General features: G+C 35.9%; 12 protein-coding genes and 2 long non-coding RNA genes across 32 annotated transcripts in view; 5 read left to right on the top strand and 9 right to left on the bottom strand.

Moving 5' to 3' along the window:
• Positions 1-1,867: 1,867 nt before the first annotated feature.
• On the top strand, positions 1,868-38,940 carry LOC113064429 (CDK5 regulatory subunit-associated protein 2-like). 9 transcript variants are annotated; one of them, XM_026235267.1, is made up of 50 exons: positions 1,868-2,076; positions 4,967-5,025; positions 5,561-5,625; positions 7,323-7,433; positions 7,572-7,648; positions 8,214-8,328; positions 8,406-8,587; positions 8,674-8,815; positions 9,163-9,216; positions 10,560-10,694; positions 11,054-11,173; positions 12,873-12,965; positions 13,092-13,310; positions 13,498-13,668; positions 13,747-13,857; positions 14,063-14,200; positions 15,436-15,615; positions 15,699-15,893; positions 17,430-17,621; positions 17,783-17,915; positions 18,082-18,218; positions 18,304-18,420; positions 18,543-18,689; positions 18,771-18,883; positions 18,970-19,109; positions 19,932-20,063; positions 20,144-20,253; positions 20,334-20,465; positions 21,326-21,391; positions 21,505-21,686; positions 21,776-22,214; positions 22,906-24,280; positions 24,937-25,041; positions 25,589-25,985; positions 26,064-26,287; positions 26,818-26,878; positions 28,806-28,996; positions 31,867-32,118; positions 32,204-32,329; positions 32,438-32,554; positions 32,636-32,762; positions 33,761-33,882; positions 33,954-34,148; positions 34,554-34,613; positions 35,065-35,249; positions 35,355-35,468; positions 36,555-36,693; positions 36,779-36,825; positions 38,262-38,307; positions 38,530-38,940. In XM_026235267.1, the coding sequence occupies exons 1-50, from the start codon at positions 2,024-2,026 to the stop codon at positions 38,646-38,648; spliced, it is 8,262 nt and encodes a 2,753-aa protein (XP_026091052.1). In that variant the 5' UTR covers positions 1,868-2,023; the 3' UTR covers positions 38,649-38,940. The 9 variants fall into 9 exon arrangements, with proteins under 9 accessions (XP_026091052.1, XP_026091055.1, XP_026091061.1 ...); XM_026235270.1 differs by having other exon boundaries at positions 20,147-20,253; XM_026235276.1 differs by having other exon boundaries at positions 20,147-20,253; positions 26,067-26,287.
• Positions 38,941-39,225: 285 nt separating this feature from the next.
• nup188 (nucleoporin 188) lies at positions 39,226-59,376 on the bottom strand. The gene is made up of 44 exons (XM_026235277.1): positions 59,312-59,376; positions 58,471-58,525; positions 58,173-58,246; positions 57,475-57,559; positions 57,211-57,291; positions 57,061-57,105; positions 56,882-56,974; positions 56,678-56,797; positions 56,389-56,600; positions 56,193-56,307; positions 55,497-55,697; positions 55,316-55,405; positions 55,144-55,209; positions 54,924-55,043; positions 54,319-54,445; positions 54,013-54,186; positions 53,581-53,707; positions 52,754-52,841; positions 52,592-52,668; positions 52,351-52,465; positions 51,420-51,540; positions 51,258-51,324; positions 51,041-51,166; positions 50,819-50,952; positions 50,563-50,669; positions 48,976-49,182; positions 48,719-48,888; positions 48,210-48,279; positions 47,544-47,611; positions 47,220-47,415; positions 47,063-47,140; positions 46,698-46,783; positions 45,819-45,964; positions 45,554-45,723; positions 44,679-44,879; positions 43,879-43,971; positions 43,638-43,790; positions 42,919-43,056; positions 42,642-42,716; positions 42,359-42,565; positions 42,140-42,271; positions 42,010-42,062; positions 41,795-41,924; positions 39,226-39,702 (listed from the first exon to the last, which is right to left on the bottom strand). Exons 1-44 carry the CDS (start codon positions 59,335-59,337, stop codon positions 39,523-39,525), a joined length of 5,199 nt encoding a protein of 1,732 aa, XP_026091062.1. The 5' UTR covers positions 59,338-59,376; the 3' UTR covers positions 39,226-39,522.
• A 176-nt stretch (positions 59,377-59,552) lies between these two features.
• Positions 59,553-74,399, top strand: dolk (dolichol kinase). Of its 2 annotated transcripts, XR_003278817.1 has the most exons (3): positions 59,553-59,678; positions 61,117-63,372; positions 74,099-74,399. XR_003278817.1 is itself a non-coding variant. In XM_026235279.1 (2 exons), exon 2 carries the CDS (start codon positions 61,248-61,250, stop codon positions 62,820-62,822), a length of 1,575 nt encoding a protein of 524 aa, XP_026091064.1. In that variant the 5' UTR covers positions 59,553-59,678; positions 61,117-61,247; the 3' UTR covers positions 62,823-63,606. The 2 variants fall into 2 exon arrangements, 1 of the variants encoding a protein (XP_026091064.1); XM_026235279.1 differs by lacking the exon at positions 74,099-74,399 and having other exon boundaries at positions 61,117-63,606.
• Positions 65,154-72,758, bottom strand: LOC113064433 (phytanoyl-CoA dioxygenase domain-containing protein 1-like). Of its 2 annotated transcripts, XM_026235280.1 has the most exons (12): positions 72,612-72,758; positions 71,445-71,603; positions 71,320-71,325; positions 71,119-71,194; positions 70,986-71,033; positions 70,842-70,897; positions 67,674-67,736; positions 67,550-67,571; positions 67,345-67,473; positions 67,127-67,243; positions 65,529-65,655; positions 65,154-65,435 (listed from the first exon to the last, which is right to left on the bottom strand). In XM_026235280.1, exons 1-12 carry the CDS (start codon positions 72,678-72,680, stop codon positions 65,390-65,392), a joined length of 918 nt encoding a protein of 305 aa, XP_026091065.1. In that variant the 5' UTR covers positions 72,681-72,758; the 3' UTR covers positions 65,154-65,389. The 2 variants fall into 2 exon arrangements, with proteins under 2 accessions (XP_026091065.1, XP_026091066.1); XM_026235281.1 differs by lacking the exon at positions 71,320-71,325.
• A 627-nt stretch (positions 74,400-75,026) lies between the features above and the next one.
• On the bottom strand, positions 75,027-104,257 carry LOC113064431 (volume-regulated anion channel subunit LRRC8A-like). Its single transcript, XM_026235278.1, has 7 exons — positions 104,117-104,257; positions 86,999-87,698; positions 85,104-85,712; positions 83,182-83,514; positions 82,011-82,181; positions 81,463-81,768; positions 75,027-76,676 (listed from the first exon to the last, which is right to left on the bottom strand). Exons 2-7 carry the CDS (start codon positions 87,686-87,688, stop codon positions 76,401-76,403), a joined length of 2,385 nt encoding a protein of 794 aa, XP_026091063.1. The 5' UTR covers positions 87,689-87,698; positions 104,117-104,257; the 3' UTR covers positions 75,027-76,400.
• A 1,096-nt stretch (positions 104,258-105,353) lies between these two features.
• On the top strand, positions 105,354-107,439 carry LOC113064435 (DNL-type zinc finger protein). The gene is made up of 3 exons (XM_026235282.1): positions 105,354-105,766; positions 105,865-106,004; positions 107,206-107,439. Exons 1-3 carry the CDS (start codon positions 105,473-105,475, stop codon positions 107,366-107,368), a joined length of 597 nt encoding a protein of 198 aa, XP_026091067.1. The 5' UTR covers positions 105,354-105,472; the 3' UTR covers positions 107,369-107,439.
• A 1,089-nt stretch (positions 107,440-108,528) lies between these two features.
• On the top strand, positions 108,529-111,364 carry uck1 (uridine-cytidine kinase 1). The gene is made up of 7 exons (XM_026235283.1): positions 108,529-108,810; positions 109,128-109,287; positions 109,447-109,543; positions 109,650-109,792; positions 110,052-110,146; positions 110,246-110,294; positions 110,374-111,364. Exons 1-7 carry the CDS (start codon positions 108,721-108,723, stop codon positions 110,571-110,573), a joined length of 834 nt encoding a protein of 277 aa, XP_026091068.1. The 5' UTR covers positions 108,529-108,720; the 3' UTR covers positions 110,574-111,364.
• Positions 111,365-111,820: 456 nt separating this feature from the next.
• Positions 111,821-150,777, bottom strand: LOC113064437 (rap guanine nucleotide exchange factor 1-like). 8 transcript variants are annotated; one of them, XM_026235285.1, is made up of 27 exons: positions 150,494-150,777; positions 134,973-135,115; positions 133,509-133,687; positions 133,243-133,399; positions 133,068-133,156; positions 132,839-132,991; positions 131,015-131,077; positions 129,389-129,494; positions 128,232-128,415; positions 127,701-128,150; positions 126,339-126,544; positions 123,665-123,823; positions 121,702-121,848; positions 120,615-120,701; positions 120,437-120,525; positions 120,248-120,344; positions 119,239-119,314; positions 118,981-119,065; positions 118,811-118,903; positions 117,568-117,753; positions 117,413-117,497; positions 117,208-117,302; positions 116,079-116,157; positions 115,879-115,980; positions 115,665-115,762; positions 114,795-114,923; positions 111,821-113,637 (listed from the first exon to the last, which is right to left on the bottom strand). In XM_026235285.1, exons 1-27 carry the CDS (start codon positions 150,519-150,521, stop codon positions 113,487-113,489), a joined length of 3,516 nt encoding a protein of 1,171 aa, XP_026091070.1. In that variant the 5' UTR covers positions 150,522-150,777; the 3' UTR covers positions 111,821-113,486. The 8 variants fall into 8 exon arrangements, with proteins under 8 accessions (XP_026091070.1, XP_026091069.1, XP_026091073.1 ...); XM_026235284.1 differs by having other exon boundaries at positions 128,232-128,418; XM_026235288.1 differs by lacking the exon at positions 131,015-131,077 and having other exon boundaries at positions 150,494-150,776.
• A 33,302-nt stretch (positions 150,778-184,079) lies between these two features.
• Positions 184,080-238,859, top strand: ntng2b (netrin g2b). The gene is made up of 8 exons (XM_026235293.1): positions 184,080-184,669; positions 186,264-186,963; positions 199,333-199,976; positions 217,897-218,069; positions 220,035-220,070; positions 232,939-233,106; positions 235,541-235,675; positions 238,361-238,859. The coding sequence occupies exons 2-8, from the start codon at positions 186,655-186,657 to the stop codon at positions 238,576-238,578; spliced, it is 1,683 nt and encodes a 560-aa protein (XP_026091078.1). The 5' UTR covers positions 184,080-184,669; positions 186,264-186,654; the 3' UTR covers positions 238,579-238,859.
• LOC113064439 (uncharacterized) lies at positions 236,216-238,939 on the bottom strand. The gene is made up of 3 exons (XR_003278818.1): positions 238,854-238,939; positions 238,515-238,655; positions 236,216-236,424 (listed from the first exon to the last, which is right to left on the bottom strand). It is a non-coding gene; the product is annotated as an uncharacterized LOC113064439 (long non-coding RNA).
• Positions 238,940-239,828: 889 nt separating this feature from the next.
• Positions 239,829-241,132, bottom strand: LOC113064440 (uncharacterized). The gene is made up of 3 exons (XR_003278819.1): positions 240,683-241,132; positions 240,346-240,449; positions 239,829-240,273 (listed from the first exon to the last, which is right to left on the bottom strand). It is a non-coding gene; the product is annotated as an uncharacterized LOC113064440 (long non-coding RNA).
• Positions 241,133-242,423: 1,291 nt separating this feature from the next.
• LOC113064442 (probable helicase senataxin) lies at positions 242,424-260,322 on the bottom strand. Its single transcript, XM_026235294.1, is given in 28 exon segments — positions 242,424-243,702; positions 243,811-243,898; positions 244,036-244,131; positions 244,719-244,877; positions 244,952-245,044; positions 245,630-245,805; positions 246,306-246,413; positions 246,713-246,862; positions 246,942-247,013; positions 247,115-247,227; positions 247,310-247,411; positions 247,504-247,660; positions 247,793-247,945; positions 248,285-248,508; positions 248,587-248,760; positions 248,917-249,013; positions 249,171-249,442; positions 249,445-249,760; positions 249,762-249,944; positions 249,947-252,634; positions 252,761-252,854; positions 254,050-254,224; positions 254,309-254,419; positions 254,922-255,141; positions 255,215-255,324; positions 256,041-256,248; positions 258,363-258,566; positions 260,101-260,322. Coding segments are annotated over 27 exon segments (7,023 nt in total). The 5' UTR covers positions 258,558-258,566; positions 260,101-260,322; the 3' UTR covers positions 242,424-243,213.
• Positions 260,323-266,008: 5,686 nt separating this feature from the next.
• On the bottom strand, positions 266,009-274,066 carry LOC113064443 (dolichyldiphosphatase 1-like). The gene is made up of 8 exons (XM_026235295.1): positions 273,940-274,066; positions 272,696-272,796; positions 272,495-272,579; positions 271,242-271,341; positions 270,617-270,715; positions 270,405-270,533; positions 270,230-270,319; positions 266,009-267,873 (listed from the first exon to the last, which is right to left on the bottom strand). Exons 1-8 carry the CDS (start codon positions 274,013-274,015, stop codon positions 267,837-267,839), a joined length of 717 nt encoding a protein of 238 aa, XP_026091080.1. The 5' UTR covers positions 274,016-274,066; the 3' UTR covers positions 266,009-267,836.
• Positions 274,067-279,066: 5,000 nt separating this feature from the next.
• Positions 279,067-288,358, bottom strand: part of LOC113064444 (mitoguardin 2-like) — a 12,940-nt gene continuing 3,648 nt past the window's right edge. For both annotated transcript variants that reach the window (XM_026235296.1, XM_026235297.1), the window contains exons 3-16: positions 287,901-288,108; positions 286,687-286,802; positions 286,467-286,587; positions 285,663-285,793; positions 285,468-285,585; positions 285,290-285,387; positions 285,097-285,209; positions 284,053-284,125; positions 283,876-283,962; positions 283,300-283,398; positions 282,401-282,535; positions 282,169-282,222; positions 281,974-282,090; positions 279,067-281,010 (exon numbers count right to left, since the gene is read on the bottom strand). In XM_026235296.1, coding sequence (XP_026091081.1) covers positions 280,804-281,010; positions 281,974-282,090; positions 282,169-282,222; positions 282,401-282,535; positions 283,300-283,398; positions 283,876-283,962; positions 284,053-284,125; positions 285,097-285,209; positions 285,290-285,387; positions 285,468-285,585; positions 285,663-285,793; positions 286,467-286,587; positions 286,687-286,802; positions 287,901-288,108 — 1,677 coding nt within the window. In that variant the 3' untranslated portion in view covers positions 279,067-280,803. The remainder of the gene's footprint in view (positions 281,011-281,973; positions 282,091-282,168; positions 282,223-282,400; positions 282,536-283,299; positions 283,399-283,875; positions 283,963-284,052; positions 284,126-285,096; positions 285,210-285,289; positions 285,388-285,467; positions 285,586-285,662; positions 285,794-286,466; positions 286,588-286,686; positions 286,803-287,900; positions 288,109-288,358) is intronic.

Genomic DNA, 288,358 nt, shown 5'->3' on the forward strand with positions numbered 1-288,358 from the left:
TTTAAAAATCTGCATTAAAATGTGATCAATGATAAACTCACTATAAATGAGTTTAAAGTTTATTCAGAATTAAAAGAAAAAAAATATTTATATATATATATATTCTATTAAATTTAATTAAATGTCACTAGGTTTGTACAACTAAATTCAACAGACAATGTCTTATTAATGGATTATTAAAAAATTATTCCAATCCATGCATAATTCGACACAGGGGTGGTTCTAGGGTGAGTGGAGATCCGGGGCTTAGCCCAGACAAATCCATGTATGTGACTTTTTATTTTAATAAATCAGAAAGATTTACCTTATTTAAAATATACAAAAGCAATAAAAACAAAAACAAATTTAAAACATTTTATTTAAAGTATTGAGGAAAATACATTTGCTTTTTGCAAACAAAAATTAAGAATTGCAATTGAATTGAATTAAGTTTGAGCTTGCAATACCATTTTCGCTTGCGCTTCACTTTTCTGCACGTCTCTCTTTGTGACGTGGGGGCGGAGTCAATGGACGGGGGCGTGTACAACATGCCTCAATTGAGGTGACGTCATCGGCCCGAGCTGCAGCTCTCTGATCCAGGTCCTGTCATGATGAGCAGAGACTGTCCAGTGGATCGTTTATTTTTATTCAGTAGCATTAAAACATGATTGTTTTCGTTTTATTTACTTTATTAACAAATGTATGTGTATTAGCAGCGTTTGCTCAAGTTAAAGAAGTTGTTAACATGAACATCTACTGTTTATTTCTCTCCATGTGCACACTTTTATAGCATTATGTGTATTGGGATCGCAAATCATTTGAGTCAGTTCGGGAGTTCGTAGCGGGATCGCGAATCATTTGAGTCAGTTCGGGAGTTCGGAGCGGGATCGCGAATCATTTGAGTCAATTTCGGGATTGCGAATCATTTGAATCAGTTCGGGAGTTCGTAGCGGGATCGCGAATCATTTGAGTCAATTTGGGGATCGCTAATCATATGAATAAGTTCGGGAGTTCGTAGCGGGATCGCGAATCACTTGAGTCAGTTCGGGAGTTCGTAGCGGGTTCGCGAATAATTTGAGTCAATTTGGGGATCGCGAATCATTTGAGTCAGTTCGGGAGTTCGTAGCGGGATCGCGAATCATTTGAGTCAATTTTGGGATCGCGAATCATTTGAATCAGTTCGGGAGTTCGTAGCGGGTTTCGCGAATCATTTGAGTCAATTTGGGGATCGCGAATTATTTGAATCATTTCGGGAGTTCGTAGAGGAATCGCGAATCATTTGAGTCAGTTTGAGGATCGCCAATAATTTGAATCAGCTCGTGAGTTCGTAGCGGTTCGCAAATCATTTGAGTCAGTTTGGGGTTCGCAAATCATAGCTGTATATGGATAGGCATTTTTAACTAATTTAGTAGCTAGTTATGATTACGTTTTCCACGCTTGTTTAGGTGTGAAATATGAACTGGTATTTTTTGTTTTAATGATGTGCCTTTTAACAGTATCAAGTATATTCAAAAACTAAACAAATCGTGCCTAAAAAGTGCATGCATCTTGGCTAATGTGAAGTTACATGATGAAGTCATACTAGTGCGCGTGTGCATTTTGAGTGCGTTCTTTCACTGCATTATTCGGTGTATTCAAATGTATTTATGAATGCATGTGAATGATCACAAAATTCAAGATATGAACCCTTTGTGCCAAAAGGGTTCTTTCTTGTCATTATAGAACCTTTTTAGCATAAAAGGTTCTTCGGAGTTGAGTAAAGAACCCTATGGTTCTATATAGAACCCCAATGATCCCTTTCTTCTAACAGTTTGTTGTCATTCGACAGCATTTCATTCATCATTCACTTCTCGGGAAAATAACAGTCCAACTTTTTTGCGCGTGCTCGCACAATGACGTCACGGATTTTAAAATGGCGGTTTCAACGTCTTCTTTGAAATTACATTCATAATCTACTGCTCACAGTGCAAAAATAACACAACGGACATCATGTTTTGAGAGAAATGTTCACGGATACATCACAACAATCGTATTTTGATACACAATGGATTCCTTGGTCGGCGAGGATCAAACGCTGCCGTTTGACATCAATCTGAGGTGAAGCGTTTAATTTCTTTATTTCTGTCAAGTCTGTCATGCATCTTTAGCTTGTTAGCGTGTCGGGAGAAAACATTTAAAAAACACGAAAATAGCTCCTACCAAATGTTTCCAATGTATTTTTCAACATTAGAATTTAAAAATGTTTGATATGTGACGTTTTGTTATTTACTTTTCGTCCGTCTTGACAGTTAACGTTAACTTATGAGTTCTTGACAGCTGCAGAGACGAGTTTTTTAAAGTCTGTTAATTTAATTGATTTTTATTCAGTTTCAGTTCATTAATCGACGTGCTTTTAATAGAATGTTTATTATTTTGCATTGGTATGTTCTGTTATTATTGAATCCGAAGTCTGAATCCAGCTTTTGTGGTATTATTATTATTATCATACTAATCATGTGTGTGAATTGAAGTTTGAATCTCACAGCCTTCGTGTTAAAAACAAAACATAATGTTCATGATCCTCTTAGTTAAATATAGCAGGGACTCGATCTGTCAAGCATCTGGGCACAGGATGACATTGTTTACTGCGTTCAGGAGTCAGATAAGTGTTCGGGGGGAATTTTTTGTACAGTCTGTACATTCACAAACCGTGATCAGACAGTGGTCATTAAATTATTATATTAACAAAAAAATTTTTTTTATAGCTGTCTGGATGTGGCATGCATTAAAATAGATGTATTTGCATGCAATAACAAAAGTGCATGCTTTAAATTAAAAAGCAGTTGGTCTAAATAATGTCTTATGGACCAGACTAGAATATTATTATTAGAATTATTTAACCTAGCTTATTAGAGCAATGCATTAATTGCACAGAAAGTCTCAACATTCAGTTTCAGTTTCTAAATTGGCTTCAGATGTGTTGTTGAGCAATGATGATGACAGACAGACTGAGAGAATCTCCAGCTGCTGTTATGTGTTGATCATGCGCTTTCATAGCAGAAAACACATTACTTCCTTCCTGGAAACGGCACATGGTGGAATAGAGCTCCTGTTTATTATCTGACGCATTGATCTCTGTATTTTACCTTTCTTTGGCCATGTGAACATGAAGGACTGATGCAGTAGGTAAGTTATAATAACTTTTGTGTGTAGAGTTAGTGCTGTAGATATGCGGTTGTGTATTTGTTGATCATTGCTTTATTTCAGAGCTCCGACTTTGTCAAGTTCAGAAGGTCTCTAATGACAGGAGTTGAAGGACTCTTGGCTTTGATGGTCAAGTTAGAGATTGTCTGTGCTCCTGATGGTCATGTCATTGCAGTGTCACCTTTATGAAGCAGGTGCTGAGCCTGTAGGGAAACACAAGACGAAAGCTGATAGCAGTCAGCCATCTGAGAGGAGCTTTTATCCAATTTAAATAGATTTCTGAGACTAACTTGTATGTGAATCCATGAGGCAGTTATATAATAGTTTGTGTGTGTCTTTCTGTGGCTAGCACAATGCGAACAGTGCAGGAAAACGTGAGAGGGGAAGTTGTTTGGCTGTGATGTGTTGAGGGCTTTGTATCTGTTTGGCTCCATACTGTAGATTAAAATAAACAGATGAACAATAGTTGTGACAGTGACACTGACGTTTACATTGTTGTTGAGCAAAGTTGCACCTGTTATTGTCTCTACATGAATGTGGTTTGCCTAGCTAGAACTTGATGTAATGACTAAAACTGAAATAAAATGTATAGTACAGACATAAAATTAATTTCAAAACCACAGGAGAGATTACTAAAACTGACTAAAATGGAAAATATAAAAGGGAAACATCCAAATAAAAGTATCTTGTATAGATTTTAAGGTAACATTGAATCTCAATATATTTATGTCGGTCAGTATCTGTTTTAACCATAATTAAACATTTTTGTTACTTAAAAAAAAGAAGTTTATTTCAGCTAGCTGCCAAAGCAACATTTCTCATTATCATTAAGTTTAACTTGATATACTGAAATAACTAAAACTAAATTGAAATAAAAATGAATACAAACCATGTAGACATAAAAACTGAAAACTGATAAAACTAAAATTGCAATGTAAATGGAAAATGTAAGATAAAAACAAAAAATTCTAAATATGAGTTCTTCACTCTAGTATTTGAAAAACAAACAAGCAAGGTTATTTATGATATATAAATTGTAAAATCAAACTTAGTAATAACAAATCAAATGTATGAATTAAATTGAATGAACTCATTCTTTTTTTATTAATATTATTTTACTCCGAATATTTGAAATCATATGCATTATTCATTGGCAAGTTCGATTGTGAAAATTATACTATCAAATGTAAGAATTTGAAATCGGCTACTTTCAAATAAAATGCCATAAATCGGCAAAAACGAAATACTAATTTCAAATATAGGCTCATTAATTGGTCTGAAATTAGAGGCTGTTCTGTTTGACAGCTGCTCAGTGTTATGTAAGTCCAGTTTCCCAGCGGTCTTGCAGTACGTCTGGCTGACTGTCAGAGGAGCAAAGGGGACTGAGCTTGTTATGAAGCCAATAGTTGCAGCAAATACACACAAACACAACATAAACATGCTGAAAGCTGTACATTCACATTAGTTTCTGACGGCCTACATGTTCTCGCTTGTATCCTGTGCTGTTCTTTAAAACGGTTATAAAAGCACACACACAGATGCTCCTGCCCTGAGGTTGGTTATGAAAGCGTCCACAGTCATATACAATGTCCATCCTCTCAATGTTTTTGTGTGTTTCCTTGAGCTGGATACTTAAGTAGAAAAGACGCTGTAGTGTTAAGTAGAACTGCTGGATATTTGCACCTGCTTCATGGATGAATACTGACACTTTTGGGCTTTTGTTGCAGTTTATGCAGTTGTGTATGTGTGTTTAAACTTCTGTTTGGCTCTTTGTGTTGTGTGTGTGTTTGTGTTTATGTTGCAGCATCTCTCGGCTGCCAGAGTCTCTGAACAGCGGCAACTTCAGCATGAACGACATGACAGGTACAAACAATCTCATGTCTTGTAATATAATCCACTGAGCGCCGCATGGCTAGAGCTGAGAATCACTAACTACCTCATGATGCATTATATATACAGATCTCGATGTCACGATTCAGTATGACACGATGCATGACCAAATCGGTTCAAATTCAATCTCTCAATATGTACTGACACACAAAATTATATATGCATAAAGTTAAACTCTTATATAAGCCTATACACTCATATATACACTTAAAAGGATGTAGATCTGTTTACTTAAGCACATTTATAACCTCTGTTGAATTATAGAGACTGTTTATGCACAATAACTGTTTGTTCTTCCCTCCAGCCTTTTACCTTTAACTCTGTAGTGAAGATGCACAATCCGACACACTTGTTGTTTTTCTCTCTGGAGTGTGTCCTTTTGTATCAAATCACACGGTCTTAATCAGATTTTCATCAAAGCCTTAAAGGGTGGCACAGTGATCAGTTTTGGAGTGAACAGAAGCCTGTTTGTTGTTCATTTGTTCATCTGTTGTCTTGTTGTCTGCAGCATCTCTGTTTCCAGGGCAGAGGATGTCTCCAGCCAAAGCTCTGACTATGAAAGATTACGAGAATGTAAGTACAATAATATCAGAATGTTTGCTTTTGTTTGATTTCTTAGAATGAGAAAGAGAGACCTGGTGAACTTTTTACCTAGACAGCCTTTTTAAGCAAATGTTTGAAACATTCTGAAATATAAAACCTATTATTTTTAATAGGCTTCAGTTTTTTTTTCAAAGCAGACCGTGCAGAGCAAAAACAAAGCAACATAGATTTGTGCATTCCTTGATGTTTTTTGTTAATTTCTTTGAAACTAAATCCTTAAAATTAGTTATACTATGAGCTACTCACCCTCAGGCCATCCAAGATATAATTGTTTTTTTTTTTTTTTTTTTTTTTTTTTACAAAGAAACATATTTGGAGAAATGTAGCATTCCATCACTTGCTCGCCAATGGATCCTCTGCAGTGAATGGGTGCCATCAGAATGCGGTCCATCAATCAATGTCTTGTGAAGTGAAATGCTGCATGTTAGTAAGAATCAAATCCAATAAGCTGTGGCTTCTGGACAAAATACCAGAATCCATGCTCCATAATAACCCTGCTGTCTTCTCACATCAAAATCCAACAACAGAGATTCTTACAAACACGCAGGCTTTGGTTTCACGAGATGTTAACTGATGGACTGGAGTGGTGTGGATTATTGTGATGTTTTTTATCAGCTGTTTGGACTCTCATTCTGACGGCACCCATTCACTGCAGAGCATCCATTGGTGAGCAAGTGATGCAATACTAAATTTCTTCAAATATGTTTGTTTCGATGAAGAAAGAAGAAAGTTTTGAGTACATTTTCAGCAAATTTTTTAGCCTTCATGAACTTCACTTCTGTGTTTGTGTGTGTGTGTTGTGTATGAGAGAAAGTGTGTTTGTGTTCTGTTGAAAAACAGATATTTTTCAAAGGAAGGTACAGTTGCCCATCACTGTGGTATTTGTGGTTCTTCCAGACTCTCTTGTCCCATTTCTATATCTTTCTTTCCCTTCCCCCTCTTTCTGCCCCAGATGTTGAAGTGAAAAACGCTTGGAGTACAATGATGCTCAGTTCACTGCCCTGCCAGCCTCTCTTACACACACACACACACACTCCTGTTATAGTCGCTCTGCTTCTCTTTTAGCTCTTGTCTCCTCCCTCTCCATCTCTCTTTCAGTTATTTTGGAGAACATCTTTGCTCCTGTTTATTCATGAATGAGTCTGACTATTGTAATGAGAAAGAACTGAATATTCAGAAACATTTCAGTACGAAGGACAGTTCAACCGAAATGAAGAAGGGTTTTTCCTGTCTGTGAATGAATCGTTCAATCTGGTTTTGTGAACTGGATCATTTAAAACATTTAACCTGAAAGAATCACTTGTTCATGAATCTGAACTTTCATGAATGTCACAGGATATCTTTTGTTTTCTGTAAATAATGGTCTAAGTTTCTATTTGTTTCTTAAAATATTCCACACATATTGCTTAAATAGAAGATTCAGGTATATTTTCTCCTTGTCTATAATTGACCCTTCGCACAAATCGTTACTGTTGCTGTATCTGACAAGTCATGGCACACTCACGGCTCACATCATGTTCTGATGCAGTGAAAATACATCACACCACATGTCAGATTTGGCATTATGATTGCTCAGATCGCCTGTCAATCAAACTCCCTGTGCAGGGTCAGTTGTCTGTGTGTAAATAAAGAGTATTTAGGAATAATTTATATGGTTCATGCTGCAGCAAATCACAGCTCTGAAGAAGGAAAACTTCAACCTGAAGCTCAGGATCTATTTTCTGGAAGAACATGTGCAGCAAAAATGTGACGACTCCACGGAGGACATTTACAAAACGGTGACAGACACACACGCTCACAAACATGACATTGTTCATTCCTGCATATAAAAGCAAGCAATGGTTTTGTGCTTGATGATTTTCGCTTGAAGTTTTTTTTCATTTTTAGTAACTTGTCTTGTTTGTCTGTGTGTGTAGAACATTGAGCTGAAGGTGGAGGTGGAGTCAATGAAACGAGATCTGGCTGAGAAACAAGAACTGCTTGTGTCCGCATCGTAAGTCCTGTCCACATGTTTACTTCCTATTTCTACTAATTATTGGTACGATGTGAATAATTAGTACAGAGCATCAAGCAATAAATCCTGTTTCTTCCTTGTTCAACTTAATGCTTGTTTGTTGAAACAAGTGCTATTTGTTTCTATTTGACAGTTTTAAAGTGTAGCTCCACCCACAGTCAAATTGGATTGGTCCATAATTAAATTCCATGTAGCCATTAAACACTAAATTGTTCTGATTGGCTGGGAATTCATTACTTAGTGGCAATATTTTGCACTAAGTGGGACAAAAAAATCTATATAATTTTTTTATATTTCAATCTATTTTACTCATGGCTTATAATACAAAAAATATTGGTTTTATTGACAGTAATGTGTAAAGTGATTTAAAAAACTGCAAACAGACCCAAATTTTTGAACATTTTGAAAAATGAATAAACGACAAATGTCTTACATTTTCAGTGAGGCAATTAACACAGGTTCATGGAAAAATATTTACAATTAAACACATGTAGAAGGCGTTGGATGTAAGAAACCAATCAAAATGGTGTGTTTGTGTGTGTAGGAAAGCATTAGAGAGTTTAGCCAGTCGAGGTGTTGATAATGGCAGAGAGAAGATGCAGAGACAAATGGACTCACTCAGAGAAGCTTTCAGCGCTCGGATTCAAGAACTCGAGGAGGTAAAACAAACCCCACAATGTTTCAACTAATGTGTTTTCTTGAAGAGTCTTTAGTCATCGTTTCTCTTTCTCTTAAGTCTCTGCAAGCTGCCCAAGAGGAACTGGAAAGCATGGCCACCATAGCTGAACAGGAGAAGCTGAAGAATCTCGGATTGGAGAAAGAGCTGCAAGCCGCCAACCAATCAGGGCCCTCAGCTGATTCTGGCTCCACCCCTGAACGGCTCAGAGAGCTCCAGCAGGCCCTTCAGGAAAAGGAGAGGTGATTAAAATAAATTTAAATACTGAAACATCAGTTTACACGAACAAAGTGTTACTATCAACATATTACTGATATGATTTCCACAGTGTTATTGAGCAGCTGCGCGTGTCACTCAAGAATCAAGATGCCATGATTGGAGAGCTTCGGAGAAATGACCCGAACCAACCAATGGCAGAGCAGATGGCCCAGCTGAACACCCTTATTGGCCAAAAAGACAGTCAGCTACAGGTTGATCTCTTAAGGTCTCTTTTTATAGCTGAGTTATGGCTGCTCTGTGCCTGCTCAAGATTCCTAATGCTGCATAAAAGCCAGACTAAATATACCTGCTCTGATTCACTTCAGGCTGTAGTATAAAAGAATACACTTAAAATTGCTGTGTAAATGCATTAATGTTATCTCATTTCACAGTATGTGTAAATATGCCTAATTGTTCATAAACGCTTCTGTGTCGCCTTTGCAGTGTAAATTTGGCGTCAATTTTGTAAAGCACAACAGCTTTCATACATCAAGTTTTGTGCTATCTGTTACACACATGACGGAAACACTGAGTAATGATGATTTGTTTATTTTTACAGGCTATTAGGGAAGAGCTAGGCCGTGGGAGAGAAAATGCAGAAAGAGACAAAGAGGTAAGCAGACAGCTGTTCACACTGTGTCACCAGAATATTCCTCTCTGTAAGTACTTGTATAGAGTAATACTTAGCCAGCATGATGATATTGACCTGTGTGATTCATCGGGCGGCTCGTTCATACAAGATAAAAATGATTGTAAAGGCAGAAAGGGACTTGAAGCAATTGAAGCCTGATTTAGATTTCATTTTTCTTTGTGCATTTATAAGCATAATAGTTTACATATTTTCATTTAAAAGCTTGGTCCCTGAATCATTCTAAGTTATTCCTAAAAAATATTAGTACAAATCCGGTAATTAAAAATGAAAGTAAAGCTCTAAGAGTGTGAGAACCCAGTCGGAGGGCTATGTGCTAAGATGGATTATTAGGTTGACCGCAGACAATAAAAAAAAATATCTCAGGGTCCTGATTTCAGTTCAGTTCAGATTCTGTGCAAAACAAGACACACCAAAAGACATCGAGTTGCAACGAGACGGCTGCAGCGAGTTTCTCTGTGGGAAATGCGTGTTTTTACTCGAGCGCGTCGTGCAATGCGTCTCTATTGGACAGCTGCAGGAAACGCATGCCGCTCAGCTGCAGCGGCTGCAAAATGAGAGAGATTGACTAAAAGCTTCAATCACAAACAAATACAGACAACATAACCCGACCAAACTAGGTGGAAACGTACCTGTTAAAAAGGAAATTCAGATTGGAGCAAGCTTAAATACTCCAAAGCAGCCGCAATGCATTCGGCGACCTCAACCATTTCAACTAAAGCAGCACCAAACACGGATTGCCAGTGTCCAGGAAACTCTGAGAAGAAGTCAAGGGCTTGTTTCTGTGAATTCAGGTGGTGATGGCCAACAAGAGAAGTTTAAAGGTTGATTGAGGAGGTGTGGGAGCCTCGAGCCGCTTAGTAAAACAAGAACAGATCGTTCAAAATTAAATCCATCTTCACATCAAAGTGAAAAAAAAAACCCCGGCGTGCTGGTAACCTGACCCAACTCTCTTAATGGAAACTACTTGATAAGTAGAAATAAGAAATAAGAAGAGCACTTTAATTTCACGGTCAACTTCCCTCCAATCAGTGGCCCTGGAGCAGTATGACCACGCCTTCATCAGTGCCTCACCCCTCAGACAGACACGCCCACTGAGAGGCTCCATCCCCACAACCATAGAAACGCTCTGCTGATTTTTTTGTATATATTTCATGATGAATTTTAATGATGAATACACACCTCTTAAACAAGGAGGTACACACAGATTTTGATAACCTTCCTCTTTATCAAATTATACAGAGGACATTAGGGCAATGCTTAACAGTTTTTAGCTGCAAATTAAACGCATGTTTTGTTTGTTGCAGGAGTTTGTTGAAAGACTGAATGAACGGAGCAGATTGGAGCAGAAAACCAGACAGCTGACAGAAGAACTGAACGTGTCCAAGAACAACAACCAGACCCTCAAACACACACTAGAAGAAACAGAGAGAGAAATGAAGGTAAATACTGTTATTGTAGTAAACTATATATATTATAAAAATATAAATGTATTCATTTTTATAAATGTATTTTTATTTCAGTTTTAAGACAAAAACTGACAAAAATTGTGAGAACTTTTAACCAAAATTAAAATGAAAACAGAAAATATTTTAAATAAAAACCTAATTTGCTAAAAACTATAACTATAAAAGTATCTCCATGATAATTAAATAAAAAATTACACTTTTTAGAAATGAATTTTATGCACACATAATCTCTCAACTAATGTCATTAACCATAACAACTGAACAAATTAAACATGACATTAACATTAAATGAACAGCAAATGTTGTTCATTAAAGTCCTCTTTGTGTTTTAGGCTCTTTCTGATGAGCTGGAAGAGAGAGAGATCAAACTGGCTGCGGAGAAGAAGAACTCTCTGAAACGAGACAAAACCATCCAGGGCCTCAGTCTGGTTCTCAAAGAGAAGGAGAAAGAGGTGTGACCCAGTCAAACTTTAAAACTGATAATTTATTTATTTATTACTCTGTCTTTTATTATTAGAATTAAATAAAGCTGGCAATACAGAGGAAAACATACAAATTATTTAAAAATGGTTCTGTAATGCAGATTTTGAAAGCTTTTATTATTGGCCATTTATTTTTTTTATATCTAAAGTTGGCTTTAAAGGAACACTCCACCGTTTTTTGAAATAGGGCTTATTCACATTATTTCGTACATTTAGATAAGTGGGCAAATGCATTTTTGTGTCAGTGCATGCATTGTTTTAGTTTGACTGGGTCGGCGTTAGCTTAGCTTAGCACAATGAATGGAATCCTTTGTTGCCAGCTAGCATGGCCTGAGTAAAAGTGATCAAAAAAAAAAAAAAACCCCACCTAATTACTTCTTGTGGCCTGCGTATTCACAACGAGTACAAATAGCGATCCAGATTAACACTAGGCGATTTCCTAGGCAGATATTGACTTGGGACTGTATTATGGGGAAGCACAGGCGAAGCACTGCTGCTTAGGCGAAGCACTGCTACTTCGGCGCATAGATATCACGCAACACATGAAATCCCACGACTTCCGTCAACATACCGGCGTGAATAGTAGCTGCCTGGCTATTTTCCTTACAGTACACGAATGGCGATGAACATGGCTGATTTTGAGAGAGACGAAGAGGGTGACTTCTCAGACAGTCAAGAACCAGAACCATACCTATTTGAACCAGAGTTTACAGAAGACGAGCTGCGTGCTTTGGAAATAGAGCGACAGGGGGAGGAGGTTGCGATCGCTCAACAGCCTGAGGACGTGAGGATGAGAGCCAACATGAACTGGTGGTGTGAATGTGGGGGAATATGCCAATCTATGCCGACGGAAATAGAGTGTCTGTGCTGTAGAGAGTGGGACATGTTTTTGCCATTGATGACCAGGCTCAACACGTCAGATCAAGATGAGCGTGCCCGAAGTTGTGTCACATCTACAGAGGATTTCACGGCGCTGATCCATTCTGCAGTAACGTTACTCGATTTTTTTTTCCGGTGTGACAAAGTGAACTGAAAAAAACGCCCCACGCCGAATGGACCAAATGGACAGCTGTCCACAGAGTAAGTGATTATTTTAATCATGACGCATGTATAGATCGACCCATATTATACCTGTATTCACATAGAGTTGATGTTTTCATGTGTTGCGTGATATCTATGCGCCGAAGTAGCAGTGCTTCGCCTAAGCAGCAGTGCTTCGCCTGTGCTTCCCCATAATATAGTCCCAAGTCAATATCTGCCTAGGAAATCGCCTAGTGTTAATCTGGATCGCTATTTGTACTCGTTGTGAATACGCAGGCCACAAGAAGTAATTAGGTGGGTTTTTAAAAAAAATTTGATCACTTTTACTCAGGCCATGCTAGCTGGCAACAAAGGATTCCATTCATTGTGCTAAGCTAAGCTAACGCCGACCCAGTCAAACTAAAACAATGCATGCACTGACACAAAAATGCATTTGCCCACCTATCTAAATGTAGGAAATAATGTGAATAAGCCCTATTTCAAAAAACGGTGGAGTGTTCCTTTAAATTTAAGATATCATTTTTATAGTGTAATTTTTTTTCATTAAAACTAGATTTTATTTAGAGCAGTGAATTATTGTGATGACAAAAACTACCGTAAAATGTAATTTTATTATTATGTCTCTCAGATTGAGGATCTATCTGGTGATCTTGAAGAGAAGGATCAGGCTCTGGCTAAGGCTCGAGAGGCCCTTCATAAAGCCAAACTACAGAAATATCAGGTATGTGTGCTTGTGCACTTTTCAGTGGTGACTTTGAACAGCTGATTGACAGCTCCTCATCACTCATATAGGAGGTTGGTGAAGGATTTGTGTAATGTGTGCGTTACTTTCTTCTGTGTTTTCCAGGGGGCTGAAGACCAGCAGTCTCTTTTCCTGGAGCAGCAGGCTGAATTGTCACGTCTCCAGGCAGAAGCTCGCTCTTCTCTGCTGGAAGCCCAGAGGCTGCAGCGTGTGCTTGGCAGCAGAGATTCAGAGCTGTGCCTTCTTCAGCAAGCCAAACTAGAACTGGAACAAGAGCTGGAGCAGCTACAGCAACAGAAGAAGAAGGGAGACAAGACCATTAACGTGAGAGGCTCTGACACGCATGCAGAAACAAAAAAGTCTTTCTTTATTTAAAAAAGCATTGCAATAATCAGCAGTATTTAAAACATGTATTAGAAAATTGCATGGTTATAAATTAAAATACTCGGATGAACCCAATGTTCATTCATTTTCATAATTATTATTTTTTACTTTCGCTTGTTAACTGCAGGATCTTCAGAACCAGTTGAAGAAACTAAATGGTGCTCTGTCTGACAGAGACAACACTCTAGAACAGCAGCGTCTAGAACAGCAAGAACAAAACCGTGCTGCTGATCAGAAACTACAGAACGCCATAGAACGACTCACAGCCAGCCTGAATCATAAAGACCAGCAGCTACAGGTACACACACACACACACACACACACACAGCTTACACTCAACACCTCGTGCCAGCTTACTCATTCCTGTTTTTTTCAGGACTATATGAACATGGTTAAAGATCTGGAGAAGAATAAAACCCAAGAGGAAGGTGATCCCATAGTAGCCAAACTGAGAGCAAGACTGAAGGAGAAAGAGAAAGCACTTGAGGTCTGTGGCTCTTCCTTTATTTTATTCTGTATTTATGCAGTGCCAGAAACAACCTGCTTCAGGTGATGAATCCGGGTAGATGGCCCTATGTCAGTGATTTGTGCTTCTTTGTTTGTGTAAGCAAAATGCTAAGCACAGTTGTCCGTCCAGATGTCATAAATATTGATCACTTGAGTTTTTTGTCTGCTTTATTGTCTGTGAGCAGAAAGCCTTGGATGAGAAGTTTGCAGCGGTGGAGGAGAAAGAAAACGAGATCCATTTGCTGCAGCTGAGCTTGAGAGAGAAAGAAAGAGATTTGGAGCGCCTCAACAATCTGCTCTCACACAACGAGGAGACGGTTAATGTAAGAGTGTGTGTTCATGTGATGAAGAGATAATTTGCATTTGTACATTTTTAATTTCTTTACATTAAAGGTTTTTTTTTTATGTACAGTGGCATGCAAAAGTTTAGGAACCTTTTGCAGAATCTGTGAAAATGTGAATAATTTTCAAAAAATAACAGAGATCATACTAAATGCATGTTATTTTTTATTTAGTACTGTCCTGAGTAAGATATTTTACATAACAGATGTTTGCATTTAGTCCACGACAAAAAAATTGCTGATATTATTAAAATAACCCCATTCAAAAGTTTGGGAACCCTTGGTTCTTAATACTGTGTTACCTGATGATCCACGACTGTCTTTCTTTTTTGTGATGGTTGTGCATGAGTCTCTTGTTTGTTCTGAACAGTTAAACTGAGCAGCGTTCTTCAGAAAAATCTTTAAGGTCCTGCAGATTCTTCAGTTTTCCAGCATCTTTGCATATTTGAACCCTTTCCAGCAGTGACTTTGATTTTGAGATCCATCTTTTCACACTGAGGACATTTGAGAGACTCAAACACAACTATTAAAAAAGGTTCAAACATTCACTGATGCTCCAGAAGGAAACACGATGCATTAAGAGCTGGGGGTGAATACTTTTGGAATTTGAAGATAAAGGTAAATTGTACTTAATTTGTGTTCCGGGACACATACAAGTATCTTCTGTTGCTTACGAAGGGCAGAACTAAATGGGAAAAAAAGTATATTTCAACAAAATAAGAAAAATTTGGACATCATCATCATGTTCAAAAGTTGTGTTTGAGTCCGATGTATCTTAATGTAACCATACAGTCACTGTTGGAAAGGGTTCAAATATGCAAAGATGCTGGAAAACTGAAGAATCTGCAGGACCTTAAAGATTTTTCTGAAGAACGCTGCTCAGTTTAACTGTTCAGAACAAACAAGGGACTCATGCACAACCATCATAAAACAGAAAGACAGTCGAGGATCATCAGGTAACAGAACACAGTATTAAGAGCTATTTTAATAATATCAGCTATTTTTTTGTGTTGTGGACTAAATGCAAACATCTTTTATGTACAATATCTTACTCAGGACAGTACTAAATAAAAAATAACATGCATTTAGTATGATCTCTCTTACTTTGTTAAAATTATTAACATTCCACAAGATGATTCTGCAAAGGGTTCCTTTTTTCCGCATGCTACTGTAATAATGTTGAATCATATACTGAAGGTTTCTCTGACTCTTTGAAGAGTTTTGATGCTCTCATAAAGGAAAGAGATCTCGAGCTGCAGCAGCTGTTGAACTTGCTGAAGAATCTTCAGAGATGTAAAGACGAGACTGAACAGAACCTTCAGAGGGCTCTGAGAGAGAAAGATGCCATTATACAGCATTTACAGCAAGCCCTGGACAACAAAATGAGAGACATGGAGGTACAATACACACACTCTAGTTTTTGGTGCAGGCGCGAGTCAGAATTCAGTTGATGTGAAAGTGTTTTTTCCTCTCTTTGCAGGAGATGGCCAATAGGGTTCTGAACCAATCAGAGTCTCAGGGTCGTGACCTCGCAGAGCAGATGAGTCAGAGGTTAAAGGTCACAGAGGCGATGATGTCAGAGGCGGTGAAGGACAGAGAGAGGCTAGTGTCCGAGAACCAAACCGCTGTAGAAAACCTGCTGGCCAACATTAGCAGCAAAGACCAGCTTCTGAAGGTACTGAATACCAGTATTGTTTTACTATCATCATAGTTTTGTAAATTTTAATTTTAATATTCATTTTTTAATTAATTTCATATTTAATTTAAAGGGATAGTTCATCCAAAAATGAAAATTGCCCCATTTTTGAAAGCTCAGATTGTATGTGTCTGAAAGAAGTAAGACATATACATCTAGGATGGCTTGAGGGTGAGTAAATCCATACCTGCAAACTAGTCGCTTTTCGGCGAAAATCGCCGTTTTGAATGGGAAAATATCATCCACGTGAATCGTGTAGATCCGAAGAGTTTTTTTTGATGGGGGAGGGGGGTCTTCTGCGGTCTTCTTCACAAACATCTTTGGTGATACAGCACGCGAGTCATTTGGCCAATCACAGTCAAGATAACAGCAGCGTCTTCTTTGAAAAGCCCCTAGCTGCAGCTTTTCTCGCGGATGAATTCGCGCCTATTCACGCCTACTTCTAGAACCTACTGCACGCGAGTCATTTGGCCAATCACAGTCAAGATAGCGGCAGCTTTCCCGCGGATGAATTCACACTTTGGACACTGACATTAGTTTTGAGGTAAGTGCTGTTATCTGCCAACAATATAATTGTTTTCTTTAACGTTGTTGTTAGTTAACATGTTTAACATTAACGTTATAATGGAAGTGTCGCCTAGTCAGCTAGTAAGATCAGCAAATTGTGTGGTTAGCTTACAATGTTAGTTCAATGTCACTGTGAAGGATTTTGGCAAGGCTAAGTTATCTCCTCCACTGCATTACTGTAAATTTCGTTTACGAGTACTTTTTGTCATTATTTTCATTAACACATTTTCATTTTACACCTTTATAATGACATCATTTTTATAACCGTTTTGGTCACATTTGGTCGGGCAAAAAAATTATTTTAATTAATATGCACGAGGGAGAGAGAGCAAGACGGTGAAGGTGAGTGCGTGGCCGGGGCTCTCTCTCTCTCTTTTGTAACTGATCTTTTGAATTTTTTCTGTATGAAAATTAACGTCATATCATAAATGATAGGAAACCCAGCAACAATGATTATCAGTTTCTCCTCCATTTTATATATCAATCTTATTTGCATGTTAAATAATGGTGCTGGCAGATAATGACTGAATAGGATGTATAAAATGTATTTTCTTCTTTGGGGGGGTGGGGGGGACTGAAAAATCTGTCACCTTTTTCAGTTTGCAGATATGGTAAATCATGGGGTAGATTTCATTTTTTGGTGAACTATACTTTTAATTACGTTTTTCTTTATTTTTTTTATTTATATATATTTTTTCAATTTTCAATTTGGTAAATTGTATTATTATAATTTTTTAGTAAGTCTGTTTTTATCCATTTTAAAGTTATTCTAGTGAATCAAGTTCTGATTTTTGTTATTTCATTTTTTGATAGTTTTATTTAATTAGTAATAAGTAATGAAAAAAACATTTTTATATTTTTGAATGCACTTGTACACTAAAGCTTGATTTGTGTCCTTATAAGCACAATTTGCTATCACTCAAAACTGTTTGTTGTCTGTGTTTGTAGGAGAGTGCGGAGCATCACTTACAGGCTCTGAATGATCGTGCTGCAGAATTGAAGGATCTTCGTAAGGAGTTGGCAGACACACAGCTGCAGCTCAGAAACACACAGAGACTGAACGCCACAGCCACGCAAGATGGTCACCTAGAGACTGCTGAACTCCGTGCAATGTTGGCGGAGAAGGACGCCCTCATCAATGTGAGACTTTCACCTGTAATCTTGTGATCACAAGACTGTGTTTACGCTTGGATCGATCGCTCGGTCCAGAACTGGAATTGTTCTAGTGTGCGAACACCTTCATATGACAATCATGTTTTGGTAAGGAAATGTCAAGTGATGTTGTTCTGTGGGTTTTATAGAAGCTGCTAGACCGTGGACAAAAGAAAGATTGCATCCTGTTGGAAATGAAGACGAGTGAAATGCTTCCTCCTCAGATGCTGGAGCTCAGACAGACTATTGAGGTGTTTCAAGAGAAACTTGAGGAGAGGGAAGGTGAGAGTGTTTTTGTCCTGTAAAAATAAAATAATTGTACAGTAATGATGCACATATGGGCAGATAACTGTGATATTTCTTTGAAAACACAGGTACTGTCGGCTATATACCATGCATTACTTAAATTCAATTATATATAGAAAAATGTTAATTTGTGTGTTTGTAGCTGAGCTGAGCAGGCGAAACAGTGAGGAAACTATGGATATAACTACAGACAGTAAGAAATCGGTGGTTTTGAAGAAAGAGCTCACACAGAAAACAGATGCACTCAACGCCGCTCTGAAGAGAGAGAACCAGCTTAAGGTCTCTGATTTAAGATCATAAGAATTTATGGGTTTGAGTTTCTACATGTGAAGCTTATAGAGTAAAAGTGTGTGCTTGTGATTAGATTTCATTAGCAGAGCTTCAATCCACGATCTCCGAGCTGGAGGCACGATTAGAAGGACAGGCAGCCAATATTGAATCCCTTACATCAACTCTCAACACTAAAGAAGAAATCATTACTGTGAGTATAAATCACATGCACACACATAATACTGTAAAATATTAAACTTTCAAGACACACCTAACATGAGCTCTGAGGTTAGTTTACAGCATGTGCTTCAGTCTGATTCTGGTTCTTTGCAGGAGCTGCACCAGCGTTGGTCTCAGAGAGGGGACAGTCGACTTCCTCTGACCCGGGACCAAGCTTCCCAGCTGGGTGAGAGTGAATACAGCCTCTCCTCTCTCCCTCAGAGAGAAAGAACCATCATTGGAGGAGATCGCCAACAACAGGTACATGTGAACATATGCATGCATTCCTTAAACTGATACAACGATAGCATTTCTAATTTGAATTTCCTTATCATTCTGTAGGATGTTGCATCTTTATCTGATCTGCTGACTGAGCAGATGGAGTTAAACCGAGCTCTGAGAGCTGAGCAACATCTCTACTCTGACCTCATCAGAGCTGTCAAAGAGTGTGACGGGTGTGTGTGACATAAAATGTACTGTTGTAATGTGATCCTAGACACCTAAAATCTGCATTTTAATTCTATTTTATGTTTTGTTTCAGTGTTGATAGGCTGCAGGCACTGCAGCTGGAGCTCACAGCTCTATCACTCCTCAGAGAGCAGCTGGAAAGGGGAGTCAAGATGAACACAGAGCTGAGAGAACAGCTACAGAAAGAGATCCAGAGAGCCAAACAGAGAGAAGGTGCAGTACAGACAGAGAGTGCAGAAAACCAATCAGATGGCATGCTGTAATCTCCCAAAATACAGAAGCTTTCAGTTTGTTTAGTCAGCAAAAATGCAGGTGTAAGCCAGTTCAAGGTCAGAGCTAATGGCTTAATATATTTCTCCCATCAGGTTGTTGACTTTCTTGATGACTCTTATTTATATCAGCCCTGTATCTGGTGTAAAGTAGGACACAGTAACAGCACATTTAGCCTTTACATCATTCTCTTTCTCATCCCACATAACCATGCTTTATTTATATGAAAGCTTGCATTTCTCTTTGTTCTGAAATGCATGAATGTCTGTTTTCTTTTGTTCTGAAATTTTCTGTCACTCTTGTCCATCTTGTTCATCTCCTGTTTCTGTCTATTTTCTGCTCTGTTCATTTATTGATTCATTCATATATATATATATATATATATATATATATATATATATATATATATATATATATATATATATATATATATATATATATATATATATATATATATATATATATATATATATATATATATATATATATATATATATATATAGAGAGAGAGAGAGAGAGAGAGAGAGAGAGAGAGAGAGAGAGAGAGAGAGAGAGAGAGAGAGAGAGAGAGAGAGAGAGAGAGAGAGAGAGAAACATATCAAATAGAATTTTGGTTCTATATGCCAGTTATCTTTCTGTGCTCACTCACAAAACAAAACCAATGCACCTGATTATGATGCATGTTGTACATGCATGCATACATATATTTACTGAACATGTTAGTAGTGTCACTAACTGCATGTTTGTATATGTATGTGTGTGCAGGTTCAAACCCTTCTGAGTTAGAGAGCATGCGTGTTGCACTGGAGGAAGCTCAACGCTGGAACGCCTCTCTGCAAGCCAGACTGGGACAGATCCAGAACCGGGGAGGAGGGGTTGGACAGGCCAACGAATCTGGTACATAAACATATCATATATGAATCATTAGAATTATTTCAGTTTGTTTGAATTTAATCTAAATAATCTGATGATTTTAGTAGACACGCTGAGTTTGATTGGCGACCAGACGTCCTATATGAGTATATTTGTTGGCGATGGGCCAGAGGAAGAGCTCCAGCACTTGACCGTTGAACAGCTCAGAATAAAGGTGAGTGCCTAATCACTAATTGCTATATACTTTTTGTCAAACTGAATTTGAAAGATTTGCGTTTTTTCTCTAATTTTAAGGTTTTAGAGCTTCAGGCAGTCAATGCGGAACTGCAAAAGAAGCTTCTTCAGATGGAGAAAGACATTTTGGGTAAAGATTGTATAGACTTTCAGAAAGAACCAGACCTATTCAACCTCTCAACTCCAAACAAGGTATTAAAGGTCACAGTGAAATCTAAAAAAAAAAGTCTCACTATTGGTTTCCTTCTTATGTGATGTTTTTTTAAATACATTTTTGCAAAGCTGACATTTGGTTTGATGCCAATATGAAATGGGGCCCAACTTATTACATTCTTTTAACCTCTTTACCTTTAACCAGACCTTCCAATTTTTTGCTTGTGTTCTGTTTATGATTGACTTGTAGTTTACTAACATTAGTCACCAGTAGGTTGGACCTTGTCTAGAAGTTTGTTTCTGTAACATGTTTGTCTGCCGAATGAGTGTTTATGTATGTATTGGCGGTAGGGGTGTGTGATATCACTATTTTTGTTTGTGGACAATTAAAATGTACCCACGATCTGCTTTTAAAGAACTATCATAGTATCGTGCTACAGTGCACATTATATTATTCATATTTATTTATATATACAAATTTGTAAATCTTTGTTTTAAAATAGGGAAATTAGTTTGGCTATACTGCTACAACAACTTTCTAAATAGTAACTCAGCATGTCTAAGAATCGTGATGAAATAGTGATACATTTATGAATCGTTATTTTCCTGAAAAAAAAAATATTGATATGATATTTTTGCTATATCGCCCACCCCTAGTCTGCAGTTATTTGTTTTTTTTGCACCCTCTTGTTCTTCCTTTCTCTCTCTCTCTCTCTCTCTCTCTCTCTTCTGTCCCTGCTAACCCCTGTTATCTCCTCTCTCTCTTTCTGGTTTATTTTCTTAACCATGATCACCTGCAGCCGCCCCCATCCTACCGTTACTGTGCACTTTCTTTATATTCTGTTCCATTGTGGCATTTTGTGTTTAGTCATGTGTCACCAAACATGCCATTACTTTAGCAAACACCGATACAGCAGAGACCGACTTCTGAAGATGATGTGACACTAATGCCTCCAAACACAAAGGTAAGAGAATTTATGGAAATAGATGTCAGCTTTGTAATAATATACTGTAATCTTGAACCTCAGCAGTCTTGTTTTTGCATTTACTGTTGTCCCATGTGTTGTTGATCTCTAAGGAGAGATGTGTTGAGGGAGATCGTTCTCCAGAAGATGTTGGTGACAGTAATCAACCATCACAGACTCAAAGAGAGCAAGGTGGAGTGCAACCAGCACCAAGATTCTTTAGGGAAGAATCGGAAACAGAAGAACTCCGATTACTTCTCTCAGATTGTGGAGCAGAGTCAGTCTCTCAACTCCGGTATGTTTTGCATAACTAGACATTGGCATTGTAGCTATCAAATCAAAGCTTTAAAAAACCAACAAACTCTTAACTGCTGCAATTTGTAGGAAGCAAGTGGCCAAACTCCACTTGGAAGCATCTGTACTCTGTGGATTTTTAAAGAAGGAAAACGCCACTGAGTCCAAAGAAAGTGCAGAGAGTTCTGGAGAAAGTGACAGCCATGGAGACTTGCACCAAACCGTGAAGGTGCTCCGCTCAGAAGCCAGAAGCCACCGAAAGATAATTCGACTGCTAAAGGAGCAGCTGCAGCAGAGCTCGGTTTCAGAAGCCAGAATTAAAATTTACCCAAAGATGATGGAAGGCATGGACGACAACATGGAACAACTGCAGACACATCATGAAGATTCGCAGAGACACACCAACACACTGGAGAAAGATAACAAACAAAAAGAAAAGAAAGAAATGGAGGAGAGATATGAGAGACGAAACCAGGGACAAAGCACCAAACCCACCGAGAATCAAAAGCAGCACATGACCAGACATAAAGTGAGTATTAGTCAAATATGCTGCTGGAAAAAGGTAGAAAGTCTAGCGTAATTGTTGTGGGTTCAAACCCACCAAGAAGCAATTATGGCTGAATCTTCAACTTCTAGAGCAACCTGGAGTTAAGTGCCTTCATCAAGGTCTCAGTAGTAGCTCATTGCATGCAGGAATTGAACAAGCAACCATTCAATTAGCAACCCTATTATACCAGGGTTGCCCAATCCTGTTCCTGGAGACCTGCCTTCCTGCAAAGTTCAGCTCCAACCCTGATTAAACATACCTGAACTGGCTAAGTAGGATCTTCAGAAGCACTTGATAAATAATTACAGACAGGTGTTTTGGGAGCAAGGTTGGAACTGAGCTTTTCAGGTTGGGAGATTTCCAGGAACAGGAGCGGGCAACCTTGCTTTCTTCGGTATTGCTGGGTTGACAATATTAATTTCTCGATTTTAATTGATCTTCATTTTGATGAGATTCCCTTTTTTTTAAAGAAAAATTGACATATACTGTACCTGATATATAGCCAAATTAATCTATATCGAATAAACACAAGCTTGTGAATTGAATTTATCTATTACGACACACCACTCCTTCTTCCCACTTCTTACCTCTAGTGTGGAGATGCATCCAAACCTGTATGAATTTTCTCCAAAGTATCTTATCAGTAAGATAATCCTAATGTCTTTTGTTTTAGGCATATGTAAAATCTCGGCTACCAGTACCTGTTTGTCCCAGCAGGAGTTCTGGGCAGAGTTCAGAAGATCTGAGTGGGCTGAATTCAGGCCACATTCACCCCAGAAACAAAGACTACCTGACTGGGTCGGAAGAGTCTGATTATAGCACGGACAGCAAGATGCCTTTGAGATCAGCTGACCACAAACACCTCAATTTAGACCATTTTAAAGATGCTAGAGGATCTAATCTCCCACCAAAGACAGCAAGTCCAGGAATGGGACGAGCTACAGGCAAAAGCTACGCGTGCAGCTTGGACTCGGAGTGTGGAATCGGTCAAACAGGAGATGTAACATTGCAGCAACGTTGTGCAGATCTTCAGAAGGCTGTTGAGGAGAAAGACCGACTCAACGCTCAACTCATGGACTGCTTGAACTCTGCAGAATCCACCATTGCATTGCTCCGAAATGTCGACACTACAAGCAGCCAAACGGAACCAACTAAGGCACTTTGCGAGAGATTTGAGCAATTGATTGAACAGATCAGAATTTCTCAGCAAAGCGACCACAGGTCAAAAGACACTCACAGCACAGAGGTTGGTCCAGCGCTAGGACCTGAATCTGAGCTACGGCGACAGATAGAATCACTGCAGGAGTCACTGTTGCAGCAGTGCAGGATGAATGCTGAACTGCAGGAGAAGCTCTGGACTTCAGAAGCCGCTGTTAAGAAGTTGAGTGCAGCTGTCAGTGCCAAGTGCAACAACGCACCCACAGGTCTGGAGGGGAATTACACTCCTGGACCAGAAGGAAAGGTCCTGTCTTTGCAGCAGATGACAGAGTGTCTATCTGAATGCATTAGAGCTGCTGAAGGCGCAGTCAAGTCTTTCACAGACATTTGCTCCAAACCAAGCCAGTCTCATGAGGAGATCTTGTCCAGTCCAGAGTTAAAACAATGGCTGGAGAGGCTGCAACGCTCTCTGCTGGAGAGAGAGTCTCTGGAGGACCTAGCCTGTACTGAAAGACACCAACAGAAGACAAGCACACCCATTCACAACCCTGAGAGTACTAAAACAGAATTGCAACAGAATGTTCGGGAGCCTGTTTCCTCAAACCAGAATCTTCATAAGAACCTCTTGATGCTTCTTCAGATTCATACCGAGTGTGCTCAGAAAATGAGCGATCTTGAGAAAGTTGGAAGGGGGCGTGGCCAAAGTGGAGGAGGTGGAGATGCGCCTGGAAATGAAAGTCTGGAGAGGAACGTCCAGATCGACAGTTTGCAGAAGGCCCTGAAAGAGAAGCAGAGGGCATGTCGGAAAATGGAAGAGAAACTGGCGATCGCTCAGTCGATCATCGCTGTGTATGGCTCGAATAAGGAGAAACAGTCTGATCAACGTAAAGGTGAGAAGAACACATATGCAGTACACTCAGTTAAGGTAAACAATGCTCTAACTAGAACTAACTAAAATTATTAAAATACCAGTTGTCACTCTATATCTCCCAATAAATATGTCTTAGTAAGATGATTAAATGCTTAGTTTCATAATCAAAGCTCTGTAGTTTCAGAACATATAATACAATGCGATACAATGATGATTGAGAGATGGGCAAATAAACGTTTCACAAAATCCTGAGGGATCATATTTGCTACTAACATTTGAGCATTTTAAGTATGGATAATTTAGTAAAGCTGCTTCAGTCCAGTAAGTGTTCATCGTGGAATATTAATAACACTATATAAAATTAATTCTTATGTGTACTTGAGAATAATGGATATTTTTACACTTATACTAAAAGGCCTTTTACTTACTTATAAACTATTTTTATAATAGCATTTTTCAACAATTCAGGACATGTTAATAATTTAGAGACCTTAGAAAGATGTTTATCAAATATGATACAGTAGGCTTTAAAGGGTTAATGCATATTATTTAAAAAATGGCTCATCAGCCCGATACCAACCTGCATTCAGTGCCGTTCGGTATTGTGGTACTAATACAACATGTTGCTTGTTTTGGGCGGGGCCTGCTGTTCTCAACTCTGCCTGTGTGCTCTAGCGCCCCCTGGTGAACGGGATGATAAAGGGGTGCAGGTGGAGGCGCAGGACCTCGGGTATGAAACGAGTGGAAGGAGTGAGACTGAGGTGGAGGGCAGTAGCACAGGTAGACGGGGAAAACTCTTATTTTTAATTAGACTGCATGTCAAGATTCCTGCATGGAAAGGCGATATTCAGACCCTCCTATCTCCATGAATGATCCATACTCTGCAAACTGTTACTGACTGCATGCTCATAATAAACTGTGCTGTTAAACTTTGGGTAATTTAAAAGGATAGTTCACCCAGAACTGAAAATACTTCCATTAAATCATGTTGTTCCAGAACATTTTACTCCACATAACACAAAAGTTTAGCAGAGGTTGGTGCTGTTTTTTCATGTTGGTAAAAATCACAAGGGTGCGTAAACTTATTTGGGTGCACTTATCTTTTAACCTTGGTTATATGGTTTGTTAACACATGTTTGTGTATGCTCAGTCTGTTTTAACATGGTTTGCATCACTTCCTCTGCATGACCAATCCGTTCTTGATTTAATAATGTAACTATTGTGACCTCTTTGAGGACTGTAACTTCCTTCCACCTTTGCAATAACTAACTTATATCCACCTGTTTATGTCTTTGTGTGTGTGTTTTCTTTGTGTGTGTCCTATCAGATGTGGATGGTATCTTGCGGTTGGTTCCCACTCCATCTCCTGTCCTAGCGAGCATGCAAGAACGATTTTCGCCTGACACTACCGCATCCAGCCCCTCGTACCCCAGCTCTCCTGGCCTGAGCTCCCCTCGACTCTCTGACCCTCACGCCGACCCCAACCTGCACATCCAGCAGCTCAGGTCACAGATCGAAGGACAACACAAAATCATCCAGCACCTCCAGAGACAGCTGAGTAAGAAGTCTTTGTCGTCTGAGCTCCTGAGTGTGACCTCTGACCCCACACCAGGTGAAGAAGAGGAGGAAACAAAGATGATGAAGTCTCAGATCACCCAGTTGAGCGTTGAGCTAAAAAGAGCGGGAACCCTGAACAGAAGCAGCCAAGCAGGCTCTCCATCCAGGTGGCTTTCCATGATCACCATCAGTATTTCTGCTTCATCCTGTGGCTTATTTATTAAATGTCATCTTCTCTCTCTCAGCAGAATCGAGTCTCTGGTCCAGTCTCAGGCCCGGGAGTTGTGTGAGCTGCGGGAACAGATCCGTGTGACTCGTGGTTTGGGTGTGGAACAGCGTAAACAGTTTCTGGAGCTCAGAAGAGCTCTAGAGGAGTTACTTCAGCCCAATAACATGCACTCCGCTCAGGGAACCCAGCTCAGAGAGCAGCTGGATCACAGCCTGAGCCTTCTGGAGAGACTGGAGCAGGGTAAATATACACAAATACACAGAGAAATCAGAGAACAGAAGAGATGGGAAACTTTGACACAACAATGACAGGTGCATAAGAACAACAAAGTGGATCAAAAAAGTTCATCAAAGTAGTCGTAAGACAAGAATGCATTTTGGTTTTAGGACAACTTTGATGAAAGGTTTTGATCCATTTCAAATATAGACGTGTGTGTGTGTGTGTATGTATAAATAAATAAATATATATTGTTTTTTTTTCAGCTAGTTCCCAAAGCAAAATATACTAAAAGATTAAATATGTACTAAAATAAAATACTAAAACTGAAGTTTATATATATATATATATATATATATATATATATATATATATATATATATATATATATATATATATATAAACAAACTGAAATAGCATCTTGATACTAAAATAATAATGCTTTCACATACTATTTAAAATAATTGTAGGCAGCATAGCAGTAGTATTCTATTGTAAACATAGCCATAAATGAAAATGTTGAAGTATAATATGTGTTTTCTGTTACCATTTAGTTTCTACAGGAGGGTCTGGTATGGATAATGAGGAGGAAGCAGAGACAGAGATGAAGCTCAGGTAAGGACAGCTTTCAGCTTTATATCTGCTAAAAACGATGTGCTGTGATATCACAGTTAATAAATTCTCAGCGAAGAATTGTAATGTAATAGAAGAGTTTGCACGGTTAAAGCTGTAGTTTACTCTCGAGTCTGTTGCTACTATTGTCCTGTAATCCAGCTGGTGTTTGATGCCATAGTCTTTGGCTTCCTCCTGACAGTGATTGTGAGTGTGTGTGGGAGGAGCTGCAGTACCTGCGCTCTCAGATAGAGGGCGACAGAGAACAGCAGCAGCTACAGATGCTTTATTTGTGCAGACAGAACCAGAATCTTGCCATTAGTACACAGCATTACATTGTCCTGTGAGTGCTGCCTGCAAGGGCATGTGTGCAGTGCAGTGTTTCTCATCTCTACAATGGAAATCCTTTTAGTCATTTATGGTTTTTGTGTTGTTATTTTTTTTATCTTTGGGTGATGGTCTTTACAGCCAGGTTCAGGCTCCATCCCAATTCATATACTATCCATATTATATAGTATGAAAGATTATAATTATTAATGTGTCCCAAATTTTGCTACCCTTGTTTTTTTTTCCGCTTCAGCAAGGATGCATTCAATTCAAAAGTGACAGTATAGACAATTATAATTTTACAAAAGATTTGTATTTCAAATAAATGCTGTTCTTTTCAACTTTGTTGTATTCATTAAAGAATACGTAATAATAAAATGTTTCCCAACAATATAAAATAGGAAAACTGCTATTTTCAACACTGAAATGTTTCTTGAGCAGCAAATCAGCATATTAGAATGATTTCTGAAGATCATGTGAGACTGAAGACTGGAGTAATGATGCTGAAAATTAGGGATGCACCGGTTCACCGGCCATAAATCAGAACCGGACTGTTTTTGCATCTTTGTTTTATTCCCACCAACATTATTTGATTTAAACATTTTGGAATGTATTTATATAGCATACTTTTATTTAGTCTCACTAGTAAAGACCTTGGTTTAAATTAAAAACCAAATTTAAAAACTAAAATACTGAATGTTGATTCATGTTATTGAATGCGTGTTGTATTGGACTGTAGAACTATGCAGTTATTGCCTTTAATTTCACATGCTTACAGTTAATCTTTAAATTTAAGGCCAGTTCTCTGTAGTTTCAACCCAATTCAAAAACAAAAGCTAAATGCTAATGTCTGTATCATCTATGTTTGTATTGAATGTAGGCTACTTACTGTGCAGTTACTGCTGATAATTTCAGATGGTTACGGTTATTGTTTTCAAAAGCCAAAAGCCAGTTTGGCCTATTAAATACCAAATAAGCATCTTGTTTATGCACACTTTCCTTCTTTTTTGTTTGCTCCTATCGGGATCGGCCATGAAAAATTGAGGTCGGTGCATCCCAGCTGAAAATAGAGCATTTACAAATATAATATTAAATATATTAAATATAATATATTAACATAGAAAACATGTATTTTAAATTGCAATAATATTTCACAATATTACTGTTTTTACTTTATTATTATATTTATATATTAGATTTTTGTAGCCTTAGTGAACAGATGAGAGATCTTTCAAAAAAAAAAAAAAAAATGTAATTACTGTTAAAACTTTGAATGATAGTGTTCATTTATTTTCTTTTTGAACCGTTTTAGAATCTAAAGATTTTAGATTAAGCTAAACTTTAAATACATTTTAAGTTAATTAATTTAACTAGACGCTAGAAGTATCTAGTTGTAGAAGTATAGGATTGGGATTCGGCCTTTCTCTTTTACAGACTCATTTTCTTATTACGTTGTGTGTTGTTGTTGTGTTGACTGTTGATTTTGTTTTATCATGTCCCTCGGATTGTTTACTGACAGTTTTGTTCTCTATGTAAATATTTGTGTGTGTGTGTGTGTTTGTGTGTGTGTGTGTGTGTGTGTGTGTGTGTGTGTGTGAGACAGACTCTCTGCAGGGCTACAGGAAAAAGACCGCCTCATTCAGTCTCTGCAACATCAACTGCGCATGCAAGTTCCCAGAATGCACCAGTGCTCAGACTCCGAGAGGAGCGACAGACTGTCCAGTGAAGGCATAACCTCTTTCCATGACAGCCCCCCTGCTGGCCGCAGACAGACCCCCAACAGACTTCACACAGGTAACACTCTCCTGATCGGGTGCAAGTTTGTTTCTAAATGCATCAGATTGCATCTCATCTAAAACTAAATCTAAATTATTACTGAACGTTTGGGAACATGTTTCCAATAAAGTCCTTCAATGTTTTAGCAGCCTAAAACGTACTCGGGGTAATAGATGAACGGCAGAGCACCTTTTAAATCAAGCTGAATTATTTATCCAGTAAACCTTCACATGGGGCTCTTGTTGATTTCTCACCGTGACCTCTTGACCTGGAGAGATATGTAGGTCAAATGAGTTTTGGTACTTTGTAACACTGAAGTCTTGTTCAGTTTCTCACAGTCTCAGTGCTCGTGTAATATTATTCTGTGGAAACTGAATTGCCCAGTTCTGCGTTTAGGTGGTGTTGGTGCTTTATCTTCTTGAATTATAAATTAGGTTTAAGTAACAGAAGTTGATGTTGTATTAGTATTATTTATAAACTACTACAGTATTTATTAGGATTTTCAATTACGGTACTAAAGTAATAAACAGTCCTCAATTTTATTTTTTTTTATTTTTGTTTTAGTAATTTTAGTACCAGTTTTATTTTAATATGATTTATAAATCATATTTGTTAAGATTTTCAATTAGTTTTTTTTTGTATTTTCAGTTTTCATTTTATGCGTTTGTATTTTTAATTTTTTTTATTCCACTTAATCTTTGTTTTTAAAATAAATGTAGTACCAGTGTTATTTTAATAAACTCTCATGGTATTTATTTAAGTAATACATTTTTTGTAATTTATTGTCTTTTTTTTGTAATGTTATGTGCTTTTTCATTTTTTAAATTTCAATTTAGGTTTAATTTATTTTTATTTTATTAGTGATTTTATTATTTAAACTTATTTTAGTCCATTGCCTTGGCAAGTTTAATTTAAATTTGTGTTTTTGATTTTTAAATTCTTTTTGTAGGTGTGATGCATAATTTTAATACTTCCGCAAAACTTAAAAAAAGTATCTTTTGAGGTGTTTTAGTGAACATCGAGCCCAACCCATGTGTGCTGTCTTGATATTAAATATGCATTTATCTCTTTTTGTTCATCTGAATGCTTGAGTATTAGAATTGTGTAGTGAAACGGCAGGAGCTAAGGCTGGTGTCCTGTTACTGGTCCTTCCAGATGCATTATTCAGTGTGCACTGTTATCCTTTAAGAGCCCTGAGCCAGTGTGTTGCTGATTTGAGTGTTTAGTTTCATGCAAACGGATTGATTTAGCTTTTCAGTAAAAGCACTGGCACAAGATGCTGGAGTACCTCTCATAGCACAACACTAGCGAACAGAAGAAGTGTATTACTCCTGACATCTCTTCAGAACGACCTGGTTCAGGTTTCCCAGCAGCTGGGACACAATAGATCACAAGATTGAAGATGTATTTAGTGAACGCGTGATGGACTACACCGTATTTACAAGTCGTTTAGCACCAACGTTAGTAGAAGCGAGGGTTGTCTCATGTTGCTGAATTGTCGTTCAGACTGGATAAATGTTTGTGAGAGTGTTACTGCTCTTCTAAACTTTCTACTGGATTGAAACTATACTGAGATCTGGTGTTATAGTGAGACCAGGTCTAGGTTAACAGTAGCTCGGCTCTGGACATGAGTGAACAAATTGTGGTCAATAACAGCGTCTCTCGTAGCAGATGGAGAAAAATGCTTAAAGCCACCAAAGAGGAAGGTAAAATCAAGCTGTAATATTTTCTTAACTGGCCAGTTCTGCGTTAAATGCTGCTGATGCCTTGCTGTCTTGAATTATAGGTTAGGCTTAAGTATTAGTATCAGTCTTATTTTAGTCTTTTGTATGTACTATTATAGTATTTTTTTAATAAGCTTTTATTTTTGTGTTTTCAAAGGGTTTTCAAGTTTACTATTTTTTTATGTTCTTTTATCATTTTAAATATTTCAATTTAGAATTTAATTATTCTTTTTACAATTTAAATTCTATTTATCCGTTAAAAATGTTAAATATTAGTGTTAGTAATTTTAATACATTGTACTTCAACTTGTTTCAGTTAGCTGTTGAGGCAACATTTCTCATTTTAAGTTTTTCATCTAATATTTTATTTCAACTTTTATTACCAAAAACTATTTTTATCCACTTTTTTTCAGAAATAACGAGAAGAATAATGACGTGCATTAAACGTTAAAACTGTTTGCGCTACAAACCAGTGTGTTCATAATTAAGATAATACATTAAAAATAATATAAGACAATATCGAGCAGCAAAACAAACTGCTGATGAGACCAGAAGCCAGACACATTCAACAAATGTGGACCGTTTTGGTTTTAGTTAATGATAGCAACATTGGTAACAACATTTGAAACAGTGTTGTAAGACATGAAGCTCAACACAGTCAAATTAACAGTTTATTTTATTAATAAGTGTCCCCTTATTGTGCTTGGTTCATCAGTGCCTGCTATTATAAAGAGAAGTATTGTTTTTATTATCTTTAATAAAAATGTATTTGTGGTGTACATTTCTGAAGGTTCATGTGAAGTAATGATGCTGAAAATCCGGATTAATCACAGCAATCAATTACATTTTAAAATGTATTCAAGTAGAAAACTGTTGTTTTAAATTGTAAATATATTTCACAATTTTACTTTTTTAACTGTGTTTTAATAAGTGCGATCTTGGTGAGCAGAAGAGACCCTAAACTGTTGAATGCTGGCGTATCTAATATACCTCATACATAATATAATACAATTAAATGATGGCAATGGAGACATACAGAACACAAAATTGCTAAAATGCTATTAGCATGTTTTTGTACTCAATATTCACAAATTATTCTTGTAAACATGTCGTTCTTGTCATTTTTTGCAGGGCTGAAGTTAATCAATGGTGATGTGTTTTCAGATGCAGGGCTGGGATCTGGGGGCGTGGCTGTTGAAGGGGGCGTGGCCAAGGGTGAAGAGGGGAGTGTTGTAATGCTACAGCGGGAGAATGGCCATCTGCAGGAGCAGCTGAGAAGCAGCGAGGAACTGAACGCTACACTTCGTAGTGAACTGGACCTCACTCTATCTATCCTGAAGCACAGCCCACAGAAAAAGACCGAAGACAAACAGTCGGAGCACCAGAACACGTCAGCGAGCAAAACCATCAGCTCAGGTAGAGTCCGAAAGCTTTAACGTTCTAGAATGTAGCAAGATGCAGAATTATCTTCATGCATATTTATTTTCTCACTCTCTCTTAGATCTGTTAGCAGAACACCTTCAGGAGATCCGAGCGTTGCGTCAGCGTCTTGAAGAGACGATCACAACCAATGAGAGACTCCGAGAACAGCTAGAAAGAAAGTTACAGGAAGCCGAAAAAGACTCAGGTGAACACACGAAACTCATACACATTCATTTCATATCTGAAGTTGCTAATGACACTCCTTAAATCTTCTAATCATTCAAAATGTGTGTGTGTGTGTGTGTGTGATCAGCAGCCACTAACATCTTCATCGCTGGTTCTGAGGATCACGCTCACATCAGCAGTGAACTCCACTTCCTCCTCGCCCAAAACCACACACTCAAAGAGCAGCTCAACCAGGGAGCACGAGGTAACATAGTCTGGAAACTGTTTCAACTGCTTCTGCATGTGATCTGTCAGCTGTTGCCACAGACGTGTGTGTTTTAAACAGATAAACAGAAGGAGAACGACCACCTGAGGGAGACTCTGGCCAGACGAACTGCTAAACTAGAGCTGAGCAGAAAAGAGAGTGAAACACTGAAACAGGAGAAAACACAACTACAGGACAAACTGTATAGGTAATACATACAGTAAATGGTGTTTCTTTATAAAAGAGATCAGCAGCAGATGCTCACAGTGGTCTGGGATCATCCCTTACGAAAGGAACATATATTTACCAATATATTTCTTAAAATATATTGTGATATATTATTTTCCCTTTTTATTTTCTAATATTTCATATATTTGAATACATTTAATAATATATTAATGATACATATATTATATAATATATTGCAAAATATACAAATGATTGCCGCTTTCAATACATTGCAATATATAAAAAAAAAAAAAATATATATATATATATAAGAATATATGCCTAATATATTACATGATATTTTCCAATATACTGCAATATATTTTTGTTTCATAAGGGATATGTCATTCTCAGACGGCCTGTGTAATGTTTTAATCATCGCTTTTATTTGTAATCCAGGAGATAAATGTGTAATTGGCTAATGAGTTTCATGTTACACACACACACTCATTATTGTGTCCCTGAATTTTTCAGTTGTTGCACATCAGTGTTTCCTACATCTTCATTTACATCTACAACGGAGTATCTTTAACTAAGAGCAACCAGTTAATCTTACAAACATTTTAGCTTTCAGCATTTTTCAACTGCTAAAAGCTAAAAAGTGATTCAATAGTTAATGCAGTAAAGATTCTGACCGATTCATTGAATCACTTGATGCAGTAATTCAAAAGAATTGCAAAAAGTCATTTTGAGTGATTCAGTAAGTGATTCAGTTTTTCATGCAGTAATTGTCAGCACTCATTCAGTGAGTTGGTTGTCTGACAAATTCAAATCGGTTTAATTCAGACTGATTTGTAATTTGGTTTGACTGATTCAAATAGAAAAGAACCATTTAAAATTAGCAACATTTGCCGATCTGACATCGAACATACTGTTGCACTGTATGTTAGTTTTATATGCAGACATTGAGGACAACATAAAAAGTTATTTTGTGCATGCACTGATGTGTGTGTGTGTGTGTGTGTGTGTGTGTTTCAGATTGCAGTGTGAGAACAGTCATCAGAGGCAGCAGTTGTGTGACACCCAGCAGCTCTTGCAGTCTGTGCGTGTGGAGCTGCAGGTGCATGAGCAGATGAAGACCTCCACACACACTCACACAGGTGCGCGCACACACACACACACACATGCGTGGTCTGAGACGCCGCTGATATCTGTGTGTGTGTGTGTTCAGGTGAGGGCCGTGGCTCTGAGAGCAGTTCAGCGGTGGATCTGAGCGAGCTGTTGGCTGAGATCAGACAGCTGCGTGTTCAGCTGGAGAGAAGCGTCCAGATCAACAGCACACTGAGACAGAGACTGGAACAACAGCTGCTGACCCACACTGACCCCAGATCAGCCATCAACGTCCACTACCTGCTGCCCACAACAGGTACACACACACCACAAACAAGTGTCTTCATTTCACATGTGTTAGTTATTTGAAAAGCAATGAATCTGGTGAGATTTCAGTGATTTTACAAAGTTTAAACCACTGTAACGAATGACAATAACACAGTAAATGCTAGTAATAGGAAGAGGCGGATTCTAGAAAACAGTTGTTAAAGCAAAAGACAGACATTTTTTCTTCTTTCATTCTTTGCTCTTTAATTCTTCCTTTAATTTTTGTTCTTTTGTTTACTTGTTTCATTCTCTCATTCTTTCACCCCTTTGTTCATTATTTTCTTTCTTTCGCTTAACTTTCTGCTCATTCTTTCTATTGCTCCGTTTATTCTTTTGTTTGTTCTTTCTACCTTTTCTCTCTCTCTCTCTCTCTCTCTCTCTCTCTCTTTCTCAGATGAAGCTGGTAAATCAGATGTTCTTCACTTGCATACAGACTCTTCCAGTGCTGCTTATGGTATGCATCTATGAATTTTTCTGCTGTTTGTATGTTTATAAAGATATTGGTTAGTTTATGAACAGATTTACATTCCAGTGTTGAATCTAAAAAGAGATTATAAAATATTTTTTGCCATTATGTGGGTTTGTTATTAAGATACGTTATTATTTTATACTATTTATCACTGTCATTGTCAATCATTGTTATTATGTATTATTATATATGCGCTCTTTACTTTAATAAAATAAAAATTATATTACAGTAGAGAATTTAATTAAATAATCACAAAATTAAAGATGATGCAGTAATGAGATTGCAATTGGTGCTTAAATAATATAACAAAATCATCATGGTCCAAAAATATGACTGAAATGCAATTTTTTTGTATGCGAATCAAATATATTTTTGTGAAGTCTGCTCCTAAACCTTGAAATTGAAATGGTAATTTTCCACGTGTGTTTGTGTTCAGACAGCGGTAGTTCAGTGGACTCTCACGTCCCGTCCCGGCTGGTCCCGGGTCACCGGCTGTGGGCGGACAGACGCGGGCGACACGTTCTGGGTCTGATCGAGGACTATAACGCCCTGCGCAAACAGATCAGTGAAGCCAAGAGAGTCACTGCAGATCTGGACACACAGATGCATGGCTGCGGCCGGGTGAGAACACACACACACACACACACACACACACTCACTCAGTCAGTCTGGTGTGTGTCAGGGTCATGTTTCAGCACTGAATGTGTTTCCTGTGGTGTGTTTCAGGCTGTCTCTGTCAGTGTGAGCACCATGCATCAGGCTCTGGAGGAAGCCGCTCGACTTCTCAAACTGCTCTGGAGAGTCTCCGTACCCTCAGGAGACGCCACACACACTCAACAGGTAACACACACACAAACACACACACACACACTCCACTAAATGAGGACGCACGGTTGTTGATGTTGAACAATAAAGTTTTATTGACTTGACCATTTGATTATTTACTTATGTGAATTAAAATGCATCTTGTAATATAATGTAGTAAACTAAATTATATATGCAAAATAATTTAAAATACATTGTGTTTCTATCATTAAAAATACAATAAATTGTGACCAGAAACAAGTTGAGACATTAACTCTTTTTATTATTTGTGAAATAAAATACACCTTGTAATGTTATATAATAGATCAAACTAAATATATGACTTATTCAAGGTCACATTTGACTGTATTTTTAATTAATTAAATAATTAATTAAAGATATATATTTTTATTTTATGTGAAGCAAAATACACTTTATAATGTAATAGACAAATTAAGTACTTATTTTGTTTAAATAAAATAAAAATAGAATAGAAAATTCAATTTATTTAAAATTATTTAGATAAAATGTATGGATTTATTTATGTGAAATAGAATACACCTAATTTAATGGAGTAGACTAAATATGAAAAAATAATTTAATACATTATGGAGTGTTCCTTTTATTAAATAGAAATAGTGTGAAATTAATTGCATTTAATTAAAATGGAGTTGAAATTTATTTAATGTTAAATAAAATACATCTAATTCAGTATAGGAGACTAAATTAAATATATGATAAAAACTAAAATTAAATACATTATGGAGTGTTCTTTCATTACATAAAAAAAAAAAAATTAAATTGTGAAATTGATTAAATTTAATTCAAACCGAATTAAGTGTATGTAATAAAATACACCTTCCAATTAATATAGTATATAAGTAATATAGACTAATAAATCAGTAATGAAATAAATTCATTGTGAAGCGTTGCGACTAATAAATAAAAATGGAATGGAATGAAATTGTCTTTAACCAAGAAATAAACCCTGATGCCAACAGTCCTCACGAGAATTCATAATTCAGTTATCAAGAATTGTGAAACTTAGTAAAGCCAGCAGTTCTGTGGTTTATTAAACCTGTGTGTGTGTGTGTGTGTGTGTGTGTGTGTGTGTGTCGTCAGGAGGAGCTGTTGAAGAGTGAGATCAGTCGTCTGAAGACTCGTCTGTCTCAGCAGGACCGGATGCTGAGCGGAGCGGTCAAACGCCTCAGATCCACCAACCATCTCAAAGAAGGCATGGAGCGCATCATCATCGACCAGCGTAAGAGAGCAGCGCACACACACACACACACACACGCTCATCTAGAGTCATCAAACACTGATGTGTGTGTCATGTGTTTCTGCAGTGTCTCTGACTCACGGCGTGCTGAAGAGAGCCAGAGGAAACCTGGAGGTGCGTTTGCCTTTGTGTTAGTTTCCATTCATTCAACCAAACCAAACTTTCTATTCATCCTGGGAAAAATGTAGCACTGTTTCCACAAAAATATGAAGCAGCACAACTGCTTTCAACATACTGATAGAAATCAGCACATTAGAATGATTTCTGAAGATCATGTGAAACTGAAAACTGGAGTAATGATGATGATGAAAATACAGCTTTGATCACAGGAATAAATTACATTTAATAATATATATTACAATAGAAAATAGTTATTTTTAAATTGTAATAATATTTCACAATATTCAAGTAGAGTTTGATAGTATTTTTTTTCCATTCTGTGATAAACATTTTTTGGGGAATGTCAGAATACAATAAATATAGTTTATGTTATAAAAAGTTTATTATTTAATCATTTAAAATAAATAAATAAAATATTTTTAAAGGTTAATTGCATTTTGGTAGAATTTTTGTTTGATAAAAAAATTAATACCCATCTTAATTTGGCCACAAAAAAGTAGACTTTGTTTAAACGGTTTAATTCAAAAAGTGAAACTTGTATATTATATTAATTCATTACACACAAACTGATATGTTTCAAATGTTTCTTTCTTTTAATTTTGATGAATATAACTAATAACTAAGAAAAATCCAAATTCAGTATTTCAGAAAATTAGAATATTGTGAAAAGGTTCAATATTGAAGACACCTGGTGCCACACTCTAATCAGCTATCAACTCAACACCTGCAAAGGCCTTTAAATGATCTCTCAGTCTAGTTCTGTAGGCTACACAATCATGGGGAACACTGCTGACTTGACAGTTGTCCAAAAGACGACCATTGATACCTTGCAGAAGGAGGGCAAGACTCAAAAGGTCATTGCAAAAGAGGCTAGCTGTTCACAGAGCTGTGTCCAAGCACATTAAAAGAGAAGTGAAGGGAAGGAGAAGATGTGGTAGAAAAAAAGTAAATAAGCAAAATGAATGTGAAACAAAGCCCATTCAAACTTTTTGAATGGCATTAGTGAAATAAATCAACTTTTTGATGATTCTCTAATTATATGACCAGCACCTGTAGTAAACTCTAAAATATATTAAATAAATTACATGTAATAATTTGTGGTGCAACTGAATTACATTAAAGAATGAAATGTTTGGAAAAATATTTTTGGACCCAAAGTGTTTGTGGAGAGTTAAATGGTAACTTTTTTTCCTTTTTATTTATTTTGGTAGAATACATTTATTGTCATATGAACAAAATATGACAATATTGTGGGCTTACTATGAGACATTTTTACGTTCCCTACAGCATAATTAAATATATTTTTTTATTTATGTCCTGAATGTGTCTTTGTAAAGGACATTTATCTGGATCATTTTTAACAGTTTTCTCTCTTCCTCTTCATGTTATCAATGCTCCGCTCGTTGTGGTTTATTTCACCCTTCTTTCAGTCTAACTATCTGAATGTTTTTGGGCTGAAGGGTCTTCAGGTGGAAGGTCAGTTTAATGACAGCTCGTGTGTTTGTGTGCTGTCAGATATGGATGGGTTTCTTTGCATGATGATCACTGCATGTTCACTTTCTCGTGTTTATTTCCCAGTTGGCCGTATGCGGTGTTTGAAAGGGTTTTAGTTCAAGCTTGTGATGCTCTGCATGGATCTGCTTGATTGTTTGGCTTCCTACACATCTCTGATAGTTTTACCTGATTGTGTTTCTGCAGGAAGTTCCACTGAATGGCCAGTGACCAATCAGCAGTCAGGGGCGTGGCCTGTCCTCCGCAGCGTTCAGCCTGCAGTGAAACCTCCTCCCACTGCAGCTGTTAAATCTGTTGAATCTTAACATATTGGTTTTCTCACCCTTTTAATTTGCATTCTTAATTTATTAGTGTACGCTAATACCGTCCAGAAGTATTTGCACATGTACAGTAAGCATTTAACTGTAAAAGGGAATGTTTGTTTAATATCTGAAGAGGTTTTCTCCTGTAAATACTTTGAGCTTTAGTTTTAAACTGGTTTTAGACAGTCTCCTGTTCACTGCCGGTCTCCTGTGATGCTGTATTATCCTGCTTAAGATTTAAAATGTTGATGTAAATGAGTGTTACATGTTCATTAAATGAGCTCATGGTTTAACATAGGCGACTGTGTTTCAAGTAAATGTACACACCTTCACAAGACTGTGTCTCTGCTTTCATGGTAAACTGATTTGAATTGTTCTGGATTAATCAGCATTAGAATTTGTATTAATACTAAACTGTTATAGCAAGATTCAACATTCAGATTTTTTTTTCTTATTTACGTTTCATTAACAAAACCTACTTTCCAGCACATTTAAAATATAATTAAACAAAAATGAATCACTACCAATATTTCATTATATTCTAGCATAAGTATTAGTAACCATTCAGAAATCAGGCCACTTTCATGTTTACTCCCTTACAGTTTATTATGGTTATAAGACAAATAAATGGCAACTGGGACATAGAAAGTTTTCATACAAAACGGCTATAGCATCCAATTATGACAAACATCTGTAACATGTTTTAATTATATACATGTAACTACAAACATCTATTTTGACAGTTTTCATCAGCTGCTGAAGTCAAAGCCAGAATCACTGAAACGGATTCGTTGTGACGTTTCCCTTTGACTGTGATTCAGAAGAATCTGAATCAGCGTTTAAGTACTGAGCTCTGATCAGAGCGGGATGTGTGCGTCTAGCGCTGAACGTGCCGGACGAAGGCTTGGACCAGCTGGATGAAGGGCTCCTGGCCCTCCGGCGTGGCCTTGGATCCTGGTGTGGGTGGTTTGGTTTGCAGTGAGGGAAGCAGCCCGCTGGCTGGGGAGGAAGGGGAACCTCGCCGGAAAAAACGGAATAATGTCGACAACAATGTACTCTGAAAGAAAACACAAAACAAGATGGAATGGATTGATTTGACAAGAAAAATATTATTTACCGTATTTTTTGGACTATAAGTCACATCAGTCCAAAAATACGTCAAGATGAGGAAAAAAAAAACAAGTTGCACTGGACTATAAGTTGCATTTATTTAGAACCAAGAACCAAGAGAAAATAATACCTTCTCCAGCCGCGAAGCGCCCTCTCGTGGCTGGAGAAGGTAATGTTTTCTCTTGGTTCATGTCAAATTAATTTTGATAAATAAGTCGCACCTGACTATAAGTCGCAGGACCAGCCAAACTATGAAAAAAAAGTGCGACTTATAGTCCGGAAAATACGGTAGGTGAATCTCAAGCAAAAAGGTTAAAAAAGGGTTAAGGTCATATTTTACACCAAAGTCTAAAGTTTTTTTTTTCTCATAGAAAAGCATGAATGTGGTTTTACAGAAATGAAAATAACTCAAAGTAAAAAAAAGTATAATTAGAATGATAAATAAAGAAAATAATACTTAGGAACATGATTATGAAAAAAAAACAAAAAAAAAATTGTGGGGAGGACCAAAAAAAAACAAAACAAAATAATGATTTTAAAACCAAATAAAAAAAATGATTGTCACTAAAGTTAATTTAACTATATAATATTTTCTATTCTGATGAAGAACTCACCAGTAGTGATGGCCGATTCGTGAACGAATCGTTCAATTTAACCGGTTCTTCTTAGTGAACCGGTTGAACCAGTTCACCAAATCGAACTGAATCGTTTGAAACGGTTCACGTCTCCAATAAGCATAAATCCACAAATTACTTAAGCTGTTAACTTTTTTAACGTAACTGTCACTCCCTCCGAGTCAGAATAAACCAATATCCCGGGGTAATCCATTTACTCAAACAGTACACTGACTGAACTGCTGTGAAGACCGAACTGAAGATGAACACCGAGCCGAGCCAGATAATGAATAAACACGCCCACTGCTGGAGCAGTTCTCGTTCTCGAGTCAAGAACCGGTTGCTTCGGTTTTCGGATCACCAGTACACTCAACCGAGAATCGTTTCTGTCGGACGCGTCCGAATTGAGAACCGATGAACTGATGATATTGTGCATGCGTGTAATTTTGTAAGTATTTTGTTAAACATCGGAAAGTGTGATAAAATAACTATTTTATTTTGATTTTTATTATTATTATTATTTTTGATTAATGTTTCCAATCTGTATATTGTATATAATGTATAGGCCAAATGGGTTTTCAGGGAAGTTGGACAATAATTAAGACTCTAAAGACTCTTATGTTTAATAGGAATAAGGGATGATTTATGAGATATCTGTACTGTATGTGTAGTTAATGATGACATTCACAAATAGAGTTTGTAGTAAACAGAATATGAACACGAGTAGAGCAGCTGATGACACTGAACTGCAGCACGTGCCGGTTAGAGCGATTCTCGTTCTCGAGTCAAGAACCGGTTGCATCGGTTTTCGGATCATCAGTACACTCAACCGAGAATCGTTTCTGTCGGACGCGTCCGAATTGAGAACCGATGAACTGATGATACTGCGCATGCGCGATTCAGCGTGAAGCCAACTGACTCACAGCATGTCTGAACCGAGGGAATTCTTTTGGTGATTGATTCTGATTCTGTACTAGTAATGTTATGAGCGCGGGTATTTCGAGGGCTTGGATGAAGGGCAATCTGGTGAAACGTAAGTTCATTTAATAACAAATACATCGCAATGGATTATGTTTATTAAGTGGATCATGGTTTCTGCGCTGATGACACCTAATTTATTTACTTTATATCTTCAAGACTTAAATCCTCATATGCACATTATTGCTGTTACTGTATTTAGGTGTTGTTGCAAAACTCAAATGTAAACTTTTCATGATTATGAGGTTTTAACTGACTAAAGTTATGATTACTGACTTTATATATTTGAATGTTTGATAGACGTGACGCCATTACGTCATCACTAATGACGTCATTACGTCGAGCGTGAAAGAACCGATGAACCGGTTTTTTCAACCGGTTTATTGAATCGAACCGTCCGAAAGAACCGGTTCGCGGAAAAGAATCGAACTTCCCATCACTACTCACCAGCTCTGAGCTGAGCTCCTGTTTAAGTCTCTGTTTGTCTCTGGGCAAAACTGAAGGATCCTTCAGACAGCGAACAGCCTGCGAGATCAACACATAGAAGCAGTTCTCCATCGAGAACATCAGCAAAGACCTGAAACCACACAGAAAGAGCATGAGATGACCTCAGGCTCAAACCCACACCGGACTCTGAACATCACAGCAGTGTTTGCGCTCACTTCAGTGCCTGAGTGTCCTCAGAGACCACCACCGGCTCCTTCCTCTTCTCAATCTACAAACACAACAGCACAATCAGCACAGAAACAAACAACATTCATTACACGAGAAGAGCTGAAAGTACTGCACTACCTCTCCCAGCATGCTCAGCGCCACATTAATGGTGGCCATGAGAGTCCCAAACGACGGAGCCACATCAGAGTCAAAAGCAGGAGTGGTGAAACTCAACACAAACAGCGTCCTGTACTCCGCAAGGTCCATAGACTAAACACAGACAGAAGGAAAGATGTCATTTAAAGCTCCCAGCATGAAAGCGGAGTGTTTCCAGTGATGTGACGTGTGGATGTGTACCTGGTCCAGCAGTATCTGACAGCAGTCGGGTGTGAAATGCTGTAACGTGGCCAGAGTTTTGCTGAGGATCTTTAACAGGCTGCACTGAACCGCCTGCAGCGCTTTAGACTCCGCCTCCTCTCTCTCGCCCTCCACCTGCTCTTTAGAGGCGGGCTGTATGACATGTTGGGGGTGTGGCCCCGGTGGAAGCCCCTCCCCATTCTTGGCCTAAACAAACAGACTCTCCTAATAAACCAATCACATTCAGCACTGACAAAACTAAAGACGTTCAAAGGTCTCATACCTGCAGGTAATGGTGCAGCATTTTCTTGCTGTGTAGGAGGTATGTACACGTCTGACACAGATAGCACAGATTCACCTGAAACACACAAACATCAACTTAGTTTAGGTCTAAGGAGTTCAGCTGCCAAAAACTATTTACAATATTTGAATATTCAAAAGAAAGCATTCACTTTTTTTTTTTTTTATAGTTTTAGATATTTACACCAACACTACAAGTTAAAAACAAATCTACTTTTTCAATTATTTCAGAGGAATAAAGCATTAGTGCTGCGCTGCACCTGTACGTCTCTGAGCAGCTGTGGCAGGTGGAACTGCCATTCCTTGCAGAAGTTGGAGAGCTGGAGCAGGAAGCCCACCGTGTGATCGGCCTCATCCAGACACGCCAGAGACTGAACCGTCCTCACCGCGTTCAGACACTGCCACAAACAACATTCACAGTGAGCATTCGCACCGTCACACCAACACCAGCTGGACAAAACATGACGACTACAATAATGTAGATTTGACATTTAAAATGAAACCGATTTGTAGGACCAGTCTCACTTTTCTTTTTTACACTGTGACATTTTCATGATAATTAAGCACAATTAAAAATGTTCACCTGAATTAAAAAAATCTAGTGCTTGTAATGAAGCATTACTATCATAATAATGAGAATCACTGTTTAGGATAAGAGCTACAAAACAAATACATATTTTTTTTCTTTTTTAAATATAAGAGAAAGTGACAAAATATGTGATAATTGATAAAGTGATTATTTCACAATATAAATATTTTTATTTGTACTTATTTCCTCATCATCGCATGTATTTGTTGCATTGCTTTTAAATTATGCTGACCATCTAAAAAATAATACATATTATAATAAATAATAATAAAGTTCAATTGTCTGAATTACTGTGGAAATTTCAGAAAAAAGATAAATAAATAAAAAAATATTGAGAGAAACCAATATAATCTGGATGAACACAATACTATGAGCAGCGATCACACACACCTGCAGGATGCGCTCCTGGTGGACGCCCACAAAGTCCAGCGCTTCATTAATGAAGTTGTAACGGACAGTTTTCAGCAGACTCTCCATCAGAGACAGACTCAATCTGTACACACCCGGCCAGCTGGGGGCGTCCTGAGACTTACGCACAAACGGCTGAGAGAGAGAGAGAACAGCTGCGGTCACAGAGGCTCTAAACCTCCTCCAAACATGAGTCCAACTGGGATATTACTGAAGGCAGTACCTGCGTGGCTCCATTAGAAGGTCCCTCATACACACTGAGGAGAGGAAGACAGATGCTCTGAATCACTCCGGCACCTGCCACCGCTGCTGCCCCCTACAGACCAGGAGGAAACACACTTAATGCACATGGACTGATTTTAGCCAATCAGAACCGTCATATATTCAGTAGTTTATTTCATTTCATTTTTGAGTCATTGTTTGATGTTCTCTAAAGTCCTGGTTTATTTTTGATAAATTATCTTTTTGATTCAATTTATATGGATTTGTTTATGATCTTTTAAGTTTTGGCAACCTGAACTTTCAGTGGATGGACAGAAACCTCCCACGTTCCATAAAAATATTTTCATTTGTGTTTTAATTAAAGTCTTCAAAGACATGATGAGTAAATTATGACAATTTGCATTTTTAGGTGAACTAGGCCCTTTATGTAAGCATATTATTAAAATACATATAAATATCCATACAGTTTTGATCAATTTACATACATTTTCATGTTTAGAATTAGGCTATTTCTACATCCTGGTTCTTCAAAGATAGACAAATGTAGATTGTGAAAACTGTCTAACAAACCTTTAACTGTATATTTTGAATATTATCTGCTCTGTGACAAATTGCTTTTATAAGTTGATTTTGATAACAACATTTGCTAAATGCATAAACCGTAAGATAAGAAGTGTTTTAGTCATTTTAAATCATTGTTTGGTCTTATTTTAAGTCATCAGAAAGTACTGATCCAAAAGCAAGATTCAGTGACTCAGACACTACTGACTCCGGAGGGAAAACACGAGTGTGTGTTTCTACCTGCGGTGTTCTGGCGAGAGTGAGCAGCAGATGAAGCGCTGCCTCTGTGAAGTAAAGGTTCTGTTTGGAACGCAGGCTGAGCTCCAGAGCGCTGAGAACCGACGGCAGAACTGGCAGCTTCCTGACCACCTGCAGCCACTGCTCACCATCCTCATCAGCCCGACACAACTCTTTAGAGAGATGAAGAGCTAACACACACACCTGAGACAGAGAGAGAGAGAGATACCGCTTATGATCTTAAGAACATAACTGCATGCTGCACTATATACTGCCCATCAATAGTATTCCAATAGTAACCATTGTATACTTAACACAGTAATGTTATTGATGCTTGTTTCCACCACAAACAAATAAAAGAAAAATATCAAAATTCTGACTTTTTAAAAAAAAAAATAGATTTTTTTTTTTTTTTTAAATGGAAAAAATCTTATTCTAACTTTGTTCTTCAAAATTCTTAGTTTATCTCTCACAATTCCAAAAATGCAAAAAAAAAAACAAAAAAAACAGTTTACTTTATGGAATTCTGATATTTTTTCTATTAATTCTGAGGTCACATCTCACAATTATTTATTTTTCTTCAAATACACCATGGAACAAAAATGACCACAACTTTATTATGTCAATTGACTTAATAAAATAAAAATTGCAACTCCTTTTTTTTTTTTATACCACGGCAGAAGCAAGCTCTGATATTGTTATCACATGACTGCATTTTTAATCAGCGAGGCATACAGTCATTTAAGAATTGTTTCATATTCTGAATCTAATTTCTTGCCTTTTGAGAGTTTAAATAGTTAACATCAGATCAAGTGTAGTGCATTGTGGGATAGCATATTTACATTCTGTGTACACTATACATATAAACACACACTCACTGAGTCTTGTTGGTCTTTCTGGAAATGTGGGCTGTCTGTCTCCATGCTGTCCTCCTGAACATCACCCCTCTGTATCATGTGACGTGTGCTGTCAATCAACCCCAGGGCTTCGTCCTGAACCATCTCACACACGCACAACAGCAGCTGGGGAAGCTGGGTAATCTCTCCTCCTGAACCACAAATCGTCAAACAATTGTTAAAACAAGAGAAACATTATGCACACAGCTGGTGTAATGTGTTTTCCCAGACAAACATGCAGACGGACCGTTGAGTCCCTGATTCTGCAGAGCTAAGATGAGAGCTGACAGGAGTTTGGCTTTGGTTCGGTCCGTGAGCTGTTGTTCAGCATGAAGAACGCTTTCCATCATCAGAGACAGGGGCGGCAGAAGAGCTGGAGCGGACACAAACACACTGACACAAACCACATCAGCAATATTAGTTAACATGCTCTTTAGAAATGAAAGTTTTAAATATGACACAGACTCTACTTACATTCAAAACAACCTCCACAGCTCGTCGTGACTTTTTCAGTTGATCAATTTTCATGGCTTATCTTCACTAAACATTCTTTAACCTTTAAAATTATATATAACTAAACAACGAATAAAAATGGCAAGAACAAAAATCACAACTAAAACTAACTAAAATCTAAATTAAATGTGAAAATATAAAAATAAACAATTCAAAATATATATATATATATATATATAAACTTTTATAGTATGATACTAAAATAACATGGGTGTAAATGTGGAATTATTTTTTATTATGCATCTTTTGTATTTTTTTATTTTTATTTAAAGATTCAGTAATTTTGTTTATGCCAGTTTTTTTTTTTATATATATATATATGTCCACATAGTTCCAATTAACTTCTATTTTTGATTTACTTTTACTTGTTTTAATACATCTAGTTAAATTAAAATTAAATGTTGCTTTGGAAACTAGTTTACATTTTTTATTTTAGTTAACATTAAAGTATCAATGTTTTTTATGGTTTTACTTTTAGTCTGTTATTATAACAACCCTGATTTACACATCAACACCTATTCAGTTTATTCAGTCACTCTGCAGAGACGTTGCTATTGATTTCAAATGTCAATCAATCATTTGAGCTACGCGAGGCATTAACAGAAACACAGACCTTTTCCACTGTTTGAGGAGGATGAGGAGCAGCGTGACCATCATGGACCCCAAACGCAGACAGAAGACCGACTGAGACATCAGCAGCTGAGAGAGAGAGAGAGACAGAGAGAGAGAGAGAGAGAGAGAGAAAGAGAGAGAGAGAGAGAGAGAGACAGACAGACACAGAGAGAGAAAGACAGAAGGAAGTTTGAGGTTTTTGTACCAATGTATAATAAGTGTGTATGTTTGTGACAAAGCAATACTAAAAAAGATCATACATTTTTTTTGAGCAAAAAGGTCAGGATTTAAGATAATTGTAATTATTAAATCTTAAATCCATATTTTGATATAATGGTGGGTGCTTGTTTGTATAAGGTAACTTACCGCTGCTTTGGTCCCTTCTAACACGTCCATGAAAAGCTTCTGCCTGACACTGTCATCCTTCAGATGCATCACATCAGACTACAAACACACAAGACAGATTATGATTAGTAGCAGCAGGATAACCGTGAGACTTGTGAAGTCGAGTGTAGCTGCTCACATGACTGGTGGAGAGTATTAAGAGCGTCCTCCAGGCGGAGATGAGCATCTGAGACTCGGACAGAGAGCGCAGACCCTCCTCTTCACCATCACACGCCACACACACCAGATCACGCACGTAATCCGACCAGAACTCATAGCGGCGCTTACTGCTGAAACTCTCCAGAGCTGCTTTCAGAGACGGATCCAACACACCACTGAGACAGACAGACAGACAACTGTATTGGAGTATTTCCAGCTTCACAGATACATTTAATAGCTTTTTTTGAATGGAACAGCATATACTCTATATATACGACACTTAACATGCTTGTGTAGATCATACCTGACAACATAGTAGATCTCAAGAGCGATTATCTTCATCACAAAGGCACAAGACTCCAGAACACACGACTATTCAAAAACAAACAATAAGACTTGAAATAAAATACTGTCACTATCAAGCACTCACACATACATGTTTCTCATCCAAGTGAGGACACAGCAATACCAAATGTTATTACTACTGACAAACCATAAACTTTTTGAAATGTTACATTTATTTTCATCGGCGTCCAAGTCAATCCAGCTATTTTTAACTAAACAAATATAATCTATATTATATTATTTAAACATTTTATCCTAATTAAAAGCACACTTGTTTGTAGTGCAAACCGTTTGACCATTTACTGCACATTGTTATTCTCCTCGTTATTTAACTATAGCAGCTAATGAACCGGAAGTCTCACCCATAGGCTTACTTCCGTGTTGAAGAAAAAGGGCGACAGAAGTATTGATCTTTGCTACATCTAGTTAATCTTAACTAATGTTACAAATTGGAATCTTGTTAAGTATTGGCAGAAATGTTTTGCATTTTTAATATTATTTATGAATTCTTATTTCCATTCGAGATCATCCAGTAATGTCATCAAAGGGAGGCAGATAACTTGATTTTGGGATTTTATCTACAAGTTATTACCAACTATTTATGCACACACACACACACACACACCTCAGTTGTCTCAGATGGGGGAGGTAAATTTCCAAACAAAGGAGTTGTGAGGTTCTCCCAGAATTTTTCTCTGTAACAATAAAAAATAAAAATCACACTGTTAGATTAATGCTAAATTACAACCAACCAAACCAAATGATATTGACTAATAAAAGTGGAAATGCATGCTACAGAAGTGCAGAATATGCCCCTACAATAGTGTTTCTCAACAAAGGTGTTAAATTAATAAATTATTCTGAAAAACCTAACTAAATAAAAATGCTACTAAAATAAACAAAAAAATAATATATATAAAAAATGAAATAAAAAAAATTAAACCTATTACAAAATGAACAGAGATTGGTTATTTTATAACATTATTATTAACATTAACTGGTGTATTAAAATGTTTGAAAACAAGCTGCTTCATTATAATAATGACAGAAATACTGGAAATTGCTTATGTCAGGAAGTATACTGCGTTGGACAATGGGGACCTTTTGAGCAACTGTGTCATGTGCGAGACTCACTTGGTCCTGAGCACCGAGAGAGCGCTGTCCCGTCTGTCCTGCCACAGCGCGTGGAGGAAGGCCAGTGCTGCCCTGTGCAGGAGTGGAGGACACCAGTACTTCCCCTGCTGCTTAGAGTCCAACAACTCCAACACCACTGACAAACAGCTCCACTCTCCCAGAGAAAACTCCTACACAGACAGAGAGAGACAAAACCAGACGGTCATACTCTGCTCTGAATCATTCACCATGTCACACACCCTTCTGTGACCTCTGACCTTTGCACCCTCGCTGCCGTCTTTGGTCTCCAGGTTGAGGAAGAGCTCGATGAGTCCAGGTTGTGTTTCCACAGCCACGGTGAGGAACTCGAGTATGGTGACTTTAATACGCATGTCTTCAGTTCTGCTCTGCAGTCGTGTCAGAAACGCATCTCTGATCGCAGCAGCATCACTGCCCAGGCAAGCATACACCGACATGGGAGCCACCTGTACATCCGAAACACAAACACTTTTCTAATGACATCATGGTGGGACTTCTGTATCACAACTACTATATCTGACCCTGGAGAACAAAACCAGTCTTAAGTGTAATAGTTTTTTTTAAATTGAGATGGATACATCATCTGAAAGCTGAATAAATACACTTCCCATTGATGTATGGTTTATTAGGATCAATATTTGGCTGAGATGCAATTATTTGAAAAATCTAGAATCTGAGGGTGCAAAAAAAATCTGAATACTGAGAAAATGGCATTTGGAGTTGTCCAAATGATTCCTTAGCAATGCATATTACTAATCAATAATTAGGTTCTGATATATTTACTGTTGGAAATTTACAAAATATATTTTCATGGAACATGATTTAAGATTTGGTTTTGTGCTCCAGGGTCACATATAAAGACATTAATCGAAATTGACTTTAATGACTGATACTGTTTATAGTGAACCGTGAATGACAATAAATAAAATAAGAAATTATTCTTATTTTTATCAATTATTGGTTCCTCTGCTATAAATCTACTCAAACAAGGGTTATTTTAGGGTTATTTATATACATAAGATATATTTATTAATATAATGAAATAGCTTTTATTGTTTATTAGTTTAAGTTATTTTGTTATGTGCTTTTGTCATTATTATTTTTTATTTAACATTTCTATCTAGCTTTATTTTTATGAAACTTTTGGTTTTATTAATGATTACAAGCAATTATAAGTATTTATTTTTATGCTAGTAATGAATATAGAGCAGTGCAAGTGTTAAAAAACAATGGTCAAACCAATTATTACTTAATATAAATTTACTCAAACCAGTGTTATTTTAGTATTATGTTCGATAGACTATTTATTAATATTTTGAATTTGCTTTTATTTATTTTATTTAGTTTTTCAGTTTTTAGTTTATTCATGTTTTTTTGTAATCTATTCATCTATTAAAATTTAATTTATTTTTTACTTCAGTTTTAGTTTTCTTAGTTTTAGTAAATATTACTAGCAACGGTTTTATTTACGGTAGTAATGATTATAATGAACAGATACTGAAAAGTGTGAGGATTAAAATCATCTGTCAAACCAATTATTGGTTTCTCTCTACAAAACGTTACCAGTGGTATTTTAGTATTATTTATATACAATTATAGTATTTAATAATATTTAAAAATTATTATTATTTTTTTTTTTTTTTTTCATTTTATTACGTGCTTGTCATTTTTATTATTAGTACTAGAATTTTTTATTTAGTTAATAATTTTTTCCCCTAATATTTTATTTCAGATTTATTACAAATAGTCAAAATGTTACAATATTTAATAGTTTTAGTTCACACACACCACTCACTCAAACCCAAACGAGGGGTCAAGAGCATTACCGTGGCAAGTCTCTTCAGCAGCTGTATGGCAAGCCGTGGCAGCGCTGGATCGTGCTTGTGGTAAATATACTTCGCCAGCACAGCGATCAGGTTGTTGCTGTGACCACCTGCAAGACGAACATAACAGTTCCATGAATAAGTTGGAAACATACAAATCACTGAGAAGGGTTAAGTATTTATTATTGCAGGCAATCCCTGACAGAACTGATAAGAGTCTGATATTTCACTTCTACTGCGCTGAAAGGTGTGTACTAACCGTGCTGTGTTAGCGCTTGCTCCAGAGGCGAGGCTGTATCAGACTGCGGTTTGAGTCGGATCACGTTGTTGGTGACAGAGAACGCCAGCTTTACGGTCTGGATCAAAACCTGACCAGGTCCCTCAGAACCACCACTGCAGACAGACACACTAACTTCAACCCACTGACTCATGTGAAGAGGATGAGGAGACCGAATCTGTAATAAAGCCAGTCAGTGTGTACCTGCTAGGCTGTGCTGCGAGCACCATGTTGATAGTGTCCACTCCTACACCCATGATGTTGACCACCGCCTGTCCTGCCTCTGTGTTGGCCAGACTGTAGATACACAACGACTGCAGATTGGGGGCGCTGCAGAGGTCACATACCAAGAACATGAGGACACGTAAAACTCCAGCAAATAAATAAATGATTTAATCAGGTATCATCCTCATCCTCTTACCTGCCCTCTGACTCCCCCTCCTGGTTTAGATTGAGAATAGCATGAATCAGCTCTAGAATCAAACAACCTGACCGAGAACAGTGAGCAGAAAAAGTGTTAAAGCAAATACCGGTAATTTTGAGAGCAATTAAGATTAAGACTAATGTTGTGCGAGTTGCTCACCGATCCTCTCCCGCACTCCATATGTATTGTAGCGCCATTTATGATACGTCGGCAGCATTTCTTTCAGAACCAGCAGCACACACGGGATGAGGCCTCTGCTCTGAGTACTGCCCAACTGACCCTGAAAACATGCACAAACACAATACTCATCACAATTACTTCATATCCACCTAATGTAGAAAAGCTGCACGATCTGAGAAAAAGAAAAGCTATTTTTAAAAAAGCTCCAAGTTTGCTGTGCTGGTTTGTACGGCTGTTAAATTGGACAAAGAAATTGTAATATTATTATTACTAATTAAAATAAACAATATGATTATGACATTTCAATGTTAAATAAAAATACTGAATTAAAAAAAAATTCATATTAAGTATTAGTTTTTATATTTTATTTTTAAAGCGAATACAACATTAACTTTTACATGGTGTGTTCGCATATAAATGCGTTTTAGCAACAATGTCTCATAAGCAATGCAGGTGTTATGTAGTTGGATGTAAAAGTGAACATAAGAGTCTACATTTTCTCCTGACATCAGAGCCATTGAGGATGCACTGGAATACACAAAAACCAAATATACAAAAAATGGAAGAGAGGGGCAGGGTAAGCAGTTGCTCATCAACATTTAAAGAGACATGCGCCGAAACGAACCTGCTTTTGAACATGAATGTTTATTATTTAATAATGTTATTACATAATTTAAAGGGGACATCAGATGCACATTTTTCACAATTTGGTATGATTAGAATCATACCAAATTGTGAAAAATGTGCATCTGATGTCCCCTTTAAATTATGTAATAATAACATTATGCCACACTTCACACTGAAACATGCAGTCATATTTATTTAATTAAACAAACAGCCTTACAATGTTGACTGTATTGTAGTGATTAATTAGCTAATACTTTGTCATAATGTCTGATAAATGCATTACCTTGACGAGTGTGGTCACTAGTCTTAAAAAGGCAATGGTCACACTGTACTCTCCTCTGGGCTGTTCAATCAACACCAACAGGTTCCCATAATTACCTGCCTTCATGCCCTCTGCACTGAAACACACACAAACACAAAAAGAACGTTATTCTTTAGGTATCTCTGACTTTAACACAAGAATATGATGCCATTCATGTCCAGTTGCTCTGCTGTGTGTGTGTGTGTGTGTGTGTGTTTGTCACCTGATGGTCTGTGCCATGTTAGTCAGAGGGGTGGCCGCAAATGGAAGGAAGCCGGTGTGATGCAGACTGGACCAAACCTGCATCAGGACGAAAGGTTATTTAGTCCTAGATCATCACTTTATACAATCCTGATTCCTCACTTAATAAACTGTGAACACTTACCTTCCCAGGCTGCCGAGCAGCTAGAGCGATAAGGCAGTTGACGCAGGAAGTGATCACATCTACTGGAGGGTTAATAACGGAGGTCAACCTGTCACACAAATCAAACAAACTGTTATTTTCATTGTTGATGCATTTAACATGTTTACATGCACGTTCTTAAGCCAATTATGCTTAAACCAAAAACACACTTGGTCAGGTAAACGCGGTAACCAGTTGTTGTTTTTTTGTAGCAAGGTCATAAATGGGATAAACATGAACCAGTTGCAACAGGTAGTTTTTTGCCTCTTACTACGATTTCACAGCACGTAAACACAATAACTGCTTTCTGTCGGCTTATTGAAGTGCGCATGTGTGACGCATGACAGGAACACATGCAAACCAAGCAAACATCTTGCAGTAAAGAAAGAAAAATCACAAAAGCAGACTTTTTCATGACTCAGAAAATTTTAAAAATGTGTTCTCAGCTCATGCAGCAGGAGTAGAAGTGGTTCAGTCACAATGCTACATTTATAACTGAATGAGAGAATAATATACGAGCTGTAAGTTTCCAGACATGTTGCAAGCTTAAATTAACATCACAAATGCCAAATGTATGGAATACTCTGAGTCAGATACGCAAATGATTATATTTTGATGTCACTACAGGGAAATAACCCAATTTATTAATGAAGTCATGTAAATGCAGCTTACTTGGTTACTGATGTGCATGCAAATGCAGAAAACTGGTTATCTTAATAATCTGATATTTGTGAGTTATCAGCTTACTGTTGTGCATGTAAACATGCTCACAGTTTACTGTTCAGTCTTCATGTTTGTGTGTGTCTCACCTCTGTAGCAGCATGTAGATCCGTGACGTGAGTGGCAGCAAACAGTCAGAAACTGTCCAATCAGTGCTGATGATCTTATGAACCAGATCCAAGATGGGCTTCACTCGCTCACAGTGTGCCAACACATCTATTCGCCCAAGACCATGTCAATATCAAGTGAAAATGTAGCAATATTTTAACAAAACGTAAAAAAATGTTTTTTAAAATAAATAGGGTTCTATGATATCAGCGATGGATGTAGTCATAAAAAATGTAAAAAATGTATTTATAGTATATGTAATGGGAATTTGAGAAATTCGGGATAAATAAATACTTAAATCTTTGATATGGACTACTGGGGGGGGGGGGGGGAATTGAAAAATGGAATTGGGGGAGGGGATGAATAAAGATTTCATAGGGCCCTTAATACATGTAAGACTTGAGTGTGTGTACCTGCAGTAGAGACGACGTGCAGCAGCATCTCGATCTCACAGGTGAAGAGAGTCCATGAGCTGTAGGAATACTCCCAGCGCACCAGGAAACCCTGTTCACCCACAGACTGCTGCTTTCCTTCACACACCAGTCCAAAACATCCCTGTGGCATTCGCAGGTTGGTCTGACCTGCACCTGAAAAAAACAAACAAATGACACGTGAGAAAATGTCACAAAGACATATGGTTTCACACAAAGATGAAATCAGGCAAAAAGACATCAAAAACATATGAACATTGCATATGACTTCCTGTTCTCAGCACTGACCCAGAGGGTAAAGGAGTTTAGGAGTCTGTCTCCTCCAAAGAGTGCCATCCTCTCTGGAGATCACGTCGTTGGGTTTGTGCTTATAGGCCTCAGTGTAGAATGACATCTTATCTAAGAAGGTATACACCTGAAAGACAGACCATGAGATGTACATGAATTCTAAAACACTGTGTATGTGCATGTACCGTATTTTTCGGACTATAAGTCGCACCTTAGTATAAGTCGCATCAGTCCAAAAATACATCATGATGAGGAAAAAAAACATAAGTCGCACTGGACTATAAGTCACATTTATTTAGAACCAAGAACCAAGAGAAAACATTACCGTCTACAGCCACGAGAGGGCGCACTATGTTTTCAGTGTAGACTACAGGAGCACTGAGCAGCATCTCTGGCAGCATAGAGCGCCCTCTGGCGGCTGGAGACTATAATGTTTTCTCTTGGTTCATTTCTCTCGATTCATGTCAAATTAATTTTGATAAATAAGTCGCACCTGACTATAAGTCCAGCCAAACTATGAAAAAAAAAGTGTGACTTACAGTCCGGAAAATACGGTACACATATATGATACTATGAAATGTTATGAGGGTGAAACTTTGTTTTACCTTCTTAGCTGTAGATTTGTCAGACAGCAGAGCGGTGAGCAGCTGTAGTAAAGGTCCAGTCTTGTATGGAAACACACCCACTGCACTGTCCAGAATCACACCAAGACCCATGTTTGGCTTCTGTAGAGCACAACCACAAATCACACAGGCGTTTAGAGAATACACAGATGATCTACAAATGGCAGTGTTTTATTTAAGGTGCATTAATCGTTTTGCTCACCGACTCCCAGAAAAGCTCAGCCAGACTCGGAGCAGCAAGAACTTCACATGCTGCATTGATCAGATGCTACAGAGAGAATAATCATCACTGTTATCTAAGATGAATGCGTAACTTAATGAATGCCACTAGCACAATATGAAGTCTTGATCTGAAGGTTTGTGTATTTTTGTACCTGTTGGCTGCCGAGTGTGTCTTCTTCAAAAGAGGTGATGACAAAAGACATGAGACCATAAATACACATCCGCGCAGTGCTCGCTGTACACTAAAACAAGACAGAGACATGCAACAGTATGAGTAAATGTCCATGTCATCACTGAAGAACAATTTTTTGTTCGATGGAATGCTGTTCTCACATTATTTCCAGTGCTGCCGAGTGCCTGCAGCATGTTGGTGAGATACTGAAAGACTCCGAGCTGCAGCGTCGTGTGTCCTAGACGTCTGATCACAGAGCTCACTTCCTCCGGACGCAGTGTATGTCTCAGCAGAACCCAGGCCAAGAGAACTGGCCCGTGGTGAGAAATGTCACCAAGCGTCAACAGCATCTGATCCACCTCCTGCACACACAACAGTTGATAACAAAGGCAAATCCTAAAAAAACAAAACTGCTCATGCAATCAGATTTTAGAGCAAGTATTGTCCTTTTAAAAAAAAAAAGTAAATTTCTCAATATACAATGTCATTCAAAAATTTGGGGTCAGTACGTTTTTTTTTTTTTTTTATATACTTCTATTCAGCAAGAATGCATTAAACTGATCAAAAGTGAGAGTAAAGACATATTAGAAAATATTTATGTTTAAAATAAAATCTGGAGTTTTGATCAAAGAATCCTAAAAAATATGAAGTGTGGAGAAGGATCATGTGACATAAGCCTGGAGTAATGATACTGAAAAATCTGCTTTGATCTCAGGAATAAATTACATTTAAAATTATATTTGGATAGAAAACAGTCTTTTTTTAACTGCAGTAATACTTCACAATATTACTGTTATGATTAAATTAATGCCACTTTGGCCAGTATAAGAGAGTAAATGGTAGTGTGTGTTCAGTACCTTGCAAATATCCTGTTGGTCATAAAACTGATGCTGTTCAGTTCGGTCTTCCAGTGCACATTTATGCAGAAAGTCGATATCCATCCCCTCCACAAGAATTAAAGAACTGAAATAGCTGTTGAGAGGATGACAATTCATGTTATAAAACACTGTTTGTGAGTGTATGAGAGAAGAGGGATCAGGTGAGTTTTCTGACCCAATGCGCTCAACCAGCACATCCATGCTCTTGTCCACGAGGTGTCGATTGGTCTGCCGCTGTCCAAAGCCCTGCTCTTTAAACAGCCGTGTGAAGGTGGAAAGGTCATTGGGCGGCATCTCAAAGTATGCATAGTACAGGAACAAGATCTCCAGAAGCAGGGCCTGTTCCTTCAAACACTGCTCAAACCAGTGGGACACCTGCCTCTCCGTCTACACAGAGATGAACAGATCCTGAGTCAAATTCTACAGGTGATGCTGCTCCAAACATAATCAGATTATCTTCTCACCATCAGGTTTCCATGCGTCTCCCATGTTGGAGCTTCTGATTTGGACAGCGACTCAAACTGCTGCTTGTAGATGGACACCAGATCTTTCTCCAGTTTACTTACACAGTTGGAGTACTCTGCCTAAAGAAGGAAGGAGAGAAAGGATGAATTAAATTCATTTCATCACCTGACTTTCTAATAGAATAACTGATCTCTTTTATTTACACTGTATGGATGTCTCTCATCCTGGAAGTACGTGAGGAGGTGAAGAACACAGCGTAGAACGCACAGTCTCTCTTCATAGTAGTAATCTGCAATCTGTACAACACCATTTCAACATCAGCATCATAGTTAAATATATTTCAGTCTTTTTTTAATTGTTGAAGCAAAATATAGTTTCAAACCTTCAGCAGCAGAGCTTGACTCTGTCTCTCATCCTGCAGCACAGCCTGATGGGATCAAATGAGGATTATATATTTATTCACACAGCTTTGCACTCCTCATGTTTGTGCACACATCAGATGTACATGCGTGTGCCACAAGGCTGAGCTCACCTTGAGTGTGTTTCGTGTCGCCCTGTAGTCCTCCTGGAGGTAACACTGAAGTATCTGCACGCTTTGCTGTTCATCCAAACCCTGCCAAGAAACACACATACACAAATATTTGTCCACTCCTCAAGTCTCAATCCAGACTTACTTAGAGTGAGACATCCTAGAAAGCATTTTTGATCAACAAAATCAATTGCTGCATTTAAAGTTGTGGTCAAAGTAAGCAGCTCACTAAGTTTTAATATACAGCCAACATGCCCAGACACTCACCAGATGTTTGCTGATCCTGAGTCCGAAATCTTTTAGAGCTTGTGGTGTGTCTTTATCTGCTTTCAGCTTGTCTGCGGCCGATGTGCTGCACATAACATTTCATCATTTACCACATGTTCACCAACGGTAAGGAGACTATTTTCATGAGTTATGTTAACATGCACTAATTTCAGTCATATTTTATGATAAAACTTTTATAGTTTCTGTTAATTCTGAATTAAAAATTATTTTAATTTCAGTTTAATTTAGTACTACATCTTAAAATAAATGGGAAATTCTGCCTTGGTGTATATATATATATATATATATATATATATATATATATATATATATATATATATATATATATATATATATATATATATATATATATATATATATATATATATATATATATATATATTTTTTTTTTTATGAAAATATATTTTTTTGGTTTTAGTTAAAGATAGCACCCTGTCTTATTTTCATCAATTCGAGAGTATCCAATCAGATTTCAGATTCTGAAAGGTCTGTTTAAATTTGCATATTTGTTTATATGCGCATTATATGTATTCTGAACTAAACCGGATGTGGTTTACCATGGAGTATATAGCATCAATTAATATTTCCCTAGCTTGATAAAGCCAAACTCCTCCTTGTGTTCTGGTTATTTATTTTTACATCTGACATGTTTTAAAATGTTTTTACTGTTGTGCTACCTGGGTGGTTTATAGAAGAACAGACCCTGCAGAAGTCTCTCCCAGTTTCGATCCAATTCAGCCTCAATTTGGGCCTGTCGAATCACACAAGAAAATCACAGATCACAAATGACGGAGACAGGAGGTCACTGAGATACACTGTAAAGGTATACCTCATCAGATGAGTACAGCTTTGTTAATAGCATTTCTTCATAGAATTCTCTCATTTTTGTACATACAGTACAAAGATGTTCAATAAAATCTCGGTACTTGTGCTGTTATTAAAAACATCAGAAATTATTGGTTTTTGAGTACTAACCGGTTCTCGAAGTGCAGATCTTCCCAGCAAGATAGTCCATAACTCTCGGCTGCTCCTAAATAAAATATTTTAAATGTGCCATTATTGTTAATTAACTTGTGTTTGTTTGCTTATCCTTTGCAATATGACAGATATTCTTCCAGAAATGATCATATAAAGCCAGTGTATCATTATGGGGTTTAAAAGTAAACTATATAACGTTACACAGGGAGTTCACACACAACTTTTTTTTTAAATTCAACATTAAATACTTCGTTTTATATTTACATATTCACGACATAACTGCTTACAATTTATTTTAATTTTCAATGTATAATGTATTTTCACTATAACTCAGGACTAATATATATATATATATATATATATATATATATATATATATATATATATATATATATAGCCTGTATACAAGTTTCAGATTGTGTACACACACACATACATACATACATACATAAACATACACACATACATACATACATACATATATACATATATACATAAAAACTCATTCACTTCTTCAAAACAAGAGGAACATTTTCATAACTAATCAAGGTTATTTTGTTAATTTTATATAATGTTTAAGAAACTGACGGTTGTTTAAAAGCGGTTATAAACTGTAAAATGTAACGTTACATTTGAATTGCAGTCGCGCGGGTCTGTTCTGCACGCGACCGACTCGTGCGGCCGTTAAATGTCAAATACACACACATTTCCAAGTCATTTCACCCACATTTATCATGGCTAAATACCTTGTATAAACTATCTGCACATTATACAACTAGAAATCTCCGTGTAGCTCTTTGAAAACAACCTTTCTAAGTTTCTCTTTCTTCCATTTTACCTGACACACATCGCCGAGTCCGCCATCTTCACCCGGATCACGTGACTAACACAAACGAGCGCGCTCTCCAATCACATGACTTAATTAAATCATGAAATACGTGGAGATTATTAAAATACGTATTTTAATAAATATTAATATTTTTAAAATGTAAATATCAAAACGTTATAATAATGATAATAACATTTGAACTAAAATAACTGTTTTGACGTTAACCACGTGATTATTCTGACACCACGTGATTTGGACATGGCCGCTCCCAGCCATAGACAGTAAAAGAAGCTGAGTGTTCTAAGCATGAGTCACGGCAGAACATTAGGAATATTATTTTGTTCGAGAGCCAAGCGTTAACTCGCAGAAAAAAAGGGTAAGATTATCCTTTATTTGGTGTAATTGCGTATGTATGCGTTTATTTGCTGTGCAGGGTCAGGTGTTTAATGAATAGCTGGTGTTGCAGTGAATGAAAACATCAGCACTGCGTTTGCATTTCATTTGCATTATAATTTACGTTTAGTCTTTTAATGTTAAGTCTAACAATTACTCTAAATATATGTGTAACTTGTATGCAATCGCATGTATTGATAAACTAATATGCTTGCTTGTAAATAATTTCGGTGTGTTTATAGACTAGCAATCTTTTCTAATATATATGTGTTGTCTAACAATACATTTGTTTTTATATTTAATTTATATTTAAATAAGGAAAATAAATGCATTTTATGAATAACCAAAAATTGTATTGAATAAGGTTTTGATAATAATAATATTAAAAAAATAATATTTTATGTCCAACAATATAATATTGATCTAATAATACATTTATGGATTTATGGATAAAAACACAAATATTTTAAACAATAATATTAGTGTTACAGGCCTTACAGTTTTCTCTATTATTCATACATATATTATTGATCACTAATGCCTGAGCATCCAGCCTTTAAAAGCAGATCGTTTTACTTTTACTGACAAAGTGACACTGTCTTTTCATAATTTACCATGTTTAGAGATCGCTGGTGTTGGTTGTTCAACAGTGCCAAAGTTCACAGTGTGTAGAGTTCAAACGCCGTTGAGAAATGTGACAATGACATCCTCCTTTAGTTTCACTGAGAGAGTATAAGCTCTTTCTCAAAACCCTATAAGCTCTCTATGAAGCATTTTAGGGATATTGGAATATGTCTGTTGTACCAAAAATGCCAAGTAGGTTTTGAGAGACAGCCTGTCTGTAGGTGTCACCACAACAACATTGAGTAAATTAATTTCTTTCTGTCAGACTTTTTTTTATACCATGATATTGAGTGATGACTTGAGAAAAAAGAACTGATGCTGTACCATGGTACAGTTTTAGTATCAGATAATAGCATAGTGTTTCCATTTGTGACATTTACATCCATATACTCCAAGTTACTAAAAAATTGTACTATGAAATTGCCACGGTATATCTGCCAAAAAAAAAATGATATCACTTATGTACATATTCATAATAATCATGTAACATGTTAAAAAATATTTATTTTATTTTAGTTTTTGTTTGGAGAAAACTCTAAAAGTTTGAGAAAATATTTTATCATTATAAATTTTTGCTTATTTTAGTATTTCGTGTTTCTGTGTGGAGAAAATTTCATAAAGTAAAATAAAATATTTTAGAATAACATTTTGTTCATTTTAGTTTATTATGGGTTTTGTGTGGAGAGAAAAAAACTAAAAATGAGTTAAAAAAAAATTAATTATTATTATTATTAAATGTGTATTTTTTACAGATTTATGGTCTGTTTCTAATGATAATTTGATGTGTCTTTTCCAAGGTCTATTTTGCTGTGTGCAGGAGAGCGAGAAGTGGACGATGCTTGTGTGTTCACTGGGAACTTTCTGACAGACTACTGTATTTGAAGTCTCCCGTTCCTGGAAACCTCTGTCACACTTTCACCCCGCGATCATGCAGCTGGATCCTGTGCTGGTTGAATCCGGCGTGGTGTTTGGCATGGTTTTTTCCGTTCACTATGCCGTGTGGAACCAGCTGTCCTGGTGTTGCATCGCTCTGGCCATCCAGGCTTTTTATGTGCAGCACAAATGGGATCGGCTCATTCGGACCGGCGCCGCCGTGTTCCAGTTCCGGCCTTCGGCTAACAGCGGAGTGTTACCGGCCAGCATGGTGCTGCCGCTGCTGGGACTGGCTTTGAGGGGACGCTGCATCGCTGTGGGGAACGTTTACATGGAGCGATTCGCAATGGTCATAACAGTGATCGGTATGATGCTGGCACTGTTCCTATCGCTCATCGCTTTGGGAATCACGCGCCCGGTGCCCACAAACACCTGCGTTATAGCCGGCATCGCCAGCAGCGCCATTCTGTACACAGTCAAGCAAACACTAACAGTCTCCGAGGTGATCGAAGTCTTGGAGGTGTTGCTTATTTTTGTGTATTTAAGCTTAATCCTCTTGTATCTCCTCCCTCGCTGCTTCACTCCCGGCGAAGCCCTCCTCATCCTCGGCGGGATCAGTTTCATCATCAAGCAGCTCATCAAGCGCTCCCTGGCGTCGTCCGGGAACGGGAACGCCGACCCACTCATGTATTTCCTGCCAGTCGCCGTGTTAGGCTTAGTGCTGCTGGGAATCTTCTTCGCCGTGCTTTTCGTATTCATGGAATCGGAAACTTGGTCAGCGTCGCTTTTCTTCCACACCATGACGGCTGTTTTGGGATTGGGCCTATTGGTTCCATGGCTTACCCTGCTCACGCAGCATCACCCCATCACCTGGTTTTTACATTTCATCACCGAAACCAACACTCGCCTCTGGCTGATTGGATTCTGGGCCGCTTTGTTGCTTCTAGCAGTTGGTGTTGTGATGCATCAAAATAGTCATCGCTCCGCCGGAAGCAAGAAGCACCAAGCATCGACGACCGTGCGAAAGTACTTCCACTTCCTAACCGTGCTAACCTTCGTACCCGGACTCGCTCTAGACCGTCCTCTTCTTCAGCTAGCCTCAGTCGTATGCCTATCCGCGTTATTGTTCCTCGAATTCGTCCGCTATTTCCGCATCCGACCACTCGGACCACCCTTGCGAAACCTTCTTACTTTATTCCTGGATGAGAGAGACTCAGGACCGCTTATTCTCACCCATATCTACCTTCTCCTTGGCGTCGCCCTTCCAGTCTGGCTCACGCCCGCATCCTGCACCCCTAAAGGAGGCCTAGGGGGCGCCGGTGGCCTGGTGCCATACGCCGGTGTGTTGGCAGTAGGGGTCGGTGACACCGTGGCATCTGTTTTCGGGAGCGCAGTCGGCGAGATCCGCTGGCCTGGCACTAAGAAGACCTTCGAGGGCACGGCGACCTCCGTGTTCGCTCAGATCATCGCCGTGGTGGTTTTCCTCATCGCTGACAGCAGTATAAACCTGAACGCCAGCTACTCGTGGGTCGTGGGCTCAATCACAATGGTGGCCATGCTGGAGGCGTATACTTTGCAGATAGACAACCTGCTGCTCCCTCTGTACCTCTACATCCTCCTGCTGCTTTGAGATCAGACCCATCACAGATCATACCATTATGCCAATGCACAGATATTAACAGCATTAAATTCAGACGGTACAGCCCTAGTATTGTGAGTTTGCAAAGCAGAATGCAATAATGAAACGTCATTAGAGTGTTTATGACCCTTGTACAGTGAATAGAAATGTGGTGAATGTGGTTTCTTATAGTATTAGAGTGAAGCAAACTAGAAAAGTACTTGATATTGTAAACAACATACAAAATGGCACAAAATCAAATGTCTGATGGTGAAATTTTCATGTTTTTTTTATTTGAAAACAGAGTTTTGTGCCGCTGTTGGTAGCTTTAAAGGGATATTCCTTCCAAAAAATTATTAAACCCATTCCAAACCCATATGAATTTCTTTCTTCAGCCAAACACAGAAGATAGAACACAGGTTTCAGATCCCATTGACTTCTATAGTATTTATTTTCCTTACTATGGGAGCCAGAACAGAACCCTTTAAATATTCTTCTTTTACATTTTTAAGGTTTACAGGTGATAAATATGTTGTTTTGAGTGTTTTTTTTGTGTGTGTGTGTCCTCAGAGAAAGCTCTGAAGTCTTGAGACGCTGTTAATATTTCATTCGTTCAAATCCTCTCACTCCAGTATAAATGACAGGGATTGAGTTGCACATTATTAAAAAAGAAATGGAAAATGTAATGCCCTTTAACAATGTCTGCACTCGCACAAACGCATCTTGGATGCAAACACTGAAGGAAGGACACAGTCTACATTTTGTGTGTTTTATTTAAATAAATCTCATGAAAAAATGTCTTCTGTCTTTTGTTTTATATTTTCCATAAATCTGTTTTCCAACGTCTGGTAAAAATGCTATATGAATTGAAGTTTTCCGGGTTTTTTTTTTTTTTAACAGCACATTTCTACAAATTTAAAATGTAAAAAATCAATTATTGTAATGCAATATATATTCAATATTTAAAATATAATATTATAATAATTCATATTATAAATTATTAAATATTTTATAGTTTAAATGACTTTTTTTTTTTTTTTTACAACGTACAGACTATCATTTTGTATTTATATTTGGTAACTTTAATACTATTATAATATTTACTTAAACATTGAAAACATTTTTGCATTACAATAATTAGACTTTTTTTTTTTTTTTACATACTGTATCACCCTTGACATGTTTTATCAGTTTTATCAGTTATGCAATTGTAATATATACTTTCAGTCCTTTATCACAGCATACGTGCATCACTTGAGCCATCGAAGAACACCATTGTTTTTCTATTGTATAACAAAAATACTCAAAAATTATTTTGATGCAATCCTTAGAATTTGCCTTTTTGTCCAATGCAATATGAAGGACTGGTAGCATATCTTGTCGCCTTAAAAAGTGTTTTGTATTCTGAATATTTCAGTGCTATCAGTGGTTTGTCTGCATGGGTCTATATGTAGGAGGCAGTAGATATTAATATACAGATCACTATCTTGTAAATGCATGTAATTCAGCTGTTGTGTCTTTACTCTGATAAAGATTGTGTTAATTATGTGTTTATACTTGAATTTATTCATGATATTTGACCGAGGTTCAAATTCAAAGGGGTGCAAGGTTTGTTGCTTTTAGCGTTTTGTATTGAGGATATTACATTGACGGTTATCACGGGAACTGTGCTCAATCACCTGTTTGGTTTGCAGTGCATTCTGGGACATTTAAGCTGACACTCAACATTTGCATGACACTCGTTTAAGTGTAAACAAGTTTTTAAACTACCTGGCTTTTGTATTAAAATGTGTTACTTTATGGTCCATATTTGACATTTGAAAATGACAAAGATTGTTGGGAGTTTTATTTTGTAAATTATGAATGATTTGTGTATTTACAGTATTTACACTCAACACTTTTTGTTCAAATAGTTGCTTTTACTTTGCATCAAAAGACAAGTTTTTACAAAATAAGTGACCCAGCATGAAACAATAATAACTTTTTATACTATTGTGAAAAAATATAGATCAAAAACAGTTGGAACTTTTTCTATGTTGAGTATCATGTTTTATTTTCTTCATTGCAGTTTTTTTTTTCCAGCAATGTAAATATGATTTTTCAGATTTTCTTGTCCGACTGGTTGGCTTAAGAACTGCATTTGGTCATTTATTTTCTTCCTCTGGATATCCAGAATATTCTTATTATCAAACATTCATACCCTTTCTATATTGTATTGATTTTGTTGGATGCAAAGGATGTGTTAAAAGGAAATAAACTGAATTTCTAATAAAATTAAAGCGTTTCTCATTTCTCTATTATTAAAGGTCGGAAGTCAGATTATAAATAATAAACACTCTTTATTTAAAAAAAACTAGCCTTTTATTAAAAGCCACTGTTGTGGTTGTAGATAAAATATACAGCTGATTCAAAATGATTTTATGCCAAGAAAGATGTTTTTGGCCCATTTACGAATCTTCATATTTAAATGTGTGAGTATTGGTCCAGACATTAAAAGGCTCATGGTCACATGACTGAGCTGATATCTCTTCAGGGTCACTGGTAACGTTATCAGGCCTGTTTTGGTGTTGTTTCTGTCTTTAGGTGTAGAGGGACGGGAAGGGCAGCTCTTCTGTTGGTTGTAGCCTGAGACACAAAAACAGATTCAAGTTACAAACTAGGCTTTCTCCACTGCTTCTTCATGCATGTCCTGCATTACCCAGCATGCACTGTTCTTACCAGTTCTCGGGACTCCAAACGGTGTTTTGAGACTCCATGATGTGAAAGGTGTAAACGTGGCGTGAGGCGTCAGATGTGTTTGCAGCGCTGCGGTGGACGACTTCACCGTGAATCAGAACCGCTCCACCTACAGTACCAAAACATTTAACAAAAGTGATCAAAAATACCATCATAAAATATACACACACACTGTTGTTTAATATTACGATTAATATTTTTATACAGCCAGGATGCATTCAATTGATTAAAATGCATCTAGAAAATCTTCTCCAATAGCCCTCTGGTTTGTCCACATGATCTTTAGCAAACTGCAGATTGCAGCGGTGTTGTTCTCCTTATGATGCACTTATGAACACTAACATTAGCCGATGTGAGAAAGGCCTTTAGTTGCTTCGACGTTTCCCTGGAGCCCTTTGCAACCTCACAGACTATTACATGTCTTGCTTTTGGAGTGATCTTTGTTGTTTGACCGCTCCTGGGCAGGGGAACAGTCTTGAACTTCCTCCATCTGTACACAATCTGTCTGACGGTGTATCGGTGGAGTCTAAACTCTTTAGAGATGGTTTTGTAACCTTTTCCAGCCTGATGAGTAACAGCAACTCTTTTTCTGAGGTCCTCAGAGATCTCATTTGTTTGTGCCATGATATACTTCCACAAACATGACCAAACTCTGATAGATCCCTGTTCTATCAATAAAACAGGGCACGCATTGACACCTGATAGTCATCCCACTGATTAAAATCACACTAACTTCACCTTCAAATGGACTACTAATCCTAGAGATGCACATACTTTAATATTGGATCATTTTCCTGAATAAATAAATGACTAAGTATATATTTTCAACTACTTTGAGTGGGTTCTCTTTCAAATTTGATGACTTCTGAAAATCTGATGATCTTTTGGGTTACATTGATGCAGAAATTCTAAAAGAAATTCTAAATGGTTCATAAACTTTCAAGCATATATACACACACACACACACACACACGTATATGTACATACATAGACTAATATTATTAATATTAATTTCCATTTCCGCAATTTTTCCCATTTTGCATTTCTGTTATGTGCTATTGTCATTTTTAAATGTTTGTAAATAACTATTATAATAGGTTCAATTATTTTATATTTAACTTCTAGATATATATACATACATACACATACAAATTCAAAATATTAATACTAAATACACATATAAATTAAATTAACACTACATAGACACATATGTACTTATATAGACAGACTAATATTACTGGAATATTCCTCTAATAATATTATTAGTGTTTTTTCTTCACTCCAGACCTTTAAAACTGCTCTAAAAACTCATTTATTCACAATGTTTGCCTTAATTTTCTGTTTTATGCTTTTGTAACTTGTATATTGCATATTATTTCACCTTAGTCTGCTGTTTGGCTGTTTATATGTTGTACACTATGTTATTCACCTTATGTAAAGTGTCCTTGGGTGTTTAAAAGGCACTATATAAAAAAATTATTATTATTATTACTAATGTTAAGCAGCTTACTTCTGGTACAAGTAGTTTCACACAGTGGACTGCAAAAAAATACAAAACACAAAGAGATTCTTCAACTCACCTTTTTTAACAGGAGCAGGAACGAAGAGCTTGTCGTCGTGTGTCTTCTCTCGGCCAATGAAATCAGTCAGAGGAAACGTGCCTTTAGGTGTCCGCACCATTCGTCTGGTAATCCCATCTAACACACGCAGGAACAGGTCCACACAAACCCATTTACAATGCAAAATACAGCTTCACTCAAACAGCATGCATGCACAAAAGCCTGTGAATCTGCCTAACCGTGGTGTGATCCCGGTATGAACCACAGACAGCCGTTCTCCAGCGTAGCATCTTCCAGAGCGATCCACACGCCCATCACTCTTCCCAGAGGCTGCGTGTGAAGGAAGGTGGCGTCTTGGTGAGGGGTCACTGAATTCGAAGATCAAAGTTCAGCCACATGTTTTTGTACTGCATTCCTATTGGTTAAAGATAGGGAGGGTCTTACCTTCTCCACCAATCCCTGGTTGCTGTTGACAGATCAGACAGAGAAGAGGGAAGTAATGAATTAATTACCTTTACAAATGTGTGTCATCTTCATTATATAAGCATGCAGGACATATGAACTGTACCTTAAAGATGTACATACTCTGCAGAATCACTGGATATATCAGGCCGAGTTTCTTAACCAGGTTCTGCAGATAGGAAACACATATTCTCAAACACATTATGACAAACTGAAGTGTAATAAAAAGAGTGAAGAATATTTGGCATAGTTTTTTTTAGTTTTTTTTTTTTTTTTATCAAGATGGTTAAACAGTGGATTGCTTAGCTTGAAAGCTTGAAAATTTGGTAAGTATGGTAGCTATTCAATGTTTTCTTACATAGAGGTTATTAATATAGGCTGAAATATAGTGTTTTTTATAGTTTAAAGGTGATCTTATGGTGCATTGCTCGTTAAAAGTTAGGCTGTTAATATAATATAGAGAAAGACCATTCTTAATTATTTTTACTATATTAAAATGCATTTATTTTTTTACATTCTTTGGTCGAAGTTTTCAGATCTGCACTTCGGAGTCTGTTCGCGACTCGGTTGATTCAGATCGGCATTTCGGAGCCTGTTCGCGACTCGGTTGATTCAGATCGGCATTTCGGAGCCTGTTCGCGACTCGGTTGATTCAGATCGGGACTTCGGAGCCTGTTCGCGACTCGGTTGATTCAGATCGGCACTAGTCTGTTCGCGACTCGGTTGATTCAGATCGGCATTTCGGAGCCTGTTCGCGACTCGGTTGATTCAGATCGGCACTTCGGAGCCTTTTGGCGACTCGGTTGATTCAGATCGGCACTTCGGAGCGTGTTCGCGACTTGGTTGAATCAGATCGGCACTTCGGAGCCTTTTGGCGACTCGGTTGATTCAGATCGGAACTTCGGAGCGTGTTCGCGACTCGGTTGAATCAGATCGGCACTTTAGAGCCTGTTCGCGACTCGGTTGATTCAGATCGGCACTTCGGAGCGTGTTCGCGACTCGGTTGAATCAGATCGGCACTTTAGAGCCTGTTCGCGACTCGGTTGATTCAGATCGGCACTTCGGAGCGTGTTCGCGACTCGGTTGAATCAGATCGGCACTTCGGAGCCTGTTCCCGACTCGGTTGATTCAGATCGGCACCATTGTGTATGAAATGTGCTATATAAATAAACTTGCCTTGCCTAGTGTGTTAGTGGGATTATATTATATATATATATATATATATATATATATATATATATATATATATATATATATATATATATATATATATATATATATATATATATATATATATATATATATATAATATATGTGTGTGTGTATCTGTGAATATATATATATATATATATATATATATATATATATATATATATATATATATATATATATTCACACATACACACACACACACACTACCAGTCAGAGTTTGGGATCAGAATGATTTTTAATGTTTTTTTTTACAGGAAATTATTTTACTCATCAAGACAGCATTTATTTGATCAAAAATACTGGAAAACTTGTAATATTGTGAAATATTATTAACATTTTTCTATTTTAATATACTGTAATTTATCATTTATGTAAATTGTAATTTATTCATGTGATGTGCAGCTGTATTTTCAGCATCATTCCTCCAGTAACATACTAAGTCCAACTCTCAATAACCTTGGCCAAAACAATAAAGATTTCAACACAAACTGCCAGTTGCACCAACAAAATAATACATAGTTCAACATAAAGTTTAAAGTCCACGCTAGTTGCTATATGTTTTGCGTTGAGGTGATACTTGAGGCTCGATGTGCTGCGGTGATATCATAGACAGTAAAAGAAATGGACACAGCGACCCCATTGGACATCAACTTAGACAATTGAAGCCCATTTTTAGCATTTTTTAGCACTTCCGTTTCTGATGCGCAGACTCAAACGAAGCTTGACGACGTCAGCAACCTGTCTGACAGATGTAAATCTTCTAGTAGCTGTGCGTGCAAACTGCCATCGTTAATCTTGCAGAGACGGCGAGCTTGAGCGGGGAGTTCTTTGGCGTGAGTGAGCAGGAGTAAGTATTCTGATTAATTATTTTGTATAGTATTTTAAAATGTAACGCCATTACGCCACATTAAGTTAATTGCCTGCGAGCTTCTCCTCCTGTCTGTACGGTAATGCGACAGAGAGTCGAGTGGTCATGACGCAATCGTTAGCCTATTTTTTTATAAAAACTGTTTCAACGGGCCATAATGTAACATAGAAGGTAATGGAGCCATTTATACATTGCCGTGTAGGAATAAATAATGGACAAATGGAGTCTTTAAACGCCTCAGATGTAAAGTTATTCGCTGTCAAAGTGACGCCTAAAATGAATGGGAGTCAATGGGATGCTAACGCAAGTGAAGTTCTGCTACAAGATGGCAGCACGCAGCCGACTTCAACTTCCGGTCGACTTCCTTGCCGCCTGGGTGATATGAGAACGCTAGTTGGTGCTCCAGTATAATCGGTCCGCCGAAACTCATCCAGTGAGAAACGTTCCGCTTCACAAAAATAAATTATTAATAATGCGAGAAAAATCTTTCTGTAATTAATTAATCTTAATTAAGGCGTTATTTTTTGTTTAATTAATTAATCTCAATTAACGCGTTAAAGTCCCAGCCCCAATATATATATATATATATATATATATATATATATATATTAGCTTTTATGTGCTTTTGTCATTCTGTATTACATTTTTAAATTTCTATTTGCTTTAATCAATTTTTATTTCCGGTAAAGTTTTAGTATTTTAGTTTTACATTTTCTTTTTTCATTTTAGTTTAAGGCATTTTGTGCTTTGGTCACAATAAATATTTCTATGTAGCTTTAAGTTTTGTTTCAATTCTAGTTTTAGTATTAATATTTTTATTTATTTTTTATTGAGTTAATAATAATAATAATTTTCTGTTTTCATTTTAGTCATTTTCCGTGCTTGTCATTTTTATTGTATTTTTTTATATTTCTATATAGATTTAATTAATTTGTAATAACTTTTATGACCAGCTTATTTCCGTTTTTAGTTTTTTTAATCTAAAAAGTTAAAATGTAATGTTTATATTTTATTTTATTTTATTTCAAATGCCGAAATGTTTTTTAATAGCTTTAGTTTACATTAGCAACACTGGTCTGGGTTGTCTGGTATTAAAAGGTTTTAAAGTTTCTCATAAATCAAATAAGTTTTTGAAACAAGTGTTTACAATTAGACCACAGTTTACATTTGTTTACATGGAGGTTTGGTCATTACTTGAACTTTGGGAGAGTGGGTGACCGCTTTAAACAGCGGCTCATAAGCGTGGAGAGCTGTGGGAAAGATAAAACACAAATACTTAGGACCAAAAGAATAATACATGACTGAATTATACAAAAAGCTATTTTCTGAAATACCCACCATGTCCGATTTTATTCAAGGAATGTTCTTTTGGCACGATGAACTCTCCTGAAAACACAATAGTCACATTTTTATGAATTTCCTGTCTTTTTCTATATCTCAACATGATTAACAAAGCAACTAAACTACAAACCTTTATCATCAAACACTCCTTTCTCAAAGAAGAAACGGATCTGGTCTCCACTTGTGATGAAATAGTCTGCACTTCCCTGGATAAACGCCAAATATGAACATGATTTGACTGCTCTAACCACTTCTGAGTCTATGTGGATTTACAAGGGACATTGTTCCAGTTACGACAGGCTTTGTATCTAATCCAGTTAACTTTATTTACCTGCATCTTTACCCAGAAACATTTGGTTGCATGTGGACAGTAAAGCACAGAAGAACATTTATGACCACACTGCTGTAAATGCTTCCTGCTGATGCATTCTGGGTGTTCATATGGAAGGATTTTACCTGTTTTTTAAGCTGCTCGTCGTGGTCAGTTGAGAACTGTATCCTGCAGTGTTCAGGAACATCCATCTGCTCAATAATCTCACTCATTCGTTCCCGTAAAGCATCACACTCCTCTGGGGACAGAAGGCCCTCCAGCACCAGATAGCCCTCATCCCTGTACTGCACAACAAATACATTGCTCTTCCTCACATCATCAAAAAGCATCATTAATGCACGTGTACCATGGTAATGGCATGGTATTCTTTGAAGTACTTTGTTAATTGCATGTAATTCCAATGATTCAGTTATTCACAGAGGTCAGCTTTCAAACAGACGTGATGCCATCAGATATACCCGTCAGTTTTGAGGAGAAAATTTCACAAAATAATTTTATTTAAGTATATGTGATTGAGAATAGGTTAGAGCAAAATGCAGATCCACTAACTTATGTTTGCCGTCACATGATCGGTGATTCAGAAAAATGACTAACTTTACTACATAGAGCGCCATTCAAATCTCGGGAGGTTTTTGGTTATTTATTTACTTACTTAAAAAGTTAACTTTAATGATTGTAAATTGATCTATAAACTTTAAATCAGTGCATTTTAATTTACAATTTTTAAAGATTAATTTAACTAAGTAGTCAAAAAAGACTATGATTAGGCCTTTCGTCTCAGCGCGGAGAAAAGTAACAGATGTCACATGACAAATAGTCTTACGCTCTTACGCTTTTGGATAATAATAATAATACTAATAATATCAATAAATAGACGGTATTCTGTTGCGGCTGCAACTGTTAAAAATATGTAGCCGTTAAACTGAAAAAAAAAATGAAGAGTTAAAATATATAATTATTACTCAAACGATTTGAATTCCTGCAAACCCGCCCATTTCCACGCCCCTCGTATTATGCCACAATCCATTCTACCAGCGAATTACGCAACAGACTTCAGATATATATTAAAATTATTCCACACGTGCTATCGCGATTTTTTTTATTTCATGCATCTATTGCACGAGGCGCTGATTTATGAAAACATTTATTATAAATATTATAAAGCAGCAAAACGCTGCACTCTAACAGCACTGGCATGTCTTAAATCTGCGTTTTTCAGCATGTGCATAGAACAAAACACGATATCTGTTGTATTTAAGAGTTGTCATAGCAGTTAAGATGCAGTTTCTTACCTTTTGCACGTCTTGATCTGTCAAAACATTCATGCTGATGAAGACAGTCTGAGAAGAAAGCTCTCCCATCCAAATCTCTCTCTCTCGCCCTCTCTCTCTCAGCAAACACGTGGTTGCCCCAAGTCAAATACGATTAAACTGTAACCTATGGTGATGCAATAATTGGATTTTGAACATGAAGTCTTTCATTGCATTGCAAAAAAACTCAAATGTGCCGTCACTGAGTGTTCAGGTGAACCTAAAAGGTAAACATGTGCCTCCAGTAAACTTAATTTCAGATAAAGAGTGAACACAGGTCTGTCCCGGGAGGATGGAAATGTATTTGTCTGGCAGATTATTACAAGATTGCATGTAATGTAGACTGTATTGAAGAGGAATTCATAAAACATATGCTTAGTGTAAAGGGTTTTTCTAGTATTCAGACCCCAAATTAATAGTATGACAGATTTAGTTATCGTCATTGCATCATAAAACATATTAATGAACTATAGTACAATGTGTGCAAACTACATTTCTGAATCAATCTCTGTTTTGATTTTCAAACAATAGGCATGAGAAACATAAGATAGTTCACTCAGAAATAATACTTTTATTTATAATACGTTATTATATATAAATATAATACGTTATTTATAATATAATATTATTAATTTGCAAACTTTTTTTTGTGCATTTCCTTAAAGGTTATAATAAAATTATACATAAACCTTTTGGAACAAACTAAAAACAAAAATGCACTGAAAACTTGTTTTAAAAGCACTTACATTTCTGTGACTTTTTCCGGCAGCAGTTGTTGTTAATAATGTAAATATGTAATACCCATTATGCTGGTGACATTAAATAAATAAATAATAATAAAGTCAATTGTATGAAGAAGAGAAAAAAACTACTTTTATTTATAGAAAATTAGTAGTACTTTTATTGTAGCTTTTGTATAGTGCATTTTGTCTATTTACCTGCAGAGAGCGCATAAGTCACACAGACTGTCAACATGAAGCCTTTGCATTTGAAGGGATGCCTCTGCTTAGCTATTAAATATGATAATCTAGCAGTTTTTGTGTTTGTATTAAGTAACAAACATAAGTCTGATCTCAAATGAGCTAGAAGACTACAGCCAAACAGTTACAGTTAATTCTGACCCCTAATACTTGACGAACACTAAAGAATTCACTTAATCTTGCACACATTTGAACATGACAAAAGTGAACAGAATTCCAGTTAACGGGACAGTGGTTCTCCATTAACACCTTCTTGTTTCTATAAATCTATGATGGCTGTGCAACATTCAGACTTGGTGACTTTCATTTATACAGTTGTTTGAAGAGGTTTCAAGTGCATACTAACTTAAAGAGTTGTAGTTTGGTTTAACTGGCTGCCATCTGGCTGGAAGTGACCATTACTTCACTGAGAGAGAGTGAATGGGAGCTTTTATGTGGAGTGGTTCTTTACGGAAAACAGAGAGAAAGGCCCAGTGTTCACCGACACAGGTGTGTGTGTGTGTGTGTGTGTGTGGTACTTAACTTCTGTGTCAATGTCTACTTTTTCAAAAAACAATGCCAAGTGAATATGACTTCATTTTATGAAAACGATTTTGAACTTGGTCACATTAACTGATAAATCTGGTAGTGTTTAGTGCATAATGCAATGTGAATTTTTTGACTAAATCTACTTAAAAATGTTATTTTTAAATCACAATCGGGCAATTTGCATATATCCAATTACCAGAAATCAAACCACTTGATCACCATAATTGATGAAAAACAAGCTTGAGCCAGACAGAGGAACTCTTAAAGGCATAGTTCACACAAAAATTAAATCTGCTGAAAATGTACTCACCCTCAGGCCATCCGAGATGTAGATGACTTTGTTTCTTCATCAGGTTTGGAGAAATGTAGCTTTGCATCAGTTGCTTAGCAATAGATGCTCTGCGGTGAATGGGTGCCGTCAGAATGAGTCCAAACTGCTGATAAAAACATCACAATAATCCACAAGTAATAAACAACACTCCATCGGTTTACGTCTTGATTGAGTCCAGATTGCTTTCTGCAGTGAAAAGGTCACCTGGACTGAAATCTACACAGATCAAGCATGGTTTACAAGCGAGATGAGTCCAAAACATCTCTGAACAAATATGTGGATGCATTTTGATGTGAGAGACTACAGCAGATTTTAAACTGATGAAACAATATAATGGATTATGGACTATATTTTGGCCAAAAAGTCTCTTTTTCAGACCACATGATTTAGACAAACGTTTCTCCTTTTCTGTTTTGTCCACGTTAATACATTTCTGAATTAACTTGTATAAATGCAAAACCAATTGTAGCAAATGCTTAAAAATAAAACAGTGTTCAGGCATAATTTCCAGAGAATAACCCATGTGTGTGACTTAAGAAATATATGAAAACACTTTTGAACGTTTATCAGAAGTCTTTACTTGGTGTTTTTTCAAGCCATACTGCATACATCAGGCAAACTTCTGAACAAAAAGAAAAGTTCAAATAAAAATCAGAAAATCATATGAACTTCTACATACATATATATATATATATATATATATATAAAAAAAGATACATTAACGCATAGGATTGTTTTTCTTGCAAAAACACAAACTTGAGTCCGTGCTTTCTTTTTGTTCTTTCTCTTTTTTTTTTTTTTTTTGTAAAATTATAAAACCTATAAACGCAAAATGTACATTTTATCTTTGAGATGAGTTCCAGCGTAGAGCTCCGAGAGAGTTAAGGCCATGATAGCATTCATTCCCGTGGAGAAGTCGACCAATGGGGTGCAACGTGCAGGTCACCTGATCCAAATGCAACTCCGTCCAAAATGGCAAAAGTTTATTCGGTCGAGTGTTTAAGTTTGTAGTTACCATATCATCCTGTAAAGTCTGTTGAGTGTAAGATTTCAGCAATACATCTATGGCATCATATTCATAGTCTTTAAAAGCATATTTAAGAAGTGGATTTTGTATATGACCTTTTTGGCATTTACTTCTGTGGGTATTGGCTCTAAAATGTACATTTTACATATTCTATAACTCGGCTGACACATTCATAAACAGTCGACTCTTCCCTGATTGGACACAGCCGCTGAGTAAATAATGCACAAACCAGATATTGCTTATTATATCTATTCATTCCAATAATGTCACTGCTTCATGTGCCTGTAGAGGGCAGTGCATGAATGACTTGACCTTTTTTGTGTATGAGAACTTGTTTGAGAGAGTGTATCAGTGTATGTTTCTAAGCACAGATGGCACTGTACTGTCCACAACTTCCCTTCATAAGGACGAGAAACGCTGTCCCCCAAATAAAAATCATTAAAAATTATAAAAGACAAACGAATCGAAAGCAGAACGACCACTTCGTTTACACGAAAATAAAAATTTACTGAACATTTACTCACAGTCAGCTTATCCACGATGTAGATGAGTTTGTTTCTTCAATCATGGATAGCATCATATCACTTGTTCACAAAGGGATGCTCTGCAGTGAATGGGTGCCGTCAGAATGGGAGCTGTTAAAAACATCACAATATAGTGTTAAATTAACGGATGGACTGGAGTGCTGTGGATTGTGATGTTGTTATCAGCTGTATGGACTCTAATTCTGACGGCACCCATTCACTCCAGAGCATCCATTGGTGAGCAACTGATGCAATGCTACATTTCTCCAAACTTGATGAAGAAACAAAGTCATCTACATCTCGGATGGCCTGAGGGTGAGCACATTTTCAGCAGATTTTATATTTGTGTGAACTGTGCCTTTAAGAGTTCCTCTGTCTGGCTCAAGCTTGTTCTTTATCAGCTCTCCACAGCTGCTCCTTGAACTCTGGCGGCAGGGTGTTGAAGAGGTCCTCTTCTACGATCAGCCCGGAGCGCTTGAGAAGGCGACATTCGGAGAGCTCCACCGGTAATCCCTCCAGCCGGTTCCCGCGCAGCTCCAGCTGCATGAGGCCGGTTAACTCTCCGAAACGTGACGGCAGCACCGTAAGGCAGTTATTTCCCAGATTCAGCGTCCGCAGCTTCTTACACTGGAACAACTCGGGTGGCAGCGCCTCGATCTGAAACAGAGAAAAGCGTGGTTAACACACTAGCTCCCTCATACGATTCTCTCTAATCAGGGAGTAAAATATAATGACAGAATAAAAAACACTTTATTGTACATAACAATATTAAATCCACAAAATACATAAATAAAGAATTCCCCTTATGTATAATGCACAGGTTTCTGCGGGTTTCTGAAGAACAACCGTTTTCTGCAATAAAAGGTCAGCACATGCATTCAATTTTTCTGTTTTCACAAGAAAATATGCACTTGTAAAATGTAGTGTGTAAAATGTTATCTAATGACAAAAAATAAGATCAACACTATAGTACAAAACATTTATGAAAATGGAGATACATTTTTTTTTTTTTTTATAAAAACGATTATTGCAACTTTAAATGTGGTTTGTCGTGTTTGTTTGTAGCAGTGCTATTGTAGCATAATTTGAAGTTTAATATTTTTTTTAATTTTAAAGTAAAAAAAAAAAAGTCTACTGTCTACTTTTTTTTTTAATTATAGATTGTTTTTTTCGATATTTATTTTTACCTGAGTTTTGAAGTAAGGAAAAAAAAAGTGTTCTTATGGTTTTAGCTTTAGTTTCAGTTCATAATAACCCTTATTTATATTAATGTCATTGACTTTATACAAATATGAATTAGTAGTAGTAGTATTAACTAACATTTTTATGAAACATGATGAATCATACTTGGTCATATAGCAATTTTGCTTTTGTTTCAGTAGCTAAAAACTATTTTCAGTTGTTTCTGTTAATGGAGTGAACAATGTAAAATAAGTCTTCATTTGACGCCTGTTCATTCAGTCGGTGTGTTTTGTGCAGGATGGAATGGATAATGTACCGTCAGCGATCAGTCAGTGATCAGGTGTCTTGGTCAGGGTTTATTCTGCGATAACGACCAGCTGACTGATGGGAAACCCAAAACCAGCAGCGCCCCGCAGGCAATCGTTTGTGTGGCAAAACACTCCGTTATCCAGTTTAACCTCCATGATGCTACAACATCTGACCGCTGAATGCCTCGACTGACCAATCAGAATCAAGTATTCCAGAGAGCCGTGTAATATAATCTATCTGTAATAAACAACGTGCACCATTTTAAGTCGCTCGCTCGGCAGGGCGGAAACACAGGAAACATATTATACACAGGAAAACCAATTATCTCCAGAGTAAGTGGCTAATTTTGGCCCACACACACTCAAAAAAAAAAAAGAAGAGCAAAACATGTGCATCTAGTTATGGTCTGCCTTGCTTCTCAACAAATAACACAAATTACACAAATCATGTAGATAATACTGAGCTAATGAAGGATCCAGAAAGGTTGTGTGTGTGTACAAATGCACACACTCCTCGACAGGAGGTCCCATAAACCTGCTATTTTCAGAAACATGCCACACACACACACTCCAACACACCCATTACTAAAAACAAGCACAAGTGCATGTCAAACTCCAGACACACGAGAGACCGGCTGTGTGTGCGCTGCATTATAATGTTCCAGGACGTTCTCTGTGTGTTCCCTGTTTCCACACACACCCAAAGAACCCAGACTGAACAAAACAATGGTGCTGTCTGAGGCCGCTCACGCCCCAGAGACAGCTCTGATGGGCGTCTGACGGATAGGTGTGTGTAAGACTCAGTACAAGGGTGTGAAAACACTGGAGTTACTGAGAAATCAGGCTTTAATGCAGCAAACGATTTCTGAAAGCACAACTGGAGCCGCCTTTCTGACAAACACACTGTGAGTTTGCGGTCTACTGTCGAGGATTCTCATCCTGAAACACCACAGACATGCTATTTTATATTACAAATGTAACAAATATTTGCTATGATTGCTATAATTATTTAATTAGCGCTAACTGGCATTACATTGCTGCGTTGCAATGATTTTAGAAAGGATGCGTTAGCTACAACAGTAAGCTGAACAATGACTAAATGGCTATTTTGCTAACGAGTGACGTTAAACACTACGTCTGCACAGCTTAAGTGACGCCAGCTAAAAGGTTAATTCAGACTTGAGCAAGTTAGTACATTATAAAATATTTAACATGCACTAATGAATCATTCAAAAAAAGACCAGGAACATGTCCTGAAGTATTAAAGAACTTGCTTTGACTTTAAAATCATCAGAATCTTTTTTATTATTATTATTATTATTATTATTATTATTATTATTATTATTATTATTAAATCTAACCAAGACTCCAAACTTTTGAATAGTAGAGTATATACCATTAAATATATAGTGAAACTAATATACAAAGTGATATTTCTATTTTAATGTATAATTCAATGAAATTTTTTTCTAATCTTATAGGCTACAATAGCCACGTTTCCACTGTTGTGTTAGAAATTATAATTCTTTCTAAATGTGACGTATGTGACGACGAGACAGAAACCGACTCGACTGAATAAGCAGGCTATGTTCATAATGCTTAATTTCTGTGTGACTAATCTTAAATCCTGATTAATTCATTCATTATGATCAATGTATCACATATTATAGTAAAACACCAATGCTTTTGATTAAAAAAAAAAAAATAAAGCATGCAAACAAACAGACGGACGCTTTTATCATGTTCGTTTTGTGATCGCGCTAGTTCCAGTGATTTATTTCTTATTGGTTTTCTGATAACTTTCGGTAAAGAAGTATACCGTATTTTTCGGACTATAAGTCGCACCTGAGTATAAGTCGCATCAGTCCAAAAATACGTCACGACGAGGAAAAAAATATACAGTATTGTTCAAAATAATAGCAGTACAATGTGACTAACCAGAATAATCAAGGTTTTTCGTATATTTTTTTATTGCTACGTGGCAAACAAGTTACCAGTAGGTTCAGTAGATTCTCAGAAAACAAATGAGACCCAGCATTCATGATATGCACGCTCTTAAGGCTGTGCAATTGGGCAATTAGTTGAATTAGTTGAAAGGGGTGTGTTCAAAAAAATAGCAGTGTGGCATTCAATCACTGAGGTCATCAATTTTGTGAAGAAACAGGTGTGAATCAGGTGGCCCCTATTTAAGGATGAAGCCAACACTTGTTGAACATGCATTTGAAAGCTGAGGAAAATGGGTCGTTCAAGACATTGTTCAGAAGAACAGCGTACTTTGATTAAAAAGTTGATTAGAGAGGGGAAAACCTATAAAGAGGTGCAAAAAATGATAGGCTGTTCAGCTAAAATGATCTCCAATGCCTTAAAATGGAGAGCAAAACCAGAGACACGTGGAAGAAAACGGAAGACAACCATCAAAATGGATAGAAGAATAACCAGAATGGCAAAGGCTCAGCCAATGATCACCTCCAGGATGATCAAAGACAGTCTGGAGTTACCTGTAAGTACTGTGACAGTTAGAAGACGTCTGTGTGAAGCTAATCTATTTTCAAGAATCCCCCGCAAAGTCCCTCTGTTAAAAAAAAGGCATGTGCAGAAGAGGTTACAATTTGCCAAAGAACACATCAACTGGCCTAAAGAGAAATGGAGGAACATTTTGTGGACTGATGAGAGTAAAATTGTTCTTTTTGGGTCCAAGGGCCACAGGCAGTTTGTGAGACGACCCCCAAACTCTGAATTCAAGCCACAGTACACAGTGATGACAGTGAAGCATTGAGGTGCAAGCATCATGATATGGGCATGTTTCTCCTACTATGGTGTTGGGCCTATTTATCGCATACCAGGGATCATGGATCAGTTTGCATATGTTAAAATACTTGAAGAGGTCATGTTGCCCTATGCTGAAGAGGACATGCCCTTGAAATGGTTGTTTCAACAAGACAATGACCCAAAACACACTAGTAAACGGGCAAAGTCTTGGTTCCAAACCAACAAAATTAATGTTATGGAGTGGCCAGCCCAATCTCCAGACCTTAATCCAATTGAGAACTTGTGGGGTGATATCAAAAATGCTGTTTCTGAAGCAAAACCAAGAAATGTGAATGAATTGTGGAATGTTGTTAAAGAATCATGGAGTGGAATAACAGCTGAGAGGTGCCACAAGTTGGTTGACTCCATGCCACACAGATGTCAAGCAGTTTTAAAAAACTGTGGTCATACAACTAAATATTAGTTAAGTGATTCACAGGATTGCTAAATCCCAGAAAAAAAATGTTTGTACAAAATAGTTTTGAGTTTGTACAGTCAAAGGTAGACACTGCTATTTTTTTGAACACACCCCTTTCAACTAATTGCCCAATTGCACAGCCTTAAGAGCGTGCATATCATGAATGCTGGGTCTTGTTTGTTTTCTGACAATCTACTGAACCTACTGGTAACTTGTTTGCCACGTAGCAATAAAAAATATACTAAAAACCTTGATTATTCTGGTTAGTCACATTGTACTGCTATTATTTTGAACAATACTGTATATAAGTCGCACTGGACTATAAGTCACATTTATTTAGAACCAAGAGAAAACATTACCGTCTGCAGCCACGAGAGGGCGCTCTATGTCTTCAGTGTAGACTACAGGAGCACTGAGCAGCATAGAGCGCCCTCTGGCGGCTGGAGACGGTAGTGTTTTCTCTTGGTTCTTGTCTCTTAGTTAATTTCTCTCGGTTCATGTAAAATTAATTTTTATAAATAAGTCGCACCTGACTATAAGTCGCAGGACCAGCCAAACAAAGTGTCGCAGGACCAGCCAAACAAAGTGAAAAAAAGTGTGACTTATAGTCCGGAAAATACGATATATATATATCTGCACTTAAACTCAGATAACAGCATCTAATGCAATCTCACAGGAAGGTGAGGTGACGTGTATGCACAGGTCTGCATATTTCTGCTCAACTCACTCTGTTGGCCGTCACGGCGAAGTACTGCAGGTTCTGCAGGAAGCCGATGTCCGCAGGGATGCTGGTCAGGTTGTTGTGGCTGAGGTCCAGATAACGCAGCGTCCTGCAGAAGAAGAGCTGGGAAGGAATCTTCTCGATCTTGTTCCTGTTCAGGTAGAGGCGCTCCAGGTTGGCGAGAGTGCCGATCTGGATGGGGATGTAGGCGATCTGGTTGTACCAGAGCTTGAGGCACACCAGTCTGTGGAGATGCTGGAAGCTGATGATCTCCTCGATGGTCTTCAAGTTGTTGTCCTTTAGATCGATCTCCTACAGACAGAAGTCGTCGTGCATGTCAGAATAAGTGAACAGAGCTTGTACAAGCATGAAAATACCTGTGGTGAGATGCCAAAGCGTTAAGAAATGCACCAAGTTTATAAAATGCAGGAAGTTGCAAAGTTGCATTTACATTGCAAGTAATTACACAACCTTGAATCTTTTAAATGACACATAAAACTTGTATGTAATGCATATGTATGATCTGCAGAGATATAAAGGACGTCTGAGATGACCTGTAGGTTGTGCAGGCTGAATATGGAGTGTGGGATCCGCTCTAGATCACAGCGCACCAGCTCCAGCTCCGTCAGGTTCACCATCTTCTTCAGACTGTTCAGAACCATCAGTTTGGTGCCTTCGTTATTGATGGAGAGCTTCTGCAAGTGAACCCCAACATCCGTCACCACCTGCAGGGGGAAGAAGATGCGCTAGAATCATTATTAGATCCTAAAAGAGTTATAAAACACAATTCTGAGTGCATATATTCAGTTGTTCAGCAGCAGAGGTAAGAACATTAGGACGGTTTACAATTTCCGTCAGAATCATCTTTACTGTTTTAATGTAGTCTAAACACATGTTTTGTAACACTTTGTTCAGAATATTTCAAAATTACCAACAACAATACCATAACACAACGCATAAATACAGAAGCTATATGACTATTGGTAAACATCTTAGATTATCTCTGACGGAAAGTCACGAGCAGAACAAATTATTATTATAATATATATATATATATATATATATACACACACACACACACACACACACAATAAATACTATTATCTATAGAATTCATTATAAATACACAAATTGTATGATAAACATTATAAAAAATACTGTATGTATTATATTAAGTTACATAAATTATTAAAATTATATGAATATTTTAAGTTATATAATTATATAAATATTTTTATACAATATTTTATTAAACAAAATATGCTGTAAATATAATAATATATCAATTAAATTATTATAATAAATACATTTTGCACATACAATGATTAAAAAAATACTTTATATACATATATATATATATATATATATATATATATATATATATATATATATATATATATATAAAAAATAATTTCAATACATTAAAACATTGATATAAATAATTACAATTTAATTATGATATATATATATATATATTTTTTTTTTTTTTTACAAAATTTCAATAGATCTAATTTTATTGGTCTTCATAATAATGTGCACTGATAAACCATGCACAACAAGACTAAGAACATGCATTGAAACATCAAATAGGGTCAATTTTGACTTTAATCTGCATGGTATTACCATCATAAGATCCCATTTACTGCACATTCAGCACACCGTAAGAACAAGACATGGTGCCTTTCTGAATGCATTGATGAACTTCTGTGAGAAACTTGATCTCACCTGAGGCAGTTTAGTGAGGTTGCTCTTCAGCCGCAGGACCTTGAGTCTCTTGAGCTCCCGCAGGCCGTCGATGATGATGAACCGGTTGTTATCCGCGCTGAGGTTTCCGGTCAGATGAAGCTCGCCGAGGTTCTTGAGGCTGTAGATCCACAGTGGGATCTCCTTAATGTCTGTGAACTTTATGTGTAGTGATTTGAGGTTCTCTCGGAGGAAGGCCAGAGCAGGAGCCTCGATTCTGGCCGGCGTGTGGTAAAGCCACATCTCCCTCAGGTTACACAGCTGTGCGATTATAGGCGGGATCGTAACATCAGGGATCAGCTCCAATTTCAGCACCTGCAGGAGACACAAACATTTACTTGCGATTAAAGCAACCAAAGGTGTGCGACAGGAGCGGACTCTCTTTTTCCTATCAATAGCATATAGAAGATATTATATTGTATACAGTCATGCCAATAAAAGAGTTCTGAATTTGAATGATAATATTACAAAACAATATAATTGTATTATATCATACATTTTTTTTGCATAGAGAAAATACAAAACTGAACTCTGAAACTGATCCTTGAATTGATTTAATGCTCCAGATTTCACAATTTGGTCAAATGTTTTGCTTATACCAATATGACTACGATAAGAACAATAACAACAATTTTCATCATCATCGCTGTTGTTATTTTAAATTGGTTTTATTTTTAGTTCTAATTTTATTTTATTTATTTTTATTTGTGGGGATGCGTTTTATGATTACATCAATGACTACAACAATAATAATTAAAAAAAAAAATAATAATAATATTATATATATATATATATATATATATATATATATATATATATATATATATATATATATATATATATATATATATTTATATATATATATTTTATATATATATATATATATATATATATATATATATATATATATATATATATATATATTTTATATATATATATATATATATATATATATATATATATTCATTTACATTTATTTAATTTAAATTAAAATGTTTTTAGGGCTGCATAATTTGGCCCAAAATTTTGTGATTATATAAATATGACTATAAAATAATAATAACAATTTAAGCTATTTAAATAAATGTAAATGTAATTATTTTAAATAATATTAATAAATACAACTATTAAACAAAATAAGAAATATTACTTTTGTAATATCTAACTGTGCAATATAATAAGAAAAATAGGTCACACTTTATTTTAGGGTCCAATTCTCGCTATTAACTAACCATTAACTATGAACTACTTTTGCCTCAATTAACTCCTTATTTGCTGCTTATTAATAGTTTAAAAGGTAGTTGTTAAGTTTAGGGTATTGGATGGGTTTATGGATGTCATGCATTATATGTACTTTATAAGCACTAATAAACAGCCAATATGTTAATAATAGACATGCTAATAAACAACTAGTTATTAGTGTGAACTGGACCCTATACTAAGGTGTTACCGAAAAATAATATAATTACTTTAGATTAAAGAAAATAGGTTAAATTTAATTTATTCATTTTCCACCATAAAAACTCCAACTTTTATTTTGGCGGAAAAGCCGCAGAGTTATGGGTTTCTTTCTTCTGTGAAACATTAAAAGAAGGTATTTTGTAGTCAAACAGTTTCGATTCCCACTGACTTCCATTGTATTTTTTTTGCAAACAATAGAAGTCAATGGGATCCGAAACTGTTTGGTTGCCAATAACCTTCTAAATATCTTTCTTTGGGTTCAGCATCCTTTGTGATTTTATAGTTGCGCTAAACCAGATTTGGTGTTTTGATGAACTGTGCAGCCCTGCTCATGTGGTAGTTTAGTCTGGATCAGGCCTATAAGCATGACCTGAAATGTCAGACTTGAATTATAAATATGCATTTGACAGGAGTTTTGTCTCTACAGTCGTTCAAGCACACACCTCCAGCTCCACCAGGTCGAACACCGTGTCTGGGATCCCGCTCAGCATGAACAGGTGCAGCTCCAGCTTCTCCTGCGAGTTTTTGGTTATCCTCTGTCGGAGTTTCTCCAGAGTCCATTCGTTATTCAGGTTCAGCTGTCGCAGTTTGTTCTCGCTGACCTCCGACAGGAAGACGGCGAAGCGTTTGGAGTACAGCGGGTCGTACTGGTCGATCATGTGCAGCATGAAGGCGAAGTCGTTCTTGACGTCGGGGATGTCGCTGTAGCGGCTCTCCTCGCGGATGGACTCGAAGGAGTAGCGCTTTAGCGAGCGGCTGATGATCCAGTAGAGCGTGTACATGCAGATGAGGCCGTAGACCACCACCAGGCTGATGTAGAAGCAGGCCAGGATCTTGAAGAGCGTGGCCAGAGGATGTGCGCAGTGGTACGTGCGATAACCGGTCAGCCGCTCGATGTCCACGGTGCACGGCACGCTGAACTTGATTTGGTGGACGTAGTACATGGTGTAGCAGATGATGATCAGGAACTGGAAGACTTTGATGATGATTTGACGGATGTAAAGACGGTGAACTATGTCGCCCTCCTCCACATGGATACGAAACTTCTTCACCTGCAAAAGACAAGTGTGAGACGATATAGAATTAGACTCTGTGCCAAAACCTAGTGAACTACTTTGAAGTCCACTACCTACATAGACAGCATCCTTCAAAGACATCCTAACTGAAATGAGCAAAGTGTCACAAAATAATCTATCAAATAAATCTATCAGTATTCATCAATATCTATATTTTATTTATTAGTATATGAAGCAAGCATAAATATATTTAATAAATATAGATTCATATATAAATATTGATTTATTTGATAATATTTAGCTTAATATTTATCTTTTTCAGCAACACAAGAAATTCTACATTTATTAGTTTATGAAGTGTAAATTATATATATATATATATATACACACACATATATATATATATATATATATATATATATATATATATATATATATATATATATACACACACACATATATATATACATATATACACATACATATATATATATACATATACACATACATATATATACACACATATACACATATGTAATAATATTTATCAATAATTTTATTAGTAGTATTACTATTAGTATATGAACTATATACATTATATATAGTTATGAAGTATAAAAGTATACATTATAAATATTTGTATTAAATATATATTAATATATATGTAATTAATATTTTTGGTATGGCCTGAAATAACTACATTTTATATAGTCATGTCATTTATTTACAATAAATTATAAATATATTTATTAAATATTTATCACACGTAAGGATGTTTAGCAGTACTTTTCAGCACTGGCTAAAATAACTATATTTTACTCATTAGTACATGAATTAAGAATAACATTATAAGTAAGTTTATTTAATATGTATTAATATTTATGAAACAATATTTATAAATATTTCAGTATTGGTTGAAACAGCAAATTGCCACATATTTATTAGTCTTTTATTTATTAGTCTTGTCTATTATCTTTATTAAAAGTTTTATATTGAATTTTATTATACGCATGTCTGTACTTTTCCTGTGCACTGGAAGCTCCTTTCTCCGAGACAATACACACTTGGCAATAAAGCCCTTACTGATGCTGAAATATTAGGTATATTTTTACAAATTGGACATGCATTCATATTTAAGCATATCTGTCAAAATGCATGCTACACTAATGCTGCCTTTGAATTTAGCCAACAGAAACTTAATAATAGTGCACTATGATGCGTTGAAACGCTCACTACAGAGGCATCTCATTAGGTTTTAAGAACACAGTGCTGTGACTTGAGACCAGCTATTAAATTAAAAATATGCACACACACACACACACCTTCTCAAACAGTGCTTTGGCCTGCTCTCCTTCCTTCTTATCCAAGACGCCCGTCTCCGAGCGGTCTACGATGCCCTGCTCGATCCGGGACTTGGTCCTCTGCAGCATGGGAACGCTTGCCTCCACATCCTTGTCGCTGATGCTGGAGGTTTTCTTATCTATCGAGCCGTTTATCTTCCCCGCCGGCTTGGGGTCGCTCTCCTCCACCACGGTCTCAGAAAGCGCACGCGTCGTCCACGGCGAGTCGAAACACTTCAGCAGGATCGACACGAAATGCTCCAGCTTGGAACTGGTCCGTGGAAACTTAAACCAGAAGTTACTACAAGCTAGAAAGATGAGCGTGTGCAGCAGCACCAGATACGGGAAGTACTTTGCGAACCAGTGCAGCTTGTTCTCGTAACACACGGCGTCTACGTAGTTGTACTGGTGTCTGTCGAGGTCGTACTGGATGCCCTTGGGCTCGGCGTTGAGCGCCACGCTGATGTTGAGGTGTTCGCAGGTCTGGTTCACGACCCATTTGCACGGCAGGCAGATCATTTTGTCCTGCGTGACCTGCAGCGTGCCGCCGAACACCGCGATCATCAGCATGACGATGGAGATGTAGTCTGTGAACACGTCCCACCATGGTTTCAGAATGCGATACGCGGGCTGTGTATCAACAAAGTATCGCAACTCAGTGATGGGAATCATGACAGTTTACCTGAGAAGAAAAATGACAAACCGCTAGTGATGATCCAATAATAATCAATCAAATGCCATTTTTTCTACTTAAATAAATAAAAACAATTTAATAACAAGTATTTAGCATAAGGTAATTACTAATCCTTTTGTTTCATTCTCAACCTTTGGCAAATGGTAATTTCTACATGAAAATAAAATAATTAAAAAACTAAATATTTTGCATAGGCAGAGTCCTTTCACGTCATTCTCAACATTTTGTAAAAGGTCTACATATATATATATATATATATATATATATATATATATTTATTTTATTATTATTATTTTTTTCATGAAATAATTTCTAAGCCGTCATTTGATTCTCTATTTTTTTTCGCAAAAAGTAATTTCTGCCTAACAAAAAAATAAAAAAATAAAATAAAAAGTTATACACACACACACACACACATATATATATATATATATATATATATATATATATATATAAATAATTATCATTATAATAATGATAATTATTATTATTACATTTATATATAATAATAATAAATATATATGATTAATTATAATTATTATTATTATTACATTTATATATAATAATAATATATATTATATGATTATTTATAATATAAATAATAGATTGAGTAATTTCTAAGCCTTTGATAACATTATCAAACATTTAGCAAAAGGTATTTTCTACCTTAAAATAAGTGAATAAAATATGAATTAATATATAAATTTTATTTCCAAGATTTCTTATTATTCGCATCCTTTTGCAAAAGTTTTTTTTTAAAGATAATTTCTTGTTCAAAAGGTCATTTCTACCTGTAAATAAACTACAATAAAATAAAGCATAAAATAAAATCAAAATATTTTGCAGAAAGACAATGAGACCATTTTTGCATGTGACTTAAGTACAATCAACTTCTTGAAAGACAAACATTTTTCCCCTTGGAATCACATTCACTGTTAAACTGTTCTCAGAAAGACCAGTTAAAACAGTAAACAGAAGAAACACTTTGATTTCAAGTTAAAAGAAATCTTCCAAAACTGTGTGCGAAAATACATGTTGTCTAATGACCTTTAACCCTGTTCTGTTGTGTCTGCTGGCCCTTTCACATCACTTTACCGAGTCTCCTGTCTTTCTCTTACAGTAGCCTTGCGTCAGAGCTCAGATGATGGACACAGGAAGTGGCTGGAATGATTCGGCGAAACATCCTCAGCTGTGCGTGTTTGTGGGAGTTACAGAGGACAAGAAAACGCCATTAAATCACACGCACGCATGCATGCACGCACGTCCCACAAAATCAAAGCTGTTCCTAATTTTAGCAGCCATTTTCAAGGTGCATATGATTTATGTACACACAAGGGTTATGTGGGCAAATCCAGCAGAGCTCTTGACGTTATGAAGGCCGTTTATGCCCAGAGGTTTCTGTCTGGGGACTGAATGTTGGGACTTATGTTTTGGAGGCACAACATCATTAGGGTTGCCAGATTGGAGCTCAGAATTAACAACAGCTGCCTTGTCTGCTATAAGACAAACAAAAAGTGCCTCCCAAATCATAGTTTGCTGAAAACAGGATGTAATGAAATACCATTTCTGATCTGTTCATGCTTTCTTAAAAAAAAGTTTATGGGGTTCAATTTTAAGAGAAGGTATGAAATGATTTAAAAGAAAATATTTAAGTTTAATAAGTGTCTGCCACATGTGTAAATGTTCATGCATTTTCAGCAAATAATTCCCAAATTCCTTCCCGTTTTCAAATTCGATTGGTATTTTTTTATGTTTTTGAAAGAAGTCTCTTTCGCTCAGCAAGGGTGCATTTATTTGATAAAAATATTAAATATTATTACTATTTAAAGTAACTGACTTCCATTTTAATATATATTTAAAATGTAATTTATTCCTGTGATCAAATCTGAATTTACAGCATCATTATTATTATTTGTGGAAACTATGATTGTAAGGATTTTTTTGATTACTAGAAACACACAAAAGAACAACATTTATAAATCTCTTTACTGTAACTTTTGATCAGTTTAATGCATTCTTGCTAAATAAAGGTATCCATTTCTTTAAAATCCAATGCATACGCGTGTGAATTAAGAGACAAGCCCATAACTGATTATGCAACCTTTCTGGGTGATTGTGCATTGACAGAAGAAAGCTAAAAATTTATCATTTTCCTAAATGTCAAAGCATCATGAAAGAAGCCCTCTGACACACTTTGTGTGAGGAACAGACCACAATGTAAGCTGTGACTGCCTTGAGTTAAAATATTCCTTTAAATCTTGGAAATTCTATACAAGAGCAAGAGGAATGAATAGTGCACAGATGCATTAGGAGGCGAGAGGGAGAGAGAAGGGAAGATAAAAGGAGAAAGAGCTGTTGAGTTTATTAGCTGAGGAAAAGGCTAATAACACAAGAGAAAGAGATCATGAAAATTCATCATTTCCTACCCACAACCAACCAATTTAGCGTTTAGATGACCACAGAAACCAAACAAACGTCAGTGCCGACCGTGGTCTGGAATCGGTGACTCAGTTTAACTCGAGAACCGCTCCAGCTAACATCTATACTTAGACTCAGAAAGGCTGGGAATTTTCCATTTGGGATTCAGGAGCTGGAGTGAAAATGCAGAAAAGGCCCCTGCAATTGTTTATTGAGAGACCTTGTAAAAATTCCACGTTGAGCTGAAATGACTCCCAAGTTAGAAGAGCACCTCTGTTTCCAGACATCCTCAGCTGGAGTGTGCGGCATGGCCATACACACATTTGTCTCCGAAACAGGCCTCGTGTCCATGTGGGGCCCCTTTAAGAGGTTATGAGCCAATTAAAATCTGGTCAGAAGAGTGCAGTTATTTTACTAAAAGAGAAAAATCTCTCATAAACGCAAGTCATTTCTACAGACACTTGAGACACAGACTTGGGCTATTAGTAACAGCGTTATTTAAACACTAGTACTAGTATTTACATTTTTTCATATTTGTTATAGTGGATGTTTTTAAGTTAAAACAATACACTTTCATATAAATTTTCATTTCAGTAATTCTTTTTAACATTTTTCTTTTTATTATAATTATAATTATTATTTACAATTTTATTGTAAGTTTTCAAGTTTCAAGTTACAAGTTTTCATTTTAATTTGAGTTTATCTACTTTTGTTACATGCTTTTGTCATGTCATTTTTATTTATTTATTTATTTTTTATATATGTTTTTAATTTAAAACTAAGTTTTCATTTTAATTTTATTTTAGGTTTACTAAATCTGTTGTATCCTTATTTATTTATGGTTTATACATTTCTAAGCTCTTATAAATAGTTTTTTTAAGTTTAAGTATGTCAAACTAAACTTTAGTAAGTGGTCAAGGTAACATTTCAAAGTTTTTCGTCTAATCTGAAAAAGATTGGTGGTTTCAACTTTACTTTTTATTAACATTTCTATTACCAGTTTTTATTAGATTTAGTTAGCAATAACACTTGCAACCAAACACCAATATGTAAAAACCACTCACAACTCCCAAACACACACTCTCTATGCTAAATATTCACACAAAGATAAAAACTGTCCCACATTTACTGAATCTTTTGGTGTTCAAATTACCATATTATCTTGATTCCTCACGTCTTTCCATATAAAAAAAGCAAAAGCTATCAAAAATTGCTGACACTGCATGAAAAAAAATAGTTTGTGCATGAATTTGGCGCTTCAAACCATGTTATGATCCATCTTATACATTCTGCTAAACATCTCCTTTTGTGTTGAAGCAATAAGAAGTCATATGGAGTCATAAGAAAGAGAAAATGACAGAATTTAATTTCTGTGTGAACCATTCCTTTGAAAAACACACACTAAGATGTCCGAACAGGTCCCTTGAGTTCACTGGTCTCAGCAGAGTCTATTAACAATTAACAACACCAACCTTCGTACACACAGACTCTAACACTTCACATATACGCACAAACTGTCTCCTTCGCAAAGCTGGAAACACTTTATTTAAGAAACTAAAAAGGATTTCAAAAGCATCTTCTAAACAGACCATTTCCTCATATCCTTCAGAAAGTAAACAAGATGATGTGTGTGTGTTGAGGATCAGATTCTTTCTTTCAGGATCATTTGGAGACTTGTTTTTTATAACATGAGGGCCACTGAGAGTGTTATAGTCTCCGTCTGGCTCCTACACTGTCTGCTGATCCAGTCTAGACCAGCGCTGGCCATCCATGAGACGTCTTTTCCATCACAATAACCTTTAGCAACACCACACACACATCCCCCAACTCATTTACTCTGTGTTTGCTTGAGATAAAAGTCTCTAATTACACTTGACATTTTCCTCAGCGTTCAGCGTTGATCACTATATAGAAAAAAACGTCTATACTGGAACATCTTGATACTATATAGCAAAAATTTATCACTTTATAGCAAAAACTGTCTATAATAGAACATCTTGATAACTATATAGCAAAAATGAAACATCCTGATCACTATATAGAAAATAACCTTCTATTATGAACCATCTTGATTAATATATAGCAAAAAGACTTCTATAATGGAACATCTTAAACACTATATAGCAAAAAAACATCTATAATGGAACATTTTGATAACTATATAGTAAAGAGAATCTTCTATAATGAATTATCTTGATCACTATAAAGCAAAAATGTCTATAATGGAACATATTAAACACTATATAGCAAAAATTAAACACTATATAGCAAAAACGTCTATAATAAAACATCTTGATCACTATATAGCAAAAATGTCAATAATGGTACATCTTGATTACTATATAGCAAAAATGTATCACTATATAGCAAAATCTATAGCAAATCTGTCTATAATAGAACATCATGATCGCTATATAGCAAAAACTGTCTATAATAGAACATCTTGATCGCTATATAGCAAAAACTGTCTATAATAGAACATCATGATCGCTATATAGCAAAAACTGTCTATAATAGAACATCATGATCGCTATATAGCAAAAACTGTCTATAATAGAACATCTTGATCGCTATATAGCAAAAACTGTCTATAATAGAACATCATGATCGCTATATAGCAAAAACTGTCTATAATAGAACATCATGATCACTATATAGCAAAAACTGTCTATAATAGAACATCATGATCGCTATATAGCAAAAACTGTCTATAATAGAACATCATGATCACTATATAGCAAAAACTGTCTATAATAGAACATCATGATCGCTATATAGCAAAAACTGTCTATAATAGAACATCATGATCACTATATAGCAAAAACTGTCTATAATAGAACATCATGATCGCTATATAGCAAAAACTGTCTATAATAGAACATCATGATCACTATATAGCAAAAACTGTCTATAATAGAACATCATGATCACTATATAGCAAAAACTGTCTATAATAGAACATCTTGATCACTATATAGCAAAAACTGTCTATAATAGAACATCATGATCACTATATAGCAAATCTGTCTATAATAGAACATCATGATCGCTATATAGCAAAAACTGTCTATAATAGAACTAGGGCTGCAACTAACGATTATTTTGATAATCGATTAATCTGTTGATTATTTTTACGATTAATCGATTAATCGGTTTATGTACTTATATTTTAGTTTTTTCCATTTTTTCCCCAAGTAAATTATTAATAAAGGGTCTTTATCATTCAGCATAGATTTTTAAGAGATTTTAACCATTTTGCATTGTCATATCCTTATCAAAAATATACCTGGAGTTGTTTTATTATGTTAGTAATCCTTTGTCGAACTCTTCTGCAATCAAAACACTGACCCATACTCTAGCAAAGTTCACAAGGAGATTTCAAAAATTGTTTTCACCATGGCAGTCCTTAGAGCTCCTAAAGCAGTTTAACATCCCAAACAAAGCTTAAGGAATCTTTGAGAACATATTTTCACGAAGTATAAGGATAAAACAGAATAAAATTGCAGTGCATTGTATTTTATTATTTACTGGGAAAAAGCTTTATAGCTTATGTTGTGAAATTGTAAACAATCCTTCGAAAAAAAGTGCCAATGGCATGAAACCTGAATGGAAGTAAAATCCATCAGAAGGTTGGAACACACACAAAAAACCTGCTGTGTGAAAAAGAGCAGTGAATACTTAGAAAAGAAGAGCATTTTAAATATACTCAAACATTTACCTCTCTCATTCAGTCATAATTAGGCTGCAAGTCTGAATTATGAACTGGTAAACGACAAACTGATCACATAACATGTTTGTAAAGCTTTAAATGTTAACTGTTAAAAAGCAATGTTATCAGCTTTTACGACTAAACATTTGCAAACAACCTTGTACTGGAGAATCTGCACAAATAAAATTCTTAGGGGCCGTTCACATATCGCACCTAAAAACGCGTGGAAAACGCTAGTCGCGCCGCTTTCTCCTTCTTTCCAAAGCGCTCGGGCAGAAGCGCCCCTGAGGCGTCTGCCTTTGCTAAGCAACCATGACGTGCTCTCTCCATGACGTGCCCTCTCCATGAAGACCCGGAAACTTCAGCAAAGGATAAATGGATGCGGTGTGGACGCGCCTGGAAAAACGGGCGCATCGCACCGCGAGCGTGTCGCGACCGCGTCGCTTCCATTATGAGAGTGCATACTGCGCGCCTACATAGGAAATAACGAACTTGAGCACGCAAAAGACACGATATGTGAACGGCCCCTTAAACAGTTCAGTAGTGCAGAGTTTACAGGTTACTCTTCATTTTGAGGCTCAAAGTAAAGTACTCCCACTTCCCGCTGAATGCTGCAGAGACGCTGTTCGGGAAGCACGTGACATAAAACGAGGCCAGCTATTGGCTATTCGCTACTTCACCTGCTATACTGGCTGAGTAAAACCTCCGGTGGCTCATTACTGCCACACTTTGGTCACGATACGCGTATTCGTATTGAACCGTTCGGTACGATGCTTTCGGTTCGGTACGCGGTACGCATTATGTATACCGAACGGTTTGTTGGAGTAATTAATTATATTTGAAAAAAAAAAAAAAAGAGAGAGAAAGAAATATAATGATATGCGTTCAACAAGGTAGCCCAATAACCCAAACAACGTAACAGGCAACGCCCCTGACACTCCCGAAGAAGAAAAAAACACCATCTTATATGTTTATGTTAGGCTACTCAGCAGGCGCTCGCTCACTCAGTACGCGCTGAAGGCTCGTTGCAAAATAGCCAATGCGTTTAACAGACTAGAAATGAGAAGATCCTCCAATAACCAACAGGTCTGGTGTTTGGGTGCACTTTGGATTCCCTTTAAGCTATAATGGTGATGGCAAGAGAATGGTGGATAAAAAAAACAACGGTATGTCGCATCTGCAACATGACAGGGTACACCAGCGGGATTACAAAAAAAAAAAAAAAAAAAAAAACCAGCGGGAATATCTGGGATATATGCGTCAGTACTATCTGGGAAAAGACGAAAAAAAGGAGAAACATGCACGCAGCAAACTATCCCTGCAGCATTTAGAAACTATAGCTTACAGGGAATCCAACCCAAACACCAGACCTGTTGGTTATTTTAGGATCTTATATTTCTGGTCTGTTAAATACATTAGACATTTTGCAACGAGCCTTCAGCGCGTGCTGAGTGAGCGAGCGCCTTAGGGGCCGTTCACATATCGTGCCTAAAAATGCATGGAAAACGCTAAGCGCGTCTTTCTCCTCCTTTCCAAAGCGCTCGGGCAGAAGCGCTCATGAGGCGTCTGTCTTTGCTAAGCAACAATGACGTGCTCTCTCCATGAGACGCGGAAATTTCAGCGAAGGATAAATGGATTTGCAGCTCTAAAAATCGCTTGCAGTAGCTCTGCTACTGAATTTATTTCAAAATTGCAATCCATATACAACTATGATCAGCTGTTCCTTCATCTTGGCTGAGCTCTCAACGTTGTTACGGGAAAGGATGAAGCTGATTGGTTGGTTCTTGTCACATGACCCGCGGTGCGCTTGCGGCATTCTGAAAAGTTGAGATGTTTTTACATTTTGCTGTATCTAAAAAGTATCGAACCGAACCGAACCGTGACATCAGTGTATCGTATCGAACCGAACCGTGAATTTTGTGAACCGTTACACCCCTAATCACTATATAGCAAAAACGTCTATATTGGAACATCTTGATCACTATATAGCAAAAACTGTCTATAATGGAACATCTTGATCACTATATAGCAAAAACTGTCTATAATAGAACATCTTGATCACTATATAGCAAAAATCTGCAAGACACCATACAGATCATCACCACCAAAAACTGTCTATAATAGAACATCTTGATCACTATATAGCAAAAACTGTCTATAATAGAACATCTCGATCACTATATAGCAAAAACGTCTATAATAGAACATCTTGATCACTACATAGCAAAAACTGTCTATAATAGAACATCTTGATCACTATATAGCAAAAACTGTCTATGATAGAACATCATGATCACTATATAGCAAAAACTGTCTATAATAGAACATCATGATCACTATATAGCAAAAACTGTCTATAATAGAACATCATGATCACTATATAGCAAAAACTGTCTATGATAGAACATCATGATCACTATATAGCAAAAACTGTCTATAATAGAACATCATGATCACTATATAGCAAAAACGTCTATAATAGAACATCTTGATCACTATATAGCAAAAACTGTCTATGATAGAACATCATGATCACTATATAGCAAAAACTGTCTATAATAGAACATCATGATCACTATATAGCAAAAACTGTCTATAATAGAACATCATGATCACTATATAGCAAAAACTGTCTATAATAGAACATCATGATCACTATATAGCAAAAACTGTCTATAATAGAACATCTTGATCACTATATAGCAAAAACTGTCTATAATAGAACATCTTGATCACTATATAGCAAAACTGTCTATAATAGAACATCATGATCACTATATAGCAAAAACTGTCTATGATAGAACACCTTGATCACTATATAGCAAAAACTGTCTATAATAGAACACCTTGATCACTATATAGTAAAAACTGTCTATAATAGAACATCTTGATCACTATATAGCAAATCTGTCTATAATAGAACATCATGATCACTATATAGCAAAAACTGTCTATAATAGAACATCATGATCGCTATATAGCAAAAACTGTCTATAATAGAACATCATGATCGCTATATAGCAAAAACTGTCTATAATAGAACATCTTGATCGCTATATAGCAAAAACTGTCTATAATAGAACATCATGATCGCTATATAGCAAAAACTGTCTATAATAGAACATCATGATCACTATATAGCAAAAAACTGTCTATAATAGAACATCATGATCGCTATATAGCAAAAACTGTCTATAATAGAACATCATGATCACTATATAGCAAAAACTGTCTATAATAGAACATCATGATCGCTATATAGCAAAAACTGTCTATAATAGAACATCATGATCACTATATAGCAAAAACTGTCTATAATAGAACATCATGATCGCTATATAGCAAAAACTGTCTATAATAGAACATCATGATCACTATATAGCAAAAACTGTCTATAATAGAACATCATGATCACTATATAGCAAAAACTGTCTATAATAGAACATCTTGATCACTATATAGCAAAAACTGTCTATAATAGAACATCATGATCACTATATAGCAAATCTGTCTATAATAGAACATCATGATCGCTATATAGCAAAAACTGTCTATAATAGAACTAGGGCTGCAACTAACGATTATTTTGATAATCGATTAATCTGTTGATTATTTTTACGATTAATCGATTAATCGGTTTATGTACTTATATTTTAGTTTTTTCCATTTTTTCCCCAAGTAAATTATTAATAAAGGGTCTTTATCATTCAGCATAGATTTTTAAGAGATTTTAACCATTTTGCATTGTCATATCCTTATCAAAAATATACCTGGAGTTGTTTTATTATGTTAGTAATCCTTTGTCGAACTCTTCTGCAATCAAAACACTGACCCATACTCTAGCAAAGTTCACAAGGAGATTTCAAAAATTGTTTTCACCATGGCAGTCCTTAGAGCTCCTAAAGCAGTTTAACATCCCAAACAAAGCTTAAGGAATCTTTGAGAACATATTTTCACGAAGTATAAGGATAAAACAGAATAAAATTGCAGTGCATTGTATTTTATTATTTACTGGGAAAAAGCTTTATAGCTTATGTTGTGAAATTGTAAACAATCCTTCGAAAAAAAGTGCCAATGGCATGAAACCTGAATGGAAGTAAAATCCATCAGAAGGTTGGAACACACACAAAAAACCTGCTGTGTGAAAAAGAGCAGTGAATACTTAGAAAAGAAGAGCATTTTAAATATACTCAAACATTTACCTCTCTCATTCAGTCATAATTAGGCTGCAAGTCTGAATTATGAACTGGTAAACGACAAACTGATCACATAACATGTTTGTAAAGCTTTAAATGTTAACTGTTAAAAAGCAATGTTATCAGCTTTTACGACTAAACATTTGCAAACAACCTTGTACTGGAGAATCTGCACAAATAAAATTCTTAGGGGCCGTTCACATATCGCACCTAAAAACGCGTGGAAAACGCTAGTCGCGCCGCTTTCTCCTTCTTTCCAAAGCGCTCGGGCAGAAGCGCCCCTGAGGCGTCTGCCTTTGCTAAGCAACCATGACGTGCTCTCTCCATGACGTGCCCTCTCCATGAAGACCCGGAAACTTCAGCAAAGGATAAATGGATGCGGTGTGGACGCGCCTGGAAAAACGGGCGCATCGCACCGCGAGCGTGTCGCGACCGCGTCGCTTCCATTATGAGAGTGCATACTGCGCGCCTACATAGGAAATAACGAACTTGAGCACGCAAAAGACACGATATGTGAACGGCCCCTTAAACAGTTCAGTAGTGCAGAGTTTACAGGTTACTCTTCATTTTGAGGCTCAAAGTAAAGTACTCCCACTTCCCGCTGAATGCTGCAGAGACGCTGTTCGGGAAGCACGTGACATAAAACGAGGCCAGCTATTGGCTATTCGCTACTTCACCTGCTATACTGGCTGAGTAAAACCTCCGGTGGCTCATTACTGCCACACTTTGGTCACGATACGCGTATTCGTATTGAACCGTTCGGTACGATGCTTTCGGTTCGGTACGCGGTACGCATTATGTATACCGAACGGTTTGTTGGAGTAATTAATTATATTTGAAAAAAAAAAAAAAAGAGAGAGAAAGAAATATAATGATATGCGTTCAACAAGGTAGCCCAATAACCCAAACAACGTAACAGGCAACGCCCCTGACACTCCCGAAGAAGAAAAAAACACCATCTTATATGTTTATGTTAGGCTACTCAGCAGGCGCTCGCTCACTCAGTACGCGCTGAAGGCTCGTTGCAAAATAGCCAATGCGTTTAACAGACTAGAAATGAGAAGATCCTCCAATAACCAACAGGTCTGGTGTTTGGGTGCACTTTGGATTCCCTTTAAGCTATAATGGTGATGGCAAGAGAATGGTGGATAAAAAAAACAACGGTATGTCGCATCTGCAACATGACAGGGTACACCAGCGGGATTACAAAAAAAAAAAAAAAAAAAAAACCAGCGGGAATATCTGGGATATATGCGTCAGTACTATCTGGGAAAAGACGAAAAAAAGGAGAAACATGCACGCAGCAAACTATCCCTGCAGCATTTAGAAACTATAGCTTACAGGGAATCCAACCCAAACACCAGACCTGTTGGTTATTTTAGGATCTTATATTTCTGGTCTGTTAAATACATTAGACATTTTGCAACGAGCCTTCAGCGCGTGCTGAGTGAGCGAGCGCCTTAGGGGCCGTTCACATATCGTGCCTAAAAATGCATGGAAAACGCTAAGCGCGTCTTTCTCCTCCTTTCCAAAGCGCTCGGGCAGAAGCGCTCATGAGGCGTCTGTCTTTGCTAAGCAACAATGACGTGCTCTCTCCATGAGACGCGGAAATTTCAGCGAAGGATAAATGGATTTGCAGCTCTAAAAATCGCTTGCAGTAGCTCTGCTACTGAATTTATTTCAAAATTGCAATCCATATACAACTATGATCAGCTGTTCCTTCATCTTGGCTGAGCTCTCAACGTTGTTACGGGAAAGGATGAAGCTGATTGGTTGGTTCTTGTCACATGACCCGCGGTGCGCTTGCGGCATTCTGAAAAGTTGAGATGTTTTTACATTTTGCTGTATCTAAAAAGTATCGAACCGAACCGAACCGTGACATCAGTGTATCGTATCGAACCGAACCGTGAATTTTGTGAACCGTTACACCCCTAATCACTATATAGCAAAAACGTCTATATTGGAACATCTTGATCACTATATAGCAAAAACTGTCTATAATGGAACATCTTGATCACTATATAGCAAAAACTGTCTATAATAGAACATCTTGATCACTATATAGCAAAAATCTGCAAGACACCATACAGATCATCACCACCAAAAACTGTCTATAATAGAACATCTTGATCACTATATAGCAAAAACTGTCTATAATAGAACATCTCGATCACTATATAGCAAAAACGTCTATAATAGAACATCTTGATCACTACATAGCAAAAACTGTCTATAATAGAACATCTTGATCACTATATAGCAAAAACTGTCTATGATAGAACATCATGATCACTATATAGCAAAAACTGTCTATAATAGAACATCATGATCACTATATAGCAAAAACTGTCTATAATAGAACATCATGATCACTATATAGCAAAAACTGTCTATGATAGAACATCATGATCACTATATAGCAAAAACTGTCTATAATAGAACATCATGATCACTATATAGCAAAAACGTCTATAATAGAACATCTTGATCACTATATAGCAAAAACTGTCTATGATAGAACATCATGATCACTATATAGCAAAAACTGTCTATAATAGAACATCATGATCACTATATAGCAAAAACTGTCTATAATAGAACATCATGATCACTATATAGCAAAAACTGTCTATAATAGAACATCATGATCACTATATAGCAAAAACTGTCTATAATAGAACATCTTGATCACTATATAGCAAAAACTGTCTATAATAGAACATCTTGATCACTATATAGCAAAACTGTCTATAATAGAACATCATGATCACTATATAGCAAAAACTGTCTATGATAGAACACCTTGATCACTATATAGCAAAAACTGTCTATAATAGAACACCTTGATCACTATATAGTAAAAACTGTCTATAATAGAACATCTTGATCACTATATAGCAAATCTGTCTATAATAGAACATCATGATCACTATATAGCAAAAACTGTCTATAATGGAACACCTTGATCACTATATAGCAAAAACTGTCTATAATAGAACATCTTGATCACTATATAGCAAAAACTGTCTATAATGGAACATCTTGATCACTATATAGCAAAAACTGTCTATAATAGAACATCATGATCACTATATAGCAAAAATCTGCAAGGCACCATACAGATCATCACCACCTAGAGCTCTACAACATTGTTCTAATGCCTTTTCTGAAAAAAGAACATCATATTTATGACAACATCTCATGACTGTATCTGACCTGTTTAATCTTACTGGCATGGTTTTAAAACCTGTGAGTGAACACACATGAAAAAAACCAAACATTTTGTCCCGAGTCCCATGAACTACAGGTGCATCTCGCAAACACACACAAAGGGTCTGTTGTTTAACACACTCTGTTTAGTTTCCCCAAGGGCATGCTGTCCCCATCTGCTGCCAATGGCTGGTTTTAAAGATGGTCGCAACCCAAACACACACAATCGTGCATCATCTCTGTCCTGTCAGCAAAAGAGCTGAACAACATTGAGACACAGAGAGAGAAGTGAGCTTTTAACGTGTCAAATTGCCTAGGCAGGACCATGAGAGCAATAGATCGGCCATGATGATGTGTGAGTTGAATTCCTATGTCTGTCTCCTCTACGGAAATGGTTTTATAATGACACGGAAATAAACGCTGGCTATTTTTCACCACTAAATCAAACTACCTAAATGCCAGCAATTAAACATGAACATCTGAGTATTAAACCACACCTTTAGCAGAGGAAAGTTAGGTCTGTAAAATGTTACCAATTACCACAGAGAATACTTTGCACTGACTAAGCAAAAGATGCATTTCCAGTAATGGGAAAAATATTACACTGAGACATTTCCACTGAGACTTCACTGATCCGAATATAAGGGTGATTCATTCACCAATCAGACATAGACCAATTTGGAGAAGATGTCACTTGCAGCTGCACGAGCATAGTGGTGACAGAAAAACACTGGGAACGAGTGGAGGGAAACGGGTAAAATCCATGGAATAAGAGGAACAAAAAATATATTGTTGTGCCTTGGGATGTCAGAATCGGAATGCAGTTAATTTTTATTTAATACTGAATTCAAAGACACCATTTGAATGCAGACATTTAAATGGACAGACTATGGATGAAACCTGCTATTATTACCCTATTTTAAATAATAAATATGATTTAATCAATATGTCTATGTGTTGGGTACATATTGTATTAACCCTACGGTTGAAATGCATGAATAAAAAACTATAACATTTCACATAACATTTACCTATTTAATGTCACAATTCTGACTTTTTTTTTTAAAATATATTTATTTATATCTGGCTTTTTAAGTTTATATCTCCTAGTATCCTACTATCTCCTATATCTCCTTTATTCAAGTCAACAATTGCGAGTTTGTCAATTGGGATTACAAACTAAAAAGAAAGAATGACAAGTTGATTTTTCTTACCAGAATTGTGAAATATAGTCTCGAAATTGCAAGACAAAAGTCGGAATTTTGATACATAAACTTAAAATTATTATTTTTTTATTCCATGGCTCGAATATACTGCTACGATAAAACTGTCATTTTCTACAAAAAAAAAAACTTAATCTCTGTATGCAAACACTGAAACTGGTCTATAATTTTACACATAACAAAAATGCATATATTTTTTATATTACAAATTATTCCTATATTTTACATTTAAAATGTGTTATTCGTTATTTGTTTTGGACCAATCCAGTTTGTGAATGAATCATTTTGAGAACCGATTCACTGAAAAGATCTGACTCAAAAGAATGATTCATTCATTAAACAGACATCTCTAACATAAACTATGAACTGTTTCTCACAAAAGAGCTATCGTTTGACTTCAGAAGTCTTGGAATACAGTGCACAAGAACTACTTTTATGGATTTCTTCCATGCAAGAAAGACATGACCGTGTATATGGTTTGTGCATTCATTCTGTTGTTCCTGATGCATCTAGTGAGTTAACGGGGTCAGAGACTCTCAAGCTTTTACACTTTTACACACCACACTGCTGCAAGTCAATTATGGGTGTGTCCTGCTCAGATCAAGCATGCTTCCTGGAACACATGCTGCTGCTCCAGCTAAACAAAGACATCTACACACGTGTGGAGGAAAAACATCAGGCCCACACTTGTTCAAAACTTGCCTTAGGGTCCAACTTTAGCCCTCATCCAAAGCAATTACCTTGTTCTAAGACAAAACACACTAAATTTTAATGAGAGCAAGCGAAGGAAAGGCATCATAAAAGCAGTATGTGCTATGTTTTGAAGTCATGTGACAGCAGATCCAAATTTATGTAAAGTGTTCAGTTGCATAATGACGGTACACCCTTCACACTTCTGAGGTTTAAACCTAAAAACCAACAGGTTACAAGCACAGATTTTTAACCACTAAGCCACAACAGGCTCAGCAGGGAGTGTCTCGAAATAACTTCGTTACTACATTACGTAGAGAAAAACACTTGCATTTTTTATTTTTATTTCTGTACTGGATGTGTGATTAATGTCAAGCTCACTGTCTAATGCAGGGTGTTTTTAATATTGAAGGTGCAACACACTCTCAAATATCATCACCCTCATGCAATGGATCCTCATGAAATTTTAAATGCAGCTATATATTTATTTATAAACACCAAATGTATACTGTGACAATTATTGTTATAAATATGTGCTACATTCTGAAAAAAATAGTTTCCATTATATTACTTAATTGCATTTTTCTACTCACTTTTTTTTTTACTTATTCTAGCCATTTTCAATTTGATTTAATGAAATTTAGTTAGTTTTTTAATTTTTTACTCTGTTTTTCTCTCACACACTCACACAATCACAAACAAACACACTCTCTCTCTCTCTCTCTCTCTCTCTCACACACACACACACACACACACACACACACACACACACACACACACACACACACACACACACAATCTCACACTCACTGCTAGGCCAACAGTCTAATGGGTTTCCGTGGGTGGAAAATTAAAGCTGGTCTTTTGTCTCTTAAAAGCATCTTGTGTTGTCGAACACACCCTAAACACACTCAAAGCCCTGAAGCCCTGAAAAACACAGACACATCCGGCTCAACTCACCAGCCTCGTTACAGAGTGGACCTGTGGTGCATAACTGATACATGTCTTTCCTCCGGTCCACGATCCACAGCAACAGCCTCACACTCCCGCAGCTCTAGAAAAGAGTTGAAGAACGCGGACAAACCACGCCCAGGAACTGGCGTCAGTCGAGCTTCGAATTCTACTACGGCGAAGGGTGGGCTCATTAACATTAATGACGTAACTTTACACTGGAGCAGTAGACGCACCTGATTGGCTGAAAGAGACTTTATGGGCCCTAGTCGGATGCCTGTTTAACACACTCTATATAACGGAGCTTCATTTGCATGGAAATAGAGTATAGTGTCGCCAAAAAACTGCTTTTTGTTAGTGTGTGATATTTTCTTTATTTTTATTTTTTTTAGAAAATATTTATTTTGTAAAATGCTATTTTATAATATATAATACAAATATTTTACTTTATTTTATATATTATATAATTGTATTATATTTTATAAACTATAATCGATTTTTATAATTTTATTGTATGGTCCTCTTCTTTAATGAACTGCATAAAATGTTATTAACCTCTCTTTAAAGTATTTTCTCTTTCTATAGTGACTTTTCTAGCATTAAACAAAATAAATATCCAGCACGCACATTGGCATTCTCTTTTGAAGTCTGTGAACATGAATATTAAATTAGGTTACGTGGGTCACTTAATATTCATGAGCCCGATCTTCGCCATAGTAGGATTTGTACTGCGGCGAGTTAAGCGGAGCTGCGCTGATACAGCACGAGCGGGCGTGACCGTGACGCAGCTGGAGAAAACGGTGCAGACTATCCTTCTGCGATGAAGGTCGAAGATTGTAACTGAAGGAACTGTCGTAAGACAGACGCGTGGAAGTCAAGAAGAGCCACAACTGTTGAATAACGGAAAGTTACAATGACATAATACATTTCCTGTATAATTATTATTAAAAATAATCAAATAACTGGATACCAAAGTTCAAGCTAAATTTAAAAAAAATATATATATATAATAAATAGAGACTAAACCCTGTGATTTGCCTCTTACAACAAAATATTTTCCTTCTTTTTTTTAAATTAATTTTAATAATAATAATATTTTTATAATAATCCTTTTTTGGATCTCTTAAGTAACTTATCTCCAACTCGTAATCACCCAAAACATAATAAAATTAACGCGGGAAAACCATACTGTACTTTTGCGCCTTTCATCTCAAACTGATGACGACGACACCAGATGGGCGGGACTTCGATGTCGTCATCGGCTAGTGACGAGTGATTCAACCTGGATATGACAAACTTGACATTTCAGCGTCAGTAGATATATTGCGTGTGTTTATAAAGAACAGTTGCCTCGGCATCATTTCAATGATGACCTCTCGATTGTGTTTCGTTTTATTCAGAACGAGAATACCCAGATCACGTGTCGCGGGAAGTCTTTCGGTTCCCAGAACATCATGTACAACTAGAAGCGAGCATGAGGAGGCAGATAAAAGAGCTGCACACACCTCTTTATATATCACTGATTCGTTACTGGGGTGTGCTGTGTCACACAACCGAGGCGGATTGAGTTTCTGCAGAACTTTCTCCACTTCTGTAAGCAGTTCTGAAGCCATCGGACAGCTGCAGTCAACACACTATCACCTGGTTTACACCTGCAGAGTAAGATTATACCCTTCTGTCAGTGTTAATTTCGTATTTAGGGACCGTTTGACTACTTAGGTAATGTCAGTATATTTAATTGTATATTTTGTCTCCAGGTGTGCTCCACTCGCTCTATGAAGACAATATCCAAGGTGGCATATCACAAGGGTGTTGTCATTGTAACATGTCCCGGATGTAAAAACCACCACGTGATCGCTGATAATCTGAAGTGGTTCTCTGATCTGGAAGGGAAAAGGTGTGTATGTTCTCGTGCAAGAACAGTTCATCCATGCATATTATTTCAATAATAAATAAAAAAATGCAGGGGATTCAACATTTTTAGATGTGAGGGTAAATTAAAAAGCATTATATTATAATACATATATTATTATGTAGAAAGCCCCAGTTTATATTGTGAAAAACATATTTTGGAAGATATTTTAGTTTTTCAACTCACAATAGTACCATACCCTGCTAGATGTATGATTTATTTAATTCTAATTTGACATTTTATTATTTTAAAGCATTTTAATTATTTTAATTTGTATGTTAAATTACTATTTATTTTTATCCATTTTATTTAATCTTATTTTTTATTATTATATTGTTTTTCTCTTAAATTTTCCACAGACCCCTACTGGATTGCAGTTTAAAAGCCCCTGTATTAAAATGATTCAAATAAAATTTTCTTAAAAAAAAAACAATAATAATAATTTATTTTGTTAGTTTTATCACATTTTTATGCTTATTTCATCAAATTGTAAAATGTATATTAATTTTAATAATGATATTTTTAAATATAATTTATACTTTTCATCTATTTACATTTTATTTAAATTATTTATCTATTTTTATTTTTCCTAAACTTTTCCATGGACCCCCTAGCACTCCATTGCAGCCCCCTGCAAGCCCCCAGTTTAAAAAATCCAACTTTTAAAGCATTATTAGATTAGATTAAATTCAACTTTATTGTCATTGCACATGTAAGGTACAAGGCAACGAAATGCAGTTAGCATCTAACCAGAAGTGCAATAAGCAGTAAGTACAGAATATACAAGGTCTACAATGTATACAGATAAAGCAGTATTATGGACATAATTTACAGATTTTAAATACTATCAGCATGATATACAGGTAGATGTACTATGAACATACTGTACAGATGAATTATGTAAAAGTGAAACGTACACTATAGGCAGAAACTATGAACATATGAACATCATTTACACTAGTGCAATGGAAAGCAAAGTACATAGAAAATATTTCAGTGTGCAAATGGATTACTCCGTGTTTCTGGATGAACTGACAGTACTGCGAGTACTAACAAGTTTACTGTTTTTAGCTTGTTGTAAATAAATAAATAAATCAGATGTAGTGATGAGGAGAGGAAGGAGTCTGTGTGTGTGGTATTGACATTTACTCTGAATTTGACTGCAGTATGTTCTGTCTTGCCATAGGAACATAGAGGAGATCCTGGCTGCTAAAGGAGAATCAGTGCAAAGAGTTCAAGGAAACGAGGCCCTGGAAATTGTTGCAGAGGAATCGATAAAGGAGGCATCAAGAAATAATCCAGATAAACAGAAACCAGCACATCTGGGCGATGGTTCAGACAAAACATGATTGACATTTGTCAAGTGCATCACTGGACATTTACTATTGTTATATTTTTAATAAAGCATTAAAAACAACCATCTGATTACTTTGGAGAGTTGTTTTTAAGTGTTTGGCTCCTCCTTGGGGTCACTGCAATATTTTTCACTTTAATGACCTTTGATATTTTTAACTGCATCACTCTTTATCAGCGACCTTCGACTGGTAAACACGAATATTTTTTTGAAACACCTTTAAGCTTTTTTACACGAGTTACATACATATATATTCATGTCTTTGTTTTAGTTTTATATTTTATTATTTAAAAATATAATTGATTATTTATTTACCTTTAATTGAAAGAAAAATAATTTGTTTATTGCTTAAAAAACTGTAAATTAATTTAAAAACAATTAAAAATGAATACTGAAGAGGGACATTCGTCTTTCTCTTTCTGGAAAATAAAGATTTATTTTCATAAAATAATAAAAAACGTAAAATTAAATGCTCTCTTTGAAACAAATAACAGACGTTTAGTAAATACATTTTTACCAAATTAGAAAAGTCAAACCAAAACACAGCAATAAACGCAATTACAAAATATGTGAGAACCTCTTTATTCGAAGCATGATTTGACAAGTTTCGTGGAATTTGCGTAGCGCGCTGTGACGCAGTCACGTTCACAAGCGTCACCATATAAATAGAAAAAAAACGGTAGAATGGCAATCAGCAGAAACTGCGATCCGATGATGGGCGGGGCTTAGTGGTCAGGCTAAAATAAGAAAAAACCCTTCTTCAGTTCTGTACAATCTATTCTTAGTTCGGCACATATTAAAGTTTCTCAATATCATTACTCAATTGTAAATTATTGTCTAGACCCCTAAAGAAGCGTTGCACAGACAGAGTGGTCACATGACATCTGTTACTTTTCTCAGCGCTGCACTGAACGGACCACTCACAATCGTCTGCAGTTCCTAGACACGGCTGCTTTAAAACATCATTCTACTGAAGCGGTTTCAACTTATTGTCAGGAATGAATCTCGGGCGTTTGTAGATTTAAAAGATGATACTTTCTGATATACAAATGTCTCCAGTAAGACAAAAAAAACTCATTATATTTGAATGAGTCTCGATGAGAACCCGACATTCCGAGTCACCGAGCGCCCCCAGAGGAACAGAAATGTACCATAAACATTTACTAACTGCGTGCACAGTAACATTGGAGTACTGAATCGGCCGTGGCTGGTAGTGAAACCAGGCGGAAATCGATCACACACCTCCCAGACAGCCTCCAACTGATGCCCGATCATTTACAGAACGAGTTTATGCATTCAGCCTCACTCCATACTTGAAGAAAACGCTGTTTTTGTTACTGTACCAGCATGAATTCAGCCGGACTGTCCTGTGAAACCGAGCGGCCGCGTCACCGTCCTTTCCTGATCGGGGTAAGCGGAGGGACAGCCAGTGGAAAGGTACGAAACACAACATGCATGATGGAAACCGATCCATACTGCTGTTTTAATGCATGCAAACCTACATCTTTGAGCCTTAAATATATAGTGCATGTTTGCATTTAAGTGAAATGTATGTGAGTTAAATTAGAATCTATAAAATGCACAAGAAAACATTATGCAAAATGTAATAATAAGAACATGTAAATAATTCACACACATACACTAAAGCAACAGGCCCTTAAAATCTAGTGTCCACTTGTAACAGGAGCTTGTAATGATGCAAATACAAACAACATTGTCAGTCCAGGTCATTAACTGCTGTTTTCTCCTGTCAGTCCACAGTGTGTGCAAAAATCATGGAGCTGTTGGGACAGAACAAGGTGGATCATCACCAGAGGAAGGTCACTATCGTCAGCCAGGACAGTTTCTACCGGGTTCTCACTCCAGAACAGAAATCCAAAGCTTTGAAAGGCCAGTACAACTTCGACCATCCAGGTAAAAAAAAAAAAAATGAATAAAAGTGCTGTCATCATTTACTCAAGCTCATGCAGTTGGATCTTTATGCCCATAAAACACAAAAACACTGTGAGAAAGTCATCAAAATGACATGATGGCATTTTTTAATGCACTACTCTTATATTTTCTCTCTCTCAGATGCGTTTGATACAGAGTTAATGTGTCAGACGCTGAAGGATATCGTAGAAGGAAAGGTGGTGGAGGTTCCTACATATGACTTCGTCACCCATTCCAGGCAATAAGACAAGCTTTTCCTTTATAATGACACGTAAACTCTCTCTTGACGTGTGGTTGTCTGATAACAGACTGTCAATTGTGTGTTTGTGTGTGTGTGTGTGTAGGCTGCCGGAGAAGATATGTGTGTATCCCGCTGATGTGGTGCTGTTCGAGGGGATTCTGGTGTTCTACACACAGGAAGTCAGAGACATGTTCCACATGAAACTGTTTGTGGACACAGACTCAGATGTTCGCCTGTCTCGCAGAGGTAATGCACAAATGATAGTTGAAGCAAACGGATCGCACAAACACGTGTCTTTTTATGCTATATAATATAAAATACACATTTCATATTTTCATCTAGTGTTTATAGCATTTTTTTTTTTTTTTTAATTTTTTAAATGACAGTGAAATTGTTGTTAGGTACAGGTTTTGATTTTTACAGTTTGGTTTTTATTTCACATACACACATTGTATATGCAAATATTAGAGTAAGTAGCCTAACAGGGTGTTGATGATGTGTTTAGTTCTGCGTGACATGAGAAGAGGTCGAGATCTGGAGCAGATCCTCATGCAGTACACCACGTTTGTTAAACCAGCCTTTGAAGAGTTCTGTCTTCCGGTGAGAAAACACACAGCTGAAGCTGAAATCACATTTGAGAGTTGTGTTATAGTAATGCCATGCATTCATGACATCTGAAATCTCTCCCCAATCTCTCAGACCAAGAAATATGCCGATGTCATAATACCGCGCGGAGTTGATAACATGGGTAAATATGAGTCAAAAGGCAATACATATTCAAGAATAAGCCTTGCATTTCTAAACTGTTTCTTTTATATCTTCTTTAGTGGCCATCAACCTCATTGTGCAGCATATTCAGGACATCCTCAACGGTGATATCTGCAAATGGCAGAGGGGTTCTGTCAATGGACACGCCCACGGGCGGAGTCTAAAGAGGGGCGTGGCCGAACACAGTGAGCACTCTAGCGGAGGTGGGATTGTCCCAGTGAAACGCCCCCTACTGGAGCCCAGCACACGGCCACATTAACACACACACACACACACACACACTTAAGAGAGTCATACGATCAAAAAACTGAAAGCTTGAATTTTTCTGCATGCTTCCAACACACACTCTCTGTCAGGCTCATTTTCATAGAATTTAAAGGAATATTTTTCATTTTCTGGTGAACTGTTCCTTTAAGAATGCCTTCTGTTTTTATCTCATCTAGCGTGACCTTTAACCTGTAGTCACATCTTCCTCAAAGAGGAACTGTGCTGTATATATAAAATAGTCCTACATTACATTGTCAGATGCTAATCTGATAAATTTCTACTCATATATTTATGATGGTAGCTATAACAGTTGGTAGCTATAACAGAGTAAACTCGACACAAACAGTCCAGTCTGTATTTCACTGCCTGATCCGTCTCATAAAACTGTAGCTTACACCTATAGAATAAAGAAGTCACCTCTTTTTGCTACTATTGTCAAGTATAAAGGCATTTTAAACAGCTGAAACAAAGTTTCAGTGCTTCTTCTGGGTGTTCCTGCCTCGTCTAGATCAGAAACTCTCGTTTGGTCAGGATTAAGACATGAAATAGATGAAGTAAAATACTTCTAGTGAATTCTAGTGATAGTGTAGTATTTAAAATAATAATGTCACTATCACTGATGTGATTCTTTATTTTTAATGTTCTGTATAATTTGTTGTGCACCTCACTCTGTAATATGTCTCTAAATGTAAATATCATTATAAAATAGTTCATTTATAAACAGGTTTTGCATTTTTCTTGTACAAACCTTTTTTAAATATTAAAGAGAACCTGCTTGCGTGACTTGAAGTCTATTTATTTTAACATGGTATTAGTTACTGTATGTGGTAATGCTGTACCATAGTACCGATTCTGAATATCTGAGTATGTAATTTATTTCTGTGATCACAGCTGTATTTTTAGCATCATTGCTCCAGTCTTCAGTGTCACATGATCTTCAGAAATCATTTTAATATACTGATTTACTGCTCAAGAAACATTTCTGATTATTATCAGTGTTGAAAACAGTTGTGCTGCTTCATATTTTTTGGAAACCTTGCTACATTTTTACAGGATTCTTTGATAAACAGAAAGTTCAAAAGAACAGCGTTGATTTGAAATAGAAAGCTTTTGCAACATAAACACATTTTTTGCCATTTTTGATTAACTTAATGCATCCTTGCTGAATAAAAGTAATAATTTATTTGGTAATAGCAGTAGGTGTAAACATGCTGAATGTAGTGTTGGAAAAACTCAAAGTCAATTCAAAGAGAGCAGTTTTATTGGTGGTTGAATATACAGGATGTTACAGGTGTAACAGGAGAAAAAATCCCAGAAGTCGGTAAACATCACAGACGCCACACACACACACACACACTGAAGAAAGCGGCTTCAGCTTCCCTTCTCCCATTTGTGAGTAACGACGTTCTGCAGAAAAGCCACATTCACACACACACAGACACAGCGCTCTCTGATGCCCAGAGATCACAGCATATTCAGTCCTCAAGTTTTTTGCTTCAATGTTATTTTAGTGTATGCCTCATTTGGTTTGAAAATATATTTCCTCGTAACTGCCCTTTACGTGATGAGATATTATACATCACATCTGTACATGTACATATACACAGAACATATCATACGCATCCCAAGAGAAACAAAAGCCTCCACAGACTCACTGTCAATCTGCTCGTCGCCAGGCAACACTAAGCCCCGCCCCTTCAGTGACATCAAAGATCACACAGGTAAATGTTAAAGTAGTTTTTGCAATAATCCAAAAACAAAAAAATATAAATTCATTTTGGATAAAGGGAAAAAAAGCCATTAAGACACTATAGTCATGACAATTAAGCCTTTCTACTGTACTGAACAATAAAAAAAATTCTATTTGAATCTTTCATAAACCATTCTTACGTAAACGTGTGAAAAATTTGCATAAAGGAGTTATGAACAATTTATTATTTTTATTTTTTTTAGGAATGTGACACATTTTTCCCTTAAAATTAGCATACATTTAATTCAATGTTATTATGTTTGTACCTTATGAATGCACTTTGCTATTTAATTTAAATTAATATATTTTTATTTGAATATATATATATTTATTTTATTTTTTGCATTTTGAAAGCCACTGAGAATTAGGAAAAGAAAGAAATGTGCATGAAAAGAATTAGTCCGGAAAATGTCGTCACAATGCAAATTTTTCTTTTTATTTTAAGGCAAAAAAAAAAAAGCACACGTTCTTGACGGTTCTCTTGAGGGGCGTTGTGATGGGGAAACAGCTGTGATGAGGGTCGCATATGGTCACACACAAAACAATATTGCAAGACAACATGAAAAATGAGTCCAAACGTCCAGTTCACTCTTTAATTTTTAAATGAATATAGTCTATATGGTCAGTTACTTGCTGCATCTGTCAAAACATAATCATTTCAACAAATCAGCGAATATTCCTTTATAAAACGCTTATAGGATTGCACACATGTCTGCCTCTTTTCCCAATCGACCCATACGGGCGAATCGTAGCTTGAATCAGACCTTTGCAAACACGAACTCACTCCATCAGGCACAGTGCATTAATATCAAATCACCCAAGCCCTCTTAGAGTGTGTCTTTCTGTACAGCCACACACACACACACACGCAAACATAGCAAGATGTATGAGCTTTATATCACAGCGTTGGGGTCCTCTCCAGCCCTGTGTGTGTGTGTGTGTGCACGAGTGCATATCTATACTGAATTAGGATTCCCCTCGTGAATTTTGAAAGTCCTCAGTCGGGGAAAAAAATACTGCCAATGTCTGTCTATGTTGCGTGTCTCTGTTCAGCCCAGTTCAGCTCCAGAACCGGATTAAGAACGCTAGCATGGGTTCCCAAGGTTCTGCAGGAGGTTCAGGTCTCACCGTGAATGGTCTCCAGGGCTCCAGGTTCTAGGTCTTCTCCTCTCGCTCTGTCCTGCGGCGCGAGATGTTTCGTGGTTTGATCTTGAGCGAGAGCTCCCATAATGCCTCCTCCGCCAGGTGATCGCTAAAGTCGTTGAAGAACGAGACGATGTCTTCGTTGCGTTTCAGTTCGTAGTGTCTACAAAGAGAATTAAAGAGAATTCAATTTTTTTTATCAGTTACTAGTGAAATCAGCAACTGACATATGAAATGCATATAATATTAAACTTCATTAATAAATTAAAAACATCATATTATAATTCATGTTAACATACATTAATGAAAATCTTACACATGAAAAAACTAAATAGTTCCAACTCTAAAAAAATCACTTTTGACAAACTAAAAGTATGAATTTCTATCTCATAATGGCTTCATTTCTCATAATTATGACTTTTTGTCAATCAAGACGTCAATGTTGACTTGTCATAATTACTGTCATAATGAATATGATTGTGTCATTGCTGGTCTTTTGTCAAAATAATAAGTTTCTTTTTTGTCATAATTTCAACATCATAATGACCCACAGTATATCTAATTTCCACTTTTTTGTCATTATTTGTTATAGTTTTGTTTGTCATAATTTAGACTTTTTATGTTGACTGTCATAATAAATATATATGACTCAACTTCATAATTTGGACTTTTTGTGTCACAATTGTAATAAATATGACTGTCATAATTGTGTAATTATATATGACTGTCATAACTGTCAATTTCAACATCTTCAAATGCACAAAATCAGTCTTAAGTCTCTGGGGAATATTTGTAGCAATAGCCAAAAATACATTGTAGGGGTCAAAATTATAGATTTTTCTTGTATACCAAAAATAATTAGGATATTAAGTAAATATCATGTTCCATGAAGATATTTAAAAAATGTCCTACTGTTAATATATAAACCTTAACTTTTGTTTAGTAATATGCATTGCTAAGAATTCATTTCAACAACTTTAAAAGGTGATTTTCTCAGTGTTGTGATTTTTTTTTTGCACCCAGATTCCAGATTTTCAAATAGTTGCATCTCGGTCAAATAATGTCCGATCTATCAATTAAAATCTTCATTTAATCTCAAAATGATTCAGCATCGCATCATGACTTCATGCCATAAAGGTTTTCTTCGTACATGGCGGCCTTACAGTGATGCAATGTGATTTTGAACACATGCTTTCAAGCCTCATTGCTTCATTCTACAAATCAGTTCAATCAAAGTCCACCCCAAACTCATGAATCACGTGTAATCTAATCTAATCTCATGCTCATCAAGCGCTGGGTTTCAGGCCAGCCATTACTCACACTTGCTGGAAGCGTCTCATGCTGTCCAGAATGTTGAACTGCTGCCAGCGCTTGGAGAAATTCACTTTACCGTCAATAAAATCTGGGTTTCCGAGGTGAACAAACGTCAGGTCCTGAAGGATCAAACCCCTGCCAGAAAAAAAGGAACATTAAACAATTATCAATAACTGTCATGTGTGTGTGTGTATGTCAAATATACACTAGATTAACAGTTTTGATTGTTCATTTTTAATAATACATATTTAATTAGCATGAAATATAATTTTAGTTCTTTTTATTTAACAGCATTGAAACGAGTTACTCTTTAGTTTTATTTAATAAAGGCATTAGTGGTGAAATTCAGCAGACATGCATGTCAGTGTTTTTTTATTGCTCACAAAAACTCTTACAAATAATTTTCGGTAAATAAAATGAAGATTAAATAAAATAAAAATGGAAAACTTAAACCAAAATGAAAATTAGACCGAAATACGTTTGCAGAAGTGATAAAAAACTAAAAATGACTAAAATAAAAATAAAGCTAAATAATATTTTTAAAAAGCTAATAAGAAAATGACAAAAGCAAAGAAAAAGACTAAAATTTAAAACAAACTGAAATTTAAATATAAAAAATTTATTATAAATAACTACTATAATAATATACAAATAATCCTAAAATAACACTGGTGCACTTAGTTTTATGCAGGTCAAAATTCAATTGAGTAGGAATTTTTTTTTGCTTCTCTGACTCTCAAACGTTGCAAATCCTTTGTGGAGTCGTCTGATTCTGAAAGAGCTGTCTTTCATGAGCATGAAATGCTTTAGAAGCTCATTTTTTCAGACTCTTGGTTTTATTTTCCTCCAGTTGAGTTTAGTTGGACACAAACTCACAGGTATGGTATACATGGAGGCTCCACTTCTGCTAGCGCCGCTCGGTACGCTCTGAAGGACGACGAACTGTCAATCAAAGTGCAGTACTCTTCCAAACCCTACAAAAATAGAGACGGGGGTTAGATATACACTCTTTTCCGATTTCATATGGTCGGATACTATTAAATGAAGTTAGTTTTGGCAGTGAGGAGGAAGTCAGACTGGTGAGACTGACCTCAGACGTCTGCTTCTGCCATTCCAGTCGTCTGATTGGTGCGGAGTCCAGCGCCGAGAGAATCGCCAAATAAGAGTTGAAGTTATTCAGTTTCCGCAAGTGCTACGAGCGAGACAGAAACATTAAATCACTCAGAAAATAAAGCGAGTGATGTTTAATAATCATTCCACAGCATAATCTTCAAACCACACTCTATTTACCTTCATGATTTTGATGAATTTGAGCAGCAGTTTCTCTCTGTCCTGAGCTTTCTCCTGTTGGATGATTATAGAGCGCACCCTGGTGGACCGGAGGAATCACATTTGAGTACACAGTTGGATAACAGAGATACTGAACTAATATGACGGGAAACATTAAAGACATTAGGCTGGAATATAAGGTTATAGCTTGATAAAGCTAATGTCATATCATAAACACACAGAAACTCAAAGATCTTAATGCCAGCCAATCAAAATAAAAGTTACCTTAACTTTAAATTGTGACGTATGTATCACTATAATAATAGTAATATTGTAACATTAACATTTTTCTTCCATGATAAATTTTAACAACAAACCTCTGTTTTGCATCACTTTGTTTGCCAAAAATGAAAGAAATTGTTATATTTTCATTTGATTACATTTTATAAGATTAATTACTGTGTTGATATTTTATGCCTTAATTTAAATACCATTTGTGATAATAAAAGTGCCCCTAAAGCCAAAAAGCAACCTAAAAAATGCCATAATACGAGCACTTTATTAAATCTATAAAAATTACAACAGAAAACATAGAATTTCTGAAAAATAAAACTTTTTAAATCGTTTTTTTTTTATTATTATAAATTATTAAATTGTTTTATGAACTAAACTAATTAGACTGATTATTCATATTTAATTAAACCATTAACCCATTATAAATTAATTAAAAAATGTAAACGTAAAACTGAATTTTGGAGAAAAAAAACAAAGATTTAATAATAGGGCTCGTAAAAAAAAAAAAGTTATACTTTCAATGAATTGCAGTTAAATTGTATGTCATGATTTCAGATTAATGACATTCGACCATTAAAAAGAAATCTAATAATTAAAGCAGGAAAAATGGAATTTGGGAAAAAATAGTGTACAATGGATCTCATAAGGCCCTATATCTAAATTACAAGTAAAAAGCTAACTTCAAATTTAATTTACACATTTCCAAACCCTAGTTCTTCCTCATTAGTAATCTCTGTACTTGTACACAACCTTGTTTGCTGGAGAATTGAGTGTAAAGCCAGACAATCACAAGAGAAATGAGAAATGCTTTATGTGCATTATCCACAAGGTGTTGCAGGTCTCTGTAAATATGTACCAGTAGCTCATGTTGTTAAAGTGCTCTGTAAACTGGGTCAGATTTGGACTTTTCTCTTCATTCTGTTCCTTCGCCCAAAGCAGCACCTCAGGAATCTGAAGACAGTGATGCCAGTGAAAACAGCACTTTATTACACCCACAAATTTCAAAACTCTTTTTTTTTTATTTCATTACTATATCAAGTAAAACAGTACGTGTGTGTTACCTCTATCTTGTAAAACAGTTCTGCGTCCAGCAACGTCAGCTGATCGGCGATCTCATGACTGCGGAAATCATGCAGAGTGCCGGGCCTTTGGAGAAAGAGCCGATTAAACACACAGCTGAGAATCGTCCCGATGACCCCTGAACTTTGACCTTTACCTGGCCGAGACGCCTCGTGCGGCGAGAGGTTTGAGCATGTGCACGTGTCGCAGGAGCCTTTTCTGTTCCACTTTATCGAGGATGTTCTTTCGCAGGACCCTCGCCAGACTCAGCTCTCCGTTACAGACCAGCCGGAAGACCAGATCCATCAACTGCCTCAGGATGTCCTCGGTCAGCTCCACCAGACTGACACACGGACAACAGCGAGAGACAGATCAATCACACATGCACTAACCATCAAACATCTGCTTTTGACAGAAATTCATACTTTTACTCAAGATGGACGCATTAAACTGATCAAATGTGACAGTTAAGGCACTTATAATGTTACAAAAGAGTTCCGTTTCAAATAAATGCTGTTGAGTTATAATTGAGTCAGAAAAACAGAAAAAAATCAACTGTTTTCAACATTGATAATAATCAGAAATTTTTCTTGAGCAGCAAATCATCAAATTAGAATGATTTCTGAAGATCACGTGACACTGAAGACTGGAGGAATGATGCTAAAAATCACAGGAATAAAATTACATTTTACTATATATTCAAATTGTAATATTATTTCACAATATTACTGCTCTTAATAAATAGTTACCAGAAGTGACAAAATAATAATAATAATAATAATAATTTAAATATGTAAATAACAGTGTAAATAAGGTATAGCTATTCAAATTGAAAACAATTATATATATATATATATGTGTGTGTGTGTGTGTGTGTGTGTGTATGTATTTATTATTAATTGTTACTTATTAATTTGCTCAAAACAAAACAAATGTAATCAATTATCACTTGATCCGATCTTCTAGCACCTATAATAAATTTCCAGAATGCAGGAATTTGTTCAAAGATAATAATTTCTGACTATTATCAGTGTTGAACACAGTTCATATTTCTGTAGAAACTGTGATGCATTTTGTTTCTGTAATCTTTGATGACTACAAAGTTCAAAAGAAAAAGTATTTATTTGAAACAGAAATCTTTTGTAACATTATAAATGTCTTTACTGTCACTTTCAAGCCATTTAATGCATCCTTGCTGAATAAAAATATTGATTTATATAAAAAAAAAACATTGTCCGTGCATATGATGTTGTTATTCCAGTTTAAGTCCCCAGCTGTGTTTTGCAGCAGATAAAATACAGCTTTGACTGCAAAAATAAAGCATGAATAGCTTCAACTTCGCTACCTTCTGTTAGTAGTTTGTCATGTACATCATTATGAGTAGTTTTAGCTTCACTCACCAGAGTTCATCCACGACTCTCACCAGCACAAAGAACGTGTTTTTACTGACACGCTTCCTAAAGGTGTCTGGACTGTGACAGAAGCGAGTATATGTGCAGCGCTGTTAAGAAAACACACACACACATCCAGACTGACTGCTACTAACAGATCAAATAATAAGAAAGGATATCTGTAGTGCAGTTTTTTAATAAGGTCTTCAGGCGTTATGAAGGTTCTGTAAGTGGTGAGAAAAGCCTCGCAGTACAACACCAGATCTACAACACAAACAGACAAATATGATTCAGTTACACTTAAGATACACAGCAAACCATCATCTCACAGATACTGCAGGAATTAATCAGTCTAACAGACACGCTAAAGGCTAATTATAAGAGAAAACACACAAATGCAGAATAATTATGACATATGAAATAAGCATGTGAATTACCTTTGCGGTCTGTTTCTGTAGCGTGGACTAACAGTATGTCTCCAGACCCGGCTCTCACATCAGGACCATCATCATTCTATCAGAGAAAGAGAGAGAATTATTACTGCAGGCATCTGAAGTCCGGCTCACTTTGGCTCCTGCTGCCCATCGCAGCACTGCACCAGCTGACGTCTGTGTGTGTGTGTGTGTGTGTGTGTGTGTGTGTGTTTTAGACTTGCATCAACCACTACATAAATACTCTCTAAATACTGGAGACAACAGACAAAAGCTCTGACCGTATCAAAAAACACAATGCATCAAATATTCACACGCAACAGATTTCCATCACAGCTCTGTTAGCTTCATTTCTCTCCAATTCCTCATTCTTTTCCCATAATTTAACATTATTTGTGCCTCGACAGATATAAAATCTGTAAAGTAAGTACTAATTCAATGCTTAACAATTTTCCAGCTTCTCACCCTTTTTTAACCAATGATTCTCCACGACTTATCTGTTGTTTTAGGTTACCAGATAATGAGATTTTAAATTGTATAAATAATGCCCTCATGCAAGACCAATTTCTACCTGACGAAACCGTTTATATCTTTGCATAACAATATTTTTTTAACATTTCTTTGACTTTTAAGATTTTATTAATCTTCACAACTCAAACAGGATTTTTTAAAAATAAGGCCATATTTGAATATATGCACAATATTCAGGGTATAAAATATTTAAAAATGTCCATATTTAAAGATGCATGCATGGATAAATGAATAAATGCATTAAAATATATATATAGAAATGCATGAAAAAATACACAAAGAAATCCATGTATAAACACTTTTATAAATGCATATATAAATATATAAATAAATACAATTCATAAATGAATGCATAAATAATTAAATGCATATACATGAATTAAACATGAATTAAATGGCAATTAATCAATCAAATCAATCCTAATATTCCCATAACGGTGGTTTAATAAAGGTTTATTAATGAAGCTTTAAACAGTATTATTACCTCTGCTTTGAGTGTGATGCGGTTCATAATATCATTATGATCAATGAGGGACAGTTCATCAACATCATCAGTCTGACCATTACTGGGTTCCTTTGGCCTGTGAGCGAGAGAAAATGTATCACAAATATTTTCATATCTCTGAGATGTGGATAATACAGCAAACACATGCACAAAGTCCGGAGTTCATACCTGTCCTTAGACAAAGCTTCCTTGCTATTGGATGTGGGTATGTGAGGGGTGTGGTCCTGAAGCACATCATCGCATGATGAGGGTTGGTCCTGAAGAATTCAAACAAATGTACTGTATGATTGCACTCCAAACACACGCACACACACACACACACAGCTTAACACAATGACACACTTACAGTGCGGTGTGTGTTTTCTCCATTAGCCTGTGTGGAGGAGTACAGGTTCACATACTCTCCCTCACCGCCTTCATCGACGCTTTCACTCTAGAGCAAAAACAACACGGACAGATCGGTCAGACGGTCATTCAGTCTTCACCATGAAACACACGCTGTGAAAACTTCTGGTGACAGACCGTAAGATCGTGAATTCTGTGCAAAACACCATTAAACAGACCAAATAAAATACACAATCATTTACATTTTCTGAGGAAATTATTTAATGCAAAAGTGCTGCAACTACACAATTGTCACAGATGGTTGCTTATGGTCTATAGTTATGAAGTACTAAAATAACTACAAATAAATTATCCAAAACTAAAAAATATGAACTATACACACACACACACACACACATATATATATATATATATATATATATATATATATACACACACAAAATATACACATTTAAATATAATACATGCTTACATGGTATACAATGTCCATATTTAAAGATGCATAAATAAATAAATACATAAAATAAGTAGTACTAAATAACTAAACATAAAGGATCGAAATAAATATATAAATAAAAACTATGCAGTCTTATTTAAAAGAAAGAAAATTGAGAAAACAATGACTAAAAATGTAACTAAAATGAAAATATTAAAATAAAATCGAATTCAAAAAATGACAATAGTAAGTAACACAGTCCAGGACCCTCTTTTATGGTCCCACGTGTGATTTGTCTAGTTTTTTCAAAAAGTAATGGCACACTGCTCCACTCTTTTATTTTTTAGACATTACTCTGAAAACAGAAATGATATGAAACAGAAACTGAGCACTAGATGGCGCTCATTTACATTGTTTTGCACAATGTAGTTTCACGTTCACAAGGACTTGCACATAATTTTGCATGTGTTTCTAAGGTAGCTATACTTTTCAGACAACTGCAACTCTATTTGGGGACATCTTTAGTCATTAATGCTAAAATAGAAATGCAAAATACAAGTTTATTGTAAAGTGATTATGATTTGCCTAATTTGAAATTCCATTCAAGTCCATGGTAAGAAAAGATCATTACTGAACGTGTTTGTGTGTTTACCGCAGAGGTAAGAAGTGAGTCAGAAAGAGAAGATTCAGAGGGAGGACAGACGGCCAGGGAGACCAGAGAGCTGGTCAAGGACCCGTTAGAGACACCCGCACCATCTAGAGCTCTGCCGGCATTGGTCAAACCAACCAGGTCGGAACTCTGCGATCGGTTCAGACAGAAGAAAAGAGAAGAAATGATGAGAGGAAAGATGGAATCAGTGGAAAAAAATAAATATGAAAAGGAGGGGAAAGATTGGAGAATGGAGAGGGAAATATCTTCTGTTTTGTTTAAAATACCTGGACAGTACGTTAACATTTGTAGCTATACAAAGAAAACATCTATCAGACGACACGACACAATGCTGGACAAGTCAAATCCTGGCTGAACTTCCGGATGTGTCTTAGAGGGATTTCAGCACCTGCAGGGACTCGCCCGGATCACCAACAGCATTCCTAATCATCCCATTACACACACACACAACAAAACATGGTCCAACACGTTTCCCTGAGAGATCGGGAAGAGCATCCCCCATTCTATTCCGTCTGTGACATTCCGGAATGTAAGCATTCCACAGAGACTCGGAGGAGAGAGGAAAAGAGAAAAAAGAAAAAAAACTTACATATGGTGCCGCCTCACAATCTTACACACACACACACACACACACATAAACATCATATTGCTTCTGCTCTGACCTCTAAGGTCTGGGGGTCAAGAGCACAGAACATTCCGGGACAATTCCCAGATTCCCTCACCATGACAACCTAGTCCCTAGAACTCATCACCAGGGAAAAAGAATTCCATAAAAAATTAAAAACAGCTCGCTAATCCCAGCTCTGTAATAACTAGCGTTCTGTTAGTATTATTTACATACTATTACACACACACACACACACACACACACATATATATATATATATATAGGCTATATTATACACACACACACACACACACACACACACACACACATATATATATATAGTATTTTATATATATATATATATATGCATGTTTTTTTCAGTGAGGACAGGAAAATGATTTAATGCTAGAACCACTACATGTCATGCTTTGTCAGGACATGACGTACATTCGTTTTTTTTTTCTAAGTAATGCTAAACAGTAGAATATGAAATTCTAGACAAAATATCAGCTTCATACGACATGAGACTGATGAAACATGCAGGAAGAGCTGATCTGCTCAGGTGCACTACTGAAAACTGTTTTTCCTTCATATAAATAATGGCACCTTCCAAATGATCTAAAGTCTAAAACACATTTCTATAGATCAAAAGATACTGTCAAATAATTCACAGCTTGTGCACAAAACCCAGTTTTATGCCAGCAATCAAAAGTTTGACTACACAAACCTCCTCTGATGTAATGAGCAGAATGTCTTTTATGAGCAATAGAAGTAATTAGTGATTACATCGAAGTTATTAATCAAATGCAACTGAATGCCAGGGTTAGGCAGTAAAATAACTTCTCTATGGAGCATCCATAGGCACAGACCCAAAACTGAGTTTTAATGCTACATTAAGATTAAAGAGCATTTTGATAAGCTCTGGAATTAAAGCCTTGAACCCAGATAAACAGATAAATGAAGATTAAATAAGCTTTTAGACTTAAACTTTAATTCAGCTTCGGTTCTGGTTCCAAAAGTCACAAACTGTACTCACAAACTGAAGTCAAATCTGAACAGTGGTTTAATAACCACCGCAGAGAGACATGAAAAGTGATGATAAAACCATATGAAGAGCACATGTGTGTCCAAACCACACACAAAATGAGCAGAACACACTGAAAACAGATGATACATAAGCAAACATACAATAAAAATAATATTCTGCTCAAGAAGTACTTGCTAAATCTTTTAAATTTGGATTAAATGTTAAAATTTTGACTGATCATTTTGTAATATATATTTATTAAAGAGAAAGAATATTTTTGTGCGTTACACTCCTGACTGCTCAGCACTCACCACAGGTGTGGTCAAAGAGGCGTGGCCACTGAGGAAGGAGTTAGACACTGATAGGCTGAGGCCAAGAGCAGGCTCCGCCTCCTCCTGAAGCCCAGCAGAAGGAGGGAGAATTGAAAAAGAGGAAGAAGAGGATGAAGGAGGAGGAGAAGTGTTGGAGGCCTAGAGCGTAAGACAGAAACATGGAACAGCAAGAAAAGAGAGGAAAGATCAAAAGATGAAATCAGGTTAAAAAGAAAGAAAGGCAAGGTAAGTCATATCAAGAAAAAAGTAGAAAATGATTTAAAGGCAGCATGAAATGTAATGCTTTTAACATTCTTTTTTATATATATGTGTATCATTATTTCTGTAACATGTATTAAAATATTTACATTTACTATATTATATAACTCTCACGCATGTAATAACTTTATCTTATTTAGTAAGAAATTAAATAGGATTTTCATGTTGCCTTTAAAAAAAAGAGAAGAAAAGAACACAAGAGAAGAAAACTATGAACTACTATACATCTAAATATATAGAATAAAACAATTCTGAAAGTTATACATGTTTAATAAAAAATACAATTATATATATATATTTATTATATGTATATATATATATATATATATATATGTATATATATATATATATATATATATATATATATATATATATATATATCTGAAAATGTTATTAAAAATTTAGCAAGTTAGATAATATGTATAATAATAATAATAATAAAAAAAATAATAAATTATATATATATATATATATATATTATATTATTATAATATATATATATATATATTAGTGCTGTCAAAATTAGCGCGTTAACGCATTAGATTAATTTGAAATATTTAACGCGTTAAAATAAAATAACGCAATTAACGCGGTTGCAGTTTTTTTTATTTCCAGTTGTGGCCTATGTGTGTTCAACGTGCAAAGAAATATGGATAAGACCCAGGAAGGACTTTTAGACGGAAAGTTTCAGTATAAAACTCTGCCGGATTACTCTTCAGTCTGCCACAAGAAACATTACTCTTCATTTAGTCTGCCACAAGAAACAGCAACATTAAAATCATGAACTCAAATGTCACTGTTTAAAAAAAAAAACAATGACTGTTGTAACAGTGCGTAAATCAAACCTTTCTGTAACGCTAACGTTAATAAGCTTAAACGAAAATAAAGAAATAATTGTGTAGCGGAGTATTTTTTGTACACAGTGCCGCGAACTGTCAATCACTCCTGTACGCGTGCATCACTGTCCTCCTCGCAGCTGCAGCAACTTGCGCTCTCTCTCTTCATCAAGCTTTAAAACAAAAAGGGGACAAAAATATCATATTGTCTTGGTGCATAGGCTATAGATTAATTAGATAAATTAATATCTAAATTTGTGCCTTGCCGTCTACGGCATTTTTTTAGAACTTAGAAAAAAGATGCTGCAGCCAATGAACAGCCAGCGGGGGCTGCAGGACGACTCAACCTCCGCAGACAGTTTTTAATGTTTATCAGACAATAAATACTCAAGATTTTGCTTTAGTATAACTCACAACGAGTTTCACACACCTTCTCCGGCCACGTTGAGTTGTTGACACTTAACAGTGGGAAAAGCGACACATGAGCTATTCACTTGTATAACTTAAGGGTGAATGGGTAATGTAGTTTCTGCTCTGGGTGGGATGAATTAGGAAGCTTACATTGTGAAGGGCGCTCTGAAAATCGGCAGTGCAGGTAAAAGATTAAAACCTCTATTAAAACAGATGTCCAAATGAGCGTACCGGTACGCTACAAGCACGTTCTGGGCGCACGGAGAGGTGGCGGTACGCTCAAGAGCTATATTTGGAAGTGGCGGTACTGAGTACTGGTGCGTACCGGCCCACTTAAAGCACTGGCAATGACTATACTTTGGAATTTTTTTGCAGTCCACTTAGAATTCAACATGGAAATCATTTTTGTTTTTTATTGGCATTGATTGTTTTGAAATTCAAATGGTACTTACATGCCTGTGTTTTTATTTCTGTAATAAATATGGCTTTCAAGCCAACAGTTAATTTGGAGGATATTGATGGTTTATTGCAGGTATGTTGTTTACATGAGAAAATCTGTGTTACAAGTTAAACAAAAATTCCAATAAACAATCATATTTTGAATTAAAATAGTTTCTTTGTCTTGACTTTACATTAATTATTTACATTTTACATTTACATATCCAAAAAGTTTCAGTCTTTTAATTGCGATTAATCGCGATTAATCGCGATTAATTTTAAAAAATTGTGCGATTAATTAGTTAATTTTTTTTAATCGATTGACAGCACTAATATATATATATATATATATATATATATATATATATATATATATATATATATATATATATTTTTTTTTACCTATTATCCAACTTTGAGAATTTTTTGAACACTTCAGAATTTCAGAAATTAAGAGATGATGTAAATATGATAAAGATGCTGCTGTGGCACAAAATCTTCCCACAGCATGTGAGTTCTGGCTTTGGAACCCAATCTAATCTGTAACTACTTCACAAAAAGCAAAAAAAACTAAGCTAATCCGTATTTTCCAGTTGACTTTACGGTGACCCTGACGTGGTCACGTGTTGCCTAGTCTAAAGAAGCTCAGTTTGACCTCTGACCTGCTGCAAGCTCACTGATAACACGCATGCAGATGGATCATAACTCACCAGCTGTCTCTGTTTGGGAGGCAGCGCTGGCGGAGGGACGGCTTCGTGGACCGAGTCCGAGCTGCTGTAGGAATCGTTGACGCCGTAAACCTCCTGAAAGCGCTTGTTCCTCCTCTGCTCGTAAATACTCTCATTCTGAGGCATCTGGTAGAAGACAGACGGCTGTGGTTCAGAGTAATCCTCCACAAACTGCATGTACTGGAGGACTACAGAGAGAAAAGAGTTACACACGTGAAAGAGCCGGGATTTCTATTTCATAATCAAAAAACCAGCGTATGCTTTTATTCAAACCTATGAAAATGCAGATCCTGTTGTAAATAACAGTGAAAAATCTGATAAAGTTGAAAGTGTTTGCATTTTGGTACTGAGAACTAACAGGTAATTTAAAATAATAAGTAATTTTAAAATATTGAAATGGATCTGAAAATACGTACAATCTTACAATGGGCTAATTTTTTCTTATGCAAAATATAAGATTTATTTCTAGATGTGGTTTTGAAATCAGTGTTTATGATGAAATTTTATGCTCTCTATTAATTTTATTTTTTCTATTTTGTGTGCTTTATTTTTTATTGACAAAAAGTGTACATTTTATTTCTAAATCAGCACAAATAAAGCAAAATAAATGCATATGGTAAAATAAAACTAAAATGTAAAAAATAAATAAATTAAAAAAATAATGGGAAAATAAATGTATTAAATTAAATACAAAATAAATAATTAAATTGAATCTAATATTTACTTTGGAAGATATATTTAACAAACATTTCTTATTAATAAAAATAATTATTAAATACGATGTTTATGTAATGCAGAACTACAGTTTAACGTGCAGTTAAATGTATGAAAAACAGGTATTTGCTTGGTTTCTATTTTTGTATCATAAATAAAAAATACTATATATATATATATATATATATATATATATATATATATATATATATATATATATATATATATATATATATATATATATATAAATATAATACATTTTATTAGAATTTAAATCAGCATAAAGACATACAATAAATAAAACTATGCTGTATATATATATATTATACAATTTATATAACAAATTACTTTTTCGATTTACAGTAGTTATATGAGAAAGAGAGTGTAATGAGAACTTACAGGTATAATTCATAAAAAAATATTTAAGTAACTGATTAAGCAATGCATACAATCTTAAATGGTCCTAAAAAAAATTATGATTATTTATTGATTTATTTTTTACATTTTCTTATATATTTATAATTTCTTATTCATATGTTTTACGAAATATGACCTACACGTTTCTGGATGGTATTTCAAGAGACTCGCTTAAAAATTAAAAAATGTTAAAAAACTAAATAACACCCTTACTCTGTTTGCCCTTCTTCTCTGGCAGCGGCGGTGGGCTGTCGGCGTCTGTACACTGTGAGAGATCGTCTCCTCCGTTGACCTGCGGCATCAGCAGCGGGAACGGCGGCGTGGGCTGCTCCTCTTCTGACAAGTTGTCGTAGTGTGATGGAAGGCGTTCGTAAAGAGGGTACGACGATATGATCGGCGCAGACCGCCGCTTCTTCTGCGGGAGGGCGGGGGGAAGCACGCTATTGGTCGGCCCAGATGTGGTCCAGTAATCCAGGGAAGCCTGATTGGTGACGGGAGCGCTGAAACGTGGGTGGGCGGGGGCATGGGCGGGGCTTAACGACTGAGACTCCCCGTGGCATTCTGGGAGAGGGCTCAGACTGCTGCCAGTGCCTGTCGGAAACGGTAAAGGCTCGGATACGGATAGATCCTGATGCAGGAAGTCGTAATCTGGATCATATCCCTCTATAGACAAAGAAAGAGAGAATCACATCCTGATTAGTGCTCAGAAATCTTCAACTTTAATTCATAATAGTGTTTGCATACCTAGTGTTTCACAGCTAGTGTTGCGAGAGCACTGGCCACTGTCTCGCTCCAGTGACGAGAGCTGCTCATCGGACTTGCTGAGTTTTCCCATACTGTTACAGGGGGACAGACGCGGCGAATCCCCTCCGTAAGACTGACTCCCACCAGAGAAACGCCTCTGCAGGAGATCCACGTCAAACTCCTGCTGCTTTAAACACAGAACATGCAACAAACTCAATTACCAAACAACGCGTAACTGCATGTATTTATAATGAAGTTTTATGCTTTTTCTTATAATTGCTTTTTTTTCCCTCAGTTTGAGCTTAGTTGGCATGACAAAAAGCGTACATTTGCATTACTAAAGCAGTGCAAATGAAACAAAATGACAATATAGTACAAATGGTAAAACATAACGTAAATGTAAATTAAAATAAAAAATAATCTAAATTAAAATGCATATAAATTAAAACTTATTAAAGATAAATTTAAATAACTTTTGATTAAAATATTTAACAAAAATAATTTAATAGATTATGTTTTATGATTTATTTTTTATTTTTCTGAATGTCACAGATAATTTGGTCCTGAATGTTGATTGCTTAAAGCAGTGTTCCAGTAGTGCTAAAATACATAATATACAAATATCTATATTAGATTTTTTACTGCACTGGACCCATAGAGGAAAAACTACTGAACTTGTATTAAACTAATAAATTAATAGCCTGCTAATCAACAGTTTGTCCAACTAAGATCAGGATAAAAATGTTTATTTGAAAAAATGTAGTCCTTAGTATTTCAATTTTCATTTTCACATGTTATTCATATTAGTATTTATTTTTAGTACTTTTATTTTTTTATTACTATTTAGAATTAGCTTTTATTTTCATATTTTAATTTTAATTTTGTTAACTGCTTTTTTATATTTCTAAGTAGTTTATTTTTTAGTTCACATCTCATCTACTATTTATTTTTTTATTTAAGTTCGGCTTTATTTCAATTATAGTTATAGTTATTGAGATAAACACTGATCCAAACACCATTCAATATCACACACTTCACTTTCAAGTTAAGAAATCAGCATTAGGGTTGTTGTTGTTGTCGTTGAAAAAATAATCAATAATTAGGATCAGGCCATCTCAGAGAGGTCAAAGGTCAAGAGTCATGCCCAAGTGCTGTACCTGTCTCAGAGCTCCAGGAGGCGGGACTCGACTCATTGGCGCTACCACAGCAACACGTGTGGGGGAGGCGGCCGACTGTCGCTTCTTAGGAGGCAGAGCGGGCGGGCTACGACACAGTATGCAGAAATATGCAAATGAGCTCACAAGTATGAAACAAACACTGTAACGAGGTCAAACGAAATGAGCACAGACAGTCTACACACAGTTAGAGAGAGTCTAGCCTGCAACTGAATTGCACACAAACACACTAACACACACATAAAAGCAGCACAGCAGTGGAATGTGTGGGCGCGGAGTTCAAATCTTGGGCTTCCCTGAAGATACTTACACTTCAATGAAGCTCCAGCAGGTAACCATGGAAACATTAGAATCAACTAATCATAGAACACTCAGTGGGAGGGATGCGGCGCTAGTCTACAATCCTGATGGAATGCACAGGATTCTATTTGGAATTTTTGGAATCATTTGCAAAAATTCATAAAGGATCCAAATGGGAATCAATTAGAATCTTCTAACGATTAAATTAAATTACAACTGGATAAACAGAAATCAAGTTTTAGAATACTGTGAATTTTTTTTTAATTTCATCATGTTTTTTTATGTGCTCAACAGAAGAAAGAAACTCAACTTGGAAAGTTGTTCTTTCTTCTGTTGAGCACATTTAAAAAAAAAAAGATATTTTGAAGAATGTTGCCAACCAAAACAGTTGAGGGGCGCCATTGGATTCCATAGTATTTTTTTTTCCTTACTATGCTAGTCAAAGACTATTTGGTTATCAATACTTTTTTGTGCACAACAGAAATGTTTCATTTTTGGGTCACTTTAATGGAGTTGTTTTATTTGAAAGATTCTGAAAAAATATGTTATGATGCATTAAAAGAGCATTTAATTGAAATGAAATTAAAAGTATTACAAAAATGTAACATTTCAATACTTCAGTAACTGAAATAAAGTAGTATATAAACTTATTTCAGCCAGTTGCCAAGGTAACATTTCTCATCTTCATTTAGTTTAACTTGATGTACTAAGATAACAAACAAAAAATTAAATAAATTAATAAAAACTACATAAATATAAAAAAAACTACTAAAATGACAACAAAAAAAAAGACAAAATAAAAAAAAACCTTAAGAAAAATGAAAATCTGAAAAATAAAAAACTGAATAAAACGATTAAAATTTTAAATCTATAGTAACATTGATTATACTAAAAAACATTTGGTCTAAAAACAATTCACTCAGAAATTGCTAGAATTAAGAAATGTGAGTAACAAGTTATAGTAGAGAGTAAAAGTTTTTTCTTGTAAAAACACTCAATTTTTTTTTTTTTCAGGCTTCAAAAAAACAAACATAAAAACACTTTACAGTGTATGCATTTTAAAGTATTCCCATTATGATATTGCAAATTATAATTGAGATTCCAACAGAAATTCCATTCACATTCTTTAAGGATTTACAGACAAGTCTTGGTCAGCCATGCACATTCACTGCAGTCAGGCCTTCCTCTGATTGGCTGTCACTCTGCAACGTGCAATCCAAGTGGACACATAGTGCCACACAACCACATGCAGGTAAAGTGCCATGTCCAATCAGGGAGGCCGAGGGGTGCCACCACTAGCTAACATACATTTCCATCGCAGTGGCCCTCCGCGGCCCGGCAACAGGATCGGAGCACAACTGCATCCTGTTCCTGTCCCAGGACAACCAAACAATCACAGAGTACAGAGGACAGAGGATGAGCAAATGATTCCAGAGAAATAACACACAAAATTGAATGAAAATGCAGAAATGATTGAACGACACAAAGATTGATAGAAAAACAGTTGCTGAAAGAATCACACAGTATATAACAAGCTCAACAGACACACAGACGTTAATTACAGCAGATGATATGTTGAATTTTGCACAAACGAAAACGAGGCTGTGAGGGATGGAAGTACAGTTTGTTCAATATCTTGCACTGAAAGCACTGGAACATTGACTGATACAGCTGCAAAATCATGCAAAATTAAGTGCAGGTGGCTGATAGCCGATAAAACGCCATTACATATTCAAATACTCTTGTGTATTTGAATATGTAATGAATATGTTAGCAGAAAGAGTGTGTCTGCTAATGGGGTGATATTTATTTTTTTGACTAGTATGCAAAATATTATTATTATTCAGAGGTTAGTAATGAATGATTTAGTTGTTTCTAAAAGCAGAAATATTTGAAACCGTTAAGTAGACATTTAAAAAAATAACTTAAAGATGGCTACAATATAAATTATTAAAATATAAAAAAAAGTGTTACATACAATAATAATGAGATGTGTATTAAATATCAACATAAAATTAAATCACTATATATATTTGGCATAGTATTAACAGAGTTGAACTTGACATTGAAAATTGTAAGTTGAACAAAATCATAATATAAAACAATTATTTAAAAATGTTAAATAGTTGCCAATTCGTTGGTGCATTATTAACTGAAATTGTGTGTTTGCACATATTTCCATTGCAAAAAAAAAAAAAAAAAAAACATTCCATTGCAAAAAAAAAAAAACCCTGAGAACTAAATGTGACCTGCAGAAGTGTGATATTTTGTACAAAATACAGCTCTGAACTATAGCTTTGTTGTCACTGATGTCGAAATAGATATGTCGTGTACTCTGACTTAAGTAAATAGCTAAACGTGATCTCATGCACCATCCACACACACACACCTCTTCCCATCCATATTTCCCCTTTGAAGAAAGTGTGTATGATGCTTATTTCACTCCTCCATGTCTCTTATATAGTTCAGTCTCTTATCACAGACAAAAGTAAACGGAAAAACAAACCTCTGCTTCAGAAGCCAAGCGCCACCAAGAGAGGATGCTGTTGAATATGTGTGTGTGTGTATATCGAATGTATTCTCATTTGAATATATTTAGATACAAGCTAGTGGAAAAAAGCAGATTTAAGTATGACTCATCTGTGGGAAATTACCATCATCACTAAAGATACTAAATACTGCAACTGCTTAGTACATGCTAATATACTTCCTGAGTATACACTACAGCACACACTTACTACTGCACACTAAAGTATACTTGATGTTCATCTCAACAATGCATCCTACGCAGTACACAAGCATATTTACCTTAATCTGTCAGCTGTAAAGGAAACAGTGAGGTATCAAATGATTTGGGACACAACCAATATGAAGGCCTGTTTGGAATGGCATCTTATTCAATATGTATTCCGAGCAACCTTCTGTATGCATGAAATTCTCCAATGAGCTACTACATTTAATGAGAAAGCAATCCCACAATGCAACAAGCTCAAACTATTGATTTCAAGTGCGAAAAAAGAACTCAAAAGTTAAATCTACTTTTTTTGGGAAACATTTCTTTTAAGACAAAGTTTCTTTTTGAGTTTTCTGAACCCATAAACAACAATGATTTCCAAAGCCACGCCCCCTCACCTGTGCTCTGCCAGTTTAACTCCTGGCAGAGGAGGTTTGGGCGGAGCAACCTCTTCCTCTGACATGTCAGTCAAACTGTCAGTGGGCGTGACAATGGGCGTGGTCTTACTCAGGATCGCCTTCTCTCGTTCAGTTAGAGGATTTTCACACACACTGAGATAGAGAGACAAATATTATTAACTGTCACTATACAAAATGGGTAAATTGATTTTGGCCTTTATGACTGTACCTCTCAGTATTGACCACAGGAGGCACTGGTTTATTGGGGGACGTCGGGGACGGCTGCTCCTGTTTCTCTATAGTGAGTTTCACCAGCTCCTGTTACAAACACACACACACACTCGGGTTATAAATATGCCTGTGTTGATTTAACCTTGTCACAAATGCACTTTTCATCCCCTCACCTTCACACCATCCAACACAGCTTTGATCACCGTGGTGACGGTTGTTACAGTGTCCTTGTCGTCGAGGTCGATGCCCTCCAGCATCACCTGGTCAGACCAGCGAATGAGATTTGCCAAACTCTGATAGACGCAGTTATGACAGGAGGACACTGCCGAGCTGCGGTTACAGAGAGGGATTTCAGCACAAGAAAAATTTAAAAAATTTAAAACCATGGTGCACATCGAAATACCATGTTAAATAGTTTTGTTAGTGTTGGTACACACACCTGTGCTGTATCCGAGCCTCCACTTGCATCAGAGGCAATATGGCCTCCAATACTTTACTAGCCGAACCAGGAAGCATCTGCAAAACTTTCGTATCGACGCTCATCTTGTCCACAATCGTCTTAAAGTAACGTAGAGCACTCACCACCTCCTTCTCCTGTTCCTCCAATCGACTCACCTTCTATGAGAAGACAGGAAGGAAAGTTGATTTTTGCGGTGATAGAGCAACAATAGACTTACTGTATCGAGTTGAAACAGAGCATTAGTAATGTTGTTCTACAGATAAGAAGCGGTGATTTAAACTTTACAGGCATATAGCTTCAGTAGAGCTACTTTACAACTTAAAACATACAGTTAATGTTTGCTGATAGAGCGACACTAGAGTTGCTGTAGAGTTAAGTGGTTATATAGTTAATTTGAGCTGATGTATGGGGTAGTAAGATTACTGTAGAGCTCTAAGGCTGTAAAGTTGATGTTTACAGTGATAAAGTGGCAATAGATTTACTGTACCGTAGAACTGAGTGGGGCAGTAAGGTTATTCTACAGCTAAAAAGGTGTGGAAATAATCTTTACAGAGACAGAGGTTCAAGTTTATGTTTTTATTGATAAAGTAGCAATAGAGCTACTGTAGAGTTGAGATCGAGCAGCAGTGGAGTTATTTTACTGAGAAGAAGGTGTGGAGATAATCTTTACAGAAAAAGAGCTGCAGTAAAGATACTGTAAAACGTAAAGATTTTAGTTAATGTTTACAGACAGAGCGGGACTAGAGTTGCTGTAGAGTTAAGAGGGAAATAGGGTTATTGTAGAGGTCTGAGGGTATAACTTTAATGTTTACTGTGGTAGAGCGGAAGCAGATTTCCTATAAATGGAAAGTTGATGTTTGCAGTGATTAAGTGGCTACAGAGTTACTATAGAGTTGAGGTAGAGCAGCAATAGATGTACTGCAGAATTAAGAGTAAACGGTTAATTTTCATTGATAGAGCGTGAATTTAGAGTTGCTGTACAGTTGAGAGGGTTGTATTTACAGTTACTGTAGAAGTTGGAGGAAGGAAAGTTCATGTTTACTGTGGTAGAGCAGCAATAAATTTACTCCAGAAATCTGAGTAGAGAGTTACTTTATATTCATTGATATAGAGCGACTGTAGAGTTACTGTACAGTTGACAGTATTGAGTTTAGAGTTAGGGTAAAGTTCTGTGGGTGGAAAGTTAATGTTCACTGTGGTAGAGCAGCACTAGGTTTACTGTAGATTTGAGAGTAAAGAGATAATCATTGATATAGAGCGACTGTAGAGTTACTGTAAAATTGAGAGGGTTGTATTTGGTTAGAATGGTGGAAAGTTCATGTTTACTGTGGTTGAGCAGTAGTAGAGTTACTATAGAGTTTACACGGTGGAAAATTAATGTTTATTAATGTAGAGTTACAATACAACTGTAGAACTCATAGGGAGTGGATAGAGTTGGTCTACCTTGTTGACAGGTTTCTCTGGAGTAGTCACCGTAGGCTCTGGCTGGAGCTGTTTGCTTTTCTTAGATGGAGTTCGTTTAATCTTCGGGGAATGAAATTTCATCAATTTCATCGTGAAAGAGGAGAGGTGAGACTTCTGGGATTCTGGAAAAAAACAAAAAACAAAACAAGGATAAATTCAGAAAAATAAGCAAACAAAAAGGAATGAAAAAGAAGCGTTTTATCAAAAAAAAAAAAAACTTTGTCTGTCACAGACCAATAAAAATCTACATAATACAGTTAATTAATTCTGGCTTCATCTATGTCTAATTCACAGAGGCGCTTTATTTATCAGAGAGCTGACAGATACATTAAGAGGGATGATCTATCACTGAAATAGGAGGGTGGGATATTTACAACCTGTAATCATTGCAAGATTCAACACAATTAAACTAAACAAACACACAGAAGCTTCGCTGGCGATAAACATCACCAAACAAACGTGCTCCCACGGGCAAATAACATAATCTAGAATCCCTGTCTGTGGGATTTTATCATTATTGGAATTTTATAGGCCATAATTATAGATAGAAAGAGAGAGAGACACTGCACGTACAAGCAGCTGGTGCATTTCTTAATTTATTTCCATGTTCAAAGAAAGATCTACTGTTAAAAAAAAATACTCTCACATGCTCAATTCCCATTCACATTAACACAAACTAAACTGTACAGCTCATTTAGAAATCGTTATGATTATGACATCACACAACATTGAGATCTTTAACACAAGACTGCCCACATTTACACAACAATTATCATTGTGATAAACAACAGTGTGATGTGTGGCACTTTAGAGTGTTTATCCAATCATAATAGAGGTTGAATTCTTAAAGGTACAGAAGCAAAACTGTTTAAAGATTAAAGTGTGTTATTTCGGCATGACAAAATAGTCAGAGAAGGTGGAATATGGTCATGGAAGAATTGTGTACTTTGTCTAGAGAGCCTAAGTACATACACACAATCTCAAAACATCTCTGACCCCTGACCCCTCGTGAGAAAAAAACACTAGACACAGCAGTGCGTGTGATTTGGGGGGACAAAAATGCAGGAAATTACATGTCATGTGTGTTTTGGTGTGTTTATTGACAGCCATTGTTGCAGAAAAGGGCTTTGCCTTTCCGTTCAGAGTGTGCTCAGAACAATGCCTTCTGGGTAAAAAGGAAAAGTTGTGTTGTAACTAACATGGGTGGAGCCATTATGCTCTAATACACACACATACAACTCTTAATTACCCTCGCTCACAAGCATGCATGGTGGGCATATTAAGGCCTGTAGGCTGAAAGGAAAAGCAGTGGAGCGTGGGTAATATAGTATTAGAACTGTAACCACCACTAAAACATACTACAGATCCATATTACACACCAGCACTCAACCTCTACAGTAATGAGTGTGTAAGTGGGTGTCACACAAAGTTAATGCAGTTATGACTCTATTATGTGTCATTTAAAGGATGATTTTACATGCAGTGATGAATAACAGCCAGCATTATTTGAGCATCATTAACATATTAAATAAAAACTGGGGAAAAAAATGTAGTATGTAAAGTTTCAGTCACTGTTTTATTTATTTATTTAAAGAAATGTAATTCAATTTATTTACCAGATTTAGTTAACTGAGTTTCATACCTCAACTTAAACAAAATAAAAATAAGAAATACTTTCTTGGTAAGTAGCTGAAAAAAGATTTGTGTAGATTTTATTCTATTTTTTTCAGATGATGTTTATGTTATTTTAAAAAGTAATGTTTTTATGGTTTTAGTTAACTAGAATAACCCTATTAACAACAACCAGAATCGACAGATGCACATAAAGCACTACTTAATAATTTGTAAAAGCATTATGTGGCATGCATAAAATGCCTATACGACCTACTACATTTGAGAAAATGTGCAGCATGCAATCAGAGCAGGAATACTCTATCCCACAATGCAAAGTGCTGCACTTGACCTTCCATGTCCAGTGTGATAGATGAACCAGAAGTGGCTTCAATCTGATTCATCATTTGATATGAATTTACATGCAAACCTTATAAATTGTGAATTGCCAAAACTGTATTAAATATAATATCAGACAAGACGGATGCTCCACTGAATTAATGTCATGCAACAACAGAAATGCTTGTTGTATAATACATAGTGTTTCACATATTATAAAAAAACAGATGCGATTAAACAATGGCATTAAAAATGAGCACAAAAAAACATTAAAAAAAACAATCACAAAAAAAAAAAAAATTGCATGCATTTTTCATGCATTATTATAGGTAAATGTACTATTGGAAGCCAACAATACATTTACATTTTTGCTTTTGGCAAACACTTTTATCCAAATCGATGAACACTGCAAACAAAATCTCAAACCAGTTTTTAAACTCAATGGTTTTGTTAATTAGTGTAAAACATCAAAGCACTGGATTTACAAAACAAATCTCTCATTAACAAGACAACAAATTACTGAGCATTAAATTAAAAGCACAATTTTTTTTTTGTTTAGTGCACATATTAATCTTCAACAGCTATTATTGTTGCAATTTGTTAATTCATTATTATAGCTAGAACGGTTGTGTTTTAGCTAACAAATAACTCAAAGCATAAGCTTAATACACATGCATCTAAAACACTGAAATCATACATTCTATCCCATGTTTCTTCAAGGCAAATATTGATAGGAATAAAATGACACGAATAATAATATTTTACATATGAAAAACTCCCAAGTTTCTACAAGTTATTACAAATACCTGTGATTAGATTTGGAAAGATGCAACAATGGTGACAGGCCTAATTGAGATGCATTATGGGTAACCCTGAAGCTGTGCCTTAAGTCTGAGTAAATGACAGAACACTTCCACAGACAGGCTAATGTATTGCTCTGAACTTCAGCACACTTTCCTCCCTCATTCCGCCCGAGGGAGTGTTTTCACTCTTTAATGGAATGCTGATAATATAGATTGAGGGAAAAACAGATAGCGAGGCATCAGATATTAGCTACGTCCTTCAAACCATGTCCATTACAGACTAATGAACACCGTAGTCTAAACACACGGGCAGGCACTAGAAAAATAGATTCAGGAATATGAAGCCATGCCCAAATACTGCATCACTTCCTGTCCAGCGAGCCCATGGCAGCAGACTGTATACAATGTATGTATACAAGAAAGTACTAACTCCTAACTCCTGTCATCTGTAGGTCACAGCCACCACTTCCTGCTTTAGCCTCAGACCAACCCATCAACTTCCTGTCTCACTCCAGTGAACAGGGACACTTCCTGTGGTGGCCATCCTCTTTACAACAAAGATTGCTGACCTTTGGAAGACTCTAGTGAGTCATGGATGAAACACACACACATACACACACACACTCTCACATTATACATTATGAATTTGGTAAGTGCAAATTGTTCCCAATTTTTCAAATTTCAGTTGTAAATATAAAATAGATTTTTCACATATTACAGTCAAAATTATAATATAATAATTTTTTTTTTTAAACATTTCTAAGGAAAAACGTTCCTAGTAAACATATTTAGAGCTAGTAATTTCATTAAAAGCCTAAATATAAGTCTTTAATATTAGTAGTAGTACTTAAGTTTGTTGCCTTCAAAGCTTCACAAGCGATTCAATGGTAGATAGATAAAGATTCAACACGTAATAAATACAAACATTTAATAAAATTCAACAGAGAAGAAAACAAACTAAATAGAAACTAAAAACTAAATAATATTGTATTTACATAACGCTATTCCTTAACTGTACTTGTGTACTCACAAAACACGTTCCTCAAAGGTCATCATCTATTAGTATAATACAAATATAATTATAAAACAATGCTAATTCTAGTACTACTTAATGCATTAACCTTTATTTGTTTTAGTCTACAAAAAAATAAAACCTCTTAACATTTTACAAAACAAGTCTTTCAAAGTCTGCCCTGATAAATATAATTGTCTCTTAAAGTATAATGCAAATACAATAAAATGCAAAAACGAACTAACCAACAATGCGCGAACAATTGTTTTGCGGCATTTATTAATCTATGTTAGTTAATTCAAAAAAGTTTTTTTCTGGGTCCATCTTACAAAACAAGTCCTACAGGATAACTACTACTACTAATAATAATAAACTAATTTAAATAATGCATCAATATGGGGACTAATATGGGATATATATATAATTAAAGATATTCAGAAAATATACACATTTGTAATTAAAGCATGAAATGATGTCTCTCTCAAGTTTCAGGACCAGTGAGTATGATTCGTTTAAAAGGGATACAGATACTGACAGGATAGATTCAGAATCACCTGCACATGAATGTAAACTTGCAATATGATGAGCATTTCAGATGCAGGCATGAATCTACCCTCACAATACGCTGGGAAACGCAGAGTCCTAGACGAGCTGTGAAGACGAGAGGAGGAGGAGAAGTGGGTTACTGGAGCAGACGTGACGTGCAGAGATTTACTCAAGTGAAAAAACACGAGTGAGCCGCCAGACAGCGCAGAGATGTCTTATCTGAAAACATTTACTAACCCCATTCAGACGTGTGTGTGTGTGTGTTAGATTCTGGAAAGACAGTCTCTGTTTTCACATGACAAATGCAAACACATTCCCTAAATAAAGCATCACCCTTCATACACAGTCAGACACACAGCAGGGCTTCAAACTGAACACACATGAACGAAGACACAAAACTATCATTTCCAAGTCACGAGGCTGTTATGTAGCAAACATGCTGATGAAATTCAATTCAAGTCCACAGACTGATTGACAGATCAAAGTGATTATTTGATGGCATCACTCAAAAACGTTCAAAAATGCTCGGCACGACATTGAAAATTGTTATTGCTGTGCATAAAATAAAGATTTAACATATTTTTACATTTATTATAGTGCAAAAACAGTGTGCAAAACATGCTTGCATTATATCTAACCAAATTTTTTAGATTTTTTCTTTAAACATTGTGAGTACTTGATATCAATGTATGTTTGGAACAAAAGAGTGGAATCAAGGATACATTTTATTCATGATTCGATTTCAAAAGAACGGCATTTATTTGAAATAGAAATCCTTTTGTAATATTTAAAAAAAAGATTTTTGATCAATTTAAAATACCTTTTTTATTTATAAAGTTGTTTTTTTTTTTTTTTACATCTTATCCGACTTCTGAAAGGTAATGTATAAATCATGGTATGTACAAAATATTAAGCATCACAACTGTTTTCAACATTGATGATAATCAGAAACGTTTCAGTATATCAGAATGATTTCTCAAGATCATGTGACACTGAAGACTGGAGGAATGATGCTGAAAATTCAGTTTTGATCACAGGAATCAATTACATTTTACAATATATACACATAGAATATTCACATATTAAACTAAAATAATATTAAAAATTTTTACAGTGTGGTACTGTATTTTTTATCAAATAAATGCAGCCTTGGTGAGCCGAATATATTTCTTTCAAAAACATACAATTTTACTATGTGTGTACGCTGCAATATATTTAAAAAAATATCAATATCAATATACATTAGGGCTGTCACTTTTAGTTCGAAAATCGATTGCACAAACGATCGGACCAACCAAAAAAAGTTTTGAAAATGAAAATAGGGAATCGATTTTAACCAAATATGTACACAATTAATTTTAAAATAATTAAACAATTAAAAACTATACATGTGACAAAATTCACAAACAAGCAGAAAAAGAAAATAAAGAATTCTGAAAGTGCAGTATGTGTTGCGAAAGCGAGACAGAAAATACCAGCAATTTTACACGCCTATAAGAACCAGTGACGTCGAAAGCGACCGCTCTGCTCTGGACCCCGAAAATGTTGATCGACTTGTTTTCCTGTCCAATAAATTAATTATGCTTGCCAAGTGCCGCCTAGCTTAAGTGTCGGTTACGTTCAATAAAAAAACACACATGGCCTGTTCTCAAGTCCATTTAAAGTTTAATTTTTTTGAACAGTTGTTTGAAATAGATTGAATCATTATTTAAAATAATCTTGGAGATTTTTGAATTGCCTAAATCATAAATGCAGCCGGGTTGAAGCCTGTGATGTTTTCTTTTGTCATGGCAGCCGTCCCCTCTGCATATATATTTTTTCGAGAATGTTGCACTTCTGTTGCTGTTTGTTATTCTGCACGAAACTTCATGCCAATAAATAAGAAATATTGCTGACTTGTGCGTTTCCAGCACTCTCTTTACGTTCGTCCATTATTTGATGTTGAAAAAGGAAATGTCTTTTTTTTTTAGACATGGAAGATCGATTTTACAATCGATTCAATGAACACTGATGTCTTAAAAATCGAAACGGATTTTTTTCACAAAAGTGACAGCCCTAATATACATGTTTAATATTCAGAAAATATGCTTTTTTTAATCTATTTTTATCTGTGTTTATTTATATGGCTCAGCCATGATTAAACACACAAGCGTCATCATCTGATCTAGAGTTCCACATTCCATCAAACAAACGCTCTGGTCCTGATCTATTTCTGCTGTTCTGCTTTACGCAATATTACACACACACACACACACACACACACACACACTGTTGCCATGGTGATATAAGCAATGAGACATGTGATTGAGGTGTATCCGCTGAAATGAGCTTCTTTCTCCTCCCGGACCAAGTGTCACTAACAAAACAAATAGAAAAACTCTTAAAGGGGCCATGTTTCTTAGTCAAAATGTAGTTTTATATAAACAATTAAATTCAAAGCTGCTGTACAATGAATACATGCTATGTAAATGTAGGCTGATATGTTAACATATTTAATTATATATTATTAGAACTAAAACTAAAACCAAAAAACATCATACATTAACTTGAAATAAATTAGTAACTGAAAATAAAATATAAAAAGATAACACTTATATTATTTCAGCTAATTTCCAAGGCAACATTTCTATTATTTTAACTTGATGTACTAAAAGAATAAAAAATGTGTAAAAACTATATAGGCATATTTAAATACAAAAAAATAAACTAATAAAAATGACTAAAACAAAACTGCTTAATCTTTAAAGTTGAAATTAATCAAAAAATAAAAATATTTAATCTAATTCAACAAAATATCAACAAAAACTATAATCATATTTCAATGACACTAAAAGAAAACAGCTTTTAAGTTTCTTTTTACTATTTACGTTTCTTCAGAAAAAGTCTAAAAAAGGTTTATTTCAAAATCCAGAATTTTCCATGATTTGGTCTTTTAAATATTATTTGGTTAAATGACCATCGGTCTAATAACGGTTTACAATAAAGTACAATTTGTTACATGTAAATAATGCATTGGCTAACACAAATTAACAAGCAAAATATTTTATGCAACATTTATTAATTTTCTGATTTAAAAATATAGATAACTAAATTTAAAAAATAAGTAACTCAGATAAACTTAATAAACACTGTAGAATTATTAAAATGGTTTAAACGCATTCATGTAAACTAATGTTAACAAAAGAAACTACTGTAGATTTTAATTTTATATATTAAGACAATTCCAATGAAACAATGTGCAACAACATCAAATAACATCTGTGTCTCTGTCATATTTTTCCCACAATGCAACTGCACTACTGTGCCTAGCTTTCAATACAACATTTCAATACATTATGAGCCTTTTCAGGTTGTCGTGATGTTTTGGAAATGTCAAATAAAACCGTGATGGGAACAAAATAATAAATGTGCTTTAACAATCTCCACTTCAGTCTGAGAGCATTTGTGACTTCGAGGTAGTCAGTATGTCAGGTAGCAGACAGACTGGACGTCAGGATTGATGGGGTTTTAATAGTTTGTGTTTGGTAAACCGAGCATTACGCTGCCTGAGAGCCAATGACAGCGCAGCAATGGGAGAAATGCATGAGGATTATCATTTCCGAATGTAAAACACTCGTTATCCGTCACTTGCTCTCTCTCTCTCTCTCTCTCTCTCACACACACACACACACACACACTTCTCCAGAGAGCCTCATCCTGTTCTCAAACGCTGTTCCGGCTCTAAACTCTCGCTGTCTGGCTTTGGAAGATATCTAATAGAATTTCCGGATGTATTTTCCCCATTTAGCTTCTCCAAGAGCATCGGAAAAAAATCCGCTCAGAGATGAATAACATTAGAATTCAAAACAATGCTGTGCCAAAGACGAGACGTCCCGGTGTCGGGTGTCCACATCAAATTAAATTTACAAAGATGATTTTATAAACATAAAAAGCATATTAAATGCAAGTCAAGTCTATTATAAAGCTTCAAATTAATTTTATGATAATACAATTTCAAAATATGGATTCCATTGTCACTCAAATGAAACAATATACTTTTTCTGACCTGTACTTATTAAAATATATAAAATATGGGATCATTCTACGTTTTTAATATTTTAAATGTGCTGAACAATAGGTAAAACCTAGTGTTTTAAGGATAGTGTCAAAGATGTGGAAATATTTAAAATGATTTAAAATGAGTCTTTTAATGTCATTTAAAGATTCTTGTTCTAAATATGACTAACAAGATTTTTTTGGTATACAAACTATTGTCAATAAAAAAAAAACAACAACTGTAAATCATGGTAAAATGTATGTTTCTCCTTATTGTTTGCTCAGAAAAAATTAAATGAAATGGGACACATTCTTAATACGGGAAAAAAAAAATCATAAAATGTAATCTTTGACCCATTTATTTACTCAAAAGTTACATGAAATCAGAACTGAGAAGTTTCTGGTCTTATTGTGAACAATTCATTAGCAAACATTATTTCGAATAAACAAATTATCAAAAATGCACAACTTTGGAGACAACTTTCCTTTTCTGATGACATCATCAAGTCCAGCTTTTTTAACCCCTCCCCCTCCTGACTCAATTCTGCAATGCAACGCTCACTTTGCATAATCCAGTCAAAGGATCAAACGAAGTTATTACATTTTTTTTATTTTTTAAACCTAGAATAAACACCATATTTCAGATGTAAAACCGTTTTCAGTCATCTTTTATTAGTGTGTGAATGAATGAACTACTAAATATAACCGATTCTGTCAATGTCAGATTTCTTTTTTTTCCACCAAATGTTCTACTCCCATATTTAAGAAAACATTTCATATTTATTTTTCGCTCGTAGTGGAGAGCTCTGGAACCCAGCTCACTGAAACTATAGGTTAAAACGATCACTTCTATCCTCTAAATCAGACGGGATGCTTCGAAAGCACAATATGAACCCAGATGTTTGGCTTGAGTTACACAGAGCTCGATCGCAGAAGGTTTAATATGATCTGAGGTTCTGCCATCAGCACTTCTTAATGTCCTATTTTGGACTTAAGGGCCTTGAAAAGACTCTGGCACAGCAAAGGCCAAACATTCAAGTGCATGTTTCAATGATAAAGTAGAAAGTTAAATACAATGTTACTGATAAAGGTATCAGAACTATTTGTCTGCAAAACCATAATTTTTCCGCTCTAAATCCACTAAATGCTCCGAATCCTAAATAACCCAAACACATCCGTCTGAGCGAGCGTCTCATTCAATCATCTCCTGCATAAACCTGAACGACTCTCTCTGCACGGCTGTTTCTGGACGCAGATCTTTGGGTTGAATCCTCCCAGAATAGGCCTGGATTAAATGAGCACTTAGACAAAAGCCACACAACTGGAATGGGAAGGAATGTCCCTGGAATTTCACATCAGGAGCTTCTGTATTTCCAGAAATGCTCTCTTTGTATTTTTTAAATAGGGCAATAAATGTAACAAAATGATGGTGTATAAATGTAATAATCATCTGTACCTCAATATATCAAAATACTATATTATTACAGTCTGATACCATAAAATACACAAGGGAATAAGCAGAAACATCCAAATCCAGATCTTTAACAAACGTCTAACCTCAAACTGCTCAATCGAAACCAATAGTAAATGGCCAGACATGTGACAACATTTGTATCCTCCAAAGTCCAAAATCCAACTTCACAATAAGAGTCATTAAAACCGAAGTACACCTACAACTAGTTAGTGAACTGCAATAACAAAAGAGCAATGTTACACTTCACAATACCAAGCGACCAAATACAAAGTCGATCCTGCCTTAATATTATATTACACCAGTTACATCAGAAGACAGAGTCCGAATGCCTCCACAGGAACTCTACAACGACCTTGATGGATTCAAATCCTTCCGGTATGGAATTGCAGCACATCCGTTCTCACCTGTATCTGCTTCTCCGGAGTAAAAATAGTCTGAGTCCCCTAGAAGAGGTTGGGTTCTCCGACTGCTGTTCCCCATGTAGAACCCGGACAAGTTCTGGTTAATTAACTTAAGAAAAGTTTAGACTTTTTCCAGTCGCGTTGACCTCAACCAGAGATCGTTGGAGGTGATATTGGGCATTTTCTTCAAACCAAAAGACACGAGCTTGGTGTCCATCTACATCCAGGTCAGAAATAAGCACCAGGGATCAGAAACATCACTCAGGGTTCTCGGTTAGTCACCCTCAGTCGAATCCCATGACCCAGCCTGAGTCAGACATCAAACCGAGAGGAATCTAAAAATAAACTCAAACAGAACTGCAGAGAACTTCCATGTGTGATCTCGGAACGCCAAAACATCCCGATTCCAAAAGGAACCAGGGAGCAATGATGGTCTAGATCCACAGATGAAAAACCACCTGACATGTAAGAAACGATCGATAAAGCCTACGGCATGGAAAACAGCACACATGCAAACAAAATTACACCGATCTTGAAAAAGTCAATGGAAAACCGGTCAATACATGCATTACAGGAGAAAAAAAATCAGATAATACAACTGAAATCAGAGCGCAGTGCTTGAAATTCTCAATCCGCGTCTATCCGTTCCATACTTAATTCCCACAAATCCCTGCACGTCCACATACACACGCCTGCGTCTCTCAAACACACACACACACACACACACACAGCGCAAGCACCATCTAATTACTGAAGCTCAGGATAGTAAGAGCATGTTTTTCATTCTAGTAATCTACTGCACTCATTTCTCTAAAACCCCAAATTACAGTTTTGGGATGAAAAACAAGTGGCCAGAGACAACTTAAAATAATTCTGCACTTATTCTGGCCAAATCGATGAAAGCAAAACCCATCAGGAATTCGAAACGACAGCCAAATAAAGCAGATCGAGTTATTAGATTCATTTAAAACTCATCTTATTTAAATGTTTTAATCCAAAGCCCTGTGGCTAAATGTTCTTGTAAAGTGCATTTGTAAGTGATGTCTCCAAATGAACATCTCCATTAAAACTCAACTCAGACCCAAGTCAAAACTTAGTCGATTTAGACTTAGACCAGTTTTATTGGTAAGTGTAAATAAATCAAAGATCAATAAAATACTATTTGTTTTATATTGCCAAGAAAATCATCATAAATATATACATTTATAAACAAAATGTATATATTTATACTCAAAAACTTAAAAAAAGAAAAGAAAATGAATGTGCATTGCGAAAAGCGCTTTGCAAATAAATGTACAATTTTATTTTGCTAAATGTAGCTTATTTTTTTATTGCCCATGAAATGGTCATGAATATATATTTATATATATATACACACAATTTCCTGATCCTACCCAGATCTGTTGTGTCTGAATGTCTCAGTAGTATGTTATCTCTCAGTTTACTGCTAGATTGCATTTAAGACACAAGCATGCACATGTGAGCAAGCATTCACACACACTTTTGTTGTCTGGGATTTACATAGCAATGCAACTATTCATAATTAAACACACACGCGCCCGACTGAATGCATTACACATCTGGATGCACTTATAAAGAAGTTTGTCTTCAGGGATTTAATGCAACTAAATCATAAATACAGCCAAAACACCCACCGAATACATGACACATTGTTACAGTACTCTTATTTTAGCAAATGTCATAATCTCTCAACCACATGGAAACACACACAGACGATTCCTCAGAACTGCTCAGATATAAAAAGGCACGCTAAAGAAATTACATCATTTCTACTGAAACCTTATTTAATTATTGAAAAAAAAATTATGGTCTGAAGAAAAAGTCTAAGTTTGTTTTGAGGTATACATACAGTAGTCAACATTTGAAGTGGATCAAAAAAGTTCATCAAAGTTGTTCTGAAACAAGAAAGGCTATTGTTTTGGTTTCAGGACAACTTTGATGAAAGGTTTTGATCCACTTCAAATGCTGATGACTACTGTAAACCTTGCAATTTTGACTTCATAACATGCAATTACAACTTTATATCACACAATCCTGACTTTACAACACACAGTCGTTAGTTTATAATCACGCAATCCAGAGAAAAAAAGTCAGAATGGTGAGAAAACCAAAAATGAGAATTGTACGATTTAATCTCAATTGCCTTTTTAATGATTCATTCAGTGCTGGAAACAGGTTTCCGAGAAAGCCATACAGGTTTGTATCAACATTTTAATTTTCACTGAACTTTTCCTTTAAGTTTTCCATCCCATGAGCGCACAATCTCAAGATTTCTCACACGCTCATTTTCCTCCCAAAGTTCATTTTCTCACTGTCGTAAGGAAGTTGAGGGAGGTCAAACAGCTTCCTGGTTTTGTTGAGCGCAAAGGAAAAAAAAAAGAGGGAGACAGAGGGAGGCTAGCTCATAGCAGCTTAATATTTCGGCATGAATGACAGTGCCATTATGACATCATGTCAGCGTATCCACAGCGACAAAGAAACATGTTGATACGGAGAATTACGTCAGTGCACTCACACCGAGTCAGTCTGCACACTCTGCTCTTGTTGATTCAAGCTGGCTTTAGATTCATCCGAAACCGTCCATCGATTCGCCTGACCAACAGAACGCACAGAAGACAATCAGGCCACCCGGTAACCAAACACACAAACCTCCAAAACAAACAAAGCGGGTGTATTCAAGCACATGGGTGAGCGCACACATACCCATAGACTTGTCCAAGACAGGACACAACACAGACCTGAACAAAACATGCAGCTTCACAAAACCTCTCTGAAATGCAAATTAAAAATGATGCTTGTTTATTGTTCAAATTAGGTTCGTTCTCAAATAAGAGGTGTCCTAACATGATGCATAATGCTCAAACACAATCTAAAATGTGCCTTTGGGGTGCGCCACACAGGAATGCTCAGGTTCGTAACGCCTCGAGATACACATTCTTTACTTCCCACCAGGAGATCACTTCCATTCCACTAAGAAATCAGCTCAACCATAGAAATTAATAGTTATGGACCAATATCAAAACTTTAAAGTTCATTTTTAGTGTTTAGTGTTTTCAGTGTTTCTTTTATTTTATTTAATTTTTTAGCAAGGCTGCATTAAATTGATCAAAAGTGATAGTTAATGGTTTTATTATTGTTATCACAGTTACCACAGAAATATGAAACCGTTTTCAACACTGATAATAACCAAAAATGTTTCTTGAGCAGCAAATCATATTAACCTGTTAACTGTCACCCGTCCACCCTGTGGGACGCCTACCTTTACTTCACTATATTACAATTAAATCTAATCTAATCTTGACAAACTATATATCGTTGGAAAGGTCAAAGACTCCCAAATATATATTTTACCAATACTTTTTGTTAAAAATTATGTAGGAAAAGTAATCGATTAACATATGACAAGAGTGCACCCTCAAAAATCTAGGTTTGACCTTTGTTTTAAAAAAAAAGTTTGTTGCCTTTTTCTCTATGACATTTTAGAAATCATCGGAAATTATATATCGACTGAAAACTTAAAATCTCAAAATTCATCCTTTAAAACCCATTTTAAAATCAGACATTGCATTACCATGAAAATGGTACATCAATATCATGTTAAAAATATTTTTGTTCATTAATTATACAAATTTAAGTTTGGATTGTGCACTAAAAAGTCAATGTTCAAAAATTTGAGTGACAGATAAGGGGTTAAAATGATTTCTGAAGATCATGTGACACTGAAGACTGGAGGAATGATGCTGAAAATACAGCTGTGCATCACAGGAATAAATTAAATCTTAATATATACAGTAAACAGTTATTTTAAGTTGGAATGATATTTCACAATATAACTGTTTTCCTGTATTTTTGAGTAAATAAATGCAGGCTTGGTAAGTAATAAAAAATTATATACTAACTCCAAAAATGTTTAACCATTGTGTAATAATAATAATAATAATAAATCTAAATAACAATTTATTTATATATCGCCTCTTTAAATGTAGCTTCTCCAGGAACTTTGCAGAGTAAAAAGCAAAATATTTTAATTTGTTTTTAATCTATATATGAATCTATAAGTGTTCAATCTATAATTTTACAGTCTAGAAAATTGGGGTTAAAAGTGTTAAAATGTGCAATTAGATGAATGCATTTAAATTAAATAATATTATTGTGAAATGCTACCGTCTGCTTCCATCTGATTGTCAACCCAACCAGTAACCAATCATTTAAAATAACTGTATTGCTCAATGATATAGTGACTGATACACTGTTTATACTTAGTAACAGTTATTATCGGAAAATTAGCTTTTTATTACAGCAAGATCCACTGAACAACAACAATCTTCCCCTGCAGCCTCACCCTAACCCTGACCCGATGTGATCCGGGCGGTCAGGACAGCTGTTTAGGGTGAGGTGATCAGGGGATTGAGTTTCCTTCCCACCACCGAAAGAAACCTCCTGTTGCTTTCCGTTACTAGACACACACACACACACACACACACACACACACACACACACACACACACACACAGTCTCTGTTGTCATATACCTAAACTTAACATGAAACATGACAGCATCCAACTCTGTCCAAAGAAAGCCAAAAAGACATAATTAATACGTGCATGTAAATTTGAACTTATATAGTAATATTCAAACACATGTTATTTGAAACTGCTCTTTAAAGAATAATTTCACAAAACTTTAATGCAAGAATACAACAAACATAAAATGCACATATGAACCATTTTAAATGATTTTAAGACCATTTGTGCAATCTAATCAGCTAGTAAACAAAAATAAAACGCATGAAAATTAAATAAACCTGTGCATTACACACTGCATTAAACTCAAGTTCACTGATGCCTGTGTGACATCAGTCAGTCTGAGCTCGTGAGACTGACACCAGCAGCAGGCTGGAGAGACTCTCCACTGTTTGCATGTGAGCATGCATTGATAAATGCATCTGTAATTGTAAAGACATGCGTTCAGATCGGTTTCTGTTCGTTTGCATGATTCTCTCGGTTGAGAAGCACCGGGGTGATCTCGGTTAAATGTCCTGGGAGCCAGCGCGAGCTCTGGGTCCCCAGCGGGCGCTAGCGCGTGCTAACGGACACTGATTTATTCCACCCCCTATTTATAAGTCGAAATAAACATTAGAGACCCATGCCTTCGGTGCATACTTAAAAATAGCATTACATGCATCGGTTAAAGAGTGAGGAGCTGTTAAAGTGCGATCGAACCGGGCCTACAGACTCAACGGGCCGGTTCGCGCTTACCGTGCTTGCTTTCTATTTTCCCCGACATGATCGCTGCGCTGGCCGGAGCAAATCCTCAGTTTGGACAGACACAGGAGGACAGAAAATGGGATTTAGACCACAGTAATCCCGAGTTGTGTTCTTCAGCCACACATTTTGACGTACTGACTCCGTATATCCGCGGATCCCCGGTAAAAAGGGCAAGAATCCGTTCAGATGCACACGCTGGCGACAGACAGACAGACAGTGAACGCTCCTGTTGATGATGTGTTTGTCTGTGTGTCGAGTCCCGTCCCGAGGATCCACTGGGATGCGATCACAGCGCCGCTCTCTGACTGGAATCACGAGCTACAGGGATGAACCCGGGAAAACTTCCGACAAAACATATATTCTGGCTTTTTTTTTACTCTCTTTCGTGTCCTTCATAAGCGATTTTTGCTTCTTTTTTTCTGTAGAACACAAAATGAGATGTTTGTCGGAATGTTCACGCTGCTCTTTTCCATGCAGTGAAAATGGACGGGAACCAAAGCTATCAAAACTCTGAAAAAGACAAATAAAAGCTAGAATAAAAATACGACTCTAGCGCTATATTCCAAGCGCCTTTGACATATGAATTGCTTAAAATAAAATGGAATTAAATTTTATGTCATAGAAAGTAAATCAGTAGTCTCTCATGTTCCATTGTCTAACATGTAGTCTAACATGTTCCATTGTTACTGCCTGGTCGACTGATGCAGAAATTTAGGAAGATCAAAAATTGTTGATATATACGTGATATATGCTAATCTAATTAAAGAAAATTAGATTAAGAACTACTAATAAAGATATGCAACTTTATTTAACAACTTTTTATCTGGTTGGTTTTTCCCCTTTCCTAATATAACACAAAATAACACAATATTTTATATTTAAAATTATTTTAAAAATAACTATATTAAATTTAATTTCTGCAAAGACATTCAAATGCATAGAATACAACAGAGTACTAAGTGTAGGACACTTTCCAGTGTAATCAGAAAAAACTCCCTGAAGGATCTGAAGTGTGTCGATCTGCTGCCATCCAGTGGCTAAATTATGAAATTACAATATTATTCAAAATAAATGTTTTAAATCTGTGAAGTATGCCCTGGTTAATTACTTTCCCTGTAATGATATATAGCTGTCAAAACAGTTTTTAAACAATGTAATGCTACAAACTCAATTAAAACTAACAACTATAAACTTATATAACGACAATGACGCCTCTCCTTGTCATATAAAATAATTAAATAGACAAAAAGTAAATGAGAGAGAGCCACATTAGTTAGTATCCCGAGTCGACAGAATTTCACACAAAAGTTTTAAGTGTTTATAAGCTGAGAAACACTAATTATGTGATTTTGTGGTGCTGCAATTACATCATTCACCGCTAGATGGAGCGCTGGAGCTCAAAGCCTTGAGTTATTCACTGTTTATGGTTATTCATTTAAATAGTTTTTCGTTTTCAACTTTTGTTCTGACTGGGGGGAAAAAACTAAATCAACTGCAAATGTTTACAATTCCAAAGAATAAATGAATAAAAAACACAACAAGATAAGTGTGTGTTTTCTTTAATTATCATTATTACTATTATTATTCCTTGTGCAGCAAGAAGTAAACTTCAGAGTTCTTCTGTACAGAGAGAAAGTCAGAAGAGATTGAATAGAGCTAACAGCTCCCCACATGTCAGTCTGAAGCCTTTTGTTGTTCTGTATGTTTATGCTTGAGTTGAACTGTATTGAGTCAAATGCATTGCGGCGTCTGTCAGTATGTGTCCATGCAGGGAGTTTGATCAGTTCATGTCAATATCTCAGCTGGAGCGTTTGCTCGGGTCTGTGGGAGATCGTTTGATCCGCCTGACTGTGGAGAGCTGAGCTGAGCTTACAAATATCAAAATCTGAGGGTCATAATTATACAGAGGGACGAAAATACTTCAGATGGAGGAATGCTTTGTCTTTTGACCTCCAGCATGATGACATATTGACTGATGCACATACGTGTCCTCAAAAACACAAGCAGAGAGAGTCACAAAGGTCAAAGGTCATCCTTAGAACCTGCTCAAGAAATAGAATGATCCGTCAAGTGTGACACAAATACATATACGTACATCGACACACACAGATAAGGTCAAAAGGAGACTCTCACTTCACACATCAAACTGCTTACACACACACACACACACACACACACACACATAAGTGCTGTGACTGAAGCATTAAGGTCAGTAAGTTTAAACACGGCGTCTCTTGACTCTTATTTTTTTAAAGGAATAAGACATGAATCCTGACACTATACAAGTAAATGACTTTATTTGCACATTTTTACACACATTATAGCGTGAAAATATATATTTGTTTATTGAACAGTGAAAAATTTACTGAAAACCAACTAAAAAAGAAAAAAAGTAATGAAAAAAATATTGAAAACTTGTATTTGTGTGTGAATAATATAATAAATATTTATATGCAAAAACTGCATATATATATATATATATATATATATATATATATATATATATATATATATATATATATATATATATATATATATATATATATATATATATACAAAAATACATAAATTATTTAAAAATATAAATAATTGTTGTATAAAATAAATGAACAGCATTTAGATGTATCACATTTTGTAATCAGGATTGCAATTGCAATTATTATATAAAATAGTGATTGTGTTGCAAAAATGTTAAATATTATATAAATTAATTAGAAAATTAAGCTTGATATGTACTTTGCTATACTTTGTTATTTTATTTATTTATTTATTTTTACATTTTTATATTTCATCAATTCATTTTTTATTTATTTTTCTTGTAATTTTAAAGCTTTTGTCTCCATCTATAAATTGGGATGTTCTTGGCTACGATGGATGCTTTCAGGGGTGCATCATTCAGGGGTGTGTGTGTGTGTGTGTGTGTACATTTTTCATTCATCTGCCAGTTCATCTAAATGACTAGACTTGAATTATACTTGAATAAAATCTAAATAAAAGATGAAACTACTGCAGAGACAAAATGGACAGAATGGCAAGAGTGAAGGATGAAGGGATGACATTTAGAGGAAAACAAAAATGAGTACAGAAATACCCCAGGGGTGCAGCACAGGCCGAGAGAGAAGAGAGTGTGTTTTTAGGGGTGTTTTCGGGCTGAGGTTTAGCTGGAGGACAGACAAATATCAAGGTTTTAGATCTGCTGTGCTGGATGACACAATTATGAGACAACACACACACACACACACACACACACACACACATTTTCAGGAAACATTTATGATCTTTATGAGCACCATAGATATAAAGAAAACATCAGTTTAACACACTCCTGTGTGAAAAATACCCTGATGAAAGGAATGAGTTTTAATAAAATATGAAGCTTTTTTTGGAATGAAAACTACTTGCTAACGGTTTAAAACAGAAATATGATTAATAATGAAGTGGCACAGTTTTTGTGTTAAAACGTCTTTAGATTGTCCAGTCAAGTAAAAATAATAATGCTAATAATATTAATAATAATTAGTATTTTTTTTTTTGTGAAAAAAAGAGAGAAATTCAAAAACCCTTAAACAAACTATAATTCAACAATTAAAGGGAAAATACATTGTATAATAAACAAAATATGGTACTTTTTTAATATCTTTAGATAGTTCAGTCAAATAAAAATAATAACAATAATTCCATTCAAAATTAAAATATAAATAAATCACTCTTCATATTTCTTTTATTTAAAAAAAACAATCTTACAAAATTAAAGATAAAATTAGATTTTATAATTACAGTAACAATTTAAGAAATAATTTTTATTAAAAAATCAATGTAAATACAAATATTTGTAAAGTATCATATATATATATATATATATATATATATATATATATATATATATGACGTTTATTTTTGTTTAATATTTTATTGCAAAAAAAAGCACAGTTATAGAATTATATTTTATTTTATTAGTAATAAGCAATGATTAGGACATAGGATAAAAATAAACGAATGATCAGTATTGTATTCCAAAGCGCATATAGTCAAAGGACAAATGTCCGTGGGATTTTCTGCTTCAGTGTTGGATCCAGTGAGTGAGCCAGGGATCGAGTCCAGTGAATGACCACATCAGAGACACAAACACCAGCGCACAGGGGACCGGGACAGGCCTGCACTTTGATCCATACGCCTTAATGAGGAGAGAGAGAGACAGACAGAGAGAGAGACACAGAACGAGAGAGAGAGACAGAGAGAGAGAGAGACAGAGACAGAGAGAGAGAGACAGAGAGAGAGAGAGAGAGAGAGAGAGAGACAGAGAGAGAGAGAGAGACAGACAGACAGAGAGAGAGAGACAGAGAGAGAGACAGAGACAGAGACAGAGACAGAGACAGAGACAGAGAGAGAGATAGAGAGAGGAAGTTTCCCCTTGATGCTGGATACTCCAGCGGCGGGAATGACACAAACACACAAGCTGATTGGCATTTGTGTGATGTATGTGACATCAATTCAAGGTTAAATTCATTATCATGGCATTTTAAAAGTGCTCCAAGAAATGTTTCATCACTGTAAAACACACACACACACACACACACACACACACACACAGTGGCCATTATCCCAAACCACACTTAGAAATATTACAGAGTAAAACTCATTTAAAGAAAACAACATCCATTAAGCTCATCCAGAACAACAAACACGAAGACTGTAATTCATTTGAAAACTCCCTGAAGTCAACACAACTAATACAGAGCTAGTTATGAATATAATAATCTTCCATCAGGGGCAGAAACTGAATTGTCTTTAGCCTTGTGTGTGTGTGTGTGTGTGTTTGTGTGTGTGTGTGTGTGTGTGTGTGTGTGTGCTATTTTAAATCTATGCAGCTCAAACCCAATCAGAAGGAATATTTAATGGGCCAGCACTGGTTTGCATGCGTGTGCTGCGGTGAGCTTTAAACTCTGCGCAGTACATAGACTTCAAATGAAAACAAAATCACAATTGTCAATTTAATCATTTAATATCGCTGGATAATAACAATATAATAATAATTTCCAAACTGATAAAGTAGAAATAACAGCTTAATAATTAAACAATAAGAATGCAAATAAACCACTTAGAACAAATATATGAAGACACATTTAAAATAGTTTATTATTTTTTATTGTTTCATTTAATTATTTTATTGTATTTGTTTTATTAATTATTTTATTATCTACCTGAAACATATGTTATATACATCATATATGGACATATTTAAAATGCTTTTAGTATTTTATAAATGTATTATTTTATATGTTTTATTAATTAACTAAGTAATAGTTAATTTTATTTTTTTGTACACATTTATTTAAATGTATTTATGGCAGGTGGATGGAATAATAAAATAATAAATAAATATAAAAAGCATTAATTTGCATTTCAAAATAATTTTCAAATTAATAATTAAACAAGTAAATATATATTATAACATTTTATAGTTAGGAAATAAATTCCTGTTTTTTATAAAAATAAATGCAATACACAGAAATAAAATTAATAATTAATCATTCTCAATTTAAAATGTTTTTTTTTTTTTTTTTAGGAATTAGAAATAAACTATATACAATCTCCATACTTAAAACATCAAACAAACACACACATACACACCAGCACACACACACACAAACACACAAACACATACACACACACAGACACACACACACACACACACACACACACACACACACACACACACTGTACTTCTCCAGTCCGGCCTCTGGTGTGACGTACAGGACTGTTGACAGGAAACAGATTAACACTTAATGTAGACTGATGTGCTGCCTTGATCCCGCTCAACACACACTCATATTCAGTGTGTGTGTGTGTGTGTGTGTGTGTGTGTGTGTGTCACTGCAGCCTAGCATGTCTGATCTTCAGCATTTTTTTAATAACGCACTTTGTGTCTTTTTCCGAGATTACATTTTCTTTTCCATCAGAATACTGTCAGATCAGGTCAGAGGGTCATTTCTTTTAGAGTGCGGCTTTCCTAAAGAAAGAGCTTACATTATTTTACAAGAAAATGTGATTGAGACCAAACTCGAGCCATATAAAAACACCCCAAGAGCACAGTAAATTACAAAAACTAAGAGAGATTGAAAAAGCAACAAACAAAAGATGGACAGACCCTGAGAGAGAGAGAGACACAGCTGTGTGGATCAGGGTCAGACCTGCACTTTCTCACGACCTCCTGATCTCAGCTCCAGCGTGAACGGCTGATTAAGCAGTTATTGATTAGACTGGCTTGTTAGCCATAACACACACACACACACACACACACACACACACCAGAGACTCAAATGAATTTACCAGATAACTATTTCTGCCATAGACAGGACAGCACGTGAATGTGAACGATCAATAAACTTCACACATATCCTCAACATTTTCCCATGAACTTCTGAAATAAAACAATAACATGATGGAAACATGCTGTAACTCCAAGAAAACTTAAATGGGTCATGAATTGAGAAATCAAATTTGATCTTTTTCAGGTGTTTACATTGAAATCTTAAAGGAGACACGCCCCTTAAAACTGAGAGTTCGAAGACCAAGGCTCAAAAACAGTGTAGAAAAGGGCTAAATTATTTACATTTACATTTTTGCATTTAGCAGACGCTTTTATCCAAAGCAACTCATGGTACATTCAGACTATACATTTTTATTTATTTATTTTTTCAAATTATGACAAATTTGGATGTAGAAGTAGAAGCAAACAGAACATTAATAAATGTGTGTGTGTGTGTGTGTGTTACCCTGGAGCATGAAGCAGTCTTAAGTTTCTGGGGTATATTTGTAGCAATAGCCGATTTTTCTTTTATGCCAAAAATCGTTAGGATATTAAAGCTGCAGTAGGTAACTTTTGTAAAAATATATTCATAATATAAAATATATCATTATGTCCTGGCAGTAGAATATGAGACAGATAATCTGTGAAAAAATCAAGCTCCTCTGACTCCTCCCAGTGTCCTATTGCCATTTGCAGTTACGGACCGCTCCCGTTAAGAAATAACCAATCAGAGCTGCGGTCCGTAACTTTGTTTGTGTTCAAAATGTAGAAAAATGTATATAATAAGCGAGTACACCATGAATCCATTTTCCAAACCGTGTTTTTGGCTTGTCCTGAATCACTAGGGTGCACCTATAATAAGTGTTTATATTCGGACTATTTTAGATTGCTTCGGGGGTACCGCGGCGGAGTAACCCAGTACCTTTGTGATTCTTCATAGACATAAACAGAGAGAAGTAGTTCCGGCTACGATGTTCTTCCGCAAGACGCAAGCAGTTCTGTTTATTAAGAGCGTCAAAAGTTCCCTACCGCAGCTTTAAGTAAAGATCATGTTCCATGAAGATATTTTGTACATTTCCTACAGTAAATGTATCAAAACCTAATTTTTGATTAGTAATATGCATTGCTAAGAATTCATTTGGACAACTAGTTGTATCTCGGCAAAATAATGTCAAATATATGTTTTTTAAACCAGAGATAAATGGAAAGCTATTTATTCAGCTTTCAGATGATGTATAACATCAATTATATATCAGCTACTTTTATTCTAAAAAGGAATTCTAAAATTAAAAAAATATTATTCTAAAATGTTTTTATTATTATTATTGTGATTGTTTAATCCGTAATGAACATAATTTGCTTTATATAAAATTAAGTATAGCCTAATTAGTTTTACATAAAACTACAGTTGCCTAGAGTATGTTCTCGTTTAGATAGTTTAGTGAATGTGTGTGTGTGTGTGTGTGTGTGTGTGAGAGAGAGAGAGAGAGAGAGAGAGAGAGAGAGAGAGAGAGAGAGAGAGTTTGCAATGCTATTTTCCAATTCTGTCATTCTGGCATCAGTTTTTAATTGCTAATGTTTATTTAATAATCAGGAACACACACACACACACACACACACACACCACAGCACTGCTCTTGGATTTCACGCAGGCTGCATGTGTCTCAAACCCTACAGAGCTGCTGACCTACACTGCGATTGGGCATCAATTTTGCAATCTTTATAAAAAGTTATTAAAAATGTAAAAAATCCTGAACAATCCTGAATGAACAACTGAAAATCATGGACACATCATGGATTAACCATGCAGAATATATCCTTTTCTGATTTTGTTTTTTATATATATCCTGTTTAACTGGGAAATATGTCAAATTATAGAAGTAAAATGGATTTTTAATTCTATTGTCAATTATTTTAAAATGATGTATAAACCTTCCCAGTTTTACCAGGCCTTCAGGGGTTCAGATTTATTGCATTAGTGAATTCAAGTAAAAATGGTCTTTAACTGGACTGGTTCTAGATCGTTGAGAATGTGGATAAAGCCGGTTCTAGATCTGTACGTGTCTGGACGAGCAGATGGCCGTGTGTCTGGACGGCGAACACTGAACAGTGCTCTACTGACACGTCCCTCAAAACATTTCCAAAAAACACTCACGCTGCATTCCTGGCAACATCCAGAGCCGACGCCATCTGTCTCCACATGAACATACAGAGCTGAATAAACGTTACTGAGGGACACATGAATCATGAATAACATATCAGCAGATGACATCATCATCATCATCATCATCATCACAGCAGGATCTTCAAACAGCTCTTTCTGATCGATTGGTTCTCCTCAACAGCAACAAGAAGTCTCCTGCTCCTCAGATGTTTCTCCTGAGATAAAGATCCCAATAACCTCAGATGTGTTTCAGAAGAGATCTAAACAGCTTCTCAAACTGTGCCTGGTCTGGAGAAATGTAAAGAGGTAATTGTGACCTTTTCATATCACAATTCTGACTTTTATTTATTTAGAATTGCTGTCAAAAAATTGCCAGATGTGAACTAAGAATTGAAAGATAAACTCAAAACTGTAACAAACAAACAAACAAACAACAACAACAAAAACAAACATTTGCAAGCTATAAACTCACAATTCCAAGAAAAAGAATTTAAATCACTAGAAACTTTGAATTCAAGAAAAGGTCAAAATTGCAAGAGAAAACGAAAGATTATAGTATCTAGATGTAAACTATAAATTTTGAGTTTATGGTGAAAAAAAATCTAAATTGTAAGAAAGTCACAGGTACTTTTTTATTTATATTATATATTTCATTTATTTATTTAGAATTGTAACATGTTTATAACTTGCCATTTTGAGGAATAGTGTTTATGAGTTTACTGTTAGAATTTTTTTTAATGAAAGTCACAATTTATTTAGATTTTTTAAAATCCAAACAAATTGAAAAAAAAAAGGTACGCTGCACTCGTAAATTACGAGTTTATATTGTGTGAAAAAAAAGTCTGAATTGTGAAATATAAACACATTACATACTAAATAGCAAACACATTACATACTAAATAAACTAATTATCAAAATTAAAAATACAAGCTTCAGGCACATATCTGTCTTTCTCTCGCTTAACAAAATATTAATCTGGATAAATAAAAAATGAAACAGATCTCCTCCTGGGACAGTCACTGCTCTCTTTCTCTCTCATGAAAATATTGCTTCATCTCTTAAAAATGACGTTCAGTGTCTGATCCAGATGTTCAAATCTGCATCTAAACGATAATACATGTAACTTATGTTAGAGGAAAAATAGAGGATAATAACTGAAGGGCCAAAGAAAACACATTCATATGTGCATGAGCATCATATATATATATATAAACAATTAAATACTAAAATAACATTTAAATTTGACCCAGTTATAAATATGTTGCACAAAAGAATACACACTTAACATATGTGTGTTATTGCATTGCCTATTTCAATACTGTCTTATTTTAATAATTATAGAACAATAATCTTTTGAGAATAATACATTTTTACTTCAATGATCGAGACTCTGAGGAATATAGTTGAGGTCAGTTTGATGCTCCAGAGAGTCTGTATGTCGCACACACACACACACACACACACACACACACACACACACACACACACACACACACACACACACACACACACACACACACACACACACACACACCTCTGTCATGTTCCCATCACTAATATGACTTCTTAATTTACACTCTGTCACCATGTGAAAACAAATATACAATATTAAGTTATCAGTTGGATTAAAAGTAATGAACAAGTATGCACATTGTTCCTGATTATTTAATGGCTTTGTGATCAAAATAAAGCATGCATATGAATTCAAATATAAAATGCAACATGGTCCATCTTTCAATGCACCTTGGGGTCCTTGGCCTAAAAACGGTAGGTGAACCCTGCTTTAGCCGGTATATATAATGCATTATGAACGTATTCTCAATGCATTATTAAAACTTTTAGCTGTACTGTATGACTAGCTGTTATTTGACAGGACTGTTGGTGAAGTGTGCGTTCTGAAGATGAACTGAATTACGCAGAACAAAAGAGTGATGGAACAAGCGTCTGATCGATGCTGATGCTCATTTGAATTCTGCAGCTGTTCAGCTGAGGATAAAAGACTGAATATTTTTGTACTTCATGACAAAACTTTAACAAAACGCTAAACAGAGATCCAGCACCCAAGAGTCTCAAGAGAAGTGTTGTGTGTGTGTGTGTGTTGGGGTTGGTGGGGGTGTTAGATTAAAAATCTGTTAAAAAATGAGATAGAAAGGAGTGAAACAATGGCAGAGTGAGAGAGAAAGTGTTCATGCATTGATATTAAATCTCAGCGGGCGTCACTCCATAATATCAATGTATAAATGCACTTGTTTGGTCATTAATTACATTCTTTATTAACTGAACAAACAAAGCGCAAGCATTTTCCTTCATTCCCAGCTTCCATGCAATGTTGTCTTGTGCATTGTCTGTGAATATATTAATGTACTGTGTTTATGTAAATATAGTAGACATAGGGAGAGGTCTCATGTGATTTTATACTGAATGACCTACAAAGATGTGTTTGTGGGTTTAGTTTGCGATTATCAGGGAACAAAGTGAGCTAAATCTGACAAAAGCTTCCTTTGGGGACATGCAAGGACATCCTCAATAAAAAACAAAAAAACAAAAAAACAAACAACAACTCATAAATAAAGCAAATTATTTTTAAGTAAAATAACATTCACTGACATTCAAGACTCATCAATGCATTTGTGTGTAAATGGCTCAAAGCCAACCTACACACATATGGTATAATACTGTAATAAATCAATCAACCTTTGAAAGTTATGCATTGAGAGGTAAAATATGGAGCCAAATCACTGATACCCATGACCTCTTATGGCTTATTAATTTTATTAAACAGATCTTTAGTCTAACTGTAGGCTGTTAGATGTCTTGTAGTCAATTAAATTTTATATATATATATATATAACTTTTATAATATACATTGTATATCATTTTATGTAAATTATACAATTACTGAAAAAAGAAATTAATACTTTTATATTATCATATTTATCATCATATTTTCATGATTTCTGAAGATCATGTGACACTGAAGACTGGAGGAAAGATGCTGAAAATACAGCTGTGCATCACAGGAATAAATTACATCTGAAAATATATTTAAATAGAAAGCAGTTATTTTAAATTGTAATAATTTTACAAAATTATTACAGTATTTATTGTATTTTAATCAAATAAATGCAGCCTTGGTGAGCAGAAGAGTCTTCTTTCAAAAACATCACAACATAAACTATTAATGTGTCTCATCCAATCCAGTCTTAGAACTGAACCTGTCTGTTTTATAAAGTTATGTGCTGTATTATGAGTTGACATGACTTCTGATGCATTTCGAACACATCTTGCCTCTATCACCATCTCAGCTGAAGCGTATAAATTTGTTTCAAAAGGCAGTTGCATCTCAGAATCTTCCCTGAGCATTTACTGCCAGCAGACACACATAAACAAGACATGTTTCGACAAACACACACACACACTCTCAGTCAGACACACAACACACTCTCTCCGCTCCTCTTTAATTTACAATCGCTCGCTCTCTTTTAACTGGCATTCACAGTGCGGCGCTTTGAACTAGTGCAGTGCAGGATGGCAGATTACCCATGAGACCCCTGATCAGCTTTGAAGCCCTGCTTTGATTCCCCTCCACACACTGACACACTCCCACTCCATTCTCTCTCTCTCTCACACACACACAAACACACACACACACACACTCTGTCATTTGACTTCGACTGTTCAGTTACTACCACAAACCCTAAAGGCACTAAAACACTAACAACTACCCACAATGCAATTATAGTCCAGAACAGTCAGTAAAGTGTGAAGTCGTGATGTACACTATTATTTTTAAAGAAATTAAAACTTCTATTCAGCAAAGACAAAGTGACAGTAAAGACATTTATAATGTTACAAAAGATTTATATTTCAAATAAATACTGTTCTTTCTTCTTTGAATCCTGAAAAGGTATGTTTCCACAAAAATACTGGGCAGCACAACTGATAATAATCAGAAATATTTATTACTTTTTTTTTTGGTGAATTATTCCTTTATTGAGTCCTTTTTGTTGCTTGAAGCCCCTGGTCAGTGTACTGTGTATACTCTTCCATGCATGGAAATAATCAACGTGAACATCAGTTAAACATCTCTTTTTGTGCTTTACAAGAGTGAGTAAATGATGCCAGAATGATCATTTTTGGCTGAAGTGTTCTCAAATCTCAGCTATGATACAGACAGTAACCTAGAGAGAGGCTGGTAACCCGGGACAGCTTAACATTGACTTCTGATCAATACTATGTGAAAAGGATTTATGATTTCATAAAGAATAATTCATTTAGACTCAGTACACACAGAGAGAGAGAGAGTAGAGAAGAGAATTGAGATGTGTGTATGTGTGTGTGTGTGTGTGTGTGTGTGTCCTCAGGGTCAATAAAGAGCCTCTGACCTTACAGCAGCTTTTAGCACAATCTCAAACAGAAACCTCCGTCAGTCTCACAGATAACACTCATCCACACACTCCTCTTTCATCTGCAGTTCTGTAATGAATGGTGTGTGTGTGTGTGTGTGTGTGTGTGTGTGTGTGTGTGTGTGTAAAGTGGTAATTCTGGTCAAAGCAGCAGCTGAAACGAATTGTCAATTGCTGATCGACTTTAGCGCTCAATAAAATCTGTCAGCTAATTAGAAAGGCACGTGTTTAACGTGGACTAATCGATCACTTTTAACCCCTCGGACAGACACATGCACACACATTTACTGATATGACATTGTGATGTTACATGACTTGTTTCATAGAAGAGTACACATTTGGGGTTAGAAAGATTATTTTATATTTAAATATTATTACAAGTTAACATTACAGTTGTCTGTAGGAATATATAGTAAAATGTAATTTATGTAAGTTTTTAATATGCAAATATGTTAGCACATTTTTTATTTATATATATATATATTTATATGTATATATAAAATAATAAAATAATAAAAACTCTGAGGGATGTATGTGAGATTTCTGTGGAAATATTTGAGAAACGGTAGATTTTAGCTATCTAGAAGAAATTGATATTTGATATTGATATTTAAAGAGATGTTACTTGTAACATTCTCTTCCTAAAGATAAGCACTTACACCTCAAACAAACCCAGTGTTTGTGTGTGTGTGTGTGTGTGTGTGGCATCTGTCAATGTGTCTGACAGCATGAAACTGTTACCGTGGAAACAAATCTGTCTTTGATTTATCAATACTATCAATGACGGGGTGAGGTTGCTGCTGTCCTCATCAAACACACACACACACACACACACACACACACACACGCACGCACACACACCGCGTCAGTGAAACACAAGACAGAGTGTCAGAGACACACTAATACCATCCAATCAGTATTCAATACTGACAGAGAGATGGTCATGTGATCACCAGCACAAGTCTGGTTCATTCTGATCATAAACAGTACAGTAACTTTGTCTGCATCTTTCAAGTTTTTAATCTTGAAACCACAAGAGGGAGCCACAACTGGACTCTCCTGTTTGTTAAATGATGTCTGTAATCTAATATGATTGAAAAACAATTTTTACAATCACACTTTCTCAGAAGAGAAATTAGAGAGAGTATCTGATACAATGTACACTCTCCGGAGGAAGGTTTTAAGCACTAATATGTACCTTTAAGGTACTAAAATGTAAAAGTTTATGTACTGTTTAGCTTCATATACTACTTTCTATCTTTGTGCACTTTTAATAAGAATATTTTTTTGTTAAATTTTATGTATGTATGACTCAGAAATCAAAACTTCCTTTTTAGTCCAAAAACAGATTTTATTGAAATCACTTGATTTCACATTTTCTCATTCTTATTATTTAGATACTCTAATAGCACTTATTAATATTTATAATTAAATTTGTATATTTCAAGTTTTTTATTGTAATTTGTTCTTAAATAATTTGATTATATGCTTTTGTATTTTTTATTTCTATGTTTTTAGTTTCCGTTTAACTGAACTTATTTTATTAATAGTTTTTTTTAAATGGACTTGCTTTTTAACTGAAGCTTATACATATATATCTATGTTTAATATATATATATATATATATATATATATATATATATATATATATATATATATATATATATATATATATATATTTATTTATTTATTTATTTTTTAGTTAACAACATGGGGACAAGAAACATTTCAGACAGTAGTAATTAAAAAATAAAATAAAATTAATATAATTATGATATTTTAAAATGTAAATAAACATACAGTTGCACTGCAAAATATGAATTTTCTAATTTGTAAATAAAACAATGATAATTGGAGTATGTTTTGGAAGAAAATACTATTTCAGTTTTTCAATTTCAAATTTCACATTTAATTCAATGTGATGTTTATTTGTGATTATTTGTGAATTTTACTAGCAATTTCTAAAATTTCTAAGTATCTTTGTTTAGTACATTTAGCATTTTAATCCAACTTTATATAAGAAGTAGAATATTCTGGCAGGTGAAATCAGCCCCAGGAGAGTTTGTAGTAATATGGTCGTACAGCTCTGGGGGTGTGTGATGATCACATGGTCAGCGCTACATCGGGGTCAGATTAATCCAGCGGTGCATAATCTCAATCCTAATCCCCATCTCTTTCACACACACACACACACACAGACTTATATAAGAGACTCAACCGTGGATGTGGCAAATAAAAATCCCTTCAGATTGTTTAGCAACCATCTCTGTTGTGTCCGTCATCTCTAGGCAGAACCAAACAACAGTGGGTGAAATGTACATTTGTTTATTTTCCTTTAAAATCTGCACTCATTAAGTACTTATCAGTGTATTTTTTTTATTATTTATATACTTTTAAAGATTTTATTAATTTATTGAAACAACTGGTTTTCTACTTATTATTTATATACTACTACAGGATTATAGTATTTATTTATATGTGACCCTGGACTACAAAATCAGTATCAGTATAAGTGTCAAAGTTTGAAATCATCTTCATCTTCAGATGAATAAATAAGCTTTCCATTGCTGTATGCACACGTATTTAGAATTTTAGAAAAGCTGTTATTTTTATATTTTCAATTATAATTTCACTATTTTTTTATGTGCTTTATTAATATTTTTTAATATTACTACTTAGGTTTAATGTATAAATATTTTTTTAGCTTTTCTTCTAACATTAATATTTAATATTAATTTTATTTAATAGCTTTATTTTATTTGAGCATTTCTTTTAATGTAATAGATTTAGTTAACAATAATAACCCTGGACGGCCCATGCATGGGAAAAGTTTGAGGAGTTGCAGCACAAGCGGCCGTCACAGAAGTTGCATGAGTGTTTTAGCGTGTGTTTGGCGTGTGGGCTGATGAGACGGACAGCTGAATAAACCCAACAGACACACTGACATCGTCACCACCTCGTTATCATCTCTCACGCTCGGCGTACCTGACAGTCAGGTGATCTCTCCTGACACACAAGGGCACAAAGGATCGCCTGACTTCCTCTCAGATCAGAACCATCCTGACACGCCACCCCCGGATCCGTCCTACACACACACACACACACACACACACAGATGGAGGGCATTCCCAGCAGGCCTGTCGGGATGACCTTGGTTATCACAGTGTGTCAGGAAACATGAACTCACACTCACACACGTGATGAATCTTCTGATGAAAGTCTCTGTGAGTGAAACGAGAGTGTGTGTTTGTGCGTGTGCGCCTGCGGTGTTTGCTGTCAAACCTCTGCTGTGGAGAATCTGATACACACGCTGTCTGTCTCTCCATCCTGATCAATCATGTGGCCTGCTGGAGAGAAAGACCGAAGAGAGAGAATGTGTGTTAGAGGGACAGAGGAGATGACAGGCCGAGATTCCACTGCACAAACTTCAAAAGATCCCAATCTGTTCACACATGACAAAGAGAAACTTCATGAGGATGTGCGGAAAAGTTAAAGCATGGACCAATATTGTGATATTGTGAAAATCTCTTTTGCATCAATCTTATGTTTTCTGAATGTGATCTGGGACAGATGTGGTCTGTCTTATTCAAGCTTGAGCTTCTCTCTGGATATCGTCACGAGGAAACTTTTATCATCAACATTTGATATGTTCATCACTTAAGTTCAGTTTTCTCAACACACTTAAAGCAGAGTCACCTTGCACTGACCTTCACCCCATCATAAGAGCATGCACTCGCCTCCTCTTTAACCACAGATGTGTGTGTGTGTGTATCTCACAATAATAATGCATCTTATCCCCTTAGTAATGAATAAGTGGGTGTAAAGAGGGAGGATGGCTATGGAAGCTTGTTTCTGCCATGGGACAAAAAAGTGCTACATATAAATAAGTTTTTAAGATTTTATTCCATGACAGAAAACAGAAAAAAAATTGAATGTTAATCTACGAGCTGCAAACTCATACATTTTGGGAAGAAATTAGATTTTTTTTTCTTTTCAGAATTGAATAAAATAAATCTTAAGTGTGAGATAAAAAGTCACGATTATCTCACAAAACATATATTATTAGAAAATTTAACTAATGTTCACATTAAGTTATAAAAACATTAATTATAAATGTTCTCTGAATGTAAAAATGTTTTCATTGTTTCAAAAAGCGTTTCTGGAATGTTAATAGAACGTTTCAATGTATCATTTTGCAAACATCTTGGAATGTTACTTTTGAATGATCACTGAACATTCTGAATCGAGTTAAAAAAAAGATGATGCATCAATTATGTTTTTGTGCTAGTGATTTGAGAAAATGATTGAAGACCTGATAATCTTGCAGGAATACTGTGAGAACGTTCCTTGTTAGCTGCGGTGAGTTTTAGGAGACACATACAGCTTCAGGGCATCTTATTACTGTACGTCCATTTGTGTCTCTCTGCAATTAAAAGACTAAACACTATTACTGTATGTGTGTGTGTGTGTGTGTGTGTGTATGCTCACAGAATGTCTAACCAACATCACCTCCCACATCTGTGTGTATCCTAACTAGCAAACTGCTACACTGTATTGGTGTGTGTGCAGCTGTTTTGTTGCAGAAAGTCTGTTTAGACCAAGGGAATGCTTGATCCAAGCCAATTTAGAGGCCTTGAAGAAAGTTTGTGTGTGTGTTTGCCAACAGATGTAAAATATTCCTCCTTCTGCGCTAATTATCAGCCCTGAACTGAAAGCAGATACAGACCGCTCGTGGATGTGTGTGTGTGTGTGTGTGTGTGTAATTCACTTCTCTCCGCAGGCAGGGACCACCTCTACATTACACAATCCTCTACACGCACACACACACACACAATTTATTTAATTAACAGCAGCTCAAGCCCAAAAGTAAATGTGTGTGTGTCAAAGCGAAGGAATCTAGCAGAGGAAACACACGTTCTGAAATCTAAGTGCTCCGGCGAGTGAAATCATTACATTCCAGAAAGAGTGACAGGAGAAAAAGATGAAATGATGAAGTGGTTGGTGGGGAGGGATGAAAAGAAGAGAGAGATTATTTAAGGACAGGTTCTCTGGTGCAGTCATTCAAGGATGAGGCAACTATTTGAAACTGCTCTCAGATTTTAACTGAGCGAGAGACAGAGAAAGAATAAAGAGAGAGAGAGAGAAACGGGGATGGTTAGTGATATTCATTCTAAAGCCAATAACATACAACATACAACAACATTCATATTCTTAGCATGAGCTATTAGCATTGATGAACATTAGCATAACAATCACACTACACACAACACTGTTCAAAAGTTTGGAGAATTTAAATACAAAGGCTTTTTTGCTTTTTATTATTTCTGTGATCACAGCTGTATTTTCAGCATCATTCCTCCAGTCTTCAGTGTCACACGATCTTCTGAAATCATGAAAATATACTGATTTACTGCTCAAGAAACATTTCTGATTATTGTCAATGTTGAAAACAGTTGTGCTGCACAATATTTTTGTGAAAACTGTGATACGTGTATTATTTTTCAGCATTCTTTGAAGAATACAAAGTTTAAAAGAACAGCATTTATTTGAAATAAACCCTTTGTAGCATTACAAATGTCTTTACTGGACTCTAAATATGAAACTGTACAATCTCATTTGTGATTTCTCTTTCCTAGACAGAAGGATTAGGTCCAGTCCAGGAGCTTGTATGTATAAAGCATGTAAAAGAAAGATTCTCAGGTGCTGAACCTGAGAATGATGGATTATTCCTGCAGCACACAGCCATGTGTGTGTGTGTGTGTGTGTGTGTGTTTTAGTCTGTTGGGAAAAGAAAGAACTGATGTGACATGAACCAGAACAAACAAGAGTGTTATGCACTCAGCGGCCCAGTTCAGTGTGTGTGTGTGAGTGTGTGTGTGTATTAGAGAGAGAGAGATTGATTCAGATGGTGATGTTGTCATGGTCTTTGTGATGCACAGTAAACACTCAGAATTTTGCATATATACACACTTACATAAAACATACACACAAAAACCAACAGTTGTTAAATCTCATTTTTAGGCTCATATTCAGATGCAGATATGTGAACACAAGTGGGGCGTTTAACAGATAGCAATGCATAAGATCAATTCTGAGGGTATGACGTAATACAAACATGTATTCCTCATTTGCTTTGTTTTTAAATAAATTACTTTTATTCAGCAAAGATGCATTACATTTATCAGAGAATTATTTATTTATAAGACAATGCTATTTCAGTCTTTCTACTTTAAAAAGTCATGTTTAATTCAATTTGTAATTATTTCTGAAATGCATTAGCAACGAAGCAATAAAAAATAGTTTCTACACAAGTTTTATCTGTTTTACGTCTCATTTAATCAGTTTTGGTTAATAATTAATTAGTGCTTAATTGCCATGAAAATAATACCACTATTTAAAAATATTAATAGTTTTTAAAAATGCTTTGTGTCTCCAGGCAATTACATTTTTTTTCCTATTCCAAACATTTTTCTCTGTTTGTATTTCAACAGTTCTCTCATTTTTGTCTATTTTTATCTCTTCCAGAGCAATTTGAAATACAGATGATATTTAAAATCATCAGATCTGAGAACCCTAAGTCTCTTGAGCTATGAAAGAGCAACTTCTGAGCAATTCTAAACAGATTTACTGAATGTGTTCTCCTAAAGAGAATCAGAACTGCTCTAGAACTTCTCGATCGAAGCAGATCCATCATCCATTAGAGAGGCAGCTTCACAACACTCAAACTCAACTGATCTGTCACCGCTTCACAATGAGAGCTGCTCCAAACCACAGAGAAGCTCTCTATGCCAATCCTGGATCAGATTTCTCTCTAACCAATGCACGATCCAGACTTTCTACCAGTGCTTTCAGAGCATCAGCTCAGAATACTGCTACAAACTACAAAACAAACGGTTAAACCTATTTGGGTTCTGTTTGGAACCTTCATTTTTAGAATCTTTTGAGTCTTCTCTTCACAATTCTCATTGGTGTTGTGACTTTGAAGTTTTTTAGAATGTATTTGAGCTGAAATCGATCTGTGCTGTACCTGTGAGCATGTTGTGTGGGTTGGGTTTCTCGGTGTAAAGAGAGCGGCAAACATCTGGCCGACTGATTGAAAGAGCCCTGTGGACCGCTTTCACCACTAATGAGCGTTTACCGCCTGGAAAACAAACCTACATACACTACAAATACAAAGACACACAAACACAAACATACTGTGCAATTCAAGGAATAAAGGCTATAGGGCTGGACAAATATAACCAAAAATATAACTGTATATCAAACAGAATCGTGTGTTAGTTTCAGTCTTTCTGAAAATCCTGTGTGAAACTGTGCTTTGTGCGTAAACAAATCTGTGGTAAAATGAAGTGAACAAGGGACCTTCTCACTGATGCAAAGACTGTTTTTCCATAACTTGGCACTGAACAGCATCAGCTGTTGTCTCAGAAACATCTTTATCGTTTGGTTTCTGTGTAAACCTGAATTTGCCTCTCTCGTTATTTACAATGCATGCATGAATCAGTGGGCGGAGCTAAACAGGAAGTGATGTACAAGCAGACATTGAAGCAGGCGGTGTTTAGCCACGCTATAACATCATAAAGTACGTCGTTTTTTTAAAGACTGGCTTCAATATAAGCTGTTTTTAGACTAACAAGAAAGTTCTGAGCTCTGAAACTTACAGGATGCTTTTAAAGTACAATTACCTGTTATACAGTATGTCAAAATTTAGATTTGTCAGTTAATAAACCTTTTTACAGAAGTTTTTTGTAATTCACAGTAGATTTGCTGAAAATTATGACTTTGTTTCTTAATCAGAACAGATTTGGAGAAGTTTAGCATTGCATCACTTGCTCAGCAATGGATGCTCTGCAGTGAATGGGTGCCGTCAGAACGAGAGTGGAAACATCTGATGAAAACATCACAATAATCCACACCACTCCAGTCCATCAGTTAACATCTGGAGAAGCCAAAAGCTGCGTGTTTGTAAGAAACAAACCCATTATTAAGAATATTTGAACTTCAAACCATTGCTTCCAGCTAAAATACAAGTCCTCAATCTATAATATTTCTTTGGTCTGAATCAGGAGAGAAATCTGCACAGATAAAGCTATACACAGTCCTAAATGACTCTAAACAATACGTTGGTGACTTCTGATGTGAAAGGACAACAGGAGATGGACTTTTTCACTGGAGGAAGAGCTATTAAGGATTATAGACATGTATTTTAGCCAGAAGTGACAAAAGTTTAAATGCCTTAATGATGGATTTGTTTCTTGCAAACACAGCTCTTTGCTTCACAAGACGTTAACTGATGGACTGGAGCGGTGTGGATTATTGTGATGTTTTTATCAGCTGTTTGGATCACAAACAGATTCTTTAATGTCCAAATAAAAAAATGCATTATTGACAAAATCTTCTCAAATAAACAAGCAATACTTGATTTATAGTGCAATTGTCTAAATGCTGCTTGTTTTCAGATTGCTAGATACTGCTGTCTTACTAGAGATCGATGTCAAATTCACATCAACAGCTTTTCTTCACACCCACAGGAAACAGGATATGCACACAACAAACTTTTAAGTGATGAACTTCTCGTGGTAGTTTAGTGTTCAGACCTGTAATAAATAAAAGAAAGCGTTAAAGAAAAATAGCAAAAGATCTTTTAAATCCCAGGAGACACAATGACACTTATCAACACCTGCCACAAGTCAAAAATCACTGAAAGTCTTTGTTTAAGATCTGAGCGTGCATGTGGAGGAAAGGATTGAAGAGGTTTACAGCCAGAGAAAAGAAGCCAAAAAACAAATATGGTGAGTAATTACAAAAAACACTGTAAGTTCCCCTTCGAATTCAGTGAAGGATCAAACATCTCCTTTGAACAATGTTAGACTGAACAGAACACTATTAATAATATTCAAGCACATTTTGTAAAACCAAAACAGAAAAATCACAGAATATCCACTCTTATACAAATGTTTAACAGATTTAGGCCGTCACACATCAGAATTCGTCTCACGTTTGTTCTTCTTTAAAGGAATGTTCCACTTTAATTAAACTGCTGCTGATCACAAAAGAAAATAATTGGTTTGTTTCTCAGTTTGTAAAAACAAACAAGATCACATTTACAGTAATGCACTAACAATGGCAGTCTGGAGGTTTTCATAGCGCAGATGTGACGCATGTATTTTTATTTTATTAATTAATTATTCTTCACTGTAAAATGTGGTAACACTTTATTTTAGTGGTCAATTCTCACTATTACTTAGTTTCTTATTAGCATGTCTATTATTAACATATAGGTTGTTCATTAGTACTTATAAAGCACTTATTCTGCATGACCATATTCTACATTCCTAATCCTACCCCAAACCTAAACTTAACAACTACCTTACTAACTATTAATAAGCAGCAAATTGGGAGTTTATTGTGGCAAAATCATAGTTAATGGTTTGTTGATAGCGAGAATTGAACCATAAAATAAAGTGTGACCAAACTTTTTTTTCATTCAAGCAGCAAAGTGCCTAAATTGTTATTTTACAAATGATACAGCTGCGCTAATTAAACAAATTTTATTTAAAGTCAAATTTAACACTGTTGTTTTCCTGCTTATTAATATGAAGCCGGTTTGTAGAATGCTATATAATAATAAATAAATAAAAATACAAATAAAATAATTATTGCTCCACGTAAATAGAATTTTAAGCACACTTGCACCCCTTTCAGGTGTGCTTGCGCTTATAATGCAAAAAATATTGTGATGCATTGTTCTATAAATACATTATTATAAATGCAACTTTTCATTTTAGAGACTGAGTTTGAAATCACTTGTCTTTTGAAAACAATAGCAAGCTTTATTTTGTTAGTGTACATGAAAGGCAGTACAAAATACTGTATACTATCATTATGTATAAATACTGCAACATTTTTATAATATACTACAGTATTTAAATAGTATAACATAATATGAATGAAAAAAGGTTATTATATGAGGAATAATATATTATATTATTTCTTCATACACTATTTTTTTCAAATTTGTAAATTAAACAAATATTACTGTAGTATGGTTTAAAAGGAAATACTATTTTGTAGACAAAGCATGCAATTTAAGTATAATTGAGATAGTATTATAGCTTTTATCAACATTTTGAATTAGTATTATTCATTAAAATTTTAGTTTTGGTAATTTTCATTTTTACTTTTTTATTATTTAACATGTCTATAAAGTTTTTATTCATTTTTATTTCATTAAGTAGTTTGAGTTAATTCAGTGCATCAATTAATTTAAAATAATCAATTTAAAATAAAAATAAAAAGTTAAAATATTGCCTGGGCAACTAGCTGAAATAAAATATGTTTTTTAATATTTTATTTCATTTAATTTTCAGTTTTCTTAACAAAGTCTTTCCTGGTTTAATTTGATCTATAATAACCTTGAGACTTTGTTATTCATATTCCAATATAAAATCAGACTGGAGACAGAGAGAAAGAAAGTGTGTGTCTGTGTGAGTGTGTGTGTGTGTGTGTGTGAGAGAGAGAGATAGAGAGAGAGAGAGAGAGAGAGAGAGAGAGAGAGAGAGAGAAAGAGAGCATGTGTGTGTGTGTTTGGCAGTAGAGCAGGTGTGCTGGGATCTCCTGTGTCTACAGGAACCGCCGGAGGGCTGAGTGTGATGTCTTGATACAACGATCACACACACACACACACACACACGCTGTGCTTAAACAGGTACTTTAACAGCCTTAACACTCCCCAAACGACGAGTTAGAGCCCTGGGCTGTTAGCATTCACACACGCTGTAAAGACTGATTGTTAATCGCAGTAAGCTGAAGCGTGGTAATATGGGCTATGATGTCACACTCACACACACTCACAGTAAGTGACAGTGATGGACTGTGTGTTGTGTCTGAACAGCAGGGCACATCACTGATAAAAGACTGGAGTAATGCAGATGACTCAACAGGGGTCCGACACACACACACACACACACACACACACACAAACAGAGCGAATCCGCTCCAAAACCTGGTGAGCTGCCTTGATGTGTGTTCACTACATAGGCATCATCCCAACTAAAGAAATGGTGACTGATTTGGAACAGGATAAATAATGCTTCAAGCTATAAATAATACGCTAGAAAATACACACAGCATACACAAATATTGCATGTAATGGTTCATTTTAACAAGAACAAATAAGTTTGTAGTCAATGCTTTTTAAAAATGTCTCTTACGATCTTAGACGGATTTTCCAACTCTATTAATGTGACTTTGCGTTCGATTTTAGCAGTCCTAGTATCTTTAAAGGATCATTTCAGACTCGTTTGGAACAGTCTTTATGTCTGGAGCACAGCTACAGCCCTGTATTCAGATGGGACAAGTTTTCCCAGATTTAATACATTTGCATTTCACAAATGTACTTTGAGATTTGAATATGTTCCTGTTTTTCTCATGCTAACTCTGTATAATTCTATCTATCTATCTATATCCACTATCGTTCTATCCATCCATCATTCTATCTATCATCTATCTATCCATGCATTGTTCTATCTATCAATTTATCTAATCCATCCTTCTATCGCTATATTGTTCGATCCATCCATCTACTGTTTTCTATTCATCTATCCATCATTCTGTCTATCCATCCATTGTTCTATCCATTAGATCCAATAAAAGAGATCATGAACAAAATAAACCCATTAAATACCCTTCTAAGTTAAAACTTTTAACTAATTTGAAAGTTTGTTTAATAAACACACGGAATCCTTTTTTTAAATATTTAGGTTGTTGCTCTCAAGTTTTTGATTCATGCATTCAGTCAAAGACAGATGTCTGGTGTTAATAACTGTAACTCCAATGTTATTCACAAAAAAAAAAAAAGAGAGTCCCATCTTAATGCTTAATATGCCTTAAATGCTTCCTAAGTCAGCAGCTCACAGGATTGGAACAGATCCACAGAAAAGAGAGAAATCTAGGGATCACACTGCTGTCCTGTCACACGCTGTAATAACCAGACAGCTGTACACAAGACCCTTCCAGCAAGGGCAGAAGCTTGTGCGCGTGATACTACTTATGCCGAAAATGACACCAAACAGAAGAACAAGCTGATCGTGACAGATAGTGAGATGGGAAAAGGGGTAGAAGAGAGTGAGACAGAGAGATGAATGGATAAGCTGTACTGATGGAGGCCTTCAGGGACGGTTCTGCTCATCTGTCACATAAGGAAGGATAAGAAGAACAACTGTTCCAGAGAGAAAGTGTCACTTGGCTCTGACTCCCTCTCTGCGACACACGGCTGCAGCAGCTGCTCTGATGTTCCCTGCACAAGGATCACATCCCTGCCAGGAATCTTGAGGAAAACTCCGCCTCTCACCTCCAGCGAGCACTTTATGTGTGCGGCGACCCAATGGAGGATCGGCACACAAAGATCCCCAACTGAGCTCTTAATCACAGAAACATCTATCACTATCTATCTGTCTGTCTGTCTGTCTATCTATCTATCTATCTATCTATCTATCTATTGTTCTGTTCTATCTATCTATCTATCTATCTATCTATCTATCTATCTATCTATCTATCTATCTATCTATCTATCTATCATCTATCTGTCCGTCTATCCATCGTTCTTATCTATCTATCTATCTATCTATCTATCTATCTATCTATCTATCTATCTATCTATCTATCTATCTATCTATCTATCTATCTATCTATCTATTGTTCTGTTCTATCTATCTATCTATCTATCTATCTATCTATCTATCTATCTATCTATCTATCTATCTATCTATCTATCTATCTATCTATCTATCTATCTATCTATTGTTCTGTTCTATCTATCTATCTATCTATCTATCTATCTATCTATCTATCTATCTATCTATCTATCTATCTATCTATCTGTCTGTCTGTCTGTCTATTGTTCTATTCTATCTATCTATCTATCTATCTATCTATCTATATCTATCTATCTATCTATCTATTCTATCTATCTATCTATCTATCTATCTATCTATCTATTCTATCTATCTATCTATCTATCTATCTATCTATTCTATCTATCTATCTATCTATTCTATCTATCTATCTATCTATCTATCTATCTATCTATCTATCTATCTATCTATCTATCTATCTATCTATCTATCTATCTATCTATCTATCTGTCTGTCTGTCTGTCTATTGTTCTATTCTATCTATCTATCTATCTATCTATCTATCTATCTATCTATCTATATCTATCTATCTATCTATCTATCTATTCTATCTATCTATCTATCTATCTATCTATCTATCTATCTATCTATCTATTCTATCTATCTATCTATCTATTCTATCTATCTATCTATCTATCTATCTATCTATCTATCTATCATCTATCTGTCCGTCTATCCATCGTTCTTATCTATCTATCTATCTATCTATCTATCTATCTATCTATCTATCTATCTATCTATCTATCTATCTATCTATCTATCTATCTATCTATCTATCTATCTATCTACACTGAACAAAACACTATTTGAAGGTGATGTGTTGCACTGCGTGAGGCAAATGTGCATGGATTATCTCGGCAAAGGAGAAGTGCTTACTAACACAGATTTAGACAGATTTGTGAACAATATTTAAGATAAACAGGCCTTTTGTGTACATAGAAAAGTTAGTTCAGCTCATGAAAAATGGGGGCAAAAACAAAAGTGTTGGGTTTATAATTTTATTCAGTGTATCTATCTATTCATTCATCCATAGTCTATCTATCCATCCCTTGTTCTATCTATATATTTTTCTATCCATCTATCCATCAGAGATCAGTGACCCAATGGAAGATCAGCACAAAATGATCCCGAACTGAACTCACAAACTTTTAATCACTGAAACATGGAGGAGGTGTTTCAGCACTGCAACTTTACTTTTAAAATAATTGACAGATGTTATCCAACTAAACATTTAAACATTTTCTCACGATAGAGAAGGATCTGTCATGAAGAGTAAACTTACAGTGATGCTGGTCATTTTAATGAGAGAGATGTTTGCTGTCTGTCGTTACCGAGCAAAAACTGTTTCATCTTGCTCTGTTGAGAGAAACGATTGACTTATAACTGGCGCCCAAATAACATAAAACAGATGATATTCCATAATGTGCATGTCTTGAAAATGGTTACTATGGTAACAGCCTAATGAGCAACACCCCACAGTTCACAACTGATGTCATAGTGTCTAATTAAATAATAACATTGAACATTTTTCCACCATAAATGACAACTGTAACAAATAAAAGTATTAAGCCATGAAATCAGTGCAGTAACAATTTATAGCAATGCTTTGATCTTTCTGAATTAAACACTTAATGTTTATCGGGGAGGACACAACTGACATCATACGAAATGTATTCTAATATATAAAAGAGTATGTCACAGCAGGATTTCTGAAGAACAAGTGTTTGTACTGCAAGTCAAACAGGCAGTAAAGATATTTCTGTGGTTAAAGAAAGTGTGAAATGGTCAGGGTCTTGGGAAAAGGCAACCGATCAATCATATGAGGACAGGCCCTGATCCATTTATATCTCTCTGAGTAAGCAAAAACCAAACACAACCCTAGAGACACATAAACTAAACAAATACAAAAACCCTCTAAAGAATGCAAACACATGCACATAATTAAACACAACACACACTCACAAACACAGGAGTTTCTGAAAGGCACCTCTAAATGGTCACATCGATTGGTGAAATGCAAGGTCGTCTTGGTGGTTACCTCAGCCAAAGTCAGCCAAGTGGAAGAACTCGATGTTTAAAGAGAGAGAGAGAGAGAGAGAGAGAGAGACTATTGGGTAATTTACTATTCACGGTCTGTACAAGGTCCAAGTCATCTGTATTGAACAATCAGAAAAATTAATAAGCATCTAAATACTTTGTGTCACTGTTAATTAACTCTAACTTGGACCAAGAGACAACCACCCAAAACACCCGAGCAGCTGTGCAGGAACATGCAAACAACCACTCAGAAAACCTGAGGATCTTCACAGCGATGCATGTACTGTATGTGGTTAAGACAAGACTTTACATGCAGAACCAGTGTTTTTTTCATTCACTGGTCAGTTTTGAGATTTTGGGCTGTTTTGCTTCTATAGCATGTCTTTTTCTCAGAATAGTGGAAAGAAAACACCCCAAATACACATATTTATTTATTTATTTAGACTTTGCAATACAGATCTCTAAAGTTTTTTTTTCTCCACTTAGCACCACTTACAGTACATACACCAAACTTTACAGTCTTATTCTGTACAGAGTGGTTTGTTCATAAACCATGAACGATGAGTTATAGAAAATGTTATTCCTAAAAACAGAAATATAAAATAATTCTAAAATTGCAAATTAGGAAGTCTTGGAAATTACAGATGACTTGGATCTTGCACAGTCTACGCACAGTGCAGGAACAAAGACATGTATTATAATTTAAAAACCTTTTAAGTGTTAATTTCATTAAACCTTAGCTATTTGCGCCTGTAGATTTCAATTACAATAAATATCTTTAAAAAAAATCTTTCCACCTTAGCAATTTTGAACCTGTTTTATCTATTCACAGTAGAGGAATTTCTGCATATTAGTGCATAATTAATTTTATAATGTCTTATTTGTATATTTTCACCGTTTACCTGTATTGCCTTAAACATGACTTACATTTTTACAATATAACCTAAATTTCTAATTTAATACACAAAATTATAAGTTACAGCCGTTCTTCTCTGTCTCTTTCTCATTCTCTAGGCTTTCCTGAACCTTTTGCCTTCCTCTCTCTCTTTTGACCTCTGTTTTAGAAGAACAATGTATCCGTGGTGAATACATTAGTTTTACTTTGCAGCCCCTGGGGCTCTACATCCCATAATTATAAGTCTGTTTAGCATAGTAACCATAGTGATACTAATGCTTCCCCTAGCTCTCTCTGATGTTCTCTATGACATAAGTGTGACAGCATTTTTAGTCTTCTGCAGCTATACAATTAATCTGTAAGCTGTAAAATGTAAGCTACTATTCCTTTATAATCTTAAAAAGTAACAAAAATGTGTCACATATTTTTTTTGAAATCTTTCCTCATTAACAAATATACAATTACCAGTGACATTTTATCATAACTGAGATACTATTACAGTTTTTATTAACATTTGGAATTAGTATATTTTATTTGTATATGTTCTATTTCACTTTAAAGTCATTTTGTTGTGTTTTGTCATTTCTTAAGTTTTTGTTGTTATGTCTACATAGTTATTTATTCATTTTTATTTCAGTTTCAGTTATAGCATATCAGCAGTCAGACTGCATGCTTTGCTCACAAGAACATCTCCATGATAACAAGCTCAATAAAAATGTCAAAACAGCTAATATTTCAGTATTGACCCTTAGAAGTCTTTTGAGTTCACACTGCTCAGAAGCAAATCCTGACATCCTATTAAAATGAGACGAAACACTCAGTAAGGACATTAGCAGAGCTCCATCATGCCTCATACTGGCATAAAGATTTGAAAACACAGTTATTGTGAACCAAAAGAGAGGAGATCATCTGCCTGGTTTGAAACCGTGCTAAAATATGCTGACATAACAACACTGACTTTAATAGCGCGGTTTCTGTTTGAAGATTTAAACAGAAATCAGGCTCCTTATTACTTTCATTTTCTTGTTACTCTATTTCAAGAGTGTCTGTGCTTCAAATGATTGAGCAGAATCAAGATTTGGTCAAAATTAAAATAAACAGACTATGGCTGCATAACAAATTTTGCAATTGTGATTTTTTTTTTTTTTAATAAAAACTGTGTTTGTGATTTATAAAAAGTTCCAGGTTTGCTGTTTAGGGCAGTGTTAGTTTAGTATCACTGAGGTACTATTATACAATTTTGTCAATATTTTGAATTAGATTTTATTTCTATATTTTCTGCTTTCATGTTCATTTTAAAGTTTCAGTAATTTAGATTTGTTTTATCATTTTGTTGTTTTTTGTATAGTTTTATACATTTTTATTTCAGGTATTTTAGTAAATCAAATGAAACTAAATGAAAATGAGAAATGCTGCCTTGTCAACTAGTTGAAATGAAATGTTGATTAGATTTTTATTTTGTATTTATTTTAGTTAACTATAATAACCTTAGTTTAGGTCTGCAAAAATGTTGACCAAAATGTTGTGATTATATATCAATATGATGATGATGATAATTATGTATTATTATTACTCAATAAAATATTAAAATAAGAAATATTACTATTACTATTGTAAAATAAAAATGAATTTTAAGGAAAAATAATGATAAAATAATCTAGAATAAAATAAAAATTGCATAAAAATACATAATAATAATTACATTTTATAACGATTGTGTGTTAAAGAACAGTGGCATGCTTCAATCGGAAACATGCTAAATTTATATTTTGATTTTAGTTTTATTTTCATCATGCAATCCTAATATACAGTAGTATCACTATTATTGCCTGGATTCAGAGTTAATGATTTAGACAAGCCCTTAACCCTAAGTATATAGCTGTTTTTGCTACGTACCATCCAGAACATTCCAGCATAACAACGTGCTGACAAGTAATCAGAGCAACTTACCGTAACCGTAACGCAACGCACTGGCAACCACCAACATCCCAGCATTGAAGCTAGGACGCACCACTCACATTTTCTTTAGAAAAAGTCAAATCTCTCTCTTTTTCTCTTGAACAAATGCACACTACACTTTGCTGTATGAGGCCAGAATGTCAATGTCGAGATGTTTGTATAATGCTGTGTCAATCCCGAGTCAACACTTCATATGCGAATCTAGATCTACAGTCGTGAACAAAGGAGTTTGCATGTATTACGCTTATGTGTGTGTGTGTGTGTGTTTTATGCTTTGTTGAGTTGGGACTCCCAGAAGTTCAGGGAAGACATTGCAGGTCACGCACTAAAGCCCAAGACTTTACCTGCATAAAAATGTTGATTTCCAGTCCTGCTGCATTAGAGTCTGATCTCCTGCTTTCAGTCAGTCTTCTAATGTGTGTATGAGAGAGAGATAAACAGAGTCAGGCCACAGTGGAGTGTGTTTTTGAAGGGTATATTTTCATGAAGGTCTGCCAAGCAGGCCACACACACACACACAGCCAAACTTTCCACATTAATCATCAGTTTTCACACTCTGCATTTAAACAAAGTTGAATTAAGTTGATCAATCAATCAGTATATTTCTCTCTCTCTCTCTTTCCATCACAATCATGCATACGTCCTCAGCAACCACCTTACAATCACCCAGCAAACACTTCCAGCTTCTATCTATTTGTAACCTTCAAACTGCAAACATCTATTCAAACTTCTCAAGCGCTCAAACTAAACACGACTGGAATTCAGTACGTCAATTTTAAGGACACTTGCAAGGCTGTTTCTTAACTTTAAGACAAGTTCTTGTCTTGTTTCTAGAAACTCCTTTTCCAGCTGGACTTTATATATACTGACAAGGTCTAAAAACAGGCTTCACATATACATGATGAGAATGTACAACAGCATGATTTAAGCGCCATTTCCCACTAAACCCATGAATCTATGAATTAGCTTGGCATGTTGTTGTTTAGTGGAGTGTATGAAGGTGTTGAGGGTGTGTGAATGATGCCAAGCGTTTACAGCCTGAATCAGGCGACGTCTGGCTGAACGGTGCATGTGTAAATGACTTCTGAAGCTTCCTACGCTCAACACTCACAGGCGCCAGTGCTAGAGAGGATTTTCTTCTGTTCTTTCTCTCTTTAATGGTTCCAAACTCTTAAAGGCACAGTTGATCCAAAAACCTGATGTCGTTCTAGAAGCACATGGCGTTTCTCCTCCTTTTTAGAGATTACATATCTTCTCAATTCAACCTTCAGCATGCTGCATGTCATCATTGGCTCAGTTTCTCATTTTCAGGTCACAACAGTTCATGACCTATAAGTACGTTACGGGGTAAAGAAGTTTCATAAGCCCTTGCCTGACTTCACTTATTACAATCCCTAATCTATGGCTTATTAAGACATGATATATCAACACTGTGACAGGTGCCAGTGGATTACGCACTTCCTCTGATGCACCGAGCAGACGTGCCGAACAGACGGTCAACCTGAGCAAAGTTTGGCAGACTGTGACGTCATTACAGAGATGGGATAAAGGAGTTTCCGTTTTCCCGTTTAATTGAAGATGGATAATCCTGTTTGCGTGTTTCGGGTCAGATGGAGATTAAATGGAATCATTTATAAATGACATCACTTTTAGAGCCATTAGTGGCTTTTAATGTACAGTACACATTTTTATAAATAGCTTTTTAGAGTTAACAGAGAGGCTGGGTTTGTGTCAAGAGGGGGAAAGTCAAGTCAGCTCTGAGAGAGTAAGAGCAGAGAGAAAGAGAGAGAGAGAGAGAGATGCGGAAATCTTTCCGTTGAGACACAGCAAGGACAAACTATCGATCTGATCCGCACTCCTGTCAACACAGAATCACGCCTACTCTCTCTCTCTCTCTGACATCACACATACTTTATAAATTCACACAAAAAACTAAAAGAATTCCACTGTATTATATCCATATCCATAAAGAATTCCGCACTGAGAAATACAAGGGTGACTCTCACAAAATCTGTCAAAGAAAATCAAAAGTAAGAATATAGAATTGTAGTTTGTATAAAAAAAAAAGAAAAGAAAAATTTTAGGATCATTAAGAATTTTCACATTACTTTCATAACCATTAAGTACTTCCCTGACACACTTACTTAATGCATTATATTATTATTATTATAGTTAAGTATGTATTTTATTCATGACAATTTAATGAAAATATATATTTTAAATATATTTTATTTATACTCTATGCCAAATTGATGAAATAAAAATAAAGCTTTGTATTTCCATATTTTTATGATATAATGAGAAAAATGGGAATTATGATCAAAACAAACATTCGGGTGCATAAATGAGAATCTTTATGCAAATTTTGACTGAATATCATGGAAATAAATACTGTAAATAAAACAAACTATTTTAGCATTACAACTCATCACTGTCTGTGTGTTTGACTCAGGCAGGCCCGACTGCTGGCCCTAATGGAAAATCTGTTATACTATATTTGCATATTAGAACACACAGTGGCTCTGAAAAATAATTGGATACTTAAGACACATTGGGGGACATATTCATTGCATAGATAAAAAGATTTCAAAGCAAGTGTCTTTATGAGTGTCTCAAATGCTGCAGGATCTCTTTTTTTCACTAACTGCAATCTCTTCATTGAAAAAAAATATATATTTAGCTCAATGTCTTGCAGTCAGCTGTTGTTTTGGTGGTTTTTAGTCAGTTCACACAGGAAGAAAAACCACATGTGTATTACGTCATTAACTAACGAACAAACAAATCCAATATGTCAGTTTTTTTCTATGCAACATAATACATAAAGTTTATCATTTAAAACTCCCCAAATGTTTAATTTTTCTTGAAAAACTGTATAAAAATAAATACATGCTTTTATATATATATATATATATATATATATATATATATATATATATATATATATATATATATATATAAAGCATGTATTTATTTTTAGGGAACCTTACTGAAAATGGCAACACATTTGACATCAAGAACCATTTGGTTATAAAATGGATCTTATGTTTCTTTGGAGTTTTTATTTTTAAGTTATTGCTGTAACCTAGACCAACCTAGAGCACTGACAGCAAATATTGCCCTGAGAGTTGCTCTATCAGCATTTCTGAATGAAAGTCCGAGTAAACTGAGAGAATCCATTCAATAAAAGAGAAAAAAGGCGAACCGTCAGAGGTTTCCTCGGGCAGGGAGGTCTGCAAGTGCGTAAAAACGCGGATTCCCTGGTGCCTCAAGAGTGGGACGGTTCAGTTTCAGCCCTTTCAAGAAGAAGACCGCGGAACAGCCGGGCCAGCCTGACTCAAACCCGCAGATAGTGATTGAGAGTGATGCTTAAATGGATTAGAGAGAGAGGAAGGGAGAGGGAGAGAGAGGGGAGGGAGATTTGCCATGAAGCTTTCTGCCCTTGAACACACAGGGCAAATCTGATCCAGTAAAGTAGACAGCGCGCGCACCACAAGTCCATACTCTCACTTTCGGATACTTCACTGGTACACACGCACCCTCCTCCGGTAATTCAGCATCTCCTGCAGAAATAGGGCATCGTCCTCCCCTGAAAAACCGACGGAGCATGCATTAAAAAAACAAAACAAAAAAAAACTAAGAAGAGCCGCATCCTCGCTGCAGGAGGCGATGCCGTTTCCACACGGACGCAAGTCGAGCGCGCGGTGAGTCCATCTCAACTACTTCAGCGACCCGGATGAAAGCACGCAGCTCTCGTTTCGGGGACGAGCCTGTCACAGCGGCTCACTTTTGATTTATGTTTGGAACGCCAAAAAGTTGTTTCTGCTCGAGTTTGCACGTAAAACCAGCCCTCTTGCCGTTAAACGCGAGCTGCAGCGCGGAATGTGTTTCCTCGGAGCACCTTCTCCCTTCTTTAGTGTCGGGACGCGCGCGCGACACACCCCGGTCCGCTCTGCAGAGGGAAGACCGATTGCAAACCTTTTTATGATGCTAAACTACCAGAGTGATCAACTTTAGTCACGTTTTGTGTTAGATTACGGTTGTTGCATTGCCTGCAGGGTCTGCATGAGGAATATCGATGCTTGCTTTGAGTTTTATTACAGTAGCTACAGTATGGAGGAGTATCCTGTTCTGTCTGCGAGTGGAACTTGTACGTTTTTTACCTGAGGCAAAACGACAATGTACTAGGCTACAACTGTTTTTATTACTTTTCTATACTAAATTACCAGAGAAATGATCGGGTTGTGGTTAATGAGGGATTAAACGCATCTTGCATGAGATTTTGATTTTATGTAGACTAGCCTACTATGTGTTTGTTAAATTTGAGGTTAAAACTGGTAGTGGTATTTGCCACGCTGACGATATCACAATCATTACGGTAAGATTGAATAATAAAGTTAAAAATGCATGCTATTAAATCATATACATACCAACCTACTGTTAAATTAATTAAAGTTCGCAACAACTGGCATCTCAAAGCCAATGCACAGAATACATCTAAAAAACAACTACTCAACATTAAATGTTCTTAAAAGACAACTTTTTTCAGTTAAACCTAAAGTTAAGCTTTTATATTACCATAAAAGTGTAAGCAATTTTATTTACAAGTATATTCTGTTTACAGTAAAATTACATGCAAATATATTTTCCTCTTGATCTGAAAATTGTAATCAGGTTGACTCAATCACATGAAAAGCAGTTTAGATCCTACCACATGGTCTCTGATTCTTACAGGCATGCATTGCCTTTGCAACATTAGAAATTGATGTCATCACCATGTGTGTATCTGCACATGTGAGACCATCCCTCACTCCTCCCATTTCCCAATAGAAATGAAAGGTGATACGTTCAGGAAACTATACCATGTAACATTTAGCATAAGATAAAAGTGTGCAATATCTGTATGAGATATATATATATATATATATATATATATATATATATATATATATATATATATATATATATATATATATATATATATATATCATATTCCTTTCGCTACTCTTCAACAAAGTCCTGCCTTATATAATACAGTATCTGTCTGTGACGTGTGTGTGTGTGTGTGTGCATGTACCATGCATGTTCTTCACTCCAGACTCGTGTTGTATGTGATATCAGCCATCTGTCCAGACTGGTGGTGGTTCACGGGATGACATCCAACGTCTGTTTAGTGGGGGTTTGGCAAATTAGACCATCAGCTGAAAGCAGCGCTAGAAAAAAACAGGCTGACATCAAGTGCTTGTGTACAAAAGAGGAGTGAAGTTAAACACTAAAATGTGCGGTGTTTGCTTTCAGGACCATGGACAGCAGCTGCTGAGTGAAGGATGCGACCAGGTGGATAATTCTGAGCTTGGAAAAGGGGAAACCCACTCTACGTGACCTTCAGGACATAAATATGCTCTGCGGTGACGCAGTCCAGGAGCTGCTATGGATGTAGGTCCAAGTAAAAGCATCAGCACTTTTAATCCAACATATCAGGACAGTGCCCCAACTCACAGAAGACAGACAGAAGTCAATGCACAAAACAATAAACTTGCTTTGCAAAAACTCCCCTCAAACATATAACAATAAAACACGTTTATGCACATTTTTCTATACATCTGACTTTTTCCTTTTGGAGTAAACCAAAGCATGATCGTGGCGAAGTTATGGGATGTTTTAACCTGACCACAGGCGCGGCTGTTCCATGTTAACACGTCCCACCTCTGAACCTACGGTGGTCCCTTTCCCGTTTCTCCGGACTCTTGGAAATCCTCTTATTCGCATGCCTGCCATGCGTGCTCACGCGGGACTCCTCTACCTGCTGGTGCATGTGCTGGCAAGAGCAAGAGGCCAGTATGACCTGTGCAAGTCTCTCGTGAGCACGGACGAAGGCGCCGTGTGGGAGCATTATGCGTGCCAACCCAAAGCCCAGGCCGTGAAGGAGTACATGCGCATCCTCGTTGAGCCGCCGGGCATCACCTGCGGGAACCCGCCGGAGAGATTCTGCACCCTGGTGAGTCCTCTTTAAGAGATTGCTGTTTTTATTGATCAAGGAAGTTGACTGAAAGTGACAGTAAAGACATTTATAGTGTTAAAAAAAGATGTCTGTTTCAAATGTTCAGAGAAAATGTAAGGCAGCACAACTGCTGCATAAAAGAAAATTGTTCCGCCAGCACTAACTGTATGCTATATAATTGTCTTAAATATACTTTGACGAAGTGGTCCTGACTGAAATGAAAATTAGCTGACTGTTTACTCACCCGCAGGCCAGACAGGATATTGATGTGTTTGTTTGTTCATGGGAAGAGATTTGGAGAAATGTAGCATTGCATCACTTGCTCAGCAATGGATGCTCTGCAGTGAATGGGTGCCGTCAGAATGAGAGTCCAAACAGCTGATAAAAACATTACAATAATCCACAAGTAATCCATACCACTCAAGTCCATCAGTTAACATCTGGAGAAGCCAAAAGCTATGTGTTTGTATGAAACAAGAAACATTTTTAACTTTAAACCATTGCTTCTGACTAAAATACGAGTCTTTTCTCCTTAATGATGCTTCGCCTAGTGAACTATTTCTTTTAGATTAAGACTCGTTCATCTGATTAACTGATGCATTGAGTTTGCATCTTCAGGTTATTCTTAAATCTTTGTTTTATAAAATAAACTTTAACTTTATAGAATTTACAAAGTGTCAGTTAGCACCTGGATGGGATGGACCTGAGGCAGATGTTTCCAGACTATTCCTTGATTAGTTTTTGACCACCAGCCATTGGCCAATGCAAACTAAGCAGGGCCTGCAGAACGGTGCCAAACTGCACCCATCATGGGGGTGGAGATCTTGAAGCAGCGTTAATTTGAGGAGGATGTGTCGTGCAGGTCACCGACCGCAGCAGGAAAAATGCAGCTGAGGTCAGCAGGCGTGCAGAGCAGAAGGCCGAGGTGTTGTTTACCCACGTGGGTTTGTTGGCACAGTCAGGCTCACAGGAACAGAGGACCGGGACGATGTCGAATTTCACTTCGCTTATAGCAGGGTCAGCAGGTTATTCTCAAGGGCAAGGAGGTGCACTATAGGTTTTATAAAGTGATATCGGGACGGACAACAAACAGAATCAAAAGATATTCCATCAGTCGATGAGTTCTGAAAGTACAATACAATTTGATTGGTGTTTGCTCGTGCAAAAGTTGCACAGCTGCAAATGAGACCGCAGCTCTGGGATGTTGTGGATGGTTGCTAATGTGTTGCTATGCAGTTGCTGTGGTGTTCTGGGTGGTTGCTAGGTTGGTTCTTTCTGTCTGTATTTACATTTATTCATTTGTGAGACGCTTCTGTCCAAATGACTTACAGTTGAAGAAAACAACAACAAATGGTTATTATAGTTAATTTATACCATTAAAAAAATAGTTGCTTGAAATATAATAAATTATAACTGTTATAATTTTATTTCGTTTTTTGTTTAACCCGATAGAAAGAAATAATAAAGCAGTAAATCAACAGATATATAAACATGATAAAAATAAGAATTGAAAATATAAAAGATTTACAAGTTACATTTTCTTAATTACATTTATTCATTTATGTGTTTTTTTAAATTATTTATTTATCAAATTAATTTAATGGGGAAAAAATAATAATTTAAAACAGTCTTAATGATACTAAAATAATCGTTATTTATTGATATAGATCCTTCAATGTAAGGCTGTGCCTTTTTTTCTTTTCCTGATGCTTTAGCTTAGCACTTAAACTCAAGAAAGAGCAACAGTAACAGCGATGCTTAAAACAAAAGTGATGAAAAAAGAAGCAAAAGGTTGTGCAGGCTAAAGAGAACAAGAGCATGAATAAATACTAGTGTCAGGGGAAAAGAGGTAATGAAACCCTGATTAAATTATCCAGACAATGCAGTGTCGTGCACAAACAGACACACTTTGTTCACAATGATTGTGCCTTTTCACAATGAAGCTGATGATGAGACTCTGCAGGAAAGACACATACACAGTACAGTTATTGGTCTCGTGTGAGAGACAGAAATGGACACAGCTCTCACACACTTGACAGTTTATGATCTGTTTAATGTTTTCTCTTACTCGCACTAACTCTCAAAACTTAAAGGGGTAGTTCACCCAAAAACATTCTTCAAAATCATTTTTGGGTGAACTATCCCTTTAAATCGTGTTTGCATAAATGCATGTGTTAGCTTTTCTGGTTTAAGAAAGAATCAGAGTATCTTTTCAGAGTAACTTTGAATTCCACAATATAATTATCACACTATTATTTTCCATGCAGTGAAAGTAAATGATATATCATATTCCAAGTAATGTGAGTTTAGAACAGTATAAGGGTGCGTAAATGTGATTTTTGGGTGAACTCTGACTTTAAATTTTGTTTGTGTAAATGTGTGTATCTATTAGCTTTTCCAGTTCTATTTTAAGCGTTTTTACAGTAACTTTGCATGCCATAATATTCAAATAAATTGCATCTAGGGGACCATTTCACCCAAAAATCACAATTTGCCATAGTTTTCTCACCTAAATGCCCTACATGACTTAGAATATTTTGCTCAAATTATATGTATAACTACTTTTATGGTGCTTTTTAGTCTTTATTTCTTTATTAATCACTATTTATTTTCAATGCATGAAAAAGAACATTGTGAACATTCTGCAAAACACATACATATATATATATTTTTTTTTATTTTTTTTTATTTTTTTTTAAACCCCACATTTGGCTTTGTTTGAATATTGTGGCATGCAAAGCTACGCTAAAATACAGATTCTTATTTGAAACAGGACTGGAAAAGCTAACACACACTTATACAGTACACACACACACACACACACACACACAGACCTTAAATTGTTGTGCCGGAGTCGGCCGCTAATGGACTGCCCTCTGGAATGTTCCTCAGGTCGTCCCGAGCTCTTTAATATTGATGGGGCCTTTAATGGTCCTGCAAGCAGACATCCACAGCACACCCGAACATTTCCCTTTTACATTCTCGACATGATGAGGTCGGGCAGCCTGGCACAGTCAGCACTTTACAATAGACGGGATCCTCCCTAGTATCTCTCCTTCCAAGGTAAATGACAAACACAGATGACGGAGGAAACAGAGTACTGGTCAATAGGTCAATATTACTTAGAGAGTTCAAAAATGACAGCATCTTTGAAATACAGCTTGCGCTATGAAAACATACAGTAGGTTTCGGTGCTCAGAACGTCCTCGCCAGTCCAAATAGAGCTTCTATTAAAACTAAAAATACAAAAATATATAGTTTTAAACTTTCACACAACTTAAGCCAGATAAAGCTACGTATCAACACATGACTGTCCACAATTTACCATTAACGGAACTTACTGAGTGTTCAGAAACCTGGCCCACACACCCACAAAACTATAAAAACACAAAAATAACAATCTAACAAAAATAAAACAAAACAAAGCTATGAAAAGAGAGTGTAAAATCGTCAACTAAACAACTGTTTGTTCCACAAAAAATTAATGTAAATACTGTAATAAGTGTGAATGATTTACTTCTACTATTTTTTATAACCAATCTGCAATATAAAAAAAAGTTCCCAATGAATAAAAGTCCAGCCTTACATTTTTCCTCTTTACACATCAGATCCTGTTTCACTTGGAAATTACGTAGGCAAAATTAGTTGCAAATGAGTTCTTTCATGTGGAATTTAATCATCTCTTGCATTTCACAGCAGCTGCTCTTTTTCTAGTCTATGTGTGTTACTGTGTGTTTTGGGTCAACTGCTGTGGTTACATGTGTTTGCGTGTGTGTCTGTGTGTGTGTGTGTGTGTGTGTGTGTGTGCGTGCATGTCCCAGTTTGTGCATGTTTCTGCCCAGGCTCCAAAATTAACACTCACTGAGCTGCATATGTGAGTAAAAATGGCCTTTGTAGAGTTACTTCTCAGATGGCTTATAACTTAAACTACAACATAATGCTATAAATCAAACAAACGACTCAAAACACTTTTACCACAGACAGTATTAAATTCACCTGTGTATAATATATATATATACACACACAGGTGCTGGTCATATAATTAGAATATCATCAAAAATGTATTTCTATAATTCCATTCAAAAAGTGAAACTTGTATATTATATTCATTCATTACACACAGGCTGATATATTTCAAATGTTTATTTATTTTAATTTATGATTATAACTGACAACTAAGAAAATCCCAAATTCAGTATCTCAGAAAAACAAATAGTATGGAAAGAGGACTTTCTTTTTATTTTAGTTGGAAGAAATTGTTTAAAGTTTTTAATGATTTTCACAATCAATTAAAACAATTTTAATGATGGATTCATTTTAAACATGCAACATTTCACTTCTCAAGACATTAACTGATGGACTGGAGTGGTGAGGATTATTGTGATGTTTTTATCAGCTGTTTTGACTCTCATTCTGACGGCACCCATTCACTGCAGAGCAGCCATTGCTGAGACACTGATGCAATGCTACATTTCTCCAAATCTGTTTTGATGAAGAAACAAACTCATGTCACATTTTCAGCAAGCATCCTTGAAATCTTTCATTGCACAAAAGTTTCCTTTATAGTGAACAAAAAGTTCTTCAAATTTTTTAAATGTTCTTTACACGATGAAAATAAAAAAAGTTCTTGCAAGGAATGATCATTGAAAGCCCCCCCCCCATTTTTTTTTGAAAATCGTGAAAAGAGTGTAAGTAAAAAATGTTGTAATAAAAATAATCCAAATTGGTTCAATGCAGGTAATATTTCTCTCAGTTCACCCACTACTGGCAGATTTTTACAAAAGTTTACTTTTGGACCTTTTTGCTTGGTTTGTTTTCAAGTGGTTGATTCTTAGTTGGCTCATGTTATCTGGGAAGAAAAGCGCGCGAGAGAGAGAGAGAGAGAGAAAGACAAGAGATCCCTAATGATGGGGGAATCACAGCAGGAAAAAGAGAACAAACACACACACACACACACACACACACCAATAAACGTGCTGTTCATGCACACACTTCTCTGACAGCGCACAACCACAGCAAGCATACATGAAATAGTTAGACGTGTCAGTGCGTGAACGTGTGTGTGTGTGTGTGTATGAAAGTAAAGAAACCCTTGTGCTACACAACAGTGATCTCTGATTTAGAGGCACAAATGAGCCAGTGCTATAAATAGAAACAAGAGAGAGAGAGAAGCGGGAAGTGAAGAAGAATGAGGAGGAGGAAACAGGAAGAAGGGAGAAGAGATATGACAGAAGATATGAAGATGCTAGAATAGAATACTAACATTATTTTACTGAACATACTGTATACTGCTTACTTTTAAATAACAGCAAGTTAACCGTTAGGAAATATCCCATTTCACACTGTCGTATGCTTCACATGGATTTGTGAAAAAGTGTGCTTAATTGCATTGAATGTGCATATGTAGCGGACTTCAAATCATAAAATAATGTTTGATAAAAACTGTACTTGCAGATAATATAATATTAATCATAAGCCACTTAAGCGCACTTTAAGGGAGAACACTTTCATGGTTGTTAAACACGCTTAAGTACACCTTTAAAAATATATTTTGTAATAATGTCAAATAATTTTTTACTAAAAATACATATTAAAAGTACATTTTAAATAATTTTAGCAATGCTTTGAAGAAGTACACTTAAGTGTTGACTAACATACTAAAGCACAAATTATTTGATTATAACTGTTATCTGATTATTACATTTTAAATTACTAAATCTCAAAAGACAATAGAATTTATTATGAAACTACAAATAAAGATGTATTTCAGTCCTACTTAGGAGGGTAAAAAAGCACTCTTGTGTTATCGCATTTATTATACTTTTCTAGTTAGGCATCCACACTCGCTTCATCTTCTAAATCACTGACAATTTAATTTCATTTTGCAACAGAGCCAACAACAATCAAACACTTCGACAGCAAACCTTCATCAGTTTATTATAGTATATAGTCATATAGCAGAAACCTTACGAAAATATGACGTTACTGATTGATCTACACACCCAAAACTAAAGTTGAGCGGAGTGAATTTGATCTTTTCAGGAATTTATTATGATTTTCAAATATTATATATTGTCATTTAATTGTAAATAGCATGCAGTTTAGGGTCTGGAAACATTTAGTTCACACTTAAGCATATTCTTTTTAAAAGCATGCTTTACTGTACTTCTCTGTTTTTTTTACAAGGCATGTGCAGTTTTAAACTATTTTCTCACATTAATAATGCACGAAAACCTTTGAAATTAAAGGTCAAGTTGAGTGCACTGCATATACTATTGTATTGTACTGTGCATTTTGGTCAAAGTAGTCATTTGGGTATTGTAGTGCACACAGAAAATGAGCTTACTGTGCACAGTATACTGTATATACAACATACTGCAGAAAGAGAAACTGAGTGAAAGCGGCTTGAGATGGACAGAGGCTAGAGTAATAGTTTAATAGGATGAATCTGTCGCTCTGCGCGTCTCGCTCTGATCTCTCTGTGCTCAGAAACAAAGTTTCAGCCAACAAACACATCTTCATTCTACAAACTAAAACACTTTGAAGAATTCTGGAGATCTAGAATAAAGGAATGAGATCATTACTACATGCTTTCCTGGAATACTTGGTACAGGAAATATGGAAATGTTTTCTATGCAATATATTTCCATAAAACATTTCCATGTTCTTTTTTCTAAACAGTTTGATAAAATTAGCAACTAAAGAAATAGAAAAGCAAATAAAACAAACTTTAAGAAGAACAAATACAGTAGTGTTTCAGTCTTTCCACTTCAAAATGTCTTACCATTTCTGTGTAATTATTTGTGATATTTACAAGAAATGTCTGAGTACAAATAGTTTCTACACCAAATTATTTTTTTCTGTACAGTGATAGTTAGATGCAACACAATGTAGAGTGTCTAATCCTCTTAACCATAGTAAAACTATACAAAACGTGTAAAATGATACAAAACACCATGTGCAATTAATAAATGTATTAATAACAATCACAATAAACAAATTTTGCATTCATGGCCGAATTTTTGGATCGATCTCAGAGCGTGAAATAGTATTTGCTGGATAATATTAGAAATACGGCAACAGCAGAAATGTTCAATCACATGTTCAGTCCATCATCCCCGAATTTCATAACATCCATAAGTACAAATAAATGATTGATTACATGTTAGGTTGTATGAGATTGCACTAGTACTGTTTATCTTAATACCAGAGTACTAACGTGAAAAATGTTCCCAAAGTTTCCAAATCTCTGACCCAATAGTTTTTCATTTCGAAATGACAAATGTGTTTGCAAGCCCTTTCCGACGCGCCAGAACTTTTATTAAAGAACAGCCGTTTTAGGTTTTGCCATCTTGTGGATTTTGTCATGAAATGTGGTTGCAGCGGATTTTCCTTTAGCTATATTTACACTTCACCATGACACACACCTGTACCGAAACACCAGGTGAGCGCCGACGTAAGCAACTCTGTTTGCTTCTTCATTAGTTTTATTTATTGCTTGATATGCTTTTTATTCAAGTTAAATACAATATACAAATATTCAAAAATTATATATATACTGTATATATATATATATCTTTTATTATTATTATTTTATTTGTAAGATTCAGCCATGCAGGAAGCAGTGTTTTAACATTCAAAAAATAACATGCTTCACATTTAATTTTTTTTTTTTTTTTTACAAATCCTAGTGAGCTGCCTAACTAGGCAACAGTTTAAGAAATCATAATTGTGCTCCCAGCATGCAGGCTGTTCTAAATAGTAAGCGGTAAAATAATTCTGCCTTCTGAGATACTGTAAGTTCACATCCTGCACCCCTTGCATATTTCTTTATTAAATATTATGTCTAATTTAGTAATTTGATTATACTTTAAAAGCCATTAATAAGACTGCAGTCCTGTCAGCCCGGTTTTTAACACATTTTATCTCCGAAAAGCACAGAAAATACTAAAGAAGTCTGTAGATTCCATCTGGGGCTGCTATGATCCAATTCAGTCAGGATGCTGCCTTAGAAGGAAGCTGCCTATGTTGACTATAGTCAGCGAGAACAGACAGTATATTCCTCAGAGTGTTGTATTCTTAGTGATGATCTCGTTAAGCGAATGGAGCTCACATTGTGTTCTCAGTTTCTTAAAGTCCACTATAACTCACTCACACGCACGCACACACACACACACACACACACACTTAAAGATGACGAAGAGAGAGAGAGACAGATTAACTGATTTTACGGTACTGATGTTTTACTCTGACTGCATGTTATACGGATGGCACTAGGTAAAGTTCCAGATTTAACGATGATGTAATGTCCCAGTTGGTTGGTTTAACAGGCTGCTATATGGACGCTGTGACAGGGATCTAGCTCCATGCTGATTGTTGTCGCAGCAACGGGATTCCAACGTGGATAATTGCTCTAGGAGCTTAGTGATGTGGGCCACCTGCCGAACAGTTGGCTGTGTATGTGTATGTGTGTGTGTGTGTGTGTGTTTATATGGGGCAGGAGGATGGGATTGTCGGGAAAGCATAGATATGCTAGTTTTGCATCTTTGCCACTTGCATTATTGGGCGAAGGTCATGGAAAAGACACACACATTGTCAAACACTTGAAAAATTAATTTGTGAGAAAAACTGATGGTGTGTTATAATATTAAAACTATTTCTCTTAGGAGTGTCTTGACAGCAGAAACATGCATACATGCACAGATGCACGTTAACATGCACAAATGCAAGCACACACACAGATGCAAATATACACATGCATACATACTGTACATGCATGCTCAATCATGCAAAAACAATACAGGCAATATACAGATCCACACAAGCATGCAAACACCCAAATACACACATATTGATGAAATATACATGCAAGCACACATACATTCATGCATAAAAGCACAAAATGCACATTTGCAAACATGCTAATACATGCACACAAGCACCCAAGTACACACACACAGATGGAAATATACATGTGGCATGCATGCAACCAAATACATTCATACAGACACACTCAAGCATGTAGCCAATATATGCACACAAGCATCCAAACACCCAAACAGACATATATAGGAGAAATATATTTGTAAGCATCCTCATTTGCAAGCAAGCTAATACATGCACACAAGCAACCAAGTACACACAAACACAGATGCAAGCACATGCATGTACACTGAACAGACACATGTACAGACACACTCAAGCACGCAAAAACAATACATGCACACAAGCATGCAAACATCCAAACACACACATACACGTAAGTATGCACACAATCACTCACATACAATCATGCAAAAACAACAATACAAATATATGAAAGCATGCATGCATACACATACATACACAAGTATTGCCAATACATCCCTACAAGCATGCAAACGCCAAAGCACACACATAGATGAAATATACATGCAAGCACACACTTGCAGTTGGAACTTATCATTGACTTTTATTGTTTTTATAAAAACAGTACTACTGATATATGAGCTAATGATATTTCTATTCACCACTCTTAACCTAACCTTCACAGAAAACAATCCCTGTTTTACATTTTCATTATTTAGCATGTTAATTAAGCCGTTTTCCTCACAGGAACCATTGGCAGCTCTTCAAGATGCATGTGATTTCAGGTTTTACTATCATTCAGGGGACATTTGGTCCCTACAATATAAACAAAAGCTGACCCACACACACCACATACACAATGCACACCGTAAGCTTGCTAGCGTACTACTAAGTGTGTCAGGGGGTTGGGTTTCAGTGGATTTGGAGGTTGAAGGTTTCTGTGTAACATTCTCCTCTTTAATCCAGCTATAGTTTTGGCGTGTTGGGGATCAGAATGAGTTTGTGTGCTTGAATGCATGCATGCATGAGTGCAGATGTTGCAGTCAGATCAGATGATGGTGTCTGATGCTGTCTGTCTGCACTGAAGAAACTGACAGCTGGAACAGAATGAGGTTTCTCTCTAATAGCATTAAGGAGAAAAGCGGAGGACAGAAGAAACAACAGATTTAGAGAGGGGTGCATCTTGAGGAAATAGAATTATGTTGAGCAGAAATGAGTGGCAATGCATAGGCCTGTAGGAACAGAGTTGTAATGTGATCTTGGGGAAGAGGGTAACATTAAACCCCTGTCCTGGAGAGAGCTAATAGAGTGAGCCCATCAGTCAGAACAGAATTAGTGTACTGCAGAATGTGTCTGAAAGGATTGGGATGTACAGTTATCACTGTATGAATTGAGAGGAATAACTAGCCAAGGAAATTTCCAAACTGTACGAGGATCAAACGCATGAGCTTTGTTTGAAACACTTGGCAACTAAACAGGATAACGCAGTCTGCGATAGCTGAGAGAAATGTTGTGATTGTACATAAATAAACGATGTCTAATTAAGCTACATGTTTCTAACTTGAGAATGAATGGATGTTCAAATTTGAGCAATTATCCGAGCAGCTCAGGAAACTCACATGCGTGCTGTTCTTTGAATGGTACCAATTATCTATTAGCTAAATATTACAGAGGTGAGAACAGATTTTTAGCTGATAACAAAAAGTGTGAATAAAGGCAGAAACATCAGCTGATTATCGGTCCATCTGTAGTTCTTGGTTACAGACGAGAAGTGTGAGTTTGAGCAGAACCAGATTCAGAGCTTCAGGAGCACAAGCCGTTTTATCATTTTACTGCCCCTCTTTATTTTCTCGGTTGTTCTCTTACATACACAAACTTTGTTTCATCTCCCCTTTAATTTATTTTTTAGCTTCTGTGTGCCTGGCTTCATAAATCAGTTGATGTGTTTCCCAAGATGCACTGCGCTACAAGCTTCTTTTATGAGGCGTGTGTGTGTGTGTGTGTGTGTGTGTGTGTGCGTCTTTATTAAGCAGCATTTGTGAATGTCGTGGTTCCTGTGAGACGGAGAGCAAAAGGAGCAAGTGTTTATTTCATTGTCGTGTAATGTAATTGTGATATATCATCACAGATCCTCAACACGTGCTGAATAGACAGATTCAAAGCCGTCATACCTGAACACAGACGTATGACGTGAACTATAGTGAGATGATCGTCTTCTGCGTGATTTTATAAAGCGAGCTGATAGAACTGACCCAGATTTTTAATGAAGTGTGTGTAGCAGGAGTTTGCTTTCTTTGCAGTCTTTGCTTTTAATAAAAGTCCAAGATTAGACTTTACTGTAGTTTTACCATGAAAAACGTTCGTGTGTGTGTGAGTTTACAATCTGTCTCACTCACAATCTCCCCTTTCTTTTGTGTACACACGCAATTTCTACCTGCTTCTATTTCTTTGTCAATCACTGTCACTGTTTCTGTCTCAAACACATGAGTGCGCACTTGTACTGATCTTCAAAAATTTAAAGTACATTTATTAAAAATTGTACTTGCAGATAGTATAAAATGTATGAAAAATGTATGTCACTTTCATGACTGTTTTTAGTACACTTAAGTGCACAATGTAATACTAATTTAAAAGTTTTACTTTAAATTACATTTTAAATCATTGTTCACAATAATTAATAAATTTATGATTTTAAGAAATACACTTATTTTGATGCGTTGACATTCTAACAGGTGAAAGCAATGAAAATTATTTGATTATAACTTTAACTGTAGTGTGTTATTTGATATTACTTTTAAGGTTAAGATATTTTAAATGTTTTTAATATTTAATAATATATTTTAAACATGCTAAATTGCAACCATTAAAATGGGTAATTACAAATATATTTAAATACTTGACACAAGTCTTAACAGGCATGGCATAAAATTAACATTTTTTAAATGTAATGTTAAAAAGCATACATGTATCCATAGGTAAAAAAGGCGAGGGGTAAAAGGCAAAAACTTTTTATCCCACAATTCAGATGTTTTGGCTGCTGTTGTTTATATATATATATATAATTCTGAGTTTATATCTTGGACTTGACTTTATATTTCTCAATTCTGACCTTTCTTCCTCTGAATTGCAAAATTTTTAATCGAATTATAGAATATAAACTCAGAACTCCAAGAAACACAATTTAGACTAAATTGTGAAAATCTAAATTGCGAGATTAAAAAGTCACAATATTATCATAGTATCTTATTTCCATATAAATATATTTTAAAGACTAAAGAAGTAATTATGAAATTACATTTAAAGATGCACTTGATTTCTGCTTAACTGGGTCAAAAAAGCACTCCTAACTAAGTTCACCTAACTGCATTTATTATATCATTAAAACTCTAATACATTTCCATTCGTTTGAAGTTAACCTGTAATTAAGTGTCTGAAGACAAGATTTATTCCCATAAGTACTTTTTTAAATGTATGCTAAGTGTGCTTCTTTTTCACAAGGGTGTCTCTGTTTGTCTGCAGGAGAATCCATATCTCTGCAGTGATGAATGTGATGCATCTAACCCTGACCTGGCTCACCCGCCGCAGCTGATGCAGGATCGTGAGCGCAGCGGTCTCATCACCTACTGGCAGACGGTCACATGGCAGCGCTATCCCAAACCTCTTCAGGCCAACATCAGCCTGTCCTGGAACAAAACCCTCGAACTCACCGATGACATTCAGATCACCTTCGAATACGGCCGGCCCACCATCATGGTGCTGGAGAAGTCACTGAATTTCGGCCGCACGTGGCAGCCCTTCCAGTACTACGCCGACGACTGCATGGACGCATTCAGCATACCAGCGAGACGAGCACGTGACCTGACCGCGGACAACATCACACGTGTCTTCTGCACAGAGCAGTACTCACGATGGGTCGGGTCCAAGAACGAGAAGGTGGTGCGGTTCGAGGTGCGTTCCCGCTTCGCCATCTTCGCCGGCCCGAGGCTGCTGAACATGGAAGGCCTGTACACGCGGATGGAGAGCATGAAGGGTTTACGTGATTTCTTCACCTTCACCAATCTCAGGCTCCGCCTTCTCAAGCCCGCTCTCGGAGGAACATACGTCCAGAGAGAAAACCTGATGAAATACTTCTACGCCATTTCTAATGTGGAGGTGCTGGCCAGGTGAGAACACACATAAATATTAAAACACAGCAACACTGACTTAGCCAATGGTGTGAGTTTGGGGGCGGAGCTATCTGTTTGACCGACCAATGCTAGATGGCTGGGCTGCGGACTGTCTTTTTTAAACATTACATACTTTATCTTTAAATTTACAATTTGTTGTTATTCTAGGTTTTTTGCGGTTTTAAATTTGAAAACTCAGGATTCATAACTATGAACATTCTGAATTTGGAGTTACCTGGTATAAATAATAATTCTTAATTTTAATTAATATTTAATATAAAAAATAAAACATTTAAATATAATTAATATTATAAGTTATATATTAAAAACTAAATAAAATATAAAAAGGTGATGCATATTTATATATATATATATATATATATATATATATATATATATATATATATATATATATATATATATGCATCACCTTTTTATATTTTATTTTGGTATATATATATATATATATATATATATATAAATTAATAAATATATATATATATATATATATATATATATATATATATATATATATATATATATATATATATATATATATATATTAACACACATTAAAAAAATAATAATATTAAATCATAGATAGATAGATAGATAGATAGATAGATAGATAGATAGATAGATACAACTAGATAAATAGAGAAACAGAAATATTTAGAATTTTTGTGTAACATTATTTAATATTTAATAAATATTAATAATACTATTTTTAATGTTTTATTTATTTTATTTGTAATATATAATTCTTAATATTTTTCTAATTATTATATTATATTATATTATATTATATTATATTATATTATATTATATTATATTATATTATATTATATTATATTATATTATATTATATTATATTATATTATATTAATGCAACCCACTATCTCTAATGTCCACACAGAAATGATTACTGTTTGTTCACTTACTTGGTATTAGATGATGACTAATCTACCCCGTGCTATCATTGTGAGTTAAGCGACTCTTCTGAGTCAGATCAGTTATTATCCATAAAGCAATTGGAGCAACTCATCTAATCAGATTGTGTTGTGTATTATTATAGAGATGCTTGTTTTCATAGGGCATGTTATCATAACCAATAACTATTAAAACTATCAGGAGGGGAACAACTGATCTGCAATAATGCTCCAGTCATTACTTGTACAGATATTGACTGTTGTAATGGTATAAATGAGACACTGGGGTCTATCACAGGTCTGGGCCGTTATTGCAGTGAATAAAAGCATATTAGGAATAACCCTGTCTTACATATCAAACCATGGCATGATGGCTACTGTGTTAATCAATGTTTTAGCCCGAAATAAAAAATTCAATACATTAAAATAAATAAATAAATAAATAAATTGTGAATTAAGTAAAAAATAAGTTAATCCCATTAATAATAATGGGAAGTGTGCTGACTCATAAGTATACTAATATAACTAAAATTGAAATAAAAATTAATAAATATTATATAGACACAATAAAAAAAACTAATACAAAATTTGAAAAACTCAACACAATTACTAAAACTAATTCAAATAAATCAAAATAGAAAATAAACCTTCTCTCTTTCTCTCTTTCTAAAATAGTATCTTAATTATACCGATATCACAGCTTCAGGGGATACAATGCAAAAAACTGTATGCATCCTCTCCATCTGACACGTGAGATATGAAAGCACATCACAGACAGACAACAGTGAAGATTAATGAATCTAGAAAGAATGCAAGCTAAAGCCTCACACGAGAACATGTGTCAGAGATCTCAGCGCACAAAGCCATGCCTATGGGCCGCCCAGATCAGATCTCAAATCTTCTCCTGTTTCCTGCACTGATGTGGGGCTGAAATCTGAGGATTGGATGTAATTATGCTAAAATGTGGAAATCACAAAGTACTGGCTCTTTCCATGAAGAAGGCTCAATGGGACGTCCCGCTGTACTTTCAAAGCATTAGGGGCACCAATCACACGTAAAAATCAGGCTGTGATGCACTTGATATGTTTGATAAACCACATATACCATAAATTTAATACAGCATGACAAATAGCTTGTTTTAACACATATTAAGGTGTTTTTTCTACCCTGGCTTTGAGGCCGACTCGAGAAACACTGATTTTTATGGGCGTGCCTACTGCCGTGATGGGATAACAGTTTTACATAGTAAAGTACCTTTCTGTGTGTCTGTTTGAAAAGCTGCGTCCTTCATAGTTGGAGCTTTCTGTGACTTTGGTTACACAAGCACACATAATCAGGACACATCAAGCGATCTCTAACAAAGCTATGGTGACACACGGTACACATATTTTTTACTCCCACAAGCATTGCTTTTTAATCTCAGTATCTGTGCAAATCCAGCGTCGACCTGTCTTGTTTACAAAGGAATCCGCGGTGAAATGAGGCGAACAAACGCTCAATGTTTTACTCACGTGAGCCGAATCTTCATTAAAAATAAAGTTCAACCACGCATTCCTAATATCTGAATCTGAAGGAAGCGTATGCAGCGACGGTGTTCTTCCACAACCAGGCACTGCACAATATTTAGCGATCTTTAACAACAAGTTTATTTCTTGTTTGCTCGATCCACTTTAGTGCAACTTGTGTTATTTCCCTACTATGTTATGCATAAATAAGTGGGCGGGGCTACATAATTAGGCTGTGTTTAATTGATCTGTTATGTCATAGGTAGGCACACTGGGTATGGTGTGAATAAAAGCTTTTATTTCAGTAACAAGGACGTTTTAGTACGATGATCTCTTATATATCAAAAGCGCAAGTAAAAGTTGATTTCTTAACTCGTGACTCCTTTAAAGTAATTTAGGCCAGAAACTGCTCCCTGTTCATGAGATGTGCCAACTACAACCTTATTGCATTACATATTCATATTAATCTAAATATTTATTAAGTGAACATGAAAGCGTCTCCATGGGCTGTCTATGGTGTTAGATCTACTGTATATTGGAGTCTCAGTATATATTATGAGTACATGAGTACTGCGAGTATTTGTTTATTGTAAGATTTATGGATCGTCATTTCCGCTCTGAGAGAGGATTTAGACATCTGTATTAAGATACACTTCACTGCCCTTGACTTTCACTCATACTATCAAGCGTGACACACACACACACACACACACACGGTCATCTTCTGCTGTAATGTAATGAACGGCTGCTGAGGTTGCAAACTGCTGTTATGAATCTGACATAACACTAAAGACACACACTTTACACAAAGTATGAAGTATAATCCTGACATGTGCAGTTCTGCATGACAGTGAGCGATGACGTGTGTGTGTGTGTGTGTGTCATCGGTGAAACATTTCCTGTAGTATTTAGTCATATATAGAGTCGCTTAAACAAAACCAATGCACACACACACACACACAGCTTTGGTAACATGATCAATAAGTTATTCTTAGGCTGAGACTGGGTAAGATATGGCTGACGGCTCTCAATCGATCACAACAAGTGTGTTTTCTGAAGCAGAACAAAGTGTGTGTCTCTGTGTGTGTGTGTGTGTGTGTGTGTGTGTGTGTTTTGTGTAAGTTATAGGAGCCAGAACTCTTTTTTCCTCAAGGTTTTCTTAGTTTTACATTTTGGTCTTAAAAGAATAATCAACACAAATATTATAATTCTGTCATTTACTCACCTTCATGTCTCTCCAGACTCACATTTCTTTCTTTCTTTCTTTAATACAAAAGGTAAATGTTTCAAACATATCCTGGTCTTTGTATGTAATCTTTATTATTATTATTACTATATAATTAACCCAAATTATTGGATGGATAAATGTTATTATTATTATTATATGGGAAAAATATGTTCATCAATAACTAAAAAAAAGGAAACACATTTTGAAAAAAAAAAAAGAATAATATTAAATTATGTTATTTAATAAAATTATTGTAATATACAGGGGTGGTTCTAGGGTGAGTGGAGATCTGGGGCTTAGCCCAGAAAAATCCATGTATGTGACTTTTTATTTTAATAAATCAGAAAGATTTACCTAGTTTAAAATATACAAAAACAATAAAAACATAAACAAATTTAAAACATTTTATTTAAAGTATTGAGGAAAATACATTTGCTTTTTGCAAACAAAAATTAAGAATTGCAAAACAAATGAAACAGGGCGAAAGCAATGATTTTGCAATACATATTTTCCATGGTCATATCTATTAATTTATTTGCAACGCTGCTTTTATTTTGAGTGTCAGTCTAGTTTGAGCTTGCGATACCATTTTTCCTTTGCGCTTCACTTTTCTGCACGTCACTCTTTGTGGTACTGTTTTGACGTGGGGGCGGAGTCAATTGACGGGGGCGTGTACAACATGCCTCCATGTAAGTGACGTCATCGGCCCGAGACGCAGCTCACTGATCCAGGTCCTGTCATGATGAGCAGAGACTTTGGAGTAGATCGTTTATTTTTATTCAGTAGCATTAAAACATTCATGTTTTCGTTTTATTTACTTTATTAACAAAAGTATGTGTATTAGCAGCGTTTGCTCACGTTAAAGAAGTTGTTAACATGAACATCTGCTGTTTATTTCTCTCAATGTGCACACTTTTATAGCATTATGTGCATTGGGATCGCAAATCATTTGAGTCAGTTCGGGAGTTCGTAGCGGGTTCGCGAATCATTTGAGTCAGTTCGGGAGTTCGTAGCGGGATCGCGAATCATTTGAGTCAGTTCGGGAGTTCTGAGCGGGATCGCGAATCATTTGAGTCAATTTCGGGATTGCGAATCATTTGAATCAGTTCGGGAGTTCGTAGCGGGATCGCGAATCATTTGAGTCAATTTGGGGATCGCGAAAAATTTAAATCAGTTCGGGAGTTCGTAGCGGGATCGCGAATCATTTGAGTCAGTTCGGGAGTTCGGAGCGGGATCGCGAATCATTAGAGTCAATTTGGGGATCGCAAATCATTTAAATCAGTCCGGGAGTTCGTAGCGGGATCGCGAATCATTTGAGTCAGTTCGGGAGTTCGTAGCGGGATCACGAATCATTTGAGTCAATTTGGAGATCGCGAATCATTTGAATAAGTTCGGGAGTTCGTAGAGGGATCGCGAATCATTTGAGTCAATTTGGGGATCGCGAATCATTTGAATAAGTTCGGGAGTTCGTAGCAGGTTCGCGAATCATTTGAGTCAGTTTGGGGATCGTGAATCATTTGAATAAGTTCGGGAGTTCGTAGCAGGTTCGCGAATCATTTGAGTCAGTTTGGGGATCGTGAATCATTTGAATAAGTTCGGGAGTTCGTAGAGGGATCGCGAATCATTTGAGTCAATTTGAGGATCGCGAATCATTTGAATCAGTTCGGGAGTTCGTAGCGGTTCGCAAATCATTTGAGTCAGTTTGGGGTTTGCAAATCATAGCTGTATATGGATAGGCATTTTAAACTAATTTAGTAGCTAGTTATAATTACGTTTTCCAAGCTTGTTTAGGTGTGAAATGTGAACTCGTATTTTTTGTTTTAATGATGTGCCTTTTAATAGTATCAAGTATATTCAAAAACTAAACAAATTGTGCCTAAAAAGTGCATGCATCTAGGCTAATGTAAAGTTACATGATGAAGTCATATTAGTGCGCGTGTGCATTTTGAGTGCGTTCTTTCACTGCATTAGTCGGTGTATTCAAATGCATTTATGATAAGAAGCAAACATTAAGCAGTGCACTGACATACTCTTACTTTATCTCTGTGTTTATGTACACTTAAAGCCAAGTATAATTATAAACGCAGGGCTCTATACACTAATATTTTTGAAGGAGCACTTACACAGCACTTACAAATTGCATAAATAATCTTATGAGGCTAATGTATCAAATATAAAATTTGGAATACAGAAATATAAAATCATGAAAAAAAATTAGAAAATAAGGCATGCGTGAGTCGATCAGTAATTTAATCAATGGATTCGTTAGAAACGGATGATTCATTCACAAAAATGTGTGTGTGTGTCCTAAAGCTTTGGTTCCCAACCTGGGGTCCTCACCCCCTTAGGGGGGCGCCAGAGTTCACGGGGGGCGCGGGAGCGGATATGCTTTGAGGTGAATAAAGATGCATAAAATGTTCTACTAATCATTTTATATAAAAATATTTTTTCAAAGTAAAAAAAAAAATCGTATGCTAACAATGGCAATTTCAATTACAATTTCATTATTTCAAGTGTAGGTATATACACTATATATACACAGGTATATACGCTCATAATGTAAGTGACGCCGGCGCGACCACAACAGTGCCCAACATCAAATGGCAAACATAATGCAAGCGGAACGAAACTACTCGTTATTGTGTGGTTGACGAACCGTTTATCAGTTTTGGACCAGTGCAGCGCGAGCCGATCGTGATCATGCGACGCTGTTACTACACAGCGCTAATAAGAGATCCAGTAAAGAAAGCATTTGAATTTGCGACAGAAGTAATAACATCGCTGATAGAGCTAGAGAGAAACTTTCACATTTCTCCGATATTAACGGATCAAACAGCGCGTGGAAACCAGGAAGAAACATTGTGCCGTGAATGAACTATCCAGTGTCCAGATCTGCAACATTCACCATGGATTTACTGTAGTAAGACTAACCGAACCATGAACGTTTGGCAGGAATAGTAGGGTATAATGTCTTCAAGTAACATTACGTCGGTTTTATTTTGACATAAATACAATTGCTGCCCTCAAATGTTAATCTTATAACTACTACAATTTCATTTTTTCCAAGAAGCTGTTTTGTTTTATATGCTCATAAGAAGAATCAATTATAGCTCCAGAATTACTCAAAGTAAAAAAATATGACACTTTATTATGTTAGTTTTAATATAATAAGATATAAATATATTTTTATTTAGCTAGCTGCAAAGGCAACATTAAATACTTAACTACAACTAAATAATCAATCACTGCATAAAATAGACATGTAAAAAATGACAAAAATGTCCACAAAAAATACAATTAAAGTGTACACAATATATAAAAATAAAATCTAATTCAGGATATAAACAAAAACTATAATAGTTTTAAAGATTCTAAAATTACACTGTTCATGGCCCCAATTTCTGTACCTCACTTTACTTTCAGATGTTAAAAGCTAAATGTGCAGTCAGCTGGTTTTCATCACAGCTTTAACAAGATCAGGTCTCTTCTATCACCCCGAAGGGATTTCTTCTGCACATGAAATATTGATTTGAGTTGTAATTATTTTTATGCAAGACCAAAAAGCATGCAGATTGATATGAGACACAAAACTAGCACAGCTATTTAGGAAATCAGTGCAATTATACAGTCTAGTGTCATTATACACATCTGACAGCAGAAATATCGACCAATCAGAATCCAGTATTTCAGAGCGTCACATAATAAAAATCATACTTTTTTGTGTTACACAGTCGATGTTCAACACCGATCAGCACAAAACTGAAAAGCTTTTAGCGTGTTTGTAGTGAGAAAATGTCAGAAAATGTGGAATATCTGCAATTAGGTGGAGACCAGAGGATTTAGATGAAGTTGCAACAACCTTCAGGAGTTTCTGAGGTGATTTAGACTGAATAAAAGAGAGCAAACATTATCTTAGAGGAGACATATCCTACACCTTTCTCTGGAATATTGTGTCTTACAGAGCATCTTCGTCCCCTGATGTCCACTTACTGTACGCCGCTCAAAGTGTCCAGAAACATTATTTAGTTCATCATGACTGTTCCCCTCTGACTCTGAATTAAACAGGCTGTTTATGACTGACTAGCCCTATGCATACACATGTAGTTTACACAGAAGATCAAGAGCCTAAATGTACATACATGTGAGATGGTAAAATATCAATGAAGGCAGTCATACTGTTATAATTATGAAAATCTTTGAACAATTTTAGCTTCAATAACTCATCTGGACAGACTATAGATGGAGTTTTGTCACATGATACATCAAATTGTTACTTTTTGCTTTATGAAGAAAACCAAAAATACAGTTTATTTAATAATAAATGAATCCAATTGATTAATAATCAACACAAAAGTAAGGTTTATTTCATTATGAATTTATCAAATTTGTTCAATAATCAACAGTGAACAAATTTTTTTAAATGCATATAAGCTTTTTAAATTACATTTTAATTTGTTGTTGAAATATAAGAATTTAAACAGTGTCTGTAATAAAAAAAAATGTTTTCATTCAACAGTAAATGAAATAATGAAGACAACAGGTTTAGTACAAATATAACAATTATGTAAAAAAATATGCAAAAATATCTTTAGCTAAATAACAATATGATGGTGTAATGTAAAGAATCATATTAAGTGACATATTGTTTGTTGAGGTCTTTTAGCGATTGAAACACATCATCAGGAAAGCTCTGATTTAACACCCCAGTCATGGTCAAATAATCCAGTCGAAACTCAATAGTTAGTAAACAGTCAACAGGAACAACAGGAGTTGTGGTGGTTTTTAATAAAGGTCATTTATGAGTCAAGAGCAGTGGAATATTTTCAGAGCTGGAGCACCTGATGCAGTTACACCTACACATATATATGTGTGTGTACAAGAGCAGCTGCGACAGCTACAGGTCGCCAATGAATAATCTCCAGCCTCAAAGCTCTGGAGAGCTGACTGGTGTCAGTACATGATGAGAGATCACACACACACACACACACACGCACGCTGCAGCTGTGTGACTTTGTGTAAAGCCAGGATGTCTGTCTCTGTAAGTTATAACTATAGCTGGGTGTCCTCCTCCCTCTCCGAAGGGCGTAAGAAGAGAGAGCGTGTGGAGATTGTGTTAACTGTGTGCGGTCGACCCCTGGAGAGACGGCATTAAAGAATTCTCCCAGGAAGTGCAGCGGCTGAAAGAGCGAGACCACAGACAGGGATTGATAGAGTTGTGAAGGGACTCGGAAATCTGAACATTACAAACAACATCACGGGGGGAAAAATAAATTATATTTTGCATGGAGAAAATTAAGCCTGTTTTTTATAACGTTATGACTGTGACATTATTTTCATGAAAATTCAACATCTCCCCCGAAAAGTTACTGTAATGTGTCCAGATGTTTTCCTTTTGAGATGGAAGTATGAAATTCTCAGTTATCATTACTGATTTTTATTACTGCAGTAGATATTTAAAGCACTACAACAAATGCAACCAATATATAAATATAATCTTTTTATATATATTATATATATAACTGATAAAAATATCAGTTTTATATATATATAACTGATAAAAAAAAAAAAAATATATATATATATATATATATATATATATATATATATATATATATATATATATATTTATTTTTTTATTAATAGTTTTAAATATTACAACTATTAATAAAAATACCTAAAACTAAAATAAAAATAAACATACAGATAAAAATAAATGAATAAATAATAAAAATTACAAAAACATTTCTAACAATTTAACTAAAAGTATATTTAAAATGGGAAAAAATATGTCAAGCTATTAATAAAAATAGCTCAAACTAAACTATTAATACAAAAAGCTATAAAAAAAATTAAAAGACAAAAATATTTATAAAAATAACTTAAGTAATTACTGCGACTTTAACTAAAATAAAATAAAAACATGAAAATAAAAACAAATTCAAACTATTATTAAAAGTATAATACAATAAGAACCATAATAATCCGCTGAAGTCCTGCACTATTTTGTTTCCTCCCAGCCCATCGCTGGACTAAACTAGTCAATGTCTGATAACTTCAGAGAGTATGATTAACTCAGTAATAATTCAGAGAGAGAACAGCTCTTCCTCACATCTTCAAAGGTGCTTCAAAAGAGGAAAAGAAAGTGAAAGAGGATGCAGGAGAGAGGTGTCAGTGCAGACGGAGTGATTTATGCTCCCACATCGACGGCTGATTTGATAATCAGTGTATTCTGCCTCCGCCGCCTCCCAACTCACTGTCAGCACTTTCCTCAAATCTTTTCCTCATCCATCGCTTTCCTCCCTGGGTCTTTTTTATGCGGTTATTTTCCTGAGGAGAGCTCCTTCAATTTATAAATGAACAAACAAAGTAAAACAAACAAACGAGTTTTGAGTCCCATGTCTCTGCATCTCAGTATGCCTCCTTCTTTTTAGCAATCCCTGTATTTACTCTGTTTATTTCTCAAGAGAACCACTTACAGAGAGAGAGAGAGAGAGGGGGAAGGTGTGAGGATGTACTTGGAAAGAGTTTGCTTTCACATATGCTAAAACATTTGCATGCTCAGAGCTTTCACACTCTTCAGCAGCGTGTTTCAAACATGTCCAAAACAACTGGCTCATGTTCCGTTCATGAGTGTGAACCTTAACTGAATTGGTGGTAACATCACAGGAGGCTGAAATCTAATTTGAACTGGAATTTACTAAACTGTAATACAGATTTTAAGTAATGCATTCTGGATGCATTAAAAAAAGAGAAACATAAGTAAACAAAATATAAAAACATGCAATATACACTAAATACAAATTTCAACTGATAATATTACTAAATTCTATCTATCTATCTATTCATCTGTCCATCCATTCATCAGTCTATGCATCCTTTTATCAATCATTTCATCCATCCATCCATCGTTTTATGTAACCAAACAAAATTACAAAAATTTTAACACAAAAAAAAAATGAAAGCTAATTCAAACTGTTAATAAAAATAGGTAAAACTAAAAACAACAAATAAAAAAATGACATTTAAAAAAACAAAGGTTCTATCCATCCATCATTCAATGTATCTTTTTTTTTTATTTTTTTACAAAAGTTACATTTTGTTGAATTTAAATGCATCAGTTTTTTTTAATTCTACTTTAATTCTACGTGCATCCTGTTTGCAGAATTAAATTCTCATTTCAGTTTTGAACAGTGCACAACTCTATTGTCCATCTACTATATAAAGAAAACTGCTTGTATTCAATACAGAGTTAGTATACACTAGATATACTGTACACTATATTACATTCATTATTCTATATTTCCCACTAGAGAGAAAGAACAATCTCTTGCAGGAAGACAAAACAATAAATATTAGCAAACAGAAAGTGGAAGATGAAGAGGAAATGGATGTAAGATGTAGATACTGAAGATTAAATTATTAGACCTCTTCTTGCTTGAATTGAAGTTAGTAATGTTTGTTTCCTCCTTCCTAAATGTGAGTTTTTTTTTTTTTTTGCTTTTGTTTTTTTTAATGCAACGACTGGGAAAGAGACAGAGTGAGGAAAACTCCAGAATTTAATAATCTTTTATTGCATGTGTATGTACTTTAAAAAAAGCAGTAAACAGTGTTTATGTGTGATAAAAATCTAAACCAAGCTAAAATCTTCATCTTCATCTATCTATCTATCATAATAATCTTTATCATCTCACGATTCTATTTTTATCAAGAAATACATATTGCAGTCTGTTAATATTTGATTGAGTCTATGTAAAGCTCACTTGGATGTGTTTTAGATCATTAGATGTGATGCTAAGGTTCCTTAGAAAAAGATACTGCCATCATTTACTCACAGTCATGTACTTCTGTCCCAGCATTACATCAGACGTCCTTCAAACGCTGAAGATGTCAAAGCTGCTCATTTCCATTCAATGCAAGTGGATGGTGACCTTCATAAAGGACAAAGAGAGCAATAGTAGTCTATATTAAGAGTGTGATATACATTATGAAATATGTCTTTAATCTCGGCCTGTTCCTCAGAGCAAGCTATCGTATGACTACTATATGGACGACTTATACAGTGCAAACTTTACAGGTGTGGAAAAGAGAAGCTCAAACGTTCAATCCAAACACTGTTTTATGGAAGAAAGAAAAGAGAGGGAGAAAATGATTTGAGCGAACACTTCTAAGGCAGCGGACAGCCAAAAATACTGAAGAAAGCCTCACTTACTAAACCTGCTGCATTTCTCCATCTATCTCGATCTCGGTCTTTGCATGTTTGCAAGAAACTTTGAGGTGACATTCTGTGTGTGTGTGTGTGTGTGTGTGTGTGTACAAGGTGTTTTCTCTGTTTGTAATCTATTTTCCTCTACATGCACTTAAAAACCAAGTTTCTGCACTGAATCCAGCTTGGGTCTCTGGCGTACACAAACTCACACACACACACACACACACACACACACACACACACAATGTTTTCTGCTGCAGTCTCTGTAAATTATTCAATTCCTCCTGTGCAGTGAGACGCCCCACTGAAAGCACACGCTGTGACATGCAGAATACATGCAGAAAAATATTACCTGCTACAATATTCACAAAACCACACATGCAGCTAATACGGCAGGTTTTACAACAGGTAAAAGATAGAGAGAAAAAAAGCTGAACAGTTATAACTTTGACACATGCACACACACACTCCATAGTGTTGGGATGAAGGTCTTCTCTAAAAGCTCTGTCTAAACTCCTCTGGGGTCCGAACTTGACCAGTGACCCTGTGTCCTCTTGCTTTTACCGTAAAGCATTATGGGTAAGTTTGTAGTAAGTCTCACACTTACACATGATGAAGCAGAAACTAAAATAGTTCCATGCACAAGAAGCTACGAATAAAACGTAAGTAATTGTTTTGTTGTAGATATTTAAAGTTAATGCTGTTTACAGCCAACAGATGACATATTTGGGAGTAAAAATTAATATTTTGACTTAGAGACTAAAGTTTATCCAGAAAGAATTGATCAGATGGTGAAAAGTACTGAGAAGAGAAACTGAGCCGGAAAAGAAAGAAAAATATTTATTTTTAATAAAGGGTTAAATAAATATTTTCCACTTTCAAATCATGCAGAATAATGAATTGTTCATGATGGGGGCAGGAAAAAAATATTTAAAAGAGTGTAGAGATTTTGATTTAATAAATGATTTAAATAAATGCAGCCTAGTTAAGCAGAAGAGACTTCTTTCATGAACATTTAAAAACTTTTGAACGGCTATGCAGTATTTCGTTATTCCTGAAACACTGTGCAAGTATCTGAATGCAAATGCTACACATGCTCGATTTTCTGAAACACAGCAAAAGCACTGCATAAGCATTTGCATAAACTGTCTTCGCCACTCAGTTTCTCTTTCACTTCAACTACTGACACTGCAGAGCAACAATGTGAGCAGAATCCACAGTGCGTTACAGTCGACATGTTCACAGCAGTTACCTGAATAACAACACATCCAGTTTAATAAGAGGAAACTCTATAGCCCCGTGAGCACTGAGATGTGTCACCGTCACACTGACACATGCACTACACTACTGACAAATGCAGTTAAGCTAGTGAGTAACTGGCCCTGAATGTTTTTATTGACATAAATTTGAAAAATAAACACAAATATTAGATGGAAAAACGTAAACTCAACTATTTTAGTTGCCAAAGCAATATTTATATATTTATTTATTTTTAAGTTGAAGTACTATACTTATTACAAAATGAAAACTATAAATTAATGCTATATAGAAATATTTATAATAAATCAAATAAAAATCACAAAATTAAAGTACTAAAACTGGAATAAAAATTTAAAATATATATATTTTTTAATTAATTAAAAAACAAAACCACAAATGCACAAAACAAATTTACTGTAACTTACAATTGAAATGAAAACATAATATTTAAAGATAACTAAAAATATTAATACTTTACCAGGATATATACCAAAAATAAACAATAACAAAATAAATAATACTAAAACTGATTGAAAAAAAGAAAAAAAGACTAATTATGCAATAAAGCAGAGAAAGACACAGAGTGTGTGTATTTGGTCAGTTGGAGCTGAACGCAGAAGGCGCATCAATCTCCACCTTCAACCAAATAGATTTACACAACACAAAAAATGTAACTAATCTATTGTCAAATTACAGAAACTCAAACACAGACTCAGGCACACACACACACACACACACACACACACACACACACACATACACACGCTGCAAGGGGACTAAAGGGGACATGCCACAAAATATTATTTTAAAATAATGCCAATTATAATTAATATATACTGTAGACAAATCTGAACTAAAACCCTACTTCTAAAAGAAGTTTATGAATAATTTTTATCTTTCAAAACATTTCCAAAGGAAGTTTGTGCAAGATTTAAACTCAACATCAACCAGTCAGAGCGGAGCTTAGTAAAGACTCAATTTAATCTAATAGTTTTACAGTACACAAATGTACCGTAGAATGATTTTTCATTAGACTGATCTGTTTTCTGTCCAAACAGAGCACAACCAAAGGGTCAGTTTACTTCATTAGATTTCTCTAACTATATATATACACCTCCGTCTCTCTCTGCTTTCAGAGGGAATTAATCGCTCGCAATAAACTGCAGGAAATGTGTGTGAGTGAGAAACAGCTCTCTGTCATCTAATGACCGCGAGAAAGAAAGCAGACAGAGAAAATCAGAGAATGAGAGCGTTCCTGACGTCTGCCGGGTCTGTTTGTTTTGTTTGTTTGAATTGCTCATCGTAAAATGGCTCACATAATCCATAACTCGCAGAGAGACTGAGAGAATAACCGTCAGAACGACTCATTCCAATTAGATTCTAAAAGGCTGTTATAGTGTGATGTCATATCAGAACCTTTTTAAATTCTACAAAGAAAACATCAAAGAACCTAGAATTCAAATCAGAAAAGGAACCTATAATGTAACATCTTGAATTTATTACCTGATGAACCATATAGCAACTCAAGAACCCTAATCACACAGATTTTTTTAAGGAATAGTGTACCTTTTAGTAACCTAAGAACCTTTATATTTTAAAAATCAACATAACAATTATTTAATATTTAGATTAATTAGGAGAAATGTAACACTGGCTTAAATATATCCATCAGGAATTGATTGCATTGTGAAAATTGAACGTTGCATACCAGAAAAGAGTCAGATCTGAATCCAGTCGACTGTAGGGAGGAAGAAAACGTTGTTCTAGGAATCAGGGCATGATTATTTAACAGGATTCCCACGGTCATAAAAAACATGAAAATGTCAGGGAATTTCAACATTGTGATTTCCAGGCCTGTGGAAAAATTCATGAAAATTAATCAAATATTTAAAAGGCGTGGGAATTCCTGTAGTGGATTTAAAATGATCCAGTTACACTCGGTCATAAAATATTCAGTCAGCTAGAAATTGCTATTTGTGAGTCCAGTCTAAAATTCATTTTTACAAATCCTTATCCAGTAACCACAAGGACAAAAACATGGAGAACTCATGGAAATTCCCAGGAGCTGAAACCAGGAAGATGAGCAGGATAAGACTGAAAGTCAAGTTCATCCTCCAGAGCACCTGTGCTGTATCCCAGTGGAAATATATCTATTTATATCTATTGTTTTATATTGAAGAAAATTGCATTTAATTACTGCATTAACAAGTGGCAAATCTGTAGAAAGTTGAATTAACAACAAAAGTAGCCTAAAATGATGAAAATAGCTAAGGGTCAATTCAGAGATCATACTCTCCGAATTTTATTAACTGAGAAAACATATGCAATTTGGTGCAGCTGCTGATTTTAATATGGCCAATAAGTAAGATGAAATTCAGATTTTTGTAATGTAAATAAATGAGATTTTTATAACTGTATATATCAGTCGTTATGATATCAAATGATATCAAATATGATGCAGTAGGATTTATAGCGTTAAGTTAAATAAAAATGGTTGAGACTTTTTTGCTCATAATTGTGACTTTCCCCCTTTCAATTCTGAATTTTAAACTGAGATTTAAACTCATTATGGAAGCAATATTAAAGAAGCATATTGAACAATTTTGACTTATTTTCTCACAGTTTTGAGTTTCTCACAATTTGGACCTTTTTTCCAAGCAGTTCTCACAATTGGGATATTTTAACTCAGAATTGCAAGATTTAAAACTGAGAAGATCAGTCAGAAATGAAATTTGAAAACTGAGGAGAAACTGAGAAAAAAAAAAACCTTTCTTCTCAGAACTGTAAGGTATTATCTTGTAATTTTAACTTTTCTAAGAATTGTGTGCTTAAATCTCACAGTTGCAAGTTTACAACTTTCAGAATGGTGCGATAAAAAATTGGAACTGCAAGAAAATAGTCCATTTATATCTCCCAATTTTGACAACTGCAAGGAAAAAAGAAAAAACTTGGAGATTTGTAATTGTGAGCTAAAGTCATAATTACCTTTAATTTATTCCATAGCAAAAATAAGTTTCCATAATGTTGAATTTTAGCTATTCAGATTTTTTTGCTGAATTACAAAAAAAAAAACTTGCATGTGTTTGGTGCAATTGATTTTATAATGCAGTTATATTACATTTGCATGTGCATTTCTTTTTAAACCTTTTTTTATTTATTTTATTATTCTGTGGTTGGGATTTTTTCTCACAATTACAAGTATGATTAAAGAGTTAATAACTTTGTAATTGCAAGAAAAACAGCTGCAAATACCTTTTTAATTTTTTTTTATTTGCTAGAAGAAAGAAATACATTTCTATAGATCATTGATGTTTTTGTAAACAGCTAGAGAATAAAAAAAATTCATTGTAAAGCTATCAATTGTATTGCATTAGACCATGGAAAGGCAACGTCGGCCCTGGAGAGCCACCGTCCTGTCACTGTCCAGAGTTGAACTCCAACCCTCATCAAACACACCTGAACAAGCTTATCAGTGACTTCAGGATAGGACTGGAGCTAGACACTGCAGGACCAACATTGCCTACCCGTGCATTAGACTGTAAATTGGAGATTTACTATAATGTACACTGACACACAAGGTATACAGTAAATGATAAATCATACACCACATCCCACTCCAGACTGCCAGACAGCTCAAGCTGGACCACTTTAGAACACACTAAACCACATCTTGGAAGAGCGATGGTGTCAGAGAACGAGGTTAAAGGAGATGGAGGGAAGGAGAAAGAGAGGGAAATGTTCACAGGCAGTGGAAAAGAAAAAGCGAGAAAAAAAGAGTGTGTGAGAGAGATAGATGAGGGTTGGCTCAAGGTACAGGACGATGTTGTGAATATTTGATGCTGATGGATCCACGTTCACTCCAGCGGAACAAACTGGATTGAAGCTCGACAGTAACACACACACACACACACACACTGTGCTGCTCAGGTGGAAAAGTCTCATTTAGGATCAGGGCCATTTGGTCTTACACAAACGCTCATTTCTGCTTTACTGGGCCCAATCTACAGCAGCACACCTGTGTTCATTGCTCTTGATGCATTTCCACCTGCCACCACACACACACATACCTATAATTTATATCTCTGAAAACATCAGCCCTGCGTGAGTGCAGGTTATACAGGAGGTCTGAAATAAATCTAGTGGTCTTCCTACCGGATTCATTCATTTCTTAATGACTTTTCACATTAAATGATTAAAAACCTGTTTATAATGTAATTAAGGATCAAATTCACATGCACAATTTACATTAATGTTCACATTTAATTTCATTTTAAAATTGACCAGTGTTTTGTTGTTAAATAAAACTAAAACTACAATATATAAAAAAAATGACTTAATTGAAATAAAGTTGAAATAAAATAAGATTAATAAAATAGGATTCAAATTGAAGTACAAAAATGAGTAAATTTGAAATTTAAATAAAATAAACCTAAATAGATTTTTTTTTTTTAGAAATCAAAAACACATAACAAAATTACTCAAACTTAAAAATAATAATAATTAAAACAAAATAGTTTGAGTACTAACATTTCTAAATTTGGAGAGAAAAAAAGTTATATCTAAAGGTGACAAAAGCACATAACAAAATAAAAATCACAACTAAAATTAAACTGAAAATATAAAAATAAAGTCAAATTCTAAATATTAATAAATAATAAATGACACTAAAATAACACCGACATTAATATTAATATTCAAATGAATCAAATCATTCAGATTCCCTGCATTGTCAGATCTGTATTACAGCACTGCTAAAAGTCTAATGTCTTCCCATCGTTCTGTCTTTCAGGTGTAAATGTAATCTCCACGCATCTCTGTGTTTGTATGTGGATGGCAACTTACAGTGTCAATGTGAACACAACACGACCGGACAAGACTGCCAGCGCTGCAAAAAAGGATTCAAAGCCAAGACCTGGAAATCAGGATCGTATTTACCAACACCCAACGGATCCCCCAACACATGTGAGTAACATACACAGCAAGAGCTTACGTCACTAAACATTAATGCATCTAAACACACACATAGAAGCAGAGAAAATCACTAAATGTATAAATACTGTAGGCATAAAATGGTATGAATGTAACTGCATTATAAAATCAATTGCACCAAGTCATCAGGTCCTCACAAATCAGATTAATCCGTTTCATAATATTCTACTCCACAATGAAACGGAATTAATTATCTTTAAAATCATCCTCTCACGTCTAAGCACGTCACATTGAAATCTCCTCATTATTTTCTGGGTTCAGAATTCCTCGACCGGAATTCTTCTGAGCTTCAGAGATCTTTAGACTCCGACACACACGGAGAAAGATCCACCAGCCTGGATCAGGATTTATCCCTGAAAATGTGGACAAAACGATCAGGAGACTCGCTTGTGATCTGAAATGAGAGATAAAACCAGGGGAAAAATGCAGATGAGGACAAAGAGATGAAAATGAACACAGATTTCATTTTTACTCCCTTCTGTACAGTATCCAAAGGGAGATCCTTTGGAACACAACATCCCTCCTTTTTTACCAGCGGCACTCTTGATAAAATAATAATCTAGGGCAGCACACACACACACACACACATGGTTGAATCCAGCAGACTGCAGATCTCAACTCACTTCACTTACACACCCGAGCGCTGCAGAGCCTTTTAGACTTCACAGACCTGTCAGCTCACAGTAAGATCAAGACGGCTGGTGTGGCGGCCCAATTCCCAGAGAACAGAGAGGAGAGCAGCGCAGACGCACACCGCCATGCGGCCTTTCCAGGATACAAAATGTTCCCAAACAGATTCACAGCACTCCACGGGAAACACATGCATATGCACAGGTACCTCTGTGTGCACACCTCTGTGGAGAAAACATTCTCAAATCTGCACTAATCACTTCCTGAACAGGAAACACCTGATCTGTTCCAAAACCTAGTGGGCTGCCTACCTAGACCGCATTTAAAGACTAATTATGCTGCTTTCGTTTGGCTAAAAATACCTGAATGCATTTCAACTAGCACAGCAAGATTACTTTCTTTTTAATATATGCATACATTTAATGCTTATTCAAGTCAGCATGAAATTAAAACTTTACAATTCTTATTTTTCATGGAATGTTGCAGTGTTGTTTTATAAATCTCAGTTTTTATTATTTCAGTTTCTTAATTTTACTGCCTTGATTTGGCAAAAAAGGGCAGAATACCAGAATGCATTACAAGGTGCGCAGTGAAAAATCTGATTAAAATTGCTCTTTGATTATCTTTATGATTTGAAATATTTCATATTTTAATATTTAATTATTTAGTGTATAATATTTAAAATATTTCAATATTTTGTATATTTATTTAATATATCCATATATTTATTTAATATATGCTCATTAAATCTGACAATTCGTATTTTTCATGGAATATTCCAGCGTTTATTAAATAATCCATTTAATCACAATTTCTTAATTATACTGCCTTCATTTGGCCAAATTTTCTGAGCAAAAAAGGGCAGAATATCTGAGTGCATTGCAACAAGCGCAGTGAAAAAAAATTCACTGTTTTTTTATTTACATATATGCTTAAAGTCAGCAAGAAATTACATTTGTTAATTCCTATTTTTGGGGCATTTTGGATGTGAAATTTACTGCTGTGCCAAGCTAAAAAAAAAAAAAAAAAAAGATATTAGTGAGGACTATGTGAAGTGATTTGATAAAGTGACCCAAGTATTAAGAAATGTGTCCTAGTGATTATAAAAAAAAATACATAAATAAATAACTGTAATAGCCAAACTAAAAATGTCTTATTTACACTTTTGCACTGTCGTATGACATATGTTAAGTTTGGATGTTATTTACGTCTGGTAATGTCCAAATCAGTCATGATGCTCCCTTAGAAGGCAGCTGTCTATGTAGAAAACAAAGCTATTGACACAAACTTTGTCTCTCTCTCTTTCAGGTTCCCAGGCATTAGCTGGTTCTTCTTCTGGTTCCAGTAAGTACCGATCCCTCAACAAAAGAGAGGACAGGTCTTTGATCCTCTCTGATATGTCAGTCATCCCTCGCTCTCTCTCTTTCTTCATCGTCTCTGTGCTCCATCCCTCGTTATGTGTTCTTCATTTTTCATGGGCCGCCCATCCTGTGGCTTTCATCATCGGCAAACCGCTGAAACTAGCCGCAATTCAGCTCGACATCAGAGAGCAGTAGAAAGAAAGATAAAGGGAGATGCAGAGGAAGGAACGGAGAGAAGCAGGAAAGATGACATGATTCCTTGAGGCTTCAAACAGAATAGGAAAGATTTGAGATTCACGCTCAAGACACGCCTACAACACCACATGCACAAAAACACACACTCAAGCGCACAAGATCAGTTTACATCTAAGAAGGGATTTCCCAGAAAACAACAGTACAGCTGGTGGCTCGATCTCAGACACAGACCTACAGAAATACACTAGAAGTGCAGATCTTCTGATAACGGACTTTCATAATAATAAAAAACTGCGTTAACGTTCGATAAAATAATTGTCGGCGTTAATGAATTACGGTCTCAAAGCGATAATAATGCATTAACTTGCCCAGCCCTAATTTCAACATACATGGTGAAAACAAATCTCTTTAGCCGTGTTATAAGCGGGGACTCTATTACACATCTGAACAAAAACACACCTGAACAAGACGGAAACACTAACGATCTCTTATGTAAACAGATGCATATGATAAATAATGCGATCATCAGCAATAGACAGCATATAATTGAAAACTAGATAAAGTTACAGAGTAATGTGTTGATGCATGAAGTGGTATATGGCTGTGCAAGCTTTGGAGGTGTTGATGGAAGCCATTTACTGGATTTATGCTTTGATAATCGTACTGAATATAATACAGATAAAAAAGAATGCTTTAAGCTATCAAGTAGAGGTTTTGATCTTTATTTTGCTGTATTGCATATTCAAATATTCATACAGTAAAATATACTGTAGGCCATCACATTTTTGTGAAAATCATCAAAATCGCTGGCGGTGGCTGGCAACTTTTTTCAAAAAAACTTTTTTTCACCTGGCAAAAAATACAATACATAAGTCTTAAACATTTTGATTAACTGGCCAATTACTCACTACAGAGAATTTTGGAGTTAGATAATGTGTTTGGATGCGTGTTAGAGTCTTTTAAACACATTGAAGGATCTCAAAACACTTATAACTGCAGAACGGTTTAACACTTCCAGAACGTTTTCTCAAACTCGCTTGACTTTATGTGTTGTGACGGAGCATGTTCAAGAAATGCTGAGTATATCCCTGTCGCCATAGTCTAATTTTAAAACTGTGCCTGTGTTCCCGGGAAAATGCACTTAGTGGAAGTGAAGCCCGGGATCCTGTGATGTCAGGACTTTAAGAGGGTTTGTGTAACATCGTAAAGCTTTAAACTGTCTTCCAGCGACATGATGCTGATGCATTCAGAAAAATTAGCATGATTCCACATCAAAAGGGAATTGTGTCATCCTCAGGGCATCCAAGATTTTTCACAAGGACAGATTTTGAAAAATGTAGCCCTGCATCACTAGCTCACCAATGGATCCTCTGCAGTGAATGCCATCAGAATAAGAGTCTGATAAAAAACAATAGTCCACAAGTAATCCACACCAGTCCATCAGTTAATGTCTTGTGAAGTGAAAAGATGCTTGTTTGTTAGAAACAAATCCATCATTAAGATTTTTTAAACTTTAAACACAGTCCTCTACCCATAACCAGTGCTTTAAGTGGTCCGGTACGCACCAGTAGCTACTCAGTACCGCCACTTCCAAATATACCTCTTGAGCTTACCGCCACCTCTCCGTGGCCCAGAACGTGCTTTTATCGTACCTGTACGTTCATTTGGACATCTGTTTTAATAGAGGTTTTAATCCTTTGCCTGCGCTGCTTCAGAGATCTTTAGACCCTTCACAATGAACGCTTAATTCTTCTTAGTTCGGAGTATGGAGCGTGAATCATTTGAAACAGTTCGGGAGTTGGGAGCGGGTTCGCGAATCATTTGAGTCAGATCGGGATTTCGGAGCGGGATCGCGAATCATTTGAGTCAGTTTGGGGATCGCAAATCATTTGAATCAATTCGAGAGTTCGGAGCGGGTTCGCGAATCATTTGAGTCAGTTCGGGATTTTGGAGAGGGATCGCGAATCATTTGAGTCAGTTTGGGGATCGCAAATCATTTGAATCAATTCGAGAGTTCGGAGCGGGTTCGCGAATCATTTGAGTCAGTTCGGGAGTTCGGAGCGGCTTCGCGGATCAAATTCTCTTTTTGGCTATAATAGAGTACCGGCACCTCTTTTGGGCCACTTAAAGCACTGCCCATAACATTGCTTTCTCCAGTGAAAACGTTGTCTTGTCTGAATCAGGAGAGAAATCTGCACAGATCAAGCACTATTTACAAGCAAAAATTTGAGTCCAAAACATGCTGTTTGCTGCTGGATTTTGATTTGAGAGATAACAGGGGATAGTTTTTCCCTGGAGGAAGCATTATTGTGGATTATGGGCTTGTATTTTGACCAGTAGCAACAGTTTAATGTTAAAAACGTCATCATGAATGGTTTTGTTTCTTACAAACGAGCAGTTTTTGACAAGACATTTTTATCAGATCTTTGGACTTTCATTCTGACGGCACCCATTGACTGCAGAGATCCATTGGTGAGCAACTGATGTGATGCTAGATTTATTCAAATCTTTCCCCTTGAAGAAACAAACTTCTGATCTGGGATGACCTGTGTGTGAATTATTTACAGCAAATTGTAATTTTTTTTGTGAACTATTCCTTTTAAGCAACAACACGTGGCTCCCCTGTAGTCTAAGAGTCCAAGGGTCTCCCACACGCTCAAATGTGCAAGAAGAGACGGAGAGGACATGTAGGCCAGTCTGTGTGTGTGTTCCTATTAATGTGTGCTGGTGTAGGGGAATTTACAGTTAAAACCCAAGGACCAGATATGTTGCAATGAAGACCAGGACTCAGAGATGAGTTCAATTAATAATAATAATTTTACTTGAAGAAAATAGTTTGCAATTTCATCAGCAGAAGTCAGCTTCAACACTCTCGAAGGAGTTCGCAGGCCGCCCCCAGTACAATACAAAATCAACCACAGTTATACCCTGACAGAGGATACTAATTGCGTCAATACATGAGTCAACAAAATTCTGATTGGTTCCAAAACCTAGATAAAACTCTCCAAAGACGTATATCTGATATGCTGGACACTGGCAGTTGATCGTTTGTCCTGGGACTGTCTGAGCTTCTCCCTGTACAGACAGATACTAACACACGTACACAGAGAACTTATCTAAAATTCAAGGCTTTCTAGCACTGGCGAGTGTCTTATCATTACGGTTGGATACACACACATAATATGTGGACATTAATCTTGAGGAAAAGAAATACAGCACACATAAGGTTACACATTTCACTCTTGCTATAACTTGATTAATAGTCAAACAAGAAATCATGTAATAAAATAATTAATATCAGTATGAAGGATATGGCAAATCGGCATCCACTCCTTCACTGGATATATGTCCTTCTGCACACATACACACGCAGGGATTATACGGTCAGTGTGTGTGTTCAGACAGGGATTACAAGGTCAGAGCGGCGAGTCTGATCCTCTAGCAGCTGGTTGGTCAGTCGGGCAAACAGCCACAAGAAGTAGAACAAACATGTACACACAAAGACTACAGGCAATGACATCACAGCAAAACACTCTCTGTCAGTAGACCCTGTGATGCTGTAGTTTCAGCTGCAGGTGTTGTTTTCAGATGCTTAGTGTTTGTCTTTAATGCCAACAGTGACTGACACTTCAGCTGAAGATTTCACTACAGCTATAACAGAATTGCCAGCTTTGAACACAGGTGGGACAGTGTAACCCTCAAAGGCTCCCATAGTTGTAGCGATAAGTAGAAACCAGGAATATGACATGTGTAGAGTAATATACTAGGCCATATAAGGTGCTGATTTAGTTTACTAGCAGAGCTTAATGATGATGTAATGTGCCTTAATCCAACAGAGCGCAATCTGCAACTACGCAAGCGTACAAGCAAACACACACGCATGAACACATGCATACTGACAATTTGCTTTAAACCGCAGCTTCATAATGCAACAGCATCTCACTTAAGACCTCTGATATTACAAATGTGTTTCTGGTTAGATAAACTGATGACGCACTGGAGATAACTGAAAAGACGGACATCCTTTCTGCAGAACGCAAAAGCAATATAAACCAAATGGCTTTCTCATTCTTGAATTGCTGCACCAAACTGGGAAATGTGAATTTTAAAATAAAATAATGAAAAAATATAAAATCACTGTATTTATGAGAATTAAACGGCATGCATTGATTTAATGCAACAATAAAACTCGTGTTTTAAAAATGTGTATACTAAATAGAGCATCACATTTTTTTAACCCAATTTTTTTATCTGATACAGACAGAAAGACAGACAGACAGACAGACAGACAGACAGACAGACAGACAGACAGACAGACAGACAGACAGACAGATAGATAGATAGATAGATAGATAGATAGATAGATTATAAGGTAGTTGTTAAGTTTAGGGTATAGTGTTGGATTATGGATGTCATGCATTATATGTACTTTATAAGCGCTAATAAACAGCCAATATGTTAATAATAGACATGCTAATAAGCAACTACTTATTAGTGTGAATTGGACCCTATACTAAAGTGTTACCGAATATTTTAATGCACAGATTGAACATGGAGTGAATTCATAACTGCCTCTGCAGTGCAGAATGGGATTCCAGTTGATACTAGTGCCCCCCATGTGCCTAGAAAGCAAGTGCAAGAACCAAACTACAAGATTTAAAATGCAAGCAGTTTTGTTAAGCTCAGCACTTTGTGTGTGTGTGTGTGTGTGTGCGCGTGTGTTCCATGCTGACTCTGGTTTCTCTAACTCGTTTCTATTATACTCACCCCGCAAATCTCATTAGATGCCCCTCATGCACACCACATCCCACCAGCTGAAATAGAGCCTAAGGCATTTTATACCACCATGGAAGCCCCGCCCCCTACCACACCCCCTACTTACATTCTCAGTGAGGACACGCCCCACAAAGCTACACCCCTGGAGGCGGGGCCTGTTCATGCACACATTGAAAGCAAAGGTAAGTTGCAGGCACTAGTTTGTGTGTGTTTTAGTGTTGTTAGTATGCTATAGAAGCAGTTTTCAAACACTTGTTTTGGCAGTCAGAGCACTGTAGCCAAGCCAAGAGCTCAGCGACTCTTCTGGCAGTAAGTCATCTACTCAAACGTACCCCTAGAGGATTGTGGGTAATGGCTCCAAAGCAATGTGCACAATGGGAAATCAATGCTCAGTTAGACAGTGTTTTCCCCTGTCAAAATATAGAGTGACTTTGCATCTTTCAGAGCAAAGCGGATTAGGGCAGCCTGCGAGTATATATAAAACAAAGAACCGCCACACACACACACATGCTCATTGATAGAAGCGTGCATACACACCCGAGGAATGAATACTGCATGACGTTTAACGAGTGAACGAGAACTCAAGCTTGAGCTCAGATCAGAAAACATCAAGCTGGCATGAAAAAATGGAGGGGGGAATAAAGCGCTCAGCTGAGATACAAGACAGAGCAGCTCTTCCGATGGATTTAATAAAGGTGGAGATCTTTAAGATTCCCAAAAGGATACTACTGCATGTGTGTGTTGATGAAATTAAGCATGGTCGTTGTTAATGCACAGGAGTGTATTTGAACGATCAAATTTGACACAATCTGTGATTTGATATTAATTGCTGTTTGGTTTGTCTGTTTAACATCATACGCCACTTTAAATTTATTAGGTACTACATACACCTTTGCAACCACATAGAAGATCACTCAGAATGGCAGTCACTTTAGTTTGAAACTACATTCAAATTAAGAACCACATCAATAAAGCACAGAAATAAATGAAACCATTAAAACAGCCACAATAGTTGCACTTCAGCTATTTCCATTAAACAGCTGGTTCACCAAAATGCAAAGAAAACAAATGGGTAAATAATAAAGTGACTGAAAGAAAAGAATAATATTGATGTTAAATAAAATAAAATTACTAAAAATATTATATAAATATAAAAAAAACATTATAGTATATAAAATCATAATTATAAATATATCCACATGTAAATATTTCTTCCATTAATACATGTATGTGTGTCTATATATATATATATATATATATATATATATATATATATATATATATATATATAAACATTTTGTGTTCTGGATGCAATTAATCATGATTAATCGATTTAACAGCACTATATAAAATAAAAATATATATTTTAAAATAATTAAACTTAACTGAAAACTGAAAAAAACTGTTGGGACCCTATTAGAAGGTAAAAATGTGTAATATGTTATTTAGATTATTTCAGATATTTGAGACTTCTTGTTGGTTCTTATTGATGTAATGTCATTCTGATATGACATAAGATTTTTAAAGATTTTAAAATGACGTTTCCTTCTTTTTAATAAACTACAGACCATCACACACATAATCATCAACCGAAGCATCCACGACAAAACATGATTTCTGTTGAAAAAGAGAGGAAATGCCATGGAGGAATTAAGAAACAGTTAATCGAAGGTATTGTTAGGCCATTAAGTGTTTGGCAGAAATATAGTATTGTGGTAGATGTAGTTTTGGCAACCTTTTCCTAACCTGTGGTAGAAAATAAGTAGTGTAGTAGAGACCACAGAGGAGTTTGTAGTCTGTGTTTGCTCTAGATTTAAATAATTGTGATTAAATCTAGCGTGAGAGTCATATGATGAATGTAAAGGTTGTTCGTTCTGGATAGTCTGCTTGTTGTTCAATAGCTGTTTATGAAGCACAACATGGTGTATGTGTTTGTGTGTACGTACCAACTTTGTGATTATCTGAATCATTGCACCCCAAGCATTACCTACACCACCCCCAGTGGAGGATTCTGGGAAGGGTGAAGAGATTTCTGCGAGGAAAGAGAAGATTCCTGGGAAGGATGAAGTAACTGAAGAAGAGTCTGTTAGGCCAGTGTCAGAATCTGCAGAGTCAATTCAAGAGCTTGTCAAGCCAATATCAGCGCTAATAGTAATTCCTCATGAGCCAATGCATAAACCACTTGAGACAATAGTGAATCCCCATGAGCCAATGCATAAACGTCATGAGCCACATGAGCCAATAGTGAAACTTCATGAGCCAGGGCACAAAACTCATGAGCCAATGGTGAATCCTCATGAACCAATTGTTAAACCCCATGAGCCAGTGCATAAACCTCATGAACCAGTAGGTAGTCCTCATGAGCCAAGAGTGATCAGTCATGATCCAATAGTGAATCCTCAAGATCCAATAGTGAATCCTCATGATTCAGTAGTGAATTATCATTGGCCAGTAGTACATCATCATGAGTCAGTGCTTAAACCCCATGAGCCAATAGTGAATTCACATGAGTTGATGCATAAACCTCATGACCCAATAATAGTACATCATCATGAGGCAATGCATAAACCTCATGACCCAGAGAAACCTCATGATCCAATAGTGAAAACTCATGAGCCATTGCATAAACCTCATGGATCAATAGTGAAACCCCATGAGCCAACAGTACATCCTCATGAGGCAATGCATAAACCTCATGAATCAATAGTACATCATCATGAGGAAGTGCATAAACCTCATGAACCAACTGAATATCATCAAGAGGCAATGCATAAACCTCATGATCCAATAGTACATCATCATGAGGGAATGCATAAACCTCATAAACCAATAGTACATCATCATGAGGGAATGCATAAACCTCATGAGCCTGTAGTGAAACCTCATGAGCCAGAAGTACATCATCATGAGGGAATGCATAAACCTCATGAGCCAGAAGTACATCATCAAGAGTCAATGCATAAACCTAATCAACCAATAGTACATCATCATGAGGCAATGCATAAACCTCATGAGACAGCAGTACATCATCATGAGGAAGTGCATAAACCTCATGAACCAACTGAATATCATCAAGAGACAAAGCATAAACCTCATGAACCAACTGAATATCATCATGAGGGAATGCATAAACCTCATGAGCCTGTAGTGAAACCTCATGAACCAGAAGTACATCATCAAGAGTCAATGCATAAACCTCATGAGCCAACTGTAAATCATCATGAGACAATGCATAAACCTCATGAACCAATAGTACATCATCATGAGGCAATGCACAAACCTCATGAACCAATAGTACATCATCATGAGGCAATGCACAAACCTCATGAACCAATAGTACATCATCATGAGTCAATGCACAAACCTCATGAACCAACAGTACATCATCATGAGGCAATGCATAAACCTCATGAGCCAGCAGTTCATCATCATGAGGCAATGCATAAACCTCATGAACCAATAGTACATCATCATGAGGCAATGCACAAATCTCATGAACCAATAGTACATCATCATGAGGCAATGCACAAACCTCATGAGTCAACTGTAAATCATCATGAGGCAATGCACAAACCTCATGAACCAATAGTACATCATCATGAGGCAATGCACAAACCTCATGAGTCAACTGTAAATCATCATGAGGCAATGCACAAACCTCATGAACCAATAGTACATCATCATGAGGCAATGCATAAACCTCATGAACCAATAGTACATCATCATGAGGCAATGCATAAACCTCATGAGCCAGCAGTTCATCATCATGAGGCAATGCATAAACCTCATGAACCAATAGTACATCATCATGAGGCAATGCACAAATCTCATGAACCAATAGTACATCATCATGAGGCAATGCACAAACCTCATGAGTCAACTGTAAATCATCATGAGGCAATGCACAAACCTCATGAACCAATAGTACATCATCATGAGGCAATGCACAAACCTCATGAGTCAACTGTAAATCATCATGAGGCAATGCACAAACCTCATGAACCAATAGTACATCATCATGAGGCAATGCATAAACCTCATGAACCAATAGTACATCATCATGAGGCAATGCACAAACCTCATGAACCAATAGTACATCATCATGAGGCAATGCACAAACCTCATGAACCAATAGTACATCATCATGAGGCAATGCACAAACCTCATGAACCAATAGTACATCATCATGAGGCAATGCATAAACCTCATGAACCAATAGTACATCATCATGAGGCAATGCACAAACCTCATGACCCAATAGTACATCATCATGAGGCAATGCATAAACCTCATGAACCAATAGTACATCATCATGAGGCAATGCATAAACCTCATGAGCCAACAGTGAAACCTCATAAATCAATATTAGAATCTCATGGACACATACCGACTCAGCCAAAAAGGGAGTCTCATGTACTAGTGCCAGAGTCTGTTGATACAATGCATGGATCTGTGATGCACATGCCACATGAAACAGTATCAAAGCATCATATCTCAGGACCAAGACATATGGATCGAAAGCCAGAACCAGAGAAACCAAAAGAGTCAGAAGAAGGAAAGACAAAAGAAGGGGAGGAGGAAGGGTCTCATAAACACACAGCTGTTGAAGGTATGGCTCAGGTGGTAGTCTCAAATGGTCTTTATTACAGAATGTAGTACAAACCTGGATTGCTCAGTCCTTCTCCTTGCCTGTCTAGATCCACACAAGCAGTCAAACGAGCATGGTAAAGGAGAGGGTGAAGTAAAACCCATCCACAAATGGGAGAGAGAAGATGAAGAGAATAAAAAAGGTATCCCCGCTGTGAGATAGACTTAGAGTGCTTTGTGGCTGGTGAAGTCTATCACTGCATGTGCATTGTAGTTGTTTGAATCAACAAGGAGATGCATTAGCTTCTGTAGTCTGCCACTTTAGGTTGAATATATTAGAGTACACATGCTTGGTAGTGACTTTTTGGGCCTGTTAAATGTCTCAAACAATGATTCTGTTCCCCTCCCTTAACCATGTGGATTGATAGCTGGAGATTTGCTTGTCGTAGACATGATTTGCTTTGCTTTGCTACTTGTAGTAGGTTTCTAGATTAATGTTATAAAATAAGACTTTTCATTTTCCAAAGCTCTTCTGAAGTTCTTACTATCTGGAGGGCAACAGACTGTACAGCTAAAAGGCATCATATATGACGACTTTAAAGGTAAAAATGAAATTAAAATGAGCTGAGAAAAGGAAGAAAGAGATTTTAAAGTACAATGTCACAGCATTTACAAGAATGAGGAAACGTTCTTGATAGAATTCATTACAGCGTTTATGACTGGAAGAAAACATTAACCATTCTAGAGCCTTTGACTCAAACTCATGGGTTCTAGAACTCACCATTATTCCATACAACTCATAAACAATGTAACGTTGTTTTTTAGAACTTTAGTTTATGAATTGTGTGGACCCTTGAGTTGTTTAGAAGCGCTAATTAACTACTTTTTACAGTGTTTTTCCAGATAAATTAGCATTTTTCATTTAGCAGATTTTTTTATTGATCCACTGTAGAAAGAATGGCCCAGAATTCCTAGCGATGGACCTGGGGTCATATTTAATTTTTGACAGGAATGGAAACAAGGATATGAGGGACAGAAGGACAGTGTGTTCAATCAGTACACAAAAACTCAAAGAAACAGCTTTGAAAGTTGTGAGTTGTGAAAACGACTTGTGATCTAGGACCTTCACACAGCGCTTGCCATTGTTATACTATAAGGCCCCACCCACATGGAGACGTTTCCACGTTTAGCTGTATATGCATACATTTTGTATCTCATAGGAATTTTGTCCACACGGATCCGGTGTTTTGGGAGTGAAACCGATATTTTTTTAAACCGGGTCCCAGAGAGGATAAATCTGAAAAAACCACCCTTACGTTTACGTGTGGACAGCAAATCTTCTGAAACAATGATGTCATCAACCTTCTAGTCAGAGACTTCTACGTCACGTAACAGAACTAAAAACATGAACAAACACTGAACGATTGTCTTTTTATTAACTAGCATTAACACAAAGATTAATAAATGTATTGTTCCATGTTCGTTTGTGTACCACTTGCAAGGTTTATGCATAGTCCAAGTCTTCTTCTCCATTCTTTTATGTATCTCTGTGGCAGAATTACAGCGCCTCATACTGGTCTGGCATGTATACTGCATTGTTTTATGTCAGTTTCATGGTTTCGTGTGGTCACAGATGTTTCTTGAGACGAGGGGGGAAAAAATGATTGGATAGGGAAAGCTCTGGCTTCGTGTGGACATAGTCAGGTTAGATGGCATTTTGGAAACAAGACTGCGAGTGATAGACTGAGGCTAAGGTATATAATTGGGCTTTAGTTCAACAGAGGTACAGGTAACTGTATAGAGTTCAAAAACATGTTACAGTGGAGATGTGAAATAAAGTCTAGTACTTTAGAAAGTTCTACAGCATGTGATGTTAAGAGTTCAAAGACTAAAGGTTCGCTGAGTTTGGTGTTTTTTAACATGTCACTTCCTGTTTCCAGTATTCTAACTCTCATTAATCCCTTCATCCCTGCTTCTCTCTATATGCATGATATTTAAGGTAAGTGTGTAGTGATCAGCTTGTGTGTGTATGTGTGTAACTCATTTATATTTCATTGATTTGCCTGTTCCTATGTGCTGAGGCAGGCTCTGTACGGAGTTCTCGCTCTTTAGCTTTTAAAGTGCTCATAAATATTTTAAAGACACATCTAAACTGATAAAAGTTTGGAAATAGCTAAGAATTCAAAAGGCTGATTAAATGGTCTGGTTAATATGCATTTATATAAGCTGTATATTAACTTGTATATCATTAGATTACGGTTGTGCCTTTAATTGTACTCAAACTCATACATTCTGCAGTTGCAACATTATAAATATTAGATTTATCTATACAATCTCAACTATGTTTTAATGCTGAACCATGTCTGACTAAAATATTCAAGATACAAATACCTTCTAATCTTGTTTGGATTGTAGTTACTTTTTGCTCTCTCTCTCTCTCTCTCTCTCTTTCTCTCTCTCTCTATATATATATATATATATAGTATATATACAAAGAAATACACTTCCGTTCATAAGTTTGGGTTCGTTAAGATTTTTTAATTATAAAAAAGTCTCTTCTGCTCAACTAGGCTGCATTTCAGCAGAAATACAGTAAAACAGTAATATTATGAAATATTATTGCAATTGAAAATAATTGTTAATTGCAACAGATTCGGTGTGAGTGACAGAAAGAAGATACAGGACAGGTGTGAATGGGAAATGGGAGAAACCAGCAGTCTGACAGAAAAAAGATCTGCTTCAGAAAACAGAGAAACAGCTGTTTGAGAGAAAACATCTGTCATCAGACTTTCCAACATCTTCGGCGCACATGCACACATCTGCACACATACACACGCTCACAAGTGCCACACACACACACACACACGTGCACAAGGTGTGGGGAAGACTCCCGTAAGAGTGTGTGAGATATCGCCCTGTCAGCAGCACACACCCACATCTTCATTTCAACCGTCAATACTACAGGCGCAGCAGGAAAAGACACAAAGTGAAGCAAGAAAAATAGTCAATAGCTCTTCATTGATTCACTTTCTAGTACACCCAGAACATTGAAATGAAACTGCGAAAAAAATGTTAAAATCATCATGATCATGATGTCATTAGCTCATTAAAATATACCCGCCCATATTTACATATCAACACCTATTCGGTATTCAGCAGGTTGAATGACATTTCGCATCCCAATCATCCCATTATCTCAAAAACCAGGAACTCCTTTCTTTACTCTTCGCTCTCCTTTAACCCTTCTGTACTTTAAAACAGTGTTCAAGATGACGTTTCTCTCTCGTTCTCAGATTGTGAATGTAATGGACACTCGAATCGCTGCAGTTACATCGACTTCCTGAACATAGTGACGTGCGTGAGCTGCAAACACAACACGCGTGGTCAGAACTGTGAACACTGTCGCATGGGCTTCTACAAAAACACGTCTGCAGAACCCGATGACGAGAATGTGTGCATCGGTGAGTAACAGTGTACAATTTATATCTGAAATGCTATGCACGAATAAATTAAATCAAGCAATACTGTAGGTTATAAATGGCATTAGCAATGTAACAATCATGGGTTAAATTCCAAGATGCTTGATCTAAGAAAAAAGTTATTCAATACCGAAATTATGCAAGAAATATTGTATTTTTGTACATTACAATTTGCTTCTCAAAGTACTTACAATGTACTTCATTTTGTTTAGGTCTGTATGCCAAAAAATAAAACTAAAAATTTATTACATTGAATTTTTTTTTTTTTATAAATTGTTAGATTTTATCACAGTTTCTGATAATAAATGTGTATTAAATCATAAATCAAGAAAAATTAAAAATAATTCTGAAAACAAATCATAGGGATCTATTGTTTAATTTTTTTTATAAATAAATAGTTAGCTTTTTATGAATTCAATTCATAACATTTTATTTTATTAAGAAATTGTATGTTTATTATTAAAACTTGATTTAACCATTAAAAAAAAGGAAAACACTGAATTTGGGAAAGTTGAAACTTTGATTTTAATGGGGTTCTAAAATGTAATTTTTCTTTTTTTTTTTAAGTTTTGTTTAACTTTTAATAAATTTCTCTTGAATTTTATAATTTTCATGATTTCAATTAATTAGACATGATCTTTGATTACTTAAAATGTAATGTAATCTAACCATTTAAATCAGAACCCTGCAAATTTAAAATAAGGAAAAAAAAAAAATCTGGAAAATGTAAGTGGACAAAATATAATCTGTAAAAACATAAAAAAGAATAAACCTGACTATCATTATCTATAAACTTACTTAAATTAATTGTAGTGCAGCACTCATTTATTGCTGGAATTACTGTGGAATGAGCCAACCTTGATGAAATGACAATATTTACAATTAAAATACACAAAATTACAATATTTATTGCATCCACTAAAGCTGTAAAACGGAGGAGGGTTGTGCTATACAATGCACAGTCTTTGATGGTTCATTTAGTCCGTTTTAGAAACTAAAACCAATTCAGCAAAAAAAAGAGACAGATTAGGAGCGTTAATCTTTAAAGAGCAGCTGTCCCAGCAGTCAGGAATCTGTATCCATAAAAATCCAGCTAAAAGATGCAGGTAATCCTTCTAACTGAAACATAAAGAAATGTAGTTGGAGAAAAATACTGAAAGAGGGAACAAAGAAAAAATGCAAGATGAAACAAAACTGCATTGGACACCGTGGTCAGCAAAGTTAAACTGCAACATTATCATCCTGTGAGCGTCATATTAGAGATTCCCAGTGGTGCTCAAGCAAACGGCCAGAAATAAACCCGGATGTGACAGCTCTTAAATCAGCGCAACGCTGAGAGTACCAGGATGGAGAACAGAGTCCATCTGCTGCATGAGGAGGCAGGGCGCGGGGTAAATGAAAGCGTGCTGTGAAGTCAGCACAAACAAACTCGTCCTCACCGGGTGTGTGCCAGGTGACAACATGGCAAAGGGTCAACACCAAGATCTCCACCATGAGAACATTTACCTCATCCTGAGCTCACAATAGCACTGAGTTTACAGTGTCTATTTTCAGGAGCTCTCACAGAAGTGCAGTAATTCATTCTGATGTTGGCTGCAGCCCAATGCAAAATACTGACGTGTATAAAAATATCAGTGGATAGTTTCTAAAAATAACAAAACATAATTCATTTAAAGCTACAATACACTTTAAAAGGGACGCAATACATTCGATCTTTACATCAGAGATTTGTTTGTGAGATTAACAATGCATTTATGTAGCATCCCTCAACAAAAAACAATCGGATTTTTCCATTTTGCCTTTAATTTATTGCAAAAAAATAAGTTCTTTTTTTTAATTCTTACACATTTTGTTCATCACAGTAATCTTCAGGGTTTCTGCAGGTTTTATGAAGGTATGCTTAAGACTATTATACCTCAAATACAATTTAGGGAATAAATTGAGGGGAACCCCAATCTTGATTTAAATATGTTTAGATTTTAATTATTATTTTATTATTATTTATTTATTTATTTTGCAGCGTATGCAAAACTCAATGCCATGACTTTTTAAAGGTTTATTTTCTATTAAGACATTTTAAGGCCATAATTTGTGAAAGGACAAATTAAGAGCTTTTTATAAACTTTTTTTAAGACCAGCAGAAACCCTGTCTCCACAAATGAACAAAACTTTTAAAAATTTTGAATCCTAAATACAAACGGCCGAAGTAAAAAGCTAAACATCGGTTAATTTAAACTTGTGTTGACCACAGACCTTATTTCAGCCATTTCCCCAATACGCAAGTGCATGCAAGAAAACACCATGTCATATGTGCATAGCCACATTAATGCATGCATGTCAACAGTAAAACCAACCAACATAAATTTGTAAAAGTTCAACTCTTTTCCTCTAACTAATTCTCTCTCTTTCTTTTCAGAGTGTAACTGTAATACGATGGGCTCATTGCATGACCGCTGTAATGGTACCGGCTTCTGTCAGTGTAAAGAAGGCACTAACGGAGTCAAATGTGATGAATGTCTCTCCGGTTACTATTGGAAACAGGGCTGTTTCCGTAAGTACCTCCCAGATTCATTTACCAGTTCCTAATCAGACATCATTCAACTCTCCAATCTAATTAACAAGTCCATGTCAAAGCGTGCAATCAACCTCTCCATTCTCCTCAGCCAATTTCAAGTTTAAATCAGATATTAATTGGCTCAGTCCTTTTGTTTCCAAAAGCCATTTGAAATAAGTTACAGTGTAGATAATATTATTATAGTTTTAGCTTGCAGTCATGTAAAGTTTTTACATAGTGGAATTAAATCAGTGTTAATTTAATTTTGAATGACAGAGAAAGGAGAAAGATGCTTTAAAGGAATAGTTCACAAAAAATTAAAATAAATTTGCTCACTTTCAGACCGTCCGAGATACTGATGAGTTTGTTTCTTCATGGAAATTTAGAGAAATGTTGCATTGCAGTGTCTCAGCAATTGATGCTCTGCAGTGAATGGGTGCCGTCAGAATGAGAGTCCAAACAGCTGATAAAAACATCACAATAATCCACACCACTCCAGTCCATCAGTTACTAATGTCTTGTGAAGTGAAACGCTTTGTGTTCGTAAAAAAAAAAGAATCCGTTCTGTGGATTATTGTGATTCCTTAAAATGTGTAGATACAACATTGCTCATTGGAAACTGGTTTGTGGGGTAATGATCACATCTGTACCTGGATTCCCATGGTGATTTTAGAAACCCTGCACACAGCGCTTTCCCCGTGATCCATCTTTAAGATGAAACAGACCCATGGCCAAAACCGCTAACACTGTGAGGAGAGAAAACAGAGTCACTTTCTTCAAATAGATTTGTTTTGTTCTGAGGTTAAGTGGATCTGGTTCTAGTAAATTCAGAGAATTAACCATTTGGTTAACAGTAAGTTTTTACATAGTGTGGGCAAGTCTTTAAGAACTTTTTGTATTACAATCTCATGCATGACCTTTTTAGTTTTGCAAAAAATTGACAGTTTAACCCTTCAAATACAGTCTTTTTTTAGGTTGGGTTCAGAATGGCAAACTTAAAGCTTTATTAATTACGTGCAGTAGAAGTCATTTCATTGGAGTGGATGGGAGTTAAGTATTATCTTTGCACAATTTACTTAATTGTTTTTTTAATAAAAAGCTTTCTGATTTGTGGTGATGGGTGGTGATGGGTTATGTAGTTTTTCACTAGGAATTCCACTGTTTAATTCAAATAATAATTTTAAAAATAATTATTTTAAAAATAAGTTGATAGAATGCGGCTGATTGCTTAAAAATAATTAATATATAATCGTTAAAAACTCTGTAGCTCACAGTAGGTATGTTTAGAAAGGTTTAGAAGTTATTGTTAAAAACCACTTCCCCTCTGGAGAAAATGAATGGGAGATTTTCTTCAGGAACCCAAAGACATATATAATTAATTTCATATCATCTTTATTATGTTGCATCTTTTGCCTAATTTTATGTAAAAAGAAAAAAAAAAAGAAAAAGATAAATACTGTGACTGATATTACTTACCCTTAGTTTGTCACTCTGGAAATGGAAAGTCAAGTAGAGCATGTTGCATTGTGGGATACACTGCTCAATGTAATGTAGTAGTAGGTCATCAAGGTATTTTATGAGACAGAAAAAGTACATAGCCATATTCTTCCTCCTCTTTATCATTTTCTGTCCTTTCTCATACACACACACTCATTGTTCACTGATGAGACGGTTTGGGGTCAGGTGTACAGCACCTGGTCTCATTAGTACCCAGACTCCTGCGACCCCTTTTGGCTTTTTAATGAAATTCGACACCCATGTTAAATATGACACAGATACAAGCCACTAAGCAAATGATCAAGGCTGTGTGAGTAAGAGACACACACACACACACACACACACACACACGACTGTCCATAAAATGTATATTCTTTAATGTTTTTGAAAGAAGTCTCTTATCGTCACCAAGGTAAAAACAGTAATATAGTGAAATATTTGTATTTATTTTTTCCTGTGGCTCAAGTGTTAGAGCATTGCATTAGCAGCACAAAGTTGTAGGTTAGATTCCCAGGGAACACATGTTAGTTAAAAACTGTTAGCCTGAATGCACTGTAAGTTGCTTTGGATAAAAGCGTCTGCTAAATGCATCAATTTAATTTAATTTGAATTTAAAATGTAGTTTATTTCTGTGATGCGCCACTGTATTTTCAGCATCATTCCTCCAGTCTTCAGTGTCACATGATCTTCAGAAATCAGAATAATATACTGATTTGCTGCTCAAGAAACATTTCTGATTATTATCAACAGTTGTGCTGCTTTATATTTTTAAGGAATCTGTATTAGATTTAGTTTCAGGAAAGTTCAAACAAACACTGGAAATATAAATCGTTGATAACATTTTAAATGTCTTTATTGTGGCTTTTGATTAAATTGAATGCATTCTCACTAAATAAAAGTATTAATTTCTTTCTTTCTTTTTTAATATTACCTCAGATATTGTATAATATTTTCCACAAAAATATGAAGCAGCACAAATGTTTTGAGCATATTAGAATGATTTCTGACGGATCGTGCGACACTGAATAAAAATATTTTAAATTGTAATAATATTTCACAATATTACTGTATTTCTAATCAAATAAATGCTGAGAATAAAAAAAAAAAACGTAATTACTCCAAACTGGTCTAAGAAAAACAGGGTGTATTTGCTTGTGCATAACTTTTTCCTCATGCTCTCCCCAGCAAACGTGTGTGATGATGAGTTACTCTTGTGCCAGAACGGAGGGACATGCGTTCAGAATCAGCGCTGTAGCTGTACGCCGGACTTTAAGGGTGTTTTGTGCCAACAATCGCGCTGCGACGGAGGCAAAAAGTGCAACGATGCCAGTGCACTCACGCTGAGCCTGGCACTTCTGCTCTGCCCGCTCCTCGCCACCCTGCTGGGCTCCACCGCCTCCTGAGAGACCCCTGCTTCACCACCAGCGGGCACCGAGAGGGCCAGATGCTCAGCTTCGCCCTCTACAGGATGCAGAACGCCCTGCAGGACAACAAGAACGAGAAAACAAAAAAGACTCTTGTAGAGCTGGAAATCAATGGAACTCAAAATGAGTGCCTCACATATATATATATATATATATACGCTGAGGACGAATAATACCAAAAACACACACACTGCACACACAAAATCAACAAGAAGTGTGTTTCTTGTGCAATAGCTGCGAAATGTAATACAAACCTCACTTCCTTCACTCTGATTGGTCGATGTAGGGGGCGTGTCCTCACAGTAATCAGAGACTGTACGATGTTTTCTGTTTTTTTTTTACACTCCTTTGCAGCAGTTTTTCACATTCAGATGTATGTAACGAGCACTCACTGTTATTCGCTAAAAAGCAAAGAGTATGATGTTATATCATGACTATTAAGATTTTAGGCACTGTATCGCTGGTTGTTCTAGGAATGTAGGAATCATTGATATTTTCCAAGTATTCAGGACACGAACACGCTCTCCAACTCGCAAGAGAAGATATCTAATCAAATGGAATTATTACGAACCCACATTATTTGACTATTTTTAGTAGAGAGATTATTTTTGTTTTGGATCTATATAAGAGGCTGAATGTTTTATTACACTGTAAACTTTACAGCACACAAGCTATTATAGTACGAGAATCTATACGGTAGAGTTTACATCGTCTGTGTGAGTTTACACACTAAATGTACCAAGCAGAATTTATTAGATGGCAAAATCTATGGAAATGTATGGGGTGGGGTTTATTACACTTTATGGTTAACAGATTTACAAAACTACAATAAAAACTGAATGAAATCTTAAATGTACATGTGACTGTTACTTGGCTACGTTTGAGTTGTTTCTGTGTGGATCATTCCCTCTTCATCACATCTCATAACAATAACTTTTTTCCTAATAATAACTTTAAAAACACATAAATTATGCAATTTAAATGAATACTAAACTCAGTCCGTTTGAACTATGTTTGAAAATATGTTTGTTTTGTAATTTAAATAAATACTGCTATAAAAGGGAATAAAGGACTTTCAGGAAAAACACAAACTTAAATTAATTTACATTAATGGCAAAAAAATGTTTTTTTAAATTAAATAAAGAGCGTACCTTACCAGAAGTTTTAATTTTATATTATGTTTTGATATTGTCCTACAGATTTCAGTGATTTCATCAAACAGTGTTTTAAAGTGAGACAAACCAGCTAATAATACCACAAAGCACAGAAGAATCTGGAAAATATTTCTTAACCAATCGTCAATTTATCATGTTACTAATAATAGAAGTACATGTCCCATGACAAAAATTGCAACATGCATTTTGAAATTCATTTCATTAATAATATTGTACCTAACATGATTTCTATCTGTTAGAATTGAGTTATTTAATCTACTACATTAAGACAGCATGGTATGAGTGACCCAGTCAAAACAAATCTTCTACTGGCTTTTATATAACAGTAGTAGAGGAACCCAGAGAGAGTTTTAGATTTACTTTGGTCTATGAGGTCCCTGGCTTTATGAAATATCTGAAAATGACACCCGAGCCAGTGAGACAGCAAACAGGATACCGCACCAATAAAATAAAATTACAACAAAAGCAAGATTTCAGGCCTCGCTGAGCTGGTATCTTCCTGGCGAGAGAAAAATGCTGCGTCACGTCACAGTAGCAAAGTGTCCTGCACCTGAGAGGATCAAGCTTTTACCTTAGTCAGCGGGCATTGATTACCTTCCTCCGAATATCAATAGCGCACACAGGGAGGATACGTCAAGATGGGTCTTTATGAGTCCAAAGCTTTATTCTACACCCCTTAAGATAGAAAGAAACACGATTATAACCATGATGTGCTCACAAACAGGTCATTATAGGTGATCATGGTAATGATCATAATTTTGTGTGCTTCCTGAAATGTTTACAGTGTAAGTCACATTATAAATATTATTATTCAACACATAATGATTTTAAACAATAGCACATAAATAATAGCATACACCTTGTAAAGTAAACTTATTTTCTATATAGGTAAATGCAAGAAATATCACCTCTCTTTCATGGTTACACCAGAAAGCCTTCTAGCAACACGAATACAACGTCATTTCACAGGTTAATCAAACTGAACTGTTGAATTTGAGTTGTGTGTTGGTTAGAGTTTTCTGTGCAAATCTGTAAGTTAATGTTTTTACTGAGGTTGTTGGCCTCACATTATACGGACCTGCACAGTCCTGATTTGTGGAGTATAATATACCTAAAACTGGGGCAAGGCAAACCGGTGTAAATTTAGAAGCATTGCGCCCCCTAATGGTGAAACAGACGCTGCACGTTTTACTACCGCTCATTTAAATTCAGGTTTCTTCCCTCTCCTTAAAGCACCAGATATAATATTAAATAAATGTCGGTGTCATCTTAAATCAATATAAACCTTACCATTTATCAAAATCCATTTACACTGCAATTACAACTGCATAAATAATGTTTTAAATAGAATAATGAAATGTTGGACAATAATTCATTAAACTGATTTGTTACTGTCTGATTCACTCATGAATGAAGTAAACACCTTTTACAGTCTATAATAAATTTAACACCCAAAATTTTATTAATTGGTTATTGAAACATTGTAAAACGATGAATCGTTCAAGACTATGTTTATAGACTTTTATGACTGAATTTTCGTTGGCAAAATACAACAAAAAGTCTCAAAATGTAAAATGTCGTTGGTGCCAACTCTCTCTGTTGTTTTAAAAAAAGTGTCTATTGACGATTAGTATAATGAAATTAAAATTAATATCACATTTATAATTGATCCTAAATTTGTGAAGATAGCACAAGTAACACAAAAAGAAAAACCTTCAGATCTTGAATTTTGGGGGAATTTCAGACCTTGTATGATGCTTAAATTGTGCCCGCGAAAGACTCTTATAAAGGGCTAAGTTATGATAGCTGTATTGAGATGTTTTAATAGTGGTTTAATTTAAAAGCAGTGATAAAAAGTGACAAAGTTTAGAGAGAACTTGGTCGTTACCTTGTCGTCACCAGTGAGGCAGGTCAGGGAGCCGTTGATTTGCGCGCGTAAACTGTGGTTCTGTAGAAGAGCGGGAAGGGTTAGAAGCCATATTGAATTTTACGGGAATGTTAGGGATAAATGTAATCTTATCAGTGTGGCACTCGCGATATAAAGGACCTAAATCAGATAATTTTGCCAAACAATGGAGTTATATGGAGTTATTGTCCACTGGACGTTTTTTCAGCAATCGGTGTTGTTAAACAGCACAATATTTTATACACAGTAATAATAATAGCTAATAATTACTGAGACACGTACTCTCCATTGCATATTATTACACCAACACATAGTTCTTTAATCTACAAAAGTCTGTTTTTTGGATCCTGGCACTCCATGACTGAGATAAGATTTTATACAACAATCATTTCATTTTTATATTACATGACCATACAGCTGTTCCTTCTGATTAGTTATATTAATATAATACATTGATATTTTGTGTCTTTGGGCGTTTTTCTCATTTCACTAAAGGAATAAGCCACTTGTTGTGATCAAGATGGATGTACAGATGGACAGTAGTGTTGATTGAGAATCATTAATTGACCCTTGTATTATTCACCCATTTCAAGGTACTTCTATAAATTCTGTGGCGGGGTGGGGTGTTCTATGATTCAGTGCATCACTCACATCGCTAACATATGCAGTTTATCCAAAAAAAAAAAAAAATGGTGGCACAATGGTACAGTGATTCTCACAATACAAATTAAAAAAAAAAGGAAAAAAAAAGAAATCTTTTTTATTTCTGTCTACAAAAAGTGCATCTGTACAAAATAAAGTCCTTTTCATACAAACTGGTCTCTCACACAAGATAAAACAAGAAAAAAAAAATCCAAAGTAACGGTCAGTCTTTCAGTCTCCAGGTAGCTGGCTTGTATACTTCAAATGCAAAATTTCAAACTTAACTTTCATTCACAACTTAAACAAAACATGGCATTTTATATTTGAAATTACAATTTTAAGCAAATCTGGTTCTGTTCTTGGCCTTCTCCAGAATTATAGTGACTAATCATATTTAGCCTACTTAAATTATTCGAACAGTCAGCTTAATCAAAAATATTCTAGTATGTTAAAACTCAGTATAAAACAACCAATGAAACACAAACGGCACTGCATTCATGTACAACACATTTACACACCAAATCCATATCTGCAAAAACTTTAAATCATAGTTACATTTAAATAAAGCGACAAACTATACAGACTCAAACAGAAAAAGTTATATATTTTCTTGAAACAAGCACAAGGTCAAAAAAAATAAATCCAAAACCAACCAAACATCCCTCTTCATGCATAAAATAGAGGTGTAATATTCATTTAGAAGCAAAAGATGGTGAGAAAGAGTCCAAGATTAGGTAAGCACTGCCATCAAACGAGTTCGTCAAGCAAGTTGTTAAACCATTGCCCGAGAAAGAAGAGTTTAACAAAAACCCTTGTGCACAGTGGGTACTCAAAACATGAAGACATGAGGAAGAAAAATCTCTTACACAAATAAAAGCAGGGATAATTTATTTATCTCCTGTGTCGTTTTGAAGGTGAAGAACCGCTGTGTTTTGAAGAATATCTGGAACAATGGCCAGTACGTCTAGAGTCAGCTTCACATGAATTAGCTCTGTTTGTTGAGCGGCGTGACCCGGGGAAGCCCCGCCCATCTCTGTCTGGTATCTGTTCTCTGATTGGCCGTGGCTCTGCAAACCGTGGGTCTCTGGGCCTTTCATTGATCCGTGGGTTATTTGGGCATTCTAGAGGTATTAGCCGCGGCATGTTGCTCATGTCGCGCTGGGGGACGGGCATAGGGGCGGGGCCTGTTTCCACAGGTGCATGTATAACAGGTGTGGTCACAGTGCTGCTGATTGGGGGAAAAGAGAGACTGCGAGTCGGCGGCTCTCGTTCGGATTTAAGAATCTGCCTTACGTCACTTTCATAATCGTTTTGCATGGTTTTGATTATAGATTTACGCCTCCTAGCATCCTCAATCAAAGCTCCCCAATCACTTTGTTCCTGCAGAAATGCATTAAAACATAATTCAAATCTGTCAGAAGTACACAACAGCAGCTCTTATGGTGGGTCAAGGAAAATTAATGTATAAATACTGTATGCATGTGTTACCCTGAGTGTGCGTAGATGTCCCAGTATGAAGAGACTTAATTTGGCTCTTGTAATGGTTACGTTCATTCTCTGACGATTTCCCACAAACCTTAAAAAAAGAAAAAAAAAGAAAATGCAATATTTGAACCAACAACATTAAATATATATATATATATATATATATATATATATATAAAAAAAAAAAAAAAAACACAATACATGCATGTATAGAATATGCACGCTTACCCAATGGAACCAGTTTCACTGCTGGCTCTCACGCAAGACACAATTATGCAGTCCTTTTCTTTGCCCTGAAAGCCATCTACAGTATCCACATCAACCCTAAAACAAAATTACACGTTATTCAACCACACACACGGAATATTATGATTTTGCACCTTTTTTTTTTTTTTTTTATATAAATAAAAAGTAGTTTGTTCACCAAGGTGGCATTTATTTGAGAAAAAATAAATATTTAAGAAAAAATAAGTGTAAAATAATAGTACAATTGAAAAGACCAGTTTATGTAAACACATTTTACAATATAAATTATTCCGGTGATGCATAGCCAAATTTTCAGCATCCTTAATCCAGTCTTCAGTGTCTCATCTTCCAGAAATCATTGCTGCTCATTTATTAACGGTGGTCTTTCATATAAATTTTACAAAGATAAATCAAATGTTAAAGACTTAAAATGTTAATTACACTTCATATTTTTGTAAAATGCGACATGTAAGATGTGACAATGAAGATATTTTATATAAAAAAAAAAAAAAGAAAAAAAAAAAAGATTACACCGTAATAGATACAAAAGCACAATGCTTGTTACTCATTTTGGCAATCTGAAATAAGTTGTTTTAGAAGCTGAAAATGACATTGTTCAATGTCCCACTTTACTTAAAAGACGTTTTTCACAATCTTTCACTCACTGAAGTTGTTTGTCGAGGCCTGAACTCCTGATGGCTTCCAGTATGCATTGCTTCTGGGCGTTGTAGGGTGTGATGACACCCACTCGATCGGACTGCTTCTTGACCAGCAGCTTCAACAGCAGCAAGACCAACTTGACCTCTTTACTGTTTGAAAAGGAACTGACCAATGGAAAAACAAAAATCAACTAAAATGTTCAGACAAGTAGTAGTAAAGTCTTAAAATCTTTTCTTACCCTCTCTCCTTCTTTTCCATCCCATCAGTAACGTCGAACACTTTGTAGGGCTTGAAGGGCCAGCTGGGGGAACAGCGCTTCTGAGCCGTCTCACTGAAGGACACAAATCGGAAGTCAATATTTCTACTTTATGACCTTGGACTTCTTGCCACACCTCCAAATGCAGAGGAATTACTAGCTAAAAAGATACTAGAGGAGCAAAAAAAAAAAAATTGCGACTGTTAATAGAGCAAGACTGTTACCCTTTGTTTAAACACTGAAGCCACAGACAAAAAATAAAAAATAAAATTACAACATAGAGTATTTACATAATGTGGGTTGTCTCATCTTTTGATTAGTCAATTTTTTTTTTTATTTTTTTTTTTTACATGTTTGAAAATTATCGGGAGGTTATCTTTTCAGATCAGCCGATAATTATGCTCACATGATTTTGAGCCATGACCATGCAATTTTCTCCCGAGCTCGTCGACACAACACCTTGTACGCCCGCCTTTAGCAACCGGAGGAGTCTTAATTCAGACTCTGTCAAAGTGGTCTGCTCATGACCATACTGCCCGCACTGGTCCTGCCTACACCCCATAAACGTGACAAGGAGTCTGACTCCAGAACATTCTCTTCTCTCTCCCGCGCTACACAAGTTGAAACGTTCCAAACCAACAAGGAGCAGTGTGTGCGTACCAGTCATCCTTGAGAGCGCTGTTGTAGATGTACTTTGAGGGGAATTCACAGATTTCTGGGTGCATGCGGTACTGTACGCTGAGCAGGAGGATGGGAGAGGGTTGCGGGTTTGACTGACAAAGACTTCTGCATAACCTTGCCATAAGAGATTGGTCGTAGCCAAATTCCTTAGCTTTCTGTTAAACACAGACACACACGAAATTTAAATCATTTCTTATGCAGCTTATATTTAACCCTTATGCAGTTCTGGAAACCCTTAAACTAAACTGGCGTGGCCTAGAAAAATGAATAAATGGGCTTAGAAATCACTCATTATGCTATATTATTAGCAACATTGTGCCAAAAACGAATACAAAACCATTTGATCCAGATTAACCACAGGCCTCAATTATCGGAGCTTATGCACTTCAGTTTCAGAGTACTGCCAAAATTAATCAAAAATAATGTTTTTTTTTTACAGTTCACTCTGAAACTGAAGTGCATAAACTCAGATAATTGAGGCCTATGACTTTTTAGTTCCAAAAAGAATGACAAAACCTGTGCCAACAAGTTGATGAAGATTGAACAAAAAAAAAAAAAAAAAAAAAAAAAAAAAACCTAAACAGCAAATTCTAACCATATATGGGTTAAAAACAAACCTTGTATTAGACGTACTCTGACTATAATGGTGAGTTACCTGGGAGACAACCGTTGGTGGAAGCTGGTTGGGATCACCAACAAGGATTACAGAAGGACTTCGGTACATCATTGGAATCAGAGTCTCAGTTTCTTTAGCCTGACTAGCCTACAAAATTCAAAGATCAACAAAGTGGCTATAAAATAGTTGTTAGGAGTATTAGTGGAAGGTTTATATCATTATAACACTGATAAGTGTACACCATGAAAAGCCAAATAAAATATGATATTATGAACCTTATGCTGTCTTAATTGTGTTGTCTTACCATCAAACTGAATCTCTGCTAGTGCAAAGTTAAGTAAAGGTTTAATTGAGGGTAAAGTAAAATTATAATTATACTACTTTAGTTAACGTTTAAATGGAATAAACTAAATAGATTAAAAAAAATTATAAATAGATTTTGAAACCTCATCGATGATGACACAGCTAAACATTTCATTTCCGAGACGACGGAAAGTGCTCTCGAGGACAGTACTTCCACTGGTGCTGAGCGTGCAGCAGATCACATGAGCATTTTGCAACACAAAAGCTTGACTTTCCTGTCGCTTAATCCAACACTAAGAAAGAAACAAGAGGTATGTTTGTATTAAGTGCAAGAATTCTTAAACATGACTGTAAACAAATGTGACCGTTTACCTCTTTAATCCGCCGACTCAGTCCTTCTCTCTCCTTCAGAAACTGCAACTTCTGCTCCATCAACGTCTTGAACTGTCAACAAACCAATGAGGTTTAAAAAGACTGCATTCAAATAAAAATGTGATGCTCATATTCTTTGTCTTTTAGAAAACCGCGTTTGGAGGATGCATTACTTCAGAAGAATCCTTCTTCGTCTTTGCACATCGCTTGGAGAGATTGTCAATGTTTTGGTCTAGTTGCTCTTTCCGCCTGTTTATGTCAGCTTCTACAGTTTGCTGGGCTCGCTCTACACACACACAAAGCTTATACATTAAAATGACATCCATATGCATTAACTATTGAAATGTAAATGCATGAATTTCTCTCACGTGCTCTAGCTTTAGTCTGGTAGTCGAGGCTGAAAGGTTTTAGTGCCTTGGACATGGTCCTTTCATTTCCCAATCGTACCAGGTTTATGTCACCGCAGTTACCTGTACACAAAAGTGTTGTGTGAAACATGCTCTATTGTGACAGTATATGGCATGCATGCTTTTAGTTGTCAATGTGTGTGCAAGCTGAGAACCTTGAGGAGCATTGATGTTTCGGCATTTATCTTTAAAGATCAAAATGACTTTCTTCATCAGACTGTCGATGGCAGCGTTTGAGGGTGCACAGAGAAGAACACGGGTCCTTCGAGACTTTGAGTGAAGGTTCCCCACAGGAGCAGCACTGTTAATACCCTGACCAGATAAAAACACACAAAACACACTTCAGATTAAAAGGATTAGCTCCCTTTCAGAATGAAAATGGTGTCATTTTACAGATCCCTACATTTTTCAAAAATATCTAGTGTTTAACTGAAACTAAATTACCGAAGACAGAAGTTTGTACAACAGGCCACCAATGGTTTTACTCTTCCCGGTTCCTGGAGGACCATGAATAAGGAGAAATCTTGGGGTCTTATGCGTTCTCTTTATCATGGCAAGACCACAAGCTATTGCTCTCGCCTGGTCCCTGTTGAACTCCTGGAATGTAAAGAAAGAAAATGGCAAAAGAGAGCACGTACATTATGACATGTGGGATCAAAATCAGGTTCACTTATTGTACTTACACATTCATTCAAACATGAACAAGAACAGTTGTCTAGGGTTTCATTTTGTCCAAAACATTCTACAAGTAAATTCGGACCAAAACGCTTCTAGCGAAGCACTGCTCATTTGGTTTGCACCCCTTATCCAACACACCCAGTTTAGTTCATGAATGATGATTTGAACCAGGTGCATTAAATAAAGGTGACATTCAAAATGTGCAATGCTTTAAATCCTTGGTACTAGGAAAACTGCTTCAGATAAACCCAAACTCACTGGTGAATCCAGGTCCGATGGGCTGTCCAGAGTGTGTGTGAAATAAGATGCATGTGGATTAAGAAGAGGTCGCAACATTGGTCCATTTCGTAGCGAACACAGTGCATTGAACTCCCGGAAAGTGCTGATCAATGACCCAATAACTTCACAGAGTACAGGTTGGGAATTCACCGAAGATACATTACCACGAGTTTGAATCGTCAAGTTTAGGGTTAACTTGGAACCTGAAGAGAGACAAAGTAATGAGACATTGGACAAATATACACTCATCCTTAATAAAGGACACAACACGAGTCACACACCTGGACCTCTGTTAGAAACACTGGACCGGGACACATAACCGAAATGAGGATGTGGTTCATGGAAATGAGGTTCATTATGGGCATATGCTCCAGTGTTGTCCGGCAACCAAAGTATCACAAGGTCACTTTCTTTTGGGTATAGTTGTTTCGTATCGATTTCCTGAGAAATGCTTGCTATAAAAAAAAAAAAAAAAAAAAGGAGTAAAACTTCATGAAATGGTCGATACTTGAAAGTACACGCCCCAGTTAAAACAGTTAAATATTGTAATTGTATCAGAACACCCTTTACTGAACATCAGAAGGTGAATTGCCCAACATGACTGGACTTACCCGTGAAGTTGGCACTAGCTGTGCGATTGCTGTATTCTATACCCTGGACACTTAGGTGACACTTGACTCGGCCCTCTTTGAGCCATTCACTAGCAATCTATTGAAAATGATTAACATTAACAGTGGTACAAAGTGCAATTCTTATCTTTGTAATAGAATGCTATGCAGCAGGACAAGAACAAATGAATGGAATAAGATTAAGTCCCAACTACATCCAAATATTAAGGCATTACAGAAATAAGATTTAGTCCCACCTCTTCAAATGCATTAATTTGTAGCAGGGGATACAAGGTGTTGAAGTACTCCATGTAGCTGGGAAACATAACTGGCACCTTCTTCAGCGGTAGTTGGCATAGATCATTTGGACTCCCAAATGCTTTGTAGTTGTCAAGCATCCTATAATCCCATTTAAGGATTGCTTGGGTCAAGAACAAAAGGTCAAACTTCGGGCTCTGATCCGTTGCAGGAACTGGTTTGTTAACTGGAGCCTCAGGTCTTTGGTATACCTTGTAAGATGGTGGATCTGGGTAGAGCTTATTTTAGTACTCGGGACCAACAAAGGAGCATAAGGAGATTGTTGTGAAGGAAGTGGCTTTGGGAGTTGTGGAGGCTGGAGAGGTTGAAATGTTTTTGGAGGTGGCATTGCTGGGGGCAGTCGGGGAATCTTCGCTTTTGCAACATTAGCAACAAGAGGCTTAGCTACTTTTTCCATTTCATGGACAAGTGAGGCACTGCGGGAGCTGGGGGTGTATATTTTTGTGGTAGAAGGTTTGGCCTTTTTCTGAGACATCGGTGACATGCTAGGCTTCAAGAACAAATGATCATCATTTCCACCAATAGGAGTCTGTATAGGTTTTAGGTGTCAACACTGGTTGCTCTGGGGTATCCGGTTCACTATCTGGATCAATGTCCATGTCAACTGGATCTCTCTGGGTAAGAAAGAGTTCATCTTCCTCCAATGGCTCCATTTGGGAGCACAGTTCCATATCAGTGGGTCCCGTCTGAGTGAGGACCATCCATTCTTCATCATCATATCATCCTCCGATGTCAGAGAAGGTTTTTCTTCCTGGTTTACATCAGCAGTCTCACTGGCTTGGAAGTACTTGGATTCTATTCTCTTATCACTTCCAACCCCATCACCTTTAGAACGGATTTCGGATTCTGCATTTTCGTTATCAGGATCCAGCTGAGGATAGGGAAAGAAATCACCAGCTTCACTGCTTGCAACTGTATGTTCTGGCAAGTGCACTTCAGCTGGCTGATTGATCTTTGCTGGTTTGGAAGCTAATGTTGTTGGCCTCTGATGCTTCTCACGAATTTGCTTGAAAAACTGAATATCTTGTGAACCCATAAGTTTCTTGTTGCCTTTTACAATACGTTTCTGTGAAGTTGTCTTAGTGACTCGACGCACTCGCCTTATTTTCTGTTGTGGTTCTACCTGCACTTTCTGACCATGGCACCTCAGTTTAGCAACACAATCCAGCGAACGCTGAGAAAGTTCAAAGGCTTTCCTTTCCTTCTTTTTTAATCCCAAACGCTCTGCTGTTGATTCTGGCTCAACAACTTTGCGCACTTTCTTTGGAGGAACAATGGCAGGGGTGCCACGTGAACTGGGGGCAGGAAAATAAGGTGAAGAAACACAGCTGGATGATGGAGAGGAAGATGTACCACATGACGGGGTGGTTGAAGAGGAAGGTTCCTCTTCGTCCTGAGATGTGGAGTTGCGTTTCCAAGGGTGGCCCCTGATTTTAAGAGCAAGGGCATCAATTATCAGTGGCTTTTTCTTATCAGATGGAGTTGTTTTTGCACTTTTAACCAGCAAAGGTTTTGGTTTGCCAAATTTATCCCAGCTTTCTGCAGTACTGGATGCTTTGGACAGTGACGGTGCACAGGAATCCGCTGGCTCTTGTGGCTGCTGCGGTTCTTTGATCTGATCCAGAGGTTTTGGTTTGCCAAATTTATCCCAGCTCTCTGCAGTACTGGATGCTTTGGACAGTGACGATGCACTTGAATCCGCCGGCTCTTGCGGCTGCTGCTGCTGTTCTATGATCTTATCTTCTGCTTGCTGACAGGTCCTCTCAATGTCCTCATCTGGATTTAGTTCAGTCTCTGAACTTGGAGACGCTTCACAGGGAGCTTTATCCACCTGTGGTTTGAGTAGTTGGTCTGATTTTGGTTTCGACAAGACTGATGCATCAAAATCTGAAGTATCCCAAGAAGATGGCACATATTGCTGCGTCTCAAACTCAAAGACCTGTGATTCACTGAGATCATCATAATCACGACCCGGGCTCTCAGGCAAGACATGATCTTCTGGAGACCTTAGGACATCATTTGGCCCTTCATCATTATCAGAATCAGAATCAGAGATGACAATGGTACTGGACTCCACATGTGGCTTTGAGCTGCCCATGGACCTGTTAGGAGTTTTTCCAACAGCACTACTGTCAATTTCGGAATCGCTAGATTCAACTTTGTGGTTGACAGATTTTATCAAACTGGTTCGTCTGACATCAAGGGGTTCATCGTCATCATCCTCCTCCTCAGCAGCTCCAAAACCACCTTCCACTTTAACTGATGTCAAGGGAAAAGGTTTTAAGGACTCATCAGGTTTTTGTTTGGCAATGGCTTTGATCTTTGACAAATTTTGGTTGTCGTTTAATCTGGATCTAATTTCCTGCACTTTACCCAGATCTGGTTTAATACGTTCCAACTGAACAGGTGTTCTCAGCTTTGAAACTGACACTGGGTCAGGGGGTTCTTTCTTAACCTTTGCAATTTTTTCAAGACCGCTGCATAGATCCTCAGAGATATTATTTCCATAATTCCAAAGTGGCTCCTCTTTGATAAAAGCAGCTGCATCTCCTGCTCTGCTTGGTCCTGCCTCCTGGTCCTCATGTTGTTGCTGATGCAGGGTTGGTACTGAATTTCTGGAAATAACAGTGTTTGTAGCTGCCTCCACTGATGGTGCACATGAGGATGGAACAACAGAGAGTGGAGAATCAGGTCTTTCTGGCATTAACCGGACAACTCTCAACAAACACTTTTGAAGCTCATCAGATTCAGAACGCGTTAGATTCCATCGTTTGTTTGCAACTCCACGCAATTGCATAAGCCGATTAAAAAAGAGGGTTGAGCCTGGGACAGATCTCCTTATCCCTTCTTTCAGCAGTAGTCGAATCAGTTTCATGCAGCCAGGAATTATGGCACCAATGCCACCTCCAGATGCAGGCTGTCTTCCGACCATCCCAAGGTTGTATGAGGTTGAACTGACTCCGTGAAACCCACCCATCCTGTCTGGTGGTGCATGTGGTTCATCCGATAGGATAATGCATAAGACAATCTCTTGCACCCACTTTTGGGCACAGCGAGAAAGTATTCCCATTCGCCCTTCAGCAGAATGTAGCTCAACAATTTGAATAAGAATACGAGTGAAGAACTCGGTCACTTTATCGCACACGCTTGTCTGTCCGGTTAGCATGTGTCGATTTTCTCGTATCTTATCACAAAGATAGTGGATGACTTCACTAATATAGGAAGCGTTGAGCTCTGGAAGTTCCATTATGGAACGGACAAATGGAATGAACCATAGAAAAGTGCTTCCGTATACACGCATGCTCTGGCCCATTTCAGAATCAAGCACGGTGACAAGAGACTGCATATCCTCATAGATCATATAGTTGCTGGAAATACCACTGTTGGACAACGAACCAGATGCCTACACAATGAATAGAAGGGAAAACAATATTCAGCTTTTTCCTAACAATCATTTAAAGCAAAGACTACCAAGAGTGCAGTAAATATTAGTTGCATGAAGTGAATGGGGTCAAAACCGAAATCTTACTTGGTTTGGTTTTTCGGAGGCATAACAGTCATACACCATCTGACTGCAAGTCACCATATTGTCATCATATTCAGGCTCCACTTTAACCATGCCCCTGTGCATTTAAAAAACACACACAACTTCATAAAACCCAACATTACCAATTCACTTTCTGCCACCAGAAAATGGCATTTCACAGCAATTTACGGTCCAAATCGCACCACTATATTAATTTGCTTTGTGAGCTTCTCACAAGCATAAATTTTAATTAAAGCACTGTTTTAAAATAGCTTTTTATATTCCTGGTTAATGAGTGTCATTTTGCAGCTATTATAGAGCTCATTTTTAATGATCCAAATTTAGTGTAAACAGAGGAATTCAATTCAAGGAGTCGATTATGCTTCATTTTGGCCTAAATTCTGCATTTTATTCTTTAAAAGCAAACCACTTTACATAATTTCTCAAAATTAGTATTGATTGCCTTTAGGTGCCAATGGACAAGCGGTGACAAGTGCAAGTCTGTGTAAAGAAAATTCAGAGATTGTAATGTGGTTTCAGCATTTCTAACACTTGTGTTGAGAAACAAAGACCGTGAACTACGTAGCACTGAATTGGAGTTAATGTAGACCAGGGATCCTCAAACCTGGACCTTGAGATCCACCTTCCAGCATAGTTTAGATCTAACCCTAATCAAACACAACTGAGCATGCTAATCAATGCCAATCAATGTCTTTGGGATCATTAGAAAAAAATCACAGGCAGGTGACTTTGACCAGGGTTGGAGCGAAACTCTGCAGTGCATTGGACCTCCAGGGTAAGATTTGAGGAAGGGGGGTGTAGACCTTTAAATGGTTTCTCACCATTTTTGCGTTCAGGACTTTGGGCCAGGCCTGAAATAATGTCTCGATGCACTGGAGCCACTGAGCAGGAGCACAACAACTACATCCGCTCAATCGTGAGTTACTGTCATTACCATTAGTTACTACAGACTGCAGTTTGCTTGCTAGCTATGCCTTCACAGAAGTGCATGTATGGCTGTGTAAATCCAATTAATCTGCTAGGAGGAGTATGCATTCAGGTTGTAGCAGTATTTGATAGTTGAGAGAGGCGGCAGCTTTCCTGTGAGTTGGTGTGATTTCAGCACTGACAGCATTTGTTCAATTTTGATAACCAACTTCTATCATTCACAATTTGGCTGGGTGGTTAACAAATATTTCTTTGGCGTGACAAAATCGGAACACAGACTTTAACATTGTTCCCATCCAATGACCTAATTTCAGCATTGCATAAACTCTTCAAGACTTTCTTACCGCATGGTTTTTTTCTGTATGTTCCTTATTTCCGCAACATAGCTGGCTGCTCCAGTGATTGTCTGGAAAGCCATATTAGGGTCAACCTGACCCCAGATCTTAGAACCAAGTCGGTCCAGAATTACCATAAAACAGTGAAGGGCTGGCCAGAATGGGTCAGAAGCTGGATTGTTCTCTGAAAAAACACAATGGAACTTTTTAAGTGGACCAACTTTAATCTACTGTATCCCACCACATCATAAAAAAAAGAACGACATACCATTTTTCAACCCCTCCATTGTGTTGAGTATGCAAAGTGGGATGTTAAACTGTCCCATGAACAGGGAGTCCATTGCATCAGCGCTGAGCTGTGTTAGTAACATACAGATACCTGTAGGGCGCAAAAGAGCGTTACTTCAAAAAGGTGACACTCACCAAGTGATGAACAATGAGAACCAATTATGCCAATTCCAGGTCAACCTGACACCGTGTCCTATACAGCAAGTTTCCAGATCAAGACAGTAGGTAGACACTAGAGCAAAACAAATCCTCACTTTCAAAGTTTCGGTTTCTATATTAACACTTTCACTGCCACAGACTAAACTTTCCACTGGTAGGGGTGCAATTACAAATCCAAGTAAAATGCCAAAAATAAAAATGTCAAACCCATTAAGAGGTACAAGATCATGCAAACTTTGGGGTGTTGCAAAAAATAAAATTGTTAGGGAAAGAGTTAACTGCAGGATGAAGTCTTTGCTGAACAGAAATGAGGAATAAAAAAAAAACAAATATAAAGTGAACTTCCCAATCTCAAATTGTAAAAGTTTAGTAACAAAAAAGGAAAGGCCACTATGAAAAGAGGATTTTCATATAGAAAACTAAAATCAACAGACCTAGCCAGTAGTTCTTCTTATTTTGTGAATCATAGAGGTGAGAGGGCAGCATTTGTACAGTGCCCCCTGCATAAGACTCTGGCTCCAAATCTGGAAAGTCCAAAGATATTCCAAGCTCAATGACATAAAACATGCAAAAGAAAATCTCCTGAAGGTCATAGTAGGCATCCCGATCCACACTCTTCATGGTCTTTGCTGTATCGATTGCCCAACGGCGCACCTGGTGTTGAAAGGTAGAACAATTAATGAGCAAAAGACCAGCTTCACACAAAATGGCTTTTTGACAGAATTACCTGTTCGTTGGGATGAACGAGAAGCAGATATGTTCCTTGATACTTCTCAAACACAGTCAAAGACTGCTTCATATCCTGCAGCTTACACAAGGCTTTTACCACCAAATCACCTGTAGAGAATGAAAATCACTTATTTGTTATTATAGGCTTTGGATCTGGTTGGTAAATAGTGACATTCTGCCAAATATTTTTGAATGGGAGCTAAAATATAAATCAAGTACCATTTGCATCAGTCACTAGCCAACTCTACATTATTTTCCATATTGCGTCAACTGACTTTGATTACGGTGCATTTCTACCATTAAATTCCATTTCCTTTGAGGGATAATTTACTCCACAGTCAACTAACATTTAAGCTTGGACTAAAAATAACATAACTACATGGTTAGCTCTTTATGAAGCTCTTTGACACCTTTAACAGAGGGCTAAGAATATAACCGAACAACAAAAAAGAAAAGGTGGACAAAAAGCCAAGATGCCAGCTGACCATCTGAACTGGTGCTTTCCAAGCTTCCATTCTTATGGGGTTTTGTTACCAGATTTTGTCCAATAAGCCATACTTTAATGCATGTTCCTCCCCTTGCCTTCTACTATTATTAATTACCTCTCTTGACTCGGATTTAATCTTGGGATTATTTAACCCTCTTCAGAGGCATTTTGTACATATGAGCGGTCAAGGTCTTAATCTTTGCATGCAGTGTGCAAAATCTCAGTCATGTAAGCCACAAGGCCTTTAAAAGGCATACGACCCTCGAGAGATTAAGACCACTTCTACAAATGTCTTCTATAAAAAAATATCCTTAAAACTGTAGCCACCAGGACTTACACAGATCACGGTGGCAAAGCAGGTACGGGTACTTCAGAACTTCAAACAGCGGGAAACGGAGGCGGTCGTGCAATTCTGCAGGAGAGATCTTCGACACCGGCTCCTCGTGGTCATCTTCGATAATAAAGATATCATCCTCCTCCAGCTCCTTGTCTAGAACGGTTCCCAACAAATGCATGAGTCGAGCCTTCTCCATTTCCCACAAACGCTGCAAGAGAGTGAGAATTGGGGTTTATGACGCCACATGCAAGCTTAAAACATTCACCTTTATGACACTTATTTAAAATTACTTCCAAATGAGAAATAAAGCCAACAATATTCATAACACACATAGCAGTTTAATTAAACATTTAGATTAGAAAGCAAGCTAGAGAAGGGATGTGCAGAGCAGAAACATGGCGAAAAACCCCAAGGTATGTCTTGTAATGGATTATCCATGCATTCAATCTATCATTGTAGTGCATGTAAATAAGGAATGGTTACATCTCGGTTGTATTGAATTGATGACGCCACATTGGAAAAACAGTCATGAATCCAAGCAATCATAAAAACAGAGCAACTTCCTGCCCTGAAACAAGCATTTATTTTTGGCATAACATAAAAACAGACTACATGATTATTTTTGACTTAATCGGCTATAGATTAAGTAAGTCTAGACGACTCTAGACAGATTTAGTTACGGCGTTCACTGGTTCCATTTACTTCCATGCTTAATTTTTTTTTACCTTCCTAAAGCATTAATTTCAGCATTTTGGATGAAGCACAGAAGGCATGCCTTTCTATGCAAGTTTGCTGCGACCGGAACAACTTGAACGTTTGGTAGTGTGCCCAGTTTTTCCTCTTTAACCTTTTAAAGGCTCATGAAACCCCAGACTACTTTTTCCCTTAGATTTTAGCAGATATGTTTGTGTTGCACATAATAGAAGATAATGTTAGCATCCAATAGTTATCCAACAATCTGTTGGAGATAACTTGATCATTTTAAGCTTGAGTCCCATTTTAATCTTTCAGGTTTAAAAAAATCTACATTGTGTTGACGTCACAATGGATTATAGTACGATGACATGTTTGGGGTCTATTAAATTCATCATGAGACTGCATGTACTTATCCTATGAGAATACGCTTTGCTTAATTCTTCATAACAACGTGTGTTGACATTCATGGATCAAAGAAGAGCGTTTGTTTTTCCCCTTTGTTATAAGAGTTTGGCACAAACGCGATCCATTCACTTGGGGAGCATAATTTTACATCTCTGACACACAGCCGGTCAAAAGGTTTATATAAATGCCACAAAATAAGTCTCAAGTTCTCGGAGGTGCAACAAAGTGCATTTGTGCAAAGGGCAGTGCATTTGTGTTTTCTGCACACCACACCCACTTTTTCAGCTTTTTTATTTTTATATTTTTTTTAATGTGGGGAGAACTAACCAGTGCTGAAATGGGGGGGGTTCTTGACCCTTTAACAGTGTACACTACAAACTTGTGTAGAGTATTCAAGACTAAACTAACATCAACAGACCTTTTTCAAAATTTCTTTAGATTTCAGAAGCTGGATTAAACGGAGTATAAGATGTTTAGGCTCCTACCGTGGTGAAGAGGAAAATTTTTTGCATGTATATTTGCTCTAATATAAAACAATTCCCGCAGTTGCGCTTTCGGTTCACATGGCCATCAACATTTTGATTAAAATAAAAACAGAGGCAAATACACTGAATAATTACTTCATTGTAATGTTTTGACAGACAAGTTGGCAGTCTGCTTCCCTTGCAAACACAAAGGAAGGAACAAAAAAGCCAATTAGTTAAGTGAAATCAGTGGCAGGAGAATTAGGGAATACTGGGAGTTAACGGAGGGGAAGTGGAGAACACCTGCAATGAAATCATTGCTCAAGTGTAAAAAAACAAAAAAAAACAAGCAAGAGGTCAGATGTTCCACAAACATTTGAAAATTTGTTTTCTCCAACAAATTCAAATTTTGGCATCTGAACTTAGCATTTGGCATTAAACAAGGAATTCACAATGTTAAAAAGTGGAAACTTGCAACCGTTTGTGAAAAGGCTTCAAGAGGATTCATGAATCATAATTAACCCTTTTCCAGGTATTTACACTCCTGCTCAGTGCCTGCTTGAAATTCAGCGTAAACAGACAAAATTCAGCCTGCTCTGACCCACCGCAGTATGAAAGTAAACCGTTGAATGGTAATCGCATCTTTCTCCTCACCTCCGAACTGCTTTAAACAGTCCGCATTAAGATGAAACTTCAGAAGCACTTCTGTTCCCCCTTTGCGGAGTAAATTCGGAAGACTTTTGCAGTGTTTGTGTACCTTGTGCAGATCAGGGACCTTGTCTCTGGCTCGATGATACTCCACCACACACTCCAGACAGCAGCTGAGGTCTTCATTCAGAGAGTCCATCTCTCGCTCAGACAGCTGTCCGGAGCTGTAGCGACGCAACATGGTGACGATCGCCACGTCTCCCTCCACCTCCAGGGACGTGGTGCACCACAGACACTTCTCCATCACGATCACCTGTGCACACACAGACAACTTCATGCAATCTTAAAGGATCAAGGAATCTACAACATGCCTCTCTCCAAGTTCTCCAAAATGTATTCATTCATCTTTATAGCAGCTCCTTAGACAAATACGGTTTTCATAGCACTTAGATACATTCTTCATCTGGAAGTTAAATAACAGCGGATTAAAGGGATGTCGGGTTTAGGACAAGCTGGATTATGCAATTTTCCTCCAGAAGCTCAATCCGTGTCCTCAAATCAGATGTGCTCGTCCTAAACATTACTGCCTCATATTGCTTATAAAAATAAGAGCCTTTACCTGAAATAATGTTAATATTCCATTCACTTGTAATACACTGATAACCAGCATTAACAGGTGCTGATGAGAAAGCCACATGATAACTCAAAAGCTCATCACAAACGGCTTTTCCCACAAGCTGGAGAGGAAAACACGAACATATAGAATGTGCACAGTGTAATTCACACAAACACCATCAGATACAGTAAACATTTGTATAACATTAGATGCTAGATAAAACTAATGTACACAAATGAGGGAGAAAAAAAAATTTGTTTAGTTGAAACCCATCAAATGTTAAGCGTGATGGAATTCTGGGAACGTCAATTTACATTTTTCCAAGTTACAATGACACTTTAATTTCCCATAGCCGCGATTTTACAATAACACTAAATGTTATTACGGTTACTCACCCCATTCAGTATGCAAACAGGTTTTTACTGTAGCATTTATACAGTTATAAAGGTTGCAGATTGGAGTATCCGCACAGGCAGGTGGAGAGGAGAAAATTAAGAGAGCACTCTTCCCCATTAATACCCATTACATTAGTGCCACTTGTCTGGTGTGTGCACACTTTACATGGGTGTTCCCACACACGAAAGCTGACTAGTAACTAAACAACAAATCAAGGTTAAGAATGTGCCCTGTTCTACAGCCTCCACTGTGTGTTTGTACAAAGACCATATTATGCATTCAGTATAACATGGGTGTGTACATTAGCATAGTGTCAGCTCTATAAAGTTTTAAAATGATTAGAAACCACTTCTGGAGGTCAGATCAGTGGATAACAAGCTCTTGAATGCCTTTGAGTGATCCTAAAAAAAAAAAAGTATAACACCCCACGCACACGAAACGAAACTTATCTGATTCCAGTGTGGGGTTTCCTGCCCGGACTTGCACGCCTTTTACACAAACCAAAGCAGTTACACAGTCACGAGCTGAGAGCCAACAGGCACTCACTTAACCACCAAGAGATAAAGCATTATTTGAGTCACACAAATGTTACCATTATCGACAATATCGAGAATGCATACGCTTAAGTCAGTCAGAAAGCTGCAAACTTTCCACTAAAACCAATGTCATATTTAATAGACAAAACGGAGTCTTTACTTTTTAACTCCAGGCCTGTTCCTGCCATAAAAACTGATGTCCCTGCAGAAGGAAGAGCGGACTTCGTATGCACACTTAAAAACAAAAATCAAATGTAAACATGAGAAACGCATTCAAAACAAACAAACGCGTTACCTACACAGCTCCAACGGAGGAAAGTTTGAGTCTTTCAGGACTGTTTCATCTCACTCCCACATTGGCACGGTTGTAAATTCCTTATGTCCCCTCAAAAGTGTGTTTAACATGTTCTCTTCCTTTCGGTTCTGCTCTCCTCCGTGAAAACACGCCTGAGTCGCGCCGCGGTGACGTCACTATGGGAGGCGGGTCTGTCCATCGCGCATGCGCAGCACCACAGCTGCAGGTTTGGCGATATATAAAGCGCTAGAGTTATTGAACTGGCCTTCTGGATAGTTAGGAAAACGCGTGATGAAATCACGTACAGGAGGACGATAATCACACAATAATTGTTAAAGGAGTAGTTTAGGTGTAAATAATAATTCGTTTTGTATTGCACCGCAGTTCAAAAGTTAAGGTTTAATGTTTTTTGAAAGAAGCCTCTTCTGCTCATCAATGCTGAATTTATTTAATCAAAAGTACAGAAAAAACAGTAATATTATGAAATATTATTACAATTTAAAACAATGGTTTTCTACTTTGATATACTTTAAAATATAATGTATTCCTGTGATCAAAACATCATTACTCCAGTCTTCAGTGTCACACGATCCTTCCGAAATGCTGATTTATTATCATTATTGGAACAGTTTTGCTGCCATGAGATTCGGTTTGACCCCACGGACATGCTTTGTCTGGGGACATTGTGTGCCTGTCTGGTCTGGATGTATTATAGACTCAAAACATTACACAAAAAATATATGTTTATCTGATTGTTGCATGCCATATGAGGTTATGATGCTTTTTGGCTTGTATGTTCCAGACTGACTTTCGCTTCTGCAAATAATATATATATATGTAGCACCATGTATACTAAAGTATAGCATAAAATGAACTGCACCATTTGTTTGTCTTCATTCAACTGAACCAGAAGTTATATATCGGATCACTTCAAATAGAATACTTTTATTCTAACAGCTGCTTAATATTTTTTTTGGAACCTGTGATATTTTTTTCAGGAATCTTTGATGAATAAAGAGTAAAAAAGAACAGCATTTATTCAAAATAGAAACAATATACTGTTCAAAGGTTTGGGGTCAGTAATTTTCTTCTTTTCTTTCTTTTTTTTTTTTTTTTTGGGGAAATAAATCCATGCTTTTATTCAGCTAGGGTGTTAAACTGATAAAAAAAAAAACTGATAATAAAGATTTCTATTTTAAATAAACAATGAAGGAGAGGATGAAGTGGATGCTGATCTGACCATATCCATATGAATTATTTTATATATTGTTTGATTATTAATCAAGTTATTGATCAGTATTTAGCCTCCAAAATCCTTTGATGATTGACTTAAAAAGTAGAGCCATCTATATTTGTGGTTGTAGGGTGCATACATCCTTTTTAGAAGTGGTCAGAGTAAAATGTTGAATAACAGATATTAAAAATCCTGTTCTATCCTGTATTTCTATTCTCCAAGATTGATACTGTAGCTACATGACTACATGACTATATATAGGCTATATGATTAGAATGGAATAATAACTGTATATATAAATGGCTAGATTCGCCATGATTATACAGTATTGTTCAAAATAATAGCAGTACAATGTGACTAACCAGAATAATCAAGGTTTTTTCATATATTTTTTTTATTGCTATGTGGCAGACAAGTTACCAGTAGGTTCAGTAGATTCTCAGAAAACAAATGAGACCCAGCATTCATGATATGCACGCTCTTAAGGCTGTGCAATTGGGCAATTAGTTGAATTAGTTGAAAGGGATGTGTTCAAAAAAATAGCAGTGTGGCATTCAATCACTGAGGTCATCAATTTTGTGAAGAAACAGGTGTGAATCAGGTGGCCCCTATTTAAGGATGACACTTGTTGAACATGCATTTGAAAGCTGAGGAAATTTTTATTTATTTATTTATTTATTTTTTATTTTATTTTTTTGTTACAACAACATTGAAAGCACGAGTCCTGATTGTTCTGGTAGTGGTGATCTAGTCTAGTGTATTTTGTCTCTGATCTATTACCCACAGTAGATGGCGGTAATGCTCTCTTTAAGATTGCGAACCGCCAAATAAGCACAAAGAAGAAGAAGAAGAAGAAGAAGAAGAAGAAAGCTGAGGAAAATGGGTCGTTCAAGACATTGTTCAGAAGAACAGCGTACTTTGATTAAAAAGTTGATTAGAGAGGGGAAAACCTATAAAGAGGTGCAAAAAATGATAGGCTGTTCAGCTAAAATGATCTCCAATGCCTTAAAATGGAGAGCAAAACCAGAGACACGTGGAAGAAAACGGAAGACAACCATCAAAATGGATAGAAGAATAACCAGAATGGCAAAGGATCAGCCAATGATCACCTCCAGGATGATCAAAGACAGTCTGGAGTTACCTGTAAGTACTGTGACAGTTAGAAGACGTCTGTGTGAAGCTAATCTATTTTCAAGAATCCCCCGCAAAGTCCCTCTGTTAAAAAAAAGGCATGTGCAGAAGAGGTTACAATTTGCCAAAGAACACATCAACTGGCCTAAAGAGAAATGGAGGAACATGAGAGAGAGGACTGATGAGAGTAAAATTGTTCTTTTTGGGTCCAAGGGCCACAGGCAGTTTGTGAGACGACCCAAAACTCTGAATTCAAGCCACAGTACACAGTGAAGACAGTGAAGCATGGAGGTGCAAGCATCATGATATGGGCATGTTTCTCCTACTATGGTGTTGGGCCTATTTATCGGATACCAGGGATCATGGATCAGTTTGCATATGTTAAAATACTTGAAGAGGTCATGTTGCCCTATGCTGAAGAGGACATCCCCTTGAAATGGTTGTTTCAACAAGACAATGACCCAAAACACACTAGTAAACGGGCAAAGTCTTGGTTCCAAACCAACAAAATGAATGTTATGGAGTGGCCAGCCCAATCTCCAGACCTTAATCCAATTGAGAACTTGTGGGGTGATATCAAAAATGCTGTTTCTGAAGCAAAACCAAGAAATGTGAATGAATTGTGGAATGTTGTTAAAGAATCATGGAGTGGAATAACAGCTGAGAGGTGCCACAAGTTGGTTGACTCCATGCCACACAGATGTCAAGCAGTTTTGAAAAACTGTGGTCATACAACTAAATATTAGTTTAGTGATTCACAGGATTGCTAAATCCCAGAAAAAAAAAATGTTTGTACAAAATAGTTTTGAGTTTGTACAGTCAAAGGTAGACACTGCTATTTTTTTGAACACACCCCTTTCAACTAATTGCCCAATTGCACAGCCTTTAGAGCGTGCATATCATGAATGCTGGGTCTCGTTTGTTTTCTGACAATCTACTGAACCTACTGGTAACTTGTTTGCCATGTAGCAATAAAAAATATACTAAAAACCTTGATTATTCTGGTTAGTCACATTGTACTGCTATTATTTTGAACAATACTGTAATTAATACAAATCTTCTACACTAGAAGCTAGAAAGCCTTGAGATGCAGATGCAGGGCTCTGTCTGTGTCGGTATCTACTCTCCGTCTCCTGCTGTCATCCTGACCCGAGCTGTGGTGTCTTCTTCTTCTTTTACAGACGCCTGAAATAATCATTTGGAGATATGCTAGAAAATTTTACATCCATATTGGTGTAACCCAAATTTTGACCTCTGTCTTGAGGGCATTTGCTACATGCTTAAAAGTACAGAACAGTCTGTTCTAAAGGTCTCAGTTGAACTTTAGACCCTAGAAGACGTCTGCAGAAATTGAAGAAAACAAGCTGAGTATGTGCATCATGTATTTAAAATTGAGGTTAATTTATAGTCTTCTGAGCAATGCTCAAAGTCCAACAAGCAACAACTATCTGCTGACTGTTCTGAAATAGGGAACTGAAACCAGACTGCAGAGCTCATCTGATATTTTTGGATTAATGATTTAACACCTCTTGATTAGGGCTGCACGATTCTGGATAAATTGAGAATCACGATTTTTTGATCTCATATAGAGATCACGATTCTCCTACGATTCATTATCATTATTATTATTACTATTAACATTATCATTATCACAAGTATATAAATTAATTATTTTATTTTGCAAGGATTCTTTAAATTGATCAAGTGTGACAAAGACATTTATAACAAAATATTTCTATTACACACAATTATTGTTCTTCTGAACTTTCTATCAAAGAAACCTGAAAAAAAATCTACTCATCTGTTTTCAACATAATAATAATAATAATAATAATGTTTTTTTTGAACGGCAAAACAGCATATTATTCTGATTTCTGAAGATCATGTGACACTGAAGACTGGAGTAATGATGCTGAAAATACAGCTGCACACCACAGAAATAAATTACATTTTAAAATACATTCAAGTGAAAGCAGTTATTTTAAATGGTAAATATTTCAAGACTTTACTGTTTTTGCTGTACTTTGGATCAGATAAATATAGTTTGGTGAGCAGAAGAGACTTTAAAAAAACATTACACATCTTATGGTTCAAAAACTTTTGACTGGTAGTGTATATATAATATATTTAAAACCCCAGTTTTTTTTAATATTAGAATGATGAAAAAGTTGTTTAGATCACGGATTCAACGACTCACTCATAAACCTACTACACTTGTTTCATTTCTGGATGAATCAGCGTTTTTGAACGATTTTCTTGAATGAAAAATTAATTCATTGACAAATAAATTAAGACACTTGTCGCCACCTATTGGTGAAACAATGCAATCGACACAAACGTTATTTAAAGCGCAGTACTTTCAAAAGGGGATTTGTTATATTTTGATCGCTGCCATATAGACATCAATGTTTATATTTAAACTATAAACTTTATCCCAGTATTTCTGTGATAATATAAATGACTGTAAGACAGATATAATACTGAGTTCAGACTAGACCCTTCTAGCTGGACTTAGTCTTTTCTCACCTTTTTCTTCTCATATTCCGGAGGCTCACTTGAACTCTTTGATCTACTTACAGGTTTTATTCAACTCAGATACATTGACTTTTATTGTTATCTTGAAATGCAGGTATTTTATATACTGGTTATATACTTTGTATTATTTTACTTACAGTTTGAATTGCTTTTGAATATTCTAACCAAGGGTATTGCATTGACCTTAGATGAGTAGAATCCACCATATATGGATTGCTTTTAAAACGATATTAATTTTTGCATCACATATGTAGAAACTAAGTGTATCTAGGGTTTGGAACCAATCAGAATTTTGCTGACTTATGCAATGAAGCAGTTAGTATCCTCTGTTATTATAATTTCTGGTGATTTTGAATTGAGTGTTGATGCTGACTTCTGCTGATTAAACTACTAATTATTTTCTTCAATTAATTGCATCTCTGACTTCTGTTCATTTCAACACCCGGTCCTCGGGTTTTAACTGTAAATGCAAAAATATAATAAAATATTAAGCTGCAAAAGTTTCCAACATTGATAATAAATTTGCATAATCGAATTATTTCTGGAGGATCATGTGACACTGAAGCCTGGAGTAATGATGCTGATGAAAATTCAGCTTCGCATCACAGAAATAAATTATATTTCAAAGTATATTGAAATAGAAAACTATTATTTAAATGGTAATAATATTTTACAATATTATTTTTTTTTTCTGTATTTTTGTTCAAATGTATGCATTCATGATGACCAGAAGAGACTTCTGTACATCACTTTTAAAATCTTGCTGATCCCAGCCTTTTAAACAGCAGTGTATATGAAGTTGATTTAATATTTTTTTCAAAAAGCACTATTAAAATTCATATATTTGTACTAGTGTTGTAGTAATAAGTACATTACTGTGAATATGGAGACTAAATAATGACAATATTAACTAGCTTGAGTACTTTCGGAAGTGATAATGCACCTTAAATCAATACAAATTAAACAAGAACACAAACCAACATCCACATTTACTCAGACTAGCACAAATAACTGCGACAGTTCATACTTTTTTATTCAGCCTGATATGAATTACACATGATATAAGAGAGGATCATCTTCAAATTATGCAATAACCTCTCTTCCCTTTATATAAACATCTCGTCACAGACACTTTCTAAACCTGAGGTTTGGGTTCTGATTATGTTTTGTCCTTTTTATATTTCCATTTGTCAAGTAATCGTGTCGTAGCGGTTGGAAAGGTGTCCTTAAATACTCAAAAGTGGTATTATGGGAAAATCGCAGCAGAGATGTCGTGTGTGAAAACACATCAGGGACAAACGTGTCAGAAACAGAAAAAACTGAAACTAAAGTACTACATCATTCTGACTAAAAACAGGCACTAAATTTGTTCCCATGACCTAATTTTGTTCCCAGCACCACTTGTTGTAACAACACCATGCTCTGCAATGCCTTTATGCTCAAGACATTTCCCAAATCCTGCTCCCGGAAATCTGGAGGAAAATCAAATGCAAAAAATGTCTGCATGGGGCAAACTTTAAAACAGAAAGGGCCAGCTGAGCAAAAACTATTAGTGCAAACATGAGCTGTTTAAAAGCCTATTTAAGTTTATGTTACACTTTTTAACAGGAAGTCAAGATAAATAACCCGTCAAGATGATGTCATGGACATGTTCGTTCCTATGGAAGCCGGTTTCCACCACAGAATTAATTTTGCAGTTTGTCTCAGAATTTAGACTTTTTTTTCCTCACAATTCTGAGTTTATATCTTGCAATTTTGACTACATGTGCATTGCAAGATATAAACTCAGATTTGTGGAATAAAAAGTTTACATTATTTAGATTTTTTTTTATGCTGTGGCGGAAATATAACTTACAATTCTCATTTTAAAAAAATGCAAGATATGAACTTTTGTGAGAAAAATGTCAGAATTGCAGAAGAGGAATTGTGAGATACAAATTTAAAATTCTTAGAAAACATTGTGAGAAACTCTAATGGTGGAATCAGCTTCAGCATGTTTCACTTCAAAATTGAACAAGAAATGAATATTATGGCAAAAGAAAATTAAACCATTAAGTTTTTTTTTTTCCATGAAAAAAAAAAAATTTCATTTCTGAAAAAAAAATTTTTTTTTTGACTTAATCAAACCATTAAGATTTTTTTTTACATGGAAAAAAAAAATAATTTCAGAAGAAAAAAAAGACAAATGATAATCATTATTGAGAATAAAAAAAATATGCAAAATGATGTTAAAAAGAATTTGAAAAGAAAATATTATTAGCCCTCGTGAAAATGTCAAATGCAAACAAAATCGCCTCGAAAACAGGCTTAAATTTCTATTTTATTATTTTTGGGTGAAATGTGACCTGGACATATTTTCTGATGAGTATTTATGTCTTTTAAGATATACAAATGAGCAACCCCACACCCTCATCCAGGTTGTATTTGTTACTGCACTGGTTTTATTACCCAGCATTCCTGTCCCTGGTCCTTTAACACGTCGTTTAAATAAAAGTAATGCCATGCTGATAGGTTTGTCATGTCGTAAAACGTCGCTGTTAAGATCTTCCCTGTGAGCGGTAATGAATAAAACATATATTAGATTTGTCATTAAATAGTTGTTGTCTCTTGCACGGTCTGCATGCATCAGGAGCAAAGGGGAAGTATAGGGACGAGGGGAGGAGATGTGATAACGCTCACGTCTGCGCTACAAACTCACTCCTTTGGTCCAGAAATACACTGTTCTCCGCATTCACATCAACCAGAACAGTCCCGACTATGAAACTCCAGTGTGTTTGTGTGTGTGTGTGTGTGTGTGTGTGTGGTCCTTTCTGTCAGTTATCAATGGGTTTTGTAGAAAATCACTGAAGCTTCGTTCCCAGCTTTCGTTGTCTGTTTCTGTAAGAAAAGAAAACCAAAGAAAACTAAGTCAAAGGTTTACAAGACACTTTAAGCTAGGATGAACTATTAGATCAACTATAATCTAATAGCAACTATTTTAAATCCCAAAATGTCGGTAAATGTTTCATGCAAATCTGTCACTTTCAAAATTTTCCTGCTTATAAAAACATGATACTTTACATTAAAATCATTCCACACAGGAAGTGACATCACTAAAGCAGTATGGCAGGAAGATCTCAGTCAAACTTAGAATATTTTACACACATTGTCAAGTTAACTGCAATCATCAAGCTCAGCCAATCAAGTTATTTTGTGAAAATGTCTCTTTAATAAGCAGAATCCTGCTTTATGCTGTTCTTCTAGTCTCTAAGAGGATGATTTCATAGTGTGTGTGTAATGAAGCATACTGATAAAATTCTAGCTATTGCTCGGCGGCCTTGACGTTCTGATAAGTTCTCTGTGTATGTGTGTTAGTGTCCGTCTATACAGGGAGAAGCTCAGACAGACCCAGGACAAACATCCAGCGTATCAAATATACGTCTTTGGAGAGACGCATTGCATCTGACCTCGAAACACTTGTCACCAAAATAGCTGTTAGAAGATATGTTTACGTCTATATGTGGAAACTAAGTTATTCTAGGTTTTGGAACCAGTCAGAATTTTGTTGACTTATGCATTGATGAAATAACTATCCTCCGTCAGGGTATCATTGTTGCTGATTTTGAATTGTACGCAGAGCGGCCTACGAACTCCATCGAGAGTCCTGAAGCTGACTTCTGCTGATGAAACTGCAAACCATGTTCTTCAGTAAATCTTTCTTTAATTGAACGCATCTCTGACTCCTGGTCTTCATTCATCATATCTGGTCCTTGGGTTTAACTGTACATTCCCCTACAACAGTTAACTAAACCCCAAAACTAGCTAGCCCCTACACATAATAGCATTAATAATCATTAAAAATAAATATATATTTTTTATAAATATTTGATTTTATTAAATTTATTTAACAAACAAGGCTTAAGTATTATTATGTAGCAAAGAATACCAAAAAAAAGGGTATATATATATATATATTTTTTTTTTGTTTGTTTTTGTTTTGTTTTTGAAGAGTTTGGTGATAAATGGCATAAAAATACTTAAAAGTATTTATTTATTTATTTATTTTTTACGTAAAATGCGATATTTGCAGAGTTATTAGGTCAGGGCTTCTCCCTTTTTGCCCAAAACGCAACAAATGCCAGTCTCCCTTTTTTGCGGAATGCGATGTATCCGCTCAACCAATCACAGCGCACCATTCCACGCACTCTATATAGTAATGGAGGCGCTCCGAATACACCCAGAATCCTAGTTTTCCTCATCTACTTGTACTCTGTGATCAACAAATAAATGCTGCACGATAAATCACATGTGATTGTCACACGTATCTCGACAGATAAACCAGTTCTGAGATTAATAGTATCAGTAAATCTCCATCATGTGCTTTCAAATGGAAATTATTCAGATGTATTAAATACACAGAGGCGTAGATCACTGACAAGCTACGCTAAAACCCATTCATTAGATGAATCACATTTGATTATGAATGTAATATTGCGTAGCTTGTCAGTGTTTTTATTAATGCCATATATGTTTTTGTTAATACAGAACAAAGCACTACTCAACAAAATGATTGTCACATGTCAAAGATGAATGCACTTTTGGAAGCTGAATGTAAGGGAAATGTAATTTTAGAATGTTCTTGATGAAATTTTATTTTATTGCTGTAATTAATTTATAGCATTAACAAGATGACCCATTGCATTCATTTCGGAAGCGATGGCTGATGGATGTATTTTTAGTCCAGTGCCTGTATATAAGATTAGTCATGTGTGGATCAAATTACTATTTTGTGTATCAGTTTCAATAGGAAAAATAACTTTCATATGGATTCAATGGATTTATTGCATTTAAAAAAAAAATAAAAAAATTATATATATATAATATTTTTTAGACACAGCCCAAGTTAGTCCCAAGTATTGCAAACCTCATGCTAAATAATTCAATAATTATTTGTTTTAAAGGTTATGCACACCTCCTGTAAACAGCTTTATTATAAAGACTTTAAAAGTTATCAATTTTATTTTGTACCTTTTAATATAAAAGCCAGAAATCCCTGCTTTCCTGTGGCTCAAACATTGACTTTGCTTGCCATGATAAACTATACTGATAAACTATGTGCCATGAATGCAATGATAAGAGTCTGGCAAATGCAGTGAAAGTTAATTTATACTAGGGCTTCTCAATTACAAAAAGGACATAAAAGTAACTTAAAATGACTATAAAAATACTCCAGAAGACGTGTGGGTGAGTTTACCTGGCTTCTGATCTGGTTACGGTGTATTCAAACCACAGGATGTTGGGAATGAGACTCGTATCTCTCACCAGAAAAAACTCTGAGATCGGCCTGAGACGAGAAAGAGAAGCCAAGACCATGAGACAGAGCTCTCTGTATATAAACGACTTGGCTTGTGAAGAACTAGCATCATTACCAGGCTGCTATCTTGGGAAAGAGTGGCGTTAGCACCTCTTGGGTGATAAAAAACCAAACCACTCCCATCACCATCCCGGCCACACCTCCATAAATCACCTGACTCCAGGTGTGGTACAGGAGGTAGACCCTATGAGGACAAACAAGAGCAATGCATCAGAAATACAGTAAGATTGAACTACTGCACTCGCTGAAAGAATAAAGCCACTTTACCTGCTGTATGAAACGGACAGAGCCACGGCCAGCAGAACGATGGACAGTATATGCCGCCATAACAATTCAACACACCTGGCATTGTTCGTCTGATGCATTCTGGAATCATTTCATTAAAATGCATGATTAAATGCTGTTTATTTAACTATTTATTCATCAAAGAATCCTGAATCAGTTTGCAAAAAAATATGAAGAACTGTTTTCAACATCGATAATAATCAGAAATGTTTCTTGAGCAGCAAATCAGTAAATTAGAATGATTTCTGAAGATCATGAAGACTGCAGGAGTGATGCTGAAAATACAGCAGTGCATCACAGAAATAAATTACAGTTTAACAGATATATTCATATAAAAAAACTTATTTTAAATTGCAATAATATTTCACAATTTTGCTGTTTTTATGGTATTTTTAATCATCAATTAAAGGCAGCCTTGGTGAGCAGAAGAGACTTCTTTCCGGCTGATACCAAACTTATTCATATATTAATATAAATAAAGTTTTTTTTTTTTTCTCAAGTAAATGATATTAAAACACAACTACAAACTGTGAAAATGTATCTTTTTCTAGTTAATTATGTTCTTTTTTACTTAAGTATGATGTCATAAAAAAAGAGCAAGTCTTACCTTAAATAAAGAAAAAGAAAAAAGTATACAACAAAAAACCAGATGAACTGCGAGTGACTGGAGGGCATCCCATACTCTGTCGTGACGGAGCCGTGACCTCCTGTTAACAAAACACCACACAGTTCAGTAAATTCACAAAATATCAGAGACGTGCACGAGCAATGGACTAGTCAGGGACTAGTTATAAATTAACTTGTGAAGTAATGAAGAGTTAGAGTCAACCAAACTGAGATCTGCTTTTTTAGTGAGACAAAAAATTTGAACGGCTGCAAGAAACTCCAGGTCCAGGGATTTTAGCATTAACTAAAATGGAAATTAAACCATTAAAAAAATATTTAGCTACATATAAATACTATGTTAACTGAAATAAAATAGTAAAAAAATATTTTTCAAAGTTGAAAAGACTATTGAGTTTTACAACAACAACAACAACAAAAAAATTCACATTTAAAACAGTGTTACTTGTTTGTTGCATGTGTAATTTACTTGCAGACCATTTTTTGTGTAGTTGCCAAAGCAGCATTTTTAATGTACTAATTAAAAAGCAAATAAAATCTCATAAAAAAAAAAAGGACTAAAAATGACAAAAACACAAAATTACTAAAACTTTAACTAAAATTCAAGAAAATATAAAAATGTTTTTTTAATTCAAAATATCACTGAGAAATATAATAGTCTATCAATGATTAAAATAGCACTGTTGCGGTCTCAACCGTAACCTAGATTGTATTAATATCACTGAGCTAAATTAAACAATATAGAATCCACATGTTTCTACAGAACCAAGCATGAAGTACCTAAGTGTTATTTTTGTGCATGCTCTGTTTGTTAGCAAGAACAAGTTGTTTTTTACAGATTGCTGGTGATTTCGGTTATGAGACTCCCCAGATGTGAACTGGGCTTCTGCATGCAGCTGATCGGACTAAACCTCACTAAACCTAACGGACAGGTCACAGGTCAAGCCCCAGGGTTGGTTCATGAAATACTCATTGTGTTTTTTGCACACGGTCTGACATTGCCAGTATTGTGTCTATTGGCATAAAATCTGTTCTAGACTATTCTGGCCAAGAAGCGCCTACTCAGACCGTCTGACCAACATGTAAACCAATAAAGCACAGTTTGTTTGGTTTTTACATGCGTTTTTTGGTGGAAAAAGTCACACAATAGCGATCTACATACAGAAACACAGCCTCAAACTATACTCTTTCAAATAGACTAATAGTTAGAGTTTTTTATGACCATGCAATACTTACCTCCACACGGCCGAGGCTCCTGCAGAATGTGTTTGAGCAGCCAGTTTAGCCCCTCGTTCATGATCAACCCTCCAAAAAAAGAGATCTGAGAGAAAGAAAGAATGCACAAAAGGGATGGCACAAAACACAATAAGCACAAGGTAGCATGCTGTTTGGGATTTGAGCCTATACCGTGCTGGTGTATGACGTCATGTGACTCACCGTGTGTAGCTCTCGCTTGAAAACGATCAGAGTGACGAATCCGACGAGGATTGCGATGGGCAATAGGCTCATGAAGGCCAATACCTGCCCCGTCAGATCACCTGGACAAACAAACAGGGTCAAACTGAGCAATTTAGAGTCCTTCTTCACACACAGAGCCTGTCAAAACAATCATCAGAATCAGAACGGCTACATTGCAATTGACATTGCCAAAAGTCAGACATATTTAGTCAACCTTGGATTAAAATGTTTGATAAGAGAATTAAATTTTGCATTCATGCCACGTCACAATTACTTACAACCTGGGACATTCGACTTTCCTATATCCTTAATTATGCATTAAAACACTATTTTCTAAATGTATGGTATAGACAGATCATGCTGTGAATAATTCATCTGTGCATATGTATCTTTTTTTATTTTCGTGTAATACCACAACACAAAAAGTAACACTCATTATGGGAATGTCTTCATAAACATGTTGTTTACTTTGCAAGATATTAGACAGTTATTAATCTCTGTGGTTTGCACACTCTCTGATTGCATTACAAACCTTCCTCTTGAGCACAAAGCACTAAAAGTTGGCCACTTCACAAACAACTTCCATATGCATATCAGAAATATTGATTGCATGTCAAACAAGCATTGCATTTGCCAAACTGCACATACAGGCTTGCTTTATTTTGTGTATGTTATTCATTCTGGCATGTTTTACCACCTCATGCATGCAAACATCCACGTGACAGTAGTTTAAACACGGTTTGTCTGTATTAAGGCATAAGCGCAGTGTATTTTAGACTTGCTTTGACATGTTGCAGGGTTTTGGGGTCAGTCTATATTCTTTCAAAAATCCAGGGACAACCTCACGAACGAAGGTTGTGATGCAACCGGGAATTAACTGAATTAACCCACCAGAGCCACGAGTCTTGTCTGAAACTTACAGGAACATTAACAGGGTCTCATGTGGCTGTATTAGACGCGATCACCTGATCAGGTTTATTGATTCATGCTTGAAGTAGTTTAACGTTTAAATAATAAAGAACGAAACTGAGCGTCCGGGATTACCAGCGCACTATTTGGCAGCAGGCGTTCCGTGCCCAGCAGAGTGAAGCGCATTATTTGGCAACCCAGCCCTGGTCGCGTCCATTCAACTGCGCGATATTCCACAGACGCCGCGGCGCGATTTAAGTGTCGTGTGATGACACGGCTTTGCGGGGAAAACAACAATCTAAAAATGCTCTTACCAGCAGGATACTCTACGTGGGTTAAGGATATCGACCGCCATCGAGGTGGTGCCGAGCACTGCTCTTCCGACGCCATCTTACCCGGACACCGGGCATCGGCCGTCAACCAATCAGAATGGAACGCCCCGACGATTTCGACCAATCAGATTCACCGGACGCTGCTACGACGCGCGGCCATTCACCAAGCGCATTCTCAAAGGAAAAAAATCTGCATGGGAACAGCCGGCCAATCGGAGGAGTGTGTTTAAAGGGATGGACCAATCAGAGGGCGTTTGGCTGGACATATGAAAATTTTATTTATTCAAATGAAAGAAGAAAAATTAAGTGAATGGGGAGATTCCTCTTCAATTGATATCAAATACGTGAAGGCAGACAGAGCCACACAAACAGTCTATTCCATTACATTCTTTTTGTTAAACACACACACACACACAGACACATATATATACATATACTACATATACATATATATACATATATACACACACACACACAGACACATATATATACATATACTACATATACATATATATATATATATATATATATATATACACACACACACACATATACATATATATATATATATATATATATATACATATATATATATATATATATATACCATACCTGTCAAGTATCCCGTTTTGGCCGGGAAAGTCACGTATGTTACCCTTCTTTCCCGCCGTCCTCCCGTATTAGTATTTTCCCGTAAATCTCCCGTATTTTAATTCTTTAATTTTAACCTGCGTTATTAATAAATAATAATAAAAAAAAACATTCCCAATCTGAGCTCTGTTATAGTCTCGCGATAACTGCCACCTGCAGTAGCCTGTCGCGAGGGGTGTGTGAGGTCAGATGACATGAGTTATAACTCGGGAAAAACAACAACAAAAGAAAAAAACAGAGACGGATGATGGATGCTACGATAGAGAGTGAAGGCACACCTTCCAAAAAACCAAAACCCATGTGTAAATACCGTGATAAATGCGACAGCGAATTTACTTTTTTAAAGAATGCAAAGTCTGCAACAAATTTGTACAACAACTCACTAAAAGAGTAAAAGAAAAGTTATGTGAAATGAAAAGAAAAACTGTAAAAAAAAAAAAAAAGCAATATGAAATTAAAAGAATGTGTGGAATGAAAATAAAATGTAAATGTAAAGACAAGCAATGTAAAATTAACAGAAAATATGCAAATAAGCCTTTAAATAAATGCTCTTCATATATACCGTTTTGTGTTTTCATTTGGGCTATAACACCTGTCTTAAAATGTAAGGGATACTGGAGCTTTGTTGGGGTGGTGGGACTGCTCGCGGTGGGCGCCGGAAAATTTCCCTTATTTTCAAATTCAAAACTTGACAGGTATGATATATACATACGTATATATACGTATATATACGTATATATACGTATATATGTATATATATATATATATACGTATATATGTATATATATATATATATATATACATATATATGTATATATATGTATATATGTATATATATATATATATATATGTATATATATATATATATATATATATATATATATATATATATATATATATATATATACATATATACGTATATATATATATATATATATATACATACATACAGTGCTTTAAGTGGGCCGGTATGCACTGGTACTCAGTACCACCACTTCCAAATATAGCTCTTGAGCGTACCGCCACCTCACCATGCGCCCCAGAACGTGCTTTTATCGTACCGGTACGTTCATTTGGACATCTGTTTTAATAGAGGTTTTAATCCTTTGCCTGTGCTGCCACTTTTCAGAGCACGCTTCACAATGAACGCTTCCTAATTCTTCCTAGTTCGGAGTATGGAGCGTGAATCATTTGAACCAGTGTGGGAGTTCGGAGCGGCTTCGCGGATCATTTGAATCGGTTCGAGAAATCGAAATCACGAATCATTTGAATCAGTTCGGGAGTTTGGAGCGGCTTCGCGGATCATTTGAATCAATTCGAGAGGTGGTAGCGGTATCGCGGATCATTTGAATCAGTTTGGGAGTTCGCAGGTTTGCGAATTTATTTGAGTCAGTTCGGGAGTTCAAAGCCGGTTCGCGAATCATTTGAATCAATTGGAGAGTTCGTAGCGGGTTCGCGAATCATTTGAGTTAGTTCGGGAGTTCGGAGCGGGATCGCGAATCATTTCAATCAGTTCGGGATTTCGTAGCGGGTTTGCGAATCATTTGAGTCAGTTCGGGAGTTCAAAGCGGACTCGCGAATCATTTGAGTCAGTTTGGTGATCACGAATCATTTGAATCAGTTCGGGAGTTCGTAACGGGTTCGCGAATCATTTGAGTCAGTTCGGGAGTTCAAAGCGGGTTCGCGAATCATTTGAATCAGTTCGGGAGTTCAGCGGGTTCGCGAATCATTTGAGTCAGTTTGGATGTTTGAATGCAGTAATGCAGTAGCTCTTTCTAAGGGTATTTTTTCAAAATCCTTTTGCACATTTTATTTATGTTCAGTGGTTCTTTCTAGCTCAAGCAAATCCACGAACTAATAAAAGGATTTATTATTAAGGTCGCCTGTTGACTGCTGTATATAAAAGCCCTTCAATATAGTTGTTGTTACCTCAGGGGATGAGAGGAGTCATCAAAAAAAAAAAAAAAACACAAAATATATATATATATATATATATATATATATATATATATATATATATATATATATATATATATATATATATATTTAGCTATAATAGAGTACCGGCACACATATATATATATGTATGTATACAGTGCTTTAAGTGGCCCAAAAGAGGTGCCGGTACATGTATACATTTATTTGACCCTCTAACTTTATCACTCAATATTCTAATTCTATTCTTAAAAAATCTAACTACCTTTCTAATCTTTTTGTATTCTATTTTTCTTTTCATTTATTATGCAATTATATATATGTGGGTATGTCTAAAGACCTCTAACTAGCTTGCTCTATTCTTTTTTTTTATTCTATCCGTTTTCTTTTTATTTATTATATTATTTAAAATCCCATGCTACGTGTACTGTGTAAACCTAACTGAGACTTGTTATAGCACTTATATATCATTGCTCTTTTTGTTGTTTTTGGATTGCTTCCACTGTCTTCATCTGTAAGTCGCTTTGGATAAAAGCGTCTGCTAAATAAATAAATGTAATGTAAATGTAAATGTAAATATATATATATATATATATATATATATATATATATATATATATATATATATATATATATATATATATATATATATATATATATATATATACATACATACATATATATACACACACATACATATACATATACACACACATACATATACACACACATACATATTAGGGATGCACGATAATATCGGCACAACATCGGTATCGGCCGATAAAAGCTTAAAATGACAATTATCGGTATCGGCCGATATGAATATTTCTGCCGATGAGCCAAACCGATATTCTCCAAGTGAAATAATTGACCTGTTTTTCAGATGTGAATGTCTGTCTACATTTGTAAAATAATAAATTGATGGTAGAATCAGTACAGAAGAGATACATGGATTTCTCTTCAGTAAAATTAAAGTTTAAATATATCAGTATATATTTGTATATATATCGATATCGGTATCGGCATCGGCCAAAATTATTTAGAAAATATCGGCATATCGAATATCGGCCAAAATCCAATATCGTGCATCCCTAATACATATATATATATATATATATATATATACACATACATATACTACAACATTTGTCCAATTCGAAAGTACACTGCTGTTCAAATGTTTGAGATCAGTAATATTTTTAATAGTTTTGGAGACGTCTCTTTTGCTCATGGAGGCTGCATTTATTTGACCAAAATACAGAAAAAAAACGGTCATATTGTGAAATATTATTACTATTTAAAATAATTGCTTTCTATTTGAATATACTGTAAAATAGAATTTATTCTTGTGACATAAAGCTGAATTTTCATCATTGATGGGACAAATGTTGTTGTCCATGTTTTGCAAATAGCAATCAATTATGGTTAATTAAAATGTTAACATTGTAAAATGTAAAAATTGCCTTTAAAATCGAATGAGTTTTAATAAAACTGCTGAAGTTTTAAGGTCCTTTAACCCTCTCAGTCACAGAAACCAAATTAAAAGTACTAAAATGTGATTGTCCCTGAATAGTTAGAGACATAAATGATAAGAATAACACATTTCAAAGACAAATAGAAAAGGGAAAAAAAAGACTTTATGTTGGCTAGGGAAGGCAAGATGTCAACAATTTTCAACAAATACAATGATTAAAACAACATTCATTTGTAAGTACATCAAGGAAAAAAACACAAAGCCAAGTGAAGAACACAAACACACACACACCAAGTAAATATTTCAAGGAAATAAAGACTTGAGTTGCTTTCCAGCACCTCGGTTCATCTTCTTTGGCCATCGTTAGGCACCCAATTCAGCGTAAACATTTTAGACATAAACCTTTATTGTTCATTAAATTATCTGGGTGTAAAATACAGCAGCTGTTGTTTAAAATACCCCCCCCCCCCTCCCCTTCACCTTCTTTTGTCTTCAATTTGCTTTGTTTTGAATCAGTCGTTACAGGAGAAATTAATCATCTATCAGGAATTGTACCATAAATTAATATAAAAATCAGAGCATCTGTTACTCTCAGTCAGTAACTCTTTCAGTGAATCTTTAATAATCACATCAAATATCAATAATCTTGGACCAACGCGATTCAAATACGGGACACATATTTGACAATAAAACGAAATAGGAACAAAGAACAAACCCTTTTATTTTTATATTTAATGAGCACAATCTTGGTTATTCAATTAACAGTAATAATCAGGCAAATGTTCAATGTTGATATTTTAAATACCTCTACATTTCAGATTTCATATAAATTACGAAAAAAAAGGAAAAAAAAAATTCAACAATTATTATTCTTTTTTTTTTTTTTACAAATGCACTACATTTAAGCTAGTTTACAACTCTGTTATTATTATTTTTATAAAAATAGAGAAAATTAACATCTGTATGTATCTATCTATCTATCTATCTATCTATCTATATATATATATATATATATATATATATATATATATATATATATATATATATATATATATATATATATATATGTGCAAGACACCCAATATGAGGAGGAAAGAAACATTGTTTGATTGATTGTTGTAGACATTTCGTGCATATTCAGTTTAAAAATGACCAGAATTTCCCTTTTTTTCTTAAAGTTTTAGTGCATTTATTAGCTCCTTTTGATTCCTAATATATATATTTTTTGCAGGTCATGAATGACTATATGTTTAAGCCAATCAAAAGACTTGGAAGATGCTGTTTGGTTGTTTGTTTTGAATATTTCTCATGGGTTGAATACAATTTAAACTATGTATACTTAAAAAAATTTATACTGTAGTATAATATTGTATAGAACAAATAATTCAAACAAAAAGTTCCACTTTAATTGAATCCATGAGTGTAAAGGAATATGCATCCTTGCATCTTTTTTTGATAGTTTTTTACTAAATCAAGGCGAAGTCAAAATTATCAGAAGGGCACAGATGTTGCAGACAGAGTTTAACAACCACAGCTTGAAGGACTGAACTTAAACGGAGTTAATGCAGATTAGCATTGATCTTTCCTACTCACCTAATAATGCTCTCCAACTGTGGCCTTTTTAACCCAATACCACTGCTGTATTAAATTTATAATACTTAATGAATATCTATATAACAGAATAATATAATTGGCTATTTTAGTCCTGAATATCGATGAAGGACAAAAACAAGGTATATAAGTATGATGAGAAGACAGAAAATATAACAAACCAGCAGGCCAACATGTCTTATTAAACATTGATCTGATGAACATTGTGACTAATATAGCACAGCTAATGTGATCGGGACCACGACATCCTGTTTTAGCCTTGAATGATGCACTTCCTGTGCAAGTCTCTCTTCGAAGCGCTCTCAAACTTCCCAAATGTGCTGAGAGATTTAAACTGAAGTTCACAAATCAGTCTGGATTCTCTCTCTTCATCGAGTTCAGCGCTACTCGAGATTTAGGGCAAGACTTTATTTGGCCACTGGCACAAACACTCAACGATAGGGACGCACCGATATAAAAATTTAGCATGATACCGATAACCGATATTTTATTTTTATTTGAAAGCCGATAACTGATACTTTTTGAGAGCCTGATTATAAAAAAGTTCTCATCAATAAAAGCCACATCCCAAACATCGTGTGTATTTTGAACAGTGTATATTTTAAAAATAGTTTTACTCTCCCATTACCAAATTTCATCATAATAAGTCTTACAAATAAATGAAATAATGCATAAATAATGCAAACAAGTGGTCTCAACTCAAGTGTTTCTGAAGGGAATAATGCATTATTTATTGCCTTTAAGATATCGGCCAAATTTTCTTATCAGGCCGATACCGATAACAGAAAATTTAGCATTTATCGGCCGATACCGATAACAGAAAATTGAGCATTTATCGGCCGATATATCGTGCATCCCTACTCAATGACAAACCGACATGTAGCACAAACAAAACCTAGCATTTGGATGCAGGTGGATTCAGAAGAGCGACTCAACACCAGGCTGCATGTTTGGCTAAACGATGGTTTTATTTAGTTCCTTCTTGGGTTCTTCAGAAATAGAGCATTTCCGAAGCAAATGTGTCTAAATAGCAGCACTGGATATTCAGTGGCAAAATTTGCAGAAGAAAAGATCAAGAAAAGGCCTCGGTTGACCTCGGATGAGTCAGCAGTGGTTTATCTGTCTAAAGCTAAGCGAGACATAGACCGGTCAGGTCTAGATTAGGATTGTGCACCTCAGTCCTGCTGTCCGCTGTTGGCTTGGCAGGAGCTCTTGGGTAAAGCTCCATTGGTCTCAGGTAGACTGTCGATGCCCAAGTAACCCACCAGGATGTCCGCTCGTCTGTGAGATAGACTGAGGATGTCTTCGGCCAGAGACGGGACGGACGTGAAACGCACCTTATCGTGGTCAAACATGTCCTTCAGATACTGAACAATCTGTTGCTGTGGAGAACAAAGGAGAATGTGTAACCACATGATACAGCAGATTAATAAACCTTCATTTGTTAGATTCAGTGTTTTTGAATTAATTGATTTTTAGTGGATGCATGTAGTAAATTGATCAAAAGTGACAGTAAAAGGCATTCATTACATTTATTTATTATTCTATGCATCGAAGAATCTTGAAAAATAAAATGCATCACCGTTTCAACAAAAACTGGAAGGATCATGACGGTTTTCAACATTGACAATAATCAGAAATGTTTCTTGTGCAGCAAATCATCATATTAGTATGATTTCTGAAGATCATGTGACACTGAAGATTGGAGGAATGATGCTTACATTTTATTATATATTCACATAGAAAATAGCTTTTTTAATTGTAATATTATTTATTTATTTATTTTTTTGCTGTTTTAACTGTATTTTTTATCAAATAAAAGCCTTGGTGAGCAGAAGAAACTTCTTTCAAAAACACTGAAAAAAACCAACCTTCTGAACATGTCGTCAAACCTCGTCTTTCTTTACAATAAATGATACTTCATTGCTTTTATTAATGTTTTGAGAGAGAGAGAGATAGACAGACAGATAAAGCAAAATCTGTATTTTTGTCTTGTTTTCCAAGCAAAATGGAATAAATAATACGTTTTTAATGAGAAATTGCTTAAAATGAATCGAGTTTTATGATTAAAATGAGAAAAATTCATCTGTTCATGTTCATTTTGCATCTCAAGTAAATGTGTCTTGATTTAAGAATCTGTATGCAACATTTAAAGCCTTGACTTTATGACTCTTCAAGGTCTTAATTTGTAGCAGAGTGAATTTGAAGACCTTTTTAAGTTCTGTCTCTGTTCTCGATCTGATCACTGAGATCAGATTAGCATCAGATTATGTCCTGATCTGGATCACCGGGAGGTTTATTTAAGGTATAACGGAGGATCGTGGAGAAGACGGAGAAAGTCTTACCTTGAATACGGTGCACACCTCACTGAGGTGCTGTGGGGGGCCCAGAAACCCAAAAGCCAGAACTGGACTCACATGTTCAGAGATGGCATAGAAATGGGCAATAAAACCATCAGGAACCTGAGCAACAAACAGAAAACAGCTTGATGTGGTCTGATTCTAGATCATATAATGTCATGTTTTGTTATGCACACTCACCATTAGCAATCTCCTTTTGGCTTTTAGCACGGACCAACAGGCTGTAGCCAATGCCTTATGTGTACAGAGAGACACAGAACGATTAATACAGTGACAGATCAAGACAGAGAAAAGCACCAGAACATAGATGGTTTCTGGAGAATAACAACCTTATTCTCCGTTTTGGCTCTAAATGAAACGTTAACTCTCAGTTTTTGTCTGGATTGGATTTGGAGCGCTAATATTTGCGTACCGTCTTTTTAAAACTGTCCGAGAGCCACCGGTTCCTAAGAACGGCCACCACTGAAGACGGAGGACTTTCCAGATCTTCAAACGCATCCATGAGGATAAAGTCCAGCACCATGTCAAAGAAGTTCATACAGACCACCTACAGATAAGTCAAAGGTCAAACTTACCACTACAAGGCCAAAGAGAGAGCTTTCGTCTTATTAAATATGCGTGACCCTGGAGCACAAAGAGCAGTCTGAAGTCTCTGGGGTATATTTGTAGCAATAGCCAACAAAAAACACTGTATGGGTCAAAATGACTGATTTTTCTTTTATGCAAAAAACCATTAGGATATTAAGTAAAGATCATGTTTCATAAGGTAATTTTGTACATTTTCTACCGTAAATATATTAAAACTTTTTTTTTGATTAGTAATATGCATTGCTAAGAAATCATCTGGATACATTTAAAGGCGATTTTTCTCAGCATTTTGATTTTTTTTGCACCCTCAGATTCCAGATTTTCAAATAGTTGTATCTCAGACAAATATTGTCCGATCATAACAAACTATACATCAATGGAAATATGATTTATTCAGCTTTCAGATGACGCATAAATCTCAATTTTGAAAAAATTTACCCTTATGACTGGTATTGTGGTCCAGGGTCACATATTATTAGTATTTATTAAAATGTTAAATTATTAATTTGTAACTTTGTTGTGTTTAAGTTTACATTTTTCATCTAATATTTATATTTTATTTGATTTCAACTTTATTTAGATTAATTTCAGGACTTTGGAGTTAACAATAACAACAGTGGAACAGTCGAAAAAACCAGCTTGAAATCAGACATCAACACACAGAATATCATTTAGCCAACGATTAAAGAAAGATTGACAGACGGACTGATAAACAGGACGAACCCCTCGTCCTTCCAGCTCCATCTTGGTGACGGGCCACGTCTCTTCTCTCTGTGTGTACTGCAGCATGTCTTCATAACTCTCCAGAAACGCCTCCGGACTCTAAACAAACACACAATTCGTTTTTTAAAGCAATTTTTTAAATAAAAGCTACAGTCAAAAGTTTGAAACAATTAAGCCACCAAGGCTGCATTTGTTTGATTACAAAAACAATAAAAACGGTAATTTTGTAAAATATTATTTCAAAATAAAATCTAATTTAATCCTTTGATTGAAAAGCTAAAGCAAAAATATTCCACAACACCGATAATAATCAGAAATGTTTCTTGAGCAGTAAATCATCATATCAGACTGATTTCTGAAGATCATGTGACACTGAAGACTGCAGTAATGATGCTGAAAATACAGCGCAGCATCAAAGAAATTAATTACATTTTAACAGATATTCACACAGAAAACAGCTATATGAAATTATAATAATATTTCACAATTTTAACTGTATTTTTCAAATAAATGCAGCCTTGAGGAGATTTCAAAATCATAAAAACATTTGAATTATTCCATTCATTTGTGAAGCACCTTGTTGGCTTTGGCCAGAAGTCCCGATATTATCTGCTTCCCTGCATCCATGAAGAACATCCTTTGCGTCTCATCCAGCAGCAGCAGCTACAGATACGACAAACACACACAGATCTCACCAACAGCCCCGTTCCCCTGTGTGTGTGTGTGTGTAATCGTGTGTGAGAGTGTGCTGACCTGGAAGGCCTGGCGAACGCAGTGCAGTTTAGCGAGGAAGTCCTCATCGCTGTAACACTCCAGAAGTTCGGTTCTGTAACAGAGGCACAAAAACAACACAGAGTGTGTTTTCCCATCAGTCCTTGCTCCCTCCAATCCCAGAGGAGAATGATGTGTGGAGACATCTGTACTGTGTGTGCATACGTACATTGAGTCCCGTCTCAGTTTAGAATCAGCACTAATGGAGTGGACTAAAAACTTCACCAATTTAATCCATTTTCAATTCAAGTTTACAATTTCCTTGATTCCATTTTTTGTATTTTAATTACATTTTAAAACCCAAAAAATTATATCAAATCAACTGAATTCTTAAACCTTTAAAAAAATCTTTATTTAATTTATTGACACAATAATATTTTTTAGAATAATATTTATTTAGATTTTTTCAGAAATGTTGTCTTAATTTCTCTGGATTCTGTGTGTCATGATTTAATTCAAACATGTCATCAAAAAACATTGATAATTGAATGAAATCTAAAAAATTTAAAAAAACATTGCTTCAAAAATAATGAATAATATATTTTATACTAAACAAAAAATAATAACGAATCAACTGAATTATTATTTTTATTTTTATTTGGTCAAAAATATTGTGATTATATATCAATGTTAATATAATAATATTTATAATATTGTAAAATAATATTATTTTTACTGCTGCCAAATTAACATATTACACAAAATCAGAAAAAATATATATTATAATATTTTACTGTAAAATTTAAGTCAAATATTTAAGAAAATAGTTTTATAGAACATTTATTTTATTGTAACTGAATTATTATATTACTAATTATGAATTACAATTATATACATTATATAAATACTTAATTTCCTAATGTCTTATTTTCTTCATAAATAAAGAAGAAAACAAGAAATGTAAAAATAAATGTCATTTTTTAAATGTTAAACCATTCATTACAAACTAAAATGGACATAAGAAAATGTAAATACTACAAAAGTGGTAGTGGCAGTAGTATGTAGTGTGCAGTCAGTGTGCAGCACCTCAGCGATCTACAGGCCACGCCTCCATCCTTCACCAAACCCAGGGCTTCCTCATACAGCGCCGCCGGCTTCAGCGAACGATACGTGTCCTCTAGAGAGAACGCCTCGAACAACTACAGAGATAAAGAGGGAAGTGACATCATACACATGCAGGAGAAAACACACATACGTGTGAGTGTGTGTGTGTCCCGACCTCAGCTGCAGAGAAGAACGAGTCGTCTGATGAGGCATCGTCGTCTCTGACGGGATGGGAGCTCCCTAGTGTGGGCAGGATCAGCGTAGCTTCACTCTCTGCACACAAACGGCTTGGTTAGGAGCTGAAAACACTCCCAGCTGACGTCAGCGTGTGTGTGTGTTTGTGTGCGTCTCACCCAGGTCAGCCTGGAGGACGTCGGCCGGGATGGTGCTGCCGAAGTCTTCCTGTAGGTGATAGGCTCGGTGCAGAAGAGACTCCAGCTTCTCCGCAAACTGATGATGATGAAGCTCAGGCTGGAAATCAGAAGGTGTGTTTTTATTTAGCAGCGCTTGGCATTCTTCTACTTACCATACGAGTAAGAGATATTCACCGAGTGACGCTCCAGGAGTTCTGCCCCCTGCGAGCCGAGACTGTGTGCTCCAGATGCACAGGAATCAGCTCGGTGTCTGACGTTTAAAGCCAGTTCCCATTTGCGCAGGGCTTCCTCAAACAGCTCCATCCCTGCAAGAGGAAGATCAACATCAGCTGCACACATGCAAAAGTAATGGACTCATTTATAGCAAGAGTGCACCTCAAAAACCTACATCATAACAAGAGTTCTGACCTTTGTCTTCTTTGTTGCCTTTTTCTCAGAATCATCAGAAATGAAATGTCACTTGACAACTTAAAATCTCAAAATTTATCCTTTGAAACCCCTTTTAAATTCAAACATTGCATTACCATGAGAATGGTAGATCAAAATCATGTTACAAAATATTTTCAGTCACATAAAAAAAATGTGAGTGACAGTTACAAGGTTAATTCTTGTTTTAAAATTTTAAATATTTGAAAATGTGCATATAAATTTTAAAATACACTACTGTTCAAAAGTTTTTTTTTAATGTTTGGTAAGTCACTAATGCTCATCAAGGCTTTATTTATTTAAACAAAAATACCGTAAAAACAGCAAAAACAAAAGATATATTATTACAACTTAACATAACTGTTTTATATTGTAATATATTTTAAGATGTAATTTATTTCTGTGATGCACCGCTGTATTTTTAGCATCATTCCTCCAGTCTTCAGTGTCATATGATCTTCAGAAACCATTCTGATATGCTGATTTGCTGCTCAAGAAACATTTCTGATTATTATAATGTGAAAAAGTATATAGCATGGAAAAAGAGATTACCAATGAGATAGAGGTTCTCAGCGTTGGCATCCTCCCCGACTCCCGACTCCTCTGCCACTGGCTCCGCCTCCCGCAGCATCCCGGTGTTCACTGATTGGTTGGGAGAGGAGGGGCCTCGCATCTGAGGCGGATCCAAATGAAATGTTAGTTAAACTCTTTAATAGGAGTTTGCTGACTGATAAACAGGAAGACAGTGTGTGCAGTTCTGAGGTTCACGCACAGAAGCGATGCTGTGTGAAGAGCTGGAGTGTTTGCTCTGTGTGAGAGACGAGACGCCGCTGAGAGTGTCATTACTGCGAGCGCTGGGACTCATCATCTGACGCCCTGGAACCGGCCCTGAAAACACACAAAAACAAACCACTGCTAATGCATAGGGGACAAATCATAATAAAACTGATTCTCTAAAGCAGCCTAATTCATTTCATTAATATAAAATTATGGGCATTGATACAATTTTTATTTAATATTGTCATATTTTATACAATTATGAACATTAAACAACTGCATTCACTCAAAGTAGCCTTATTAATTCAATAAAAAACAGTCACAAAAACTAATTTATGTTTTTGGTGCAGTAAACCTAGACTACAATATCATTTCATATTTTTTCAAATTTAGAAAATTATATATTTGTTACATTTTACAATACAATATGAAATTATGGACATTAATAATAAATATTAATTAATTTTAATATTACATAAAATACCCACACAATTATTCAAATTAGCCAGACTAATTTTTTTTTTAACCTGAAATGATAGTTTTATATTATAATAAAAAATTACAGACATTAAAACATTGAAATACTGGAACATTCACTCATAGTAGCCTAAATCATTTAATGAAAATGATCACAAAAACTAATTAAGGACTGTTTGAGAGACTGTGGTTTAAGAAACCTCTAATTGTATATAATTTAAAGAATACTAAAATTTAAATTGTATATTATAATACAAAAATATGGAAGTTAAAAATTAAAATACTCAAAAGTGTCCTGATTAATTTCATGCATATCGTCACAAAACCAATCTATGCATGTTTTGGTGCAATAAAAACTGACTAAATTAACAATTTTATATTATTTCATATTTATAAAATTATAATTTCATATTATTTTATATTGTAATATTAAATTATGGGCATCAAAAATGTAAATACTCACACATTCACTCAAAGTAGCCTGATTAATTTAATGAAAATGGTCGCAAAAGTAATTTATGACTGTTTTGGTGTAATAAAATCATCATTTTCTAATATTTTAAATGATAACAGAAAATTATGGACAAATAAAACAATTAATAATAATATCCTTGCACATTCATTTATAATAGCATGATTCATTTATAAATATAATCATTACCCTAAAATGATCATAATATAGTTTATATTATAATGTTTTATTTCAAGAGCAGAATATGTGAAAACGCTCACCTCTCTTGAGCGAGGCTGGCCGGCTGGTTCGGATCAGCGGTTCTGGGATGCCCACAGGTTTCTGAGCTTCTTTACTGACGATCTGCTTCCTCTTCCTGCTCCGTCTCTTCAGCTGATGTGCGGTCAGAGCCAGAGCCACGCTGCCCAGAGCCGTGGCAAACAACACCTTCTTCAGACTCGGACTCAACTTCAGCTGAGAGAATATAGACTGAGAAAACACAGATGAGATAGAGAAAGAGAAAACGAGAGAAGAAGATGGGAATCAGTTATTATCGGTTTTCACATTGCATTTATCATATATATATATATATATATATATATATATATATATATTAGGGATGTCAACGATTAATCGATGATCGATTAATTGTCGATAAGAGATGCAATCGATTAAGGCTATCGATGGTCAGTTAACCGATTCAATGTTGGGCTGCGTGCGGCTCATGCGCACTCAACAC

Source organism: Carassius auratus, chromosome 46, assembly GCF_003368295.1.
Source record: "Carassius auratus strain Wakin chromosome 46, ASM336829v1, whole genome shotgun sequence".
Lineage (NCBI taxonomy): Eukaryota > Metazoa > Chordata > Actinopteri > Cypriniformes > Cyprinidae > Carassius > Carassius auratus.

Excerpts from the sequence above, each read along its gene's own strand:
- uck1 (XM_026235283.1), top strand. The coding sequence starts at position 108,721 with ATGAATTCAGCCGGACTGTCCTGTGAAACCGAGCGGCCGCGTCACCGT. Across the intron at positions 109,544-109,649 it reads GACTTCGTCACCCATTCCAG|GCTGCCGGAGAAGATATGTG; the intron begins GCAATAAGACAA and ends GTGTGTGTGTAG. Across the intron at positions 109,793-110,051 it reads TGTTCGCCTGTCTCGCAGAG|TTCTGCGTGACATGAGAAGA; the intron begins GTAATGCACAAA and ends TGATGTGTTTAG.
- LOC113064433 (XM_026235280.1), bottom strand. The coding sequence starts at position 72,680 with ATGGGAGAGCTTTCTTCTCAGACTGTCTTCATCAGCATGAATGTTTTG. Across the intron at positions 71,604-72,611 it reads CAGATCAAGACGTGCAAAAG|TACAGGGATGAGGGCTATCT; the intron begins GTAAGAAACTGC and ends TTTGTTGTGCAG. Across the intron at positions 70,898-70,985 it reads CTTGAATAAAATCGGACATG|CTCTCCACGCTTATGAGCCG; the intron begins GTGGGTATTTCA and ends TCTTTCCCACAG.
- LOC113064435 (XM_026235282.1), top strand. The coding sequence starts at position 105,473 with ATGATGACCTCTCGATTGTGTTTCGTTTTATTCAGAACGAGAATACCC. Across the intron at positions 105,767-105,864 it reads ACCTGGTTTACACCTGCAGA|GTGTGCTCCACTCGCTCTAT; the intron begins GTAAGATTATAC and ends TTTTGTCTCCAG. Across the intron at positions 106,005-107,205 it reads TCTGATCTGGAAGGGAAAAG|GAACATAGAGGAGATCCTGG; the intron begins GTGTGTATGTTC and ends GTCTTGCCATAG.
- LOC113064437 (XM_026235284.1), bottom strand. The coding sequence starts at position 150,521 with ATGTCGGGGAAAATAGAAAGCAAGCACG. Across the intron at positions 128,419-129,388 it reads CTCCTGGAGCTCTGAGACAG|CAGCAGGAGTTTGACGTGGA; the intron begins GTACAGCACTTG and ends CTGTGTTTAAAG. Across the intron at positions 120,345-120,436 it reads GAAGCTTTGTCTAAGGACAG|GCCAAAGGAACCCAGTAATG; the intron begins GTATGAACTCCG and ends TCTCGCTCACAG.
- LOC113064443 (XM_026235295.1), bottom strand. The coding sequence starts at position 274,015 with ATGGCGTCGGAAGAGCAGTGCTCGGCACCACCTCGATGGCGGTCGATA. Across the intron at positions 271,342-272,494 it reads GGAGCCTCGGCCGTGTGGAG|GAGGTCACGGCTCCGTCACG; the intron begins GTAAGTATTGCA and ends TTTTGTTAACAG. Across the intron at positions 267,874-270,229 it reads GTAACCAGATCAGAAGCCAG|AAACAGACAACGAAAGCTGG; the intron begins GTAAACTCACCC and ends CTTTTCTTACAG.
- nup188 (XM_026235277.1), bottom strand. The coding sequence starts at position 59,337 with ATGGCGGACTCGGCGATGTGTGTCAG. Across the intron at positions 55,406-55,496 it reads TCGGCAGCACTGGAAATAAT|TGTACAGCGAGCACTGCGCG; the intron begins GTGAGAACAGCA and ends GTCTTGTTTTAG. Across the intron at positions 47,612-48,209 it reads CCCCATCTGAGACAACTGAG|TCGTGTGTTCTGGAGTCTTG; the intron begins GTGTGTGTGTGT and ends GTTTTTGAATAG.
- LOC113064429 (XM_026235267.1), top strand. The coding sequence starts at position 2,024 with ATGGATTCCTTGGTCGGCGAGGATCAAACGCTGCCGTTTGACATCAAT. Across the intron at positions 26,879-28,805 it reads GAGACAGAGATGAAGCTCAG|ACTCTCTGCAGGGCTACAGG; the intron begins GTAAGGACAGCT and ends TGTGTGAGACAG. Across the intron at positions 35,469-36,554 it reads ACGCCACACACACTCAACAG|GAGGAGCTGTTGAAGAGTGA; the intron begins GTAACACACACA and ends GTGTGTCGTCAG.
- dolk (XM_026235279.1), top strand. The coding sequence starts at position 61,248 with ATGCAGCTGGATCCTGTGCTGGTTGAATCCGGCGTGGTGTTTGGCATG.
- LOC113064431 (XM_026235278.1), bottom strand. The coding sequence starts at position 87,688 with ATGATTCCCATCACTGAGTTGCGATACTTTGTTGATACACAGCCCGCG. Across the intron at positions 85,713-86,998 it reads CCAAAGCACTGTTTGAGAAG|GTGAAGAAGTTTCGTATCCA; the intron begins GTGTGTGTGTGT and ends TGTCTTTTGCAG. Across the intron at positions 82,182-83,181 it reads ACCTCACTAAACTGCCTCAG|GTGGTGACGGATGTTGGGGT; the intron begins GTGAGATCAAGT and ends TTCCCCCTGCAG.
- ntng2b (XM_026235293.1), top strand. The coding sequence starts at position 186,655 with ATGTTAACACGTCCCACCTCTGAACCTACGGTGGTCCCTTTCCCGTTT. Across the intron at positions 220,071-232,938 it reads TGGTTCTTCTTCTGGTTCCA|ATTGTGAATGTAATGGACAC; the intron begins GTAAGTACCGAT and ends TCTCGTTCTCAG. Across the intron at positions 235,676-238,360 it reads TTGGAAACAGGGCTGTTTCC|CAAACGTGTGTGATGATGAG; the intron begins GTAAGTACCTCC and ends TGCTCTCCCCAG.